Source organism: Acinonyx jubatus, chromosome D1 (assembly GCF_027475565.1).
Source record: "Acinonyx jubatus isolate Ajub_Pintada_27869175 chromosome D1, VMU_Ajub_asm_v1.0, whole genome shotgun sequence".
NCBI classification, from domain to species: domain Eukaryota; kingdom Metazoa; phylum Chordata; class Mammalia; order Carnivora; family Felidae; genus Acinonyx; species Acinonyx jubatus.
This window is the reverse complement of record NC_069390.1, coordinates 29979795-30268152: the sequence shown is the minus strand read 5'-3', so window position 1 is coordinate 30268152 and position 288358 is coordinate 29979795. Positions and strand designations below refer to the sequence as shown.

Here is a 288358-nt window from a genome sequence, read left to right as displayed (position 1 = left end):
CTAGAAAACTTAGAACTTCAACTAAGGAGAGGATTCACCTCCTCTAGGTGGTGGGAGCAACAGAATTTGAATGGTGGGAGCACCCATCAGCCAGGTTCCCAATACATGGAAGAAGACAGTCTACGTACTAGAGAAGGGACCTCTCCCAGATTGAATTTGAGTCCTTTTCCAGTTTTCCATGAGGAACAATTCCACCCTTGTTCTTCTCTAGGTTAAGTGTAATGCTCTTTTAGAAAGTTTCTTCTTTTTCCCAAACTATTTTGAGTTGGACTTCTTTCACTTTTAAAGGTTATTTTGAGATGGAGGCACCGGACTTTGGCTCAGGTCATGATCTTGTGGTTCACGGGTTCGAGCCCTGCGTCAGGCTCTGTGCTGACAGCTCAGAGCCTGGAGCCCACTTTGGATTCTGTGTCTCCCTTTATCTCTGTCCCTCCCCCACTCTTGCTCTGTCTCTCTCTCTCTCTCTCTCTCTCTCAAAAATAATTAAACATTAAAAAAAAAAAACTTAAGTTTATTTTGAGAGAAAGAGAGTGTGGGAGGGCAGAGAGAGAGGGAGAGGGAGAGAGAGAGAATCCCAAGCAGCAAGGATCCTGATGCATGTCTCCAGCTCATGAGCCATGAAATCATGACCTGAGCAGAAGTCCGACACTTAAGCAACTGAGCCATCCAGGTGCCCTGGATTTCTTTCACTTTTGATCTAAGGGTCCTGATTCATGCACCCATGCCCTCACCCTGTGCTCATCAATTAAAACTTACTCAGCCTTGTCACCTTCTTTTCAGTGTCTTAAGGATTGCACAGACGACCTCATCACTGCTAACATAAAGAACAATGTGTTAGCCCTTAAGGACCACAGCACTCACACAGGACTTTTTAAATTCCAAAATAATTCTTCAATCATTATTTCACCTAATCCATAAAACATGCAGAAAGACAGGGCAGATATTCTCTTCCTCATTTTGTAGAGGAGAAAAGTCAGGCCCAGATTAATTAATTAACTTCTGACTCACAATTTTTGCCTAAATTTCCCCAGTTATATTCTGCCAGAACCTGAATTTCAACCCATATCTTTTGCTTCCAAATTTAGTATACTTTCCCAAATACCTTCTAACTTGAGGAAGTGACCTAAAGCTTAGACTTAAGGATATTGATGAAAGCCATTGAGAAAGATGGTGTGGTTAAGGGGACCTTCATAGGATCTTCAGAACTCTCCGGTTAAGCAAATTTCTACTCTGCTTATAAGAAAAAGGGTAGTGCTATTGCTTGTGTTTGGGGGGACAAAAGGAAATAATACTTGGGCCAAGACTAGGATGTAGCAAGTGAGCAGGTGAGGCAGTAGGAGACACCTATATTCATGGTTATGCAAGGGCTTGTCCTGGCCCTGTGATATCATGAAGGTCATAGCTGCAAAATTCAGACTTCAGGGGTATGTGAATAAGAACACCACTTCCACACCTAAGGAAGTGTTTGGAGGTATGTTGAGTGGAAGAATCAGATGATCAGAAACAGTCACCGGTAGTCAACTCTGTCATACCTGGCATTTCGACATCATTGCTCTAATACCTTTGCTCAGGATTTGCATGTATAATTGATTCACTTAGCTAACCATGCTCTCAAGAAATGTATTTTTTTCACTCGTTCTGACACACATATGTCCTAGGTGAAGGAAAATTACAATCACATTCCTTTGGGAACCTAGTAAACCCAAACAAATACTAAAAATCAATATTTTAAAATCTAGAGTAGATCCTAGAGATAATCTATTTCAGGTTGGATTTCTGTGACTTTTGACCAGAGTGACCAATTACTTTTGACCAATTACTATACCCATGCTGTTAGGCTGCTATTATTGATCAAAACTTACTTGTCCTATTTCCCTTTTTCTCAGTGTCAGGAAATTGAAAGTGATAGAGCCTAAGTCCTTTTTTAAGGTCATGCAGCCATGCAGTGGAAAAGCCTAGATTCAAATCCAGGTCTACTGAGACATAGTGCTCATTCTACCATACCGTGGTCCTACATTGGAGGGATATTGTCCAAAGTACAAGCAATTTGTGTGTGTGTGTGTGTGTGTGTGTGTGTGTGTGTGTGTGTGTGTGTATTTATTTATTTTTGAGAGAAAGAGCAAGAGTTGGGAGCAGAGAGAAAGAGAGAATCCCAAACAGGCTTTGTGCTGCCAGGGCAGAGCCTGACGCAAGGCTTGAACTCACAAACCATGAGATCATGACCTGAGCCAAATCCAAGAGTCGGACACTTAACTGACTGAGCCACCCAAGTGCCGAAAAAGTACTAGAAATTTTTAATACCAATCATTTCATGTATGTACGGTACTTAGAAATTTTCTAAGTGCTTTTGCATTTGGTATTTCATTTTCAACTCAAAAATTTTGTGAGTAAATTATTCCTATGATAAAGATAAGAAAATTGAGGCACAGTAAGTTTATGTGACTTATTTGAGGAAACCTACTGAAACAGCATAGCTGTTGTTTTCCTCCACCACCGTTCATTTTTTTCCCTATCAAATCCCATGGCAAACCAAACATCTACAATTACTTGTTTAGTAACCATTTTCTCCTGCCCTATATATTAGTTATCTATTGCCATATAACAAATTACCTTGAAACTTAGCAGCTTAAAATAATGAACACATACTACCTCACAGTTCCTACAAGAATCCAGGTGCCACTCAACTGGGTTCCTGTGACTTAACAGTCTCTCCGGAGGTTGCAGTCAGGTGTCGGCCGGGGCTGCAGGCTCATCTGAAAGTTCAACTGAGCAATGATTCACTTCCATCCCGTTGGCAGGACTGGGTTCCTCATGAGCTCTTGGATGAGGGCCTCCATTCCCTTCTGGCTGTCAGCCAGAGACCTCTCTCAGTTACTACATGGCCTCTCCATAGGGCAGGTCACAACATGGCAGTTGGCTTCCCTCAGAGTGAGCACATGGGAGGGCAAAACAGAGAAGCCCAAGGCAGAAGCCACAGCACTTTGTGTAACCTAATCTTGGAAGTGACATCCCATTACTTTTGCCATGTTCTATTCATTAGAAGCAAGTCAAAAGGTCCAGCTCACTCTCAAAGGGAAGAGATTACAAAAGGGTGTGACTCAGGAGGCTGAAATCGCTGGAGCCTATCACATATCACATGCTCCAAATTAAAATTACACCCTCAAGAAGCTTAAGGTGAAATAACTCTAGAGTTAAGTGTATTATCCTTCGGTTTTTAAAGCAAAAACATTTTTTTTATAGTAAGGCAGAAAGGCTTATTCATCCAAAAATTATAGCTGGCAGCTTGTCTGATATTTTGGAGCCATTGTGCAAAGTGGACACGTATGGATGGATGGATCTGTGATTCCGCCATCCATCTCTCCCTCTCCTCAGAGCATGCTAATTTCATAGCTTGATTTTTTTTTTCCATCTGAACCGAAAGTCTTGCCTTCCAGACAGCACGAGTGAATGACACTGCCTGCACGTCAGAAATTGCAACTGACATTTCAATTTTGCTTAATTTTTTTTCTTTCTTTGATAGTATTATGGAGAGAATTTACATTTGAATAAAAAGCAAATAGTGCATGTCAGAGTAAGCATCAGGGAATGTCAAATTGTTTTTTTCCAATTACAACTCTATTTCAAATAGGGTAATGCAATTAAAGGATAATTACCAGAAGCACAAAGCCAAGGTTACGATCAGAAATGGTTACCCTTTCACTTGAAGTCCTGTCTTGCTAAATAAAATATTCCTGAGGGGCAAGTTACTGTTTGAAAATAGAATACACTCATCCAGGAACAACCAAACACTTGGCAGTGTTGACCAAAACATGCATTTGTGCATAAATACCAGTGTTTGAGACAGATGAAAAGACAGTAAAGGTGAGCCGCATTTTCCCTGGTTTTATCACTCTGATTAATAATGTGATAAATTAGCTGTAGGATGCAATATTAATTAACAGTATATTAGTTGCATTTTATTGCCAATAACATAACAAGCTCTGAAATAGTAGTCAGAATAAACTGCTGACGTGGGCTTTTTTGCAAACTGAGCTGTAGTTTGATTTCTCATTTGTCCAAGTGAAGCATCAGCAACTGAGTAAAACCAATTACCTCAAAACCCACCAAGCCCTCGGCAGCAACTTAGTGCATCTGAGCTTTGCCCAAATGTTATTACTTTCAAATTAGAGCCTGGTCTGAGATGGGGCACCGAAGAATTTCTACTGCTGAAAATAATTCAATATGGCAGTCTAGTTTTGTTATACTTTGCAGGGCCAGATAGAAAGCAAAGACTCCTTCCAGGCCCAAGACATCTTGAATCCGTAGCTGTCCCCTTCCAGAGGCAAGCTGGAGGTACAGAAGTCAGATGTAAAAGGAGAGGCATTTTCCTGACTCCCTCGAGCAAATTATATTGTTGAAAAATTCCCAGATTGTAGTGTTCGTTTTTGAGGTGAAGTCCTGGGTTTGGGTGGGGGACACTTCAGGAAAAAGGATGCAAGGCATACGGAGGTTTGATAATGGGAGTTACGTCACCTCACTACATAGTGACAAACTCTGTAGCACGAAAATCCTTATGTAAAAAGAGAAGTTATTGAGTTAGCACATGGTCAGGGGAATTGAAACAAGCTGGGGGAGGTGCATGATGGGTACTTGAAGAATTTCTGTCCAGTTATTTATTCACTTGTCTCCCCGACAGCCCCTCGTTCTCTGCCTCCCCCACCCTGCTCTCTTCTCTCACAGACACAGTTACTTCCTATTCCTTTATCTTGTTTAATTTCTTTCACAGCACTTATCACTCTCCTAAATCACATTTCAGATAGTTTAGTCATTCATTCCTCATTTACTTATTGCCTATGTCCTCACCAAACTGTAAACTCCATGAGGTCAGGGGATGAGTCTGCCTGTACCCTGCAGAACCGTGGCTGGCACATAGCAGGCATAAAAATAGCTGAAGCAAAGAATGAACCCATTCACTGAACTCCATTTACCAAATGCCCAATGTCTAAGCTCAAAAGATTCCAAGATGATGAACTCCTAACTGTCCTTCTCTGGAGTTTACTATGTGCCCTCAATGAGCTAAAAAGCTTTGAGTGTAATGAGTAAAAGCTTTATAGTATCTTAACTTAATCCCCAAACAACTCTGCAAAGCATATGTTTCTTGTACCCTTTTTATTTTCTTTTAGGTAAAGACATAGCAGCCCAAGGCGCCTGGCTCACTCAATGCCACACAGCTAGAAAGAGGTTAAAGTCATGAATTAAATGCAGTTTGCCACTCTGACTCTGAGCATTATATTCAAAGATGAATAAGACACAAACATCCTTTTTTGAAAACCTCACAGTCTCATGGTTTGGATTTGAAACATTATGTCTGAGAAGGTCATCTTTGCCCTGCTGGGCCAGGGGAAGAATCTAGGGAACAGGAGATGGAACATTTGCCATCCTGGGAATTTCAGGAATGTCCTCCTTCCTGGCAGGATCTGGTATTCCATGGTGTTTTGCCTTTGGGTGAGATCAGATTCTATTAGGGGTTCGTGAGAGCAATATATATTCTCACATCGCTGGTTCCAGGTCTGTGTGTGAGCTCAGCGTCTGTCAGGGATCCTATTTACTTTTAATAAATCCAACAATGAGTGATGAATGAGTGATGAGTCTTCCGCCTCAGAGAATCCAGCACGGGTAGGACCCAGCCAGGTACATGGGGAGCCAAACTCTTTTCCAGCATTCATTACTGAATTCTAAACAGCCGACACCAAACTCCACAGTCAGTTCAGACCACAGACTTTCTGTACAAACTATCCCTCTCTCTGGTCCTGTGTAATAAAAGAAAGTTCCTCAGACTATTCATTCCATGAATTAAAAGAAAGAAAGAAAGATTAAAAAAGGTCTCCCTCAGTTACAATGCTATTCATGTCCTTTGACCAGAAAGAGTTAGAGAAAAACTTCAGGATTGATCTGAGGGACGCAGAGCCCAGGTTCCATTAAAGTGTATTAATGCCAAGGTCTGTGCAATTAGTGAAAAGTCAATCCCCATTACTAGTTAACACTATTGAATATCTGCTTTCTTTAATAAAAAGCCATGTCCAGTACAAAGAGAATAAATCAATAGGTTCGCTGCATTTAGATCCATTTTGCTTTCTTCTAAAATGCACAGAGAAACTCCCTGTCAGAGCTCCACTGTCTGTCTGCCAAGCTCAGTCTGTGAGCTGGCAGCTGGCCCTGACGTTTTTGCCTGGAATCTTTCATTAGCACTCTCTTGCCTCAGCTCTCATTTCTCTAATCAAAAAATTCGAGTTTACCCCGTGCCTAAAAATCCTCTATTTGAGCTTGGTCTTGATCTGTCTCTGATTTGGACGTGTTTAGAAAACAAGCCATGAAGCAGCTATGGACCTACTTCTAAGCCCCAGGTTGGCTAGCTTCAGCCCTCCCTCAGGCGAGGAGAGACTGAGGTGGACAGAATCTCTTACGAGAGGCCAAAGCATCCCTAGGGCATGAAAGAGTTTGCCCCTTTAGATGTACCTTTTCCATTCTTTTACAGCTGGTTAACCTTTTTTTGCTGCCAATTTTGGAGGCAGCCTGGAATGTTCCAGATCCTCAACTGTGAAGACCAAAAAAAAGGATACACCTGTCCCTTGATGTTTACAAGCCCTCTTGGTTCCCAGCATTTTCCCAGAGGAAGGACACATTCACCCCCCTGCTTAGGATGCTGCTTCTCTGTAGCTAAGCCAGGCTAATCATCTTCTTTGGTGTAGACCACAAGAAGGGGAAAGCCATTTAGATACTACTCTCATTACAATGCTTGGCTTATTACAGATTAAAAGGACATTTTGAACCCCATTGTCTCTCATGTACTTGATTATATGTAAGTTACTCTTAAATTGGAATATTGTATTTCTGCTAAAGTAAATTACTTTTCCCCAAATCATTTCATTTTATTTACCAGAATGCTTAGTCTTTGATTGAAAAAGGAGGATTGATATCATTTTGCTTCAGTTGGGTTTACTGCACAGAATGATTTGATATTCCTTTTATATCCTTTGGTCCTTATTTTTACTAGCAGGTCCTCATTCATTCACTGATTCAACCCTCCTGCACCCTCTCTCCCTTCCCAGAGTGTGTGTTCGCCACTGTGGGTAGGTTTAGTGATGATAATGATTTGGGTCATGATTAGTAGGACATATTGGGTCATTATTAGTAGAAAACAGTAGAAAACAGTAGAAAATATTTCAATTCCATTTCTCCCCAGGATTCAGCAAATAAGAATAGATTATTTTTTTGCTCTATACTAATAGCAGAGATTGTCTAATTGCATAATATTATACAGATAGTATAGGTAGTTTTTAGTTGGTTCAAGTCTGTCTGCAACCAAGAAGGTGGATCTATCTAATGAAGCGAGAGCTAGCTAAACCCATGTCTGCATATTCCTGTCACAGAGATCCTTTTACACCACTTGCCACAGCGCTCTCCCTGGTCCTGAGGTCTGCGTCTGCCATTGCAGATGATCACAAACTAGACCCTACCCTATGAAACCAAAGAATGATCCACTACTGTTGTGGATGCTTCCTGAAGCCACTGACATCACCTGTTTTCCTGTCCCACTTCACAGAACAGCACTGAAACAAAGAGTACCAGTTTATACCTTCCTAATACAAGGGTGGGAAATGTTCTGTTGTGAGGAGGCATTTATGGCCACACAAACAGCCAGGTTTTCTTCACATTCAAGGTTAAAGATTTTGATAAGGCAGGTTGATTAGTGACAAGAAAAGACTTAAAAGTCATAAGACAGGCTGGTAGCACCCAATAGCTCAGGTGCCTCAGCTAAAGGGACACTGACTAAGGAACAGATGACTGGATCAAGGGACCGTAGATCTTTGTCATCCCAAGTAGATGAAGGCTGCCCTCTGGGCCAGAGGAAGTGATTCAATTCCCATTTTGGGATGGTGCTCACAAAGTGATCAGTCAGCATTGTCAAGAAATTAATCTAAGATGAAGTATGGTAATGAATGTTGGGAAATGAATAAATGCAGTCCCAAGCAATCTGCCTATGTAACATTTATAGAGGAAAACTGCCTTTTAAGGGGTTCACAGTTGTCTTTGGTCCTTTAGCAAACCCTGCTGTGACAATCTTGAAATGAATAGCAAAAGGGAGAATTGAACTAAACTATTTCACTTTTCAAAATATAAAGAGATGTTTTAAAAGTTCAAAATTCACAGAATTGCCTCCAATGCTGCAAACCTTAGGCAACACCAAGGAATCAATCCCTCTTGCCTTCAAAGTGGTGGGGGGTGGTCAGAGATGTTCCCTACTCTGTAGGCACTCCTGAGAACTGTCTTTTGCAAGAGAGTCAAGGTGCCAACCTGGAGCTGGCAAGAAAGTTACTCCATAAAATGAGAATGGAATGGAATGCACTCTCACCTTTGAATTCAAGTGCTTGTTAAGATTTTTATCTGAAATGAATTCTGATTAATATCAACTTGGACTATGGAAAAAAAGACATTCAAACATGTGTTTATACTTGTTGACACGGGTAAAGGATACACCTTAAATCTGAGTCATAATAGAGAAAAGCATATCACTGATACAGTCTTACCAAGAAAGTCGACATTCCAAATCTGCCAAGAGATGGAAATTTGTTTCAATGATTGCCCCCTCTACAGCCATAAGAACAAGCTACAATGGAGTGCCCTCAACCCTCCCCACATGACTTTGTTCTTTTTAGTTATTGTCTCAGTTTCTCACTCCAATACTTTATTTTCTAATCATTTCAAGAAGAAAGAGAAATAAACATACCCTCCATGGATGCTTTAGAAGACTTGTTGCTGGTACAGAGAGAAGAGAGAGGGTTGAGTTTCATATTCTTAGGAGAGAATTGTGTCCATGGCAATGGAAGTCACACACACAAACACACACACACACACAAGAATAAAACAAGCTCATCTCCTTGGATGATGATGATGCCAGATGCCTGCAATCAGCTATCTTCATTAAACTTGAACCATTACCTTCAGTCAAATAAGGTCTTTCAGTGGAGATAAGATGGAATTTCCAAACTGGGAAGATCTGGAGGGTGGCTGGATAAGCCCTGTCAACAAGCAGCAGCAGATTTTTCCACTTTTCCACTGTTAGCGGATGGTCTACATCCCTTGGACACTCTTCCATTGCCTATTTCTTCTTCCATGATTTTGTATCAGAAAGTATTTTAAAGGATATGAAACAATCGTATCTAATGGCTTCCCATCTCACTCAAAGTCCCTCATCAACAAGCCACCAACCAAACACTCATGCACCATCTTCATTCCTTCTACAGCCTCCTCCAGGACACTAGCCTGTGTGCTAGTCCTTACACACTCAGCATGTTCCTGATTCAGGGCCTTTGCACTTGCTGTTCCCTCTGACTGGGTTGCTGTTACTACAGTGCATGCATGGTGAAAATGGGTCTTAACTCGAATGTTGCTTTCTCGAGAGTGCTTTCCTGAGGTATCGCGCCTAAAGCTTTAACCTCCTCCATCTCCCAAACATACTATACAATTCACTTTTTCTATCTTATTTAGTCTGTCTCCCGACTTGCATGTGGAAAAGACAGTTTTTTTATTCACTGTGGTGTCCTTAGTGCCTAGAACAATACCTGGTATGTAGTAAGGGCTCAATAAACTGAGTGAATAAATGAATATCAATGATTTACCAAGGGAGATACTTACATCTCTCCTTTATTGACATAAAAAGGCCAGATCTTTTTATGGGATACTAGAAGCATTAACATGGTAATCTTCATTATAAATGGCTATGAGCTCTTACCCTGTGCCAAGCATTATGCGAAATGCCTTACATGTGTTGTCAACCCTTGGGCTGAGTGTGATCGTTTCTAGTTTACAATGAATAAATGAGGAGCTAAGGAGATCAAGTAACCTGCTCACATTGGCATATTAGTATGAGGTTGAGCTCAAATAGAAGATGAAGTTTGTCTAACACATAGGTTTCAATCAAGGGTGATTTTTGCACACCCCCTCCCCAGGACATTTAGCAATGTCTGGAGATCTTTGTCATTGTCACAACTGGAGGCTGTTATTGGCATCTAGTGGGTGGATATGAGAGATGCTGCTAAACACCCCACACCACACAAACCAGCTCTCTACAGTAAAGAATTATCCAGCCCAAAAGGTCAATTGTGCTGAGGTTGAGAAACCCTGGTCTAACCCCATAGACTGTTTTTAGTCACTTTGCAGTTTTGCTCGATTAGTTGCTAGTGGCAGTGAAAACAGCATCAACTCTTTCATAAAGTAATATGATGATAGTGTTTCTCAAGAGTGTCACATGTTTCCATACCTTTTGACCCTAAAATCATACTTCTGTAAATCTGGCCCCAGGAAGTAATCTGAAATGTAGCAAATGTCCCCAAATATTTATCATGACATTATTTGTAATAGCAAAAAATTGAAACATCACCTAATGTCTCGTAAAGGAATCATTAAGTAAACTCTGGAATATCCACTTGTGGGAACATTAAGCAGCCATTAAAATATTTATTGGCAGTTTATAAGGAAATAGGAAAATGCTTACATAGAAATGGTAAATTTTAAAAATTAGTTTTCAAAATTATGTATTCAGTAGGACTATTTGAAATCTGAAAAATATTATATAAAATTATATAAAAGAGGTGAAGCAGAAATACACTAAAATATTAATTGTGTGGTAGGACAATGGCTGGTTAATTTACTTCTTTTCTCTTTCAGTACTTCCAAAATGTTCTATAATAATAACGTATTCATTTTATAATATGGAAAAATATTTTTTAAAAAGTAAGCCTTTTTTTCTTTTGTAAGAAGAAACAGTGGTAAATAGAACAACTGTCCCTTATGTGAACTTCAGACCTGTTGTGGTAGATTTGTCTTGTATGTGGATTTATTGTGTTTATTAGCTTTTATTATGATTCTTTCTAGGTAGCTGTCTTTGTTCTAGGAAGAAAGGCATGGTTAGTTATTTCATGGTAGCTAGAATTAGGTCCACCTTTGCCAATTGATAGCTCCCCAAAACACGTTACTTACTCATCTTAAATTGTTTAATGTTTTAAAAACAGTTGAGCCCGTTAGATCAAAGAATTCCCACCCTTAGAATCATGGCTGCTGTCAAGACAGTTGCTGTTCAGGACCCTGAGGGATGCGAGAAGGAGGGCATGTGCATGGTTAACCTCCTTTGTATGGACATCCAAAACTAGGAGCCGTGAGTCTGCTAACAGTGGACTCTGCACTCCAACAGGCCTTGCTTCAAATTCAGGTTCACACTCACCAATGTGTCTTTGAATCAGCTCTTAACCCCTCTATGCCCTCTCTGGATTCCAAACCTATGTTTAAATCCTTCACTAAATGCTGTTAATGTCTGATACACTCCATGCTCCTTGGATACTGTGACTTGGGACCATCCGCTGAAGAAAACCTGTCCCACAACCAGCCTCGTCCTTTTCCTACACCCCACTTTACAGATGTCTTTAATTGGAAGGAAACTTTAGGCTTATCCCACAAAAGTCATGACACCACCTATGAAAGCCTAATTAAAGAGGCGCTACCTTCGTACTTTGCTTTAATTCAAACCTACCTTCACCCCATAGATGGCCAAGGGTAAGGCTTGGCTTTCTGGCCCACCCGAGGTGGCAGCCTAGGATGAATAAGGAATACAGACAAAGCAGCTGCAGAGGTAGAAAGAACAGACAACTCAGTTATTTAATTAACCCACAGAGTCTCTGGAAGGTAAAACATTTTCTTTGTAAAGCCCTGAGACCTCCTCTTGTTTCCAACCAGTAGGTCTTTATTTCCACCTCTCCTGTTCTTTCCGCTCTTGACCCTTCTGCAATGCATTGTTAGATGACTTGTTTGCACAGGATTTTTTTTCCCCCAAATTCTTGAGGCATTAGAAATTTTCTCCCTTATCAATTTTCCATGGACTTGCCCTCTGTTCCCTAATGGCACTGGATTGGTACACACCACAGACATGGCCTCAGAAACAAAAGGAAAAGCAAGAAGATAGAGATACACACAGCCAGCCTCCCTGGCTATTCCCAGTGTGTCCCATTGACAATGCTGTGCGGAAGGGAAATTGTTCTATCAGCGACTGTGTTAGATTCATGACCCCACCACAACCTTGAATTGGCCTTTAGTTGTCGCTGATGGGAACTGAAGAACAGAGCCTGTCGACATGATTGCTACTCTCCAATGAATCAGAACATACAGGGCGAGGAGCAGCACATTAAACCAGCAACAGAAATATATCACTGTACTTTTATATAGATGTATTGCTTTTGCCCAGGCATATAAATGATTGGGCCAGGCACTTATTTTTTTTTTCAAGGACTATAAATTAAAAATAAGCTAAGGGTTTTTAAATTATGTTCTTTTAAAAAAAATCAGGATAGCTATTTTAAGGCAACAGTCAAATATTTAAAGATCATTTTATATGGATATTTCAACCACTGTCATTTGAGAAGAAAATCAGCCCTCGCCACCTGCACTCAGGTTACTTAATACATGAGCACTGATTTCTCATGTGCTGTCATTTGCTAATTGATCTTTGTAAAAAGTAAATGTTTCCCATATTTACTTCTCGGCTTGCTTATTGATAAAAGTATAGTTCACAAATTTAAGTTGTGATTTTTTTTTTAAATAGACAGCAAGCATACTCAACCAGCCTAGAACAAGGTGCTCTAAGAGTCAAGGTGTTCAGAGAAAGCTAAGAGAGGGGATCAATAATTCTTAAATTTAGAGGTTTAGAAAGCCCCAGTGAGAATATGCTGAGGCCACTGGACACTCTACCCAGAAGCACACAGGCATGCTTGCACTTATAAGCAAAATTCTTCATTCCACTTCTAGGATGCACAAACTCCCTAGAGCCAGGGCTGAAAGATCCCTTGCCTTTGAGCTCATCATGTAAAGCTATAAGGTCATGACCCCAGGATGATGATGATCAGCTCTGAAGCATGTCTCAAGTAGTTGGTCACTAACAATAGGTAAAGTGTGGATATTTGCAAATGATTTATTTTTTGGAAGTATGTATGGTTGAGGAGCTTCAAAGGCTCTCCTGTGACAGGATCATTCTTACCTCTCACTATGCCAATAAGACCTATGTGATCTAAGCCCTGCCTACCTCTCTGAATCACCTCTTACGGCTTTTCTCCTCACCCTAAAAGCTCCAGCTACACAGCCTCCTTTCTAATTTTCAGCCCACTAAGTTCTTTCCTGCCTTGAGGCATTTTTGATGCTGGGTGATGTTCTAGGCACAGTTTGAACAAGGACTCAATAACTCTTTTTTGTGGATCTTACAATCTGTGGAGGGAAACAGATGATGGGTATCTGAATAAATCTACAAGTCTGATCATTTCAAATGTTATGAAGCAATTGAAATAGAATGATAATGGGATACAGAGTAATTGATAAGTGGCCAGATAATGCCTCTTTGGGGAGATGTTATCTGAGATTATATCTGAGATGAGAGAAATGTGAACTAGCTGTGGGTCAAAGGAAACATTTTACAGTAGCAAGTGCAAATGCCCTGAGGCTGTAAAGAACTTGGTGGTTTGGAAAGTCAGAAACAAAGCTATGTGGCATCTGATATGTTCTCTCCTGGAAAAGCTTAAATGATCTCTACTGCTGCCCAACTCATGGATATTCCATAAAGCATTTGTGGTAATTTCAAATTAAGTTCTATATTTCCCTGCAATAATTTTGAGTTTTGGTCAAAATCTGGATATGCCAATTGAAGTAATCCAAGACCTGGTTTGAGATGGAATAATATGAAGCCCAGAGAGGTTAAGTAATTTGCCTGAGATCACACAGCCAATTAACAAGTCAACTTAGTGAAAGAGACCAAAGAAAACCCTGGCTTCTGCATTTGCAGGGTGGTTATTCTTGCATCATAGCACTGCCTCATTGACTGGGGGGAAAAAAGCAGGTTATGTAACAATGAACATTTGATTAGTCTAATTTTGGGAAAAAAATGAATATATGTACAATTATACCAAAATAATAACATATTTGATCTCCTGGTGATGGAATTACTGATGGTTTTAGTTTTTTCTTTGTGCTTTTCTAAATTTTTCTGATTTTCTATAATCAATAGGCATATATTTTAAACTTTTATTTTAAAATAATTTTAGAGTTACTGCTATAGGCTGAATGTATCCTCCTCAAATTTATATGTTGAAACCTACTCCCCACTGTGATGATATTTGGAAGGTCATTGGGTCATGAGAATAGAGCCCTTATAAATTAAATTAGTGCCCTTATAGAAGAGACCCCTAAGAAAATCATTAGCCCTTCTTCCATGTGAGAACATAGCAAAAAGATAGCTGTCTATGAATCAAGGAAGTGGGCTCTCACCAGCTACCAAATCTACTAATTGTCTTTGGCTTTCTCAGCCTCCAGAACCTATGAGAAATAAGGCTGAAATCAGATCAGCACTGATGGAATACTCATTTGAACTCACCAGTGTCCCCACTAATATCTTCTTGCAGGTTCAAAATCCAATCCAGTTTCCCACATTGTATTTAGATGTCATGTCTCCTTAGTCTCCTACATTCTGTGACAGTTTCTCAATTTTTTTTCTTATCTTTAATGACCTCAATACTTTTAAAGAGTCCTAACTAGTTATTTGTCGAATATTCTTCAACTTGAATTTGTCTGAGGTGTTCTCAGGCTAGTTTCATGCATTTTTGACATTTCTGCAAAAAGGTCACAGAATTTGTGATGTACCCTTCTCAGTGCATCATATGAGGAATTACATGATGTCAGTATATTTTATTACTGGTTTTGTTAATTTTGATCACTTAATAAGTATCTTTTGGAAAGCTATGTTGTACTATGCAAATCATCATACTTTCACCTACTAATTTTAGTATCATAATGATTCTTATCTATAAAAGTTATTACTGTTGGGGTGCCTAGGTGGGTCAGTCAGCTAAGCATCCAACTCTTGATTTTGGCTAAGGTCATGATCTCATAGTCATGAGATTGAGCCCCGCGACAGAGCTCAATCCACACTCAGAGTGGAGCCGGCTTGGGATTCTTTCTCTCTGCCCCTCCCCCCTTCATATTTGCTCTCCTTCAAAATACATAAAAACAAAATTATTACTGTTTTGTTTCCTAATATTATTCCACATTTATTTATTAGAAATCCACTATAAGAAAGACTTGTCCCTTTGCTTCCATTTATTTATTTATTCAACTATTTTTATGTACGTGTGAACTAATATTTATTTTATTCGTGAGTTATCATTAATGATTTTGGTTTCTTAAACTGCCCCAGATTTGGCCAATCAGAGCCCCTTTAAGTTCATTCCTGTGTGCTTTAAACATGTCCCCATCCTTTTTTTCAGCACTTGTTTACTTTCTGGCATACAAGATATTCTAGAATCACCTTGTACTTTCCTCTCTTCACCTCTGGCATCAAACATTTCTCAAAGAGAAACCAAGATATGGGCACAAGATATTCCCATTGGTACCAGGGAATCATTGTTTCTAAGCCCTCCCAAGTGGATAGAGCTTGGAAATAAACAAAGTGTACTCACACATACATGCAAAAAATATCTTAATTTTTATATCTACCCCTGTCTATCTATCACTGATTTCATGTTGATACCTATGATTCTAGTCAAACTCTATAGCATTAATTTTAGTATCCCCCCTTTCCTTATTTATAACCCCTTTCTCCAACAGTGAGCGACCTTTCACTATGTACATTTATTTGTTCAAGCCTAGAATGTACATAGTTTCAGAATTTCTAGTACATGCCCTCTGAAAAAAAATAAACTTACCAACTGGAGTATAGTCTTTGTACATAATTACTTTTGTCTTTAGCTGAATCATATCCAAGTACTGCTCTTCAATGTTACTCATATTAGTTCTTTTCTTCTTTTCTCCTTTTGGAGTAGTTATATAATTAATTTGTCATACAGTTAGGTTCATTTTTATTGTTTGTATTCCATTGGGGATCTCCTCATATCCTGTTTTTTTTATAAACTTCATAAATTTATTTTGGGAGTGTGCAAAATGTACCTAAGAGAACTATATATTTTTTAAAAATACACTCAAAGAAGTGTCACTCTCTCTGATCCCTACTACCCTGTCCTGTTCTCCCATTCTTTTCATCCTGTTCACCCACCACCTACCTCTCAGTAAATAATTCAATTAGTTTCTAGTGTTTCCTGTCTGTATATCTTTTGCACAAAAGACTGATACCTATATATTTTCTTATATCTCCTTCTTTCTTACACAAGAGGTAACATGCTACAAATACCCTTTACACTTTGCTTTCTTTTTTTCTCATTTAACAGCATATCCCAAAAATCACTCCAATTCTTTTTTTTTATAGTTACATACCACTTCATTGAGTGACTATGCCACTTCCCTATGTATGCGGATTTTAATTCTTTCTAATATTTTGCAATTACAACTAATGCTGAAATGAATAAACTTGTGCAAATGTATTTACATATTGCTGGACATATATCTTCAATATCCATTCCTAGAAGTGAAACTGCTGCATCAAAAAGTAATTGAATCTGTAGTTTTGTTAGACATTGCCAAATTATCCTCAAGAACGGACATGCCAGGGGCACCTGGGTGCCTCAGTTGATTAAGCGTCTGACTTTGGCTCAGGTCATGATCTCGCAGTTTGCAAGTTCAAGCCCCACATCAGGCTCTCTGCTTTCATCATGGAGCATGAGAGCCTCTGTCCCCCTCTCTTTCTGCCCCTCCTCCACCTTCTTTCTCTCTCTCTGTCTCAAAAGTAAACATTTAAAAAATGGTCACGCAAATTTGCATTTTTGTCAGCAATATATAAGAATGCTTGTTTCAGGGAGCCTACCTGGTTCAGTTTGTAGAGCATGTGACTCTTGATTTTGGGGTCGTGAGTTAGAGCCCCACATTGGAAAAAAAGGAATACTTGTTCCTCCATCATCTTGACAACAGAATGTGCTATCTACTGGTTAATTTTCACCAATATAATGGGTGAGAAAAAGCATATACTTTGTTGGTTCAATTTGCATTTTGCTGATAATGGCTGGTGGGTTTGAATATTTTTTTTTATATGTTTAAGAGCCATTTTATATTTTTTGTGTTCATTTTTTCTCATTTTTATATCATACTTCTGGTCATTTATCTCTCAATTTTTAAGACCATAAAGAACTTAATATTTTTTCCCAGTTCATTCATTACTTTTGACCTTTTAAAAAGGTATTTCTGCCCTGCAAAATTTTTACTTAATTTTATGTAGTAAAATGTATCAACTTTTTTGCCTCTAAATTTTATTACGTATTTTTAAACATGTGCCTATTCTATACCTGAAAGACTTAGACACTACTTCAGTGCCAAGAAAAGTAAGAGCTTATTCTGGGATATCTTAAACCTGAGAGAGAGGAAGGAAGTAGAAAACTCAAGGTCTCTGCAATCAGGTGGACTTTCTTCCCACCTCGTTCACATTTGTCTTTTAGCTGTGAGCACTCTGGCAAAGTATTTAACCTTGCAGAGCTCAGTTTTTCTATAAAATGGGATGGTAAAACCAACACGGTGCTGCTCTAAGGATATGAAATGCTTATTTCAGTGCTTTGTGCTAAGGAAGTATTTATTGTTGTTGTTGTTGTTGTTGTTGTTCATATTACAACTAATTCTAAGTGATAGTTTTATGACAATCTCAAAAGATATATCTGATGTTTTGTTCCCAACATTATCTGACCAGGACTCTATCACTTCTATAAGAGCAAAGACTCTAAGAGATTTTCACCCAGTTACCTGCATGCTCATCAAAATTGTTCTCTTTACTTTCTGAAATATTTTATTTTTTGAAATGCTACATGTCTCTGTTCTATAATGCATTCAGAAAAAAACAGCGAGGATGAAAGAGTTAATATCCATAGGACACACTGAACTGGCAGATAAGAGCATCAAAATGAGTTCCAGAAAGGATCCTAATTAACCCAATTTATTATCACCTTATCTCTGCAAAACTCTTTCCTGCCCCCCAATCCAAGTTCAAAGTTTTGTGGGCTTTCCCAAAGGACACGTGTTCCGCAGAACCAGGAATCTTCAGCTGACACTGTTTATTGTCAGCACCACAAAGGTACTCATTGGAAATCCTGTTGCCAAATGTGCTCTGGCCTTAACAGGCAATTCCTTTTCAGTTTCCCTATGAAATGAAACAGATGCCCATAGGGAAGTCTGATGTCACCTTTGTTTTCAGTACCATTCAAAGCAAACACAACCAAGACTATTCCCCTAATCCTTTGGCAACTGCCTCTAAATTACTTGAACATGATGAAGTTCCCATCTACCAATAAGTTAATTAGGTGGACGTGTGTCCTTATAGAGTACAGATGTCTTGCAGGGCAAAAAGAGAGAAAGAGAGAGCGAGAGACAGAGAAAGAAGGAAAAAGAAAAAAATGTCAAAGGGCCCCATGGATGAGAATGGATTTTCTTCTACTTCAGTCGTGTTTGTTTTTCCCATTGTCTTATTCCCAAACGGGTGATTTGGACATAGTCCTCCACCACCCTTTTATAATTCCTCAATGCCTCAGGACTCATGCAACTGATAGAGGAAAAAGAGAATAGAAGAGACAAATAAAAGGCAACTAACTTTGATCGTACATCTACTACAATATGGGCACTACATTAGCTACTTAGAGATATATTTCAATGGTCCTTAGTCAAGGGGGTACCACCTTCAAGTGGCATTTGGAAAGTTTGTGTAGCCATTTTTTGTTGCCATAATAATTTAAGAATACTACTGACATTTATGGAGTATTGTGGTAGAATGAAAAAAATGAACACTTGCCCAAGTTTTCTGGCAGAGAGCCCCTAAAATGCTTGGAATCTCCTGAGTGATAAGAGTGTCTTATCTTCTAATGAGATAGCTGTTAGGCAAGGAGTAGGGAATGAGATGGGGAATGGGGGAGGCTATGGGGGCCCTAGATACCTTCAGAATGAGCGGTGGTCACCAGGAAGACCAGCCACGATGATATGGTTAGAACTTTCTGTGCCCCTCCCCTCCCCTCCCCACCTCTGGGGAGGAGAGAGGGGCTGGATATTAAACTAATTATGTCTACATAATAAAACCTCCACAAAGAAAAGAAAGAAAAAAAAAACAAAACACCTAAACAAATGGGGTTTAGAGAGCTTCCGAGTTGGCGAACATATTTCCATCCCAAAAGTGTGGCATGACCATAAAGGGCAGGGAAGCTCTGTGCCTCCCTCTACCCTAGACCTTGCCATGTGCATATCTTCCATTTGGCTGTTCGTAAATTGTATCTTTTATAACAAATTTTTAATGGTAAGTATAGTACTTTCCTGAGTTCTGTGAGTCATTCCACCAAATTATTGAGCCTGGGGTGGGGAGATGGTGGTGACTCCCCATCTGTAGTCGGTAGGGCAAAAGTGTGGGTGACTTGGGCATTCCATTTGAAGCTAGTGTCTGAAGTGGGGGAAGCCTTATGGGAATGAGCCCTTAAATGTGGGATCTGCCCTGACCCTAGATAGTTAACATCACAACTGAACAGAACTGGATATCCAGTTGGTGTTGGGAGAATTGGTTGTTGGTGCTGGAAAACAACAACAAAAGTGGGGACCAAAGATGAATCATGGTTGACATCCTTCAGTGCATGGAACAGTTCTGCAAAAGGAAGAATTGTGCCAGAGTCCACATGGCCTTCAAGGGGCTCACTAGTGCACACCTGTTTATAATTATCTGAGCCTAGAACCTGACTTCATTTGATTTACAGAGTATGTTGGCATATTTTTATATACATATAACTTTCCAGAATTGCAACTATTACGTAAACTGAGGGAAGACTGCATTTTATTTTGTGCTCCATGATACTTGAGTTGCTAATATAACACACTTGTATTGGTCTGCATTTGTACCTGACAGATATATGGTGAAAAATGTAGGTGCAAACACTGGGCCGCTTCATATTGTCTAGTGGAATTGTGCCTGAGTATTTATAAGTTATTTTATTATAAATTACTTTCCTTTTATATCTTCTTTATATCACATATGGGCATTTGGGATTTTTTATGTGTGCATATAGATTATGTTATTTATGAATTTTATTTCAGGATAGTAAAGGAGGCATTGCAAAATATTTGTAATAAAACTACCGCATTTGTTCTAGGAGGGTTGAGACTCACTGTATTATTTTATCAACTCCTTACAATGATTTTGAGAAGATCTCTTATTAGCTCCATTTTAGAGATGTAGGAATTGGAGATCAGAGTAGCTAAGTCTCTTGCCCAATGTCAGTCATGCTAGGATTCAGTTTCTTTCTAGGTCCAAAGGCCCAAATATAGCAGAAATAAAAGGACAACGGACAGAAGGATGAATTAAGGAAGGAAGATAGGGAAAGCAAAAAAGAGAGAGGCAAAAATATGGAGGAGAAAAAAATGAAAACTAATTTTCATTTCAATTGTTAAACTCAGATGACTAATCTAAATATATGTAAGAGGTTTTCACTGATATTGTTTGGAATCTGCTATACATAATATATACTAAAGATACTGAGGATACAAAAAATAATTTTTAAGTTCATGAAAAACTTGTTGTTAAGAAGAAGGAATACATTCACTTAAATAAACAAACAACATGGTCCAGGATGCGTTAAGTGGAAAAGGAGAGGGGCAGCATGATTTATTCATCTAAATGCACAGCCTAGTTTCAAGACAACCTTGCCCTTTCATGCCATAGACAAGGAATGAGAAGCTAAATGGTTATATGTTCAATGAAAACTTCATGTGGCGGGATGATAATTTTTTCCCTCCTAAGTAAAGTTTTTTCCTGTATCTGAGGTTGATCCTGGCTTTGTAAGACACAACTTACTGCCAGTTTTACTTTTCTATAGCTGATACTTGGGGGTATCCAGACTTTTACTGGAAAAAAAAATACCACATCCCAAAAAAGCAAGGATCAGTCAAGTTGCCAGTAAATGTATCATGCTTGGTGCCATATCCAAAAGCCACAGTAACCACAGGGTAGATGAGTGGCCCACTTCCTGATCCTGTCTGCTGCCATTGGTTTTCTGGGACCAGTGTTAAGGGAACTGCTTTCTCTTTGGCCCCATGGGAGTTATTTACCTTTGAAGACTCACAGGCAGAGTCAGATTTCTGTGAAGCTAAGGAAACTTAAGATTCAGGGACCTTCATTTGGGAGGGGGCACCAATATGTTTCACATGGTCACAAGCTTTAATAACATTCACTAAAGTAAGATATTGTAACTACAATTGGTTAAAGCCACTGTCTCTTTCCATTAGGGCATCCCCTCCCACCCACACCCTTTTGTGTCAAGACAGTGTTAGAGTGACAGTGTGTATTTTCAGTCCCAGCTAAGAACTTGGGATGGGATTATATTTAGTTTGGGTGTAGTGGGATATATGTTGGTGGTTCACCTTTACTTTTCTTTTCTAGATCATTGTGTTTCTTTTCCTCTATTATCTGTCTATCTATCTATCTATTATTGACATATATTGACATATTATATTAGTTTCGGGTTTACAACATAGTGATTCAATATATATTGTTACATGACTCATTTCTATACACGGTTAAGTATGGCTAACCGTACTGAGACAAAAATGGCTTCCAAGAATATTCTTTTCACTGATTATGCTGGCTAACCTTCATCACTGAGCATGTCATAAAGATACAAGGCTGGGGTTTCATGGCACTTCCAAAGTCTCAGTACCTGGCATCAGATGTTTATAGGTAATGTGGAGAAGCAAGGCATGAAATGTTTAGAGCCAGAAGTTGGTCTGTGGAAAATTCTTCCAAATCCTAGAGGTCATATATAAAAGAAAATTATGTAGGCTTTCTCAAATTTGACAATACTAAAAATTTATTGATGTTACCCATCACAACTGGCAACCAGCATGTTTGAAAAAAATACTTCTAATCTATCAAAAATAAAAGACACATTTTGAGATTAGAAGAAAGATTGAGTTATCTTTCTCTTCTTTTCCTTAGATAACATTACAAAATAATTGTCAAATAGAGTTATTCAGAATACTGATACAAAGGTGTGCCTGGGTGGCTCAGTTGGTTGAGGGTCTGACTCTTAATTTCGACTCAGATTGTGGTCCTAGAGTTGTGGGATTGAGCCCCACATCAGGGTCTGCACTGAGCATGGAGCCTGCTTGGGATTCTCTCTATCCCTCTGCCCCTCTCCTCCACTCATGTGTGCGCTGTCTCTCAAATAAGCAAACAAAATACGGATTTTGTAAGAACATTTATTTATTTGTTTATTTTGAGAGAGAGAGAGAGAGCATAAGAGTGTACAAGTTCAAGGAAGAGGCAGAGAGAGAGAGAGAGAGAGAGAGAGAGAGAGAGAGAATCCCAAACAGACTCCGTGCTGTCAGCACAGAGCCTGATGCAGGGCTCAATCTCATGAACCATGAGATTATGACCTGAGCTACTAGATTATTCATTTATTATGAAAGGATGTAACTCAGGAACAGCCAGATGGAAGAGATGCCTAAGGCAAGGTATGAGGATGGGATATGGGGCTTCCATGCCTTTTCCAGGCTCTACTTTCTCCAAATTTCCACCAACCTGGAAGCTCTTTGAAACTCATCCTTTTGGGGTTTTATGGAGGCTTCTTTCTATACACACAATTGATAAAATCATTGGCCATTGGTTCAATTCAACTTCCAGCCCTTCTCCCCTCCCTGGAAGTCAAGAGAGGCAAGACTGATATTCTAACCCTGTAATCACGAGATAGGTTCTCCTGGCAACCAGCCCCCTTTCTTAGATGCATTCCAAAAATTACCTCATAATATACAACAAGACACCTTTATTGTTCTCTTAACTTAGGAATTCCAAGAGTTTTAGGCCCTCTGTGCAGGAAATGGGGATGAGACCAAATATGCCTTTCTTATTATAAATCACAATATCACAGTGGTGTTTTGGACAATTTAGTAATAAAATTTTTATGTTCTTTTTCTGGAATTTGTGAAGCATGGATTATCGTCAGTTTTTTTTTAATGTACAGTTGGTCGAAATTCATTTTCTTATTCAAAATAAATATTTATTTTTGTACCTAACTTTTCATGAGTAATTTTATATCATTTACCTTAAAGAGGGCCTTTCAAATTGCATAAGCTTCAGGTCTCACAAGACTTGGATTCATCCCCGCTCCTGAGGCCTGTGTTAGCTATTTTCAAAGTGTTAATATGCAAAGATGGCTCATTTCATAGGGTACCAGAAAGCTAGAGCTTTAATTAATGGTGGGAGTTACAGAAGGAAAGATTTCAGGTCAATTTAAGAAAAGCATTTTATTATTCAGAGCCTTATAAAGCTGAAGACGGAAGCTATGAGGAGTAATGAGTTTCACGACAGCAGATGTATTTAAGTAAAAGCTGCACAATCATCTGGCAGTGGCCATCGTCCTGTGGGCCCACACTTGGAAGGCTGTTTGGGCATAATGAACTTTTAGGTATACTTTGATGCTGAGAGCTTCTGCTTCTTGTTTTATATACCCTTGGACCCCTCCTTGCATCCCCAGCAATGCTCTCACAGTAGAATCTTCGGGAAGGGTGGGTGGTGAAACAGGCGAGAGTAATGAGGGCAGAAAACAAGGAACACAACAATCTTTTTATGAAGAGGATCGGAAGGCTCGGAAGTGAGATTAATGCTGTGGCATGTTCAGCGGTTGAGAGGGAATCCACAGCAGACAGTTTCAAGAAACACCTTCTACAAGCTCCCTGAAGACCTAATCATGTCCTAAGGGAAAGGCCCAGCTTCTCACTAATGGTGGAGGCAGTTGCTTTGCCATTAACCTTTTCAAAGGGTCACTTCCACACTATGAGCCCAACATGCCACCCAGAAAATGTAACTGAACATCAGTTTTGCTTTTCCTCTTGCTTAACTATTTTAAATGTCCTTGAACTGCATTTCTCCACCAGGCTTAATTTTATGGATTGTGGATTACATTTACTGCTCAGCACTTCTTGCTCAACCCTGGACAATCGCAGACCTACTGAGTTGTTAACTCACATGGTCAGCATTAATGTCTGAGACTAGTTATACCAAATGACCGTAGCATAGTGTGATTAACACCTGGCCTTAGAGCATCCCAATGAAATCAGCACTTTGCTTCTTCTTTTTCACCCAGCACAAACCCAGGAGGAATGTACAAGTAATGGCTTGGGTTAACTGTGCTTATCTCCCAAAGAGTTCAAATTTTTACCCCAATCTTACTAGATGCCTTATCTTGGAAAACCGTATTTGAAAGCTGCAGGATGGCCACTTCTCCATTCCTGCATGCAGGTTGCAAGATTCCAGAGAAAGATGTGACTTCTTCATTATCACACAGAGTCAGTAGGTTTTCCTGTTCTTTCTTTTCCCCCACTAGCCCAAGTTACTTGGTTAGGAGAATTCCAAAAGGTTGTTGTGGAAGCTACCAAAAGCTTTAGAATCACAGAATCTTGAACTTGAAAAAGACCTAAAAAGTCATTTATTATTTGCATCTTTCCATCTCAAATAGAGGTGACAGAACCTGCTGCATGTATGACCTGTGGCCAAAGCCACCTTATCTACTGATCAGGTTAGAAGTCCACTACTGTCAGATGAATGCAGCCCAGAGGGCGGAGCATAGTGAGGGTACCTGCTCTCCGAGGGCACACGAGATCATTACCAAAGGGTTCCCGGTTCAGTGTTAATAACTTCGTCAACTTTTCTGGGTCTTTTTCTCATTTTGCCAGCCCCATTCAGTGTCGATTGTCGTTCTGTGAAAGTCTGACATATGTCAGGATGCTCAGGTTAAGAATGTCAGCAATTCTATTTAGGAGGAGGACAATCTGCAGCTGCTGAGAGTAGGAAGAAAATTCTGAAATGTCCTCTCTTGGTTCACTTAACCATCCCTCCCACTGCTCCTGTGAAAGGGAGGTTGACAAATTCCTGATATCAAAACCAGCTGTCAGAACAACATAGGGTAATAGCTGTCCTTGTCAAATGCACCAATTAATTCACCTGACTGACAATGCTAGGATAATTGATAGACTCCACAATCTGGCTGAGTAATGAAAGTCAAAGGCATTACTAAGTCCATTTCACCCCCTAACAGGTCCTGTAGTGGAACTGGGGCTGTCAGGGCTGGAAAATATTAATAAACCTCTGCAAAAACTAGAGCTTGATTTTTAAAAGTATGTGTGTAGGCATGGGGAGGGAGTTTCCTTAATCAACTGTATCTGTTACTTTGTGACCAATTCCTAAAAATATTACCAGAAAATGCTCAATTCCTAAAAATATTACCATGGTAGATAAGTAAACATTCTACTGATTTATTCTAAGGTCTGTTTGCCATCACTGCTTGGGCCTGCCATTTAAGACTGCAGTAGCTGAGGGGTGTCTGGGTGGCTCAGTCACTTAGGCTTCAGACTCTTGATTTCAGCTCAGGTCATGATCTCACAGTTCATGAGTTCAAGCCCCACATTGGGCTCTGGGATGATACTGTGGAGCCTACTTGGAATTCTGTCTCCTTCCCTCTTTGCCCTTCCTCCATTTGCTCTTTGTATCTCAAAATAAATAAAAATAAACTTAAAAAAAAAAGACTGTGGTAGCCTGGACCTTTCTGCACTATTTACTCACTTTGCTTAAAATAGAAAATACAAGTCTGGATCAACAGAAGTATCCCCAAAAGACTGGGTAGAAAATATTCCTTATTCTTGTGGCTGGATAATCCAAAGACTACCATGCCATGAGAAAACTCTCATGGTGAGAGATCTCTGCTGAACATATGGTGATATAAAATGTGGAATTCCAGGGTGACAGTCACAATTAAATCATTCTGGCAGGGAGGACCAGGGAAATTAAATGCCTGGTAGATTCCCTAGGAAGGTCAGAGGGTCATTTCCAAGGAAGTCAGCTAAAGAGAGGCAAGTAGGTACACTAGTTCTGAACAGGCAAGGTGTCAAATAGAAGAGTCATAAGATCTATGCCTGTGAACAAGGTTGAACTCTGGTCTGTGCGTTCTAATTTTGCGATGTTTCTTATACTAAGGTATACTATTTGCTGAGCAAGGACCATCATCAGCCCACAAGTAATAGTGATAACAAATATTGAACACTTGCTATGTTCAGGCACTTTGCTTATATTTTATGTATATTAGGTCATTTACTTCTCACAACAACCTTATGAGACAGATGTAAGCGAAGGCACATTTTCAATGTTCATAGACTTCTAGCCTAACAGAAAGACACCTGTGATCTCCATCTCAATTTTCCCCCAATTCCTCCCTCCCAAAGAGGAAGGATTCTTTCTTGCTGGTAAAGGGACGAAATACTGATATAATTATTAAAATACTGATAGAAGGGTAGAAGAATGCCTTGCTGCTGATGGGGGGTGTGGGGTTAGATTTTCAGGAGTACATGAGGAGACAGGCTTAGAGCAACTGTGGGAGTAAACTAAGTGGGTGGGAGAGTATAAGAAATGAATAAATACTGCTGTGAACCAAGTATTTAAATTGTCTATAACATCTTCTGAGGAAAGCCAGCGAACACTGGAATAACCTTTCAACTACTTTTGGGCTGTTGAAATCAATATGTGACATTACTCTGAGATAGAACTACATGATCTGTGAGTTCATTTGCATTAGGATATAAATATTACCCATTGAAAGACAAGGATATTGGAACTCAGAGAAATTACATAATTCACCCCAAGCTTTCAGTACACATTTGTGGAACTGTGATTTAGCAGCACAGACGAAACTACCCATTTTTGCATTCCTTCCCATGATATTCTGGAAGAGTTCCATATTCAAGGATTGTCCTTGGCCAATTACACCAAATCCCTTAAGCCTCAACTCACAATTTAACTGCTTTTCTCTCCGTAATAATACTTTCAAACACAGAGTGCTTACTATGTGATAGGCTACGCCAAACACTCGACTTGTGTTTTCTCATTTCATCCTCGTGTGACCCCCTGAGGCAGGTATCATTGTCTCCAGTGCACAGAAGAGAACACTGAAGGTGCAAGAGATCAAGTGAGTTGCCCATGGTTGCACAGCTAGCAGATAGCCAAGTCCAAAGTTGAACCCAGCTCTGTCTAAATGCAAGCCTCTCCTCCCTCTGTTTCCCTGAGATTACTGTGTTGCTTCAGGTAAATGCAAATTGTCTGTTGAGAGTGGGAGGATCTCGAATCTTGCTCAGAAACACTTGAGGCATCCTTCTCACCTCTGCCTGTTTTCTTTCTGACTGTTTGGGTTGTCTGTTCGTCTACAATGTCTACACCATTTGAACAAGCTATGTATGTGCAGGAAAGAAATGTCAGGCAAAAGAGCGAGCAGTGAATCCCAGGCAGGCTGGGGCACAGGGGATCTGGCATTGGGAATTAGCTTCCCTGGAACAGCCTGATCCATAAGCTGGGATTTGTCTACGCAGTCAGCCTTCAACTTGGATTTGTCTGAATCAGGAAGATTTGTTTTCTTCTGTAGTAACGTGAGGTTCAGAGTGAGTTCAGGTAATCTTGGTTCACCTTGATTATGATCCTTATGACCATGTTTCTCAAACTACCTACCTAAGAAAACACCAGCATAGATTTGTGTGGTGTCTTCCAATGGGAATAGTTTCTCTTGAAAAGTAAAACATTTTTCTTCATTTCTATATTTCCTCTTGAGTGAAGTTGTTTAATGGAAAAAATAAAAGATACAATGAAAGAAAGGAAAACGAAAGGAAGAAAAAAGGAAGAAAGGTCCTGTCCTGATTTTTTGACCCAAGGATAATGAGGATGAGCTCTCCTAATTGGACCTTGTGTCAGTGAAAAGTAGATACTTGGTGCCCACTAAAGTCATCCTTCTTCTCCCCTATCATCCCAAAGTCAAGAGGCTTTCATTTCATTTCATTTCATTTCATTTCATTTCATTTTTACATTGGCCAACTGAAGCTGTCGTGTTCAGGAGCTAAATGTGTTGTCCTGTGTGGGCATCACATCCATCAATTAATGTTTCTGCCTTCTGTGCTAAAGGAATTATCTCCAAGTTCATCTTGATGAATTTTTCTCTCTACCTCATTACCCAAGCTAGATACAGCAGAGACTTTTCATGTTTAATGGCAACCATCTTACATACATTCTGATTCTTTTGAATGCACACATGCCTATTTATAGAGGCCCATGAGCATCCATTGACTATTTATGCATTAAAGACCCTTAAATTACAACAACCATACAAGTCCCTTGTAAAATAAAATCGAACATTATAGAAGTGTTTTCGAAAAGTGAAAATCCCAGAATAGAATTCCTTTTCAATGAATAATCAAGAGTAGAATCACACTATATATATACTGCAATTTAATTTTTTTTTCACTTACTTTATTTCAAATCTGAATACATAGTAATAAGATGGACATTAATAACTGTTAAACTCTCCCATTTTTAGAGTTTATTTAACTTTTACAGCACATTCACATTTAATTTCTTAGTTGTTCCTCATACGGACCTATGAGATTTTATTAGAGAAGACCCTCAGCCACTAAGATTCCTGAGGTAAATTCCTTATGTATTTCTCTGTGTTTATTATATTCTTGCTCTTTCAGTAGAATGCAAGCTCCGTGAGGGCAAGAGACCCGGTTTGTCTATGTCAGGACTATTTCCCCCTGGTATATAGTAAGTGGTCAATAAATATTTGTGTACAAATAAACAACAAATAATTTATTTGAAATAGCTCTATCTTCTGGATAATTGAGTTTGGGTTTTTAAAAATGTAAATGAACTCATTGCCGAAATATATAAAAGGCTTTCTCACCTTCTTAACTGAAGCATATTGTCCATAATTTAGCTATTTTGGAGAGGTACAGATCATTGTTATATCATTGTTAATTACTTTGTTATGTATCATACTACCATGATTTTAAGGCCCTTTGCCTCTACCCTAAGAGACTTAGACATTCGTTTAATTCTGCTTGGCTTTATGAATTTTCTGACTTTAAAAAAATCAGTAACAATTGATAATATCAATTTTATTTCAGCGAGCATCTACTTCAAGTACCTAAAATATGCTAGATTTCATCATAAGTACAAAAAAACAAAGATACAGTTCTAAGGCACAATATCATGTAATCATAGTTCCTGGATGTCAGTACACAGGAATCCTTCTCATTTTGTATTTGCTTCTGCTATGTAATGCTATGTATGTGGTAAATTTAGGAACGGAAAACCAAGTGCGTTAGCAATGTGTGTAAAGTATGAGAAAACAAGTGTAGAAATAAGGTATCTCCAATTTGTATTGTTAGGAGATTTTGTATGTGGATTGTAGAAGATCTAGCCTGATGCTTATGGAAGGGTTTTTGTTTTTTAATTGCATTTGATTTTCAATCATGTATAGGGGACCTAGGTTCTTTGTAGAGAGGTATTACTCTATGCTCGTACAACAGAAATGAAACTGAAATCTGAAAGAATAAATTTCTCGTCTAAGCTTTTATTGCTTGTTAGAAGCAGAGCCAGAACCAAACTTCACCTTTCTTAATCACTCATTCTATAGATTTCCTACCGGACCACAGACTCACAAGAATTTGTTACATGGGGCACCTGGGTGGCTCAGTAGGTTGAGTGTCTGACTCTTAATTTCAGCTCAGGTCATGATCTCATAGTTCATGGGATCGAGCTTTTAGCACCGAGCCTGCTTTGGGATTCTCTTTTTCCTCTCTCTTTGCCCACCCCCGCCCCCCAACTCATGTCCTCTCTCTCTCAAAATAAATAAATAATCACTGAAAAAATTTAAAAAAAACAGCAATAGGACATAGTAGCCAATTCAAAAGATAATCAGGTATAATCTCTTGCTATTCTCAAATCTTAAGCTTTTATAGTTGCTCTAGATACTTGCTTGGTGGAGCAAAGCACCAAGCCCATAGAGAACACAATGTCGACACAGCTTTACAGCTAATCTTCAGCACAGGCTTTTCTTGGGCTTCTTGCTTATATTAGTTTCCAGAGCCAGGTCACTTGTGGATCAGGCCTTCTACTGTCTTGGGTGTTTGAATTTTCATGATAGTTGGTGACATTTGTGTTGACGATGCTGTGAAGGGTCTTCATGCAAGTGCACTATTACTAGCCAGAAGGACCTTCCCGACATATAAATGAAATCATGTCCTTTGACTACTTAAACCTTTCACTGTCTTCCTATAGCAATTAGAATGAAATCCTAAATTGAAATTTGCTAAGAGAGTAGAACTGAAATGTTCTCACCTATATGTGTGTATGTGTGTGTGTGTGTGTGTGCGCCTGCATGCACGTGTGTGTGTGCGTGTGTGCACGTGTGTGATGATGGATGTTTTAATTAACTAGTTGGGAGGAATCCTTTCACAATGCAAATGTGTATTAAATCACCGCAGTATAAGCTTTAAATATCTTACAGTTTGATTTGTCAGTTACACCTCAATAAGGCTGAAAAAAAAAACAAAAAACCAAAAAACAAACAATTCGAACTCTTACCAGAGCCTGCAAGGACTTGAGTGATTTGGCTCTTGCCCCAGTCCCTCACCCTCTGCTCACCAATTACGGCCACACTGGCCTCTTTTTCTGCCTCTCTCTTACTGGAAGCTCAAAGCTCTGCATTTGCTGTTTCTTCTGCCTGAGCATTTCCAGATCTTCACGTGCCTGCCTCATTCTCATTGCTTAGGTTTTCACCCAAATGTTTTCCCATCAGAGACTCTTTAATGTCACCCACCCACCCTACCCTGTCAGTCATCTTCTATCCTATCACTTGGTTATTGTCTTCATAGCATGTATCACAATTTGAAATTATTTTTTAAATTTACATTTTATTTTCTTTCCTCACCCAAAGAATAGGAGTTCCATAGGGGCAAGGACTTTTAGATTTTCATTTACTGTTGTTTTCCCCAAAAGCCTAGGATAGTGCCTAGCACATATAGAAGTTCAGGATTCGGTTGTTGAATAAATGAATAAAGAGCTCACAGATTAGATGAACATGGACCTCTCATCACTGCTCAAGTGTGTGTTATGCTCTCAAACTCATTCACAACAGCCAAGCCCTTCTGACTGTGGTAGATTTATAGTCAATAATTCTTGCCCACACTCATACCAGTAGGATCATTATAGAGTCCATATTAATAAATGTGTTTACACGTCGTATATAATGACTGCAGAAGCAACAATAATAATCATAACTATTATTATTATTATCAACATGCATTGAGTTCGTGCCAAATGTTGGAAACAACACTTGCCTCACATTATTTCTAATCCTCACCACAGCCCTACAAAGTAAGTGTAGAATCCATGTTTTCCAGCATAGAAAGCAAGGGTATGCATTCATTATGTCTCAAACCTATCTGCAGACTCCCACATTCCTCTCAACATGGACAGGAATGCTTATTAATAAACTCCTACTCCGAACAGATATTCTGTTAGGGACTGGGGTCTTGGGGAGGGATAGGAAATGAGGGTGGCCTCAGTGCTGCTGGCACACATGGAGCTGGAGAGGCACTGTCCTCATGCTCTGTACCAGCCAGAAAAGAAACTGAGCAGTGGGATGGAGCAGGGTGTGGGAGTGACCCCCATAACAACTAAGGGTTAATTAATTTCCTGCTTGGGGGGAAATAATCAAGAGTATGATAAGCATGCCAGGTTGTTTGAGATTCTGCCTGCACAATCCTATCCCCTTTTTTCTTATAGTGAACACTTCTAGCAGATACCCATCTGCAAACGAAATTTCCACGGTGCCCCCTCCTGTCCAGCTCTCCACTGCACTTCACTCTGTGACAGTGATGGCCCTCACTCCAAACAAATGCCCAGATCTGGCCCCTTCAGAATTCAGAGTTGGGGACCAATGGGGGAGGGGCAGCCATGTCGTGTCCTTGGCAGATGCCCGACATTGACATGGTGGGGAGGGCTTTGTGGGAGGAAGGTGGGAGCTGGGGTGTGCCCAGCTGGAAGCCGCCCGTAATTTAACACTCACAGATGGAGACTGAGGGTGATATGATACCCCCAGCTGTCTGCCACTGCCGCCTTCAAGGCCCCCTTCGGCTGCCTGGGACTCGGGATGCTTTAGGAAGGGCCTTGTGCGGGCGGGGGCAGCCTAATAAAGCAGCTGGTCTATTAGAAGATAAGCTTTGTGGAGAATCACACAATCATTCCGAATCCCCCTAATCCCAAACTTTATTGCCCTAGATAATAAGCTTTGGTGGCGACGCTCCATTGAAATATGGAATTGTCTGCAGGCTGGAGGCACCTGCTGTGTCACTCAGCTCCGGGGGGGCGGCAACTGCCTTGAACACAATTCAGGGGCAGGTGCACGGCTCCCGCCTGGGCTCCAGGAGGGAGGGAGGGGGACAGTGGAGGGAGCCAGTCGCGCTCCCACGAAGGGCTGCAAATACTCTGTTCCCAGGAAGCCTGGCTTAGGCCTGAGAATGTTGTCCCTGAGGCTTGTGTATTAAGCGGTTTGGGCGCTTGAGAAAGAAGGTGCAGGAAGGAGCATTTGTTTGTTGGGGATGCTGAGGCTTAGAGAAGGAACCAGCTCTGTCTGCAAACCTCTGTGGTCAGTGGATGATCAGTCTCTCTCTTCCTCCTGCAATTCCTTCTTGAAGTTGCCCCTTAGGCCCACCTTGCCACAGGCTGTTTCCTCTTCTGGCAGTTATCTTCTTCCTCCTTCCCTACATGTCCACCCGGTGAGCTTCCCTGTCTCTTCCTCCATGATGCCATCTGTGTCCCCACCGAAGAGAATTGTGTGTCTTCTCCTATGTGTCTCTCTAATTCTTGATTCACTTCAGCATTGTATCCCACACAACAATTAATCAAATAATCAATTAATTTCTTCTATTCCTGTTTCTTCCACTACACTAGGGCATCTTTAAGGAGGCAAGGATCATATCTGATTCATCTTGTCCTCAGAATCTTTGGAGATGTTCAGAAAGCATCCAAAAAAAAAAAAAAAGGGAAAAAGAAGGAGGAGGAGGAGGAGGAGGACGAGGAGGACAAGGAGAAGAGAGGGGGAGGAAAGAGATGAAGAAACAGAAAAAAGAAAAGGAAAAAAAAGACTAGAAGCAACCTAAATGCACATAAAGTGAATCCTATATGGCCACTGAAAATAATGAGGCAGATCTAAGCATACTCACAAGGAATGAGGTTCAAAGCACATTGTCAAGTGAAAATAATGCAAAATGTAAACAGTGCCAAGAATGTTATCTTATGTTAAAAAATAATAATGATGATAATAATGGTTGTCTCTGGAAAGTATACATGGAAAGGGGTCAAGATGAGTAGAAGGGAGACGTAGTTTACCCTTTAGCCCCTCTTGTAAACCTGAAATTTTTAGCATATGTGGATATTGCCTTTTGAAAGAGTAAAAATAAATAGACTCACGTGTAGAAAGATAGTTGCTGAATGCACAAACAACCTGTTCATGCTCAGGTCTGTGTTACTCCTCTTATTCATTTTCCAAACATGATCTAAACGGTGGGATGTGTCTACCCAAAGGCATGTGTAGCCTGTTCAGTTCCCTGAATGCAGATGAACATTTTGGGCTGAACAGGAATTGTCAGTTGCCATCAATGAGCTAGAAAGCTATGGATGAGAAGCTTGGAAGGCCTGATGCAGGAACTCAATGCCTGCTCCAGAATGTTCAACTATGGATGGGAAACAACCAAACTGGCCTTTGAGGAACCTCTTAGGAATAATAGATCTGACAGGAAACATGTTTAAAGAAACCTGTCAACTTTTCCTAATTGTTCTGATTAGGACAAAAATGTTCAAATTCCCCTGATGAACATATTCTTTCTTGCTTCTCCTTTCCTTCCCACCTCCCTTCCTCTCTGTCCCTCAACTACAGTTACAGATGCCCTTTCTAGAAGGTCTGCCCTCCCTCAGATGAACATGACCTAAGTTATTTGAATCCATCTCTGATGGTGTATTGATTACTTCCCCATCCCCATAAACAGCCCTTTGGCAACTCTCCAGGGGACTGCCTGCACTAGATTAAATTAAGAGCAATCTTGGCTTTTAACAGGGCCTCTCCACCAAGCAGTTGCTTTGTAGGAGTGATTCATGAGTTTAGTTAATGATCCTAATGGCCTCTAATAAGACTGATCCCTCCTTGCAACATAGTCTCTGGGCTATATAGACTGGATTTAAGGAAACTTCATTAAGGATGGGTATATTCCCAAATACTACAGATAGAATATCAGAACAAAAATAGCGTGTGTGGTCACTTGCAGAACCAGACTGAGAACTCGACTCAGGCGGAAATGGCAAATTCTCATCTTTGAAAATGGCATCCTGGAGATTACCTATTCTTTGTGGATTAATGTGGCAGTAGAGTTCTTTTGGTCCCCCTGCTAAACTGCTATGCCAGCTTTTGCTTCTGTGTTCTCATCAAATGTGTGGCTGTGGTTATGACGTACAGAAATTCAGGTATTCCTTGCTTCCTTTCCTCTGGTGGGATTTAGATTTTAAATAATTCTCAATTAGCTAATGAACAATTTAGGAATCTTTAATGGCTTCATTTAAGTATCCCGTGATGCATTTTGCCCCACAATCCTCTGTTTCTCTAGAAAGAAAAAAACATACTGCTTTTCTGTGACCTTTCTGCTGATGTTAGTCACGTTGATCTGCCTCACATAGCATCTGAGAGGCTAAGGCAGGTGTGGCTGGCTTTTTGGTAACTGACATGGGTAGATAGGGTGCCCTTAGTTTTAGGAATTCCATAAATTATCTTCTTCCCAAAGGTAGGAGAGTATAGCACAGTGAACGTTTGGGGCATTGGGTAAACCTTAATGGCCAAATATACAGAGCTCCCAGATCCATCAGCACACAAAATGCCCAAGCCACTAAAAAATCTTCCTATGCCCCAGATCATCTACCTTTTAGGGAAACATCCTATGTCATTTATTCAAGTACAATGGTTCACATTAAATATATTTTGTGTATCATTGTGAGTGTTGAAATGCAAGTAGCCAGTTGACATGTTATTACATTTTCAGATATTCAACTATTTATTGGTTTTAATTTTCCACTTTAAAAAATTTATTATTATTATTATTTTTAAGTTTATTTATTTATTTTGAGAGAGAGAGAGAAAACATGAGTAGGCTCTGTGCTGTCTGTGCAGAGCCCAACTTGGGGCTCGATCCCATGAACTGTGAGATCATGATCTGAGCAGATATCAAAAGTTGGACACTCAGCCAACTGAGCCATCCAGACACCCTGAATTTCCACTTAAAAAAAACCAAAACCATATATATATATATATATATGAACAATGTTTTTCAGATCTCAAACACTGTCAATCTAATAGTCTGGGTGCCTATGTGGCCCAAAGGATAAGAGAGCCCTGAAACCATCCTTTGTTCCCTGGAGGAGCTTATGGTAATGAAGGCAGGATTCTGGAGGGCTTCATTTCATTGAGTGAACAGTGGCAACCTTTGGAGCGTTCCAGAGAAGTGTGTTAACCAAGGGTGCACCCTTCCATTGCTCTGAACTTCAAAGGAACACTGTTTCAGTTAATCTTTGCTGTGTGACAAACCACTTCAAAATGTGGCTAAAACAATGATTTATTATTTTTCATGACTCCGTGAATTAGCTCCAAGGTTTCTGCCTGGGTTCACTCAAGCAGCTGCACTTGGCCAAAGGGTCAGCTGGGCTCAAAGAAAAGACGGTAGTGCACCTGGCATGTGTGGCAGTGGGTGCTGGCTGTTGGCTGGGATGCCTCACTTCTCTCCCATTTGACACCTCATCTTCAGTAAGTTAGATCAGCTTCTCTGTATGGTGGCCTCTGGGCAGCATTCAAAGACGGTGGAAGTGGATTGGTCCCAGTAAGTCACAACCCCAGTCCAGAATCAAGGGGTGGAGAGATAGACTCTCCTCCTGGACAGTGGAGGGTGCAAAATTATAGGACAAAGGGGCCCGGACGCTGGAATGGAAGGAATTCGCAGCCATTAAGCAACATACCACAGCCATGTCACACAAGGACTGCAGGTCCCAGAAGCTAGGGAGAGAATGTCTACACCCTGCTCAAATAAGCATTCCATTCTTTTTCTTGAGCTGCTGCCGCACCCTGCAGAAAGACTGCAGATCAGTCCTTAGGTTCCTCACCGAGGAAGTGTGGAATAGGTGCTTCACTTTATCTGTCAGGGGAGGTACCATGGCACCTAACAAAACAGCAGAGAAGAGTAGGTTCTCCAATCAAAATGCTGGGTTTGAATTCTGGCTCTACCATGCACTGGCTGTCATATATAAACAAGAGACATAAACTCTCTAGGCTTCAGCTTCTTTCTCTGTAAAATGGGATGATAACGGAATCTTTTTTTTTAAGTTTATTTATTTATTTTGAGGGAGACAGGGACAGCACGGGGGCGGGGGGCAGAGAGAGAAGGATAGAGAGAATCCCAAGCAGGCTCCCTGCTTCCAGCGCAGAGCTTGATGTGGGGCTCAAACTCATGAATCCAAGAGCTCACAACCCGAGCCGAATCCAAGAGTAGGGCACTTAACTGGCTGAGCCACATAGGCGCCCCAATAATTGAATATTTTTTTATTTTTAATTATGTGTATATGTGTGTTCTGTGTAGATTCAATGAGGAATGTCATTTTGCTTCGATATCTGATACTTGTTTAGTCATAAGTATTATTTCTCATTATTTCTCAAAGAGACAGAATTCCAATTACAGAGAGTTGTCTGAAATAAATATCTTAATATATATTTCCAGAATCTAAAAGAACAAAGAAAAATTCAACGTCCCCAGTTACCCTGACATTTAAAACCCTACTGTTGTGCTGGAAGGTGGGCCGGGGAGTAGTGTGAAAAGGGTCCACGTATTATAGTCGGACCAAACTGCGTTCTAATGCTGACTCTGCCAGTCACTCACTGTGTAATCCTGAGCAAAATACTTACCTCTCTGAGTCTCAATTTCCTCACCTGCAAAGTACTCTTAATAATAGAATATACAATTACAGCAAAGGAGTAGATGTGAGAATTCAGATAATTTAGGCAAAGCAACTGGAACACAGTAGGTGTTCAAAATATACTCGTTCTCTTCCCTCCAGTTTTTGAATTTCTAATTTGCCACTTGAGTTCAAATAACAAGTTCAACAATATTTTTTGAGTGCTGGCATGTAGAAGATCAGACTTGACTTCAAAAGTTTTTTTGTTTGATTTTGGGGTCTTTGCCAGAGGCCAAAAAAGAAGCAGCTTCTCCTCTCTTGAAATGTTAAATATGTTTTGTCCTATTGACAGTTCTCTCTGCTCTGCCCCTTTAAGGAAAAGACCCTGAATGTGCTACTCACCCCATTAGTGCTAAAGGCTGTGAGTTTTTCAGTTCTACTGAACTCTGCATGACCCTCGCAGACAATAATTGCTTTAACATAGGGTTAGACAACAGCAACAAACTTGTCTAAAAATAAGCCAGAGCTTAAAATACAACTTAACCTGGGAGATTTAAGTAGGTAAAGAAGATGGCTTCTCTCTGGAATTGCTTCTTGATTAATCACCCCATCTGAGGCTGTTGGAAAAATGACAGTTTTCAAACAGGGCTTTAAATGTCTACCGTTCTACTTTTCCACACTGGCAGGGAGCCAGTCCCTGCAAGCTCTTGGTTCTTAAAGGGGACGGGTTCTTTTGGATTTTCCTGAGCTATAGTTCAGAAGAGAGTAGGATAGTAATGGACAAACTGATGGGAGTTTTCATGCTTTTCATTGAAGGTCTGTCCATCTTCAAGACAAATTCAAGAAACAGCCATTGAGGCTAGAGGAGGGCAGAAGCAGTATCTGGGGATATTTTCAGCTGTGCTCAGTCAGGGCTCAAGTCAAATCAGCTTTGATGTGTCCACTAGCTTCTTTCCTGTCACATTATCCAATATTTTGCATTCTACAATTGTCCCAGTCTTTCATTGACTTGTTTCTCATCAGCCATTGTCCCTCCTGCTGGCCTCTGTCAATCTTAGGGTTTTTCCCAGCCACTACTTCTCTAACAATCTATGCCTTGAATTTGGGAATCTACAATTTGCAGCCAATCTGGGATCACCTTCCATCCACGGTTGATCCCTTGTCCCAAATCAATTATGAATCATTTGGGTTAGTCTTGCTTCTCCACCACACCTAGTGGGTAACCATAGCATCACTGAAAGATACCAGTGGCCCCCTCCATGTCCTTGATATTGGATAAGCTGGTTTCTGCCCCCACCTCACCCTGGACATAGTCTCTGTGGTCTTTAGGTAACTTTGGCCTTATCACCTAGACCTAAAGCCTGCCTCCAACTGGTAGGATTTTCAAAGAGTTCATCTTGTCCTTGGGTCAGGGATTTTTCTTACCTAGGAGAGCATTCTTCTTTGCTTGATACCAAATAAGCTCTTTATAGGGTTGGGTTGGTTTAGTGGTTTTGCATTGCATTCTTCATCCTAACCCTAGAATTTTGCAAAGGATTCTCTAGGGATCTCTCACTTCGTTTCAACTAGAGTGGTTTAACTCTGACCAGTGTTGTGTACCATAGTGGAGGAGTTGCCCCTAAGATTTCCCCTTGTGCCTGCACATTCATCCCAAGATATTTGTATAACTTGTTCTTTCTCTTCCTTTGTGTCTATGGTTCAATTGTTCTGTACAACCACGCTACATAAAATGTCAACCCTACCTTCCCCAATATCCTATTACTTTTACCATAGTATTTATATTGATGTACTATATGGTTATTATTTATAGTGATTCATGGTCCCATGGGTTTTCATTTAGTACTTCACCCCCTGCACCTAAAATAATGTGGACATATAGAAAGTGCTCAGTAAACGTTTGTCCAATAAATGAATAAACTATACTTACAGAAGAAGAGTTCCAGAATTCTAGGGTGTTACGTCTTATTTATCAGAAGTCAAAATGACTTCTTGCTGGAATAATTTTCTTTCTTTTTACTTTATTAAAAAGTTAATATATAGTCAATTTGACTTTTTTGAGGGTGGGAAGAATGTGGCTCTTTGAGTTTTAACAGATGTACAGATTTATGTTAACAACCTCTACCATCACAGTCAGGGTACAAAATGGTTCCATCACCCTTCCGCCCCACCCCACCCCAAAACTTCCCCACGCTGCCCAACTAAAGTCACATATCACCCCCACTCTAATCCTTGGCAATCATTGATCGCTATAATTTTGCCATTTTGCCATTATCATATAAATGGAATCATACAGAATATAAACTTTTAGTCAGCATAATCTCCTTGAGATTCATTCAAGTTGTTGTGTGTATTAATGGCCTATTCTTTTTCATTGCCAAGTTGTGTTCCATTGTATGGATGTCACACAGTTTGTCTAAACATTCACTCACTGAGACATTTGAGTTGTTTCCAGTTTCCGGTCATTGAAAAAAGAGCTGGTATAAACATTTGTGTACAGGTATTTTGTGTAAACCAAAGTTATCAGTTCTCTAAGGTGAATACCCAGGAGTGGGTTCGCTAGGTCGTATGATCGATGTATATTTAATTTCATAAGAAACAAGTCATTTTTCAGGTTTCTGTACCATTTTACATTCCTATCATTAGTGCATGAGAATTCTAGTCGTTCTGTATTCTCATCAACACTTGGTGTTGTCAAATTTTCTTTTGTTTCTCCCATTCTTTTACTTTTTTTTTTTTAGCCATTTGACAGGCACGCAGTGGTATCACACGGTTTTAATTTGCAAGTAGTGGCATCTCATTTTCTTAATGGCTAATGATGTTTAACATCTTTTCTTGGGCTTATCAGCCATCCATATCTCTTCCTTGGTAAAGTGTCTATTTAAATCTTTTATCATTTTTAATGTGATTTTTTTAGACTTTTAAAAATACATTTTAGCTTATAAGATGTAATGTGATTTGCAAATACTTTTTCCTAGCCTGTAGCTTGTCTTTTCAATATCTAGTGTGTCTGACAGAGCAAAAGTTCTTGATTTTAATGAAGTACAACTTACCTTTTTTTCTTTTATAGAATATGCTTTTGGGGTTATTTCTAAGAACTCTGCCTAATTCCAAGTTATGAATATTTCCTTTTATGTTTTCTTCTGAAAGTTTCATGGATTTATGCTTTACAATTCAATCAAAGATTCATTTTGAGTTAATTTTTGTATAAGATATGAGGTTTAGGTCTAAGTTTACTTATTTTTGCACAATCACATTTATTTATTTTTCAAGTTGAATTGTTCTACCATCATTTGTTGAAAAGACCTGCCTCTCTTCATTGAATTGCCTTTGCATCTTTATAAAAAAAAAAAAAGAATTGGTCATACTATACGGGTCTATTTTGGACTTTCGATTCTATTCCATTCAAGTATATATCTATCCCTTCACCAAAACCACACTGTCTTGAGTAATGTATCATTATAGCAATTGTTAAATTGAAATAGAATGAGTTCTCCAACTTTGTTATGGAATAATTTTCTAACTGCTGTCATTTGGTGCTACAAAAGAAGGAGAAAGTAAAGAGAAAAATCTTTTATTGAGAACTATCTATGTGATATAGACACTGGACCATGGAAATTTATTCTACTTAATTTTTCAAACAATGTATTTCAGGTAGGTATTATTTTCCCATTTCTGAAGATAAGAGAAGTGAACCGCAGAGAATTTTAATAATATGCCCAAGGTTATGTAATTAATATGAGGCTGAGCCAGGACTTACCCCCAGGTCAGACTGACCCTCAAGCTCACAACCTTTCTACTACACAATAGTTCATGTCAATTCTTCTGATTCTAGATGCCTGGGAATACCTTGAATCCTCAGCTAGATTTAATTTTCAAGAAAGTATTTATATTTAAAAAAAAAAGCCCTCTGTGATTTCCCAAAAGTTATTTTGTTCCCATGGTTGAGATGCAAACGTACTCTTATTTATACAGTCTGTACAGAAGGTTCAGTTTGACCTCTTGAAAAACAGTGCTGAGTTAATAATCTAAGAGTAGATTGTCACACTGGCTACAGGAAGATAAATAATCAAGGATTTTAAATCTTTAATTTAATATAACTTATTCTCATTAATTAAATGCCAATTACCTGCTTGTCTTTCCTGGGAACTGGCCTTTGCAATTAATCTTTTCAGAAACGTTGTACACACATGCTCACAGAGGTATTAATATCACTCTCAAGATTTACAGGCACTGGACTCTTTGGCTTAAACCATCCTCAAACACTCTACACTGTAACCGCAGATAATCGTCATAAATTTCCTGATCTTTGACCTAACCGGTTCTTAAATTTCCATTCCCTAACGGGCTTGAGGAGTTCGTATTCATCATACTGAGACGCTTACTTCTAAGGATCAACGCATTCCAGCAAGGCCTGGATTTCAGATCGCTGACCCATCTTCCTACTTGGGGTTTTTGCTAGTCACAACAGATAAGACTCCTTGGGGACTAAGAGAGTACTCTGTCCTCTGACTCCCCTGAGTAAAATCATTCATTCATGGACAATATAACCTTGCAAAATACTTGGAGCAACTTGACCCCTCAACAGCCTTTTGAATGCCCCTTCTGTATGGATTTAAGCATTTGATGGCGGCACATATCCACTGCTGAAACTATTCCCATTCCAGCCTTTAGCAGCTGGTGTATCTGCAATTAAATTTCTTATCCTTGAGACTGCTTATTCCTTATGCTTGTACATAATAACTATATATTTTATGGGTGCTATAAATTTAAGTTTTGCAAGTGGCCGGTGGTTTGGTTCTCAGAGCTGGTCTTGAACAAGTGCCTTCTCTTTCTGTATTTCAGCTTAACAAAACAAGGAGACCGAGGAGGAAACCAAATTTATTGAAGGGAATCTCAGGTTTACTTGCAAACTCAGAGTCACAACTTCCTACATCTGACCAGCTTCCATTCTTTCTTTGTTCACATTTCTATTTCAGTGCCCAGTACACACAATCATCTTCATCTCAATCACTAATCAAATGTTCTTTTTTTTTGTTTGCTTATTTAGAAAAGTTATGCATGCACATGCAGAGTGAATTTAAAGAGTGTAGAAAAGAACAAGGGAGATAAGTCATAAATCAACCATTGGAATATATAAAAAGGTCTAATAAATGATTTGATAATGGTAGCACATATGTGCCAGGCACCATGCTAAGCTCTTTGCATCCATTTTCGCATTGACTCCTTTCAATAATCTTATGAGATCAGTACTGTTATCACTCATTTTAATGAGGAGGGAACTGAGGCTCAAAGAGATTAAAACTTGATCAAAATCTCATAGCTAGTGAGTGATGGAATCCTGTCCTGAACCAAATCTGCTTGGCCCCAAATCCCGTGTTCCAAACATGATACTAAAAATGTGAACTATTCGCCACCATTATCATCTCAGATTCATCTTTTCAACCATATACCGTATGACTTAGCTTAACCATGTGACTAAAAATCTGTCTATTATGTATCTTTAATATGGGCAGGCAAAACATCTTGCAAGAGATGCTTCATAGATTAGCTGGTATGATTTATTCCTTGAGTTTCACTAATCTATTTCTCTAATTTGTAGGAAACAAGGAAAATTGGCCTGGGGATTTTTTAATAACTCATTATCCTTATAAATAAACATGGAGTACTATGATTCCTATGACCACATCAAGGGCTATGAATTATTGTAGCCTTTTTCCCTTTCCGTAGCAGAGACAGACTTACCTCTATCACTTATATTCTTTCAGCTAATCTTCATGGCCACACCAATGAGTTATTGGGAAGGTGCTAGGGATGAAATTGTGTGGGGCTTTGGACAAGAATATGTAATGTTTGTCCTCAATTAGTATACTGTTGACCTAAACCCAACCTATTCCACTCGTTCCCCAAAGGGGTGGCTCTAGGTTTTACGTGACTCTACTGCTGATTATATCAGGGCTGGACACATGACCTGGGGTACCAATTCCTTGATTATGAAGAAGATGATCAGATAATATTTTTTATTAAGCATCAGCTAAAAGATCCATGAACAACTACTACTGAAGTGCCTCAAGATTCTTGGTTTGTTCTCTTGCTAGGCTTGCTTGTTTCTTGCATTTATTATGTCTGTATCCTTTAAATGACCCTCCCCACCTTTTTTCAAAGTGAATTAGAGTGAATTTTGGTTCCTATCCAGTATCACTTAGACAAGAGAGATGTATTAAACTTCCTTTACTATAAGAAATAGCCCTTTGCTAGTACAAATGGGTAAAGATCTACCAACTAAAGAGCATAAAATGGTATGTATCAGACTTGAAAGAGTTAACTCCCCACAAGGAACTAGGGGTTGACTTCCTTCTCTTCAACTGGACCCAGATTAATTTTGGTTGGTTGCAAATGGTGTTTTTATTCAGGAGGCATGGGACATATATGATAAATGTGAGGACTATCATATGTCTTATAAAGAGCTAATTGTTTGTGAAAGATGCTCTCCCAGTGACACACACAAGTCTGATGCACACTGGCTGCTGGCTCTTCTATAACAATTTCATTAAACTATCAACCCTTATACCAGAACATAATGTGACAAAGCAGAGATTGTCTTCTTTGACCTTGGTAGGATCTGGAAACATTAAAAAGAGATCGAATACTTTTTTTTTAAATAATAATAAACAACTTTATGAAGACCTAATCACTCTGCATACTAAATTCAAGCATAGGACTTATAAGCCAACCATTTTCTCATTAACACTGCTGTTAATTTTTCATGCTGTATCCAATTTTCTCTATGTCTCAGACTAACCACTTACTCTAATTTATTAGCTTAGGAATTGCTGAATTACAAAGGTAAGAAAAAATTGTATGTTTCGCCTTCCCTCTAGAATTAGACTTCCAAACCAAGGAACTGGAATTCTTCACTCACAGAATCATTTCTCCCCATCCTTTAAATTGGTGTTTTATCAAATCCCCGGCCTCTGGAATGTTGGCAGACATTACTCAGAGTAGAATGTAATGTACTGTTTCGGGTCTTCGTAAAAGTCATTTTGCATTTATCTTCAGAATTATTCTATCATTTTACGAATAGTTTAACATATTTACTCATGTGTAAATGGACAATGGTGAAGATTAGAGAGACTTCATTTGCAATGAAGACCTCAGTAGAATCTCAAAAAAAAAAAGGCTGAACTACCAGTTAAAGATTATAAATTGTGGAAATCAAATTATGGCCATAATCTCTAACCCTTAAGATACTTTTAAAAAAGACAGAAAATTTCTGGAAAAAAAAAGAATATATATATCTCGGCCTCACAAATAAAGTCTTGAAATTTAGCACTGTTGTGAAGAAATATGTAAAGTCTTGAGTTTGTAATTAATTCTTTAATTGTAATTAGAGAGACATATTTGTGGAGAGGAGTTTTGTGACTGACTTATTTGGGGGAAAAAGGAGGGATCCTAAAACATTAGGAAAATTCAGCAACTGTCTCAAAGCTTTAAAGTAGTTAAGGTCCAGAACCATGGGAATTATATTCCATTCTTCATTATGTGGGTGTCACTTTCAACATACTTTGCTGATATCAATGTTAGTATTAGCCAGTGAAGTTCTAAATCCTTGAAGAATAGAGAGTGCATATCTGTTTTAAGACATATCATCCAAACTTTGAAAGCGTCAAAAGGCCTAAAACTTTAACTTTTGAGATGTAACATTAGCCAGACTTCTCTGGCTTATAAACATGCACTCCTAACTACATGATCCAAAGGCCAATTGCTTTGTATTCATTTCTTTTTCCAATAAAACATATTTGTCATCAAACCTTCTTAAATGAATTTACTGACACAGTTTCTGTTTACACACATCATGGCCCAAAAATGAAAGTTATGAAATGTAAGCTGTGGTCAGCAAAAGCCGCTACAGGAGATTGAGCCTGTGTGTTACAGGACAGCAGGTGGAGAAAATGGAGTAGCATCACTGATTTTCAAACACGTCACTTGGAGGAACACAGGTACATTTGCTCTGATTCAGGTTAGACCAGGTAGTTAAAGCTTTGGTTGCAGACTCTCTTTGGCCCAACTCTGGGCTGAGGACTTATGCTAAACAGAGTGCCTACACGATAAATATTAGTTATCTGGTGCATGGATGTAGAGATATAGATTTGCTTCCCTGGCCTCAATCTAATATCCCCCAGCTATATGTTCCTGGCCACTAAAAACACCTGAAAGACATCTATTGGGTGTGCCACCCCACTTCCAAACCTCCTTTCTAAAATAAGGACTAGGGGCGCCTGGGTGGCTCAGTCGGTTAAGCATCCGACTTCGGCTCAGGTCATGATCTCGCAGTCCGTGAGTTCGAGCCCCGCGTCGGGCTCTGTGCTGACAGCTCAGAGCCTGGAACCTGTTTCAGATTCTGTGTCTCCCTCTCTCTCTGCCCTTCCCCTATTCACGCTCTGTCTCTCTCTGTCTCAAAAATAAATAAACGTTAAAAAAAATTAAAATAAGGACTAAAACAGAATCTCTTCAGGGAAGTAGTAGAAACATTTTTGTAGCAAACTAAAAGAACTGTATACAGATTCAACTGGGGAAAGACAATTACAATTTTACAAAATTTTCAGATGAAAGGGAACTGCATAAAAAAACAAAAATGACCAACATACATCTACCTCCAGAAGGCCTCTAGGTCAGCAGTAATTATTTGGGGGAGGGTGGGGTGGTAATGAAAGGAGAATGCCTCTATTGAATTACTTTTAACACTGGGCCAGAGTGGTAGGGATGAAGGGGTTCTTTAAATAGCTTTGAGAATGCTGAGCTTTACAAACAGTAGGTGATGTCCTCAGCATCCCAGCCAAGCCATTCACTGCAAATACTACCAACAACCGCAGCACTACTGGTGTGGATATAAATATTCATATCAATAAATGGGATACTGCTGAATCCACAAGTATAGCTGGAATAGCCTGCATATTGTCACTTCGCCAGAGATACATAATTTATTTCTTAGGAAAAGTCTTCTGTAAGAGGAACATCCTCACCAAATAGGTTCCCATGTGCCATTGTGTTGACTGTGTTGGAAAAAGCCAACACATAGAGACTGTGATGAGGGGTCTGGCTCTCCTTTCCCCCACAAAAGCCAGCAGACCTCCTATTAATAAAACCACCAGGCAACTCACTTGACCCCTTTGTCCGAGGGTGTCCTAACATCAGAGAGGAAAAATCTATCCATTCATAGTTTAGAGAAAGAAAGTGATCAAACGACATGCACAGGTCACACCTCTTAACCTGGGAAGTCAAAAGGTTCATTCAGGTTTGGATCCAGATCTCTTGCTTTCTCTCCTTCCTTCTCCCACTCCTCCATCCGCACTTTATTTTTTTATTGAGTAAATTTCTCTGAGCAATCTCTAAACTCAAATAATTTTACTGCCATTCCTGGATGCGAAACCCATAGACCTCACCTTTCCTCGGGAAGGTGACCTGTTAAATGCAAATGCAGGAGAAATACTCGCCCATCTACCTTAGTTTCTGAGTCTTTGCAGAACACATAGCTTCCATTCATATGATGTGAAACCAACATATCACTCCCATGGCAACTAGTGGTCTTATGATTATCTCCAGATTTTTAATTTTCATTATTTAGTCCTTTAGAAAACAATATAAGGAAAGTTCTTACCCTCTGTACATCTTATTTCAATTGCATTGGTAACCAGAAATATAACCAGTCAAGGAAAAAGGTTAATTGGTTATATATTGGGCATAATATTGTTGAAGTAGACACACACACGCGCACACGCGCGCGCACACACACACACTTTCACGAGAGAAACTTTAATACGAAGTGAAAAGTATCATTTTTCTTATTTCTTATTTCTATGAAATATATGTAAACAAATTTCTCAGGTGAAACTCTCCAAGCTGTATTTTTCAACTTTTTACGTTAAGAATTAAGATAAACCTAGTATTTCAAATCTCGCCACAATTTATTAATGCTACAGATAGGAGTACTGTGTTTAACATTTCAGGGTCTCTGTATTATTTGATGCTTCTAACTGTTAATTTCATTATCACCATCATCTAATAAGACAAAAACTTTGTGGAGGTGCCCCTTCTCATGTTCGAGTTAGTACTTAAAGACCTTATTTGGAGAATGTCATACTATGCCTCCGCTCAAGGAACCTGCAGCAGATAAGAATTATCTTGATGTTCCTGTTTATCTTCTGTTTCTGATCTCCCAATCTATGCAAAACTGAGTGAGGGGTTAGGGGCCAGAAGTCTCCAGCATGGAGAGTTCAAGGAAGTGGGGCAAATTGAAAGAAGGAAGGGGAACTGCACTCATGCATGAAATACCTTTTCTCTTCCTGGTGAGTGTGACTTCAAGAGAGCTCATGGGGGGGGAGGGGGAGGAATCACTGCTTGTTCAAATGCCCATACACAGCTTCAAAGGCCAAAGCCTTGGCTGCCATATCCCGTAATCCAAACTTAGTGGTCACACCCACAGGAACACAAGCTCTTACATCTGAGAGTCACAGACCACAGGGGACACCTGGACTAGCTACCCGGGAAACACTAGTCAGAAGGACAGCAGTATAGCCCAGGCCAAAGTCACCCTCTAACACAAGTTGAGAACAGCATAAAGAAACATGTGCTTAGTGCAGTATTTCTCCAGAGAGCTATTTCAGATTCCACATAAGAGTAACTGGTGGCCTTGGATAAATCATTCCTCTCATTTATGTGCTGAACGGGAGAAAACAAGTCAACAACTGATGCATGCAAAAGCATTTGGAGGTGATGGATGGAGACATTATGGTGCATTTCGTCAATGGCATGCCATTAGAGAAAACCATTTCATAGAGTAAATTAAGAAAACAAACCAGCTACGTGACACACTTGGAATTGCCACTGGCCAGACCGGTTTTTCTCCTGCAGGAATGAAGCTGCATGGGACTGACATTATCATTATCACTCAGACTCCCTCTCCTGGTTAGCTGCCAGTGCCTTGTCTGAGACTTAAATCCCCAGCTGGCACTTCTCATAACAATGGCTACTCACAGAACTGGACAAACCTGACTATCACAGGCCCTGATTTCCTTTCATTGCTGTTTTGTACTATTATTTAAATCTTAACTGCTATTTAGCTTCATGTGGCAATATCTTGTTTTCTTCACCAAATTACAAGGACCTTTAGTGACAAGAATGGAGTTTTGCAGCTGAAGCTTACGAGTAGACCACTGGCCCTACAGTGTTCAGATGTCTGTCGATTTCATCTGTGATTAGTTTCTCCTACCTTTCTCACATACCTGGCTATTGTCTGCCAAACATTGATTAATTCATTGAGAAAGCATTCTTCAGACCTAGATGCTGGGAATGCAGTAACAGAAGACCTGGCCGCTGACCTCATGTAGCTTGCAGGCAGACAAGCAACAATCAGAACATGGTATAGGTAGAAATGCTTGTGGGGGCTATGGCAGTACCAAAAAGAAGTGTTCTGGGTATGAGTAGGGGGATTCAGGGAAGGCTTCCAGGAAATATGAGTCCTTTTTAAGAATTAAGTAGCTGGTACCTAAGCATTATAGCCAGTGTATGCAAGGGCATGTTGGTGAGCCCAAGCATGGAGCATTTGGGTTCCAAGTCATTTGCTATTTCAGAAGCTTCTACTGAAAAACTCAACCTATTCTCAAGGTCAGCCACTAAGGTCAGGACAGAAATGGGCTATGAAATTACAGGCCCCTTCCCCTGGTAAGCGGGCTCTGAGAGCACTCGGATGCACCGCATGGTAACCGTGGCTTCATAAAAATCAAAGCTGATTGATGGGTGCAGGCTCTCTGCCTTCACGTGTTTTGTCTGTTCGTGCTTTTAGTACCACTGTGGCCATGCTTCCTAATGGAAATGCATTTCTCTCTCTCACCATTACCCAGATATAGATGCTTTCAGATATGAAAGGCCTTTTACCTCAAGATTTTTGTCTTGTAAGACATCCTTAATTCAGGAAGGAAATGAGGAGGAGTCAAGAAGAACCTACCACAAATGTTTTGTCTTATAGTTTAGAGAGAGAGAGGGAGGAATTTAAAAAGTTCGATTTATGTATGGCTTGAGTTTGTAGCTCTACAACCTTGACTCGGTCCAGTTGAAGGAATTCACTTTCTCTTGTGAGGGGCTCTGAATAACCTGGAAAAAGAAGCTAAATGTTTCCTTCTGCCCGCCCCCCCCTCTTTTTTCTTTTGCTTTAAGAAACTATGAATGACAGCACAATAAAATCTTCTGTGTATTATAATAGCTCCCTGGGCCCAGGAACTTAGTGATATTATCATATCAACTCTGACAAATCCATCATGAAGTAGGAATTATCCCCATTATACAGGTGTGGAGTCTGAGCCTGAGGGAAGTAGAGTAGCATGTCCAAGGTTACCCAGATGGTAGATAGCCATCAGTGAGATCTGAAGGCAAGCACATCCAATTTCAAAGTCAGGGGTTCTTACTGATACCCAATGTCTTCCAGACTGGACATAAACATGTGTGTCAAAACATGTGACAAAGAGCAACATCTCTCTTATGGGAGGAGGAATTGGGTGCCCATCAGAACTGTTATATGTGGACTAGTTGAGGGGAAAGAAAGTGAATCTTCTTGGGAACACCTGGAGGTCAGATTCTTAAGTTTTGTTTTGTTTTTTAAATAATCTGGTTTAATAATAATAAGTCACAGATGGCATGTTTTTCTCTGCTACAAAATCACATTATGTCTGGCCAAATCGATCTCTCCATCTTTGATTATTCCTGAATATCAAACTGAAAAAGCAGTTCATGCTCAAAGTTAAGAGCCCAAATGCCAATGTGGGGCTATCTCTTGATTTTCTGTGACCATGGTGGTGCTACTGACCCTCTCTGAACTTCTTGTGAGTTGTAGAGGCCGACTTTACAATGGGCACCAGGGAAGAGGAAGATTTATCAGAGAGGTTTTTGAATCAGTATGGTTATCTCTTCCATGGAAAGGCAGGATAGGAACAAAATGGTAGAGGTGACATCTTGAAAAGGAAGAGAAAACAGCTCTAAACTTCTGCAAGAGCCTTGTCAGAGTGGACACAGGCAGCAATCTTGCTACTTTATCACAAAGTAAAAGAAAAAACATTTTGCATTAGGAAGCTGACATCCAGAAGTGGGTTGGATACCTTCTCTAAAACCACCCATTAAGAATGTCCAGTCCTGGAACCCTCCCCACATCCCATTGCCTCCTGTTCCATGCCCAGCAGTGTTTCCAAATGCCTCAGCTTACAGCCAAATTCTCAAAACAAAGTAGACCTTAATTCACTTTGGTTTAATAATTAAACAAAATGTACTTAAAACTTTTAGGAAAATGGGAACAGGGCACAAAAAGATACTGGGAAACCAAAATAAAAGATGGATGTTCACTCCACTGGAGCAGCACATCCTTGCTGGCAGAAGGTTGGGGGAGGGGGCATTATTCTGGGCACAGCAAGTGTTTTATCTGCAAGTGACAAATCCCAAATCCTCCCAGCTTCTGTTTCTCCCTACTTAAGACCTGAGTCACAGTATTTATTTACTTAAGTGATGGAGATGAAGGCAGGCTTAACGCTGGCCACCTGTCAGAATAACAGTGACCTGCCTCTTAAGGGGATTTCAGCAACCCCCCATCATCTATATAAGACAAAAGGGGATTGGGAGAAAATGTAGAGAAAAAATTCAGTAATTGAGCTTGAAGGAGATGGTGATATGGAATGTAAAGACTCCACAGGGAGAAAGATGCTAAGATCAACGGGTGGCATTTAAAGCAACTCCGAAGAGTACAGACCCCCTTCCTCTCCTGAGATTAGAAGGGATTTGCAAAATATGATCCCCAAACTGAAAAGTCAGGCCCCCTTATCTGCCTCTCACAAATGCCCTTGGGGTTCTTCATAGTTTACAAAGAGAGGTTGATTATAGTTTCCAAGGAATGCAAACAAATACACTCTCTTGGAAATAATGCTACTGGGGCTCTCAAGGGTGAGGAGGCAATAGACAGGTCCTACCTGGAGAATCTCAAGGCAGCATGGGGGACCTTATTTAACAAACTGGATGCCAGGCGGTGATCTCCGTATCACAACTTACAACAACTTCATCATGAGCCTTACTTTACAGTGATGCTAAGTACCCAAGCAAAGGCATCAGAGACAGCTGGAGGAGGGGTTGGGGCTTGGGCAGGCACACGAACTCCAGGCTCTCTGCTCCTATCCACTGCACCGTGCTGTGTGCCTCAAGCAGAAAGGAAGTGGTCCAATTTGATGATATAAGGCCACACTGAAGGATGCTCCAATAGCTCATACATACATGATAAGAAACGTCCCCAGGCCCGTATCAGTTTTCCATCAGCTGCTGAAGGGCATCAACTTTTCTAGTCCAGAGGCAGGGTGATAAAAAGGGCAGAGGCTATGAATTCAGACAGACCTGGTCTTGAACCTTCCATTTTCCTAGGGAAATTTATTTAACTTTTGGAGCCTTGGTTTCCTATCTATAAAGTGGGGCTTACGTGACCTCTCCCAGGGTTTTGTGAGTATTAGAAACAACATAGGAGACCCGCTCAGCAGAGTGCCTGGTGATGAAAGAGTGGAAAGTGCCAATTTGTAAGAGTTATTTCAAATGTTCCTTTGTTAGAAGGCCCAGTGGAGAAAGCTTCAGGCCTTTGGACGGTCATTCGGGCCCTCCTGGAGGTAGTTCATACATACGGAGTGGTGAACCTGGACCATGAGCCAGTCTAGCCTGTAGATTTAGCAGGCTGGACTGCTTCCTGCCCACTCACAATGGAAAGCAATTTTGGTAAGTGCTTAGCTTAATTAGTTTGGGTCCAGACATGCTGTCAAGGGCTGTGCATGCACACTTGTCATCGTGATCATCCACCTGTCTCTGGAAAGCCTGCTTTTCCAGAAGTCTGAGCTTAGCTCCTTGTTCAGTAACCAGATGAAATTTCCATTCAGTCACCTCTCACTCCAGCTCCCTAGGGAGTGCCATGAAGTCAACACCTTCTTCTACTGATGTAGCAGATCAGAGGAGGGCTGTTTACCTCTCACAGTTAACCTCCTTTGACCTCTTTTGGCCCATCATGGCTACTCTGGTCATGGACCACCTCTGCTCAGGAAGGGAGCTCAGACCAAAGCATCCACCACAGGCTCTGGGTGGCATCTAAGACACTTAATAAATATTAACAACTATGATAGCCCCAGATGATTACATGGGCATCTGAGCTGGAATTCTGGCCTAAAACACTCTCTCTACCCTGCTGGTACTGAAATCAAAAATTCTTCTCAGCAATGACACCAAAGAGTCCACAATGGGAGGAGGGAAGGAAGATGTGTAAGAATACAATCCGATGGGCACTGGAACATAGACTTTTGGGATACACTGCAGATTCAAGATCATGTCGCTTTTCTTCAATGGCTGTTCCAGAGAAAATAAAAAAGACATAACTTTATTTTTCACACCCCACCACTGCCTCGGGCCTCCTGGCTACCATATCATTTTAGCGATGGACGTCAATAAAAATAAATAAATAAATAAATAAAACAGTGAGGAGGCGATGGTAACTGCTCCTGGGGAGACTGTGTAGTGGCCACTCTATTACCCATTGGTTCACCTTCTCACTACCGCACATCCACAATAGCATCTCCAGCCTCCACTGCACCGGGACCCTTCCTATAGAAATTACAATGGCCGAGATGAGATATTCACTCTCTGAAACCTACGGCAAGGTATATGACAGTGCGATGGAAGGAAAGAGTAGACAGAGTGCCTTATCGATCTACCTGCCAGCCTGGGAAAGGTGGGCAATAAAAGACTTATTGAAAATCAGAAAAAAAAAAGCACTTATTCTAATTCTCCTGAGAGGGAGTGCTAATGTTGCATATGAATAAATCCACCCCCTTTCCCCAGCTGGGGATTAAACCACCATCCTCCTAGCCAACCCTCCAAACAGGACAGATTTAAAAATCTTGCAATTTTATTTGCATATAAAGGCCGCTAGATATAGAATATCACAATAAATTTAAAAGAAACAACTGCTTTCCTAAATTTCATTAACAAGGTAACATAAAATAGGATAAAGCTTAACAGCATTTACAATGGGAAAACAGAAATGACTATTAGCGACAATATTTTGTGCTAGCGAAGATTGCATCGACACACAGTGCAAAATGGGGGGAAGGAGAGGAAGTAAGAAGACAATTCAGGGTATTTAAATATAAAGGACAACTAAGCCTTATTTTAGTTACCTTCCATTGCATCCATGTATAAGTCTGTACACGCCTGTAACTGTAACCTAGATTTAACTCAAGTTCTTTGAGATCTTGAGTTCTAAGAAAATGTGTCAGCCCCTTCGGACTTGCGATGCCCTGCTATAAAGCATCGCTTTGCAGTTGTACTGTCCTTGGCAATATTAAACTCCTAACTTAGTCATAATACACAAAAAATATTTATATATATAAACCCATACTGAAAAGGAGTCTGCGCGCTCACTTTTTTTAACTGCGTGAAATACCTGCTCTTGACAGATTCCATTTCCATATTTTTAAAGCTAAAATAATTTAAAAGAAAACAAACAAACAATGAGACCTTGTATAACCACAACATGGATCTCACTAGCTAAGCCATCCTTTAAACGAGGGTCGTTTTCTTCTCCGGATGCAGCTTTCTTTATAGTGAGAGTGTGAAGAGAAGTCTTTTCCACGCCTACTTTTGCCGAAAAGATTGTTATAAATCCAGGCCACGTCTGCAAAAAAGAAGCATTACCAAGAAAACAACAGCAATAACAAAACACCAAAAAATAAAACACTTCAAACAATACTCTTAAACAGTTGTGCAAATCTGGGTGGTTTTTAAAACACTACCTACCTGTTTCTTTTTTCTTTTCTTTTTTTTTTCTTTTTCTTCCAGCTTAAAGCATATTAAAATAAGACTTTCATCACCTTTTAAAAAGAAAGCTTGGCTGTCCTTTGGCGAATACTAACAATTTACAATGGCGTGGCCTTTGAGAAAAGGGAAGTCATTTTACAAATTCACAATGCTCCTTTCATTTCGAATGGACGCCCCATTTAAAAAAAAATAAAGAAGCACAACCTCTAGAGTCATTTGTGTTCCAGTAATTTACAAAAAGAACTCACAAGATTTGGAAATAAACAAGTAAGAGAATGTAAGTTTATAATTAGAAAAATGACAGTTTATAGACCTTCCCTCACATTCCAATTGGGCTTTTTAGAGCTTCAGGAACCCTGTGGGTTTGGAAGGTCAAATATAATTGGAGGGTTGGTCGGTTGAAAGCTGACTGTACACGTTGAGGCATTGATGTACGTTGTATAACCGTCGGTCATAATGCCGTAACCTGTGGAGACAGAGTGTCATGCTTACTGTAATATATACAAATGACAGTGACTCAGTGGTGAGCTGTCAGGCAAGGAAAACTGAAAAAATCTTTGCCAGTGGGCAGTGAGATGAGATTCAATGAAGCCTCCCCAGATGATAACAGCTTTCAGAAGCTGCCTTCCAATTACATTCTGTTTTCTTTAAAGGGAGAATCCTCTACTTCAAAGAAAAGTGATTCTTTTTTTCTTATTTAAACACTAGATTTGTCAGGGAAAGACTGTGATTTCTTTACTAGTGAGAATAAAGAAAACACATTTCTTCCCCTCTTTTTAAAATATGATTTTCATTTCAAAGCCCTGCATTAATTATTGAGTTCTAGGGAACAGAATGAGTAACATAAGCGACTCCTCAGGGCACAGGCATCCAAATCCCAAATGGGCTTTGGGACAAGTCGGGGGGGGGGGGGGGGGCGTGGGGGAGAGCACTGCACTGGGATCCAGGAGGGTGGATGCTCAGCTTCCTTACTTAGGAGATAACTGATCTTAACTTACTCGAATTGTGTGGCTTTGATTCCATTTCACTCAAAAAAGTCAAATAACCGAACACCCAAGTGATTTGCAGAGACATCACCATAAGACCCTGCTTCCTAAGCTCACCTGGGCACTGGATCAAGCCAAAACACTTCCCACATGCAGAATATAAATCTCTTGCAACCTACTGGAAGAAAGTTAAGAAAGTTTTTCTGGGTCTTTGGTATGTATGCCCCTTTTATAATTTTCTTAAATGTTTATTTATTTATTTATTTATTTATTTATTTGCTTATTTAGAGAGCAGAAGAGGGGCAGAGAGAGAGGGGGGAAAGAGAGAATCCTAAGCAGGCTCACACTGTCAGCGCAGAGCCCAATGTGGGGCTTGAACTCATGAGCCATGAGACAATGACCTGACCTGAAATCAAGAGTCAGACACTTAACTGACTGAGCCACCCAGGGCTCCCTTCCAGTTTGATAAATTTTAATTCGTTGAAATTTTTAGCATGTTTGCAATAGCACATATCCCTGGATACCCTATATCTACCTGAGAACCTCTGCAATTAAGTTTGTAATTCTATGTTGGTATCAGGCTCTTATGGCATAAAAAAAATATGTCCGTGAAAAATTATCAGGACTTACAGAAACAACAGGTTTTTCTTTCTTTCTTTTTTTTTTTTTTCCTTTCCATTTGCTAAAATTTCTCCAAGTAAGCCTGTGGAGAGCTTAATGAGGGTCAATGGAAAAATCTCTTAAGAAAAGAGGCATTTAAAATGTGCACTGTTTAGTTCTGGGGTCATAAAGTCTTGTTATCTCTCTCCATCAAGAGGTTGGTATTTGCCCTCTCTCTGCCCTCTTCAGCTGTCTTAAGTGAATAAAAGTGAGACAAGTTTATTTGAATATGATCTCCTCCCTTTTAAGCAAGTTTATTATTTTGGGGCTTCAGTGGAATTCCCCAATAGTCTGGCTAGTTTAAAGTTAATTAATGATTTTAAAAAAACCGGATGAAATGCAAACTCAGAGGTATGCTGTAGGTATTCAAGCCTGATAACTGTCCCCCAGAACTGCTGTTTAGACATGAACTCCCACCCATTCTCCCCCACCAATCCGGTATCATGCCTTAAAGAAATGCCCTCCTTTTCAGGGACTACGACTCCAAGTCAGGGTAGGATGATGTCCACTCTTGTGGAGCTGCACCCCGCATTCCATGCACTCAGCTGGTGCCTGCACTTGGGGCAAGCTGAATTTTCTCTGGCATTAGGAGGATGATTTTCAATACGTATGCCTCTAATGCCTAACCTGGAAGCCAATGGATTTGTGGGCTTTGAAAAGCAAACTTGGTTTTCTTGCTTCATCAGACACGTAGGCCTCAACAACTCACCTGCAGACTCATAAAGAACTCCAGAGTACAAGCTGTAAGCAGGAGCTGTAGAAAATATGGAGGCTGCCTATGTAAACGCACCACTGCACACAAACCCGTGAAACCGGGAGATACTGGTGCGGCCAAGAAAAATCTAATGCCTGCTGAAAGACAGCTTTGTGTCTGTCTAAAGACCCTAGTTTAAAAAAGGAAGGACAGACGAAACCTAGAGCCCTACAGTTTCCTGGGAGGCTTTTGGATTCTGTGAACTTGACTCCACCCTACCTTGAAAGGCAAAAAGAGGCAACTGGACCAGTTTCCAGTTGGGGGAGATTTAATTATTCCCTTTAGCTTCAGCCCGACCTAATAGCGCTGATGATTTCTGAGAAGTCTGAAATGGTTTTCGGAGGTTCATAAGGAAATGACTACCTGCAAATCTGCAGGTTCCTGCCATTTCTGTTCTATAACTTTCACTGTGTGTCCAAAGTTATTTTTCAAAGAAAGTCTTGTCTTCCTGGGTTCTGTGTGTATTCCATATGAAACACAATATTTACAGGTAGAAAGAGGCATTGGAAGTTGTTTAGTCTAATATCCAGGCCATTTCTTCTAAATGTCTTAAAGAAAGAATTTGTCCTTTTTTACCTCAGGGCTGTTCTACAGTGGCGGTTAGCAAACATTCCTCATCAGAGCCCTGAGATTCCAGAAGTTGCCTTGGGGTGTGGGGGTGGGGTTGGGGTTGCTGGGTTTTCAGTAAGGTGAACCAGACCTACTTCTTTCTCTCCACTCTGCTTAAAAGAGAGAATCTCCATATAAAATATTTATCAGCTTTACATGCAGGTATTTCCCCTAACAATTGATATTACAAAAGGTTCTGCCACTGTAAAAAGAGTTTGACAACACTGTTCCAGTCATTCCAACTGTACCCAAGGTCCCCATTCTGGAATGAGATCATGAATAATGATACAAGACCTTGTGAATGCCTTTCTGCTGGTCTTACCTTCATGGATTCCACCAAATACATGGAGCTTGGGCCGGACTCGCCTCTGGACTGTGTTTAAAAGCTCCACACAGCCGACTCTTTGAAGCTCCTTTGGAACCCAGTCTCGAAAACCTAAGGGCAAAATGCAATCAATACTCTCAATTTTCCTTCTTCAGGTAAGGTTTCATTTAGACTTTCAGGAAGCCATAACTCACAGAAGGTTTATTACATTATCTGTAATCCTAGCCTCTCCATTAAAGCTCACAATGGCTTTTAAGGAACTTTTCACTTGTCACTTTGTCTTCTTTAGGTTCTTGAAATTTTTTTTTTGGTTTCCATTTTTTTCTTCCTGTTAATTAACATTTTTTTTTCTTTCTGTAAGGGATTTGATTTATGCAGCCCTGGTTTCAAATCTTCATGGGCCTAATGACATTTATTCCCGGCAGTCCTGCAATATCTCTTTCTTTCCCAATTCAGTTACTTTCCTCTCTTTTTTTTATTACGTCTTTCTTATAGCAGTTTACCTCTAAGATGGCTCAAAAAAGACAGGCTAGTAGGGACTGTCTGTAAACTGGCCACAAGATACCTTGCTCTCCTCAGGTACATCAACTTTAACCCTTGGTAGTTCTTGATGACCAAAGCTTGGAAATGGCAAGTTCCTCCTCCAGTCTCCTCTCTGGCAATAGGCAGCAATGTGACCACATGGTGGCATCCAGTCAGCTGGGGCTAACTGACTACCTTTAAAGTAAAAGCCACTTACTTCCACGTTTAATGTAGAGAATCCATAAAAACTGACATCAATTATAACAAAAGTCAGGTATCTGGATGATTATGGCCAGAAATAGACCCCATTTGCCTGAGCAGGATGGGTGTAAAGAAGGCAGGTTGGACTAATGGCTAAATCGTCATCAGTGGGAATCCATAACACAGCTCTGTTGGTGATTTCTACTATTCAGAAATAATCAGGCAGAAACGGACTGATAAGCTTATTCCACTTTGTTTGACGGAACTGCAGCAATGAAGACAGAGCATTTCTGTAAAGACATGTTAACTGGGGTGTGGGGAGTGGCTAGAGAGTCTGGAAAGAACATCAGATGAAAACGGGGCCCTATAAAAATTCAACCAGAGGTTTCAAAATTCTGTTTGTTAGGGGAAAAAAATCCTTAATCCACAGTGGTTGGCATATTCTATCATGGATGGGTTTTCCTTGAAGGAAGAAATTATCTCATTTCATATACAATCAACCTGAGAAGGCATCCTGCTTATACCATGATAGTAAAGTCTCACGGTGAGATTGCTACTCAACAGGAAAGAATTAAAGGCCCCTCTCCATCCCCACCCCAAACCAGCATTTTCACAAGAATCCCAATAACATACTTTGATTAAGGTTCAACTTTACCTTATGAAAACCTCACCTGACCTTTTATTGTGGAACTCCTTGAGGTAGAACTTACTTCGCTACATGCACAACCACTCTCTGGATTACTCCATATTTACTACAAGTAAAGTAGTATTCAAAGTTTCTGGGATGTCTCAATTCTTTGGAGGCTAGAATGCAGACTTAGGACTACCACCACTTGCTTCTGTACCGACATTAATGGCCTGATGAGTCTGTGAATCAAGTGTTCTGCTCAAAGTTATATTCCAAATAATACTTCAGTCATGTAAAGCTGTCTGTGCTGAGGATATCCAAGTCCTGTTTACAATAAACAGCCCAAGGAGAATCATGTCTGCATGGAATAGCCTGCTCAGGGAAAGGACCGAGTTGGCTGAGATGCTCTCTCTGTAGGGTCTCACTGGGTAACTCAGGGCTGATCAGAATATTTAGCTAGCAATTCAGGATTTAGTCTCTAATGGCTGCAAAATAGGGAGCTTAATTCATTATGATGATAAATGTTGTTGGAAGTGTGATCTTTTAAAACATGGGGTGGGATGGGATGGAATAGGGGGAAAAAGACATGGGGATGGTGATTCTGAAATACTGAAAAAGTCAGGAACGGCTAGATCCTGTGCAAATCTGGACAATTCCCCTGTCTACAACACAACCTGCTTCTCTTCTCTTGCTTCTCCACATCATTAAAATGTGCCACCATGACTCACGCCTTGGCCCTCCCTTCTGCTATTTCTATGTGAAACACAGAGCACTCACTTTCCTTGGAAGAGATGGAAAGCAGCCCTAAGTGGGCTGGAGGAAACAATATCTACAAAGATTAAATTCACAGTAGGGGATGTGTGTTAGATTTTTTATTTTTCACGTTGACAGAGGAGGGAAGTCATATGGACCACAACCTCAAACCATAGGGAAAGACTGAAAATAATTTATTTTGTAACAAGGGTTTTCTTCCTTTCTCTAAACCAACCTTTGCTAGCATTATGCATTTGAACATTTATTAAGAGTGTAGATTTCATCTTATATGTTTTTTACTGCAATCTAAAAGAAAGAAAGAAAGAAAGAAAGAAAGAAAGAAAGAAAGAAAGAAAGAAAAGCTCTCCTACTATAAGTGAAGCATCTGAATTTCCAGAGTTACACCTTTGTTGAACGGGGATCCAGGTGATAGTCCTGTTTGACAATGTTCTGTGGCTAAGCCAAGGAGATAACAAGTTCATGAATAATTAAAAGAGAATTATAAAAGTCAAAAAATCATATTCTGGCCCATAACCTGCGTAACTAAAGGTAGCTTTGAAGCATGCTGGCAATCTAAACCTGGATGTAGGTTCAAGGATTCTGTAGGTTCAAGGATTCTGTAGGATGAGTATCTTTAAGTAACTTTCAATGTAAGTCCTTACTTAACACCTTAGTTTTTTTTTTTTTAAGGATTCTTTGCTTATATAATCAGCTCAAATGTTTAACTTTAAAGATTTCCCAGGTCCCACTATTACATGGGAAAGGATAATGAACTACTTTAAACAAAAGTTTCCATTATTTCGTTGCCATTCAAAAGCCCTGCAATTGAGAGGTCTGTGCCTTCTTCCCTCCAGTCTCCACTTCCCTTACTCCAAAGTGAATACAGTTCTTAAAATAAATGATTGAGCTCCAAAGACTGTGGTGCTCCATACTGATTTGATTTTCCCTGACTCAACTAAATTAAAAAAAAATTTAATTTCAAAAACACCTGTAAGCCTAGCAGAACTGCTGAGTTTAATTATCATACCGGTTTCTTTAAAGACATTGGCTTTTCTTTTTGTATTCACTTTTCATTTTTTGAAGGAAATGATTATATCCCTGAAGCATTGTTTATTATGCTTGGGGAAAAGACATCTATTATGACAAAAGGACAACATTTGCTTCACTTACCTAGAGGAGGTCCGTGTGTCATGAGTATGTCGATGCCCTCAGGGATGAGGTTCCACTTGTCCAGCAGAGACTGACCTCTGGGCAGGTTAAAGCCCCATCCATTAAACCACGGGGTCCTTTGGGGGAGATAATGCACACGGTATCAGGCCAGTGGAGCCACGTTTCTGCTCTACAATATTTCTCTCGCGCACATTCCCCCACGGTTTGCATCGCTCTCTTGTCTCTTTTTGATGATTGGCCCTGGCAGCAGGATGCTTTTTTGTTGACTGCTTCAAAACCAACGCATTTGAAAGCAAGTGTGGAGCCTGCGAATTGTTCAACCAGAAAGGGGCACAAGAGTCTTTACAGTGGAGACTCTACCCAGCCGACCTCTATCAAAATCTTAACAATGTTTTGTCTTCTCCCCCAAATCTCCATGCTTCCTAAGATGCCTAGCTTGGATCCAAAGCATTTCTACCCTTCCTGTAAGAAATTCCATCAGCACCCCTTCCTCCCCATCACTGTGAAACTGCTTTGCTGGAAGGATTCTTACAAAAGTCCTTGGAGAAAAGGACAAGGGCTCTGAAGGCAGAGCATGTACCTCCGTACATGGAGATGTTTTGAAATCCTGGACTGAGAAAGCTGAAAACGTTCGGGATTCTGACAGGTGACAGGGGATCCAGGGAACAAAGAGCAAGCGTGGCCTTTTCCTCCTGTTCTCAAAAGGAAGGTTTGAGGGTCATTCTGGAATCCACTCTCCTGACAGGGAAGGTAAGCAGTCCACCCTCCCAGGAATGAGTTTCTGAGGTTGATGCTTCAGGCAGGCAAAAGTGAATGCATGGGGGTTTTGTCCTCAATGAGAGCACGTCTAATTGGAGCTGAACATGCCTCTACCATTTATAATAATAGAATAACCAATTTTTCTCTGCACATACTACTGGCTAAATCACACCAGAACAAAGCAGTTCCCAGTGCTGTCCTATTCCCAAACATCTAGATATAACCTTTATTTGTTGAAACTGATTCTTTCCCATTCTGTAGGAAAACTCCTACTTGCTAGCACATACATGTAAAAAACAAGTTGGTCAATTTTCTGGCTAAGCTCAATTTTCTTCTTCAACTTAAGCTGCCCCTGTCGTACCTATTGAAAAAGAGGCGACCTTGTGTCCAAGGTAACTTGGTCAGTCACAGCAAATCAAATGAGGTTCAATCTTATTTAAAGCCAATCATGGGCCAGACTATCAGATTCTCTCAAGATTTGGAACTCAGAAACACTGACCCAACATTCATTTGGTGGTGGGCACGTACAGGCAAGGACAGAGTGGAGAGGGCAACCGAAAACCATGTGAAAATCTGCCTTACAAGTGAGAAACCTGAGTTCTCACTGAGATGCTTGAAAGAAAGTTCCAGAGGTAAGAGACTGTGTGGCCCCAGTTAGAAAAAGAGAAACCAAGAAAGCACCTGACTTGGGTCCTACAACTATCTTCCAAGTTCCTAAGCCATCCTAAGGGGCTTATTTATAGTAACAATAATAACTTTTAAAGCTATTAATTGTTGAGGGCTTACTCTCTGTCAAGGTACTATTATTCTAAACACTTTATTTGTATTAACACATTTAAATTTCACAATAAGCTCAGGAGGTAGGTACTATAACTAACTCCATTTTACAGATGAGGAAACTGAGGCACAGAGAGGACAGGTAAACACAACCAATAAATTGGATATGAATCCAAACAATCTGGTTCCAAAACCCATACTCTTAACCATTGCACAATTCCTCTTCTTCCGTAGACTTGAACTAACTTCCTACTTGCCCTGGGTGAGCCTCTTCTGTATTCTTTCAGGTTTAGTGTCTTGTTGCCTGAAGCCAAATGAGCTCTGACCATGGAATCAAGTACTTGGTTCTAAAATCCAGCAATAAGATGGTGGAGTGGACATCAGTGGTTTTTGCCTGCCCAGCTCTTTCACCTTTCTTTTCGTAACAGTGCCTGAAGTTTTTTGGAGAACCTCTCCCTCCACCTCTTAGTTCATGTGCTCTGCAAAGGCTGACCCAACCCTGTTCTAGGATCTCCCTGACCAGTGACTAGTCTAGGGATGCACATGTGACCCAAGCTGGGAGTCATCCTCAGGCTTTTTCTGGTACTACCTAAAAAGAGGTCATGGGTTCCTCTCTGGGATCCTGGGTCTTGAGAACTGTGTAGGCCTGGAATTGCCTGGAAGCTTTGTCTTAGCCACCATGCAGACAGCCCAGGCTTGAGAATCAAATCATCATCATCACACACACACACACACACACACACACACACACGCCAAGCAAAGAAACAAGAGTACCCTGATGACCTTTTGGACATACAGACCCAGTTGTGCCTGAAGCCAATCACATTCTTCCTTTCAAGTATATAAGCTAATAAAATATTTTCCTTTTTATTAACTTGAGTTAGGTTCTGTTTCTGCAATCGAAAGAGTCCCAGTTCAAACAATTATTGTGTTAGTGTAAAAACGACCTATGTACTTATTGCAGGTAACACTGTCCACCCCCACCCTTGAACCGACCCCAGAGATGTCCATGTCCTGACCCCCCTGGAACCTGTGAATATATTACCTTGCATGGTAAAGGGGAATCAAGGATATTGATGGAGTTCAGGAGCTAATCAGCTGACCTTAAAATAAGAAGATTACCCTGGATTATCGGGGGGGGGGGGGCGATGTAATCACCTGCATCGCCAAAAGCAGAGGAGGGAGGCAGAAGAGGAGAATGGAGTGATGTAACCTAAGAAAAACCCAAAGTGCTGTTGCTGGCTTTGGACATGAAGGAGGAACAACACAAGCTAGGAGATGTGGGCAGCCTCCAGAAGCTGGAAAAGGTAAAGAAAGAAAAGGAATTCTTCCACAGAGCCTCCAGGAAAGACACTTTCCGGCTGACATCTGGATTTTAGCCTAGTGAAATCCATGTCAGACTTCTGACCAACAGATTGCAACATGGTAAACAGGTGTTATAAGTCACTAAACTTGTGGTAATTTGTTACAGCAGCCAATAGGAAACTAATACAGTACCTAAAATGTCTGAGCTGTAAACTTCAGGACCTGTGACTGGCCCTGGGCCTCACCTAGAGCACAGCACGTGTTCAATCAACACAGCCCTGGGGTACCTGGGTGGCCCAGTCACTTAAGCATCCGCATCTTAATTTTGGCTCGGGCCATGATCTCATGGTTTGTGGGTTCGAGTCTTACATCAGGCTCTGAGCTGACCGTGCAGAGCCTGCTTGGGATTCTCTTTCTCTTCCTCTCTCTCTGCTCTTCCCCTGCTCTGTTTCTCTCTTTCAAAATAAATAAAAAAAACTTAAAAAAAAAATCAACACAGCCCTCAGCAGCCACACTGCCTTGTAGCTCAGCTAGATGCTATGCTTTTGGTTTCTTTGGAGGATTAGGAAGTGCTGGCTTTCTTATCCCAGGCTGCTGGGGAGGCACCAGGTACCACAGGCCTGAGGGAAGCAGCAGGTAGAACCTTTTAGGGCTCAATTAGTCAATCTCGTTTACATTTGTCTTCTAGGACTTCCTGTCTTCAGGTTCTTAAGCATTTTCATTAGAATCTGAAATAGAGCTGAAATGCCCATTCTTTCCCTTCATTTCACAATGACCTCTTTCCAAGATTTGTCTTAGAAGTAAAAGAAAAAAAAAAAAGTTCAGAACCCAGTGAAAACTCAGTGAGCATTTTGGCATGAGAGAGAGAAAAATAAGCAAAAACATCTGTTTTCCTAAGTTTTGAAAACAAGCTTCTGGGCCTATGGTTCCTGTCTGAATGGCAAATAAAGAAGGCTTGAAAGAGTCCCAAGCACACCCAAGTAGTTGGTACAGTGAGGGGTTCTGATTTCGCTGCCAGAGTCTGTCTGAAGGCAGTCAGCCTCTGGACCCCCAGGTCATCCCAGGGGCTTCCAGAGTCAAAGGAACAAGACTTTATTTTCCAGTCTTTCTGAGTTTCTCTCACAGAGTCTTCTTGGGAAACCTATAGTCCTATTGCCCCAGGAAGTGCTCCGTTTTTTAAGTGCTTTGCGAAAGAGTAAGACAAGCCCATTGTGTACAGACACCCCAAATTTCATGTTAATGTAAACTTTAATGTTAAGCTTGTGACAAAATCCAGAAGCTTCCAAGTTAAGGGCAAACTTTAAAAATATCTGGCATTTATTTTGACTCAAACCTGTATGTATGTGTATGAGAGTGTGAGACAGAACTTAAATTATAAGAAAAGGAACATTTATCAAGTCTCTGATATGCTTTATATAGAGGTTTTACACAGACTATTAAATTTAAATCCTCATAACAATCCTTGAATTATTATTAACAGTCCTTGAGTACTGCCAGCTCTATTTTTAGACAAAAAGGCTGAAGATCAGTGATATCAAGTAATTTGTCAATATTCCCAGGATTGGTAAGTAGTGGAGTGCAAATTCAAATCCGGATCTTCTGGCTCCAAAGCCTCTTCTGCTTTTGCCTGCACAGTGCTGAACTAAAACCTTCTAGCCCAGTTTTGGTTTTGGCTCACACACTTGTGAAGTAAAAACAGGGCTGCTCCGTTCAGTCTCTTAGGCTGAGCACTGTACAACTTCAGCCGGTGCCAGGGCATTGTGTGATTGAAGTGGCTCATAGTGAAAATGCAGTGTGACTTCCAAGATGTTATTATGGCTTTTCTGGGATGTTTTCTGTTCCTTTAGATCCTCCAGATAAGGCCTTTTCCACAAGACAGTGGCCAGGCAATGGTAAAAAGCAGCCCAGTGATGGGTTCCAGAATTATTCCAGCATGGCGTCATAAATGGGCATACAGAAGAGACCTGTGTGCTAATACTCATTCTGGCATGAATTTACAAACTCACATAAACCTTCAGTAAGAGAAGGCCCCTCAGTGGGCTCCTTTCCTCATCTGAAAAATGAATGAGTACATGGATTTGATGACTGGGTTTCAGGATTGCTTGTAGGTTGCAGAAATCATATGCAGAAGCCCCACACCCAAAGCAGGGACATGAAGGGGTGCTCTTGCTGAAGGGCTGGTAAGAAGGGGCTCCGAACCTACTCACTCACTTAGTCTGCTCCTCCTTTCTGGCCTGAGCTTCTGAGCAAAGCCGGCAAAACACAGCACTTGATGGTCCTTCTATGATCAGGAAATCCTAACATTCTATAAGTCTGTGCAGACTATCAATGTTCTAAATAAATGCCGTGAATTGCTCTCAATGAATTACCTAAATTGCCTGTAAGGGACCGAGTCCAGTGTGGAAGAAGTAACTGCACAGAGCAGAGACCAAATGTGTCAGCATCAATGAATAATGCTTTATCCAGTTGAGTTTCAACCTGAAACATGAAACCCCAGCAGTGAGCCCATCAGGGGTTCACTGGAAAATATGTGCACAGTCGACCTCCCGAGCCCCACAATGGGTTTTGTTCTGTAGCAATGGGGGGTGCGGGGGGGAAAGGAGGAGGGAGGAATCCAGGGGAACAATGTCTATTGCCTCAGCCAAGGACTTAATAATTAGCTGTGACTAACAAATACCACATGGGAACCAACTTGTAAGAAAATGTCCCACAAAGCGCCCTATTGCCAGTGGGCCAATCAGGACCTGTAACCCATCTCCTTCTAGAGAGGGATTAGAACACTCAGGCAGCTAGAGCTGCCTGAAGCCACTGGACCAAAGACACGGATGGAAGCTGTGGGTGCTCTCAGGGCTCCCTCCCCCTTGCTCTCGCAATTAGGGGCACTTGGCCTCTCCAGGCTGAAAGTTCAGGAGCAGGAGCTAAGGGAGTTAACATAGGCAGAATTTGTTCCAAACAATGTCAACACAAAACAGGTTTTCTATATGGAAGCAGGTTGAGATGAAATCGCTACAAAGGTCATCTGTGTTTGCAGTACACCGTGCTGTGGTGAGGGCAGAAGGGAGCTTGCTGGACCATAAATCTGAGGTTGGGACAGGTGAATGGCTGTTTACTCCCCTACCAACGTCAGTGGGGGCCAGGAGCGCCCCAGGAAAGCAGGATTTGTTAAAGAAAAGTTGGCACTTGGTCTGCTCAGATGGGCTATTCAGGTTCACGGAGCTGGTACCTGCTGGTCAATGTCTACAAATTCCCCCAGGTGCAGACGGTCCTGGGAAGGCTGCATCACAAAGACTCAAGATTGGGATTGTGATTAACCATCTCCTAGGTGCCTCCTGCAAAGATGAAGGCTTGGAAGCCTGGTGGGCTCCCCTGGGATTCTGCCTGGAAAGTATGAAGGGGAAAGTGCAAGGGTTCACAGCTCGGGTAGCGGCCATGCCACTGCTTAGGACTGTGAAAACCTGGGGATTCTGTAAAAAGTTAGCCATTCTTGTTTTGGAGGCAGGAGGTACAAACATGGGTTATGGAATCACAGACCAGTAAAGCCCCAGGTCTGCTACTTACTGGCTTCTCAGTCTCCTCATCTTCCAAATCGAAATGGAGTATCTGCCTATGTGGGTAAAGTGAGATCATTTATGCAAAACGTTTGGGAGAGTATTGGCACAAAGTGTTAATGTGCAGCTTTTAATTTATATATAAGATATATGAGCAATATATGTGTATGTGTATATACACATGTACACACACACACACACATGCACGCACACAAACACAAACAGTCTCTCATGTTACGTTTTCTTCCTACAACCTCCCAGGCTGCGGCCCATCAAGTAAACAAACCCTCCTGCTCCAGACTTTTGAAGAGTCCCCAGTGAATAGGCAAACATTACTAGATGGCTAGATAGAGTCTGATTTCCTCGGGCTGATTACTTATTAAAAGGCACTTCCTCAGCTCACTTTTGAGTGGAAGTTTTCAAACAGGCACTTGCTCACTCGCTCGCTTGCTCAGTCTTGCATAGACAATCCTGTGGAATGTGAGAGCACAGGGCAAAACGTTAGTCAAGGCTGCTTAGCTGGCTAGTACAGGTGGTTAGATTTTGACAGGATCTTAAATTGGGGGAAGTTCAAGGGAGGGTCCTTGGGTCCTTGGAATATTAATAACAGGGCCCTTGGACAGGTTCATTGGTAGCATTGACAAGCTACTAATTAACACCATCACCACAGCCTGGCATCTCCAGTAATCAAAATTCAGAAACCAGGGGCCAGTTTCCACATACACTTTCTTTCCTAAATGGCGGCACTTTAGAATTGCAACCTTCCTCATGCCTGGCACTCCCAACCTCCGTCGGCCCCTCTCCTACTGCACATCGCACCAGGTCTAACAGAAGCTAATTTAACCACCGCTGGTTAAAATCACACCGCACTTCACAGCCCCTTTCACATGCCATGAAGCTGTCATGATAATTCTTGATCTCTAGCTCACCTGACAGCTCAGCCCTCCCTTGACTGCAAAGCTTCCCGTCAGTTAGAAATAGCAGTTTCCCTGGCACCACATGTGTCATCCCGAATATCCAGATGAAAGGCAGATGCCTGCCCCACTCCCTTTCTTGCCTCCTTTTCTCTTCTTAGCTCTGGAGTTTGTTAAGAAGCCAGCCTTCTCCCCCAAGTCCCTCCACTTGGCAGCCTGGAAGTTACTCTTCCGTGCAATTAAAAAGATGCTTTGCATTAGCTCACGGAGGAACGTCACACCTTGTGCAGCAAAGAGACACATGCACCAGTTGACATGGCTAGGAGAGAGGGACAGCTTAACTTCAGGGCAAGATTTACAGCCCTGTGCAGCTGCCTGGGAAGCCTGCCTGGCCCAAACCACAGGCTCAGCTGCCTGCAAAGGGCAGTGGCGGCTCCTCTCTCACGCCAGCTGTCTAGTCCCATCTCTTCCCTGTGACTCTGTAACGCACTCTTTCGTTATGAGGTCCTGGGGATGAGAACAGATACTGTTTTGATAAAGGGGCAGGCCTGAGTGAATAAATGTGGTCTATGTGCTCTGGACGGGACAGGAACAAATCATACCTAAGGCGGTCACCTGAGGCCCATGAGCTATGGGCAGGGGCTTCGTAAACCAGGTAGGGCACACCGCGGTCTTTGCAAACATGCCAACTGTGTCCCTTTTCTGTAACTAATAAGGAACAAGTGTCCGAATGAAGCCTCTGTTACCCATTTTCCTCTCCCCTGCTGGAAAGGAAATAGTGTAAGCGGAGTTTCCTTCAGGAACCAAGAAAACAAAACCCACTATGACCTGTTTTCGAATGTGGTGTGCCTTGAATTATTAAAAATAACATTACAGTGTCTGTTGCCTTCCATTGGGCTATGCAGGAGACTATGCTCATCAATTGTGCAAAGAGCCTGACAGGGCAGCAGGAAGGGCACGCAGAACATCTGTCTTGGTGGGCAGGTCAAGCAGATTTGGGACATGCCCAGGTGCATCCAGAAATAGCATTTTGTTTTGTGGCTGAGGAAATCTGGTGCCCGGACCAGAGAATGGGCCTTGCCTTGATCTTTAACCCCCGGCAGGGGAATTTCTCAAAGAGGGATACCAGCACCACTGTCTAGGTTTAAAAGAAAAAGGGGTCAGTGGATGGAGAGGAGTAGAAAAAGAAAAGCAGCATTCCTCCGTTTTTCTTTTTTTTGCCATTTTTAAAATTGTAGTAAACTATATATAACATAAAACTGACCATTTAACCATTTAAAAAAAATAAAAATAAATTTTAATGTTTATTTATTTTTGAGAGAGAGAGAGAGAGAGACAGAGAGCGAGCAGAAGGGCAGAGAGAAGGAGAGACACAGAATCTGAAGCAGGCTCCAGGCTCTGAGCTGTCAGCACGGAGCCTAATGCGGGGCTCCAACCCACAAACCGCGAGATCATGACCTGAGCCAAAGTCAGACGCTTAACTGACTGAGCCACCCAAGCACCCCCATTTTAACCATTTTTTAAAGTGTATAATGCAGTGGCATTATATACATTCGCAGTGTTGTGCAACCATCACCACCTTCCGTCTCCAGAACTTTTTCATCATCCCAAGTAGAAGCTCTGTGCCCATGAAAGGACAGCTCCCTCTCCCCACCCTCCTTCCAGACGCTGGCCAGCACTGGTCCAATTTTTGTCTCTATGAATATGACAACTGCAGGTGTCTCATGTAAGCAGAATCGTACCACATTTGTCCTTTTGGGTCTGGCTTATTCTCTTTAGCACAGTTGTGTTCAGGGTTCATCCATGTCATTGCATTTGTCCGAATTCCACTCCTCTTTATGGCTCAATACTACCCCCTCTTATGGCTTTACTGCATCCTTTTTTTTCATCTAAGGTTTCTGAAAGTCTAGGATGTGCCAGGCACTAAGCTTGGCCATAGGGAGACATGGAGTCTCTTTCTTTGTGAAGTGTGCAGTTACTGAGTTGAAAGCCCAGTGAGGACGGGCTCAGTATGGTACTTCTGGGGCATTTATTCATTCAACAAACATAACCTGGATGCCTGCTGTGAGCTAGGGTCTGGCAAGGTAGGCGCTGGGAATACAAAATTGAATACAGTTCCCAGGATAAAGCCATAGCTCACCATTTTCACAGGTAAAGTTGCCTTGGACAGAAGTCTTTAATCTCTGGCCTTTATTTCTTTTTTATTAAATCTATTCTTTTTTTCTAATGTTTATTTATTTTTGAGAGAGAGAGAGAGAGTGGGAGAGGGGCAGAGAGACAGGGAGACACAGACTCTGAAGCAGCCTCCAGGCTCTGAGCTGTCAGCACAGAGCCCAATGGTTCAATGTGGGGCTCGAACTTGCAAACCATGAGATCATGACCTGAGCCAAAGTCAGAGGCTTAATCGACTGACCCACCAAGGCTCCCTTGGCCTTCATTTCTAAGTAACCTAATTTCAGAGGAAGTTGGGGAACATCAGAATGATCTGAGAATTAACCCAGTGACTTCAAGTGAAGACCCACCCCTAGGCCACGAGGTGACCAGGAGCATACTTGGCAGGAAGACTTTTGGGGAGAGATTTCCTTCCATTTCGTCTTGCATACTCCTTCATAAGGCTGGGCAGCTAAAGCCAGGACCACAAAACACAAAACCACATCCTACTAAAGGCAGCCTGTGAGAGCAATGTGTGTCACATGTCTGGCTGGTTCTACAGCACAGGACGAACAGGATGGGAGGGGCCAGGAAGATTGCCAAGTACTCCGGCAACTTGGCAGAGAGCATCTGTACCTTCCTCTCCCCCTCTTCTACCCTGCAGACATGTTACAGAAACCTAGCAGGTGGAGGGGTTTCTTAACTTAGATTTCCCAAAAGAGTAAGAGGAAAAGTGGGTCCAGGATTAGCTAGATTTTTTGTTGCATAGCAAACTCTTAAGAACTGATGTTAACAGATGGGATGGCCTGATGAAATGTCTGCCCCCAACAAGAGACTTTATTACGTTTACTTTATTTGAGAATGTGTCTGTGTGGGTGGAGGATGTCACACATTTATGTCGACAATAATGCTGGTTTCTTTTTATACTATTTCATATTTTGGGGGCACCACGGGGATATAGCTAGGGAGGACCACACTGGCAAGAAAGCCTGCCGCCTGGAAAATAGACGGTAAAAGAATAAGTAATAAGTGGACAATAAAATAATTTCTCCATGAATATGATGTAACCAGGAAGACCGTAAGCTAGGTGACTTCAGTCTGGTTCACTCTGCTCCCTAGCACCTGGCACAAAGCAGATGTTCTAGTATTTGTCAACTGAATTAAGAGCGACTGTCCACGAAGTTTGTAACTTCATGAAAAAAATGCATACACCATGATGGTCAATGGAAAAGCAAAGTATTAATTCACATATCAGTATGAATTCAAGTATGCAAAACATACTTAGAAAAAAGACACAGACCAACATACTGAATGGTTATTTTGGGGGTGGGAGGAGGATTAGTGATGATTTTTTTCCTTTGATTTGTCTACTATTTTCTCCTTTTTCTATGAGGATTAGTATCATTTGGAAAGAAATCATAATTTGGTGTAAAGTCTTCATATAGCCAAATGCAAGCTGAATATGAGCAGACAGATCCATGGTCTACCTAAGGCTCTACTCTGACTGCAAGGTGGTTCCCCCAGGGAGTGGAGCATTTGGGACACTTTTGCTCAGGAAGCTGACAGGGCTTGCCTTAGGGGGCTTCCCTCCCCCGCAAAAGAAAGGCATCTTTGGCAACAGAAGTCTTTCCTTCATTCAAGTAGTTCAATACATGTTTGCTGAGCACCTGCTATATGTCAAGCATCACTCTGCTGGTGGTGGGTATGCTTTTCATTTTAATGAGGAATTTCAGCTTTAAATGTAGACAATATCATGTTATCTGCACATACTTACTACAAATCATCTCACATTTCTTCGTTCACAATAACTCCAAGTGGTGAGTAAGGTATGAGTTTTACAGAAAACAGTATACAGAATTTTAAGGACTTGCCCATGGTCACCTGCAGCTGAGGTGGCATGAACATAACTTTGTTGTGCAAAGGATTAAACATTAGACAGGTCTGGGTTCAAATTCTGACTGCTTTCTGCTTAGCAATGTAACCTTGGGCAAATTTCTTCCATCTGATCTCAGTTTTCTCGTGTATAAAGTGGAAAGAGTAACGCCAACCACATAGATTTATTGTGAGGATTAGATGTGACAATATACATAATGCATTTGGCAGAATGTTTGTCCTATATTGAGCATTAAATATTAGCTCCTGTCGTCATCAGCATGTTAATATCACTACAAATATTAGTATCATCAATCCCTTGCTCTTTGTTCCCTAATCTTCTTCTTATCAACACAAAGTGTACCTTCTCTCCATTGCTCAGACTTAGAATGTAAATACCAAAGAACTGAATGATTCGTTTGAAAGCACTGAGTGTTAACATTTAGGTACAGGGGACCCAGCTTTGGTTAATGCCAAGGCAGTGAGTTAAGAGGCAGAGGACATGAGTTCCAGCTCTAGGTCTTCCAATTGGCTTGCCATATAACCTTGGGCAAGTAACCTCTCTGATCTCTTGTTTCCTTAACAGTGCCACAGGGATAACAATCCTTATGAACCTTGCAAGGCTGTCAAACAAAAGCCCATAAAACCTAGCTGCACCTAAAGGGAAAGTGCCTTCTAATTCCCATGTCACTGGCTGTCTGTGTTGCCTGTTTGTGCTGTTTGAAAAGCTCAGAGGAGCCGGAATAAGTGACAAGGAGGTCAGATGTAAGTTAAAGTGTTGGCCCCCACTGATCTACCATCTTGGCTCTAAACAACTAGCTTCGGTCCAGACCGATTTAGTACAGTGAGAAAACGGTGAGTGCAAACTGGCAGGACACACAATCAGAGGGCTGAGTGAGACGCTGAAGCTGCCCCTTCAATTCAGAGGTTAAAGCAAGCAGAAAGACCCTGGTGTCTCCCTCACCATGCCAGCCAACCATATATTATTAATTGGGCTCAGCAAACATTATTGAGCACCTTCTGCTGCAAGGCCTTGGCAAGGAGCTCCAGGGAGATCTAAATGCAACACGAGACCATCCCTACCTGCCACCTGGCTGGGATAACGAGATAGTCACCGGCAAAACTGTTCTCCCCTGTCTCTGCCCATTAAAATTCTACTGAGCCCTAAGGGCTCAACTCCTATATTCCTCCAAGAAGCTTTCCCAGATCCCCTCAACGCTGTAATTGTCATTTGTAGGATATATCGTCCTCTGCATTATTACTGGGTTGTGCGTATGCATGTGTGTATTTGAACTGATGTCCCACCTCATTCCAACAAGCATTTGAGGCAAGGTCATGTTATGGGTTTGTCTATCTTCCCCAATGGATTGTGAGTCATGCCCAAGATCTAGCATGATGCCTGAAACATAATAGATGTCAAGAAAATATTCATAATAACGAAAAAAGCAGGAGAGTTTAGAATAAGCGCCCAAGGAAGTGATCCAAATAATGTGTGACTGATGGTTAGAATGGGACAAGACAGATTAATGTCTGAGCTTATTTAAGAAAAACAACAAAGGTCATTTAAAAACACTGGATGATATGTTTCATAGGCCTGTGCTGCCACATACAATAGTCATTGTGTGGCTACTGAGCCCTCAAAATGTCGCTAGTCCCACTTGAAATGTACTGTAAGTATGAAACACATGCTGTATTTTGGAAAGTTCAATGAAACAAAACCCAAGGTGACAATATCATCATTTTTATACTGATTACATGTTTAAATATTTTGGATATATTGGGTTGCATTAAATATATTGTTAAGTGATTTTTATCTTTTTTCACTTTTTAACGAGGCACATTTAAAATTACATATTCGGTTCATGTTCAATTTATATTGCACGACACAGTCACAATGCACAGAAATATTCATAGGATGATTCAAAATCCCTGTTTAGGGATTGTAACTTAATGAAAGAATCCAAAAGTAAGTAAAAATGCCATGCACAAAGTTATTCACTGCAGTGTTACTCATAAGCGCAAAATATTGGAAACAAGTATATCCTCAACTCTGCATAAAAAATAGGAATGGTAAGACAATTACCGGTATTGGAATATCTAGTAAAATGTATATTATGCAAATGCTAATTACCAAGAGTAAGTAGCAACACAGAAAATTCTTAAAACATGATACTGCTTAGATAAACATAGGGGAAGGGAAGGAAAAATAAGATAAAAAGAGAAAGGCAGGCAAACCATGGAGACTCTAAATACAGAGAACAAACTGAGGGTTGCTGGCAGGATGTTGGGTGGGGGTATGGGCTAAATGGGTGATAGGCATTAAGGAGGGCACTTGTGATGAGCACTGGGTGTTACGTCTAAGTGATGAATCACTAAATTCTACTCATGACATCATTATTACACTATATATTAACTAACTTGGATTTAAATAAAATTTAAAAAATGTTTTAAAAAGGACTGGCAAAAGAAAAAAAGATAATGAATATGAAAACAGAAGAAAAAATATTGAAGTTTCATTCGTGACAAAACAAGACATAATATTGCTTGAAAAAGCACTCAATGTCTGAATCTATGTATAATCTGCATGCAGGCATGTTCTTTCATCCAACTCATCATACATTTGCTGAACTATTACTACACCCCAGGTTCTGTGTTCAGGGAAGACTGGAATTAGAGATAATAGGGGATGGGGGACAGCCAGGTAAACAGACAATGGTGTCTGCAAATGGAAGTACCAGGTAAAATGGCCATCTGAAGGAGGCCACACCTAAGCTTTCCTAGGGTGAGCAAGGACTGGGGGAAATGTGAAGAAAAACAAGAAAGCTATTCTTCTGGTGAAGGGTGGCATGGGGTTTTTCTTGGAGTCCCAAGCTTTCTGGGGTTTTTACCATGAAAAAACAGAATGGAAATCAGCATTCGACTCCACAGTGCCTCTGGCACTGAGCCGGGGTGCGCTGCTGACTCACAGAAAAACTGGGCAGCCCTTGCCAGAATGGCTCTGTGGTCCGACCTGTGTCCTAATAGGTGCTAACACCTCCCACTCCATCGCCCTCAGTCTCAGTTTGCTTATCTATAACATGGAGATAATTAAAGTATCTGCCTTATCGATACATTGCTGAAAAAATTAAACGCAATGATATGTGTGAACTTCTTAGCTGGGTGCTTTTGCTCATAATAAGCATTACATAATTGTTGACTTTTATTATTATCGTAAAGATTACAGGAATAGCATGAAATAATTGATCAGGAAGATAAAGTAGAGGATGGAAGCCATCTACTCCCAACACTTCATCTGAGTTGAACTGGTTCACTTACTTTCAGTTTCTAGAATCGTTTACAGCCATTGAATTTACTCAACCAAGTTTTCTTCTTCTTCTTCTTTTTAATGCCTTGAAGGATGATGAAATTATAAATGTTCTATATAATGTGACAGCGAAATAAGTTAACCAGAGAATTATTTAGGTCTGCTGTCTTTCACTCAGCAACATAAGAAAGCCAGACTGTCCTTTCTCATTTAAAATTTCACACTCCCTCCCCACACCCCCCCACCCCAGCAAGCTACTCATTCGTCCAAACTCTTCAAGTCAGAATAGTAACCTAATTGTAATTTATCAATCTCCAGGTGACCTCCCTTAGACAAAAACAAAACCGGGTCAATTGTTTCATTGTTTCTTAAAGAGTTGCTAATGAATTCAAGAAATCTTGAAAAAGAAACATATCATTTTTCTGATACTCAGTCCTGCTCTTTTTCTAATAAAGAGTCTAAGCAAGTTTGTGTGAAAACAGACTCTTTGTTTTATAAATAGAACACAATTTAAGTTTTTTTTAGAGGTGTCTGCTAAAAATAAAGAGGGTTATGGTTTACTTCTTTATAGCTCTCAAAACAAAACTCAACACAACAAAAAAGCCTGAGCTTAACTAAATGTTATATTTCTATTTTGAAAGGTAGCTTTATATGAGTCAGGCATGATTTCTTGAAATGAAATTCCCCAGAAATTAAATTTCCTGTGTTTATCCAAGGTGTGCCTATGTTAAGTAATGACACCATAGTGTTTGCCTTTTTTTTTTTTTTTGACACCATGGTGTTTTGTTTTTTTATTTTTTAAACATATGCCCCAGAATGAATACAACCGAATGCTCTGCTTCCATTCTATAAAGTCCTCACACAATTCCTCTTTGGAAATTGCTTCCTTTGTGGAGTACAATAACCATTTTTAGGTAGAAGTTCTAGGTGATCTGCTCCCAAATTATCAGCATTACTCTGAAACTGTACCCATTGGTGCCCAAACTGTGAACTGTGATCCAAACTGTTTGTAGGTTGCGTGGATGCACCTGTCAAGTGTCATGGTGTGGAAACAATGCCAGGTTCCCAGGGAAGTCCCCAGGAGCCAAGAAGGCCTGTTTTTCAACTCTGGATGCTTGGCACATGGTTCTGCTTGCCCTGGCTGGCCAGAGGCTCCAGGACCAGGGGCCGCAGACTAAGAGTCGGACACAGGTGAAATGAGGTTTCCTTCCAGGGCGGTATTTTCCACAGTGTTTCCAACAGATGTGATCTGTTGAGACTGTTCTGAGTCACAAAGGGTTCTAGGGTTAGACAAGTTCGAGAAATGCTACTTACTGCATTTCCCTTCCACTTTGGCGGTGTAAGGTGAACATAACCATAGTAAGACCTTGAGAAGCCCTGCAGAAAAGAAATCTGTTTAACTTGATATAAGTGTACATGTTCCAAACAGATGAGGCTCCTTTCAATCCCAATGCACTTTTGTCTATCATGCCTATTAACGGTAGCTAACATTTATATAAAGCATATGATGTGGCAGGTACTGTTCTGAGCACTTTACAAACAGGAAATCATTTAATGCCCACAGCATCCTTTTGAGGGAGAGGTTAAGATTAACCTTATTCTATAGATGTGGAAACTGAGATAAAGAGAGGTTAAGGATTTCCAAAGGTACAGAGACCCGCGTTTAATCACCATGCCAAGCAAACCTTGGAAACCAATCTCCTTGAAAGTCACTTAGGACACACTGTCCCATGGGCAGGCCCAGGCCTGTCCCACATGGCCTCTGTCACCCTTTTCTTTTTTTACCCTGGCCCCTCCCTCTCATGAGTCTTTTGAAGCTAAATTTGGAAATTTCCTTCTTTTGCAACAGAAAATAACAAAGTCAACATGGGTCTTTTTTCAAAAAGACTAAAAGATTCACCCACACTTTGAAGGAAATCAGGTTTACTTCATCCTGGTATATCAGTTTCTTACTGATATACTTACTATAACAAATTACTACAAATTTAGTGGCTTAAAACATCTCAAATTCATTATCTTACAGTTCTGGAAATCAGAAGTCCAAAATCAGTCTTGCTGGACTAAAATCAAAGGATAGGCAAGGCAGGGCTGGTGGCTTCTGAAGGCTCTAAGGGGGAGAACCCATTCTCTTGTCTTTTGCAGCTTCTAGAAGCTGCCAGCATTCTTTGGCTCTGGATCCTGCATCAGTCTGACCTTTGCTCTGTGGTCACATCTCCTTCTCTCCACTTTGACCCTCCCGCTTCTCTCTCATTAGGACCCTTGTGATTATATTGGGCCCACCCAGATAATCCAGGATAATTTCCCCATCTCAATCCCATCTGCATATCACATCAGTTATAATCACATCTGCAGAATCAATTTTGCTATGTAAGGTAACATCCACAGGTTTCAGGGATTAGCATGTGGCCCTCTATAGGGGGCCATTATTCTGCCTACCACATTGGCATTGCCCCAATGGTGAGCTGACAAGGAGACAGACAGGGGCCTGGAATTGATGGGGGTGGAGTGGGGGGAAGAAGGAGCTGGAGATTCCTCAGGGGCCCCCAACCGTGGTTGCAAGGGAAAGGGGAAGAGACAAGGCCATGGGGCTTCTCCCTTGCTCACCCGCCCGGTTTACCATCACCAGCTCAGCTACCATGGCCCCTGAACAGCAGAGGTGAGATGAAAAAGAAAGGCAGGGCTGTAGTTCTCAAACAGATGCATTTAGTCCCCAGGGTTGGTTCTATGCTGGGAACGCCTGAGTCCACAGATCATCCTGATTTATCATCCTGGATTCATAACTTTCCTTAAAGATGTTAAAAATTTAAAAACTGAAACCACTTCTTTCATATTAACCTAAACCTAGGTACGTTTCTGGTTCCGCTTAAAAACAACACTTTTGAAATCTCCCTGGTTGTGTGAGTGGGAGATAACACAATCTCTCTCCAATGTTAACAGTGGTATTTAAGTAAATTAATACCTATGAGATGCTTAGATCAGTGCCTGGCACATAGGAAGCTCTCAGTAAGTGTTACAATTTGATTTGATTGTTTTATTCCACCACTACCCAAACCATTATATAGTCACCTGCCAGGTGCTTTCAATACATTAGCTGCTTTTAGCCTCACAACAGCCCTAGGAAGACAGGACTGTTATTTTCTCCATTTTACAGATTTTCAAATGAGGCGAGGTGTACTGTGTGTAAATCATTTGATTAGCGTCATCATACAGCTGACTGACAAAGTTGGGATCCAAACTCTGCTTGCAGAGCACACAGTTTCAGTGTTTCTTTCTGTTTCTCCTGCACATGTGCTGCCCAGGTTCTGAGCAGGTTCTGGGGCTCTACTGGCCCCAGTCACAATCGCATGTTACATCAGCATTAGCAGAACTTCTAGTGAGCTCCTACGGGGCTCCTGGTTGTAGGTTTTCAGAGTTACTAATTCTGCAAAGAACACATTTCTGCTTACTTCGTGGTTGGTGCCAGTGTTTCAGAAAGTGAGGGAAACAGTGTTTATCCCTCACACTTCCCTGGTCACCTTTACTCTCTGATGACATACCATCTCCTATGTGTCATGGCCACAGCCTTTAACTAGTCAAATATCTTCCTCCCAAAATCTTTTGTCATAAACAGTATCAAAAGTGGCACTATCTGCCTTCAACAAATGGAAATTTCTAGGAGTCAGTTTTTTCCTGGATCTCCTTCAAACAGAAAACTTTGAACCTGTGGCAGTAGCATTCAATCACGGTGGCTCTACATTTGGAAGAATACTTTATGTACACAAACTTTGTGGTCTTCTGAGGCTTCTGACTAAGTATACCACAGGGAGAAACATATTTCCTGAAGTCCTCACAAACGTGAAGAACACGAAGCTTTCCAAGTCCATGAGCAATGACACTTGGCTGGCCAACAAAGGCTGACCACCCACTATCCCTATCTCTTCCCTAGACTGGAGTCTCTCTTGGTTTTATGAGCTAGAAGTAACTGGGGGTTCCAATTTCCAGCCCTGCCTCTACCAGCAATGCCAAAGTCCCCAAGTTAATCTATGTGGGGTAAATCTGTAAGTAGCCAAGTAGGGATCTGGTCAGCTCATCAATCAACTTCATGTTCTCCCTCCTGACAAGAGTCAGGGCAAAGTGGTTCAGGAAAGCATGGTCAGCAGAAGGAAAGCATGGTCAGTAGAAAGACACCAGAGTCAGGAACCAAGACCCAGAGTTTTAAGCCAGCTTTTGAATTATAAATAGATGGGTCACCTGAGTAAGTTATTGAACTCCTTATGAATCTATTCTTCATTAGCCCATCAGTGGGTAGAATGCTGAGTTTCAGCATATTTAAAAAAATTTTTTTAGTGTTTATTTTTGAAAGAAACAGAGAGCATGAGCGGGGGAGGGCCAGAGAGAGAAGGAGACACAGAATCTGAAGGAGGCTCCAGGCTCTGAGTTGTCAGCACAGACCCCGACACAGGGCTCCAACCCATGAACCACGAGATCATGACCTGAGCCGAAGTTGGACGCTTAACTGACTGAGCCACGCAGGCGTCCCTCAGGATATTTTTTATTTCAGTCACTGGCAACATAATCTGCCCACCTGAGATAACAGGGCTTGGTCCATTAAATACCTAATTTTCTTTAGTGTTTCTAAACTGTAAGCTCTATGAGGGAAGGCATTTTGTCTTTGCTGTATCTCCAACAGTGCTTGCCCCTTATTGGTACTTGATGGATATTTTATGGGAAACAAATTCTAGAGAGTTAGCAAGGTGTAGGGCAGTGGTTCTCAAATACTAGAGTATGTCAGAATCACCTGAAAGGCCTACTCCAAAGTTTAGTAGGTGCAAGGTAGGGCTTGAGAATGTGCATTTCTAAGGAGGTCCCAGGTGCTGCTGTTGCTGGGACCAGAGTTTGAGAAGCACGGTAAAGAGCAGGCTTCTGTGTCAGACTTCCTTCGTTTAAATCGTGGCTGCTAGATTAACTTATTTCTCTGGGCATCAGCTTCCTAATCTGTAAAAATGAAGACAGCAATGAAACCTACCTCACAAGGTTCCTGTCTGTAAACCATTTCGGATAGAGTCTGATAGTTCATAAACCTTGTGTGTGCTATTATTGGGAGATTTTTCTCTTCTGCTTTGATGTTTTAGTCTGTGTTTATATTAGTTCTTCCAACAACAAAATGAGTATGTATAATTTGGAAATCTTGGATCTCACCCCAGTAGTTACCCTGGACACCGCTGGGGTGCACATTTTCCCCACTGAGATCTATGTGGACTTGGGCCTTTGCTGAGTAACAGAAAGATTTCTCACTTAATAAGTCAACTTTATCTTTAGACTTTTAAGGTGACCATCTATATTTTCCGAATCAGGTAACATCGAGGTTCTAGTCATAAGTAAGGATGTCACCTCCTGCCTAGAGAGTGTGGCCATGCCGGTCATTTCTAGATGATCAAGGCCACGATGGATATCACCTCTTTGAGACCACCTGTGCTGGGAGGTGCAGAGAGCTTCCTCTATTTAAGCTGAAGGAAATTAACAGTGGAACAAATTAAAACAACAATCAGATTTAAGTGGCCTCTATCAGGAAATTAACTTTAATGGATATTGTCATCACCAGGCCTACCTCAGAGCTGCTGGTCTCCCAGTGTTGAGACGCAATAAAAACTAGGGCCTAAACACTCAGTTACCCACCCACAACTTGGAATGAATTTTCTTTTTACTACCTTATGTTTGCTTTAATATGTCCCTTTCCCTGTTCATTGAAGCTTTTCTGTGATTCTATTAAACTGATTACACACCTCTGCAAATGATTGCACACCTTACCTGAGACAGAAGCTCAAATGGGGACTGGGAGATGAATTCCCTTGTTTTGCCACTTTCTTTCAAGTGGGATCTAAACTTCTCTTTTCCCCCAACAAATTCCAACTCTAGAATGGCACGGGGGCTTGGAAGGGACTGTTCTAAGTCCTTTCTCTTCAGGAGAATAAGAACCAGCCTTGTTATCCAGGCCTGGGGTTCAGCTGTCATCTTTACTTCTTCTTGTAGCAAGTACTACAAGTACTACAAGTACTTCTTGTAGTAAGTACTACAAGATCCAGAGATCAAGACCAAGATCACTAGATCAAGAGTAGTGCAAGGGAGGCAGCAGAGGGTATCTGACCTGATGGGATAATCTTCTGACTTATTAGCAAAATGAGCCTCCAGGACCAACGACCAGGAATCCTGAAGCAAACAGAGCTGATGGGCCTGGCCACCCAGTCCACCTGATGGCAGCACAAAGCATGGACTCCAGAGTCCAGAACCGGGTCTGAACCCTTCTTCTACCACTCCACTGGGTGAACTCTGGCAAACTTCCTTATGCTTCAGTTTTCTCATCTGTATAATTGCAACAGTCGTTCCTCTACCTCAAGGGTTTATCGTGGAGTTTAGTTAAAATAAATAAAACGCTTAGAATGTTGCTTGACATACCTTAAGCGCCAGTTGTTTGTTAAATGACTAAAATATGTTGAGCCCTCCTATGCATCAGAGATCACCAAGACTTGGTTCTTATTCTCAAGGAGTTGGTCCAGTAAAGGAGACAGACTTGAGAAGGAGTAAGTAGCGTGAGCATATGTAAAATGATGAACTCTAGTCAGAGGATAATTATAACAGCTTCCTCTTATTAAACACCTGCTAGGTGCTTTCCACATGCGTCCTCTATTTAATCTCCGTAAGAGTTCCACAAGGTAGCTATTATAGTCTTCAGTTATCAGTGAAGAATAAGACTAAGTTTAAGTTACTAAATGAAGAGTCACGGCCAAGCGGTTGACCTTGGATTTGGACGCAGAGCTGCCGGACTTCACGCTCTTTACCGGGACAAGATAAAGGGGTGAGAGACACTTAGGAAACCACCTGGAGTGCAGGAGATTAGTTTTTATTGTAATTCATAAAAAACTGTGTGACGCCAGAGAAATTACCAGACTCCCCTGTGTTTCCACTTCTTCATGCGTAAGACAGTACTATCTGGGTCCTACATGTACAGCCTTGCACGGTTATTGTGAGATCAACGGAGATAACCAGGACAGCCCTGAGAAGCATCTAGAGAGCCAGAGAGAAGTAGGATGCTCCAGCTCTAAACCTCAGGGGCAAAAGCCCTCACTGAGTGACCTGCCACCTTCTCTATTCCCATACAGTCCTGGTTCTTCGACAGCAGGACAGGCCTCCCCCCCGCCCCACACCCTTGTATTCCCGTGGCATTTTGCCCAGTGTTAGCCACAGAGAGAGAACACACTGAACAGTTGTTCGGAAACAGGACTCTAGCAGGGGAGAAAGATTTAAGTCAGAAATGGCAAAAGTGTCCAAGGACCTCATAGAGGGATGGGGATTCTGGTGAAACAACCCAAATGACACTAAACAAATTAACTGGGAATGGAATGTTGTCTGGTTTTGAAATGTCCTGGGTTCAGAGAAACTCAGGTTAGGCCCTTGTACTTCTAGATTCGGAAAAGAACAAACCCTCCAAACCTTGAGAGATTTGCCAATCACTAATTATATGCCAATTATTCTATTTTGGGCTTTTGCTAATGAGATCTGGGAAGTGTCTTAATTACCCAAAATTATGAAAATAATTTCAAACTTGACTCTAGGGCTAGTTTTACTCCACTTAGGAAGAAAAATATAAGTGAATGTACATGGGGTTATTTTTTATTAAGAACTAGTTTGAATTTGCTCGAACTCTAGCTCTTGTAAAACCCACATCTCTAGCTCTCAACGCTTTAATGCTCAAAGTTTCAGGCACTTTGGCAGTGTAACTATTATCTTCTGCTTGGGGGAGGGTGGTGTGGTAATTTCCAGAAAAAGGCTATCTCTTTAAACTGTGGTGCCCCAGAAATCCCAGTCCTTGCCAAACAAGGAGAAGGTGAATAATACTCCATGATCAAGGGGGTTGGGGAGAGCTGGGACATAGGACAGAAGCAGGAGTAGACCCAACGAGAGGAAATAATAAGCTTATTATTTAATATGTGCTTTCCCTCATGAATTGCCTCCTATAGCACAATAAAAGGGGATTGCCTCAGATAACACTATGTCCTATTTGTATATATGTTTGTAATTTATAACCTGTCTTTGTGATGTCACAGGGAAGGGAATCTAGTATGGAAAGTAGGAGCCCAGTTCTTGGTCCTACATACTACTCTATTACCTTAAGCAAGGTACTGAACATCTCTGTGCTTCCGTTTGCTTGAGTATAAATCAAGGTTATTCATTTCTTACCCCACAGTGTTAATTAAAGGTAATATATGTAAAGCTTTCAATGTGCCCTACACTAGGGGTCAGCAAACTATGGCCTGTGGACCAAATCTAGCTTGTTGCTTGTTTTTGTAAATAAAGTTTTATTGGGACACTGCCATGCCTGTTCATTTACATAGTGTCGTGGCTACTTCCACACTGTAATAGCAGAGTTCAGGAGTCACGGCAGAGACCTTATCGCCTGCAAAGTCTAAGATATTTACAATATGGCTCTTCACAGAAGAAGTTATCCTACCCATTATAGACTCCAGGCGCTGAATGAATGATGCTATTAGGGCAGTTGTGGAATGTTACAAGGGCACTGCGATGACATTCTACATATAAAAGAAGAAAAGCTCAGTAGAGTTACTTTCCTTAGTTAAGGTATTAAAGCTAGTTAGTGCCAGGCTAAGACTGGGAACTGACTGTCTGACTCTAAGTCCAATATTTTATCCATTATCCTCTGCTGACATATGCTTGTTCTACTCAATAAACAATCAGGATGGAGTTAGCACTGCTGATGAAATCAATGGCTGAGGCCTTGCCTTTGGCTTCTGTGTGAGGCATGCCTGCTTATATGTCCTGTCAGCTTGGAATCACCACGAGGATGCATCCAGAAGATGCTAAGAAATCCCACTACAAACACATTTTCCAAAGAGTGTACTGTGAAGCGGTAATAGGTGTTGGGTGAAAAAGAAGGTTTCATAGTCAAACATATCTGTGAAAGGCCAAGTTAAAAACTTTCCTTCCTGCAGGACTTCTCAGAGCCTTTAGTGGATTAGCACACATTGGGAATCTCCAAGGGGACAGAGTGCACAGTACTTCCCAAATCAATCCCTCCCCCTCCCTCCTCATTCCAAGGTTATCCAATAGGTCTGAGAGCCTTTAGACACTCTGAAAAATACTGCATTTTGGTCTCAGAAATACTATTTCTCCATTTCTAAGAGGGACTATACATCCCCATACCCAGATGACATATTTTTTAATTAATTAAAATAAATTAAAACCAAGGAAATGCCCTTTTAATTACAGCTGAAGCATTTACTGACCAAATAGTTCCCAGGAGTTATTACTAGAAACACATGCTTTCCAATGCTGCTGAGAAAAGACTTAAGTAGCAGTCTGTGCTCCTTCTAATTTTCCCGGACTTTCATAACTCTGGGTTGACCATGAGACAATCAAGATCATCTGTTCCATGTGGAAAATCAGAAATGGAACACGTGAGGGATCATATTTTTATACATTTGCCACAATTCCCGTCTATGAAACCAATCACTCTCAGAAACATCTGCAATGTATGAAATACTTACAATTGACTACAATCTTGCGGTAATAGCTTAATTATGCCTCCAAAAGATGCCCCCTCATTCCAGGAGCCTGGCAACAGATCTGTGAGTCTGTGGTTCAGTCTCATATTTCTCTCCTACTTTGTCCTTTAATTCAATCCCAACTATGAAAGCAAGAAACATTTCTAAAGCTTTGGTCCCAGGGCCATCGCCTGCATTTGCTTGGCTCCCTTTCTTTTTCGCATTATATTTCCCCATTTCTCAGGCCCAGTGGGAACAAGTTGTGGCCCCACCATAGTCTTCAGAACCCCACTCCAGGATGGCTTAGACGGCCCTCTTCTCCCCTGCTTATCACTCTGAAACATGCATCATCCTTGAATTGCTCCTTCACTGGAGTGTCCTGCGAGACAGGTCTTGTCTACCACTGTATCCTTAGAGCCTCACCTGATGCCTGGCACCCAGATATAAAAGAAGTATTTGTGCGTGTTGATCTCTGGCTCATTGGCACAACTGGCTCAAAGAGGGCAAGAAGGGAGCACTTCGTATATATTCAAGATACCTGGTTTAAGTAGAAATGCAGAGGTTGCTGGAAAGTTGTGGCAGGAGATGGGAAGAACTGGAAGAACACAGATGTTCCCTCAAACATGGCGGGTGAAAAAGGAAATCCCAAGAGTTTAGATGGGGAGAAAGAAGAGTAGTCACCGGACAGAAATACTCTGGGGATGTTTTAGAGGAAAAAATGGATCCCACTAATTAAGATCCATGATGTAGGTACCTGGTCAAATGAACTCCGGGAGTGTCTGGAGAACTGTCTCTGGTAGGAAAAGAGCCTCTAGGAGCAACAGAAAAAAACATTCTCTGATTTCCTACTAAGTGTGAAGAACTATCTCAGGGGAGCAGGGATGTAGACGTTGTAGTGTACACCTAATTTCATGGTCTGATGTGGGAACCAGATATGAAAATATTTTAAAACAATGTGGTAAGTGTTGGCATTCCTTCATGACTTCATTCATTCGGCCACACAAGCAAAAGTCACTGAGCACTCACTGTGTAGAGGCTGGAGTGACCACCTCCACCAGGAAGGGTTCTGCGATATCACACATAAGGTGACAGACATGTCCTCTGATTATGCACGGGGGCTCCATTTTTAAAAGCAGTTATCACTATTAAGCTCTGATTGTAATCTGCTTTAGATCAATCACATGAGAAATTCCTCAGCTATTAATATGTCTCTTTGCGCACAGAAATGCAGACTCCTGAAATCAGTCCTCCAGACCTGCTTCCCCAACCACACTCTGCTGGGGACCTACAAGGAAATGATAGATATTAAGAAGTCATGAAATAGGAGTGCCTGGGTGGCTCAGTTGGTTAAGTGTCCGACTTCAGCTCTGGTCATGATCTCATGGTTCTTGAGTTCGAGCCCCGTGTTGGGCTCTGTGCTGACACGTGCAGAGCGTGGAGTCTGCTTTAGATTCTGTGTCTCCCTCTCTCTCTGCCGCTCCTCTGTGCTCTCTCTCTCTCTCTCAAAAATAAATAAACATTAAAAAAATTTAAAAAGTCATGAAACAGAAACAGCATTTATGATGAGGAGATGGTAAAAGTAATAGTAGTTCACATTAATGAGCATTACCTCTGTGTCAGACACTAGGCAGAGTGCCTTACATGCTGGAGCTTATGATTACTAGTTTTAAGTATCAGTTTCCTTTGGTTTAGGCAGAGGAATCCACACCTTAGTGAAGTTAAATAACTTGGTCCAACGGCACTCAGCACAGGTGGGAGTCAGGCTCTGGTCTGTCTGGTTTCAGGGTCGGTGTCCTGTCTCACTGAGCTCACTTCACATTGTAGGAGGAGAGGGAGGGAAAAGAAGGGACAGAGGGTGGAAAGGGGGGGAGAGAAGGCAGAGGAGAGACAGAGTAAAGGGAGACAGAAGCTAACCATTTTGGAAAGGTATCATGGTGATGTGGAAAGTGCCCAGTCTCTGCAGCCAGAAGATCTGGGCTCATATCTTAGCTCTGCAGAATGAACTCAGGGAATGGGCCATGCCTTATACAGAGTTGGGGGTCATAAACAGTGGACCCCTCCTCTGGCACCTTCTGTCTCAAGAGAATGACCAGTAAAGTAGTTTGAAGGAGTTCTGCTTACCTGAAAACAGTATGAATCAGCAACATTTCTCACTAGGAGAGAGACTGCCTAACTAAATAAAAAGCTCCTCTTAAGCAGGGATGAGCCCACCTTATGCTTCTCTTAGCACCCAGGTGCTTGGAAGGGCACACTGTTCCCAATCCACATTTGATATTTGGATGAATGCAGATTGCTAAGGGACATAAGATTTTCTGGAAAAAGCACTACGTTCTTTCTTTTTTTTTTTTCGAAAAGGCACTAAACAAACATCTTTTTGTGTTCTTGTCAAGTTCTGAAAGTTAAAGCAAAAGCAAGGAAACTGATTAAAGCTTTCTGTAATGAGTTCGAAAATAAGTAACACACATACACAACAGCTATTCACTGGGAAAGTCGAAAAGAAACCAAACAGGATGGACTCCTAGTGTTAGGTGAGAAGTTTACCCTGAAAGCACAGAAAGATGGAATATATGAAATTGAGGGCGGCATGATTTGCATTCCACCTACATTGTGAAGTAATGAAAATAAAGCCATGCGCTCAGGGCACAGCTGTCACTTTCAATGCCTCTGAATTGTTTTGCTTGTCTCACAAAATGCTTCAAACGTATCAAACGCACTTGCCTTCCTGAAGTAGTCCATAACAAGACTGGAAATTAATAGTGGTTTCTGAATTACTCTCAAACACATGAACATCATCCCTGGTTTTTTGTTTGTTTGTTTTGTTTTTTTAAACAGGACACATTTTTCCAAGATGACCTAACTCCACGATGGCTAATCCATTTAAAATAAACATTCCAAATAAACTCACCTCAGGGCTGACACAACAAATAAAATGCACATTTACAACGGTCTCAAATAAGCTAATAAGTTAAGACTTAAAAAGAATAAATAAATTAACTCACTTAAGAAAAGGACATTTATTGTCATCTTGCTCCATTCCACTTTTCCTTTTGGCTTCCTATCTGTATTTTTGGGTTGTGCTGGTTTGTGAAAATTTTCCCCACTTGCTTAACTTATTCGAGTTTAAAAATGTTTAAATTATTCAGTAACCCACAAAACATTAACAAAAATCTTAGCTGCCTTTATGACAGAATTAATTTCTTAAAACCCCATAACTGTGTAGGACATGGAACCAGCCACTGTACTACCTTAATTAAATAAATTTCAGCATGTCCTCCGACTTCACTTGTCAGGATTTCTAAGAGTCAGTGATCACCCACATTGGGATGAAAGAACAGGACACACGGCAATTTCTTAACAGCAACCATATTAATTTTTTTTCCTCTTTGGGAATTGAGAAATTAAGTTTGGGGTAAGCAGTCCCTCTAAGGCTTCTGTTTTCTCATTCACTTTTTTCCCCTGACAACACCTAGTTTAGGTATCCAGTCACTGACTGAATGACCTGTGACAAAAAGAAAGTACTGAGAGCAAAAACCAGGCTGGCTGCCCTCATTAAAATGTCTAGTGGGAGAACTCAGTAGGTGAGGAAGGGCTCTGGGTGTGTAGGGCTGGCACAAGGGAAACACTGTTCAATCTTCTCATAAGTAGGAAATAAGGCTCAAAGGGCCGACATGACTTGTGGGTAGACCTTCAACTAATACGTAAAACTAGACTCTGTATTTTCTGATTCATAAACCAAATTCTTTCTATCCTATTTTTGGACTGGGGCTCATGGGACCTGAATTCTGATCTAACCTGTTACTGATTAATGTGACCTTTTCTTATTGTGGTAAAATATACATAACACACAATTTACCGTTTTAACCATTTTCAAAGGTACAGCTTGGGGACATTAGGTACATTCACAGTGTGCTGTAACCATCACCACCTTCCACCTCCAGAACTTTTTCACCTTCCCCAACTGGAAGTCTATACCCATTAAACAATAACTCTCCATTCCTCCCTCCCACTAGCCCTTTCTACTTTCTGTCTTTATGATTTTGACTACTATAAGTACCTCATATAAGTGGAATAATATGATCTCTGTCCTTTTGTGTCTGGCTTCCTTCACTTAGAATCATATTTCCTTTTTTTTTTTTTGTTTTTTTTTTTTGTTAACGTTAATTCATCTTTGAGAGACAGGGAGAGACAGAGCATGAGCAGGGAAGGGGCACAGAGAGGGAGACAAAGAATCCGAAGCAGGCTCCAGGCTCTGAGCTGTCAGCACAGAGCCCGACGTGGGGCTCGAACGCACAAACCTCGAGATTGTGACCTGAGCTAAAGTCAGACGCTCAACCGAGTGAGCCACCCAGGCGCCCCAGAATCATATTTTCGAAGTTGGTCTGTGTTGTAGTATGTATCAGAACGTCCGTTCTTTTTAAGACTGAACAATATCCTATTGTACGTACATAAATTTTGTTTTTCCATTCATCTGGTGATGGACATTTGGGGTGCTTCCACCATTTAGTGACTGTCAATAATGCTGCTATGAACATGGATGCAGAAATACCTGCTCGAGTTAACATAACCTTTGATCAAGTAATTTCCCCTTCCCTAGCATCGCTATTACCATCTCTAAAATGATGGTAGAGGGATATGTATCTTCTTAAGTACCCTATTTTCTACTAGTATGATCATTTCTCCTTGTACCATCTAGTATGTCACTAGGCTGGTTGCAGATAGCTATTAATCCAGCCCAAATTTAGGTTGATACAAAATGAATAGCTTTGTAGTCAAGGTCAATGATTTCAAGTTCCTTTCTGGTCCTGGAAATTCCAACTGTATATAGAAAATGGGATATGCTACAGGGCACTGGCAAGTTTCCTCTCCTACTCTCCCTTCCCAGTGTTTCACCCATTGGGAATTCATCCTGAGCAAAGACTCTTAATTCAGCTCAACCTGACAACTACTTATTGAGCACCCAGCAAGCAAGCACGGGAGCTCTGTGCTAGGTATTCACTGACTTGATCGCGGCTTCGCTAAAACTACTTTTTTGGGGAAGACACTGTGATGGAATGACGCATTTTAAAAATTGCTAGCTATTACATAGCATGACTTAAAAAGGATAAATTAACTCACTGCAGAGGAATAACAAAACAAAACAAAACAGTGCTAAGTCAGCAGCAGAAACAAACATCTCTCCATCTCCTGGAATCTTTGTCCATGTTTGCTTGCCTGCTGCAGCCTTCACACTCTGCCGGGCTGCTCCATTCTTCCTTGCAGGCAGGATTTAAAATATCTACGGAGCCTGCTCGGCAAAGCAATTAGAGAGCCCCTTGTATATTTCAATCTGGCTAATGGCTTCCCAAGCCATTCCCTCGCTAAAGAAGTGCCTACCAGCAAAGGCAGCAGAGGAGCACCCCTTGGACTCCACACTCCTGTAATGGAAAATGAGCAGCTCAATCTGTTCCCTAAGACTGTCAGAGTGTGCCCCTCCCCACCCCCCAACGCCGAGTTCCAGCCTGAAACGACGTTTTATGTCCAAGTTACTGATTTCCCTGAAAACAGTGACTTAATAATGAAAATGTGGACATTTAACTCAAGTGCTCTTTTGTAATGATTTTGCATTAGTGTTCCGAGGGGCAAAGCAGCCACAAAGTTAACATATCGTGTTGTTTTAGCAGGCAGGGAGGGAAAGAGGGAAAGAAATGCTGTTGAAAACAAAAGGTCATTTTATCTGATAACGTTAAAAGAACATTAGATTTGGACTGTATGAACAGGACTGCATAAGCAAGGGGTCATTCTAGGCAGACAGGCCACTGTTTGTCAGGTGGGCTTTCCCCGAGAGCCCTGTCTGGGTGTGACAGAGCCCACTGGATCAGAATCTGTTCTCCTGGGCTGCTGCACGCCATGGAATTTCACACAAGTTCAGAACTTCTGACAGTCTGATTTGATAAAAATCCCAAACCCACAGTAGCCCATTATGTGGGCAAACTATTCATTTTATATTCACCTCCTTGTCGTGTTGGTGCAGAGGTCATCTAAAGAGGAGGCCTAATTAATCAAACTGTCAGAGGCAATGAGGAGGAGCATGTTAATAGGACTTTTATTTCACCCAGGAAAGCGGCGGCCTGACAGGGACCAGAAAATATAGCCTTGGTGTTGCTGTTTATTAGCAATTCTGAGATCAGTGGTAATAGGAGCCAAGCAGTGTGTGGTTGATAAAGTGCAGGGTGTCAAGAAGCAGCAGCAACTTGAAATTAGACTGACAAGAGCCAGCACTCGTTGGATATTGATAGCTGATAAAGAGGAAGCCCAGTGCGAAGGGGCACATCAAAGACGGTGGCAGAGCTGAGAAGGGTTTGTGCAGTCGGGTGGGCGCAAAGGAGAAGAGGCAGAGTGGGGATTCTGTCCTTTGCTGATGGCTCCAAGGGCCTGCTTCCAAATGAATCTTTACTTCATTTAACCAGTATTCTTCAGAAGCTGCTCTATACCAGTCCCAGTGCTAGATGCTGGGAAGGCCAAGATGCCACCTCCACTGGCTAATGCTGTGCTTATTATTTTGGGGGAGCAGACCCCCTTAAGAATATAAGGATGGCTACCCACCTTCCAAAGAGAAAATTCATTCACACCAGAGACACAAAATTAACATACAATTTGGGGGGGGTGTTTTTAGAACTGGGGTTCCCTGAGCAACTCTGGTTAAGAGTTCCCTGTCTGCTATCACTGTCTACTATGGAGGCGGCATTTTTTCACAGGTGAATGAGCATGATTTGGGGGGAGGATGGGACAAATCACAAGGGCACTGTTCTCACAACCGCGACTTCCACCGGAGGTCTAGAGAATGCCTTTAAGTCATTCACACTGAGCCCCGTCTTGTGCTTCCTGCAGCAACAATCTCATTGCTAAGGAGGGAGTCATGATGATGTACATAGGAATCTGCCAGCAAAGGAATCAACAGCTCCTGGAAGGAGAAGGGCTCTGAGACTCAAGGGCACAGTAGCACCCAAGGAGTTCCATACAGTCGGGACTGAAGCCAGGCACCCACCAGGAAGCCTCATTCTCTACCTCTGGGCAGAGACCCACGCTTATGATTCTTTCATGGGTTCCACACGTGACCATGTTGGGCACTCAAGTTTTACAGCTTTATCACACTGATTTTCACCACAGCCTTTACAAAGGCTCCTGCTGTGTGTCTGTTTTGACCTATAAGGAAAACGGCCTAAACTATTTTAGACAACTTTCTTCAACAAGGACGAAATGAAAGGAGTTAATTTTTTTTGTTTAGAAGACATTCCCTCACAGCCTGGAAGAGCATCCCCCATCATTTTTTTAACCTCCTCTTTCGGTTTCCTTCACAGCACTTATTCTAATTCATAACTGGATTTCTTTGTTTTACTTGTCCATTTAGTTGCTTGTGGTTCAGTCTCCCCCCCCCCCCCCCCCATTAGACCTGAAGGTTACCATAGCAGGCTCTGGGTCTTTTTTATACTAATAGGGATCCATTGCCAAGCACAGAGCCTGGCACACGGTAGGTGCTCAGTAAACATCTGTGGAATGAACGAATGAGTGAATGTTCCTAAGCATAGCTTAAAATAAAATTCATCAGAGTACCATGAATCTTAGAGTTCTGCTGTGTTTGAATATGAAATCATTATTTCATTACAAGATATTTATGGACTCTCTATTACTGCAAGGCCTTGTCAGATCTGGGAATTCAGTTAATGAGAGAGCCTTGACCCTGCCTTCATGTGGCTCTACAGTCTTACTCCTTGTCTGGATCAGAGTAAGTAAATACAATGAGTGAAGCAATGTTGGTGATAGCAGGTGTAGGTGGTATAGCACAAAGTGATATGTGCGTATTTTCTTACTGATCCTCACAACTATTTTTTAAATTAAATGCTGCTTTTGGTCCCATTTTACAGATGAAGATCTGAGCTCTGGGAGGTGAAGTGAGCTGCTGATAACCAGCAGTGGGCAAATGGGGGAGCTGAGATTTGTCAACAGCCAAGTCTGACTCCAAAGCCTGGTGTATAGAATCAGCAATAGAGCCCCTTTCTAAAACACCCAGAAAACAGACACAGAAAGATAACAGCTACACTTGTTAGGGTTTTGCACCAAGTTTTGTAGTCAAGAGTTTAATGACATGTGTCATAATGGGCATTTTCAGTTTGCAAAGAATTCCCATGTAAAAGGACACATTTCATGCTCAGAGAAACTCTTTAAGAAGGAAGAGAGAGAATATTGGCCCCTTTTTCCAGAATAGGCAACAGGCTCAGAGATGGGCTGGCTCAGGGCCACCCGGCTGTTAAGTAGTAGAGACGAGTCCTGAACATGGTCTCGAAGGCTCTTTTAATTTTGCATTTAAAGGATTCATAAACTATCCCAGTGGATCCCTGGAAAACAATCTGTGGGCAGCACAGAACCATGAGACAGCAGAGCGGCAGCGTGGTGTGGCACCAGGGGTCACCTGGGTCACTGTCCCAGCCTCACCACTAAGTAAAAGTGGGGGTCTGAGCAAATCACTTTCGCCCTCCGGGCCCCCGTTTCTCCCCCATAAAGTGGGGATGGGGACCTTGAAGACTTGCTCTGACAGTAATTTTCTGGCTGTGAAACTCACTGTGAAGCCCCGTCTCCTCCCTTGTTTCCTTATCCTTTTTGGCTTCATCTTTTAGCTGCTTTGATGGCATTTGAGAATTAGATGTGACACACCTTGACCCCGCATGACTAGGTACCTTGGCCGTCAGGTCTCAGAAACACACTTCCACTGCGGACCTGACCCACATGCAGTGTAAAGTAGGGGTTCAGAGTGAGAGAGGGGGTCTTTGCCAGCAGGCAGCACTGTCATGATGGATAACGGAGATGCTGAACGGCCAGTGTCCTCCTATTTGTCATTCAAACTGGGCTGATTCAGGGACTCGGCTACTGAGAAATCTTCACCTTCGGGCCAGAGATCTCATCTATTTAGAATCTATCAGGAACCCTCCCACCCCCATCCCTGCGTGGGAGATGCTATTTTAATGTTAAAAGAAGCCTGTTATCACAAAGTCGATTTAACTTTTACCATTTTGCCTGTGTGTTCCAATAAATGTTAGAGGAACTTTCAAAAGAATACAATTGCTCTGTGCAGTGGGCCTCATTATCACAGAATTTAAAGGGGTGGGGGGGGGATACTTTTTTATCTCCCCGACTGGCAGGCTGCAGCGGGAGATCCAGCTGGAGGTTTGGAGGCAGGAGACCTGTGCCCTAGTTCCTGCTCCCCATGTAACTTGATGTAATTGTGGGCAAGTCATTTAACCTTGATTTCTTAAATTGGGAATAGAATCATACCAATTAAGCCTGACTCAAAGGGACGTGGGGAGTGCAGGGAAGCCAGCGCAGGATTCCTATGTCCTGCCTCCTCTCAGTTCGCCCTTTCTGCTCATGGAACACTGCTTGCAACCACCTCAACTGGTCACTACAGAAGGAAAGCAAGAATCAGACTGTTTCACTGCTCTGCTTAAAATTCTTCAAGGGCTTTTCACTGCCTAAGAATAAACCCCAAATTCTTGAGTTCCTCACACACAGTCCAGCTGTGCTGGGCCCTCTGTGCCCTTTACCCTTTCACCTCGGTCTCCTTGATCTTGTTATTTCCTGTTCTGAAGGCCTTCTCTCTCTAGCACTGCCAAGTGGCCAAGGTTCGGTCACCCTTCAAGGTCTGGCTTCAACAAGACCCTGTCTGGGGAGGGGGGGGGATCTATGGACCTGTCCTGGCCCGTCCTGTGGCATGAATACTTTCTCTGTTCCTACAGCATTCCATGGGGGCCTTCATTCAGGCCGTTTTTGTAGTCCTGGAAATAGCGATATTTCTATTTCCTCCCCTCTCACTGTTATCAGTTTCTCTTGTGGTCCTCCCATCTGGATTATCTGTGGTACTTGTCAGAAACGAGGCCTTCTGGTCCCACTCAAACTCACCAAATTACAACTTCTGGAGGTCTGGTGTGACCCGTGCCCACTAGAGTCTGTGAATCCCTGTCTTAGCATGAAGCTCTCCAGTGGGAGGAATCATACCCGCTTCACTGAGTGTCTCTCCAGAGCTTAACACAGTACCTGGAACACAGTAGGTACTCAATAAACGAATGAATAAATAACTTAAGCCCTTAGGACACATGCAAGTGGAGTTTTTGCCCTGGAGGTCTGACTCAAACATGACTGGCCTTAAGATGTCTCTAGAAACACATTTTGTCTGGCAGTGTGGGCCCATAAAAATTGCTGTGAGGAAGAAAGAACCAGGAGAGCATTGCCATGCTTCTTTGCCAACATTCTTCCATATGGTTCTGCAAAAAAGATGGCAGGGACTTACAACAAAAGTGGGGTTTGAGAAAGAAAGGACTTGGGGGCCCCAGCAGATGGAGACATGACAGAGGAGACCCTCCTCGCTGAGGATGTCCAGCATGCACTGTACCTGGTTCAAACGTGGCTTCCTGGTGAAGTCAGCAGGCATTCCCTGCAAGGACGTACAATCCAGTCCTGTGCTATGAGCGCTGAAGGGAAACACAACCCTTTGAATTGTTCTTTTTTTTTTCCTATGCAGAACATTAAATAAATAGAAAAAGCTAAACTACCAGCAGTTAAAATTAAGCCTCTGGTGATGACCAAAATAGATGCAATAGAGTTCCTCAAACCTTTCCATTATAAAGAGAATTTGGGGACCAAACCTACAGAGGTACCACTGTCACATCAAGCTGCAGGCTCCATCCGGAAAGCCTCCACACCCCTAGGGGATCCTGGTCCAGAAAGACACGGGAAGCTGCAGAGGTGGGTGAGGGGCCTCTATGTTATCCATTTAGTCTTCTTCAAAACAATCCCTTTGAATTGAGGCTTTGCAGGGGCCATAGCAAAATGAAGATAGAGACCACTTTATTTTATTTCTGGGGCAATCAAGTTTTTTCTCCAATAGAGCAATTTCAAGACTGCCTATTTTTGTAAATAGTGTACTGCAGCCCCAACAGTAACACCGCAGCCCTCGTACTTGCTTCTGGCTGCGTATGGTGACATTCTCACTGAATTCGTTTCCTTTCACATTAGGAAAATAACTGATTTTCCCTTCCTATGGGGAAAATTGAGTGCACCAAAATTTCTGGTCATTTTCTACAGTTTGCTCTGTGATTTTAAAATGGCAGATTTCACTGGACACTGATAAGACCAAGAAAAAAGACTGTTTCTTCTACCTGGAGCTTCCCCATTTGGCTCAAAAGGGCAGCTGTACTTCTGCTCAGTCTAACTCTCCATCACTCCCTTCAAAGGCTGGCCAGGAATCTCAGTCTCGGTCTCTCTGGGGCTATCTTTGCCCTCAGTGAGGTGGGACCCGGACAGTATCTGGATAACATTTGCTTGTGGCCGGGATCAACAAGGCAACTTCCGGTGCTCAGTGTTTTTGTAGTATACAAAAGAGGTCAGGGGAGTGTCATTTTTTTTTCCCCCTGGTGAGGTCATCCGCATCTTGTCTCCGTGCCACACACCTTTGTTTCATGCATTTCTGTGAGCAAGCAACAACTTCTTCAAAAGATTCCTTTAAAAGGGAAGGGGCTTCTTTTTACCTTAGCAAGGAGACTATTGTTGCTTGAAAACAAAAGGCATCTGCACCTTAATCCTGATGACATTGCTACAGGAACCTTATTTACAGTATGACAAAAACCCGTTCCATTCTTACAGCCTCATTAAATCTAAGCCTCATTTAACTAGCGGGACATTTTTACAATGGGTTTACTGGCGTACTGTGATAAATGGCTGTCTAACATCTTTCAACAATAGTCGGGCTACAGCCATAACCATGATGTGTATACACACAGCATCAGTTTAACAATGCACAGTGCTGAATAGCAGGAAGCAGAGGTAAACATTTTCCCTGGGTGTTTCTGTATGTGTATGTGGGGGGGGGGGGGGTGGAGGGGTAGAGAATTCACCAGAGGGAAAATTTATAAAAAAATTTTTTACAAGTTTAATGTTTCTGCTGAGGAGATGACCTTTGAAACTCATGACCTATTAAAAAAAAAAAAACAATTTCCTGAAATTTGATAATTTGATCATTTGATCCCTCAAAGATAAAAGACTGGCAATAAAATGAAAATGACCCTGCTCTCTATTTTAAAACGATCTTGTGTCTAAAAAAATGAATACAATGGCTTGTGAACATACACAGTTCACAAGTCCAGCTTGCTTATTCAAGAATATAGGTTAGGATGCAGGGCAAATCAAAATAATCATGGCCAAGCCAGATTCTGAAGACCAAAGCACTTTAAAAAAATAAATACAAGCAAACAAACACACAAACTGCATTTTTTCTTTGTGATAGAGAACCTAACCATCACATGCATACTCAAGACTGTTGGGACCTATTCAAGGTACTTCCAGGTGCCAAAGGGTGGAGAAGCATAAGCTTTCCTAAATTAGGGGAGAAACATAAATGTACTCAGCACATTTAGATCCTACCTGGATTTTCACTGGCCTCTGATTTAATTTCACACCAAATGCTATTGCTAACTGGACAGAGCAAAGCCTCTAGTATTTACACTGGAGACTAAGGTCTGACATTCTGTCTAAATGAAATTTCCCAGTTGTCCCAAGCAGTTTTTACCTTGTTTCCATCCTAGCGGTTTGAAATGTCACTACATATTGTTGCAATGACAAGTGAGCAGGCCAGTGCTCAAAGCAAACAGGCCTGGGAACCAGCCTCGCGTCCTCTACCCCTCTCCCCTCCGGGGTGCTGGCCCATGCTCCGTCCCATCACATGGCACTGCCAAAGGGGGACCAAAAGTTCTGCCAGTGACCCTCTCCAAAGGCCAATTAGGAGGGAGTGTGGACAATTATCACTGACAAGAATGGACACTTGATTTCTCTCTGTCTGCTTCCCTCACTCTGTTTTTAAGAATCAAAGGCTGTCTTTCGGAGTGAGTTTTGGCAACAGCTCTATTTTTATTATTAGAATATACATGTAAAGCAAAAAACTAGTTTTCCATTAAGCTAATCTTCATGGTGCTAAAAAAATTAAAAAGCGAAGTATATGCCCTTAGGTTACTCCCATGTCTTGTTTTTTCTTCCTCCTCTTAATACCAAAAGGCAGCTTCTACAACCTACGCCTTCCTCTCCATATGGGATGGGAGGTAATCAGAAGGCACGGCTGCCTGCTTCATCAACAGTGTAAATCAATTAAGCATCGCTATTCCCCCCAGGAAGCCATCCCTGTGCAGATCAGCCTGGCTTAACATGATGAGATGTGGGAACTCCCCACTCACAAAGGTAAAGATTCCTCACCTGGACAGTCCTGCCAAGATGAGAACAGTCTTCGGGCATATCCAGAACTCATGAACCTGCCAGCCATTCTGCTCTTGGAGACTCACAAACTGATGCTCTGACCAAGAGGCTCTGTGATTGTTTCCCCCCTCTCACACTGACGGGACTCTGGCCTGGGTAATGTTTCATCACATCCTTAGTGCAAAGCCTCTATGTCTTACCTTGAAGTAGAGCATAACTTGTAAGAATTTAAAACTCTCGGGGTGCCTGGGTGGCTCAGTCGGTTAAGCATCTGACTTCAGCTCATGTCACGATCTCATAGTTCGTGAGTTCGAGCCCCACGTCAGGATCTGGGCTAACAGCTCAGAGAATGGAGTCTGCTTCGGATTCTGTGTCTCCCTCTCTCTCTGCCCCAACCCCTGCTCATGCTGTGTCTCAAAAATAAACATTGAAAACATTTTTTTAATTGAAAAAAAAGAATTTAAAACTCTCTCCAGAAATGCCTCCAATTGTTCTTTATAAATATGATTTCTGTATAGAAAACCTACACTCATATAAATAATGGAGGAAACAGTGTAGCAGGTCCTTCTGTTTTGTGTGTCTTCCCCTAAAGTGAGGAGCAAATGAAGAATCTGGGGAAAATTCAGCTGGGGAAGAGACAACTAAGGAAAACACCAAATTCCTTCTGAATATCTTGAGGAACTATCTGACCTGTGGAGTAAGGCATAGATGGATATGGGTTCAACCAAAGGATATTGGAATAGAACATCTAGCTTTGCCTGACGAATGGTCCTTAGCTGAGAGGAACAGAAGCAGACAAATGTAAGGGGCAGGAGGACCAACGAGCATGCAACCAGCAAAATCAATCCTGACCACATATGGGGGTAACAGGTGTCCTGGACACATTCCATTTACTACTTGGGTGATTCAGCTGAGAGTAGATGAATTCATCCATTCTCATTCTCTCACTCATATTCTCCCTCTCTCTCTGTCACTCTCGTTCCCGTGTGTGTGTGTTTGGTGTTTAGTGGAGGACAGTTGGTAGAGGTGCTGGCTGGCTAGATAAACTTTAAAGAATAGGCGATCGTGAGCTTCTATAATCCTAAAAATCAAATGGAAACAGGAATGAAAAGAAATGGCCTTGCCTCTGCTTCCCATTTTTTTTAGCATCCCCCCAACTTTTTTGTAAGCACAGTATATCTACTTGGGGTCTTTCCAATTTCTTAAATAGTGTCATAATAGTTTTATATATAAGACCCTTTTCACCAGCAGTTTTAAAGCACTTATGTGAGCACTAATTATTCATTAACCACACAATATGAATGAAAAGTATCTAGACTGTCAACTACATAGCAATAGGAGCTAATTCACACCCGGAAAAAGTGACCTATACCCCTGTGAAAATTAATACCTCATCGAGAGGAGTAAGTTATAGAAAGAAAATTCAGTTCCTGGTAGCAGTAATTTTTCTTCCTAGTCTTTGATAAATTTTATTCTCTGTCCTGTAAAGGGAGGGAGCTCACTCATATGGTCTCAGTCTGTCTGTGAAAAAGACTCATCAGCATTTATGGAGTAAACCAACATGCTTTGAGAATGTACCCCCAGCACTGCTCCCTGGACATGTTCTAAAGGAACTCTGACAGCAAGAAGGAGTGGGCACTAAATGAGGGAGAGATTTTCTGCCGTGGTCTGTGACAAAGTTCTCTCAGGGACTAGGGTCCTTAATGATGACATAAATGCATAATAAGAAAGCTCAAAGGAATTTCTCATTCATGTATTAGTCTGGCATTTTGACCTTCTGGTTTTTCAAAACAATCCCTTCTTTTTAAATTGCTGAAAGCTGATATCCTCCAAAAGTCACATGAGAAGCTTAAAATGATCCTTTGGCATTTTCAAATTGTTGACATGTGCCCCAAGTTTGTAAAGTTTCAGACCCTAATAGTCCCAAAAAGTAAACAAAGGGCCATGGAAGAAAGCTAGCATTTACTTGGTGCCCACTAAATTCCAGGAATCTTTACATATGCATTTAATCTGCAAACCAGCTATTTCACAGCCTTTATGCAAGAGGTAAAGTAACTTGCTCAGAATCCCTGTTAGTAAATAACTGAACCAGGGTTCAAACACAGTTCTAAGTCCAAAGCCATGCTCTTTCCTACACTCGAGGATGGCAATAAAATGTGTAGTTTACACCATCTTGGCATTCGGAGCTGGTAACAAGAGTCATCTGGCATTTACGTGTGGACCACCATTATTCATATTTCCATCTTAACTCATGTTTGAGTCTTCCCAGAATCTACGTTCTCAGAGTAAGGATACAGCTTGATGATTGGTGAGCCAATATGCATTAAATTCCTAATTTCCTAATGCCCAGGGCAACCTCTGGTATTGCAGCACTGAATGGAGTCCTTCCCGTGACACGCAAGCAATTCACGTCACCGTGATTCACGTCATCATGGAAGGAGCCCTCACTTGAGCTACTCCCTGGGCTCCTGTCCCAGCTCTTCCAAAGCAGCACTTCCCATCTCCCTCTTAGTCTGCTTTCTCTTGTGCCAAATGAGAGGTGAAAATCAAAGGATCTCCAAGGTCCTTTTCAGTTCCATGACTGAGAAAATGTTTTGAGGTTGGGAGAGAAAAAGTTAAAAAATAAAATAAGGAAACATACAATGTTAGAGATGGAAAGAAACTCACAGATAAATTAGTACAGTATTTTCATTTTATACATGAAGAAAGTGAAAGCCAAAGGGACAAGGGAACATCTAAAATTACATAATGAGGAGGGTGCCTGAGTGGCTCAGTTGGTTAAGCGTCCAACTCTTTTTTTTTTTGTTTTGTTTATTCATCTTTGAGAGACAGAGAGAGATAGAGCATGAGCAGGAAAGGGGCAGAGAGAGGGAGACACAGAATTGGAGCAGGCTCCAGGCTCTGAGCTATCAGCACAGAGCCCGACACGGGGCTTGAACTCATGGGAGATCATGACCTGAGCTGAAGTCGGACGCTCGGCCAACTGAACCACCCAGGCACCCCAAGCATCCGACTCTTGATTTTGGCTCAGGTCATGATCTCAAGGTCTGTGAGTTTGGGCCCTGCTTCGGGCTCTACATTGACAGTGCAGAGTCTGCGTGGGATTCTCTCTCTCTCCCTCTCTCTCTGCCCCTCCCAAGCTTTTTCTCTCTCAAAATAAATAAATAAAAACTTAAAAAAATAAATAAGATTACATGACTAGGAAGTAAACATGTACACAACTGGGCTGCCCTTGGGTTTCATGTCAACCTTCGTCCTACAACATAGAGCAGAATGAGCTTGAAATAAAACACTGAAGGGAAAACTATTTAAAGATCAGTAAAAAACCCCACAATTATCCATATCCCAAACAACACAGATCCTGAATTAAGAGAATATTAAGTTACTTTGTCCTCTACTTTTATAGGAAAGAGGCAGAAAGATGCCCCCCATCAGGAGTCGATTTACAAGGAGTGATCCTGGGAATAAATACACAGCCAATTCAAACACCTATAGCTTCAAAGCCAGTTGTTCTCACATTTTAGTGGGCATAAAAATCACCCTGCTAAATCATCCTGCTAAAGTGCAGATTTCCTGCTCCCCACCCTCCTCCCTCCAAAGATTCTGATTCATGTCTAGGTAGGGCCCAGGCAGCGGAATAGCAAAAACTGAGGTCAATACAGGTTCCTATATTCAGGAACCACATGTTCTAATGCTAGATGAGTGGGGCCAATAAAATGGTCTTACTTATGATCACCTGGAGACACTAGAAAACCCTGACTTAAAGTTCCCAGGGCAATTCTGCCCAGTTATTAAAATAAAACATTTTTTATTTAATCTTTGAAAATGTAAACTTACCCAAACATCCCGTACACCAAAGATGCCTGTTTATCAGTGTTGTACTACTGTCTGCACAATGTTAGTACATTCATAAATAAATCCAATTTCCTTAAGTGGGACTTTTATGGAGCCATGGAATATTTGGTTTGAAATAGACAAAGTCACTATGACAACTCTCATTTTATAATAAGAAAACCCACAAACATCCCAGCAGACAAAATAAAAGCTAAACTATGGCTTCTGAAATGCTGCATCTCTTGAAGTTTTTCTGCAATTGGAAATGTTCGAGTCTTCCTAAGAAAGAAGGCATGGCAGTGCCTTTGGGTCATGTTATAAGGAGAGGCCTTGACAAGAAGATCATGAAATATTCAGTATAACGTTTTCAAATCCACAAAGTTTCACACAGAAGCTCCTTCTCTGGGTCTTATTATTGCAAGATATATCGTGAGTTACCAGAGTTATGGGAAATTGCAGAGGACGTTGTCCTGCCCCCTCCTCTTCACCCCAAACCTGCCACATGTGTGGCTAGGTTGGACTAAGTATAGCAGTATCAAACACTTCCTTCCCTTTGGAAGTCCTGAGCAGAACATGTATATTGTGACAATTAGTTTTGCCCCAGGGTGGCAATTGTTTTCAGAAAGCCAAACTGACACTCTCTTTTTCCAGAAATGAAAGGACATGGTTTGAACTATCCAGAGGCAAACAGCAGCAAGGAGTCTTTAACTGAGAATCAGCCCAGCATCTGCTCCACTTTGCAGCCCACATGGACACTTGTGCAGGAAAGAGAAAACACCGGGGGCTTGGCCATTACAGAGGCACACGGGGCATTTTGTACTTGGCATAACCAAGACCAGGTGCACCCTAAAATGAAACAATGGCAGGCAAGTGAGAGTTTCACACCCTGCTTATGGCAGTTTCTGTTTAAATGCAGAGTATCCCGTGTTCTTTGTGAAAGTGGGCTCTTCTTCTGTGTTCGTTATGCCATAGTTTTTGCTTTGTCTTTTTATCCCCCTTTTATCCATTTCTGCTTCTCCTGGTCACCATATAAATGTAGACTCCAATTCCCCATCCTACTCACACGAAGTGGAGAAAAACCTTTCTGGACAAGAATCAGTAGTCCAACAGTCCCACATTTTGGGGGTAAGGTGGGGTGAGAATTATGTCTGCTGAATACATATGATGTTGTATGTGTGGTTGGTGAGCATGTAAAATGGTGTAGCTGCTGTGGAAAATGGTATGGCAATGTCTCAAGACATTAAATCTAGAGTTACCATATCATTTAGCAATTCCACTTCTGGCTACACACCCCCCCAAAAAGAAATTCAAACAGATATTGTATACCCATGTTCATAGCAGCATTATTCACAATATTCAAGAGGTAGAAGCAGCCTAAGTGTCCATCCACAGATGGATGGGTAAACAAAATGGGGTATGTACATACATGGAATGTTGTTTCGCCTAAAAAAAGGAAATTCTAACACATGCTACAACATAGATGAACCTTGATGATATTAAGCGAAATAATAAGCCAGATGCAAGAAGACATATTGTATGATGCCACTTAAATGAGGTACCTGGAGTAGTCGGACTCACAGAGGTAGCAAATACAATGGTGGTCGCCAAGGGCTATGGGAAGGGAGAAATGGCAGTTCTTGTTTAACGACTACAGAGTTTCAGTTTGGGATGACAAAAAAGTGCTGGAGACGGATGGTGGTCATGGCTGCACAATATGAGTGTACTTAATGCCACTCAACTGTATGCCTGACAATGGTTAACATGGTAAATTTTATTACGGGTATTTTGCCACAATAAAAAAAGACCTGATGCGAAAAGTATGATGTTGCACCCAAGATACTGTTGAATGAGACTCAGCACATCATTTGTGCCACAGCAAAGTTGAGAGCCAGCAAATCCATTCCTGCTGGAGTGGAAAGGATGCTTTCACTTCCGCAGAAGTACAAAATCCAGCACCCCACAGTAGGCATATGATGAAAAGGACCCTAAAGAAGAGAAAATGTTCCCTGGAAGTTCACCACAATGGCTAACTCTTCTTCTTTACGAAGAGTAAATGTTCTCTCAGCCTTTACATATTTAAGCAAAAATCATTTTGACAATTTAATCTCTAGAATTTATTTTCCAAAGTCTCATTTCAGATTCTGAAGGTAAGCACCATATATTTCCTATCAAAAATGGAAACTGAGCTATGTTTCAGGAGATTATCCTGTGTAAACATTCAGGCAGAGATGCGGGCCCTCACGGTCCTTCATAAATTCATCTCATCAACTTATCAATTGTAATTCAACAAGTCTGTGTGCCTCCTTCAAGTGTTGCCAGATTCAGAGGCGTGGGAAGTGGAATGTCGGGGGACACGCAGGGAAATATTGCAGTTGCCAATTAAGGTGATCTTCACTAAAGGGCTCGAAAAGCTCTGCCCTGGTCTGAGCACATTTTTGAGAACATAAAACAGAAAGTTCACATGTTATACCTTATTCTTCATTACCCCTGTTTTCCAGGGTAAAGACATCCCCGTTACCAGGGAGTAATCAAAGATAAAAACATTCCTTTGACAATAAATGGGAAACAGCAAAAAGCAGAATGCAAACAAAACAAATTATACAAGCACTATCCCCCAGCACAAACTCATTTATGTTATTCTACGACCCATAAGGAAAGAGAAAAAAAAAGTCACCCAGGGCCTAGAGGTTCAACTTGGGCATGAAGGAATAACAAGACTTCAATATATGCTTTGCATAAAAGTCACTGCCTAAATAATGCATGTAATTTAAGATAATGTAAAAATACCAAAGGTCTTTTAAAAGTATGTTAAGAAATATTCTTTAAAAAGAGAAGGAAAATTAATCTCTTTTAAGTATTATTTTAAACAATGACTTCCTTCATTTAGGGTAAAAAAAAATCCTGTTTCTATTTCTGGCCCTCAATCTATTTTCCTGGACTGGATCTCTGAGAGACGTTTACTAACGTCCAAGTCCTTGCAAACAAGGAGTCCAATAATACCCCATTCCCATCCACTCTAACTCCCATTTAACAGATAAATAAAAAGCCACTATAGTATATTTAATTGATGGAAACTGAAATATATAGATATATTTATTACCCACATGGCAAAAAATATGGAAAGGGGCATAGTTCCTATCATCTGGTATTTATTTGATGGATGGAAAGTTTAATGAGAAATTTAAAAAGGCACATATGAAGAGATTTTAAATCTGGAAAGAAAAAGGTCATACAGAAGGGAGTCAGTTGGGGAAAAAAGTACTAACTGTTGGAAAGAAGAAAGATGGATTTTCCTAAAGAACCTGTGGTTTAGGAAAAAATGAAATAAAATTGTTAAGAATAGTTGAGTGACTATGGGATGGAATCTCAATTTTTATGCAAATGGTAAACTTATAAAAGAAGAAGAGGTTAAAAATCCATAATGCCTTTTCTTTGTACAGATTTCTGTCAATACAAAGGTCTCTCTGCCACTTATTCAGACCAATTCTGAAATATCAGTTACAATATACTACTGAGAACCACTGAAGAAAAGACACACCAAATAATTGCCAATTATATAAAGGAAACAAGCTTCAAAGGAAAGCTGCCCACTTCCTGTCTCCAGTCAATAGCTCAGAGTGGACATTTGTTGTTGCTTTCCCATGCCCATTCCTCCATTTCCTCTTCCCCACAGTCCTGGCTTCCACTTGGAGATCCACGGTGAGCTGACTGGACTCCAGGCCAGCATCGTAGATCTTGCAACCCAATCTAAGGCCATTGGTGCATTCCATCCTGTTGGCTCTGGCAACTAATACAAGGGTAGAGATATGCAGAGTCAGCTTCAGGATTTTACTGAGTCTGCCTTCTCCCTAGCTGTGGTCTCCTTTCTCCCCCTTAGTCCCTCAAAGCAGTCATTTTGAAAACATGAGGAGATAGTATGCCCAAGAACGGCACCAACAACGGAAGGAATGGAAAGGGAGAAACAGTTTCCCAGTCACATGTTAAGGCCACACTAAAACCTCTTGTAAAGCCACATCTACTTTAAAGTTTTTCAAATACATAAGCCAATACTTTCCATTTGTTCAAGTCAACTTGGGTTGAGTTCTCCATCACTTGTGGCATAAATATCTTCACTGATATGATATTATGCCCAAACTATTATTATACACATACGCATACACATTTCACAAACAGTATTATATTAGTTTCAGGGGTACAGCATAGTGATTTGACATTTGTATATTGTGAAATGGTCACCACAATAAGTCTAGCTACCATCTGTCACCTTACAAAGTTTATATAATATTCTTGACTATAATATATTTTAATTTTTTATTATTATTTTAAAGCTTTATTTTTAGAGACAGTGAGAGAGAGCAGGAGTGGGGGAGAGGGGCAGAGGGAGGGAGAGTGAGAAAGAAAGAAAGAGAGAAAAAGAAAGAGAAATAAAGAGAGAGAGAAAGAAGGAAAGAAAGAAAGAAAGAAAGAAAGAAAGAAAGAAAGAAAGAAAAGAAGGAAGGAAGAATGAATCTCAAGCAGGCCCCATGTTCAGCATGGACCCTGGGATCATGACCTGAGCTGAAACCAAGAGTCAAATGCTCAACCAACTGAGCCACCCTGGTGCCCCTACAATATATATATTTTTTAATTTTTTAAATGTTTATTTTTGAGAGAGAGAGAGAGCACAAGCAGGGGAGGGGCAGAGAAAGAGGGAGAGACAGAATCCAAAGCCGGCTCCAGGCTCCAAGCTGTCAGCACAGAGCCTGATGCGGGGCTCGAACCCACAAACTGTGAGATTATGACTTGAGTCGAAGTCGGATGCTTAACCAACTGAGCCACCCAGGAGCCCCTACAATACAGTTTTAATAGAGTAAAATATCTTTAATCGGACCCTATACTAATGAATTTTAGCAACTGTACGTCAGGGAAGGGCTAAGTTGACACTTATTTACACAGTGTTTAAAGAAACAAGACTCAAAAAGAGCATTTATTATTTTTTTAAGTATTTATTTCAAGAGAGAGAGAGTGCACATGAAAGTTGGGAGGAGCATAGAGAGAGGGAGGGAGAGAGAGAATCCCAAGCAGGCTCTGTGCTGTCAGTGCAGAGCCGGATGCAGGGCTCAATCTCACAAACAGTGAGATCATGACCTGAGAGGAAATCAAGAGTTGGCCACTTAACCAAATGAGCCACCCAGGCACCCCCCAAAAAAACATAAGCTACTAGATTATAAGTGATATACAGCAAGCTTTCAATAAAAATTTGATTAAATAATTATATTGATATATATTTAAGATGCCTTCACTATGCAAATACTCATTACAGACCTGCAAAATGAAAAATACATATCAACCTCTTTGATTTGACCTTTTATTAGGACCAGAGGTTCCAGACTTTTGGATCTCATGACCAGTAAAATGTCCAGGAATGTTTTGGGTATTCATACATTGTTATTTTTTATTCTACCATGAAAGGATAATAAATCACAAACATGTACATTCACACAAACACACTCACCACACTCGATTATCATCCACTACATTTCATTAAACATTAAAGACCAAAATGTAGGATGAACATAACTTCAGAATAAAGGATAGTCCTTCCCAAGAAAAAGAAGTTGATAACACACAATGAAAACACATCACACATACACACATGGTCTTTTTTTCTCACCTTGTCACAATAATACTGTGAAAGTTTATACCTTCTGTTTCTTAATGAACGTGACCAAACTAAGCCATTTTGAAACTTAGGCTTTTCCCTAATTCAGACTGTCTCTTTCTCAATCATCTAGATAAATGTTTGTGGTTTGTGCCACCAGGCAAAAACCTGTTAATTTGAGGTTATCCCACCTATGAGAAGAAATTCTAATTAAGTTCAGGGAAAAATGTAGGAATACCCAAAGTTGTTTCTTCTTGCTCATTTTCAATTAACTTTTATGATTTATAAAATAATCACTTTATCATTTATTTTGTTTTAGTTTCTATTAGGAGTGTGCAAGACTTTAAATGAGGATGTTCTCAAGGACCTTATTGGGTTAGGAAGCCAGTATTAACACCCATGAGACACCTGGGTAACTCTCAGAGGGTTCAATCCTACTCAGCTTTGAGCTTAGCTTCTGTATGAAGCGAATGGGAGTCTAATTCTCTGCCTTCTATTTCTACTACTCACTTAGCCATATGATGCTAGGCAAGTCGCCTCTGGGTCTTAGCCCCACGGTCTGTACAATGACAGTACACCTTCCCCACTATGCTGTGAAGGTGACATAAAATGTTTAGCACAGAGTGTGGCATGTGGTTAAGTTCTCAAACAGGAAGAGTGATACTATGCAAATTAGGAAGATCTCAAGTGGTTCAGGCTGGAATCGCATTTAGGGTTTCTGTAGGTATGTTAGCAAGTGAAGCGGGAGTATTAAAGCAACTGGAAATAGTGATGAGGTCTGTGACATATTGAAGCATACATGTACCACATGAAGACCTTTAAACTTACTTATGTATTTGCTTAAACAAACTACTGTTCATGGAAAACAATACATCCGAGAGCCAAATGTAGCCCTAATTCCTAGTTTGTGACCCTCAGCAGGTAGAATCCAAAGACAGTGAAGAGGGGATTTCAACGAACGGAGTTTCTCTGAAAGTTACACCCAAGCTTGTAGTAATAATAATGCCTTTCCTGAAGTGACCACTTGCTAACACGTCATTCTCTTTCATTCCTGTGCCCAGCATTTACCAGTATCTGATATTCTTCTCTTACATAAATTTCTTTTCAGTCTATTTTCTTTTGCTAGAATGGAAGTTCCATGAGAGCACAGACTTTGCTCCTAAGCCTGGCAAAAGAAGGTGGTCTATAAATATTTGTTGAATGACTAAAGGCACATTATTATTATTAGGTCCCATGGATTTCTTTTTTTTTAAATGTTTATTTATTTTTCAGAGAGATACAGGGTGTGAGCAGGGGAGGAGCAGAGAGAGAGGGAGACACAGAATCCAAAACAGGCTCCAGGCTCTGAGCTGTCAGCACAGAGTCTGACATGGGGCTCGCACTTAAGAACCGCGAGATCATGACCTGAGCCAAAGTTGGACGCTCAACCGACTGAGCCACCCAGGTGCCCCTGTCCCATGTGTTTCTTTTTTTTTTTTTTTTTAATAAAGAATCTTTTTTTAAATTTTTTTTAACGTTTATTTATTTTTGAGACAGAGAGAGACAGAGCATGAACAGGGGAGGGGCAGAGAGAGAGAGAGGGAGAAACAGAATCTGAAACAGGCTCCAGGCTCTGAGCGGTCAGCACAGAGCCCGACGCGGGGCTCGAACTCACAGACCGTGAGATCATGACCTGAGCCGAAGTCGGACGCTTAACCGACCAAGCCACCCAGGCGCCCCGTGTCCCATGGGTTTCTAAACAGAAGCACTACTTTCTGAAATTTTATAGACTAGGAATTTTAGTTTCTGAAATTTAGTAGATTTATTTTCTTCTCTGAATGAGGACCCAGTTAAGAGAGTAATGTGTGATAGCCAGGTAATTCAATAGAACTATCAATATTTTTATGGAAAATTAGCTTCAAAAGTATTAGAAGAGGAACTTGAATTTAGCAATTGTAGGCTACCGCTGCCTCCTATGGGGCTGGACTGACAAGGGCAGCGGGTGCTATTGTTGGAAGCCGTGGCCACCCTGACAGTTGAGATCATAATGGTCCCCCCAGCAGAAACTGGGCCCACTGAGGAAATATACTGAGGTTTTGGACTAAAATGCATTTGAAAGAGATCGTTATTAAGGCCTGCAGAACCATGGCATTCTGATACTTTGCTTCTGAGTCAACTCAGTAAGAATGGGATACATGTTTAATACTATATCTATCTGAACACACTTCTAAGCCTCTGAACTGAGAGAGAGAGCGAGCGAGAGAGAGCACAATATTATAACAACTACCTTAGGCCTATATATTTCAAATTTTTACCTTCACATATGATGGAATAGTTAACAGAAATATTAATCTCTGTTTGGTTTTCCTCTGCTTTTCTCTACCTTATTCAAAGAAGGCCTTTGTGTTCCTTTACCTCAGGGGTGTTTGTATATCATGGTTTAAGTAGAAGTTGCCAGAAACACCACTACTCCCACTCTTCCTGGCTTTTGTTTTCACTGACCTAGCATGGAGCTAGGTCAATGCATTGGCGGGGGAGAAGCTGGGTGAGTGCCCTTGGGGACAGGGGCGGGGGTGAAGGATTACCAGAAGCAGTCAAGATAAGCAGAGGGGGACTCCTCTATGGTGAAAACAGAAGGACTGTCTCGAGTAGTGAGGACTCAGCTGGAATTTCTGACAAGGAGGTTCATGAGGTGGAGTAGTAAGAAACCCTCAGCAGGAACTACTCTGCTATGTCCCTCAGGGCAGTGAGTCCCCAGCCCAAGTCAGGGAAAACAGAGCCATCTCCCGCTTTCCAGAGACCATGCAATGCCAGCAAAGGGTCTATCAGCAGTGGACCCCATCCACAGGGCCCCCTCCAAATGGCCCAAATCTTTTCAAGGCCCTGGGTTGGGAGCCACGGCAGAGAGAGCCTCAATCATGGGTGAGATCTAATTTCATCCTATGCTAAGGGGAAAGGGCTCAGATTTAGATTTATTTCAACTCTAAAACCAAACAAACAAATACGAATGAAGTGAAATTTTCTTGCATCTGTGTATCACAGAATAACATTCACACCTGCTCCACATGTTTAAATGTTTAAAACCTCAAGTTGCTGGTGCAGAGTTATTGCTCACGCCTTGGGCTTTCATCATAGCTGCAGCTGTGGGATTGCTGAGAGTGGGAGGGGTTGGTTTTAGTCCAAATCCTTGCCTCAGTGATGGACTTGCTGATGCCACGCCACGGTAAGATGGCATGGATGCCTCTTAGAGATCACTTGGGGTGGACAGAGAAGGGGACAGAGCTCCCCAGAGGCGCCAAATTCAAGTCAAAGGTGCCATATATTAAACGGTGTTTCTCAAGCTTTGGTCCTCGTGTGCTAGATTCATGATTCATTTGTCACATCTGTGTACCACCTGTACTAATATTTACTAAATATTTCTCTACATATGGATTCACTTTTATTACTTAAATTTATCCTCACCCTAAACAGTAATATCCATGAAATCACAAGTGTGGTGTGCTACATACACACACACACACACACACACACACACACACACACTTTACAATATGCATGCAATAAATACAAAATTACTCAAGAACAAATGTTCATCTGTGCACTGCCTAAGATTATGTCATGCTTCATTATGTGGCATAACTCAGTGCAGTTTGGGAAACTGCATCATATGCATTTATGTAAGAACTACAGTTGTTCTGGATATTCTGATGGCATCTTCTCTTGCCTTTGATCCCAGTTTCCAGACTTTGATAACTTTCTGACGATGACTGGTCTGAATACAAAATGGGACTGAGAGGCAGAGAGTGAGGTGGGGGAGAAAGGAGGGCCAGAAGGAGGAAGAGATGAAATAATGAGAGAAGTAGAAAGAAGAGAAGAAAGAGAAAGAAAAGATGTTAGGCAAGCGATCCAAACAAAACCACTAACGGCATGGGAGCCCCTGTGTTTGTGTTTGGGTGTCTGAGTAATGCAATCACGTCAGGAAGTGTGTTTATCAAAAACATGGTTATTACCTCATGAAGGGGCAGGATTATCCTAAACAATTACATAGCACTGCTCTCCAGCATAAATCTGAAAATAGGAAGCATTTATGCTTGAATCCTCCAGATCCTTCTAGGCCCCTTAGAGTTCACCTGCCACATGATCTTTGCCTTTTGGCTCTACAGAGACTCACAGCTAGCTGCAAAGCCAGCCCCCCTTGCCTCCCCTCTACACCTTCCCCACTTACCTTCCTTATCAGCTCGGGAAGAAATTTCTGCAAAACTCTTCCTCTGGTCACTGATATCTCTGGGAACCAAATCCATTAAGATATTTTTGATCCTTACTCATGCTATTTTGAATGTCTGGTGCACAGGAAGGAACCGATAAAAATAGAATTACAATGCCCTTACCGCCAAAGTAGCAAAGGGGCTGATTAAGATTGATGTCTGAATAAATATACAATAGCAGGCCCTACATTTTAATAGCTTTTGATGGAAGTAGAAAAGGAAAATACAGTTTTCACTGACTGTATGTGTATACATTTCTGTTCCCTTATCATGTACTTTTTTGTCTTAAAATACGACTCCTCTCTTTTAAAAATATTAAAAGTCATGTAGAATAATAACAGCAATATGTAAAGTAATGGCTGATATTCACTGAGCACTTACTGGATGAATACACGTAGTAGCCCACCCAAACCCCGCAACAACCAACCAGACAGGCATGCATGGATACTATGATTCCCTTTTCCTGATGAGGAAACTCACAGAGATGCACCAATGGCACAGCAGAGACCCAAGTCTAGGCTTGCTTCTCCAAATAAGTATATTAGCATGGGAGTTACTAATATCTCTAAATTCATCCCAACCTCCTCTGCAGTCAGAGGCCTCTGAGATGCAGGTTGCTATGAGGACTAAATGAGAGGCAAGTAAAGTCCTTTCAGAGGAGTGCAGGCCACATAGTAAGCCCTGGAATGCAATGCTGCTGCCAGCCCCTCCCCTTCCCTCTCCTCCTCCTCCCCCTTCTTTCTTCCACATCTTCCACTGATTAGGAGGAAACTTCGTTCTCTTTCTCTCCCTCTCTGCACCTATGAATCTTATGATATAAAACAAGTAAATTTCAATGAAAGGCATAGCCTAGTTCCCCCAGTTTCTCCAAGTAAAGGATCTAGAGTTCATTGTCCTGTCCTGGAGGGTACTCAGAGAATTCCAAGGAGACTGCCTCTAGCCCAACTGGAACCATGTCCTTCAACAGGCAACACTCAATTTATAGTTTGCTGTCACTTTAACTCAAAGAGCCTTGCTTACCTGTGAGTGATTATACTGTGCTTGATGACTGAATTCTTTCAGCTGTCTGTTTTAATCATTCTATCCACTTCTATCTTAGCATGTCCTTTAATGATTTAATCTCATTTAACCTTTTACTTTTCAAGTATAAACAGGATGGTCCATCATGAAATGGACACCTGGGTAAGCCACTCATGATTCGAATACAAGTGGTTTTAGAAAACTTTCTCCCTTCACTTACTCCCTACCCTCTTGGTCCAGCATGAACTTCAGCAAACAAGCCTCTCCCTCCCCTTAAAAGTAGATTGCCCACATCTTCATATCATTCCCATATCATTTAAATCATCTGGGCCCTGAGCTACTGTACCTATACTCCAAAAATCTCCCAGTCCTCCCAGCAGAGGGTGTGGTGGTTTATTTCTACTTTCAGACTTGCCTTGTTATGACTCTAGCTTAATGTGCGTGGTACCCGATAGCTGCTTCTCTCTTTGCTCCTCCCCTCATCTGTCCCAAGTCATCCCGTCTAGGTCTCCAACCTTCATATCCCATGAAATAATCCAACATTTCTCACAGTAAGACTCTTTAGAACAAGATTATAAATTAATCCATTGTCAGGTTACTGGAATCATTTAATACTAGTCAGTCAGCAAACCAGAAATCTAACTTGATTTCACCCTTACCCTCAGGCCATCAGTCCTAAATCTTCGGATTCTACCTTCTCAACATGTTTTGAGGCTTTCTCTCCTCTTTATCTCCCCTGACAGTGTTTTAAGGAAGACACTCAACGTCTCATTCCTGGACAATTCCAACAATATTCTTGATTCTTGCTCCATGCTCATTTCCTTCTTCACTCCCTTCATTTTAGTCTATGCTGCTGCTAGAGCTCTTTCCAGAAGATAAAATAGTCAACCAGTTCTCCTACTTCCTTCTATGGCTCACCAGAGCCAGAAGACAAAGTCCAAACTCTTACACCTGGCCTATCAGGCCCACTATGGCCCCCTTATACTTGCATTCTAGGGCAATGGAATTATTTTCAGATCCTAAAATTTTCTTTGCCTCCATTCGTTGTATGTGCAGCTCTTTCTGCCTGAAATATCTTCTTCTATATTCTTCTCAGTCTTCCCGAAGGCTTTCCATAACCACCCAAGTTGAATCGAGTGCTTACCATGCCTCTGCCTCCAGAGCAATCTTACTAAACTAGCTGCAACACTGTGAAATTTGTGAAATGATCTACTTGTCCCCTCTCTAGTAAGTGACTTATGAGGTCCTCTAGGGTCAGTATTCTGTTTTGTTCAATCTCCTGTTCCCAGCATTGCACTACTTAGAGAAAGCCTTTTCATATTTTGCATATAGCTTTTTGGCCCCACCACTATGTTGAGTCTATTAACTTGACTTTTTTCATTAAACAATCTTATAAAATAATATATTTTTCCAACTGAGGATTGTGTCTCATTAGTTGGTCATGAAAAGAATTTAGTGACCAGCATTTCAAAAATAAAATATATAATGAGATATTACTTCATACTCACTTGGATGACTATTACCCACCCACCCCCCAGAAGTATTGGCAATAATATGGAGAAATTGGAGCCATTGTGCTTTCCTGGTGGAAATGAAAAATAGTGCAGTAGCTATAGGCAACAGGACAGCAATTCTTGAAAAAACTTAACACAGCATAATCCAGCAATTCCAGTTCTGGCTACATACGCCAAAGAAGCGAAAGCAGAAACTTAAACAGGTATTTATATACCATGTTTGCAGCAGCATTTTTCACAATCGGCAAAAGGAGGAAGCGGTCCAAATGCCCTTTGACAGATGGGTAGTAAATTACACATGGTCTAGACATAGAATGAGATATTATTCAGCCTTAAAAAAGAAGGAATTCTGGGGCGCCTGGGTGGCTTAGTCAGTTAAACATCTGACTTCAGCTCAGGTCATGATCTCACGATTTGTGAGTTTGAGCCCTGCATCCATCGGGCTCTGTGATGACAGCTCAGAGCCTGGAACCTGCTTTGAATTCTGTGTCTCCCTCTCTCTCTGACCTTGCCCTGCTCGCACTCTGTGTGTGTGTGTCTCTCTCTCAAAAATATGTAAACAGTAAAAACAATGAAAAAAAAAGGAAGGGATTCTGGCACATGCTACAACATGGATGAACTGTGGAGACATTATGCTTAGTGAAATAAGCTTATCACAAAAGGACAAATATTGTATGTAATGTATGATTCTGCTTATACGAGGCACCTAGAATAGTCAAGTTCACAGAGAGACTATAGAATAGTGATGGCCAGTATTAGGAGAAAGGAAAACAGGAGTTGATTGTTTAACGTGTATGGAGTTTCCATGGGGGAAGGTGAAGATGTTCTGGAGACGTGACAGTTGTGCACATTATAAATGTATTTAATGCCACTGGACAGTACATTTTCAAATGGTTAAAATGGGGGGCTCACTTGGTTAAGCATCTGACTCTTGATCTTGGTTCAGGTCACAATTCCACAGTTTGTAAGATCAAGCCCCATTTGGGATTCTCTTTCTCTCTCTTTGCCCCTCCCTTGCTCATGTGTGCACTCTCGGTCTCTCTCTCTCTCTCTCAAAATAAGTAAACTGAAAAAAAACACCAATTATTTTTATTTTTGGTTAAGGTTTATTTATTTATTTTGAGAGAGAGAGAGAGAGAGCAAGCTAGCATGAGCAGGGAGGGGCAGAGAGAATCCCAAGCAGGCCCTGCACTGTCAGTGTGGAGCCCAATGCAGGACTCAAACTCATGAACCATGAGATCATGACCTGAGCTGAAATCAAGAGTTGGTCGCTTAATGGACTGAGCCACATAGGTGCCCCCAAAAACTGTTAGTTGCAGGTAACAGACACCCATTCAAAATGACTCAAAAAAAAAAAGGCGGGGGGGGGGGGAATCATTGGCTGATGTAACTCAGAAGTCCATGAGGAAACTGACATCGAGCATGGTTTAATCCAGATACCTATTTATTATTATTGGAATCCATCTGTATTTCTTGGATGGATCTTTGGCTGTTGGCTTAATCTGTAGACTCTCCCCATGTGGTGGCTTCTGGCAGTTTCAGCTTCACATTCAATCAAGAGAATCTAATCATCCCACCTTGACTTCCATGTCCTTTCCAGAACCAATCAGTATGAGAAGGAGGATGGAATGCTCTGACTGGCTAGTCCTAGTCAAGTGTTTCTTCCTGAGGCTGGCATGGCATGGGAAGGCTCTCACCTGTACCATCTGAATTAACAGCAGAATAGACGTGAGTTTTCAAAGGAAACTGGTGTGCTATCACCAGAAGAAGGTGAATTGAATGTACCACAGACAACAATCATAGTTGTCCTCTCCTCCAAACACAAACACAAGACACATGATTGTGGCCAAGAACAGAGTTTCTGATCATGTTTTTCTTGCAGCGTCTTTTTTCAAGAACCATGGTTATTCGTTGATCCCAGATCCTTTGCTTCTGGCCCTGGAAGGTAGACATGCTCTCAATAGTGGGTAGTAGTGAAGACAAACTGAAAATTCTGAAAATGTATTTATATTAAGGCCCAATAACCAGAAATTCTGACATCGCAGCCGTATTGGTTATCTAAAGCTGTGTAAAAAAACTACCACAAAATTTAGGTGCTTAAACAACAAACATTTATTATCTTGTAGTTTTCATAGGTAAGGAATTGAGGCACAGCTTAGCTGGGTCCTCCATTAAAGGTTCTAGCAAGACTATGTAATCAAGGTGTTGCCCAGAGTTATAGTCTTATTTACAGGCTGGATTTAGGTAGAATCCACTTCCAAGATGACTTCAGTGGTCCTTGGTATGATTCAGTCCTTTGCAAGTGGTTGGACTGACAGCCCCAGTTTCTCATTGACTGTTAGCCAGTGGCCTTCCTCAATTCTTTGCCACATGGGTCTCTCCATAGGTCGGCTAACAACATGGCAACTGGTGACAATCAGAGTGAGCAAGTGAGAGAGAAAAGAGGGCCAGCAAGATGGAAGCCAACATCTTTGTAACCTAACTTCAGAAGTAACATTCTATCATTTATGCCAGACGTGGGGCTCAATTCTACGAATTGTGATGGCCAATTTCTCCTAGGCAGAAATCAGGAGTCAGACACTCAACTGACTGAGCCACCCAGACACCCCCCTAAAAGTGTTTTAACTAATACCCTCATCCTGCTTTCCTGCTCTAATGTTAAAAAAAAAAAAAGCTGTTTACCTTGACAAAAAATGTTGCTGATACAAATTGAATTTTTTTCCTGATTACAATATCAACAATAGCCTTGAAATGTAAGTTACTGTATGCTTGTTTCTATAAATTGATTCTCTTATACCTGAGATGGTTAGATATGGAATCTAGAATTTGGGTTGTTTTAAGAAAACTTGAACTTCTGGGGCACCTGGCTGGCTCAGTCCGTTGAACGTCCAGCTCTTGGTTTTGGCTCAGGTCATGATCTTATACAGTTTATGAGACTGACCCCCACACTGGGCTCTGCACTGATGGTGTGGAGCCTGCTTGGGACTCTTTTTCTCTGCTCCGCCCCTTCTCCCATTCTCTCTCACAAAATAAATAAAACTGAAAAAAGGAAAAAGAAAACTTGAACTTCTTTCCATCTTTTTATTCTCTCTTATTAAAGAAATGACAGACATAAATATGCCTCATTAATTCCTTCCTTCCTTCCTACCTCAAATATTTGATTAAACATACCAATAAATGTTGAATGAAATAAGAAAGCCCCAGAAGACTACATTCTGCCTAGTTTCCTTTTAAAGATCAACTTTACTGGGATAAAATTTATGTACAATAACTTGTATCCACTTAAAGTGCACAATTTGTTGGACTTTTTCAGATGTATACACATGTGTAATGATGAAACAGGGCCACAGTAAATATTTCCATCACCCCCCAAATATTCTGCATGCCCTTTGCAGTACATCCTTCCCTCTGCCCCAGTCTAAGCAGCAACCACTGATCTTCTTTGTGTTAATTTAGATTAGTATGTATTTTCTAGGATTTCATACAAATGGAATCATATTTTATGTACTACTTTTGGCTGGCTTCTTTCCCTCAGTATATGATTTTGAGATTCATCCATGTTATGTTGCATGGATCAGTAGTTCGTTCCTTTTTTATTGCTGAATAGTATTCCGATGTGTGGATATATAATACTTGTTTATCCATTCATCTGTTGGTGGATATATGGGTTGTCTGTTTTCTTGTGAATAAAGCTGCTATGAACTGTTGTATACGAATCTCTGTGTAGACCTATATTTTTACTTGTTTGCTGTAAATATCTAGGAGGAGAATGTCCAGCTTATATGGTAGGTATGGATTAATTTTCTAAGAAACTGGTAAAAAGTTTTCCCAAAAGGTTTAGCATTTTATATTCACACCTCCAGGATGTAAGAGCTCCACTTCTTGATCCACGCTTCTCGTTTTCTGGTATTGCTGTTTGAAAAATGTTTAGTCCTTTTAAAGGGTGTTTAATGGTATCTCACTGTGTCTCATTTAGTTTGAATGTCAAACATGAATAATGATGTTGAATATCTTTTTTTGTATGGTTAATGGCCATCTGTTTATTTCCCTTATGAACAGTCAATTAAAACTTTTGACCATTTTTTATGAGGATATTTGTCTTCTTATTATTAAGTTGTAAGAGAGTTTAGATATCCTGGATACAGATTTACATAATTGTCAGATTCATATATTGAGAGTTTGTTCTTCCAGACTGTGGACAGCATTTTGACTTTTGTAATGGTGTCTTCTAGAGAGGAAAAGTTAAGTCCAATTTGGCTTTTTTTTTTCCTTTTATGGCTCATGCCTTTGTGTATCCTCTCTTTTCCTACCTCAAGGTTGCAAAGATTTTCTTTTCTTCTGGACATCTTATAGAATTAGTTTTGTATCTCAGTGTAAGATCTGTTTTGTATTTATTTTTGTATATGGTGTGAGGTATGGGTCAAAGTTTTCTATACTGATATGTGTCTAAGTACAATTTATTGAAAACTAATGTCTCTCTTTAAATTGCCTTGACCCTGTGTCAAAATTCATTTGACCATATATATATGGGTCTGTTTCTGGACTCATTTTTCTTTTCCACTGACCTATATGTCTACCTTTCACCATTACCTCACTATTTCGCTTATTAAAAGCTTTATGGTAAGCCTGAAAATCAGATAATGTAAGTCTACCAACTTTTATTTTTTAAGTTGTTTTTGGCTATTCTAGATCTTTTTCGTTTTCAAATAAATATTAGATGGGGCGCCTGGGTGGCTCAGTCGGTTAAGCATCTGATTTCGGCTTAGGTCATGATCTCACGGTCCGTGGGTTCGAGCCCTGCGTCAGGCTCCGTGCTGACAGCTCAGAGCCTGGAGCCTGCTTTGGATTCTATGTCTCCCTCTCTCTCTGCCCCTCCCCTGCTCATACTCTGTCTCTCTCTGTCTCAAAAATAAATAAAAACATTAAAAAAAATTCAAATAAATATTAGAATCAGCTATGTATTTACAAAAATCAAAAGCCTACTGAGATTCTGACTCAGTTGGTAGACTGAGTTGAATCTGCACATCAGTTTTGGGAAAACTGAACAGTCTACAAACACAGTATATCTTCATTTGTTCAAGTCTTTAATTTCTTTCAGCAATATTGTTTCATTTTCAGTAATGAGATACTCCACATATTTTGTTACAGTTACCCTTAACATTTTATGCTTTTGGTGCTTTTACAATTAACATTTAAAAAAATTCATTTTCAGTTTTACGCTGCTAGCATACAAATATACAGTTGATTTTTGTATATTAATGCTGTACCCTCTAAACTTGTTAAATTCACTTACTGCTTTTAGATTCTTAGAAGATCTCTTAGAATCTTGCTGTTTTGTAAATTCCTTAGATTCTTCTGAATTAGCAACCATGTCGCATGCAGAAAAAGACAATTTTACTTTTTCCTTTACAATCTTCATTTAATTTCTTTTTTGTGCTGTTTAGGGCCTCAAAAGAATTAGTGTGTAGAAATATAAGCCCAGGAACCCTTACCTTGCTCTCGGTCTTTGTGTGAAAGCACTCAATATTTATCATTAACCATGATGCTAGCTGCAGACTGTGGCCCTGTATTAGATTGATAAAGTTCTCTTCTACTCCCAGTTATGGAGAGTTTTTATTATGAATGAGTATTGACTTTATTCAAATGCTTTTTCTGTTACCTACTGAAGTAATCACATGGTTTTTCTCCTTTATTCTGTTAATAGGGTAAATTGCATTGATTGATTTTTTAAATGTTAAAGCTATCTTGAATTCTTGAGATAAACCCAAATTGGTTGTAACACTTTAACTTTTCTGTATGTTGTTGGACTTGATTTTCTAAATTTTGTCAAATATTTTTTGTCTGGTCATGAGGCATATTATTATGTAATTTTGGGGGAAATGTCTTAGTAAAGGCATTTGGTTTTGAGGTTATGCTGGCCATAAAATGAGCTGGGATGTATATCTTCTTCTTCTACTTTCTGAAATAGTTTGTGCAAGATTTTGGCATTTCTTCTTTGAATGTTTGATAAAATTCACAAGTAAAACCATCCGAACTTGGAGTTTTCATGTTGAAAAAAGGTTCTGAAAATGAATTCAATTTCATTGTTTTATATAGGGCTATTCAAATTTTACATTTTATCTTGTGTCTTTTTTTTAGTAAGTTGCTTAATTTTTAAATTTATCTGTCCATTTCATCTAAGTTTATTGGCATAAAGTTGTTCATAATATTAAAATATATTTTTAGCATTTCTAAGATCTATAGCGATAACTCCTCTTTCATTCTTGATACTGGTAATTTAGATTCTCTTTTTTCTTAATCATTAATTAGAGGCTTATAATTTTGCTAATATTTTCAAAACAAGTTTTAGCTTTGTTATTTTACATTTTCTCTTTCATTGATTTCTGCTCTTAACTTTAAAAATTCTGTCATTCTGCTTACTTTGGAGTTGTTTTTGCTTTTTCTAGGCTACTGAGATGGAGTCTGATGTAACAACTTGCTTTAGGTTTTTATTCTTTCCTAATATAAACATTAGGGCTGGATGTGGTTCATCTGTACTCCACAAATTGTAATGTACTTTACTTTCACTACTATTTAATCTGAAATTATTTCTAAATTTGGGGATTTCTTCTTTGACTCATTTAGAAGCATGTTGCTTACTTTCAAAATATATGGAGTTTTCAAATACATCTTGTTATTAATTTCTAAAAAAATTCCTTTGTGTTGAGGGCATATACTCTGTATGATTTCAACCCTTTTAGATTTACTGAAATTCGTTTTATGGTACCGCCTACGATCCACCTTGGTGAAACTACTATGTGCACTTCAAAAGATTGTACAGCCCACAGCTGCTGTGTGAAATGCTCTACAAATATCAGTTACGTCCAGGTGGTTAGTAATGTTGCTCTGATCTTCTATGTTTCACTTATTATTTTTAATCTCGTTTTACAATCAATTAGTGAGAGATGTGTTAAAATATATTATGATTATGGAATTGTCTATTTTTTCTTTTTAACAGTCAATATTTGCTTCATGTGTTTCGAAGGTCCAATGTTAAGCACATACACATTTATGACTATTATGTCTGTTTGATGAATTGATCCTTTTATCATTATGGATGTCCCTCTTTATCTATGGTAATACTCTTCTTCCTAAATTCTATTTTACTTGATAGTAATATAGCCACGTTAGCCTTTTTATGCTTACCATTTGCCTGGTATATCTTTTCCCATCCATTTATATCTACGTATTTGTATCTTATATTTAAAGTGCATCTTTCTATTTAAAGTATGTCTTTCTATTTAAATGTGTCTTTTGTAGACAGTATCTAATTGTTTTCTAATCCTTTCAGATAGACTCTGCTTTTTAGTTAATATAATTATTCATGTGAATATATGTAGATCAACTCTTACTTGTTTTCTGTTTGTCCACTTTGTTTTTTGTGCCTCTGTTCACCCTTCCTGGCTTCTTCTATACTATTTAAAGTTATTTTAGAATTCCATCTTATCAATTGGTTTTTAAGTGATACGTTTTTATAGTGTATTTTTATAGATTGTTCTAGTTACATTATACATCCTTCACATTTTACTTAAAGTTAATATTGTACCATGTCATGCAGAATGTAAAGGTTGAAATCCTGTCTCTTTACCTTACTTTGTGACATGGTTCTCAGATGCATCATATCTATAAATGTTACAAGCACAAGATATTAAAATGTTTGTTTTAAACAGTCATGTGTGTTTTTGAAATTAATCAGTAAAAAATAGGTTTCTATATTCAACCAGATATCAACCATTTCTGACGCGCTTCATTCATTCCTGAAGATCCAACTTCCCTTCAGTATCATTTCCCTCCAGTGTAAGAACTAGACTCTCATGGTGTGGGTTTGGTAGCAAGAAATTTTCTTTGATTTCCTAAATTTATCTGAAAATGTGGTTATTTTGCTTTTATTCTTCAAGGATATTTTCACTGGCTATCGACTTCTAGGCTCACATTTTCTTTTTCTTTTAGATCTATAAGAAATTGTTCTACTGGGGCAGCCAGGTGACTCAGTTGGTTAAGCGTCCGACTTCAGCTCAGGTCATGATCTCATGGTTTGTGGGTTTGAGGCTCTCTGCTGACAGCTCAGAGCCTGGAGTCTGCTTTGGATTCTGTCTCTCTCTCTCTCGCTGCGCCTCCCCTGCTTGCTCTCTCTCTCTCTCTCAAAAATAAATAAAAACATTAAAAAAAATTGTTCTATCTTCCGACCTCCATGGCTTGATGAGAAGTCTGATGCCATTTTAATCATTGTTCACTATATATAATATGCTGTTTCAGTACCTGGCTGCCTTAACTATTTTCTCATTTTCTTTGGTCTTTAGTAATTTGACCATGCTATCTTTTTTTTTTTTTTAAGATTTTTTTTTTAACGTTTATTTATTTTTGAGACAGAGAGAGACAGAGTATGAACGGGGGAGGGGCAGAGAGAGAGGGAGACACAGAATTGGAAACAGGCTCCAGGCTCTGAGCCATCAGCCCAGAGCCCGACGCGGGGCTCGAACTCATGGACCGCGAGATCGTGACCTGAAGTCGGATGCTTAACCGACTGTGCCACCCAGGCGCCCCTTTAAGATTTTTTTAATGTTTATTTTTGAGAGAGAGATGCAGAGAGAATGCACAAGCGGGAGAGGGGCAGATAGAAAGGGAGAGAGAGAATCTCAAGCAGACTCCATGCTGTCAGTGCAGAGCCCAATGTGGGGTTGGAACCTAGGAGTTGTGAGATCATGACCTGAGCCAAAAAAGAAGAGTCAGACACTCAACCGACTGAGCCTGTTGTCTCGGGCTCCCTGGATTACGCTATTCTTAAGCACAGTTTGCTTGATATTTTCCCTCTCTAGGGTCCACTGAGCTTCTTAATTTGTAGACGTATGTATTTCAAAAACTTGAGGATTTGGGGGCCCTTATTGCCTCAAATAACTTTTTAGTTCTATTCTGTCTCCTCTCCAATGGGTCTCAGATTACCTGTAGGTCATACTTTTGCTATTGTCCTTTAGATCCTTGAGGCTGTTAATTTCCAATAATTTTTCATTCTGTTCTTTAGATTGCTTAACTTCTATTAATCTACCATCACGTTTACTCATTCTTTTCTCTGTTGGTTCATCTGCTATTCAGCTCATGCAGTGAATGATATACTCAAGTACTACATGTTTTCAATTCCAAAATTTCCACTTGGTGCATTATTTTTTACTTCACTTTTCAGATTTCCTATTTTTTATTCATTATAAACATATTTTCTTTATCATCACTTAGCATAATTATAGTAGGTACTTTAAAATTGTTTTCTGATAATTCTAATATCTGATTCACCTCAAGGTTGGCCTCTGTTCATTGTCTTTTCCTTTGACAATGGGTCATGTTACTCCTGGCTCTTCACATATCAAGTAATACCAAATACTGAATACTTTGAATGTCATGTCGCGGAGACTCTGAATTCTGTTATATTTCTGAGAAGAGTCACTGTTCATAGTTTGTCTCAGCAGGCAATTATCTTGGTTGGAATTAAACTTGAAACCATCATGTCTGTGGTGGGCAACAGCCCAGAGCTCACGTCAGACTGCTTTCAACCTTCCCATCATGCATGGCTCAGTAATCAACCAGAGACTGGGACAGAGATTACATGCAGAATTTGGTGTTTCTCTTACGTGGCTTTTTTCCTACAATTCCCCCTCATTCCGTTGTGGTTCTAGTAACTCTGAACTTCTTGAAATGGTTTTTCCTGCCAAAAAGAGTGCAAGTTCTTTGTTGGAATTTTAGCTACCCAAGGTTATAACTGCCCAACTGTGGTTTCCCTCAGGGAAAAACCACAGGAATGGAAAACTCACTTTATGCTTAATACTTCCTCCAAGTTTCACCTCTCCTCCAAAAATCTACCTGCTTGTGTCTGCTCCCTAAAGCCCTTTGGTAGTCATTTGTTTTCTTCAGAATTCAGTTATTTGTAGGAGGTTCAATCTTTCAGGAGCTTATGCCACCTTAAGTAAAGCAGAAACCCATACTATTTTTTTTAATAAAGTTTAAAACCAAAAACCGTGGTGTGTGTGTGTGTGTGTGTGTGTGTGTGTGTTAAGACAAATCTAGATAAACAAAACAATGATAAAGACAAAATTCAAATGAATGTTTACCTGCATAAGAAAGAGGGATAAAAGAAGGGAAATACATAGATTAATACAAATTATTGTCAGTGTGCTAGTTCTCTGGCTATGTGTGGGTTAACAGATGTTTACTACTCTATTCATAAATGGATTAATAGCATAACAATAACAAGGGCTATGCATAGGCCAGTGATGACCCTGTGTCATGGACCAGGACTTTAATAAATTCAATTACGCCCATCTAAAAACAAGTGTTCACAGAGTCTTCACTTTGTTTCTAGACTCTTGAAAAGTCGTAATATTAATAAGGCTCTGACAAGATCTAGTTGCAGGATTTATGAAATGGCTAAGGATTTATGAGATTCATTTATACGTAAAATATATGGACCATTCAAATTTAGGCACATCTGAGGCACATGGTTCATAATGGGAAAACCCCCTAAATAATGTTGCCATTTTGAATGAGAAGGATAAAAAGACAAAACCGTGTGTGTGTGTATGTGTGTGTGTGTGTGTATTGTTTCTTTTTTCACAATGCATACAGGCTCTTTGACCAACACAGGAAAAGTTCCCAAGGGTGTAGAAGCAAGAAATAAGAAAATAGAGTGAACTTAAGAATGTTGAAGCATTCTCAAAGCAGCAGAAAACTTTAGCTTGCATGCCTAAAAGCATATCCACATGTCAAGGACCGTGGGACATTTTCCCAGAGGGGACTGGACACGAAGCTTCCCTGGTCTTAGTATCTTAAACTAGGCTGAATGGAACACCAGGGAATATGCTGGAGGGAGGGAAAGCACACTGGCCAAAGGGGTGGAAAAAGTGATGCAATCAGAGAGCTCTTTCCCATCTCTAATTTTATGACTCTCTGTAAAAACGAAGGAGAATCCAAATCACTTCAAAATAAGATCACTGGAGACCTGGCTTGGAAGACTGGATCCAATGAGAAAAAAGTCTACAAAAATTTATTTTCGTGATTGATAATCACATACCCTCCAAAAGATACCTCCATATGACTTCTGCTTTATAGCATATAGAGGGTAAAATTTTAAATTAATGCAGAATAATTTCTCTGGGAATTGGGAATGGTAGGGGAAAAATCTACAAACAATATCACTGTAAAATAAAGGCTTTCGTTCCCGACAATCAAAAGCTTGACAAATCATGCCAACGTTTTATTTCTCAGGATATTTAAAAGAACACAACAGAGAGCTCTTCTTCACCTGCTTGCTATCTAGTTTGATTTTAAGGATAGTGCGGTCCCAAAGACAAACCTCAAAAGGAAAACAAAATACCATTAGATTTTCCTTTATTTTTTCTTATTTGATGCTATTTATAATAAATGGTCAGTATTTTCCCAAGTCAAGGGGGAAAAAAAAAACAGAAACACCTTTCTGTCACTTTCTTTGAAACAGCTCTGAAAATATATTTTAAAGACTATGCTTTAGAAAACTTTTTTTTTTAAGGACAGAAATTCACTAAATCCTCTAAAATTCAAATCTCTAATCAACTGAACACCCTTCCCCCCGCCCCCCCCCCCCCCCCCCCCCGCCCACGGGTGTGAGGAAATAGGGCCTCTTTGGGGGAAGGTAATCCTAATTATGTGGCATGCTGGAGAGGCACCCAAGTTTATGTCAGTAGCAGATTCTGATAAGATAGGCACCATAAGAATGGGGTCTGGACTGTTTCAACGCGGGGGGAGGGGGTGTTGGTGTAATGTTGGTATTTAACTGTGATCTAGAGGCCAACAAAGGGCAGGGTGGACAAAGCACAGCCTAATGAAGCTGCTAGTGTCTGGGGTGAAAGAGCCACAAAGCCTTTCAAATTAGCAGCTGAATCCTGACACTCATTAGTGATTATACATGCGGGGGCTGCAACTTAACGCTCCAACCAGTAAAACAGCCAAGACACCGCATACACACAAAGGAAATAAAGTATGTACAAAAATAAAGAACCGGGACCTTTCAAATGTCTTCCCTTTCACATTCTGACATTTTTCTTTTTCTTTTCTTTCTTTCTTTCTCTTTTTTTAAAATATTAATGACAAGACTGCAGTGTGCTTACCTTCCAATTTAGTACGAAAATAATTACCACTGCGACTAAAATGAGACTTTCATTTTTTTTTAATCAAGGAAGGTCTAGTCAGAAATTGCTTCTGCTAAGTTCTGTACAAGACATAATATACTCTTGTTAACTAACAAAACCAATAAATCAAGCTGAAGCACTTATTAAAGTATCTTACAGCACTAAATTTATCACTGATGACAAATTTAATTTGGGACTCTGACAGTTTGCTCCTTGCTTGTACTTCAACAGCTTTCTTTCTTCTTTCTTTCTTTCTTTCTTTCTTTCTTTCTTTCTTTCTTTCTTCTTTCTTTCTTCCCTCTTTCTTTCTTCAGGAGGAGGGGGGGCGTGAGGGCGGGAAATTATTTCACAAGTAATGAATGCTGAAATTTAGCAGAAATTTTTGGAGATGTAAAAGACAACTTCAGATAAAAAAAAAAAACTGGTTTTCCCACAGCGTCGCTGTCACTGGGGAAAGCTATGCATTAAAATTCTTTTCCAGCGATTCTGTCCTTCGCACATTAGAGTTAGCAGAATTTTTAAAATGGTGATAATGAGCACTTTACGAAGCAATTTATAATCATCACTCAGTTAACCCCCACTCTATCTCCACGGTTAGGTCAGTGCACATCCCTTGATAATGAAGATAAGAAAATTGAGATACTGCGTTTTCCTTACCTAACAGGTAGAATAATTTTAATCTATGGCAAGGTCATTCAGCACAAGGGAGGGTGAAAAGTAAAGAAATTCACAAGACTGTGTTGAATCTTCTTATAATTGCCCAATACTGTAGCTAAAAGGATGATATTCCGGCTTTAAGTATCAAAAGAGAATTACATTACAAATACACATAAAATTATTATTAATAGGCAACCTTTGCTCAACACCATACTTGTAGACTACATAATGTGAATAATGCCTTATTTTCCCGTTCCGGTCAACTGCACTAGTTTATCATACAACACAACCGGGTTATAGAAGTTATATTTTCTATAAACTTTTCCTCTTCCTAAAACATAGCTCTACATTTCTACATTGGCATTTTCTTGTTTTCTTTTTTCAAATAGTGTTTTCTTTCTTGACAATACAGTCAGCATATAAAAACCAAATTTCACCGCCTGGTCCCAGTTAAGGCAAACCAAGCAGGCTGAACCACAGCCTGACAAGGAGAAGGCATTAAGCTCTGGAACAAAAGCATCCAAGTCAACCTGTTTTGCAGTCTGATTAATAGAAACAAGCTCCAAGGACTAATCACAAGCCGAGCCCTGTTTTGCAGATTAATAGAACAAAGACACAGAAGAGGAGAGGAGGGGAGCTTACAGCACTGGAATACAAATAAGCAAAGGTAGACACCAGACTTTCCTCCACTCCAGTCATCTCCCCTAAAGCCAGATTTACTGACCCAAACCCCAGGGTGTCACATTCAGGGAGGAATCAAAATGCAGCACCAAAGAGATGTGAGTTCTCTTGGTCACCCCAGCACCAAGTGAGCCAGGTAGGTTCCACCTTCACTTTCTTTGGGGATCTGATTTAAAGGAGGAAACAAAATTTCTTTGCAAATGATGCAAGAATCATGGTGCTTTCAGGGAATCTTCCCACCAATCCACAGCACTAGTTGATCAGGACAGACGCTTTTCCACTTGTCCATCTTTTGCAATGGCCTGACACACAGGTAGTCTGTGAAGTGTGTGCATAAATGCAGGCCCACAAGTATACAAGAACTATATTCACAACAGCATAAAGTCAGAATAATAGAGTCAATTTCCAAATTACCCCTAGACACACATTTTACAACTAGACAATGGGGCCTTTTTTCCTGACTGTAAAAATAAAACTTCCCCACTCTAAGAATATACAAAATCCCAGGAAAGTAGAGTGAAAGGAAAAAGGGAAAAAAAAAAAAAGGAACACTCATAAAAGAAAAATTGCTGTGATATTTGTGGTATATTACCTCTCAGTTTTCATTTTCTCTATATATTTATATGCATTCTCTATAATGTTATGATCCTTCTGTATATTTTTGGTGGGGATATGGGCTTTTGAAACGCTTAGTGCTAAGCATAAGAAGAAAAACATACCATTGCTCTCTGACGACTGGTGCTAATTCCTGAATGACTAAAACCAGGTGAATGTATGAATTTTTAGTGGAATTGTAAAATCTTCATCGACTTGAGATCTGATAAGCTGAAGGCAGTTTACACACCTTGAGAAACAATCTTTAGGAATTGGGATGTCCACTTTTAGCATGATTTCTCTCCTTAATGGTTTTCTGCAGCAACTATTTTCCCTTCATCTTATTTTTTTTATTTTTTGTTTTTTTGGAGACCAAGCTTTTTTGGTCTCATTTAGAAGAGTATGTGAGTCAATGGACAAAGAGAATGGATTTTCTGTGGCATATTTGTATCCTCTTTTATCAATAATCCAATTGTTCTGCTCACGGCAACAATCAGCAAAGTTAAAATGCATTTATAATGAAAATGATAAATATCAACAATTACAACATCTCAGAACTGACTTTAGAGCACAGTTAAGCCTGTGGTTTATGGGCAAGCCAAACTTCAAAATTTCCAAAGAAGTGATTGTGTTTCTCTCTGGCTTTTCAGGAGACTTGGAACTCTCCAGAAGGTAATTCTTATAGCAAATAAATTAAAAAAACAAAACCTTCCTTAGTACCAGACTTTCCCTTTAATTGTAATCCTGAACAGCACATACAATGTATTTGAACGTGGGAAGGCACTCAATACCCTGAAAATTCCCTTGCCTTTCACCGGCCAGTCTCCGAAGACACCATACAGGCCACACAGAATTCGCCTCTGGTAAGAGCTGTCTAAAAGCACAAACGTCAGGGCCAGTATTATATACACAAACTTATGTTTTCCATTCTCCTACTCATTCTGCTGGACCTACAGGTAAATACTTGTCCTTACAAAATCGTATCTTTTTCAGGGAGAGGCTGAATCTGGGTTAAGAAAAGGAAGTTCTTTGCGGTTGCATCTGAAAAAACTGTAAGGATTAAGGAATGTTTAGTAACAGAGGCATCATAAGAATACCCTAAAATCCTCATTCTCAAATGCTTCCTACGAGTTCATTTATTTAAATAATATGAAAGCAGACCCCACAAACTGAGTCTCTTGAACAAATTTACTTTCTACAATTTTTTGTTTTGACGTGACACCGAAGGAAAAGAAGAAAGAGAGCAGGAAAGTGGCTAATAACAAGCCAACAGCGTGTTTCCAACTAGTTTTGCCACCAACAATTTCTTTTTTTAATTAAAAAAAAATTTTAATGTTTATTTCTGAGAGAGCGAGCGCGAGTGCATATGCTCAGGGATGGGGCAGAGAGGGGACACAGAATCTGAAGCAGGTTCCAGGCTCTGAGCTGTCAGCCCAGAGCCCAACACGGGGCTTGGACTCAGGAACTGTGAGATCATGACCAGAGCCAAAGTCAGACGCTTAACCAAACTGAGCCACCCAGGCGCCCCATCAACAATTTCTGATTAGGTTTTAGTCTAGCAACTCTTATTCTGTAAAGATCAAAGCAAGAAAGTTTTTTTCTATTGATACCTGATTTACAGTAAAAATAGAGACCCCCAACTATGGCTAGTGACATGGGGTTGGACTTTTAAATCATTAAGACAATAAAGAGTTTTTTCCTAGTTTCTGTCTTTAGTAGTCCTCTTTCTAGAACCATGGTACTCCAAGCTACTTTCCATTGATCGTGAAGCCTCCTATGGCCTGGAAAGTCAGTACATCTTCGTGGATCCTGTATTATGATTGAGATGTCCCACAATTTCAATACATCTGTAGCTTGCAATGTAGGGAGAAAAATCCGTGATCTATAGTTATTAAGCCAGGCAGGCATCGGAGGCACTTAGTTTTATAAACAATCATTCTGTACATAATATGTAAAAGAAGTGCCTAACCAGTTTTAGGAAAGAAGGGAAAGTCAGGCTGTCAACTCTGACTTTTTTCTTCCTTTATAAACGGCATTGGTTTTATTTAGCCTTCAATGTTTATTTACTATAGACTCACATGAAATGTTAGCATTACTTTTTTAGGGGGAGCAGGGGGGATGGGATCTATTCTAAACCCACCATACCAGACATCAGAACTGAACGTATGTAAATTACCCAATAATATCACCAGCACCTTCATATGCTGTCTTAGAAAATTTTATCTTGGGAAGAATCTTACTCCGGCTGGTTCTTAACTACTTCCTCTAATTTGTCTTTATGTGCAAGGTGCTTCTCTTTGTTGCCTTTTCATTTTTGGCAGCAAATTTCATACTTGGATGTTATTAGTTGTAGTAACTGCATTTATACTTTACCCAAGCTAATCTTTCCTTATGTTTGAGCAAAACCGTCTTTCTACATCCTTTCCTGGATTAATGCAGATTTGTAACTCATCTTTTCTACTTTCTACAGAATGCACACACATTCTGAGAACCCAGAGGCTTTCAAATTTGCCATTAGCTTCCTGTTTAAGCAGCCCTCATGGAACATTCCACATTCAATTTATAGTCCCCATCCAAGATTACCTTTATTTTTCCTGGGTGAAAATGCACTACCAAGCATTACTCATACATTTCAAATGATACTTCATGTAAGTGACCTTAAAAATGCCACATATGTCTTCATTTATCAGACATCTATTCAGTCTTCCATGTCTTTTGACCAAATGCAGCCAATATATGGGGTTCCTTTCCTAAATGGTTTCCACTACTCCAGATCACAAGCAACTTGCTGTGCACAACTGCACAATATTTGCTTTTAAAATTCTCTTTCTCTCTTTCCCACACACACAAACAAGGGGAATCATTTTCCTAGACTAAGTTTCCTCTTCATTTCTGCCCCTTTTCCTCTGATATACCAGCATAAAAAAGAAAACAAAACAGAACAAACACAAAGCAAACAAACCAAAAACCAAATAAACAAACATAGCAGCCACTGCAAAACTACACAATTGTTACCTTTCAGGGAAGAAGATAATAGTTACTGAGTGCCAAGAACTTAACCTACATGATCACATTTGAATCCCATAAAAATATATAGAGTAGTGAAAAGAATAAAGGCTTTGGGGTTGATGTCCAGTTCTGCTACTTAGGAAATGAGTGTCCCTGGGTGAGTTAACTTCTCTAACCTTCAATTTTATAATCTCCCAAAAGGGGGTAATTTTACTTTCTTTATACGGTTGGTGTGACACTTAAAAACAATGTTATAGAAGGTGCCTGTACGTGAGTGATGCTTCTTAAGTAGTAGTTATTACTATTTGCATACCCAATGGAAACTATATAGTTTCATAGGTGAAACTATGGCTCAGGGAGATGAAATAACTTGCTTAACAAAGTAAATGATTCCTAAATGATGAAACTGAGACTCGAGTTCACTGGGGATAGCTGTTTCTAAAGGCCAAACCCATGGCCTCTATTCGTCACTGCTTCTCCCTTCAGAAGGGATAACAGGCGTGCAGGTGTTTATGCTATGTCCTGCCTAGGGCTCAGACATTTCAGGGTACATTTTCCTGCTGGGGACGCCCTGCAAGAAGTTTGTTAACCTGAGGAATGGATGGTTTAAGGGAAAAGAGAATCAGCAAGAAGTGCTCAGCCCAGTTTCAAACAAAGCCTTCACTGTCAGAGGGCTGTCCCTGGGCACAACATGGTTTGGCCTGTCCCCCGTAAGCTCCCACGAGCTTATAGGTGAATCATTAGGAGGTGCGTGACATTGTGCCTTGACTGCTTCTTACTGAGCAGCGTAGAAGGTCAGAGGGCTTCTCCCCTGTGGAGCACAGAACACAGCATGGCTTTGATTATCATGCCTCTATTGGGAAACAACTTTGGCAGCATGCAGACTCCTTGGAAGGGCAAAAAGGAAGGAAGTCTGGGCGGATGTGGAACCTGGCCAAAGGGGAGCACTTAGTGGAAGTGGCAACTTCTGAACTGTGCACTCCAAAGCACATTTCACCTTCTTCACTGATCGTCTGGAGGATTAAATGAACCTGGGTAGTTACCTGGACTTATTAGTGAACACATCGGCTCTATAGGGTAGAAGGGCACTGTGGACGGCAGGGCAGCAGCAGTGACTGGAACCAGGCAAATTTGGGTCAAGACTGTCTACGGGACCCCAGTGCACTCACTCTCTGGTACTACCAGGAGAAATTCACATTACACTTAACAGTTCAGAGTATAAAATCAGAAATCCGTGTTGGTAAAAGAGCTTAAAAATAAATGATACAGAATCCGCATGACTAATTCGACTCTAAAAATTCAACCATTGGGAATTTGACCATTAAGAAAAGAGAATACCACATATCTGATAACTGGTTTCTGATGTCCAAAGACCTCTCTAAGTACACAGCTGGTCTAGCTTCTTACCAAATTCATGCTTTACACTGACTACTTTTACTACAGCTTGAAGACACAGTGTCCAAATCTAACAGAAACTTCTGTAGTTGCTCTTAGCACAGAGATAAGGTATCTGAACGTAAAGAAACTGACAGGAATCTCAAAATATTGTCGGAGACTTCCTTTGAAAATTCTCATTGACTTCATGTTAAGTTTGTCCGACTACTCCCATCCCCCAACTTTTTATTGAACCATGCTCACCCGGAGAGATGTTATACTCTCTGTATTTACGGATGTTCAGGATGGACCTAGAATGCTCACAAAGCTCACAAACATAGTTTAGTGCTTCGTTTGGTTCTATTTTGTTCACCATCTCTAAGTCCTCCTTGTAAATCCATGGCCAGGCTTGATCTCATATTGGAAATATCCTTTCCCGTGCAACTCATGACTCATCTGTGTAGAGCTTCAGTCCATCCGCCACAGACACAGCTCTATCACCACCACTACCACCCTCATTCATTCATTCATTCATTCAGCTGATACGGGCACACCACCCACCATGTGCCAGGCACTGGCTTAGCCTGGGGTATGCAGAGAACAAGGCTGACAGGGTCCCTGCCCTCACAGAGCTGAGAGCCACTGTATAATCTCCTTCCATCCACCAGCAGCAACTATGGGTTAAAAAGGAGCCTGTTAGTGTAACATGAGAAAATGAAAGAACGTCCAGCGGCCAGCCGGCTGGGTCTCAGTGTTAAGGGCCAGGTCTTCCCTGGAGCATGGTGTGTGGACCCATGCCAGGCCTGACGTCAGCAGGGGCACCTGCCAGCACTTCCTTCTTGGTGCATATGTCCAGGACCTGCTGTCTTTCTCAGCTGTGACCTGGTGCCTTGGATGGAAAACACCAGAGACATCCAATACATGCCCCTGCTGATGTGTGTGCAAAGGAATCATAAGTTGTCTCTATGGAGCAAGAGGACAAGAAGGAGGTGATCCATGTCTTCTGGCACACTGAGACACAGACTATTCACAGAAAACTCTAGGCTCTGGAGCATATCGTGAAAAAAACAAACAAACAAAAAAAAAACAACAACCTGATCGTTTCTTTGTTCTCTCAATATCCCTATTTTCCCCCTATGAGCACCTTACCTGGAATCCTAAGAGCTCCTGACGAGTACAGGCCTGGATTTCTGTGTGCCTCTTTTGCAACTAGACAGAAACAGCTAGGGACGCCTGGATGGCTCAGTCGGTTGAACGTCCGACTTCAGCTCAGGTCACGATCTCATGGTTCATGGGTTAGAGCCCTGCATTGGGCTCTGTGCTGACAGCTCAGGGCCCAGAGCCTGTTTCGGATGCTGTGTCTCTCTCTCTCTCTCTCTCTCTGTCCTCCCCTGCTCGCACTTCTGTCTCTGTCTCTCTCAAAAATAAAATAAACATTAAAAAAAAAAAAAAAGAGCTAAGTCTTCCAAGTGGCCCTTTCCTGAATTGCCTCAGGTCAAGGAGCAGGACACGTGGTTACTAGGGTATCTTGCTTTAGTATACACAGCTCAGCACAGGAGTGCTGGACTCTAGTCCTTGTGCCCCCAGAAGTCACCTTGTCTGTCAAAAACGCTATCTTGGCCGCCTCAGTCAAAGGAGGCAATACTGAGCAGCACCAGACATACGGGCGCTTGGAAATGCTGGCTATTATTAATTACTATTATTAACATGACTCTGCCTATTTCAACTACTTAAAATTATTTTTTTAACTTAAATTTTAATTATTTTGGATCGTTGGGAAGCCCAAATGAGACAATGCAGGTGACAGTGCTCGGAGTGAAATAACCATTTCAGTGTAAGTTTATTTATTACTCTTGTTTGCTAATTGAAGTTGTCTCTCAGGATGTACAAGCAAAAATTCAGTTTATGCCAATAGCTGATACTAAGAGTAACTGAATGCACATGAACACTTCCATACATCCCTCCACATTCTTCTACACAATCACCACCAATACATCAGATGAAGGCACCAGGGCGGGCTTCAAGGGTTTGGATGGAGTGGGGAGGGGGATAGGGGTGGGGAGGAGGTATGAGTGGATCTAACATCAGAAGCTTTACACAACCCGGCTTTGGAAATGGTATTTACTGCTATGGCTATGAATGGGAGGTAGAAAGCAAAGTGATCAGTTTTGCTTTCTCCTTTTTCAAATAAACAGGGCAGTTGTTAAACCAGAAGTGAATCTGATCCCGCGCGGCTTTAAGAGCAGTCAGCTGCATTCTGGAACAAGCAAAAATGTAAACAGAGCCTGTAACTCTAGATCAGGGCAGAACACCCATTGGTTTCATATGGGAGAGTCTGCGGGCTCTGTGCCAAGAAAAATGAAATGTTAGCCTGGGCCTTTAAACAGAGTCATGTAAAAGCAGAGTGCATATTTGTTTAACACACACACAGGCCTTTTTCCATGCCAATACCTTTCTGAACCGTCCTGAATCAAAGCTGGAGTCCCTGAGATGATGGTAGGAACCAAGATTGTTGGTATAGTCCTGTTCTTTAGCGTGAAAAGACTTTCCTGCTGAACGTGGAGTGTTTCTTTCTTTTCTTCCTTTTTTTTTTTTTTTTTGGCCCAAGTTAATTACAAAGTATGACTGTGAAAATAAAATAAATGAGCCCATTCCACCCATCCCCATATCTGAATTCTATCATATGAGTTGCCAATTGGTTTCCTAATCCTCTCACTCAGTATCTGCTGTTAATTTGTTCGCTATTTCAAGAACTTGAAGACTGTCAGCAAAATACATGATGCATTACAAAAGTCATAATTGGAAATAAAAACATCTGAAGCTTTTCTGACAGGGTAAACATAAAGTACTATTGCACTGATCAGAACAAGGAAACGTGAGCAACCTTGTAGCTATTTCTGTGCAAACACAATTATAAATGCTGCAGAGAGTGGAATCAACACTTAACTCCCACTTTTAAAAATGCTGAGAAAATTACATCTAAATGAATGAATGAATGAACTCAACATGTTTGTGATCCTAAATGAGGGGAAGGGAGGAGGGAAAAAAAAAACAACAAAAAAAATCCCACTCAGGCTTCCTTTGCAGATGCAACTCAATGGGCTTTCTCTTGGTACTGTAGCCATTTTAGAATTACACTGTCTAGGCCCCATCTAATTTTCCTGCTGGAGAAGTTAAGGCACTTCCTCCACAGTTACTAAATCTGACAAATTACACCTGGGTGTACTCTAACATGAAAAAGTGCGTTCTTTGTTCCTGACCCCTTGGTCAGCATAGAGATCAAATTCCTGGACATTGGGAAGCCCTGCTCATATTCATTAAAAGCCACGGGAGACCAGCCCTGCATTTCTGTTCAAGGGAGGAACAAGGTGAAGCCACTGCTGAACAATACAACTGCTCTGCTCGGGTCGGAGCAATATGGACTTTTTACTTTTGGCAGCTTGGCTCTGGATCAATTAGTACCTCGATTTTTTTCTACACGGCATCTTAGTATCAAAAGAGAAATTGAAACCCCTCCCATGCCTCCCCCCCACCTCATCCCCCGACAAAAAAAAAAAAAAAAAAGAAGGGGTTGGTCCCACAAATGAGTTTACTGAAACCTACTTGTGCTAAGATGCTGGCTCTAGATCCAATAACCAAAAATACAAAGATGATTTCAAAATTCTACCTCCCCTCTACCCTGGACAGACCACAGATTAAAATATCATCTCCTCTTTCAAACCATACTCAGCCTTTGGAAAAGACAGAACTGAGAGTGATCACAAAGAGGAAATCAGGAACCCTTGTGGTGGCAGAGAAGCAATGCGATGGATATGAGAAATCCACAAGCTTTCCCATCATGGGACTAAAATCCTGTCTGGCAACACAAGACCCTCTTCTCCTCCCCCAAAGAATGAGAGAAAAGCAATACAGGAGACGTTAAGAAAAGCTGTGACTGAACTGTTACTCCCAAGGAAGGTAATACATCATGGCTGATTCCTTTCTTCAAGATTCGTAGAAGAACAAGATGGTGAAGGAATACACACAGAAACCACAAAATCTGCCATGAAGTCTCATGAGGCAGGGGTGCTGCCTGGCACCAGTCAGCTCTTGACCTCCTTCCAAGGGATCACCTCTCTTCCAGGACAAGGTAGCCCACTTACACCTTCTTCAGTATAGGAAGGCCACTGAATTTTCCCAGACCCATCTAACCACATCAGATCCTCTCCCTTGGGGATCTGAGAAGTACCACGGTGCACTCCTATTGCAAACACATATGAATCCTTTAAAGTGTTGTAAATTAGTCTCCACGTACAAATTCCTGCTAAATTGTAAATTTAAAGACATTGCTTTAATTATCCCTCTTTAGGAAGCTTTCAACTGTGCTACAAGTTAAAACACTGTAATTAATGTGGACTGATATTTCTTTTCTGTACTGAACACGAGTCACAATCCACATTTTTTAAATACGTGAGTTGTAGCTATCTTCCTGGTTGGATGGCAATCACCTTTGAGAAACCGGTGACAGAATGGAAATCCTTGGGATCACGGATGTTATTCTGATTGTTTTGAAATTGAGACCACTAATCATATCAAAATTCATTGGAAATCAAGCATGGAAATCAAACTTAAACCACTTTACGTTATTTTGGGGTTGGAATAACTAATGGGTACTAAGCAGACATTCACCTACTAGTGAATCTCAGGGATGGGAAATCCTAACTTCTGAAGGAAGAAAAGTGGTAGCTCTGGTATAAATCCCCCTAAACTTTGCTTCTACTGAAATTCTTTATTTTTAATGTTTATTTATTATTTGGGGGGGGGGGGAAGAACATAGAGAGGGAGACAGAGTGATCCAAAGCAGGCTCTGTGCTGACAGCAGACAGCCCAATGTAGGGCTTGAACTCATGAACCATGAGATCACGACCTGGGCCAAAGTCAGACACTTAACTGACCGAGCCACCCAGGCGCCTCTGTAAGTCAAATTCTTAATAGTGAAAGAGGTTAAAAAGTGTACAAGATATTAAAATAATCAAGCATTCCTGAAAATATGGATACTCTTTGAAAATTCTAACTTTGGTGACCATTTAAGGGAGTGGTGCCTGAGAGAAAATAGGGCGACCTTGTTGGCCCTGTTTTACAAAACCAGACGTTCAGTGATTTGCCTAGTGCCAATCAGCAGAGGCTGACCTAATGCTAGAACCCACCCCATCTGACTCCTGGTGTAACAATCTTCATATGACGATGGACAAAAGTATGAAGTAAACTTGAAAGACCAGCCCCCCTATGAGTACTAGCTCACATTTATTAAGTGCTTACTCTATGCCAGGAAATCTTTGGGTGCTGTGGGTGCACTATTAACTCACTGATCCTCATAGCAACTGTATGAAAGAAGTAATGCTGACATCTCCCACTTTAAAGATGAGAAAACGGGGGCCGAGAGATGTTCAGAAATTCACCTAGGGTGCCAGGGCTGAATAAGTGATAGAACTAGGAATATCTGTGTTTTCGGCACAGAAAGGCCAATGCAGGGATTCCTAAATCAGTGTCCAGATTATCAGCAGTCCTGGGAATATTAATTTTAACAAAATACCTTCACAGTGGGATCCAAATGACTGACAGCTCCAAAATACATATTGAAAATAAAATTTGCTTTTCATCAACCTCTGTATTCTTAGTTACAAGTCAAAGTACCAGCAATTCCTATGGGTGACACATATCTCCCTCATTGCAAGGAAATGCTAGGCAGGTGATAGATTAAACTTTCTGGAAATCCCAACAAATTATGTATAAAGACAACTCCAGGATAACATTTCAGAGGGCTCATCCTGCCTATTTTCTTGATTAACTACCCTCTCCAATATTAAAATAAACAATTTTTGAATGACACCAATTCAGCTCAGATATAAACGTCTGAAGTTTGTGCCATCAGAAAAGGATTATGCCTCCATCATATCACAGATTTGAGTTACTATGTGGGTTTTTTTGTTGTTGTTGTTTGTTTGTTTGTTTTATTTTGTTTTGTTTTGCTTTTCCTTGAGATGCTGCAAGATCTGCCTATGGATCCAAAGTCACTCCCTCGTTCATCACAGCCGTCAACTGGGTTAGCTAAACCCTATCCTCAACAGAACTGCATCTGTTCAGATAATGGAGTTAGTTTATTTGTTATCATCATTCCAAGGAACTATCAATCTGGAGATCTCTGAAAGTCCGGCTTGTTCGGGAACGGCCTTCCACGTTCTATGCCTTCGAAAATTTTTCAAAAATTATCTTCAGGTGCGAAAAAACTGACCTTAACTCCATGTAGTGCTTCTCTGTCAATCAAAGGTCATTCCTCAACTACTGCATAGTCATTAGGACGTGAGCTATGAGGCTGGAAAAACTCCCTCTCCTGCCCTTTGCTCAGAAATGCTAATATGGACACCCTATGTTACCTGAGACCAGTTTTCAGATTACCATAGTTTGATAGGACCAATTTCTACAGTTTGTTCTCCTGCCCTTTACCACCTTCTCACGTATAACAAACATTAACTGATATACACTAATACAGCTGGATATAACCACTGCAGTGGCCACACCACCACCACCACCTCAGGCATACCATGCACCCCACAGTCAGACTCAAAATTAGGAAGCTACCACTAACTATCTGTGTGATCCCTGCGCGGTTACTCAACCTTTCTGTGCCTGAGTTTTTTTCCCCTGCCAAATGAGAATCACAACAGCGTCCATGTCTTAAAGGCATTTAGAAGAAAAGGATATAAAAGACAAAAAAGGACTTAGAACAATGCCTGGCATGTAGCAAGGACTCAAGTAAGAGTTCACAAGCATTGCCAGGTGGATTTTAAAATAAAATATAGTTCCTGTGTTCACTCAACAGCCCTTCTGGATACCACCTAGTAAAGCTAGGGAAAAAAAAATTGTCCACTATTGAGAATATATCTCAACTTTCTATTCTACAGAGAACGAACCAAACTGGCAAGTGAGATGGCCAAAGGGAAGTCACGCTGTTTGTCCTCTTGCAGTCTTAGCCGCAAATCCTAGGGCAGGGCTGGGATACTTCTCCAAGTTGGATGGGTAAAGGTTAGTTTTTCTGCTCTATATACATACGGAGCTCTCAAAAACTAGATATATAAATAAATAAAAATCCAAGACTCCCCTGATGTTGATCTTCTAGTCTAACACTCCCATTTTCAAGATAAAGAAACTGGTTTGGAGGCTAAGTGACTTGTTCAAGTTCACATAAATACTCAGTGGGAGAACCAAGGCCAGAAAATGATAATCATTATCCTTGGCAAATGACCAGGCATTTTTCCATATCCATTACAAACGCCACCTAATTTAATCCTCATAACCCTCTAAAGTAGGTACTATGTCCACTGTCTTGAGATGCAGAAATGGAGGCTCACCTCCATGAATTAACTTCTTCAAAACCACACAACTGACAAATGACGGAGACAAGATCAAAATGCCTCCTGTCTGGCCCCAAAGAATATGCACCTGTTTCAACCTGTCTAGCGCTCAGTGCTGAGCATTCTAGCGCTGAGCTCTCAACCTACAACTTTCAAACTGTCTGCACGTCAGTCTCGTCTGGGAAGCTTTAAAAATACAAATTGCTGGGCTCTACCTCAGGAAAGAGAATCAGAGTCTCTGGGGGTATGGCTTCAAAATCCGTATTTCTTCCGAGTTGGTCAGGTGGTTCTGATGTGTAGCAAGATTTTAGAAACCCTAATCTAAGCAAGATATTTTATGAATGCGTCCAGTATGAAGTGAGAGGGAAATGAGTTACCTAAGGCTGATGGAATGTTCAGAGTAGATGCATCTGCATGAAGAGTAACACAGTGACCTTCCCCCAAATCTTCCTGTGTCCCACAGACACACACGCAGCCTCAGTCCCATAAACATATACACACCTACCAAAGCCCCACTTCTACTGATCTTGCCTAAAGAAATCTGCATCACAAAAACAAGAGATACTCTTTCCAGCAGTGCTGGAATACGTGTCATGTTCGAACTGCAGCAATAAGGTTTCTTTCCGCTCTTATCCTTTGCATTGAAAGCACCTAAGTCTGCACCAGGATTTCTTAGCTAAAAAAACGAAGGGGAAGATTGTTCGAATGAGCACTTACCAAGGTGCCCCGTATATCCTGAATCCCTTCACTGTTACCTCCGAGTCTTGTAAGTAAATACTGTTTGTCAGGAGGGACTGAACGTTGTCAAAGTCCTCTGGTTTCAATTTGGACACAGAGGGGAAACGGTAGTAGTCCTGTTTAACAAGGTCTGCCATGAATTCTTTATCAAATGTCAGTTCATGATTCCCAGCAATCACTATTTTATATTCATATGGCAGGTTTCCTGAAATAAGAAAAAAGAGTACCAATTAGCACGTTCATTTCCCATCACGAAGTACAACAGCCGAGACTGGGTGATTAGCAGACAGTACACCCAAGTGAAATAGCTCACGCATTCCTTTATATTTCCATGGGAACCAAAATTTATGACTACGCCTTTATGCTGGCAAAAAATGACAATAAACAGGAGACAGGAAGCTGCTAAGAAGCTTAAAAGCTACTAAGAAGACATTCAGCTTTCTTGTTCCATTTCCCTCTTCTCTGTGCTACAGATTCACTGTGATGAATGTACACTGTGACAAATCCGTACTTAATAATTATCCAGAGAAAAACACTTTAATCACAATCCTTAACAAAGGTCTGGACTTGGTTGGTCCTCAAAAAATAAGCCAACCAACTGTTCTTAACAGCTCAGATAACCGCTTGATTTGCAGGACATCCTTCAAAAGTATATTTATAGTATATCATACAAAAGACATGACATAGGCAAGCATTCCACAATTTACATAAATGAAAGGAACTATGTAGTACAATTTCATATTGTCAGTTAAAGTTTACCTTTCGGCGTGTGAATAAAAAGAACATTAATAATGGCCCCCTGATTAGAAGGCTAACTTTCCTCCCATTGGGATGGGAGAAGAAACTGTAAAGCTTAACCCCCTTTTAATATTTATGGTATGGAAATGTGAGTTCTCGGTGTGTGCTTTTTATGCAAAAGTTTCCCGATCAAAATGAGATAATTCTGGGAAGAAGAATGAAAGCTATAAAGGAAAACCCAAACACCAGACTTCTGCATAGATTTATAATGTTTGAATAAAGTATAGATCATACATATTAATAACTCACCGTGATGCTGTAAGAACCAAAATCCAAAGGGAGATAGTGCCGGGCAGCTGTCCCCATCCTGAAATTAATGCCCTTTCTCTTCTTTGTCATTACCCATCCCTCAAGCCTCACTGCAGAGCTGCTGCTCATTTTATTTCATTTCATTTTATTTTAGGGGAGAAAAGGGTGGGGCAATGGTGCCTATAATTCCAGCTTCCTGAGACTCCTGGGTCCAATGCAAAATTAATGTTTCCTGCTATTCCAGGAAGAATGAAAGTTACCACTAGCAGGAAATTGGATACACTTGTAAGAATTGGTCCTTACCAGCAAGCCAGAGTCAATGATTTAATTAATGAAGCTTAGTGGGGAAGAAAATTATATTTTGGGGGCGGAGGCAAGTTTTGCCATAGTTACATGGACTTCAGCAACGCAAACTGCAGAGACCACGCCATGAAGTCCGCAATCTCAGCAGCGCGCTGCAAACATATTTGCCAACATTGAAACGATTTTTAAGATCACCAGAATATGCTTTGTAATGCTGTTTTCTTTAGCTTTCGATGTTTAGGTTTCTATCAGTAATGAAACTGCATACATAGCACATGGTCTAATGGGGAAGCTTAACAGAGAGATGAAAGCAGTCAGAAAATAACACCGCAGAAAGCTGAAACCGCAAACATCGCGGCCAAGCGTCAATGGATATGCTTGACTACTAGCGCACGGTGCTACGTGACATGCCTTTGGCCTCAGTTATGCACAAGGCTGTGCTGAAGAGCTCACAGAAAATAGGAAGCCTCTCTCAGGTGTATGTTTTTGCACGTTTATAATGTGCACTAGCATAAGGCAATAAGGAGCTGTGACGTATGTTGCAAGCTACTTGGACAGAATGACGATATCCTGCGCAATTCCCTGCACTTAAAATACAGTTGAAAGATGTATCAACAGGCCGTAAATCTCCAACACTGCTCACACTGGAAATCTGTGAGATGCCCCATGACTCCCATGGCTCTGTGACCCCCTTTGGCCTGATACTGCACCCCCAGAATCACCTGTGCTCCCAAAGCCAGAATGGGCTAAAACATTCTCCTGGACAGTAATGGGTATCAAGGCAGGTCATACCTGCACGAATCTTTGAGCAACTCTATTTGTACAAGTCACGCTACAGCTGCCCAGTTCCCCTTTAATCTTTCATGATGATGGACTCACTGTAAACCTTTCTTTATGCACCACTGCCCTTGCACGAGGGCTTCGCTTCTTGCTTTTTCCAGTTTAAAGTTTTGGTTTGGGAATGGCATGGATGAGACTGAGAAGGCAAAAGAAGTTCATTTCCCCCTTCCAACCATTTATTTTAAGAACGTAAAACCGCTGCAAAGTAAATCTTCCTCAGGAAGACAGTCCTCTTCGGTGTCTTTTACATCAAATTTTGGAGACTCAGCATAAAGAAGTAGCTATCAGAATGAACAGCCACAGAAACAGTGATGATATTTACACACTGCCAACAAACTCATCTCTTTCTGAGAATTCAATAGTAGTTTCCAACTTCCATCCTCTGTTACCTATGTTATGAGATATACACCTGATATATGCCTGATATTTGTCTGACATATACCTGATATATGCCTGATATCTATCTATCTCTATCTCTATCTCTATAGGTATATCTCTATAGATAGGTATAGATATAGATATAGAGATAGAGATAGAGATAGAGATAGAGATAGATAGCTGAACTGACCTTTCATCTATAATCTTCCGACCTTTATGTTTTATATGAAAAGTGTAACCAGGACAGCTGACAAATCTCCTGTTACTTGATGGTATTTGGGTTTTTTTTTTCCCAAGGCTATATTAATATGGAAGGCTCTGCAGTCAAGCTCCAAACTTCTTGGTATTCAAATAGCATCATTGAAAAATTGTCAGACAAAGAGGTGCCTGCCTTTATCCATTTTATTCAGATCAAGCCATTGAAGTTGACCTGCCTGAATAAAAAAAAACCAAGGCCATATACAGTTATTCTAACATGGAGAAATTCTTGCTTTGAATGACCTAACGAACCCTAAGCATTCATCTTTCCCAAGACATAGTATATGTTCTACTAGCGATATACGCGATTATTTTAAGTGGAATGGGGATGAACTTTTGACAAAATGTCAAGTAGGTTTTAAAAATGCATTCTGGAAAAATATAATGTAACAGTACAAGTAATGATACATGGCTTCATTTTTCGTTTCTACTTTTCATCTTTATTTTTATTTTTCTATTTTTACATATAGAATAAGAGGTGACCTAAAGAAAACTAAGCTAATCATAATACAGATAATTCACAAATATGGCAGAATGACGTCTATAGCAAGTAAATGAATACAAGAAAGCAAGAAAACAAAAATAAGCAGCCCTTGACACACAAATACAGACACACACACACACACACACACACATACAATCCTAAACCATGCTTCTTCTTTGAGATGCTTCTTCATCTCCCATCTAAACTTTTGGAAAGACGATTCCAGCTTGCAGCTGGTAGACCAAATACAGCCCAAAGATGTATTACACTGGGCCCTCAATGCTTTTGTGTGTGTGTGTTTTTCTAACTGAACGTTTATTTCTTTTTTTAAATGTTTATTTATCTAGAGAGAAAGAGAGACAGAAAGCATGCGAGTGTGCATGAACAGGGGAGGGGCAGACAGAGAGGGAGAGAGAGAATCTCAAGCAGGCTCTGCACTATCAGCACAGAGCCTGATGTGGGGCTCGATCCCACAAACCATGAGATCGTGACCTGAGCCAAAGTTGGGAGTTGGATACTCAACAAACTGAGCCACCCAGGCACCCCTGAACTAACGTTTAGAAGTCAAGATGTATCATGCAAAAAATTCTGATTTTCTAGCTACTTTTGGAAAATCAAAAGACCAGGAAATACGGACCTCCAGTTGGCCACGGACCTTCCCACTCCCTATGAATTCTCACACCTGGCCCACTTACCATGTTTGTGTTGCCTGATGGTCTCCTCTGTTATTAGAACCAGCAATTTAGAGATGTATGGTTACTCAGAATTTACCAAATGCAATCTGGCTTCTGTTTCTATTCTCTTCCCAAAGCTTCCCCAGAATGTCAATAAAAACTTACTAATAGCCAAAGCCAAGATATTTTCTCACTTCTCATCTCCACGGATCACACCACACTGCAGTGACATCCCTGTCCCTCAAAGTCTCTATTCTCTTGATAACAGCTGCTGCAGTCCCTGGTTCTCCTTCTCTTTCTTTGGTATCTCCTCTCTCCCTTCTCTTCTTCCTCAGCTCCCTTTGTCTCCCATCTTGTTTTTATGGGACTCATTAGACTCTCCCTCTTCACCGTTACTTCTATGTATATTATTTAGTATTTCCTTACTGTATGTCTCACATTTCTATTCTCTGTAGACCAGTTTCTCAACTATTAAAGTTTAAACGGTGGAGGCAGCATGAGGTTAAGAGCAGGGACTCTGCTGAAGGCTTCACCACACATTGGCTGCATGGCCTTGGACAGAGTCCTTATGTTCTCTCAAGTGTGTTAGCAAAATGAGGATAATAACTGTGCCCACTTCAAACCCTGTGTTTAAGATAAAGTGAGATAAACTTTCTAAAACATATGCATGGTATGAAATAAGCAATCAGTGCATGTTAATTATTTTTCTTAGTCCATTTTTATTTTTTAGTTTTGCTTTTTGCATGTGATTTGTCTGCCCCTCGACTGTGGTGAAGTCCTTGATGGCATGGAACATGGCTTGGGGCTCCTTATTTGACCCAAAGTATCTAGTTCAATACCTTCCAAATGGAAACACATAGTATTTGCTGAATAAGTGGAAGAATGAATGAACTTCTGTATGATTTGCCAGGAGCTTCCTTAGGAGAATTACAGGAACTGAGCTTATCATCTTGGGATATGACAAAGTTTAAACCACTGTCACACTGTCCTCCAGAGACACATGGTTACACAGAATTTACTCAGTTTAAGCCTCCTGAAGTGTCCTATTCTCTGCCCCCAAATTCAGTCTAGCCAAAAAATCTCCAACAAACCATTTTTAAACTAGACTTTCCTCACATCTAAATGGGGGAAATGATAATATCACCCCCAAGGTTTGGTGCACATTAAACAAGATGCTGCATGTAAAGAACTGGCACAGTTTCTAACACGTCATGACTCAATAGATACAAGCTGTGATACAGTAATTATTACAATGATTACCCTTCCCAGTTGCCATCCAAGAAAATATTAGTTTATCCACAAATCGGATCACTCCCCGGTCACAAGGGCACAATGTCACTATTGCCAAGGAAAAGCATCTGAGATGGAAAGAGAACTTTGCTTTTCCAAAGGCAGAAGTTGGCATGGTCTAAGGTGTCCTTCAAGTTAACAAAAGTTATTATTAGAGTCATGAAGGCATCTGGATCTAGAGGGGATGGCAAGTGGACCTATGAGGCCTTCAACCTGCATGCAGGGCAAACCCAGCTGCTTCTGTCAAGATGATGCTCACCCGGCAAAGTGTGTCCCTTGAACACACTGCTTCTCTCCTTCTGTATGATTTCTAATATTTACTGGTTCCCAAAAACTCTGCCACGATCAGTCTTGCATTCCCAAGCGAATAGTATAACCAGTGATTGGGAACATCTCTCAAGAGTGACGTTCATCTGGAATATCCCTAGTATCTTCATAGAATCAGCTGGGGGTACTCTTCTAGGAGTACAAAGAGGGGAACAGAATGACTAGAAAACTTTAGGATCTTCAGCTATGCGCATGTCTGATAATCCACAACAACTTTAAAGCAGACACACAGCGAACCGTGCCAAAGTCAGCCTCCCTTCCTTACCAAACCTTGGACATTTAATGTGTGACTTAAAGTGGCTCCCATGAATCCCAACACAGGGACCCAGCAGGATCTTCAGAGCCAGCCTGACCTGGTGATTTGAGAGCTGCGTTTCCGTGAGCCTCCCTGCAGCTGGAGCAGGGTGATAAGGAGAGAGATCAGGGCACAAGGGAGAGACCTGCTCCCGCGCTCACCACAGCAGCCATGCTTGCCCTCACTTTACAGTCTGGGGAAAGATTTCCTGTGAAGGGCTATCCCTGCTTTAAAAATAGTAAAGAGAAAGCCACTGGTTTATCCAATTCCATGTTACCGATGAAGAAATGGAGTGCCAGAGAGGTGCTGCCGCCTGCTAAGCAAAACCACAGGCGAAGATGGAGGCACCAGTGGGACAAGAATAGCGCTTCTGCTTCCTGTGCTACTTTTCTTCCAGGTGATCCCACATTTTTAAGTCTTAGGAAGTTTGGCTCAAGACCTACCCCTTATGTGAGTCCTCCTCATATCATTCCTCCACATAGGGCGATCCTTTTCTCTAGCTCTACACAGGTATGGCCCTGTCTGTTTGTATCACGAAATAAAACTGGCTGGGTCATGGATTTCTCCTCCAGGGGTCATGAAGCAGTTTCAGCTTCACACTGCAACAACACACATCCTGGCTCAATTAAGGCATTCCCCACATGCTACTGCAGCTGTGGGTATAATTTCTTACCCACCAGCTCCCAGAAGAATTTGGGAGCCTACCCAAGGAAGGGAAGGTCATGGCCTTGGGAAGGAGAAGGGAACCAACTGTATGCAGGGTCATAGAATTTAAAAACGTGTTGGCTCTCTTCTGAGAACTGAGATAAGACTTTGACAGAATACAAGTCCAAGGTAATAAATCCAAACACCTACCGAGGCTGGAGAGGTAAAACAGAAATGTGACTTAGACTAAGTAGAAGTAAGGAGAGTGGTGAGGACCAGCACACGTGTGTATCACCATTTAAAAATAAACATATAGCAGCACTGCTCTGGCTAAACAAGACTCCTTGCTAGCTTGTCCCTCCCGCCGCCACCAATAAAAGTTAATGTCCCTCAAAATTAAGTATCATACAACTGTGACCTAGTTTTCTGCCACAAATCACTATAAAATGTATTCCACTAAAAAACTTAAGTTCCAGTCAAATCAAAATCCAAAGTCAATTCCAGAATAGTCACTTCTCTTGGGAATCTAACTGCCACCTGCTAGAAGATGGCCTCCCACCCCACGTTCTTCACTCCTTATGAAAGGCAAGTATGGAAAATAGGGGTAAGCAAAATGGTTTTGGCTAATGCCAAAAAGCGCCTTCCCTATGTCCCATTTTTTATCAGGGATCTGATGAGCAAGGCTGATGGACTGCTATCTCCTATTTATTTCTGCTAAAACCGATGAAAACAAAAACCCAGAGTATGGCAGTAGTTCTTTGTGAAGGAGAGCAACCCAAAGCAAACGTGGCTTGCAAGGTTTTGTGGGTAAAAGAAACCTAGTTATGTAACAAATATGTATTTGACAAATTTCAATACCTCCAATCTCTATGCCCACTCCCCTCCAAACCCCTAAAAGATAGACTTTGAAAATATATAAAGAAACCAAAAATGTGTGTGGCATAAGGCTCATATGAAATAAAGTTTACTACGCAGCAAGAAGAAAACACACAGATGACAAGACAGGAAGAGAATGTGCTATAGCTTCTAGATACCCAGGAAAATCAAACTCACAAGGCACAGCCTTCGGGCCAACTTTCCCTCACCGGTGTGCTAGGAAAAAAAACTAATTTACTGAAATTAAAAAGGAATAAAACAGATATACAGTCAGACCTATTATCGTGGGACTGTTTCTAAACAAAAGAGATATATTACGACTCAATCACATTTCTGAAACCCTCAGCCTGCATGGGGCAGTGTCAGGGGCCTATTTTAAGACACTGTTCCCTAATGCCAGTGTTATAAAAGGACCTTGTTATACCAAGCAGGCTATACCAAGGTAGATAAAAGGCAGCATTTTTTTCTGTTTAAAATTATTATTGTATTTTTAATATCATGACTCCAGCAGAGAGGGAAAATGTTCAAACTCCTGAAGTCTCTCCATTCCACTGAGGACTAAGAGTAACTTGGGCTTGAAAACTGTTCAAGCAGAAAATTCTGCAGGAAGATGAAAGAAAAAAAATACCAGTGGCCACAGGATGGAAGAACTGAGGCTCTGGGATGGACTAAGGAGATATGTCAGCTACATTCCTTCCTTGGATTACTAGGGGCTGATAGCTGGGCAGGGCTGAGTTGAGCCTGGAGGCAGGGAGAGGCCTCTGTCAGTTATAAGTGGGCAGAGCCCACCTTTCCCCACTGTTCCCTGAGCATCTAGAAAAATGGTTGGCATGAGTTGGTGCCCACTGCCTACTTGATAAATGAATGAATGGACCTCCGGCAATCCCTCTCGGCTCACGGTTTGCACTCACTTGCCTCGGCTGCGAAGCCACCAGAAACATTCAATCAGGGCAAAGCTCCGTCTCTGACCTCAGTCTGTCCCCCGTCAGGCTCCATTAATTTTCACAAGTCCTGACAGCTCTAACGTTAATACTCACACTTGCTGATGGAGCCACACAGCAGGTTCAGACTGCTACCTTCTCCTCTGAAACTCATGCATTAGGGTTTCTTCCATGCTTGCAATGGGAAACCAAGTCTAAGAAATATTAAACACAGAAAACTATATTACAATAATGTCAGGGCTGAGCCGGAAACCCAGGAGAATGTGAGGATTGCCGAGTGAAAGCCCAGTAGTTCACGGCAGGAATCAGGGATAGCCTAAGAGGCCACAACTGAAATGCTCCCTCCTCTTCTTCAGCCTCCTCCATGGAAAGAATCCCAAGGCACCGGAAGATGCTGTAAGCCTTAATCCACACAAAGGAGACAAAAACCCGTCCCCCACCCAGGAAAGCAGACCCCTTCTGGACCTCAGTAGTCACCAGTATGTGGCACTGATGGCAGGTAGCATCACTGGGAAGTATAAACCACGAGGGAGCAGGCAGTTAGCACCCATAAATACTAAAGACACCAGCTTAGAGATTTCACCGTTGCTCAGCAGTCCCTCGGTGTTGCATGCATTTCCAGTCTCAACCACAACCTTAATCTAACATAACTTTCCATGATTTAAACACACACACAGGCACATACACACATTCACATTCACATTCACACTCACACATTTTAAAAGGCAGTCACAAAGGAGTAAAAACAAATGGCAATATCCACATTGTTTCCCAACTGAGTATCACTAAATTTTCACCCAGACCAATATGGCACATTCTACATATGAAGACATGACGGTAACTGGTCTGCTGAACTGCAGTTCCAGTTATACTCCAGTGTTACCATCTGGCTGGGGCCACAGGTAGTTTCTTCACAGTATTTCATCCAATCTCTCCCTTACAAATGGAGGCTTGGCTTATTGAGAAAGATTTATACCCCATACAACAAATTCCATCTGAACAGCGAAGACTATCTCCTTAATTACCCTTCAATCTACTTCTTCAAGCTTCAGAAAACTAGATTCAGATCCGGGTTCCAGTGAACAGTCACAAAAAGAACTGGTGAAGACACTGTCAAGGCTCATCTGAACCAGCTGTGTGCATGTTTCTATCATTCAAACATACTGGAAAGTAGGGATATACGGCATGATGGGAAGGTCATGGGCTGTGGAGTCAGACAGATATGGGACCAAGTTTTTGGTTCTGTCACTTATCATCTGTGAAACTCAAACTCAAAACATGCTCTTTAACCTTCATATTACTCATCAGAAAAAATGAGGATAATGGTACAACCTGCATTACAGAATGGAAAATGCAGACTGAGTGTGATCACTAAAGGACCTAATCCTAACTGGACACACAAAGGTAATTATTATTTATTATCATCATTTTTACCCTGTCTTTCATTGTGCATTGTAACCTCATTCAGGATAAGGGGCCCATCTCCTACTTCTTACCACCTTAAAACAATAGTCCATAAATATTTTTAATAAACTAGGAGCATTGACTGACAAAAACCTATGGTGAGCTGATGAATATATTGTTTTGTTCCCCATAAAATCTTTAAAAAGCAAATTATAAAGCAAGTGGCAATTATTCTACTGAATAATTAGAAAAGCAAATGCAAATCCTGTGTTTATATTTTTGGCCATTAAATATGGTGAAAATCAAATTAAAGAAAAATAACACAGGCAAAAAGACCATATTCTTTAAAAGAAAGAACACTTTTAGAGAATTTTAGATCCCTTCTCCACATTAACCCTTCAAATAGTAATAAAAAATCATTTTGTAATAAATACTGTTTTTTTTGCCTGCTGAAATAACATTTGGGCAGATGAATGCAGGATTTCAGTGTGTAGTGATTCCAAGGGGCCGGTCCACAGAAGCCAGAGCAGAGGGTTGACAGTGGAAATAAAATCTCTGCCTTAACAGCGCCACTGGGGCTGGATGAAAATGGTCTTCTAGAACTTGATTAAAACTAAATTGAAAAAGAACATATTTGGCTAATATTACATTAGACTAAAATATAGAAATGAACCCTAATACTCTCAAAATCTAATAAGAAAAAGCCATCTCAATTTCCAAACTTTCAAAGGCATCTTCTTTAAATGCATCACAGATCAATTTACATGGTACTTTTGCCAATAAGCAAAACCAAATCACAGGTTCCAATTGGCTTATATTGGAAAGTATGAGAGCAAATGCTAGAAAATGCAATTACTGCAAACAAACTCCATTTTCTCCCCTCTGAAGGGAATTTCAGAGAATATTTTATTGCCATCAAATAATATTTCTGAAGGCATCAATACACAATTCTATTTTCTTTTCAGAGTCCCTACTCACTGTATAATCTAATCCACTCTACAGAATATCTTGAAATTTAGAGAAGAGCCCACGAAAGGGGATATTACTTTGCACACACATCCTATGTCAATTTTAATAATTTACATTCTGGACAGGACGCTGCACAAAGCAAAATTTAGGATCCAATAAAATTGACTTTTCCCATTTTATAATTCAAAATTTTAATGAAGCATTTTAAGGATACAATTTTAAAAGAAATCTCTTAGGGAGGGTTATTTTGATCAATAGCGACAGCAATGAGGTGGAGAGAGTGGAGACTACATTCATTTCCTCTTCCGTTTTTGCTTCTCCCTCCACCCTTTAACTGGCAAAATTTTCTATTAATAAGAATACCAGACAATCAGGAGCTACAAAGACTTCCTGTGAGCTATGAAATTACGAAGTCTCCTAGTGGTAAAGTTCAGTTTCAATGAAACACCAGTTCCAAAAATCTTTGATCTCTTTCCTTGGGAATAGCATCGTGGCCTAATACCACAAGCCTCCCCTCTGGAATAAAGTAGTACAGAGTAGTATAATTCCTTAGGAAGAAAGCATTTTTGGAAAGTCTATTATGGCCTTAGGGTTCAAGGTTCCAGGAAGTGGAGTTGGAGGTCTATTTCACTTTCACATGTATGCTCCTTTCTCATATGTTATGGTCTGAATGTTTGTGTCCCCCCAAATTCATATGTTGAAATCCTAATCCACAGTGGGATGGTATTTGGAGATGGGGCCTTTGGGAGGTGATTAGGTCATGAGGGAGGGGCCCCCGCATGCCCTTATAAATGATACCCTCCAGAAATCTCCAGCCCTTTCCACCATGTGAAGACACAGAGGGCAGACACCATCTTTTAACCAGGTAGAGGGCTCTCATCAGAACTCTACTGTGCTGGTGCCTTGACCTTGGGCTTTTCAGCCTTCCCAGCTGTGAGACATATATTTCTGTTGTGTATAAGCCACCCAGTCTGTGGTATTTTGTTACAGCACCCCAAATGAAGTAAGACATTGTAGTTTTCCAGTTTCCAGAGATCTAGTCCCCAACCTCTTAAATCTACAGTTAAAGACAAATTTTCACTGGTCTTCCTAAATCCATGTTTTCTCATAAACAGTGTGCTTAAAGCATACAGTGTTCTTTGCAGCTTTCCCTAAACAATACAATTAAATATGTTAAGGAATCCAGGTAATCTTGGCACAACTGGAGAGCATACTCATTTGTTGAACACTGTTCCCAGCAAGACAATAAAATGAAAAGAAAAAAAAAAAAAAGAGCAGAGGTGGTCAAATGTTCTGAACATTTGAAGTCAAGTGAGCACATACTGTTTCAGCCTTAAATTGTTCGTTAAAATACACGTCCATTTTTCTCCCCATATCATATATGCCCATGCCCTCTGACAAGGTGTGGATTTCCCCTACCTTTAGGTTTGCTTCTTTTATGAGCTGAGTTGTATCCCCTCAAAATCCGTATGTCGAATCCCTCATTCTCAGTACCTCAAGTATGTGAATGTATTTGAAGGTAGGGCCTTTAAGGAGGTGAATAAGTTAAAATGAGGTCATAAGGATGGGTCCTAATCTGATTCAACTGGCATGATTGTAAGAAGAAAACAGTGGTGCCTGGGTGGCTCAGTTGGTTAAGCGACCGGCTCAGGTCACGATCTCGAAGTTTGTGAGTTCAAGCCCTGCGTTAGGCTCTGTGCTGAAGCTCTGGAGCCTACTTCAGACTCTGTGTCTCCCCCTCTCCCTCTACCCCTCCCCTGCTCACGTTCTGTGTCTCTCTGTCTCTCAATAATAAATAAATGTTACAGAAAAAAATTAAAAAAAAAAAAAAGAAAACAATATGGACCCAGAATGTGCATGCGCATGAAAAGCCACAGCAAGAAGGTAGCCATCTGCAAGCCAAGGAGGGTCCAAACTTACTGACAGCTTGATCTTGGACTTCTAGCCCCCAGAACTGAAAGAAAATAAAATCTGCTGTTTAAGGCACCCTGTCTGTGGTGTTTTGTTATGGCACCTCTAGGAAACTAAGATATCTTCCTGTAAGGCAGACTTTGCTTAATCCATTCTACATACTCAAGCTGAGGTGGTCTTATCAGAATACGAATCTGATCGGATCTATTCCTTCCATACACTTACACACTCACCCACTTTAAAATCCTCCCAGAATCCCTATAATTGTCTACAGACCAAGGGCCAAACGCCCTGTGTGCTATGTGCAGTTCTTCATGATTTGGCCGTTCCAGCCACTTCTCCACTCATACCCTGGGCTCGGAGTTTGCCAAGCACTTGTAGTTCACAGAATGAGACTATGTCTACAGGGCTCTCTCTCTCTCCCACTTGCCTGCGGACCTCAGGAGGGTCACATTACATTTTATTCATCTTTACACTCTCAGTAGACTTCAACAATTATTTGTCAAATAAATGAATGAAGAAATAATTTTATCCTGGCTAAGGATCATGTGGATACGAGTAGCTAGTACCTCAATTTTGGATTCCAGATGGCCTTAAACTGTAACAAATCCTGTCTCCTTTATCCTAGGCTAATACCAGTTGTACACATCACAAAGTATACTATTCATTTACAATTGAGAAAGTAAATCCAATTTTAGAAATGTGCTTTAAGGAAACTTTTGTTGTTGTTGTTGGGTATGGCAAAGAGACTGGCCCACACATAGGACTCAATTTTGTTCAACGAGTGAAGAAATAAATGGATGAATAAATGAAAGAATGAATTACACACATCATACAAATGATGTGTTTCAATTTCAAAACAAAAGGGAATTACTATTGTTGCATGCTTACCATTACTCATTTAAAGATTTTTCCAACCTTTGTTCTCAGGATTGGGTAGCTCAGGGGAGATAATCAATAGTGGAGTTAATGGAATAGCCATTCGTTATTTGAGGAAGGTGCCTGTATTTCTTCTTCACTGTATCCCTTCATCTGAAAGTTCTTACCCATAGGCCTCTCAGGCAAATCACTGCTGTTTTGACAGCTGGCTTTCCCGAGGCCACTCTTTACAAATGAGCCTACTGCCTAGGCCAAACAGGACATGTGTGTGCATCTTCTCAGGACCCCAAGTCACTGGGTCAGATGAAAGAATCCATGCTAACATACTTCAGGGCCAGCTTTTTCCCTTTGCTTCCTACATAAAAATCAAGAGGCAGCAGGGTGCTCCCGACCTCTTCTCTAATTCCAGGCTCACTGAAATTCTAACCTAGGAAAGTCCTCAGAGATCAGAACCAGTCCTTCTATGGAAGAGGAAACTAAGACCCAGCAAGGCTAAATGACTCCTCCAAGGTCACCCAATGAGTTAACTGCAAGATGGACCCCCCAATCTTGCAGATCTACCTTCTCCTTTTCTACCGTATCGTATAATTACAGAGTTGGGGAGAATTTAAATGATTTGCTTTACGGATCAGGAAATTTAGGTTCAGAGAAACTGAGAGGCTCCTAAAAATCAACCTGCCGCTACCTGTAAGTACCATCCAATAGCCCTCTGGGCATATGGCCACTAATTCCTTCATATCTCATAGACACGCAGGACTACTCAAAGTTCACTGTCAGAATAATCTTTATTTTAAGGCCATTTTCTTCCTTAGGACCCATGGAAAACATCTGTTCAGCAACCTTAACTGTGGGTTTAAATCAGAGAATAACTTAAGACAATAAAAATGATCTCTCTGGACTCAGCCACTGTCCTTCCAAACTTTTCTTCTGTTTCTAACACTATCAGTGAGGCACCTTTGATGAAACCCAAGTGGTAAAGATCTTCCATGAGGCTAACATCCAATTTCTACTTATTTTTTTTTCCATCAGAAGCTAAGGGCTTGTGTTTGCTCACTCTCAGCCAATATTGCACCCCTTTTTATATCAAATACCAAGGTGGCTTCTCAAAGTTCTGAGTAAAAAAATTTTCCAGACTGTTATCTTCATATAATACACAGGCTCATCTCAACCATGGTATTCATTTCTGTATGTCTCTGAAATACTAACATTTTCCACTAGGATTATTCTCCTCAGAGTGGGAAATAAGGCCAGTATCACTGATAGTTAAGTGCTGAAAAGTAGAGGTGAAACTTTTTTGAAAAAAAAGACTATTTTCATTAATTAAAAAAAAAATGAATTTCTTTGAAGTGTTTTAGCCAGGAACTGGAGATTAGACACACTAGCAGGAAAAGGAGACCTCTTTGCAAGTTCTAACATAATTCACCACAACCGAGAATATGAACCATTTCTATTCAAACCCATCCAAAGCTTGTACAGTTGATTCCTTAGTAGGAAGGTCTGGCCAGATTTCAGTTCTTTAGGTTAAACTGTTCTTACTTTTTAACTCTGTCATGTGGCATTTCACTTTCAACTCCACAGTCTCAGATTCACCCACTTTGTAGTTTCCTTTCCCTTTTAGCTCATTTAAAAGCTCATTTCAGAGTTCTTGCAAAGTCAGGTCATAACCTAATTTCCTAATCCAGCAGCCTTGAGGAAAAGAAATCCTATTAGATCCCATTAAATCTCATTAAATCCCTGACCCTCTCAAAAGTCAGGATGAGATTTGAGAATGCCCATGGAATGATCACAGTCTTTCCACAACAGTCACTATTCCCTGGGACTGCTGGGTGTGACAGTCAAGTATGCTTGATATGGGCTGGGAATATAATGATGCACAAAACAGAAAAGGGTCTCTGCCCCTGTGGAGCTTATGCTCAGCTGGGAGCAACAGTTAATACAGTTAATAAATTAACAATAGTTAATAAATCTATTGACTTAGATTACGATAAATGATAGGAAAAGAATTAGCAAGTGCCATGAAAAAGAGTAACACAGGACATCTACCAAAATATGGCAATCAAGGAAGGGGTCTTTGAGAGGGATCAGTCAACATTTTCGGTCTGCCCATCAATTACCAGTTACGATACATAAGAAACAGACTTCCCTAATCATGTGTAACATTATGTAAGGAGCCATGAAGCACGTATGTGTGTACACACACACACATACACACAAACACACACACACACACACACACACACACACGAGATATTTAGAACACTCTATCAAACACGCAGTTCCTTTAAAATTTCAATTTTCATGAGAACACTCAAATACCGCCATCTTCTATTATTGATTAGCTGAAAATTAACTAAAGTATATTTTTTTCAAAACCTACTCTTGTGATTGAAAAGCTTTCTAAAATGTGTTCAATCAACTTCTTCGAGATCATGATCTGAGCTGAAGTCAGATGCGTAACCGACTGAGTCACCCAGGTGCCCCATTCAACTTCTTGCCTCAGTAAGACAAGCATAGTAAGGGTCGAATGTTGAAGCAACTGTGTGGGAAGTAAAAACCGTACAAGATTGGAATGAATGTGTGTATACTCACTGCTCACGTATTCATCCCCCTCCTACTCACCCCAGCCCCCGGGGAAGCCATGTGCTCATGAGAAGTGGGCCTGTTCTTAGGCCCAGGTGAACGGATCCTGATGAATTGGTGATTTTTTTCCCTTGCCAGCGACTGGTTTAAAGAGGTGCATGTCACCCAATCCTTGTCTGTGAGCCATGAGGGGCAGTCTGCTGAAGGCTTCTGGGAAATGGTCACTACCTACACCAAGAAGGAATGGCCCCTTTTCCCACTAAACTTCACGTTATGCCTTCATGCTGTGCTTGGCACTTCACTAGTCACTCTCCAACCTTAGTGGCAAGGCTGATAACATATGAGGACAGGAGAAAGGGATGTTGAAAGAACCCATGCCCCTGAATGACCAGATCCAATGCTTTACTCCCAGCCTGCTTGTTATCTGAGATAATAAGTCCTTTGCTGTTCAAGCTATTCTGTTTCTTGCAGCCAAAAGTCTCCTGATTTAACTCACTATGTTTATACTTCCACATGCCTAATTAATAGTGTTTCTCCCAAACACTGCTATTTGTATACCTTCTACTCCTCCTTACAAGAGCCTGGTAAGAGATCCTGATTTGTGATTTGCTGCCTTTGGCACAGATACTCAGGGTTCCTGTAAACAAATCCTACGATGATGATAATTATGAGGCTTAGAAACAGCACATATAACACCCATTCTTTGTTGGGCACCGTCCTAAATAACTATATATATATTTACCTACTTAATTCTGCAAGAACTGTATGAAGTAGGAACTATTATCCCCTTTTACAGATGAAGTAACTGAAATACACAGGTCATAGTGGAAAAGAATAGCCTATTGTTACGGGTGATGAGAGCTTTCAGAAAAGCATCCCTGAACTTGACAACGGATACTGTCATAAGTAAGAACGGTGGCTGTGAACTGGCAGTAAAGCCTCAGAAGAGCTCATTAAAACCCCAATTATTTAGATCAACCAGGAGAAAATCTGATTTCAGAAGACTAAGCTAGATTTCAAGAATCTCAATTTTTTTTAATTTTTTTTTCTTTTTTTACTGAGAGGCGACAGAGAGAGTGCACAAACAGGGGAGGGGCAGAGAAAAGGTGAAAGGGAGAATCCCAAGCAGGTTCTGTGCTCTCTGTGCAGAGCCCAATGTGGGGCTCAATCTGACAAACCATGACATCATGACCTGATCATGACCTGATCAAGAATTAGATGCTTAACCGAGTGAGTCACGTGAGCACCCCTCAAGAAACTCAATTTTTAACTATCTGCCTGGAACATTGTGATAAGCAGTCATTTTGAGAAGACATGAACCTGAACTTGGGAAACTGCATGGCTCAAGATCTGGAGGACATACCAGAGGATAAACTGAGTTGATCTATTAACTCCTTTTCAAATAGATATGCAAAAAGCTTCATAAGTTAACTCCCGTAGGAGTGGTGAGATAACCTTAATTCTGTATGGATTAGAATCATAAGCCAAGGTTAATTTGCTTCCTAAATCTTACAGGACACAACAGTTGCATGTGTTTTCCTGTCTTCCTGACTGCCTGCTTCCTATACTGACTCCAACTTTCCCCACAGATATGCCAAGAACCTCCACAACAGACGTAGAACAGTCTACAATGTGAAGGAAACTTAAAAATCCCACCAAGCCAAGGTGAGAGTCATTTCAGGAACTTTCTAATGGAGATACTTGAAAGTGTGGATTGGTTATCAAGAGTTAAAATGAAGCAGGCATACGTTGCACTATGGCAATTTTCTGTCTACCATGGAGATCATGAACATGACCAAAGAGCAATGGCACTAAACCATGAATCTCCTCACCCTACAACATGGCAGACATTACTAATCAATCATAACATCTTTCCCACTGAGTCTTGAAGGGGCATGAAGACCCTTCCTAACAAAGTGCTTCAGGGCTGGAAGTCCCTAAGAACATGAATAAAAATTAAGATATCTCACTGATAGATCAAAAAAAAAGTGAAAATATGCATTCATTTCTCAGACATTCATCTGGCGCATCCAAATCTCACTATTATTATTTCTGTAGCTCCTCGTTTCTTGTTCCTAAAGAGCACTTGGATAAATGTTTGCTGAATTCATTTAATTTTTTTCTACTACTTTGGCCAAAGGATTTAACATTTCCCTAACAGGAATATTAAACTCAGCAGAGCCCATGAAACACTGGAACCAAAACAGTTAATTAGCAAGTCACCACGACTGGAGCAAGAAGCAGGAGGCAGAGCTTAGAAAGCTGCCCATTTTTCTTGTAATAAAGAAAATAAAGACAGTAATTCTAAGAACATTTATTAACCCCCCAGTATGGGTAATTGCCATCAGATGTGGGTCTGTCAGTCTTGCATTAACATAAGCTACTGCATCTTGGTTTTCAATGGCACAGTAATGCCCATGATACTGCAGATAAGTGCTAACGCTGGAGTTTTGAGAACCAAGCCCTGTGTCCAGCAAATGCTTTTAAAAGAATTTCACTCTCAATGGTTGCTTGCCCAGAGAAATTCATTTTATGTTTAAAAAAAAAAGTAAGAAAGAAAACAAGGAGGCATTCAATTGAGCAAGCATTTTCTTAACTCATTTTAAGATAATCTCTTGCGTTCACCAGCAATTTCTCCAATGGGTGGAACCACAGGAAGAGACTTTGTATGGTTTGGCTGCATGTTTCATTCTATATTGGTGTATGACCTAAAATAATGGAATGGTGATAAAACAAAAAAAGAAAGGCTTTATAATAGTCAGGACACGCCGACCAATTTTAAATTGAATTACACAGCCTGCTAATCTTTATGATGGGATAAAATTTCTTTCAACATTATGCATTATACTAAAATTTGCAGCACTTCCCCCTCCCCACTTCTCGAGCTGAGGGCCCCCCACGCACACCTCCCCAGTGATAAAGCTTCTTTTCAACCCCAAAAGCATTGTTCCTGCTGACTGGGAAGGCAGGGCCCAGCTTGTGCAAGATTTCATTTTTATAGCTATTGTTAGTTGGTGTGCATCTATATTTCACACCAGGGTATATACAAATGGTATTATGAACACTGGGCATCTTTTCCTAATGCCCACAAGCACACATTTTTTAAAAAGGATAGATTCGAACATATACATATATGGTGAAAGAGATTTTTAAAACCAGTAATATCAAGGAGCTTTGTTAAATTTTAGAAAAGGATGTGCAGAACACCATACACGCTGCATATGTGATAAAGAAGGCAGCCTGCAGAAACTCTGAACTATCCAAGTCCAGAAGTGGGAGTCACCCCACTGAAGTATGAGCCTGTCTGTCTGGGCTGTGTTCTTGCTCATTTGGCATGTTTCTCTCTCTTTAGGTGATGGAGCAGGGTACTAATGTGAGGGGAAAGAGCTTGTTCCAAAAGTTCAACCCTGCTCACCCTGATGAAGAGAATTAAGACAGGGCAGCAAGAACTGTCTGGATTAAGCTTCCTGATCCTTCTCCTCCTGTACAGGGAAAGGGAGTTTCCAAATTTACCTTAGTAAAACCATGTATATTCCCAATACCTTAGACTATGGAATCTTAGTCTTGGAAGCGTTTGACTTACTAAAATAAAAATGAAAGACACACCCATGAACACGGAGTTGTGAAAGATTCCTGTTCCCTATCAGTGGGCTACATCTGCAACTTTTTGTTTTTCAGTATCTGCAAGGCACACAGAAACCATAGGTAAGAAAAAGAACTTTGATCTAGGAAGTACTAAAAGAGTATATGACGAATTATAAGGTACAGAGCAACTACCAGAAACTACTAATAGTGTCTGTTTTAGATATTTCTAGGAATAATAGACATTCTTTTAACTGACACTTGGCAGTCCTGAGACACATGGTGACTGCTGCCCACGGTGCACTGACTAATGGCAGCCACGGTTATCCCTGGTGACACCTATGCACCTCTGTTCACATGTGTGGCATCCCAGAGTCAGCTGCATTTCCCCCAAACTAGTTTCTGTCAGCTGTACATTTTACTATAATTATGTAATATAATTATGTGTTACTTAAAATGATGAAATAGGAACATTAAAAAATGGCATAAATTTGCCGCTGTTCAAGGAGTAAATGACAGCACTTTAAAAAGTGAGGGGAGGGGCGCCTGGATGGTTCAGTCAGTTGTCCGACTTTGGCTCAGGTCATGATCTCACAGTTCGTGGGTTCGAGCCCCACCCCCATCTCGGGCTCTGTGCTGACAGCTCGGAGCCTGGAGCCTGCTTCAGATTCTGTGTCTCCCTCTCTCTCTCTGTCTCTTTCTCTCTCTCAAAAATAAATATTAAAAAAAAGTGAGGGGAAAAGAACCATAAAAATCTAGAAGTATTCGGTACTCAGATTGTTTTGCAAGGATCTTTACGTCTTTCCTTGCCAATAAGTAAACTAAAACGGAAAATGCAATAAATATGATGAATGTTAGATAAAGATAATAAGTTATACTTGTGATTTGCCCAAGAGAGACAGTGTTGACCTCTAATCACTATGTTCACATCCAAAGGAAAGGCTTCAGTGTGACTGCAGAAGACTGGCCCCAACATGTGCATCCGTGTGCTTTAAGTTAAAATAAAAATATTTGGCTACATGTTTATCACTGTCACAGGTTCCTACTTTAGCTGACTTTTTGACTAACTGTACTTTCCAGTCCCTTGCACGCTGGGTTAGGAGGCTTTCACTGGAGTCAGGGCTGCACAAGGACACAGACGTGAAGGTAGCCATCCCTGGCCCTCACGAGGCCTTCTCAAAGAACAAAACATCCAGAAGCAAAAGCTGTATCAGCATTACAAACATGTAGACAGACATGTATTTTTGGTTTCTACCTATTTTTATAGGAAAATCACAACTTTCCTCCCCTCCAGAGTGCTAAATATGCAAGTTTAAAGATACATTTGTCACTTCATATACCAGTCATTTTCAGGCTCTGTGGTTACATTACTTTCTGAATCCAGGCTTTCTGTGAAGAAAGGATTCATAAAATGAAAAATATGAAAATATGCAATGAGAAAATGAAAATACCAGTTTTCTTTCCCTAAATTAAGAAACTCATAAATGACAGCTTCTTACACAGTACTAACTACGTGCAGTGCTCATCCTTCACCACTACCACCACCACCATCATCACCATCACCACCACAATTACCACCATCATCATGATCACCACCACCACCATCATCACAATCACTACCACCACCACCACCAGCATCATCACCATCACCATCACCACCACCACCATCACCACCATCATCACGACCACCACCACCATCATCATCATGATCACCACCACCACCACCATCACCACCAACATCACCACCATCATCACAATCACTACCACCACCACCACCACCAGCATCATCACCATCACCACCATCACCACCACCACCACCATTATCACCATCATCAGCACCACCACCACCACCACCAGCATCATCGCAATCACCACCACCACCACCATCATCACGATCACCACCACCACCATCATCACCATCACCACCACAATTACCACCATCATCATGATCACCACCACCACCATCATCACAATCACTACCACCACCACCACCAGCATCATCACCATCACCATCACCACCACCACCATCACCACCATCATCACGACCACCACCACCATCATCATCACCACCATCACCAACATCATCATGATCACCACCACCACCACCACCACCACCATCACCACCATCATCACAATCACTACCACCACCACCACCAGCATCATCACCATCACCACCATCACCACCACCACCATCATCACGATCACCACCACCACCATCATCACCAACACCACCACAATTACCACCATCATCATGATCACCACCACCACCATCATCACAATCACTACCACCACCACCACCAGCATCATCACCATCACCATCACCACCACCACCATCACCACCATCATCACGACCACCACCACCATCATCATGATCACCACCACCACCACCATCACCACCAACATCACCACCATCATCACAATCACTACCACCACCACCACCACCAGCATCATCACCATCACCACCATCACCACCACCACCACCATTATCACCACCATCAGCACCACCACCACCACCACCAGCATCATCGCAATCACCACCACCACCACCATCATCACGATCACCACCACCACCATCATCACCATCACCACCACAATTACCACCATCATCATGATCACCACCACCACCACCACCAGCATCATCACCATCACCACCACCACCACCACCAACACCATCACCACCATCATCATGATCACCACCACCACCACCATCATCACCACCACCACCACCACCATCATCACCATCACCACCACAATTACCACCATCATCATGATCACTACCACCACCACCATCACCACCACCACCACCATCATCACGATCACTACCACCACCACCACCACTATCACCACCACCACCACCATCACAATCACTACCACCACCACCACTACCACCAGCATCATCACCATCATCATGATCACCACCACCACCACCATCACCACCAACACCACCACCATCACAATCACTACCACCACCACCACCAGCATCATCACCATCATCAGCACCACCACTACCACCACCACCACCATCATCTCAATCACCACCATCATCATGATCACCACCACCACCATCATCACCATCACCATCACCATCACCATCACCACCACCACCACCACTACCATTACCACCACCACCACTACAACCACCTCCCCCCCCCACCACCACCATCACCACCATCATCACGACCACCACCAACCATCATCATCACCACCACCACCATCATCATCATCACTATCACCATCACCACCACCATCACCAAGACTACTGCCCTCTGCTCCTGTTCCAGGAGCAATTCCAGATTCAGGTGATAAACCCACAGGGCTTTGATACACTGTGGGCAATGAATCGTGATTGGCTGTGTAGTATGAAATTATTTAGTCAGTAGGTTAAGCATTAGACAACCTTGTCAACATTGTACAGAGAAATGAAAGCTCACAGGCTGTCTGGCTTACAGTCAGATATCTGTCCTCACAGGGGAGTTTAGTCTTCTCAAAAGAGAAAGAAAATTTACCTCCCAACCTTATATTCAAACCAAGGAGAAAAATTCAAAGTAGAGGGTAATTCATATAAGTGGCAGGGAGAAAGGAGAGAACACTGTTTAATTGTGCAACTTTACCCCATAAGAGGATAAAAAATGTGTTATTTCCTTCCTGCTCCTGAAATTTCAATAGAATATAAGGAACAAGTCAGGAAAAAAGTTTATTTCAGTTTCATAATGCACACAAACTTGTAATAACATCTAAATCTGGTAGATCAATAATGCATGTGATAGTTAGCTGCTTAATTATTCATTTTGGATATACCAAATAGGGCTTTAAAACAAACTCCAGATGTGGATAGAGCTAGGAAATACAGGCAGTGTAATAAAAAATAAAAGTCATTTTTTCCCCAATGTAATTCTTTTATGGAGCATTGTAAAAATCACCTCTAATTTTCAAAATTAGAAAGAGACACTTTGATTAAGAACTTTATATATAAGGGTGCCTGGGTGGCTCAGTCAGTTAAGCATCCAACTTCAGCTCAGGTCATGATCTCATGGTTGGTGGGTTCAAGCCCCGCATCAGGCTCTGTGCTGACAGCTCAGAGCCTGGAGCCTGCTTTGGATTCTGTGTCTCCCTCTCTCTCTCTCTGCCACTCCCCCACTCACACTCTATGTCTATCTCTCAAAAATAAACATTAACAAAAGGAACTTTATATATATATATTTTTTTGACAATTATGTGTTTTACAGACTATTACAAGTGCTAAAATCAAATGCTCTATATATCCCATTTCAAAATACATACATAAAAAGGGCATATATCACAATATAAAAACATCACAAAGTGACAAATAAAAATAAATGCTAGCATAAGAGCAGTAATCAAAGATACGTGATAAAAAAAGATTGTTGACAAATCAAAACAGAAGACTACTTGAAGGTTGCCGTATATGGTTGCAAAAGTTGTTGACTGAACAAGAGCAGCAGCCAAAGAGATGAGTAGGAGCTGTGTGCCATTCAACAAACATGAATTCATCAGGTCCAGGGGACACCTCTTTACACTTGGTACAAAAGCACCTCACATACAAGAAGCAGCCCTAATCAGGAATAACATATTGGAAAACCTAAAACATTTCTAAACGAGAGTGCAAACTACTCCTGTTTCCTTCCCTAAGTAATAAAATAGATAAACAACAACAAAAATAAACAAAATCAAAGCCAGGTGTAGAGATCTAACTGTGAGTTTCGAAATGAACCCCCGTTTTAGGCTAAACTATAAATGCCTACTAACCAACTGTCTTTGAAGGAATCCTTCAACCCACAGCTCTGGAATGTGCCTTCAAGTTTCCACAAGGACTAACTCAGTCAGGCCAGAAACACCCAGAGACTCTGAGTGTAGAAGTTTCCAGTACCAGATTATCAAGACGCTTGATCTCATACTTAACACATTCTGCCCAGCAGCAGTCTAGCAGCCTTCCATCAAACAACCTAGTTTTTTTTAGTTCATTGTACCTTGCAACTTCTCTGAAACTTGACATTAGATTCAAAGTAAAAAGTATAAAAATGTTAACTGAAAAATGATTAATAAACTGGGGCCACCCATGGGTGTGAGAAGTGCTGTCTATACATTAATGGGCCTTCTGGTACTTCACCTTGAACTCCACTCCACTTTCTGCTCCCGAGGCTAATGGCCTGCCCTGCATGCAGGACTGGCCATACTGAATTACGTGGGCCAGGCTGCCATTATGTCCTCTTCTCTTTCATCTTCCTTGCACAACTCCAAGTGAACGTGTGTAGGGTGAGCTAATGATTTGCTGCGTATCTCTGATGAGTACTATATTATTTGCATCATAATATTTTCATTTCTTCCCCCTGCACCTAATGCCACGTTGACAGCAAGGTCAGTTAAGTTACTATAAGGGATTTTTAATGAAAACAATTATAAATTTAAAATAACTGTGTTTAAAGCACTTAACAGTCACTAGGGTCAAGTGATTACAGCAGTTACAAGACCCATGGGACATGTTCACACCAAAACAAAGTGAATAAATTACCTCAGCTGGCGCATGTAATCACTAAGTGACCACAGGGGTCAGGCAGAGTGGAACCCTGAACACTTTCACGCAAAACCAATAATGAAAATTTATCAGTCAAAAGGAAGGGGGGGCATTGGGGGAACATCAAGAATTAGTGCATGCAGTGATAGACTGGAAGCAGACCTGACTCTCCATGCCACTTGAAGGGCCAGGAAAATGACATTTGAAAACCCAGGGGACAGCTGGAAAAAAAGATTCCAGGAAACAATACACAGGCAGGCTGGGAGGGGATAGGAGAGCTAAAGTGGAAGTGATCTATGCAGTATCAGCAGGTTCAAAGCCATACCAAGTTCAAAGCCATACCAAGGGTCACTTTAGTATAAGGATGAATGTCCTGATCCAGAAACCTGTGGTTGGATCTGGAAATGCATTCGGAGACCGCAATGTAAGACGATGAAGGATGTGATGTTAATAAAATGATCATCTCTAACATTTACATGGCACCTCATATCTTCTGAGGATGTACCTATTTCCCCTTGTTGTAGAGAAGAGGTGGCTGAAGGTCAGGGAAGCAACATGTTTTGTTCATGAAAGTACAACTAGTAAGTGAAGAAAACCAAACTTCTATCAAGGAGTCCCTATGAGCTCAAGATTCCACTGGAGTGTGCTCTCAGAAGACTCATAATCAAAAGAGGAGACGGGAAGCCCTAAAGTGATGTGTGCTCATGGTCTGAACACAGTATACAAGGGGGGGGAAGGGGTAACTACCAAGTGGGAAGGCAGGGCAGTTTCCCAACAGAGGTAACCTTTGAGTTGGGCCTTAAAGAATGAGCAAGAACTCACAAAAGAAAGGAAGAAGACTGGCAAGCAGTAGGATCAACAGGAACAAATATTCAGTTATTTAGCAAAGATTTATTGAGTGCTTACTATGCATCCAGCACTGTCTGGGACCCCATCAGTGACAAGGAGCAAAAGAGACAGGTCCGCTGTTCTCACAGAGCTTGCTGTCATTCATTTATCTGTTCTTTCAGTGCACATGTTCTGAGAAGCTCCCATGTGTCAGGAACTATTGTAGGTATAGAGAATACAGTGGTAAACAAGACAAGTCCAGACCCTCATGGAGCTTGCCTTCAGTGGAAGAAGAATAATAATACAACACAGAAGTAGGAAAAATAAGATCTTACCTAGGAGGTGGCATTTGAACAGAGACCACCCCCCAGACCAAAGAAACTAAGTACAAAGGTTCAAGGTGGGAACACCATGGACCAGAACATGGCTGTGGTCAGAGAAGGGGGAGCAAGGGAGAAAATGACAAGACAGAAGCCCAAAGAGCTAAGGAGAGAGCAGAGAGAAGTATGGAGGGGAGTGAGGCTGGAGATAGAGATTACACCGGTTCATGAAGAGCCTTAAATATCACAATGGACTGCATCCCATCAGTTAATAGTTAGTAAAATACATTCCACAAAATATCAGTCTGGTGGGAAACCTCATGGAAAAAGGCTCTGGGCCTCCATCTCTGCATCTGTAAAAATGGTCCTAACAGCATCAACCAACTTGAGTATTGTGGGTATTAAATGAGTTAATTCCTGTGAAGAGTCAGGCAATGGTGATTGCTCAGTGATACAACGGTGAGTGTTATTATTCATATACGATCCCAAGAAAGAAGAATGGCAGGCTGGACCTTGGCAGTTTCTTTAGGCAGAGTGGAGGTCCAAAAGACACTTTCGGTGCCCGGGTTAACACTAATGTCAAAGGGAAGGGGAATTCAGGAGAATGAGCAAGATTTGGAGAAGATATTAATTCACCGGAGATATACTCGTTTTGAGATATTTTGTGTACCTTCTGCAATCTATGGCAAAATACCTAGTCACTAGTTACATGCAATTATCTGCAGACAGAGAGAGAAAGAGAGAGAGAGAGAGAGAAAATCAGTACTCCGCTCCACAAATAAAACTCTCAAAGAATAAGAAGAAGCTCCCAGATTTTGGTACATAGAATTAACACAGGAAGACAAGCTGCCTCCCACCAGATAGAAAACAATGACCCTAAATCCTCGGCCCTCCACTAACAAATCTATGCAAAACTGGGTGAGATATTGAAGCGTCCTGAGTTCCAGTTGCCTAAAGAAAAGAGGGAAATCACACTGACAATCAGAGGCTGGATGTCAAGTGCAAGGATCCGCTCTTTCATTCCCTTCTGCATTTTCAGTGCCTATCACAAAGCAGGACCTGGCCCTTAGAAGGCAGTTAGAATATATGCAAATAATCTTTTGAGGATGAAGTCCCTTCATGTTCTGGGAGACAAGGATCCTCCTCTAGGATTTAGCAATACCAGCTAATCCTTGAACAACGCAGGGGTTGGAGGGCCAACCCTCCATGCAGTGGAAAATCTGCACATAACTTTGACTCTCTGAAAATTTTAATGACTAACAGCTTATTCTTGACTGGGAGCCTTACCGGTAATTTGAACAGTTGATTAACACATGTTTAGTATGTATTATATGTATTATAGACTGTATTCTTACAATGATGTAAGCTAGAAAAATGTTATTAAGAAAAGCATAAGGAAGAGAAAATAATTTATAGTTCTGTAAAAAATCTGCATAGAAGATTCAAAATTCAAAAATTCAAAATTCAAAACCACGCCGTTCTAGGGTCAAATATACATAATTTGGGGCTTCAGTTTTCCCTCTTCAATAAGATGGTTTGGAAAAGTTGGGAGACATTTTTGTTTCCAACAAACTCCTTTCCAAATTTTTATTTTAAATAGTGACACAGTTATCATATGGTAAAATTCAAAAGGATTCCCCCTTTTCAGGGAGTGTTTATCCAGCCTTTTCTATTTAGCTGATGAAGTAATGGTGATATGTGTCCTGCCCATGTCTGTTTCTTTTTAAGAGATGGGGATTACTTCAGAAAAGGAGAAACCAGGAAGCTTTAGAACTGAAAGCTGGAAGAAGAGTGGAGTCAATGTCCAGTTCTTACGTTGACTCACAATGACCCTAGTCTGTCCTTCCACATTTCTGGATCTCCATTCATCCATCAGCAAGACATCAGCAATACTGTCTGCCCATATCAACTTCCCTGAACCATTATAAGCATTAATGATCTAATATACTCAAAGGTACTTTGAGTCCTTTGGAGGAAGGATGTCATATAAATTAGAAGCATTATAATTAATGTAATTTAAGAAAATGGCTGGCCATAACAAAGAGAATTAGGTTCACACAGATCACAAATGACCTAGTCATCATGTCCTCAGGTCACTAACGATCCTTCCTAATGGAACAAAATCCAATCTTACTTATTTGAGCATATTCAGTTGTTCTGTATTTGGGTTCATTTTTCCCCCAAGAACCTTCTAAATTCTATATCAAAATTGAACTGTGCTTTAAAAGTAATTTTGTCCTTACTGAAAAAATGTTTTATATATAAGCTAGACATAAAGCAATTCACCTTAGGGAAAAAGATTCTTCAATGTAAAAAAGGACAAGTAGATAATAAACATGAATCAACTGTTGTTTGGGTGAAGCAAATACAGTAGTACAGACGAGAAAACAGGCACTTTTTGAAACCCTACAATCTTCTATTAAGGAGAACAAAAAGCAAAACCCTAAATAAATTCCTTAAAATAGAGGCTATTAAATAAATTATGACTTTAGAATGATAACTGGGAAAACCAAATTATGAATCAAAAGCTAAAAAGTACAGGATGTCAGGTATTGGTTTTTGTGAGCAAGTTAAAGATTAAGAAACTCCTTTGATATTAAACTCTAAACAAGAAGAATCAAGGAATTCTAGGCTCTAAGGAACTTTCTAGCACATTCTCCTCTGTAAATCATGGGAGAAGCATCTTGTTTGTTCTTAAAGCCTCCTAGAAAACTTTTTTTTTAATGTTTATTTATTTTTGAGACAGAGAGAGACAGAGCATGAATGCGGGAGGGTCAGAGAGAGAGACAAAGAATCCGAAGCAGGCTCCAGGCTCTGAGCTGTCAGCACAGAGTCAGACCTGGGACTCGAACTCACGGAGCATGAGATCATGACCTGAGCCGAAGTCAGACGCTTAACCAACTGAGCCACCCAGGCACCCCGAAAACTTCTTTATTAGATATGACTCTTAAGTGGTAATAAAACTGTATCTCTATAAACATTCCAATGAGGCTCCCCTGCTCAAATCATTTCTGAAACTTTTTCATTGGGAACTGCTAGGGACTTCTTTAGAGGGAATTATATCACACCATTGTTATGTTTTGTTTTGTTTTGTTTTTTAATTAAGGTATACTTGACATATAGCATTGTATTAGCTTCAGGTATACAACATAATGATTTGGTATTTGTATAAAATGCAAAATGATCACCTCGATGAGTCTAGCTAACATCTGTCCCCACACATAGTTGCAAATTCTTTTTCTTGTGATGAGAACTTCTAGGTAACGTTCAAATATGTAATACTTGTATATAACTATCCTATAGCATACAGTATTGCACAATACTGTATTCCACTGTACTATGTAGCTATACTAGAGCATACAGTATTGTTAACTACAGTCACCATGTTTCACATTATATCCCCATGACTTTATTCTGTTGCCATTATGTCACACCATTATTTTTTATTGCAAATGTGTATCTCAACTTACCCACTTCACAAGCTCCAGTTCCTAATAATTTTGTATTGTGTAAAAAAAAAATCAGAAACCTTAAATGTGACCACCGTGCCTAGAAATCATTATGTGTAAGAGTTTAAACAGTAAATTGAAATCTGCCATCAATAATCTGGCTGAAGCCTGGTGTGCTGGAGTTTGTGAAAGAGGAGCCAGTGCACAGGAATGGTTCCCAGAAGGAGGGGCAGTGACACTGGGGAGGAGACGGGGTGTGGCAGATTAAAGATCAGGACAGGAGGGAGAGGACAGGAGACTGAGACGGAAGGGCAGGAAAAGGGCAGGCCTGGCCCCTCAGGGGTGTAGTTCAGAAGTAATCAGAATCTAAGGAGATGTCTGTGTGTGCTGGACCTGCGGTGCGTGTAAAGGAGACAGGGCCAGGTTTCTGGTGGCCACACGAGGCCAGGGTGCTCACCCTTTCCTCTGCTTCACAGGCAGAATGGGCCAGAGGCCAGTAGATCACTATGGCATAAGAGACCATAAGGCCACTTTCCCTGAAGTTCTGCTCTCCCAGGGAGTAAGAGAAACCCACCAACAGGACAGAAAGAAGTCAGGGCACGCTGAGTAACATAACAGAGCAGGTAACACTTGCTGACCATTCACTAACTGTACGCATTGAGTATCCATTATGTAATTTAACCTCGCAGCAATGCTTGTAGATTAGACACACTAAATATAGATGCAAATACACAGATACAAACTTTTTTACAGACGAATAAATTGAAAATCACAGAATTAACAATGCTGAGAACAGGATTTAAACACAGACGGACAAAATCCAGTACTCATACTCTTAACTTTACACCATATCATCTTTTTATACTTCAGCACACACACATGCATTCATATACCACATAATAGGATACATGCCAGCTGTTAATAGAAGTCATCCGTGAACTATAAGATATACTGGTGATCTTATTTTCTTCACTGTACCATTATTTACATTTGTTCACAATGAGTGTGTAAGCTGTCACGATCAGAAGAAAAGAGTTTGCGGTCGTTTTTAAGAAGCCCTCAGAGGATGAAGATTTTCTGCCACTGAAGACATTCAAAACTATGTGACACAAACTTTCAAATACAGTGGAGTATTAGGGAGAAAGCATAGTCTTACTAGAGGGAAATTTGACAGTCTATAATAAAACCACTTTTTAAGGTATGCATCATTTGTAGCAACAATTCTACTGCTAGAATTATACAAATATAACTTAAGTTATATTTTGCAAACTTAAGGACGTTTGCAAAGAGAGAGCAGGTAGGATGTTTATCACATCAGTCCAGATAATAAAAGAATGAAGACCAGGGCACCTGGGTGGCTCAGTCCATTGAGCATCTAACTCCTGATTTTGGCTCAGGACATGATCCCAGCGTCGTGGGACAGAGACTTGTGTTGGGCTCCTTGCTGAGTGTGGAGCCTGCTTAAGATTCACCGCCCCCCCCCGCCTCCCGCCTGCCCCTCTCCCTAACTCATGCTCACACACTCTCTCTCTCTCTAAACTAAAAAGAAAAAAAAAAAAGAAAAATGAAGACATCTTAGGTGTCCAGTAACAGAGATCTGGCTAAATAAACCAGAGAGCACGCACACACACAGCAGAATGCTAATTTTTTTTAAGTTACAGGATAATATGCATAGTTCTATTAATTTTTAAAAATAGTCATTAAACAAAAAGCCCTTAAAGGGTGAATATTTGCTGCTATTGAGAATATTCAAAACAGAAATAGAAGGTGGAAAAATTTCTCTCAAATTCCATAACCAAATAGTAATTACTCTGAAGACTGGATTACAAAGGGATGTATATTTTCTACTTTGCATACATCAAACACTTGAATTTTTATACTATATGTGCATTGTATTTATATAGAAAATATTCTTTTTTGGGAAAAAGCATTTTAGTCATATTTATTGATGTGGAGAGTTATTTGTGATACTTTAAGATGAAAAGACACTATAAAACAGTACTAATATAAATTGCTATTTTGGTAAAAGGTGTGTGTGTGTAAATACTAACAGAAAACATTCTATAAAGATTCACACTAAAATGTTAACGGTGGTTATCTCTGGCCATGGGTAATTTTGTTTTCTTTTTTCACTTATCTCTATTTTCTAAGTTATCAGGCATGAACATGTATACAATGTATTATAAGAATAAAATAAATAACCCACCCAGACTATGAAAATTTCTCCTAAAGACCAGCTCCAAAACTCTGGGCCAATAGCAAGATCACTGGAAAAGGGACTTATTTAGTCTCCCAATGGGATTCTTCTGAAAGAAGCAAAATCAATTTACACATCTATTATCTGTGATGTTTGTTACAGCCACACTCTGTTACAACCATGTCTAATACAATGCTCCTGCAAATATGAATAACCTTCTTAAGATTTTCCTTGGGAACATTTTCATTCTTCTTCTCAGGCCTAGAGAAACTGAAGCTAAAAGCTATTACATAACCACCAAGACCAAGGAAAAGTCATAATGAAAAGTTCATGGCATCGGCATTGGCGCTGTGCTAAAAGGGATTCTGATAGACTAGACCATTCTATGTAAACTTCTGGCTGAAAGAATAGGCCACCCAAGAACTCTGTCTAATTTTAATAGGAAACGAAACAACAGCAAAACCTTTCTAAATATTTCTGCACAGTATAGAAGGATCATTAACAATAGCCAACCAGTTGTTATAAATACTTTGGGGAGGAAGAGAAAGAAAAGGAAGGGAGGGGAAAGACACTGCACATACAGAACTACAGAATTTTAAAGTTTAAGCCACAAGTCCAGGCAGAAAAAAAGTCTTGCATCTTTCTGTTCATGCACTCACTCCACGATTCAACAACCACTTCTGGGCACTATGTCTTAGGCCCTATACTCAGAACTGGGTATACAAAGAGCTCCCATTAGGCACATGCTGTTGTCTAGTAAGAAAGAGACGAGTAAACAATTATAGAACAACCATGAATGTGCAACACGCATACGCCATAATCAAGAAGTACCAAAAATATCCTGAAGAGGTAAGGACAACAGGGATGAAATCGAGTGGACGGTGAAGAACACTTAAGAATATCAAAGAGGCACAGGTTGGAAGAACACAGGGGCAAAGCGAAGGAAGACCACACATGGCCCAATGCCTCACAAAATGTACCTTTAGGCACATCAGTGGTTCAGAATTTACTACCAATAAAAATAATAGCATTGTAACTAGCAAGTATTTTATAGTTGGCAAGTTTATTTTTAAGCCACGTCTGTGATCAGCAGGCATTTGTGCCAAGAAGGAAAAGAAAATGCTATAAAGGTTGAGTGGCTAGGTTCCTAGTTCAGCTCACCAAAGGCTATTCATTGGTGACATTACCTGTAGCATATCTGACCTCACATAGTAATGGGACAATAGGATTTAACTATTACTTTAAAAAGAATTTCTTTGGGAAAGATGTATCCGTCTCTCTTTCCCACAACTCTGAAGTGCCTGGCAATAAGAAGCCACATGCCTCCCTGACCCTGGGCTGGTTCCCTTGAAGACAGCCCCACAGGTGGCAGCTGGGTAGGGAGAAGGGTGGGTGTTTTGGGAGATGGAGAACTGGGGTGTCTGAACCACCAGACTTGGGACAAGTGAAAAACAGGATTCTGGTGCCTCCCTCAGGGTGGCAGAGATGGAAATTTAAAGTTTCATTCTCCAACCCATGGCAGAGATTTCAGAGGAAAGGGGCCAACAGGGCAACAGCAGCAGCTGTCAGAATATACTGGTGTTTTTGAATTCAAGTGCTACTAAGTGGGAAAGATCTGCCCACAGAAGTAAAGATTTTCAGGCTCCAGTCAGTGGCTATTCATTTCAAGGACTGAATGAGTGTGATGAAATGCTAATGTCACAACATAATTTAGACATCCCTTGGAGTTTATGTGTCTGGCTGCATCTTCAGTAATCTTTATATTTACTTTCTTGTAAGTTACTGACATCGAAATTGTCTACACCAAATGGTAAGAATGCTTCTCCACCTCACAACACCCTCCCACCAGCCAGCTCACATACAGAGGCGGTTTTAACGTGACATACACCCACCTTAGACCCTCAGCCTCCACATGTGTGAATGTATGTGTTAAGGGAGGCAGTTAATCAAAGAACCACCATTTCACCCAGGATATGGTCCCTCCAGCAGGGATCCTAAGCCCCAGATTGGGAATAGAGAAAGACAGGAGGACACGCTTAGAAAATGGAATCTGATGGCCTCAAGTTCAAATCCTAAGGTTATCTCCTAGTTGCTGTGATCATAATCATAGATGAGTGAACTTCAAGTCTCAGTTTCCTCATAAGTACAAAAGAAGCTAATACTAGCTTGCTCATAAGTAATAGAAGCTACTTCATCACTTATTGTGAAGACTGCATAAATGATATATGTAATTTGGGGATGAAGAACAGGTATGTACACCAATAATACATGTTAGTTCAACCCCCCTCCCCATTCAAGTTCTACTCCCCATGTGGCCATTTATTATCTCAGTGACCCTGGGTAATTCATGTGCTCTCCAACCTCAGTTTCCCCTTCTCTCAAATTAGAAGCCAGGAGCTCTGAGGGCTCTAAAAGTCCTAGAGTTCAGTCCAGTAAGGGAGGCTTGTTTTTGGTTTCTACTCTGAACACTCTTTGGCGCTCCCTCTTACAATCTTGATCATTCTTTAGATCCATGGTGCCAGTCCCTTCTGATTTTTGGATATTTTGCCTCGGGCTCTGTTGTCTTCCTCTACCTTATTTGTTGAAAGTTGTCTACAGTCCAGGACTGTGTTAAGACTAGTCCACACTTGGGGCGCCTGGGTGGCTCAGTGGGTTGAGCGTCCCACTTGGGCTCGGGTCATGGTCTCACAGTTTGTGAGTTCGAGACCCCTGTTGGACTCTGTGCTGACAGCTCAGAGCCTCGAGCCTGCTTCAGATTCTGTCTCCTTCACTCTCTGCCCCTCCCTCACTTGCATTCTGTTTCTCTTTTTCTCTTTCTCTCTCTCTCTCAAAAATAAACATTAAAAAAAATTAAAAAAAAAAAAAGAATGGTCCAAGATTTATCACAGAGTGCATATGCACAACCACCATGGGGTATATTATTATTATACCCATTTTATAGAAGAGAAAAATCAAGGCTCAAGAGTTAAACAACTTATCAAAGGTAGGGAATTCAAAACTGGTTCTTCCCAGCTGCTTGTTATCTTTACATGGTATATTACATTTCCAAGCTTGACTGTACCTAGTTTGAGCTCTATCTTCTTATGACCATGTGCTGTGCTAGCTTACCTCATAAATCACTTTGTATTAATAACTGGGCGTTACACCTGCCAGGTGGCCTATGTCCAAATTAACCAGGACCCATCATCTCTGAACCAATAGGAAATTCTCAGGTCCTGCAGCTGGTAGGTCAGGGTGAGATTCAAGACTAGTAGGACTTAAATACATCTTTCAAATAACAGCATATGGTCAAACAGCTACTCAACTTCCAAATGAAACTGCTAGAAACTACTGTGTTTTTTAGTTCAAGCCTAAAGTGCAAGCTTACCAGTTGCTTCAAAAGCCTACTCTTAATAGCACAGAGTGGTAACAGAAAAGGGCTCACACTTTGGGATCAGACAACCCCAGGTTGACTAGCCAAGTGAACCGGAATGGATTTCTTAACCTCTCTGGGCTTATCTATTAAATGATGTTGGGTAAGATAACCCACCTTAGCCTCAGGTTCCCCATCTGCAAAATGGGATAACATTTACAGCCTTATAGGGATGGCATGAGGACAGAAGGAATGCTTGGCCTTGTAGTAGAAACAGATTAGCCTGCTGGAGAATAAGGGAAGCTGGTGGGATGATCAGATCGTTTCCAATCATTGAGGTAGTCTCGAGCAGAAAGTTTGGAAATGAATTAGAGGTTCACTGAACTTGAAGGGCCTGCCAAGATCTGTAAGGACTCATGCCAGTGAGAGCTGGATGCCTTATTATGACAAAAGCCCTAGACTGATGTAACCCTTGCCTCCACTCTGCTAGGTCATCTGGCAGCAGTTGCTAGCAGCACTTTTTTCAGGTGAAAGGCTTCCACTGAGCCAAGTGGTAGAGTGTAATCTCACATCATCTCTCATTCTTCAGCACCATAAGGCAGCAAGGGTAACTGAGATATTCTGGGCCTTCCCTGTGAGATCCCAACTTTGTCCATAGCCCATGGGCTCCCTTTGGCCTCATGTTCTGAAGCCTTTTCTGAGACATCTTCCTTCTGCCTCACAAGATCAGAGGCGACATGGGAAGACAAGGAACTGATCGTGCAAATGGACCTCAGCATTTTATTTCCTTATCATTTTATTTCCTTAGTTACGGCACATTTTCATTTACAGAGTACTTTCCCTTATAAAATCTCCCAGTGTTTACTTCTAATCTACTAAATAACTCCTCTGACCTCTTCTTGTTTTTACCCTTTAAATATCTGTTGATGGTCCATTCACCACATTCCCCATTCAGTTATTAATGGCCCACAAAAACTTACTAGCAGCAATCATTTACTGATTAATCTGCACAACAATCCAGAAAGACAGGTAGTATTAATCCTTAGTTCTGCAGAGGGAAACCAAGGGGAAAAGAGAGGTTAACTCAGTTGCCCAAGGTCAGTGGCTAAACAAGATTATAACCAGGATCTATCCCGTCTTGTATCTCTGTAAACACTTCCCACAGAGCTATTCCCTTTCTTTCCAATCAACATGGTCAAGGCAGCTAGATCATTCCTGTGTTTCAGTTTCACAGAACAGTTTTGAACTGTCAAGATTCAACCTCAAGTAATTTTGCCTGCTAACAGTTCATAAATAAAAGTTGTTAAAATTAAGAGATAACAGTACTTGAAAGCCAATTTTACAAAAGCAAAAGATGAGTGAAAAGATCTGGATTATAAACCCAGCTCTGCCACAAGGAGACTCTGAGAGTCCCATAACTTCTCTGTATCTCTGAGTTATCTATAAAAATGAGAGTATGCTGAATGTTATTTAAGGTACCCTGCTGTTTGAGATGATGCAATAACTACTAAAAGAGCACGAAATATAAGGCTCCAATATCCAGCGCTGCCGAGATCATGGTGAAATCGGTATATCCATTCATTGCTAATGAAGTACAGAGCTACAATCCCCTTGGAAAGCAAGACGTCAACATACAGCAAAAACCATGAAGAATTTCATGTCCTTTTACTTGGTAATTTAACTCCTACAGTGTTTTACCCTAAGAAATAAATCAATAGAAACCAAAAGACATATACAAATGAAAATGCAAATTTCAGTGCCAGCAATCAGAGGAAAAATTACCAATTTCAATATTCATTTTTAGAGGGATGTCTCATTAAATAAAAGCACAGAACCATATTAATGTCATGTTGCTATTTAAAAGGATGAACATGAAAATTATGCAAACTCATTGAAAATCATGTCAATACTATTAAATGAAAATAGCCAGAAGTAAAAAAGCAGGTATGTACTCTGATGTCAACTACATAAAATGTGGATAGATGTGCAAGGTCACGGGAAAACTCAAAATAGTTATGTCAGCAGTTAGACTTATTTTTTTGAAATATTTTAAGTGTTTTTAATGAATGTTGTTTTTCCATTAACAAATACATTTTATCATTTCATCAATTATTTAAAATTTTCTCAACCCCTGCCTTAATTTAGCTTGATGGAAAATGAATTTTAAACTTTCTGCCTAAATCTCCTGAGTAATTTTTATTGGCTGACGTATTATTCATGACATTATTCTTCCAGAGTGATTTCTGCTCTTTACTATATAATTCTTTAGTGTCTTCAGAGATTCTAAAATTTCAGAACCCCTGCCTTCTTTCCCTCACCTAAGAGGATTCTTTAAAAGATGTGTCATCTAATCTAGCTATGAATAACTCCATGATTGCCTTGCAATGCTAATATTTGGCAAAAGCCTGACCCAGGAGCCAATATTTTTCCATAACCTCGACCTGCGGGTGCCCATACAGGAGCCACAAAGTTGCCATTATCCTTTTCTCGGCGTATATAGGATTTCAAGTTTGGGGAGCTTTACAGCAGGACAGCTTATCTTTTCAGGAGTTTTAGGACACCCTCTAGTTCCCTTGGGAAAGTTGCTCCCAAGTAGTACTGGACCCTCCCTTCATATAAGGACTTTCACATCCTCCTTCATTTCTTAGAAATGCTCTCTTACTAGTAGGTCACCTGTACATCTTTGCTCATAATATCTGGGAAAGATTGCAGAGCCAATGAATTAAAAATATGATTCTAGGTCTCATGTGTGCCAATGAATGCCCTCATTAAAGCAGCATGAGTGAGATGAGATGGGTTTCAAAGCTTTCCGTCCCTTTGCCCCAGAGCCGCTGAGGCCAGGCACTGAAAGGATGCACAGTAAAATTAAATATCTAAAAATTCATCTTTAATTAACAGAATTGGATTAAAGCTAGACACCACCGCATATCATACGAGAAATGGCTGAGCTGGCTTCCAAGTGCTCTAATTCAATTAGGACGCAGTGAGTGACACTCGGACGGGAAAGGTTAATTGGGGGCGCCAGAACGCAATCATTCCTTACCTAACCAGTCATTAAACTTCTTAACCTCTGAGGGCAGTCCCAGCTCGGTGAAATCGCCTGTGTGGAGAAGGATGTCCCCATAAGGCATCTGGATACCATCTGTTCTGGAGTGTGTGTCTGAGATGCAGACAAACCGCGTGTGGCCCGCTGGTTTTGGAGTGTCATATGGGATGGGGTCGACCCTAAAGTAGACATAACAGATCCCATAACAGTTAAATATATTAGAACCCTTGTAATTGTCATTGCACATACATATCGATTGTTATCCGTGAACACGCCCAGACAAACTGATGCAAAGGCAGGAGGGCCGGTTGTAACAAGGGAGACTTTGAGGTGCAAAGGAGAAAGCATCACCCGTCTACAACTCCACTGAGCAAATTCAAAAAGGCTTACTTACCTGGTAGGAGAATTAAAAGGAAAGGATATCTTACATGTAGGATCAGAAATAACCCAGGAAACTGGCAGAGTGATGAATGGTGAAGTTTAGGGATATTGAACCCCAACTGGGGAAGCAAAATTATGCTATTTTCTCTCATCATGCTCCAATTGATCCCACTCCTCATTAAGAAATGGATAACTACATTTATTCCTTCTTAAACATGCATAACTTAAGCAATGAACTAATTTAGGGAGAACACTCAGCACATGCTTTGCCAACTGAGATGTAGAAAGATCTAGATAGTGCTTATATTTAATTTCCTTTCCACAACCATTCAACACCTGTATCTTCTTGTTTTTGCTAAGTGATTCACAAATCAAACCGTGGGGAGAGAAGGTGATGTCAAAAATGGCAGGACTGAAAAGAAAAACATCGACTGTTGAAAGAACTTTGTCAAGCTCTTTCTTTACCACCATGAATTATCTGCAGTCCCAGTGATACCTTAGATCACTTGCAAGACTCCCAATGCCTTGGGCAAAGATTCTATTCAGTACAAATAGTAAGCCTTTTAATGGGTGTGTATAGATCTACATATACATTAATATATGTATAGTTTTAGAGACCTAAGCACTGTGAAATTACACTAGGGCATAAGAATCAAAAGGCAAAATGATCAACCCGAAGCAAAGAAAATGAAACAGAACAGTCTCATTTAATTGAGTGTAACAAAGTGTGCTAAATAAACTTGGTAAAAGAAATGCAAATCTGGCTCTTCAAGCATACAGTTTTAATTATTTAAGGGGTTTGTAGCAGAGTTAAGGATGCTTTAACTATATTAACTCTACACTGACAGCTTCCTTTAATTTCTCTGTAGGAATGTACACTTATTTTGGATTATGGGTGAAAAGAAACAGTTATAAAGGCAAAGAGAAGGTCACAAGAGAGGCAAATATGCAATGTGGAGATTAGAGTGTGAAACATTAAATAAGGAACAATATTTCATGTCACAGCCCTGCCCATGATCGTTAACATGCAGCAGGGAACACGCTGAAAGCTCAACACAAGATTCCCTATATGTGTTGCCCCTACAGGCTTTGTTTCATTTTTCTTTCTTTTTTCCCCTTTTTTAAAAGAAATGATCTGGTTTAACAATGGCAATTTTAGTGAGGAGAATAAAGACATCAATACACAACCTGGCCAGTCTTGGTGGCGTTTCTTTAATAGTTAATCTTTTAACGTAATTTTCTCTTTGTCACAGAAGAAGGAAAAGAAGGAAGAAAAAAAGAGCAAGAAGAGAGAAGGGGGTGGGGGATTGTGAACTGGTTAATGCAGCGGGTCTAATTGGAAACCCAAAAAGAAAGTTTAACTTCTGCAAAAAATTAATGAATTTTTCCTGTAAAGGTTAGAAATTAATAATGCTATTACCATAGAGAATATTCACTAATCCACTGAGATCTCATGAGTAACCTGGAAACCCTTCTGATGATATGCAGTGTTGACTTTTTTTATATATATAAAAACGTTTGGTGTCTTCCCTTCCATTACACAGACTCTATTACACTCAGTCTGAGTGGTTCCAGTCTCATCAATATCTCCTGTCTTCTACAAGTAGTTTCCCTGGAGAATGTATGCCTGTTCTCTGAAGCAGAATGCAAGTGAAAAGTTAAAGTGATAGGTAATACTCTCTTCCCACGTCAAGCGTTAAGATCCTCACTGGAACGGGACCACGCACATTTCAACATTTGGATGAAAATTAAATAAATATCAGCCACTGGGCTTGTAAATATATGAATAAATTCAAATATATATATATATATATATATATATATACACCCCCACACACACACACACGTATCTACATAAATACATCTTTATTTTCCAGTTCTCATCCTAAGGCTAACCTATAGACACAGTCCCTATTTCTTCTTTTCCATAACTCAGCTAAGCTACAGGTACAACTACTACATCAAAATCCTTTACTAATCCATCAGAATTTATCAGACAGACATACCTTATAGTTATCATTTTCAATTTACTAAACAGAAAGTAGTACAGATATAACCCCCTCACTGTGAGCAGGCCCCTATTCTATGACTTCTTCTCAGTGTTAAGAAGCAAATCAACACATGGTACATAATCTGTTTCCCATCTTAGTTCTATACTAGGCAATAACTTTCTTCTGAGCCTACTGATTGGGCCACCTGTCAATTTCTAAGTGGCTTCTACTTCCTTCCCCACCTTCCCACCTCCTCCAGAGAAACATTCAAATGTCCAACAGAATTGACAAGAAAGGGAAAAGGGGGAAAATGTGTCTTCCTAGCTTTGAGCTGAAATAAAATGAATCAGAAGTACATAGGAAGGCGCAGAGAAGGCTCACCCGTCAATATCACCAATTTGATATCTCCAAAGAGAATTAGGTAGACGTTGAAGACAGTTATGGAGGATTGATTCAAGGGAGAGGCTCGGGGAAGGGGTAGGTATAAAGAGGCAAATGCAAAATTTATATACATCCTCTGACCCAGAGACACTGATATCCTTTGTTACCCACAGGATTCCGAACAAGGCAAGAGATGGTTTCAGGAGACAAGACAGCACAGCATGTCAGAGCCATGCTGAAAGATAACATGACAACTATCACCTGGGGGGGGGGGGGTCATAGGAAGGAAGACGTTTCCACTCAAAGACATTCTGAGTTGAAAATAAGATGTCTAGTAGAGTAGGCAAGTTGCAGCAGATATAATTAAAGTTGAGACAACCCTCGGGACACTACTATTTCCAAATTGGGCATTTGGTAAATGCGTTGAAAATAAAAGTCAAGGCCATCAAATATTTTCACTAAAGAAGTATATCTAAGGGAGACCATGACTACCATTAGAAGACCTACCTGTTCACATGGTGTGAAGACCCTCAGACTACATTTTCCCTCTTAGTTAACTTTTACTGCTTACTGTTTATGCTGCTGACTTCTCAAATGATTGAACATTTCCCCTAAGGCATCATGTCAAGTAGCCTAGCACATGAGTATCTTACCAAGGCAATCTAACCCCCAGAGCCAGATTCAAATATCACAGTGAGACTTGCACGTACATTTGAGTGCACCCCGGGGAAAACAAGAGGACATGGGAAGATGAGAAGAAAACACAGCATCGCAAAATCCCAGAGCCAGACAAAACCTTAGCGGGCATTGGGTTCAATGCTGTATACGAAGCTTGAATTCCTTCTACACCATCTGCCCTGCCTAACTGACACAAGTTTTCTTCCCAAGGTTTTCAGAGAAGGAGAGCTCCTGGGTTGCCTCCTCTCCCCCCAGGACCCCTATTCTTGTTTTTCGATATTTCTACTTGGCGAAAAAGTTTCTCATCCAGGGTCTGCACCTCTGCAAGCGCCAAAAAGCTGAGCCCGGTCCTAAGAGACTTGGCCCAGAGCCTGAAAACTAACAATGTTGGCTGAGTTATTCGCTTCTGGCGAGTCATTTCATTCTTTGGGGCTTCATTTTTTTTTCTTCCCTCATCTGTAAAATGGGAATAATAACAGCCTAATCTGCTGTGTTGCTGTGAGGATATAAATTGTCAAGTACCGGGTCTGGCACATAGCACATGTTCAGGAAGTAAAGAAGGAGAATGACACGAGTGAAACATGCTTGACTGTCTGGCTTTGAATCTCACTCCAGATTTATGAATGGCGTGACACCAAACAAGGGGCTAAACTCCTGTCTCGGTTTCCTCCCCAACAAAAGTTATAAAAATAGCACCTGTCCCAGAGGATTGCTGTGAGGGTAAAGAGGCATCATGTACTCAAAGCATTCAGAATAGTCTGACACACAGCAGACACTCAGTAAGTGGGTACGGTTTTGTGTTTTTGTTTTTTATGAAGTACTAATATTTTTGCTACTATTCGTAGCAGCAGCATCTTTAAGCTTCTCTGGCCTCCATGTCTTCTGTTACAAGGAGGGAACAGCTACTACACAGGAACTTCCTGAGCTAAAGGAGGTCACATACACAACACCTGGCACATACCCCACAGTCAATAAACACATTTATTTCCTTCCTGTTACTTTCTTCTTTAATCTCAATCTTCTGCATTTGAAATACCAGGGAATAAGGGCGCCTGGGTGGCTCAGTCGGTTGAGCATCCAACTCTGGATTTTGGCTAAGTTCATGATCCAGGGTTGTAGGATCAGGCTGTGCATCAGGCTCCATGCTGAACGCTGATCTTGGAGGTTGCCTGAGATTCTCTTGCTCTCTTCTTCTGCCCTTCCCCCTCCCCTCTCTATAAAATGAAATAATAAATAAAATAAAATAAAATAAAATAAAATACCAGAGAATAAGAATCCAGTCCCCTTTTCCCTTTGACAGTTCCTCAAATATTTGAGGACAAGTATCATAACTCCCTAATATCTTCTCTACTCTAACTGAGGAGCCCTGGTTTCTCCAATGTTCCCTTGTGTGATAAGATTTCTGGTACCTTCAGAGTCCTACTGGTCTCCTCCTCAATAGGATCTGATTGGTCTGAACTCCTCCCTGTGCAGTGGCCGAATTCGTGGGCCTGTGAATTCATGGGCCAGTGAGCTGTGTATCAAAGATCTGTGTCGTTAGTGGTGATGGAGAGACAACACTGCTGGGCACACTGGTGGTCTTTCTGAGACGAGGTATCGTCAAAACGTTTTCTAATTCAGTCTCCAACTTTTGTGCCAGGCCTCACTTGTTCTTGAAGCTTGACTGTCAAATGCTTATATATCTCATTGCATATTCAAACAAATAAACCATTCTCATTTAGTTAGTCTTGACACATTGCAGTTTTTTGCCCATAAAAATATGGTAATATTACTGCTTCCACTATGGGATACTTTTCCGACAATATCTATTATTTTTCCCAATAACAAATTCGTACAGTGTTGTAAGCTCCATTGATAGATCTTCATAAAAGCTGTTATCATGCCATTTGTTATGACATGAATTTCTTCTTTAGACCATGTGTGCAGTAAAAGCCTTGTGTACACAATTAGCCTATAATTCAGTGTGAGAATAGAATATTACCCTTACAAAGCATTTTAACGGGAATCAAATGTATTTACCATCCCCATATTCCACTTGAAGATGTTGTTTATGCATTCCACTGACTCGATCTTTAAAGTTTTCCAATGGGATACTAAAGCTTTCATTTTTTGCCCAGAAAATTCAGGTGGCAGGAAAGCTAAAGTTATATGTGAGACGTTACACCATCCACCCTGATATACTTTAGCCAACACTAAAGATAGGCAAAACCTGCCAGCAAAACAATGAAATCTAAATACCAGGTGTAGGGGCACCGAGGTGGCTCAGTTGGTTAAGTGTCCGACTTCGGCTCAGGTCTTGATCTCCCGTTCATGAGTTCGAACCCCACAGCGGGCTCTGGGCTGACCGCTCAGAGCCTGGAGCCTGCCTCCGATTCTGTATCTCCCTCTCTCTCTCTGCCCCTCCCTGCTCACATTCTGTCTCTCTCTCTAAAATAAAATAAACATTCAAAATAAGTCAATAAATACCAAGTGTAAGTTATTAGAATCACAAAATTTTATATTGGAAAAGACTTTGGAGATTGTCCAATCCACTGTGACACTTCTTTGAATATCTTCTTCATGGTCTGCCTTACTCATGTATGCCCCCACTTAGTTTCTATGATGCATTTTACCCTTCATATACATTTTTTTAAAGTACTGCCCTAAACAATATCATTTATGAACTCATAACTTAGATATTCTGGTTTTATTTTCCAACTACACATTAAAACAAATAGAGAACGACTACAATTTAAAGGTTTGTCCACTCTAAACAACTAGAACTGAGATTTCTTAAGTTCCAGTTTCTCTTTCCATCCACTTAATTGTGGAAGCTTAGAAAGATGCTGGCATTTGGAGAATAAAAAAAGATAAAAATTACAAAATCCTAGCAAATCACCTAAACTCTGGTACCATTAAGATCCAGAGAGTCTGGGGGCACCTGGGTGGCTCACTCAATTAAGCGCACACTTCAGGTCATGATCTCATGGTAGGTGAGTTTGAGCCCCACTTTGTGTGAACTCGAGCCCCACTCCAGGCTCCTCACTCTCTCTCTTTCTCTCTCTGCACCTCCTAGGATTCTTTCTCTCTCTCTCTACCCCTTGCTCACTCAGGCTCACTCTCTCTCTCTCAAAAGTAAATACATAAATAAATAATATACATATATACATATCTAGAGAGTCTGCTCAAAATTATTAGAATTCACTATTGAAACTATCCAAGTTTTAGTGCCGTGTATATTGACCCTTTAATTCTCATGTTAACTTATCCAGTCAAACTGAATCTCTTAAAAGCTCAAAAAAAAAAAAAAATCTGCCTATTGCACTACATTGGGGAAGTGAGTAATGTAAAAGCTTGATTTTTTTTAAATACCGATAGAAATTAAAAGTATTCCTCATTCTCAGGTACATCAAGTGACACGAGCAAACTGATTGTCAGTGTTTCCTAACACAGGTCTCTTTAAACAGACTACATTAGCTGACAGATAAGTCTCATTTTTTGTGGGGCTTTTTTTGTTTGTTTGTTTTGAAAAAGCCCTGTTTGTGGAGTCCGGGAGCTCCTGCACTTCTACCCATTGGTCATCACTTAGTCATGTGACCCTGGGCAAGTCACTTCTCTTGTAGCCTCTTCCTCAAGTGTGAAAAGAGGGGCAAAACCCAACGACCACCACCACTACCACAACTCCCCCCCCCACCCACATGATTAGCTGCAAGGTTTGTACGCCACTATTTAAGGCTTCAGAAGTAATTCAATCTCTTAAGTAGCTTAAGCATGTCCTTTCTCTTTGCAATTTTCTTCTCTGCTTTCCCAGACAATGCAAAGATAAACACAGTCCAGACCCATCCAAATATAATCCGAATTAGCGAGGCTTTATATGGAAAGAGAAGCGAAACCACAATGTAGGACTGCAGACGGGGCTTCCCGGGATATCTAGTGTAAAAGAGAACAAAGCCAGAATCTGTTACCACAACAAAACAAAAATTAAGGGGTATGTGATTTAACTGAGTTGCATCAGAAATGGGGCTGTTCTCATTTCTCTGAAACTAGGAGCTGGTGAAATTCTCCTAGTTTAGCCATCATGCCCCAGAACAGTAACGGTGCTGAAACACAGTAAGTAAGCATAACAGAACCAGATGTATAAATATATTCACATTTGTAGCAAGGGCACTGCTTTCCTTTAACTGCTGAACTGCTGTATCAACACTGTTCTATCACCGACTAATTATAGCTAACAAAGCCCACTGCACAAAGTATGTCTCGTCTATTTTTTCCTGGTACAGAAGTACAGTGCCGACATTCAATGAATATTAAGTGGAAACGATTTAATTCTTTGAGCACTGCATCTGATATGAATTCATGGTCTTTCTACCAGTGCCATTCTAGGTGTTTTCATGCCCATCAGGGTAGCAATGGTCTGAGCCACTGACGCCTCTTGGCTGGCATATTGTTGGGTCGTAAATATCTCACTGGAGATGTACTATCTAGAGTTAAATGTTTCCCTCTCCCCTAACCTACCAACGAAGTTAATCGGCTTACAGTTCTGGGTAGTGGCCTTGCATCTGAGAAAAGAAGGCACGTGACACTGAACTGAGCGTCCGTTATTTCACACATTCAGTCAGGCATTTGGTGAACAACCATTTCTCAGGCATCTACCTGTGTGCCAGGTAGCATGATAGGTTCGGGAAAAACAAAGAAGCAAGAAGGATGGCTTCTTCAAGGATTCTGCAGTTGGTCCCTCCATTCATCTATTCACCAAACGCTTACTGGCATGCCTGGTTTCTGCTCATTGAGTCATTTCACAACATTTAAACAGGTGACTTTCACAACCGTGTGCAAGGTGTTATAATCAAGGCTGCGTGAGGTGCTGTGGAGTAAAGGAGAAAATGATTGGCACTGCTTGTGGGCTAGGATGAAGGACAGGGCATTACAGTGGGCAAAGGACACACGGTAGTATGTCAATCTCAAATGCCTGGGACAATCCATCTTCGGCTCAGAAAGAAGCAGAAGAGTGGCCTGAAGCTGGAACTTGAATTGAGATTACAACAAGCATAGACTTAGAAAGTCAGGCAGAAAGGAAGGGCTGTCCAGGCAACAGGAGGAACAGTGTGGAAGTACTCAGCATGAGTAGGGATCTCAGAGTAAAGAGCGGTGGCTGGAATAGTCACCGGGACAGTGAGCAGTGGAAGGTTCGAAAGGCTTTGGGCTTGGAAGCCAGATCACAGACAGAAAGACAGGTGGTGGGGCCTGAACCAGCCCTGAAGGCCATGGAAAACATCCTCCTCCCTCACCCACTGAGAGGTGCAGGGGGCCACAAAGAAAGCAGGCTTTTAGGAAAACCGAGGCTCTGTGCAGGACGTGAGGGGAGGTGGGGGCAGGGGAATGGAAAGATGGAAAGATAGAAAGGAGAGGGTATGAAACAATAGCAGTAGAAATCTGACGATGATATTAAAATGGAAGCCATCATGAGCATACTGCAAATGAGGGTCAGAGAAGTCGCCACAAATGAACCACAATATGCTACACTATTAAGTCTCCTGTGGTTCCATCCTGTCCACACTTTTATCATTGATCTGGTGCTATGGACTGAATTTTGTGTCCTCCCCTAAAATTCATATGTTGAATCCCTAATCCCTGATGTGGTAGTACTAGGTATATGGAGCATCTGGGAGACAATTAGGTCATGAATCGGACTAGTGGCCTCATAAAAAGAGATAGAAGAAAGATGATGTCTCTCTCAGCCATGTGAGGACAGCGCAAGAGTGTAGCCATCTACAAGCCATCTACAATGCCTTTCACATGACTGTTTTCATTTAATCCTTGTGGCAGTAGGCCCCATCTTTCTCCCATTTTACAAAGAGGAAACTGAGACTCAGAAAGATGAAGCAATTTGGCAAAGGCACAGGGCCAGTAGGTGGCTCTGCCCCAAGCAGACTGCTCAGTGTCTCTGTCCTTCTGCCATCCTCCCAGCTATACAACCTTCTCTTACAGAACACAACACACCCAGATGTAAGAGCAGATTGTCCTAAAATGGAGCACACAAATTATTTTTTAATCAATAATTACAATCACAACTTCCAGAACAAAATGTGGGTCATTTTCAAATACTGGTCTGAAAACACTTCATCTGACTCAGTCCAGGAGAAAGAACCTTAAGGGACATCGAAAACACATGCATTTAATTTTTTAAATGTTGGAGGAGATATTCCTGAGGAGGTGTTGTGTTTAATTGACTAAACAAGATCTTTTTAATTAAAACTCTGCGAAAGAAAAACAAATTCTACTGTCTTTCTCTACCTTTCCAACTCCGGAAAGCCAAGCTGTAAAGATGTAAAGCAAGGCTTAACATCTCACAAGTGGTTGTTAATGGATTCATTGTTTAGTTAATTGTGCTGAACAGAAGTGCAGGTAGCTTCATATTTGCACAGATAATAGGTCTTCTTTAAAGTGTGTGGCCAGTTCAGTTGGGTTTTAATGATCTGTAATTTTTTTCTTTTCCAACTTTGGGTTGGGTTGATTGATTGATTTTCAAAAAATCAGTCATGCCTAAGGCAAAAAGACCATTTTTGCTACATTTGGGACATCTTGTTAGTACTTTTCAAAACAGATGCTTGTTTGTAAGGCTACTTAACATGATGCCAACATTTAACAACCTTTCAAAGTTAATCCAATACAATAATTTTCATACTCAATACATACTACTCTAGGGCCTGTTTTGTAATAAAAAGAACTATTTTACCTTACATCTTTATCCCTTTCTGAAATAGCTAGTCCATAATTCAACCATAAAAATTACATAGTTCCCACACAGCAGAAGAACCCAAGGAGAACCTTTTCCCCTTCTGGGCATGAGTACTTATTACCTTGGTAGAGTACATTATAGTTTACATTTCCCCATGATTATCACAAGGTTGGTGTATACAAGGTACAGATCAGGTGGGTGACTTGACTATGATCACCCAGCTAGTATCTGGTTGAAAAGACAATCAAATCTAGGTCTGACTGTAATTCCAGTGGTCACTTTACTTTGAATAATAACAAAGGGAAATACCCTCCATCGTGTTGTAACTTCTAATTACCACTGGCCAAACTCTGCCCAGATTTCTCTGTTGAATGATGCTGGCAAGGTCTACCAACAGGTAGGACTAGAGATTATTCCTCCACCCCAAGCTTTTGAATGAGCCATTTTATTCATTTAGTCCACAGGTTGGCAAGCTACAGTCCATTTGCAAAATAAAGTCCAATGCATGTTTCTATAAAGAAAGTTTTACTGTAACTCAGCTACATTCATTTGCTTAAATATTATCTATGGCCACTTTCATGCTACAACAGCAGAGTTTCATAATTGTGACACATGCCATATGGCCTGCGGAGTCTCAAATATTTATGATCTGGAACTTTACAGATAAAAGTTTGCCCACTCCTGATTCTGTCACTGAACAAACGTTAGTAAGCAACAACTATATGTTAGACACTACATTACTAATATCTAATATTTAGCAGTATCTTTTATATGCCAGAGGCTTTCCCCTATATTTCTATATTATTTCCTATATTATTACATTCAATTCTCTCAAGACCTCTGCATAATGTATATGTGTGCATGTGTACACACACATGCATGTGCTTTTCTTGCATACTCCAAATTTTACTAAAGATCCCACATTAAGCTTGGGACTCTCAATTTGGAACCTGTCTAAATCCTGAGCCCTTTGCTATGCAATACTGCTTCTCAGAGGTGACTTTAGAAAGAGCGTCCTTCCAGTGAAATGCCGAAGCCCCTAGGCATTATCTGATCCCACAGGGAGAAATGCCTTAGCCTTTGGGCTATTTTATAACTTCCTAACTTGTAGATAAATGAAAGCAATGCAAATAACTCTTATCTACAGATGCAAATAAGTTCTGCCCAGTGGAAGTTCAATCGACTCCCCCTCTAGTTTTGAATCCATTTGTAAATTCATGTCAACGTTCTTTTATTCCATACAAATTTGTGGTTCTCCTGTGAACCTGTTACAACAAATTTCTTGGTACCCTCCTTTATTACTGAGTTGAATCAAAATTTTAATGTGTTCATTTTATATCTGTATGAATCAGGGTTTTGAGAAATTATCCTTTAACAGGGGTTACGAAGATGCCATTTTTACCATCTTGAATCTCACAGTTTTGTTTGGATTACATACCAAACCGTAATCAATATGACCATAAATTTTATATACCTAAAAAGGGATGGGAGGAGGGAGAATAAGAGAGAACACAGAGATTAAGAGGTCACTTCGAGGGTCGTTTATGTTACGGAAAGCATCAGCAAGACTTAGATTTGGACCATGGTTCTGCCTGTGCTTACCTTTACTAAGCATATTACTGACCTCCTATAAGCCTCAGTAATCTCATCTGTAAACTGGGGATGATGCTGATTAAATAGCTATTGCTTATAAAGGGACTGGCACATATTAAGTGCTCAATAAGTGTTAACCACCATTATTGAGATTCTTCTCTGAGAAATATTGAAGAAATTAGTTCCATTTAGAGATGGGAAGGTCTTCACAAAGCGGGTATATTTGATCCGGGTCTTGAAGGGATAGTAGGAGTTCACCAAGCAGAAAGCTAGACTAATGTCATTTGACATAAAAGGGACAGTGTTTTTGTTTTTTTGTTTTTTTTTTAAACCTGAAAGGTATGAGGGTGGGGAAAGTAAGTGAGACTGCCAAATTTACAAGAAGGCAATTACCAGGTAGACACTAAATTTATAAGGTGACCTGAAGTCTCCTAAAGTTGTTAAAGCTGCTACCTCTCTACTTCACAGTTGTGTACAGACAGCTAAAGCCAGGTAGGAATGCAATAAGAAGACACCAATTTTCACAAAATCCAGAGACCAAATCATCATGACTACAGGTATGATTACTCACAGGTTCAAGGACCCATCAGGAACAAGGGTATAAGATCGCATTTTATAGAGGACAACTTTGTAACAGCTTTCATTCAGCCCAAACTCTCCCCCTCTCTTTTTTCTCTCTCTGTCTCCCTTTCTCTCTCTCATTCTGTCTTTTATATACCCGTAAAAAATAACACACAAATCCAATTACACTCTGTTCTTACCTTGGCCAGACCCTGTTTCTTTCTATGCCTTACTCTATGTCATTTCTACATGAAATCACCCTGTTTTATCAAATCGGGGACTTTCCTGGATATTTTGGATGAGAATAAATTTCAGATTAATTCCCAGTTCTGAGTCAATATTTGCTAAAAGTTTACTAGAAAGTCTTCATCCACCATGTTTGCATAATTCTGTTTGCTCCTTTTCAGTCCTGCATACACCCATTTGAATGAGGAACTGTAAAGGGCCTGTTGTTATCTGACCTGCACACTCTGCAAAGGGCCCACAGGTCTGCTAAGACTCAGGCATGTCAGCTATCTCTTTCTGCTAGAGCAATGATGGGTAAGATGAAAAGGAGGTTAGAAATACTTTAGGTTTGGGCAGGAAAATAACTTCCTCAAAAAGCCTTTTCCTTTAAAAAAAAAATACCACAAAAATGTTACAGGTACTCCCTGCGTCCTACTATCAGATATCATCCCACCCCCAGTCTCCAGAGGTTCTGCTGTGTGATTGTTTCAAGCTTTCTTCTTCGTGAAGAGGTGAACACGTGACCACTGCCATCCATAAAGGCTGAAGTGAGTGTACTTAGCTAAAGGGCATTGCAATAATTTTTCTTTTCCACGTGAGAAAGTTAGCCTTGAAAATTCTCTGGCTCAGTGCCTGTTTTTAAATCATCTTTTAGGGAGGGGTGGCCAAGGGGACACGTTAAGTTTGAACCAGTCTCCTTCTCACTCCCAAATCAACAGCTCTTCAAAATAACAACAATAATAACAATAATGATAATAGTAAGACGGTAGCCCCTATCAAGCCTTCAGATTTGCTTTCAAGGCAGAAGACAATGCTGAAGACCGAATATTTTAATAGGGAATGCCTCCAAATACTCGTTGCAGGAAAGCAGTCCCGGCAGATGGATTAAACTTGATGAGCATAGGGGCTGGCGCTGTTCTGCACAGACAACATGATTTCTATTGGAATCTAGGGTGAATGGGAGCCTGAGAAAGTCACTGAAAAGATATGTAACCCCCAACTACAAATCAACTTCTGATTCCAAAGAAATTACGGTGTCTTTCCCCAACCCAGGCTGTAGCATGTCACTGTGTGAGGAAACATGGTGAGAATCATGAACCCATTTCAACAAATGCAGCAGCAGGGCTAGACTATCATTTCTTTTTGTCCTGACTCTTAAATGTTTGTTTGCTACAGGACGCATGTGGGCAGTATTCCCACTATGACCTTGCAGAGGGATGGGAGAATAGCCAGGAATTCTTAAAAAAATTTTTTTTAACGTTTTATTTATATTTTGAGAGAGACACCACGTGTGAGCAAGCTGGGGAGGGGCAGAGAAAGAGGGCAACACAGGATTAGAAGCAGGCTCCAGGCTCTGACCTGGAGCCTGTCCAGGCACAGAGCCTGACGTGGGGCATGAACCCACGAACCGTGAGATCATGACATGAGCTGAAGCTGGACACTCAACCAACTGAGCCACCTGGGCGCCCCAGAGAATGAATAGCCAGGAATTCTGATGCGAGTTTGCCAAAGCAAAACCTTGCTGAGCAATGGTGGCACTTTAGCATACAGATAATTTTTATAAGCACTTGTCCTGAAGGGAAAGAGAAGTTCACACACACCTACACTTGATGCTTCCATAGCTTGCCAGGCTGAAGAAATGGGTTTCTGAGTGAAAAGGGAAACCTCAGCCAGGCCTTCCAGGAAGTTCCCTAAAAACCAAAGATACAGCCTTCACTTCAGAAAACATGCAATAAAGACCTCCCACAAGGTCCAGTTTAGAGCTGGTCCCTTCTTGGTGAGAGGGCACAAATCAGGGTAATCTAGCTGCTGGGGGTCTGGGTTCAAGCTTTTTTTCATCGACTGAATACAACTCAATTTATTCTCTCTAAATCGAACTCCTCTGGGAAAGTTCCAGTTACAACTTAAACTTAAGTTCATTACTTCGCCCCTTCTGCCCACGGTTCCCTTCATCTTTAACTTGCACATTGGTACATCCCTTCATACTTTTCCAAAAGACTGGTTCCTACATAATCTGGCTTCCTCCTCATTTTGTAGGTAAAAATTTCAGTGTCATTACTCCCATTAAGTCTGAGATCCAGAAAGGTTAAGTGACTTGCTCATGACCTGCGACAGCATGACAGCAGCAGGAATGGATCTAGGCTCCACGCTTCCCAACTCTCAATAATGTAAAGAATGGCAACTCTCTTTGACCCAGTGAGTGCTATTTTACCATGCCTCAGTCACTGTGCCAGGCAAACAGTTTATGGAAATTACCTCCTCTATTCCTTCCTATAAGGTGGTACTATTAATCCCATTTTACAGATGCGAAGTACTGGGTTTCTGAGGTTAAATAATTTCCCCAAGGTCAGAGATACCATAAATGGGGAAGTCTCAATTACAAGGGGAGTCTATCCGATTCTTGGTTTATTCACTTACACTGCCTGTCTCCCAAGCCAATACCTCCTTCTATGCAAATCTAATGTTAAGTTGAAAAAATACAAGTGTTCTCCATATCTGAAAATTTTAAACATTAGGCATGACTTTGAAACACCTAATAAGCTTTTGAAATTCTAGTTTTATCCACTTTGATACTGTCCAACAGGAAACCCTAAAAACTACTAATTGCTATTTTTTATCAGGTATTTTTACTGGTCCAAATAGCCTTTGTTTCTCTACCTTAGTTCAGTTAAAGGAAAACCAGATGGTTCAATATACATTCCTCGATGAAATTTACTAGAATCCCCAAAATACTTTATGAGCCGAATACGTTGTTGAGACAGACCACGTGGATTCAAATCCCAAATATGTAATATACACGCTGAGAACTTGTCAGAATATGGTGTTACTGAGCCTCATGCTTTAGTTTTCTCACGTTTACACGAGGGGTACAGATACCTCAGAAAGATGTTCTGAGGAAGTAATGGGAATGCACTGAACATGGTTTTTAAGGATCAATGATTACCATAATTATCATTGTTTTGTCGTTACGTCTGTCTCTGCAAAATTTCTCAGGACTGCCCTAATTTCAGTAGGTTGACAAAACCTGAATACTCTCCTTAATGAAGTGCTCCAAATACAGCTGTCTTCTAGAGAGATGATAAATCGCCCTGTACCCTAACTGGGAAAGAACACATACCCTTTTGTAATTCATAATTCAACTCCTCTCTTAAAATTAGCATTTGCCTCATACTGTTAAAACTGTCAAGTCTTCTAGATCACCTCAGTACTTGCGTCAAATAGGTGTGATTTTACACAAAGCAACGTGTTAATTCAGTCAAGTAAGGGTCACCTGAGAAACCAAAATCACAAAGGAAAAGTGAATTTCCCTGAACACGAAAGTGAGTTTCCCCCAAATATAAGAAATGATTACCATGAAAAAAAAACTTTTATTCTCCTAATTATAAAATATATACTTGCTATAAAGTTACAGATAACTAACATTAGTAAAATTAAGAATATGTGTATAAAGAGCAAAGAAAGATGAACCCATATTCATCCAGCCAGAGTTAGCTACTAGTAACATTTTGGGATCTTTCCGTTTTGTCTTTTCACTATGCGTTTCTAAAATATAATTGGGATCATTCTGCATTCAAAATGTTATATTATGGGAATTTTTTTGCTCCACTTAAACCATTATAATGTCAGCATTTTCGGTGCTACTGCAGACTCTTTATAAACGTTTCCACTGGCTGCAGGATATTTCCCGGTTTAGTTTTGTTACAATGTTCTTAACTGCTTCCCCTTGCTGAACTCCTCCAGAAGGCTTTTAAGCTGTCAAGCCCAGACAAGATCTCGAGACACACAGCACTAACAAAGGGGCCTGCCTGTGGTCCTGAACAGGGCCAGTTTGGGAACCAGCTACGTAACTTCTCACCGTAAGTGAGAAGCACCATAGGTCCTACTCTTCAAATACCAATAGGAATTCAGTGATGTGTAAACCCCAAATGCCAGTAGTTCTGGGCAACATTTACAGCAACTCCTCTAAGATAAATAAAATAGGGTTCTCCACAGTCCTGGCCACCCACAGTGAGCGCAAACATCTCCCACCTTTGCAGCGTGTCCTCCAATGCAAACAGAGGGCACAGGTGACAGTATCTGCTTTTCTCCTCTTCCCTTAAATGGTTTATTTCCAAAAATCATGTTCCATCACCACTTAACACCATTTGCTACCAACTGCACCATGAAACCTACTTTTTAAAGTAATGTACCATGTTCATTATATTTTCTTTCAGGGAAAAAAAAAAGAGGCAGAAGGACTGGGGTTATGCAGGAAAAAAAGCCGACATAAATCTTGTAGATCTTGGTTATAGTCACGGAATGTAACAAGTCATAAAACACAGTTATCAATGCTCATACTACCTTCATGCCCATGCACGGCCGTCATATTAAGATTCAAAATTCAGTGCTATCCCTTTCGATTCAGGAACCTGTGAGTTACATTTACATTTCCCACAGTTAAAACAAATAAACAAACAAGGCTTTTTAAGTATTTAAAGGTATGCATAGAGAAGGCAGCAGTTATGAACCTCTAAGCACAGTAGCTGGAATTTTGAAAATCTTCATTGTTTGTTAAAAGTAGATTGAGAAACAGGGAAGAAATTACTTCAAGCTGAAAGTCGGGATGGCCTCATGGAAAGGAACGGACTTTGTCACAAGGAAATCTGGGCTAGTATTCAGATTCAAGCCTCATGAAGGAGAGCTAATTAGCCACTTGAAAGATTAAATATGGCATCTACAACTCCAAGGACCATCTCTGGCACAAGGCAGGTATGCCTTACATTGTAAGGACTTAGGTATTATTGACAAGTCCCTACTGTAAGAAGGAGGAAGCTATCAGGTGGTCAGATTGCACTGACAATTTGAGTGTAAATAATCATAAACATAAGGTCAAGGACCTTATAAAATTGAAGACTGCTGCTACTTTTTCCTTAACTTTATGAAGCAAACTAAGAACAAGGAAGAAAGAGCACATCCTAGACTTCTGGTCTAGGCTGTCTTGTGGCAGTTTGACCTTAGGACAATTTGTGAATTTCCCAACAACCACAGTGCGGGGTTCCCAGTTCCCATGTCTGTTCTCTGCCCAGAGCAATGGCAGCTTCATGGCTACCACTCGGCTAAATGCAAGACCAGGCCTCTGAACTGACCCTGACCAACCCTGACCATCGACAGCATTCAGAAAATCCTAATGCATGCCTCAAGCAGCTCACAGATGAGCCATTCTGACGCCTCGCTCTCTTATGCCCCTCACTTTAGTTTCTAGTAAATGGGCTTCTGTCTCCTTCCTGTTACTAAGCTTTTATAACCTCCCACATTTCCAGGGACTACAATCAATTTGCCCTTTCACTGTTCCTTTAAAACTAGGCTCCTATTTTTAAAGTTCTGCCCCCAAACTTTAGAATATCCACTAGAGGTCTACCACATGCTGCCATATGGTCTTTGGGTTAGCATATCCCCCCACATTTGCCGGCACTTAGGCCTGACACCATGTGCTGGCCTCCCTGACACACGTTCACAGGTATATAGACCCAAACAGCCACATGAGCTCTAGTCCTTTTAAGAACCTATAGCTTACACCAACCCTAAATGCAGACAGTCTCTCGGACTCCACAGCGGTGTGCTGGGCTGGACAGTCAGGACTCCTCCACCATATCCTACATGCCATTGTGTACAACAGCAGAACCATCATCACCTATTTAACTCAGCCCAGAGGACAAACTGTTCTCACTCAACTGCAAATTATTTTTTCAATGTTGGATTTTTCTTCTTCCTCTCTATAGAAACCACCTCAGCCCAGGCCCTCTGAATTGGTCATTCAGCCATAACTCACATCGCTTGGGACGCTGGTCACTCCAACCACCACCATAATGTTGTCACTCTCTTGCTTTAGGGGTATCAAAAGATACACTGATAACACAGATTTTTAGCACCAGAAATAGTTTGGGGGAACCTATTTTACATCTTGCAGAAAAGAAAATGGGCTCAGATATTGAAAAAGTTATCCAATACCAAAGCATGAGTCAACAGCAATTCTGAAATTAGAAGCTCCCAGACCTAGAGCCTCTCAGGCCATGGACATATTCTTCAATGAATATGTCTAGAACTAGTAAAGAGAAGAGATTCTTGACATGCTTCTATGGAACCTGAAATTCTTGATTCCAGCAAATAAAGGGCCCAGTCTCCACATATTTATTTCATACTACCATATTAATGTGTTCTTTGGGAAAGTCTCATTCTGCCATAAGCCCCCCCTGCCTCAAGGTACCTCAAAGTAGAGAAAAAATTTTCCTTCTTAACCTTTTACGTTCAGTTTTGGGTATTTAGCTGAATGGGTTAACAGTCTTGAGTGTTCCCTCTGGAATTTCATGACCTGTGAGTGTGATGTTTCTATCTGTCACTCTCTCTTGCATTCTCATCTAATCCCAGTGGCCTTGGAAAGTCCAGGAACCAATATATGGAATTCTGAGTAACTCCAGCCTAAACACATAGAATGCTTGAAATCCAAGAATCACTGGAAATCATCCGCTCTAACTAGTATTTGTTCCATTTTACAGATGAGGGAACCGAGGCCTACACCATTTTATTCTCAACTGAATAAGCTTTTCTCCATTGATCCCTCAGCCTCCAAATAATGAATTCCTCCATATTTGTGTTTCTAAGTAAAAAAGTCATCCTAGGTCATGCTTCTCTCTACAGAGCCTCAACTAGGGGAACTATTCCAAAAATATGTTTGTGGATCTGGATTGTATTTACTTCACGCTCTTCATGACTTCGGCCAGTTCCACATGGTTTTATCACGAGCATTGTTTTGGGAAAGAAAATAAAGCAGTCAAAATCCAAATTCTTAATTCATAGGTCTGACACTATCTCTTTGACACATGACCCATAAACTCAGGCAAATATACATTTCACTGACCAACTGCAAAACCTAGGTCACCCTAGGAGGCCTCTTTCAACCTTAGTTTTCTTACCTGCAAAATGGGGATAACATCACTTACTCTTGAGGGAGACGGCAAGAATTATATAAGATAATAATACTTAGGCAGTCAGCACTTAGCTGGGTATAGAGTAAGCACTCAATAGTTGGCAGCCATTATTTTATGATTATTATTACCTGCGTGGATGTTGCCTTGTTCTATCTGGCTTGCCTTTTTTTAACTGGTTTCCTTGGTCTAACTTAGGCTGTACATGCTACAGTCCAGAAGATCTAAGATGCCTTAAATGAGAGAGAAAAGGGGAACCTCAAAAGCAGTGTTTAACCAAAGTGAGACAATAAAGTGAGGAAAAAGCCAATAGAATGGGAAAAAAGTAATCAAAACAATAGGGTTAGTTTTATACTCTAGGCTATGACAAATTTTGTATCGAGGCTGATTCACATCATCAGTGGGCATTACACTGAACCATTTTCTCCATAATAAATTGATAAGATTATCACTTTAATTTAATAAATAGTCCCAGACTCAGGCAAGTTTGCTTGCCTAGAACATAGCAGGAGTTCAATAAATATTTGAATTAGTGAATGAATGAGAGAATGACCATGCCAAATAAGCAAATACCTATCAAAACTCTGATACAGTTTTATATTTGCTCTTTTGTTTATTTGGCTAAGTAAGGTTTAGAATATTTCTATCTTAACTAGAGGTATCAATCCAAATTTTTTATTAGAGAAAATGTACGATTTTGTATAATCAAAATAAAAGAATTCAAATATATTTTTGGAAATTGATGTGTATTTTCACTTATTCTTGACTCCTGATAGCTTAAAAGCAGCTGTTATATTTAGTCGAAGTATTAGCTTTTACAATGGTATAATAAACAGAGCTATAATTCATGTTTATTTGGAAACATTCTTCCCTAGTTATTGGGAGATTTAAAACACATAGATAACTAGATAATCTATTACTGTTAGTCTCCTTTAAAAAATTTTAAATGAATGGCAACTTATTAAGTAACCAATCGGTAAACGTCCCTAATCAGCCATCTTGGTCACTTAAAGAACAAAATGTGCAATTATTTCAGTTTCTAAGCTGAGAGACCATATTTCCCATGCACATAGGATCATCTGGATCAACTATTGGATCACCTTTCCAGTAGTCAGTCCAATACCTTCATGGACAAGTAGAAAGTTGCTATAGCAACTACGTGTAAGAGAACTCTTTGTGACAATGACCATAATGGGTCCAACCAAAGAAGACATGTAGCCTCATGAGTCTAAAGAGTTCTGTGGCCAGCATGGGAAAAGCAAAGGTAAGAACTCACTAGTGAATTTTATTCATTGGGCGTGTTGAACTGGCACTAGAAGGTGCCAGGAAGGTATGAATACAAGTCTGATGAAGACGATTTCTGTAGCTGGAATATATAGAGAACTCTTTCCATATATGCTCATGAACTGGCTCCGAAACAAACCCTGGAGAGTTTCACAACCGTTCTCTGCAATGCAGTTTTACAGGTAATAGGTGATAAGCGCCCCAAAAAGAATATACACATGCACGTATATACATATGTATGTATTTTATTATTATTCCATTCATTCCGGTGAAATGTATTAAAAAGAAATGAAAAGTCCGGGTCAGTAGTTTATAGTCACACTACTGGCACGACAGTCTTTCTCAGGTTGAACTTCTGAGGTCATCCTTTATCTTTCTCTTTCCCCCAAATCTACAGTTAAGCTATTCCCAGAGCTGCCTTGCTTATAGGTACTCTGTAAACTGCTTTCCTCGCCCTTCTTTCTCTTTCTCCCTCCTTCCTTGTCCCCTTTCTTTCTTTCTTTTTTCCCCCTAGCTTAGGAACATCAAAATTTGAAGAGAAAAAAAACGAAAGCATAAAAATGCTTTACAGTCACAACCAATTCTTTTCAAATAGTTAGCAAACCTGGTCCTCCTCATTTGGACAATTACAACCAAAAGAAGGATCTAGTTTCAAAGTGCAGCTGTTCATTTGAAGTGGGATAGGCATGGTTAATTTTTTCAATGAGAAAATGGTGATGAATGGAATAGAAAATAAAGATATCTTCTAAGCTAGACTAAAGAAAAATATTTTAACTAAGAAGGTCATCAATTTGGAAATATTATCCAGAGAATTTTCCAATCACAGACAAGAGCTTTCAGGAAATCTTAAATGACTACAAATGCAAAGTACGCCTTGGAGACCAGTTTAAATAAAACTCACAGTTGCAAGTTTAAACCATGCAACATCCAAGTCAGAAGAATCTTGGGGAAGCCACTGGATCCCAATGCCTATAATTACCTTCTTTATAAACCACACAGCAATAGTAACAAAGGTCCACTACAATTTTTATGAATACAAGTTTACTGAAGATTGCAATGACATTTCAATTCTTATAACTTCTGAAGATTATTTTGCAGACTAAAACAAACAAATGATCTTTAAAACTACATCTGATACTGGTCACACAAGTATGTCCCCTTTGAAAATTCATGGAGCCAAATACAGTTAACTTGTACACTCCTCCGTGCATATGTTATGTTTCAATTTAAAGTTTACTAATCAAAAAGAAGCTATACTGTGTCCTCTCCTTTCTCAGGACATTTTTTTAGATACATAATTTTTTAGGTAATAGAAGAACACAAAATTGCATTATCTCCTTCAAAATCTTACCCAAAAAATGTGTAAGCTCTTTTAGAATGTTAGTTTTTCTTTTGGGCTTAGTATGCTCAAGTCTTCTGATAGAAAAAAATGCACGCTGTCCTATTTTAACTACCCACTCACATTTAATTCTTCCCATTTCTCTCTACTAATACCTTTCCAAATAAGCGAAGATCACCATTCATTACTAAACACCTTCACTGTTGCTCTATCACTGTAACTGGTGTGCTTCTTTTTGAAAGCAGTCTTCCCATTTAGCAAAGGGCATATTCAGCACTTGCTGCCTGCTGATTTGTGGGGTGTATCAATAATGTAGTTAATAAAGAGAGGTTTTGTGGATAACCACCCTGTGTTATAGATTATCTAAGAACTCCTACCTTTTCTCCAACTTGTCTTAAAAATTCATTAAAAATTCATGAATTAAGAAAACGTCAGGCATTCTCATTTGTCACTGAAATTACTGACTTTTGAAGTCAGCAATCATTACTGTTGTGTTAAATTATTTATTTTCAAGGAAATAAGAGGGGGAATCTCAAAATGACTTTTAAATCACTGGCCTAGAGAATATCTTTTGAAGAGCCCCTTAAGAGACGCATTTTATACGGGTCACTAGAAAAAATAAATAAATAAAATGGTGACGAACTGAGGTTTTTATTTGTGTGTTTGTTTTTATGTAAACCGTTTTCTTTAGCCAACTGCCTGAAAAGCTTCAGATTGCTTTATACTTTCAACCAACAGTGACTGGCATTTACTCTTAGTAAGCAGAAGTTGTCACAAACGACAGAAAGTGATTAGCAATCACTTGCTACACGATGTGAGATGGTCTTAAAACCCCATTTACCCCCTACTGAACCAATATCTTAGCTCATTCTAGAGAACACGAACGAGTATTTCTCCAGCAACTAACATACGTGAAAATATGAGCCGTAGCTCTGTAGAATGCAACAAATTTGGTCACAAAGGAAAATGAAAGCAAGCACCCTAATACCAACTCAATACACTTTAGTTGGAGAAAAACAGCCTGCATCCCATAACATTTTATGATACCAAATGAGATGCAGGCAATGTAATTTCACTTATGTGATTCACTTACAAGCAATGCAAATGCAATCTTGCTGATTACATTGAAAACAAAAGACTGAATCTGCTTATTTATAGAGCAGACCAAGAGTCATGCGAAAATCATGCTACCCACCCCCCCACCCACGAATATGGAACAAAAAGAAAATGATCGGCCTGAAGACCTTTTCATCTCCACAGAAAGAAAAATGATGTTAACAGTGAACCCCGAGTTGACCCAATATGCTTAATAATGTGGCTTCTTGGTGCCCTCAATAGAAAACAAGGTCAACTACGTGAGTAATCGTTAGCTGAGGTATTCAACCCACATGCAAACAATGTCCAGCGTTTTATTTGTTTTATAGAAGTGTTCAGTAAGTACTTGGCATCTATGTTTAATGTTAAACCTTCATTGGTCTGTGGGTGTGTGTGCCTGTTTACACACACACATATCTGTATACAGACAATAGGGATGTATAATTTCTACAGTGAAATGAAGCCTGCTACAACAATATAGTCACTAGCTGGACTCCACACAATGCATATTTTATGAACTTCTCTGCCTAGTGAGTTGATCATTCCAGAACTACTAATTTTAATCATCACCAAAAACCAGAGCTTTTATTAGAAAATTTTCCTATTATGAAGTTCAACAGTTAGAGCTCAGTGTGAAAGTTGCTGCCAAATACCATCGCTGCACCTCCCAGGAAAGCAACAGAGCTGGAAGAATTCTACTTTCTGTGACGCTCAGTTTTTAAAGATCTAACAGGTACTTCTGGCTCACCACCAGCAACTGAACCAATGCCCAGCTGTCAGCCATCGTACCAACATCCTGGGCATTTGGCTAGAGTCTTATTGAGAGTAAAATCTGTGGCACCCTGAGCAAGGAGGATCATCGCCAGAGCCAACTTGGGCGCAGCTGCGGTTTCAACATAAAGAAGTTTAGTGTGATACCTCACACCTGCCACAGACAGCATTTCCAAGAGGCAAACTGCATGTGGCTGGAAATGCTCCTTGTGGAGTGACTCGTGGCCATAGGGTTTCTCAATCTTAATGACGAAGACACACTTCAATGGTCTCCCAAGTGATGCCAACACCGATTATGGATAACAGGAGCAATTTTCTGTGCAGTAACACCACTGTTCTTTGGTCAGAAACATCATTTCCAAATAGTAGCCTCTGAGAACTTGTCAAAAATGGAGTTACCCTTGATCTTTGATACTCAGCCACAGTCAGGTCTCAAAACAGTACTCAAACTGAACTTTGTAAAATTCATTGCTTTGAAGCATCCAAATTTCCATCTTTGTGTCTCCAAATGGAAAAAACCTAAAAGCATATAGCTTTGCTCATTTCCACACAGCACAAGCAGTAGGCCTTGAAACCATTTAACTTGTTTGGAATGTGACCCATTATCCAAGTCCACCGCACATGGTTACACACTTCTCAGCTCCTGCATCCTAGCAAAAATGCAATTGCTTCCCAAGTGTGTATAGTCCCTGAGTAGGAAATGGCAGTGGTTTCTGGAGCCCTGGGATCCAGAAGTTGTTGCCAAATTTGAGAGGAGCCAAGGGACATGAGAGTGATAAAAACAGGAGGAAACATTATAAAATGAAAGTGAAGTGTGATCCCCCAGGGCAGAAAATAGCTGCTCCCGTTTAATTTATACTGCTTCCCATCATAGGGTGCCTCCTACAGGGAGCCTACCTTGTTTCATGTTTGGGACAAGAGTCAGACCTAAAGATACTCTGACTATCTTGGGGTACCCAAGATATTCCTTTTTATTAAGAAATAAAATTGGGGGATGCCTGGGTGGCTCAGTCAGTTGGGCATCCAACTTCAGCTCAGGTCATGATCTCACGGTCTGTGAGTTCAAGCCCTGCATCGGGCTCTGTGCTGACAGCTCAGAGCCTGGAGCCTGTTTCGGATTCTGTGTCTCCCTCTCTGTCTGCTCCCCCACCCCATTCATGCTCTGTCCCTCTCTGTCTCAAAAATAAATAAACATTAAAAAAAAATTTTAAATAAAAAAAATTAAAAAAAGAAATAAAATTGGAAAGCAATTTAAATGACTTAATTGTCAGATGAAAAAGACTTCATTTCAGATATGTTCTTGAGGAAATTCTCCCTCGCTTCTCCTACTCAGTTAAAATTTATTATCTGCCTTGTAAGTTCTTAAGCACTTTCTGCTCAGTAGGGCCATAAAGACTGTACCTGCAAACCACCAGTTGTGTGTGACCTTGATCAGGTAGCTCAACCTCTCTGAGTCACCAACTGGCCATATGTAAAATTCTCCACACGTTATTCCCTCACAGTGAGCACAGCATATACAACAAGTATACAAAAATACAACTAGATACACTATTAATAATAATGCACCCGTGATTACTTCATTAAGTATTATTTAATTCGGGTGCATCTGATTGACTCCCGAAATAGGCAAAACACCCCTAGCAAACAACAATGGATAGCTTACAGTTCTACACTGCTCTAACTGCTAGACCCAACAAGACCTTTATCTAACAGTAACTATTTATTTATTATAGCAGACCTATGCCATGTACTGGGAATAAAACAATTAGGTGAAACAGCCACTATCCCAACCCACCTTGCTACTTCCAGTAAATACTCATTGATTGACTCATTAAATGAAACATTTTCAGTGACACCCAACTTCCCCCAGACTCCCCACTCTCTTCTTGCTCATTTCCTCCCTACCTGTAGTGGTTTCCAAGGCTTCCATCATGGCAAAAAGCTCTTTGCCTTATGCCAGTATTTTAAAGGTTCTCATTTCCAAAAAAAAAAGGTGTTCGAGGACTATAGAATCGCAAAAGAGACGTCAGCCACTTAGTGTCAAAATATGAGAGCTACTAGGGCACCCGGGTGGCTCAGTTAGATAACCATTGGATTGTGGGTTTCAGCTCAGGTTGTGTTCTCACAGTTCATGAGATTGAGCCCAGAGTCAGACTACATGCTGACAACATGGAGCCTGCTTGGAATTCTCCTCTCTCTCTGCATCCTCCCCCTCTTGCATGTGTATTCTCCCTCTCTCTCTCTCTCTGTCTCCCAAAATAAATAAATAAACTTTAAAAAAAATATGAGAGCTACCAACAAACCATCCCTCAGATATTGATGAGTGAATGACAGCAGGTGCCAGGGGCATCTTCAGGGAACTTTAAGGAGGAATGCTGAAGCAATTAAGTTTGGCAATAACTAGCCCGTGGGCCAGTATTGCAATTGCAGGAATGACTCTCTAAAGATGATGGGAAGATTTTAAGTTCAGAGAGAATCTACCAGGAAGACAAAATTACGTAAATACATATTGAGGACTGTTCATTAATCTGTCAAAGATGTAGTTCATTACTGAGCCCTTGGGCACTGCAGAGGATTCAAGATCAGCCAGTATCAGCCCTGCCCTGACAAAGCTTCTAGTCTGGGAAGAGAAATAATGATATCTTGACCATCTCTTTATACCTGCAAATGTAAATTTCAAAATGGAGGTAATGGGAGTTGTAATGTTTGCAGACTTAAGCCATGTGATACAGTGTAAGGCTGTTCTTTTGATTTTTCTCCCACATGCTTGTCCTGGGACAAGGCTATAAGAAACAAGTGGAAACAAGAGATGTTATGACACTCTCTGACCCTGACAACAGGAAAGTTGCCTCTTTTTTTCTATTTCTTACTCTTTCCCCCAAATCTCATGGTTATTTCCCTGGGTTATATGGACAACAAAGATATACATCATTAAGTTATTTCATATTTTTAATGGCTTCCCCCAATTCACTGCAAGTAGTTGTTCCCTGACTTTGCCTGCCCTCAGCCTCACGTGTACATGTCTACTCAAGCTTATAAACCGCGTCTCTGGGTGCACCACACCTCATCCTCCCCAGCTTCCCTGGAAGGTGTTCTCCCTCTGATAACGATGCTGCTAACACCAATACGAGCCAACACGTTGACAGAACCTACTGTGTCCCAGGAAATGTTCTAGGTACTATACATAATCAACTGAGTTAGCATCCATGACAGCTTATATAGTACCTGTGAGATGGGTACTTATTTTTCCCCTCATTTACAGATGAGATTAGGTAGGGATTAGGTAGCTTCTCCAGAACCACACAGCCAGTAAAAAGCAGACCAAGACTCAACCCTTGACAGAATTGGTTCTAGAGTCCACACTCTTTCTAAACACTACACTCTATTGCTTCTCTATCTCCTCAGATGGTGAAGCTTAGGAATATATTCCAGACCCTTAGGCATTTATTCTCAAACTAATCATTAAAGCCTTGTGTGTTAAACCTGACTACATGTTCTTAATTTATGGAGTATTCACACTATTTTACAAATATACCCAGGAGACCAAAACAGGGGAGAATGGTAGAAGCAAATCCACCCTATTCTATGTGCAGCGAACACATTCATGGCCCCCTAATCTGACTCTGCACGTGAGCACACGAGATACATAAATCTGAGCAGATTGGTTGTTCATATAAACAATTCAAAGCCTTATCATGCCTCTCTGAACTGACTCCAATTCATCAAAAATGTAGGAGCAGGTTATATATGGTACCCTCCATTAACTAAAAGACACCAATAAATTTCCAAAATGTAGGACTCAGCACCAAAAAAATATCTCCATGTGTGCGTCTGGGTGGAGAAATCCCCACATATATTGCAGAATTCCATGCAGCCGCGTCTCCTCTGTGCAGTCTGGATCATGCATAATGCAACAGCACAACTGCTAACAGCAGGCGCGCACCAGATAATTTACACTTGTTTTTATGGACACGAGGAACTGATCTTTGAAGCTGTCCCTAATGAGATTCCGCTTGGCCCTAACAGCATCCTGAGAGAGTGTTCCGGTTTTCTACTTGGCATCCGGTGCATATTTATAATGCAGAATACAAGCTCATTTAAATTGCACATGTGGATTTTGGTGTCTTCCCTATTTTCAAGAAAGATTTTCATATACTAAGGAGCACTGACTCCTCAATTACTAAACCATACTTTACCTAAACAATGTCACTGCCAGTCACTACAGGTACTTATCAAAGAGGCAGGCCCATCAAAGGGCTTCTATCTACAAGGCGAAAAGCTCCCCCCAATTCTAGTTGAGCTCTCAAAGTCCAGAAACTCCAGTAGGTCTTCAGCCAAATGGCATCTCCAAAAAGCCTAATTGCACAACACCTTCCTCAGGAGACACAGTCATGGAAACAGTCAGGGAAAAAAACCTGAAGTTGGTTACCTAAGTTAAAAACTTCCTGCCCCAAAGTGCTTGCCACCCAAGCCTCCTTTTCTTCTTATCTCCTCTCTTTTAAGCTCTGCTCCACATAAAATTTTTCCTTAAGCTTGGTACTTTATGCAGGGCTTTTTGAATCACTTGGTTTCCAAGAGGTTTATAGTTTAGTCACCCATGATCAGAGCTCCACTATATTCCTAGAGTTTTGCTTGTTTTCCCTTCCACCAAATTTTCAAAAAGGTTTTCAACTGCTATGTAACACCAATGGTGAGAGGATGGTGTTATCTGTACTTAACCCAAAACACAGATTTCTGTCAAAATAGTCTAGAAGAGCTTATTAATAATTAAGTTTATCACATCAAAAAAAAAAGTTACTACAAAACATCCGTGTACAGAATAAAACTAGTTGGTCTTATGCAAAATGCATGGTTCCCATGATAACAGATGACCCGTTTTCATGGTCCTCATTTCATGTCAACTCCACATATTAGGGGCAGTTGTCAGTCAGACTCCTGATGATCAGACTGAAGTATATCCTAATTAATTTTACGGTTCTATCCAATAACTGTTGACTCCAAATAGGATCAATGAACTAGCACTTGATAAAGGAGTTAAAACAATATACTTTCTGATGCCTCAGGGTTTAGAGAACAATATATGAAACCCAGATCTTTCAGGTCAAGTTGAAAGTGAAACTGATGTTTTTCCTATGTTAGAAATGAGAATTTACTACTGTCAGTGTAAATGTCAATGGAAAGCAGGACAGATTATATAGCATTAGTGTGGGAGTAACAGAAATACTCACTCTGAGCTTCATCCAGCTCCACCTTGAAAAAAACATGGGAGACTTATAGAAGTTACCCTTTTTAAAGCCAAATATATAGTCAAGTCTAAATAGATGCTCTCAAAATGAATGGATGATGACAAAGGAGCACCAACTTCCCAGAGAAGCACATACTAAAGGAGTACTGAATCCTTGCAAGCTCAACTTTCGCTCATTCATTCAACAGGTATTTGGAGAGTATAGAGAATGTGTCTAGTACTGTGATAGGGGCTCTCAAGAGAAGCAGACAAAAATAAAATAAAACTAAAAAGACAGAGTAGCTGCTTTCATAGCCCACTGGAAGACAGTCATTTCACAAATAATTTAAAAATACATTTATGACAAGTGAGGCCAAGGAAAAGCATTACTTGTAGGTACTCTAAATACAGATCTTTCTCAACTTATAATGGGGCTACCTCCCAGTAAACCTATCATAAGTTGGAAAAAGTTAAATACATCTAACCTGTGGAGTATCATAGCTTAGCCTAGCCCACCTTAACTATACTCACAACACTTAAATTAATTAGCCTACAGTTGGGCAAAGTCATCTAACAGAAAGCCTATTTCATAATAAAGTGTTGACTATCTCATGCAATTTACTGAATACTATTACTGAAAGTGAAAAACAGTATGGTTGTGTGGGTAAAGGATGTTGTGAGTGTATTATTGGTTGTTGATTTTCATGACTGCATCTTGACTGGGAGCTGTGGCTGCCACGGCCCAGCATCGCCAGAGAGGATCGAATCATGTATTGCTATCCCAGGAAAAGATCCAAATTCAAATACAGTTTCTAATGAGTATCGCTTTTGCACCATGGTAAAGTCGAAAAATCCCACGCTGACCCGCTGGAAGTCAGGGACTATATAAAGGCTCACGTAATCCAGAGAGAGGGCAAGGGCTCCCCTACAGGAGTGAGGAAGGAGGAGGAAAGAAAGAGCATTTAGGGAGGAGGTTCTGTTGACATCATTCTGAACCTCCAAGTGCAAGGCAGTGGACCAGCTGCTGTTCTCCCCACACCTCTCAGTACCTCTCACTTGGAAAACATAAAAAATAAAAAATCCAAGAGGTGTGCCTAGAAAGCTGGCTTTACAACGTGTCTTCCCTTCAACGCCAACACCGAAAACAGACAGGATCGAAGACCTTGGGAAAAATCGGTGGACAGATCACCAAAGTTGGCACTAACTGCTGCCAAATGTCTGGCTGGCACCAGTATACAGACTAAATTGGCCATAAAAACCTCACTGTAGTCCTTGCTCCTCTCAAAGGAAATCATTTCGTGATTCACAATGAGGCTTACCCAGAGGCCAGTCTTAGGGGGAGGCCTTGAATTTTGAGCTTAACTCAATTGCACGGTTTAGGGCAAGAGTTTCATGTTTCAGATGTGCAGTCAGGTAATCTGATCCCATCAGACTTTTAATGGCTTCTAAAAAATCCAAAGTGTTAAATCCTTTTCCCAGCCTCCCTCAGCGCAGTCTGAGGGTGTTTTTCCCCCAACCTCCATTCTCTGCACCCTCCCCCGTCTCTTAGTTTTCATACTCAAACTGTTACTAAGTCTGAGACACTAATTTAATACACATTTCTTAATCCTAAAGTCTGATTGTAATCTGCGTGCTAAAAGAGTGCACACATACCTAATGTACTCCCTTTAAAAAGCACTGAGAGGAAATAAAAGGATAATGGAAGTGGAATACGTAGAAACGGTGCTTTATTTCAGAAACAACACTATTACCATGATTCCTTATAAGCCTGGGGAGAACATTCTCTGGTTCTGGGAAAACTCAAGGCAGCAGACCCAAGTAAATTCCACAGCTCCAGTAAAGGCACATCTCTTAGACTCACACTGTCTCAGGCAGCATGCAGGGAGCTGAGATAAGAGTTTAGTAAGTCTGTGCCCCTGGCTATCAGTAGGTTCACACAGACTCAATCCCTCCCTCCCAGTGTGGGAATCCCTAGGGAGACAGCATAGGCCCTAAAAACTTGAGAAGCAGGAGGAAACGGAAACAAAAACAAAAAATACAAACTTCTGAACAAGAATAAAACAGACACACCACATTTAACGGCATCAACAAGAGTTATGGTAATAATGGCTCACGTGCCACCATTAAGACTCTGCCGAAGCTCAAGGGTTAATGCTGGGGATGCAGTCATGACGTCATGATGAACAATATTATTGATACTAATAGCTACCATGCATTGAGCATTGAGATGCTGTGCTAAGTGTTTCACGAAGCACTAAGCATCATCTAATATAAACTTCACTATTACCTAGTGAAGCATATATTACTATGATCCCCATGGTAAAGCTAAGGCACTAGTGGCAGAGAATACACCCAAGCACATGCAAGGGGCATGGGGGTGGAGAGACAGACCGGAATCTGGACACACTGGGGTTTTTTTTTGGGGGGGGGGGGGAGGGCGGCTTTTCAAATGATTTTATTTTTTAAATATTTTTAAATGTGCCTAGATTTCTGCTAACACTCTCCTCCTGAGTTCTCCCCTCCAAAATACATGTGTTCCTTCTTCCCTCTCTCATGTTCCTCTGTTTACAGCTTTATTAAGATATTAAGTCCAGCAGTGGCTCCTGCAGCCCGTGGTACAGCACCTCGCAAAACAGCACTGTTTGTTTATAAGGTGACACAACTTCCCGCAGAGTGTGGGGGCATGACTAAAATCCACTAATGGCCAGAAAGCTCATTTTAATTCTACACTTAACAAAATAAACACCTCATAAAGGCAGGTAAGCAGAAGCTACTTTTCACTCTGGACTGCTTTGTCTTAATAACCTTTGAAAGGAAGGAACCGACTGTGGGGAACGGGCTCTCGCACACGCAAAATACAATTATGGCGCAAAGAGACTGTGATAAAAGCAAAGCCCCTCATGTAAAGTTAAATTATTTTTTTCCTTAAAAGGGGGCTACCTCTCACAACCAGAGATCATTGCTAAATTGCAAAGGTTCTTTCTCTGCAAATTCTGGCTCCGTTAGTGGGATCTACAAGCCTGTCTCAAAAAAACAGGGCATTTGATTTCCCTGAAACCAATTCCCCAAAGGGCTGATTTTCCCCCCTCTTTTGTCCACAGAAAATGAAGTTCCATTCACATGTTGGAGGAAATATTTCAAAACATTCCCTTTTTCCTCAAAGTGCAGAATTTATGGTAACAGATAATTAACAACAAATGACAAACAATCTGAGCAGTAAAGGTCCCAGTTTGGTTGCCAAGATGATGGTATCAAATTCCAAGATAAACAGTGGAGCGTGCCGGCTGCCATTAACGCGGAGGGGTCGAGATGGAGAGATGCAAAACAGACGAGGCATCCACCACCAAGGGGCACAATGTGGAGCAAACAACCTCCCACAGGGTTATTATTCCCCTTCCGAATTCTCAGGAGTGTCACGGGCGTGGGGGTAGGACGGGGCTCACTCCACTGCACCGAACAGATACCCAGGCCTTTATATTTCACATGGGGAAAACATTAGATGCTTCTTTCAACGGCATGATGGAAAAATGAGGGCTTAAAATCCTATAGGAGTTAACACCTCCTTCCTCGCTTGTTCTTCCCAAACATCTGCCCTCCCCATCTTCTTTTCTCTAAATCTGTGGAGTCAAAATAGATTTCAATATTACCAGTTGTGCCCACAATGTGAGGGTTAAGAACAAAGTGAAAACAAGTTAACCTGTAAAAGTCAGAATCTGAGCACAACATATGGTAAGTCTCCTAAGATACTAACAGACGGCCAACCTTGGGAAATCGCAATTTCAGATATTCTTAGATTTCTCAAAAGCCAGTTTATAGTTCGTTATTTGTCAAATGGCTTTTTTCTAAAACTATTGAAATACAAACCTAAAGTCTGATTTACCTAAAAGGACCTAACAAATCGTTCCCTCTCAGAGATCAAAACAGGTCAATGTGTCAAAAATTGCCATTCGGATCCTTTCGAGGGCTGGATTCATTCATATGTGGGGTGGGCAGACACACTCCAGAAAGCAAAGGTGCAATTTGTCTCATCTCCCTATTGACTGATGTTTAGGGATGCTGACACTCTCCTGGTATCACAGTCAAGCCCAAGGCCAGGAACATCATAATTGCAAGAAAGAGTTATGATCTAATGAATATATCTGCTAGTCTGTCTGTCTGTCTGTCTCTCCCTTCCTCCCTCTCTCTGTCTCCTTCACACCTACTCCCATTTCTCCTCTTCTCCATAAAACACACATCTCCTCATTATATTCCTTGCCCACCCAAGCAGGACCAGTATGCAAAAGTTGGTAACATTTTTAAAAATGGAATATGTTAAATATAAGGAAAGACCAAGGGCAATGGGTATATTTGTGATTTCAAAAAGGAAGTATCTAATACAGTCTGATAGGCTTCTGTAGTTATCTTTGAAGTCCTAAGGCAGAGCAAAATGAAACAAAAAGAGGAGTATGTTCCAAAACTCAGAACTAAAATAGAGCTAGTATACTGTCTATGTCATAGCAAAAGGCTAAATCAGGAAATTAAGGAAACATGCTTAGCTGGTGGAAGACTTAATTTTTTTCTTGATTTCGGTTTCAAGTCTTTGTGCAAAACACATTTTAAACTAAGTGTGCAATATGTAAACGGTTTGAAACTTGGTCTGTGGCCCAAATACCTAAAACCAAATACCACAAGTAAGCCACTTTTCTTAGCCAATCAGTATAAATGCCAAAATAGCCCACCGCAAGATGGGAAAAGATATTTTTCCAATCCAAGAATTATCAAATCTTTGAGCTGGAAGGTTTCAGAGGCTTTCTGCACAAAGACATAAATGGGCTTGAGTAGAGTCTGTGTCACGGCAATCTTTCAAGGAAGCCACTACCAAAAGAGGAACCAAGAATGGTTTAATTCTCACTTGGAATTTTAAGGTTCAATAATATCAAGTACTGAACATTTACCTGTTTGCTTTATTAATGGCACTAGCTTTTCTTTCTCTTTTCTTTTTTCAACTGCTGTCAAGAGCTTTACTACTTAATATAAAACTGCACAAAAATTTAAACCCACTAGAGGGGCTTATATTCTTGATTTGTGGTAAAAGAAGAAAATACGAAAAGCCTGCAAAAATGCATTTTCTTATGTACATTTTACCCTTCTACAGGGACAGAAATTGAAGGAAAAAAAAAACCTTCAAAGCAAAATAGAATAAAAATATGCAGACCCAAATACTGCAAGGGCCAATAAATCCAACAGAGTTTCCTCTTTGCAGAGTTAGTGTTTCTACACAGACAAAGCCTCCAAGTGTACTTCTGCATTAAAGAAAAAAAAAAAAGGCAGACTAACATGGTGGTCTGCAAAAGGGTGGTGGTTTTGTCCATACTGATAGTGAAATAACAGTCCAATCATGCCAGGATGGCTACTGAAACATCTAGTTTGCAGCAGGCAGTGGAAATCTAAAAGGAAATAAAATATGGAAGAACAGAGCTGAAGAAAAACTGAAAAGGAAGAAAAACAAGCTGATGAACAGATCTTTGGAGACGCAGCAAGCTTATTTTCCTTTTTAGAAATAATTCAGAATGACCTAGAATTCGCTATACAACACATGGTAGATTCAGTGACATTGGTTTTGCTTCGATATCTTGAAATCTACAGTCATAAGCTCTAAAATCTCAGAATTAAAATTAAATATGTCTCAAATACAGACTCCCTATTGCATAACTTCCTGGTTAGCCATTTTGTATGCTTGTCTCAAAACATCTCCATGAAGGAAGTTTAAAAAAAAATAAATAACAAAACCTGTACTTAGAGCAGGAGACAGATTCAATCCGTAAAGAGAGGTGATCTGGAGGTTTCCCAGTTTCAGGATGTGTCTATCCTTTGTGGCCACACTTTCCCTTTGAATCTTTCTTTATCTCTATAAATGGAAATATTTCAGAATTTAAAAACCAAGTAGATGGGATCGACTTTATTTGTCAAAATTCTTTACCCTCCCCGAAAGTCAAGAAACCAAAAAACAAACAAAAAATACTACCTAGTTATACAACATACAACCAGGTTCTAAGAACAAATCCATATGGACAAAAAAAAAAAAAAAAAAAAACTATCTAATTTTAGGTTGCCTTTTTAATGCTTGAATGCAAACAAAGAAATCTACAGAACAAGAAAAAAGTCAGCTCTAAAATGAAGTTAAACTGTCACGGACCACAAGACCAGTACCCTCAGGGAGTATATAAGAAAAAGAACTTATTTTTGAAAAGAAATGAGAGAGGAAAAGAAAAATACTCTGTGTTTACATAGGAGTGCAAACGAAAAGGGCCATTCAGCATCTCCACGATGAATTTCAGATTGAAAACATTAACAAAAATTATGGCCATGCTAATGTGCAGTCCAGTGATAAATCTCTAATGAGAACGAGTGGCTTACCATGAGAAAAAAATGTTTAGAATTTTTTTTTTTCAAACAGCTAATGCAGCCCAGCTCCAGAGCAAAGGATGAATTTCTACCTTGTTAGTCAAGTACAGTTTCACAGAGCCCCCAGACATTCATTCATTCACTGATAATACTCTTCCTCTGGGGTGAATGTTAGGGGGTCATGTCTCTTCTCCCTCTCCACCATATCCCCGTGATGCCTCACTATTATATCCTTTTCCTACAGAATACTACTAATGATGAGGGATTTATGTTCTTAATTCCAAACAGACCTAAAGAAAAGAAACAGAAGAAATCTGAAGCTGCCAGACCAGAGTAGGAGACAATGACGCCAAAGGGCATCAAGTCCTGAAATTAAGAGAAGCCCAATGTACTATATAACCATAGATTTAATTAGTGACCAAGGCAGGACTACCATATAAATTCCCTGAAGTACTATCAAGTAGTCCACTACTGCAAGCTATTTCTTTACAAAAGTGAACCTGAAAATACTAGACAAACTTCCCTTCAGGTATAGGATGAAAAAGGAGGCGGCATCTTTGACACCTGCCCCCACCTTCCCACACATGTGCAAGTTGAATCATACTGAACAAATAAACCCGAAGGTGGACCCGAAGAAAGTAGAAGATTTACATTTGTGTCAGCCTTTAGTGCAAATCTTGCAGACAAAGCAGAAGGACCTGTAGACACATTACATTTTTATCATTCTTAAAAAAATGTTTTTCTCAAAAAAGCATTACATCATTGTTATAAAAATGAGTCAAACCACATACAAGCATATAAAATAAAAAGCGAAAGGTCTTTACCCACTACTCCCTCCCCCAATTCATTCCCTAAATAATCACCAGTAACACTGGTGTTCCTTTCTACATACTTGTATATTTTTTTAACCAAAAGGCACCGTTTCATAATTCCCTCCTATAACTTTGTTTTTGCATCTAAGGATGCCTAACATGGACCTGAAATAAACAGTTACTTCCCACCACAAAACATGGAACTTCAGATCACACAAACAAACAAAACCCTATAAGAATTGAGAATGGAATCACCAAGATACCCTAAAAGCTTCAGGTCATTTTTGACTCACAACATCCAAACAAATACTGACAAGTACTATACAATGCAATATAGTAAAAAGAACACAAGTTGGGCTTGTCAGATTTTATACAACCAAGTATCTTCGGAAAGGAAGATGTTAAAGCGTATCTCATGTTCACCAGTTTGACACAAGACCATACAGACAAGATCATAAATATTATCACAGCATCTAGTTATCCATTGTTATCTTTCAGGCACTATATGTCATATGCTTTATCTCACTTAATATTCACAACTGTCTTAAAGGGTCGTTCGACCCATTTTACAGACGACAAGACTCAGTCATTTGTCCATCATCACTCACCAAAGTAGTAACTGGCAGGATCAACACTTGTATATAGATTTCTGATCTCAGATCACATTCTCAGCTATTATGTGAACATTGTCTTCATTCCCTAGCCAAAGCTCTGGCCCTTTGCACTCAATCCTGATTATAGTTAATTCTTGATGCTCCTGTGTTAACCACAACCATAGGTGAGGAGCCTAAGACATTGATGAGGGTACAATAACCTGAGAACAGGCAAAGAGGAAGAAGGCCACAGTGATTTCACAGAGAATAACTAGGCAACACTCAGTTCACTGGATTCCTTCTCCCTTTAGGACTGTCACTCCCAAGGAGTAACTGCAAGTTAAGTGAGGTAATCCTAGGTTGTGTATAACCTTGACAGGCACCAAGAAGTCAGAACACCTGCCAACCCTGATAGCCAAATATCCCATTCAGAAAAGTTTGCTGGGAATGATTCCTTGAGGAAGGTAGGACAAAACTTACCAGTGACTTTCTTATTTATTCACTTATTTTTACTCCACTGATTTTCAAAATGAATTGAGACAGCTTAGAACAAAAAAATGCAGACTCAGTAAAACAATCAGTAAAAACAGCTAAACAAATAATGAGTATTAACTATGTACTAAGAACTCCTCTAGGAATTTCACAAGTAATAACTGCTTTAACCTTCACAGCAACCTTTTGAGATAGGCACTATTTTTATCATCCACATTTCACAAATGGAAAAAGAAAACACAAAGAACTTAATACATTTGCCCACAGTTGGTTACACAGCTAGTAAGTGGTGCAAACTAGGTTTTAAATCTAACAATCATATTCCACTAGAGATGTCAAACACCATACTACACTGCCTCCCAAAAACAAGTGTAAAAGAACACGAGCAGAGTGATATTCCAGGGGTGTTGACCACCGAAGACAAAGACACGCAAAGTGACTAAAACTGAAAATAAAATATGATGTGAGCTTCCTAGCAACCAAGCCTTAAAGACAAAGGTGAAGAATTAACCTCAGTAGGGTGACCAACCCTCCTGGTTAGCACAGCACTAACGGGTCTCCCAGAATACAGGACTTTCAGTGCAAAAGCTGAGATGGCTGAATACCCTCCTAAAAAAGTTTTATAATATCTTATTGGACCTCAGATAATTAAAAATATACAAAATTCTTATGATGCTTTCAAACCTACATTGGTTCCTTCAGCGCCTCCTCCCACCAACATTAAAAATAGTAAATACTGAATGATTTTCTCAACATTCTGCCTGGGATGTTGAGGAATTGTAGGGATATGTGGGATTGAAGAAAATAATGGAGGGATTGTAGAAAAATGAAATTCTGTTAATTGTTGGTTTTCAATCATCACATCTAATACTACATTCAAGAATGTGAGTAAAAGGGGCACACAAATTCTTGGCTAAATTCTGCCCTGTCAACTCTAGCTGTACTTTAATATTCTTTCCCAAGGTCACATAGGATTGCTTTCTTTAAAAAAACCTTCCTTGAGATATTACCATTTGCAAAAAGCACAGACGGACCTAGAGGTATTACGCTAAGTATACTAAGTCAGACAGAGAAAGACAAATACCATACGATTTCATATATACATATATATATAATATATATAGAGAGAGAGGGGTGGGGAGGGAGGGACTCTAAAAAGCAAAACAAAATCATAAACAGACCCAGAAATATAAAGAATAAACTGATGGTTGCCAGAAGGGAGAGGGGTGGGGGATGGGCAAAACGGGTGCAGGTGAGTGGGAGATCCAGGCTTCCAGTTATGGAATGAATAAGTCATGGGGATGAAAGTAGAGCACAGGAAATATAGTCAATGGTGTTGTAATAGTATTGTACAGTAGCCGATGGTAGCTACACTTGTGGTGAGCATAGCATAAGGTATAGAGTTGTCAAATCAGTATGTTGTACACCTGAAACGAATGTAACATTGTGTGTCAACTATACTTCAATTAAAAAAAAAAATCTTCCCTATGTCACAGGCAGAGATGCAGGCCAGTGGTTCTTAGAAAGCTTGGTGACAGCCTCGTCAGAACTCACAGGAGAAACCAAATCAAGACCAAGTAGTAAATCTCCTCAAGTCACTTGAAACAATAGCTTTGAAATCAGTGATGATCTTGATGGAGATGGGAAACAAGTCTTATGTATCCCCCCTATAGCAACCCCTTGCAAATAAGTGTTGTGTTAACAGCAATCTTAATCTCAGTATGTCAGAGCTAAAAAGATCCATAGCTATCATTTAGTGCAGATGAGTACACTGAGGCATGGAGAAGAAAACTAAATTGCCAAGGGTGGGTCACAAAATTGACGTCAGACTACCTGAATTAAATGGGAAGTGAGAGATTCCTTAATTAAGGCCAAAAAAAAAAAAAAAAAAACCCATAGTTTGTGTGAAAGAAAACAACAGATCATTTAAGGGACCAGAATTGGAATTCCAGTTCAGGTGATCCATTACAGGTCTTCATGGACCTCAGTTGCAAATAAAAAAGGAAAGGAAACATTTTAAGGATCCTATGCAAAATAATCAACAACTATTCAAGTGGAAAAGACAAAGTATCTTCGGGGAAAAGGAACAAGCCTCTGCCATGACATGTTGAAAATTTCAGAAAAAATGAAGGAATTTTAGACTAAGTATTTTATGGATATTTTCCAGACAATATAAGTATCTATTTAGAATAAGCCCACTTTTTTAATATAAAAGAAATGTAACACGATCACATGTACCCGAGAGACCTGCATGCCTAGACTGTGCTAGGGCACCAAGCAAGGAAAAGTCAAGCCAAGGAAAAAGTGAGCCAGCAGCTTCACGGTACTCTCACACCTTCGTACAAACACTCAAAATGTTAAGAAAGAACAGAAAAATTCCAATGAAAAGCTCCAAATCTAAGTCACAATATCTCATCTCAATGCACAGTCAAATCAATGGATCACTCAATCAACCCATCAATCAGTGTTTCTGAACAACTGTTACACGCTCTCAATCATTGCTTTTAGGAAACGAATAAGGGAGACAGAGATAATGATGCAGGTGATATGGGCTGAAATAACGACCAGGGGTGTTGTGTTGGGAAGGGGGGGCACAGTCAGTATGGACTAGGAGACATAAAAGAGGTTTTACAGATGCAGAGAGGCCTGAACTGGCTTGAGGTATTTGATGAGCAGAACATAAATGTGAGTGTCTCAGCCATGAGAAGGGATGAAAGCAATGGCACCAAGAAGGAGAGGCCCAAGGTGTGCTCAGGTGACCGTGAAGCAACTTATATGGCTGGAACAAAGGGTTCAGGTGGGATGCCCTCAACAGGTGATAAAGGTGAAAAGGCAAGTGTCCTCTATTCCTAAAACCCATTTCGCAAGCGAAAAAACAGTTTCAAAAAAGGTATAATTTGATCCTTGGAATTTCTCATGGCTAGATCTAAGCACATTAGTTCTAAGGTTACATGCTTTTTTAATATCTCTGTTCATTCACAGTTCACCAGCAGAATCTTATGGTCATGGATGAGTAAAGACTTAAGGTGATATTCCCTATCAGGCATCTTCCAAGGAATTGGAGGCAAAACAAACTTTCTTTTGCCTGAAAGGAACAGAATCCACAAAGTTCTTTGTGATTCTTTAATACAAAATGTCACACGAGCAGAACAGAGCTAAAGGTATCCTAAGTCCAGCTTGCACAAATTCTATAACATATTTGAAGAAAAAGAAATCATTAGGAGCAGAAGAATAAAAGGAAAATTTTGAAATGAACCGAGTTATTGTTCAGAAAAGCCATTTTAACAAAGGAAAATCTTATTCACCTTAAAAACTTTTCCTTAATATCATGTTAACAAATCCTTCATCATCATGAATATATTCTGATTTAAAGAAAGTATAAAATTCTTCAAAGATAGTTTAGCACTAACCATTTCCAAGGATTTCTTTCTCTTTTTCTTTTTTCCAGAAATCCCATTATAGGTAATTGAGTGGCTCTACAGAATATACTTGCAAAGTAACATCCTAGTATTTGCACTAATACCCAGGCAGTCAAGAAAGATCTTTTTGTTTGGCTAGTGTTTCTAAACTAAGGGGGGGGGCAGAGGTATGTGAATGTGTTCTGTATGTGTGGGGGGGGAGGGGGGCCCTACTATTTTTCAAATGCTCCAATAAAACAAATGCTAAAAAAAGAGCTTGTGACTTAGGCCCCAAGTTCAGTTCTGCCAGGAATGGAAAAAACAGTCAACAGAGCTCTAACCTCCTTTCTCTCTTGACTATACAATGGTTTTCAAAGAGGTTTAGTCCTACTATGAAAGACTCACGTTAAGACACTGGAAGGGTCTAATAGAGAATGAACACCAGGCATTGAATAAACCAGGGAGATGATGACCTTTTGCCCCTTCTGATGAGAGCCCAGCACATCCTGTAGCAAAGGAAGAGAAACAAGCTGGTATGCACCAGGTGCTGCAAAACCCTTGCCTCTGGGTTTCTCCCACAGTCTGTTCCTTAAACAGTTTAAAACTGAAACATGACTTAAATAGTATTAGGGAGCGAGAGAAAAGTACAATTCCTGGAACCGACTGTTCCACTGTCCCTTAATCCTTTGTTCTCCATATTGTTGGAGTCCTGCAGCATGCAGCACACGTTCCACCAGCAACAGGCAAGACAATGGATTTAGCAGTGGCTGGACAATTAGTCCCAATTAGGTCTATTTCTCAGCTGAATGTAAAGGGGTAGTGGGGTGAGGTGTGGGGGGAAAAACTACAGAAATTTTAAAGAAATATTTCATCATGGAGGCAAACAATGCAACGTGAAGCAAATTGAACCAGGGGTCAGAAGACTCTGCCAAAAGTCACTGTGTGGCAGTAGGCAAATACCTTAACCTCTCTGTTGTCCACAAAATGTGGGCAACCAACCACCACCCCTTAGATCTGACGATCTCAAGTCAAATTATGGTTGAAAGTACTCTGAAAACTGAAAAGGTTACACAGATGTAGAGTATTCCTCTGAGCTGTACTTGGAACCACAGATACCAATCTGTTTTACGAATCACATAACTTTTATTCTCCCTGACAGAAGTCATTAGTGACTTTCTTATTTTACTTCTATTTTCTTGACTGATAATTTTTTTTTGGTTCACGAGTGATACTTACATATGTACATGTGGCGGCTGGAATCTGCTCTGGTTGATGTTGTAGTGTGTGAATGCCTGGGTGGGGTTTGAGCTGTACTCATCCACCGTTATGGTAACTTTGCCTTGAGAAGGAATCCCATGAGCCATCCTTCCTTCCTATAGGCATGAGCAATTCACAACTTTCCGGAGCAAAGGATGGAAGCAGGCATGGTGTGTTTCAGCCAACCGCTGAACCCAAGGATCTACACATCAATACCACTGTGCGTTTCTGGAAAAAAAAAATTATAAAATGAGAACAAAGAAAAAGGTGTTTAAGAAACGTCAGCTAGGACACCGGGATGTGCAACTGGCTCAAGAAAAATCTTAATATGTGTTGTTGCCTCATGGATACAACCTTTTCCAACCCTCACCCTGCAGGTACTTCAGAGTGGACACTGCAGTCCATCTAACACTGCTGGCTGCTAGCAAATCACTTCAGCGGTGTTCAAACTAAGATTTCCTCTTTAATTATAATTATGGCACTTAACATGAATTACGGAAGGGGCATATCCACAGTTGCCATGGTGTCTAACTATAAATGGTTTGTGCTCGAAGTGGAGAATCTTCCAAACCTTCCCTGCTAATTGGAATGTTTGGTCTGTACAGAGTTGATGTCATAGAATAATTTGAAATCTCAATGCTTAACACAGTCATATAACACAATGACCAGTGCAAATTTAAAATGCTGCACTTATAGGGGCGCCTGGGTGGCTTAGTCGGTTAGGCATCTGACTCTTGGTTTCAGCTCAGGTCAGGATCTTACAGTTTGTGGGTTTGAGCCCTTTGTCGGGCTCTGTGCTGACAGTGTGGAGCCTGAGCACTCCTGCTCTCTCTCTCTTTCACAAAAAATAAAATAAAATAAATAAAATAAAATAAAATAAAATGCTACACTTACAATAGATACCAATGTGTAATTATAATACATAATATATGCATGTTACACATAATTTTTTCTTTCACAAGCAGTTCCCCACAAATGTAGGTGCTCAACGCCTGGTATACATATGTACTCCACTCTGGCCAAGAATCTTATGGTAAGGCAAATCGTTCTTGCTAAATGTAATATAATTTCTTTAAACACTCCAGTCACGTGGGGGAAAGTTAAACACATTTAGGCTTGGACCACGACTCTGGATGCATTCATTACGGCCCCTCTTAAGAGCCCAAAGAGAACACTGAAGGGGGGCAGCCATTACATCTACCATCTCATTCTGGCTTGGTGCTGTATAATTCTCAGTAGTTGGTTTCATTCTTTCAAAATTTCCATTAGTTTTTATTATTTTTATAAGTGTCAGTATATTATTTGCTGTGCCGGCTTCACAAATGAGGATGTTTATTTCTACAGTAGGTATGCAAAGGCTGAGAGAGCAGATCCCTGCACTGAGGCTGTTGCAATTGATCAATGCAATAGAGAAGAAGCGGGGAGCATGCTCCTTGAGTAACACTTGGGCGTAACCCACGTTCTTACTTTAAGTGCTCCACATCAGAATATGTTTGCCATGTGCCCCATTAAGCTCCGGGAATCTTAGCTGCTATCTCAAATAAAAAATATTTAGAATAATAAGATTAGATTTAAATTTGGCATGAAACACCTTAAATATCAAGCAAAAGGCAGATGGCCTGCCATAGGCCATTTATTTTATTATTTTACAACCCGGGGGTTGTGTAGTCCTCCATATGCTAGCTGGGCTAAGAAATTCCACAGTGTTCCACTCAAATCATTGCCTTCTTCATATTAGCAAAGCAAGCTAAATAACACCCACCTTGCCTTCGTTCCTAATGCACAAGGCCAGTGCCAAAAGATGAATCCCTGGTGTTCTGGCATTTTAAACAAAGTGTCACTTTGGGTTCTCTTTCTTCTTCCTGACTTCATGGGAGGTAGAAGTCCTTTAAGCACCAGATGATAGACAACCAGGCCAGTAGGATTAACTAAATTAAAATCTTTCCCTGCTCCTTTGATGCAAGATATCTATGAAGAACTGCTTACAAATCATAATGTAGCAGTTTTCATACCAAGTTTGCAGCTGTTTCCTTAATTTCCCCCACAATTATATTTTACTGTTATTTTGCATAACAGTAAAACACAACACCTGCTTCAAATTGCAGTCCTGTTCTAAGTACTGTAATTCTCTTTTGAGACACAAAGTACCGAGACACTACTGAAGCGCAAAACTGCATAATTGTGCCACGCTGAAAAGTAAATACAAATGAAAACATCTTCCTGTTATAGAAATGACTGTCATTAAAAAAGAATGTTAGCCATCAAAGCACAGAGGGAAAAAAAAATACGCATTTTCAGACTGCGAGAACTTAGTGTTTGCATAAATTAAAGAGTGGTGTAAAAATTACATGGCAATTCTTATGTTCCTGCCATCAATGTCTATTGTGTGAAATACAAGAGCATTAAGAAGCAAAGGAAACAAAATTCATGTCTACACCACTGTGACCTCTCAGTCACAATCTCTGCACTCTGTGCCACAACCAGTTTAAATATTTCTGGAGCAAACTCACTAATTAAGCTAAGCAAAACGGCCTAGAAATAAAATTTACACACCTATTATGTAAATATCTAGGCAATGACTTAGAGTAGTTAGCATTAGACCCTCCCATTTGAAGCAGAGAAGAGAACTTAGAAGGTGATCAACTCACAGTCCTAAACAGTCCACTCGACCCTAAAGTCCAACTAGGATTGCCTTTTCTATCAAGTGAACATCTGTACCTCTTCGCACCTTTGCCCCAGCAAGACAAATAGAATATCTTTTCATCAGCAAGCACAGGCCCCTGTAACTCTGACGGGCTAAATGGGTGGTTGGCATCTCATTTGAATTCATCTTTACCATGTTCCCTTTCAAATGTTTTATCGAAAGAGTGCACCTGCAGTGTCTACCTTCTTTAATCTGGAGTCCTTTGAAGAAACTGTCAGACTGAGGCAGAGAGCTTCAAAACTTTCACAGGAACCTTTACAGACAAGTCAAGAAAAGGCGTACTCTTTAAAATATTGTGTTCACCCCTACTCGCATCACAAAATGAACATATCCTAAGATATTAAACAGCAACACACAGAAGACTTTTTTTTCCCCTAGCAAACTCTCAGAAAGAGGGGACAATGGCCTCTCCTTGGACCTGAGAAATTTGGGAAAAGCTTGAAACAAAGCAGAATGATACATTGTCTAAAACTATCCAGAAGCTGATTCACCTTGCTTCACATATGTAAGCAATAAAACCTTCCAAATGATCAGATTTTGGAGCATCTCATCCTCCTTACACATACATCACTTTTTACATATAATATCTAAAGAGAGCAGTATTCTTTTTTTTTTCTTAATTTTCATTTTATACTTCAGCACATTTACTCCACAAAACAAAAGAACCTGGTACTAAATGCCAGGAATCCTAAAGAAAAATCTAAAAGGGACTGACATTGCCAAACATTCATGTTGGTTGGTGCTAGTTTGATTTTTTCCTTAAAAAAAAAAAAAAAATCATGTGGGCTCATTTTGCATTTTCCTAGACAGCAATCACGTCTGGGTCCCTTAAGCTGTGCAACTTGAAATGTTCTTTTTCAGGAATCTAGTTGGAAAACCTTTTAAAGTCGGCTGGCAATGAAAGGATTAAAAGCTGGGGAATTAAATAACTGTCTCCACCTCCTAGACACCAGAAGTCCAATTTACCAAAAGTTTCAAAGCAACAACTCATGACCTCTCTACCGGAGCCCGCACCGCACAGCCTATGAGAAAGGAGCCCGTGATTTCCTCCTTTAAACAAGGATGCTCCTTTTATTCACTAGCCCTAAGAAGATCGCCCGACCGCCTGGCCGGACTTTGGAACTCGCCTGCTCCAACTCCGCCAAATTTCGCTCTCTCCTCCCACTGCCGAACGGATCGAGCGCTTTCTCAACTCACGCCCCTACTCTTTTATGCCCACCTCCAGTTACTCATCCCTGTATCCCGGAGCGATGCCCACAAGCCTTCTCAGAGGCGTCTCCGCCAGGGTTTTGGGAGGGATGCACAAAGTTCCACGTGCCTCTGTCCACAGAGCGCCCTCCCTCCCGCCACACTTACACCTGAACTTGTCTCCAGCACTGCGGACACCAGCCTGGCACATTCTTTCGGAGAGAAAGGGCAGGACTTTTCTCCTGCGCCTCTGGCAACGCGTGGAGCCTATATATAGTGGGGCGGGGGGCGCGGAATTCTCTACTTTGGATTGGTTTGTTTGTTTTAAATCTAGGGTGGGCAGTTGCGGGGGGAGGGTGTCCTTCAGCAACTACACACACACACACACACACACACACACACACACACACACACACTCGCCCTGCCCTCCCGGCTCACGGCCGGCTCCTCCGGGCGACAGCTCCCCCTTCCTTCCTGGAGCACCAGCTCGCCTTACTCGCTCAGTCCCCCGTTGCCACCACCGTCGCCTCCGCTGCTGCCGCCGCTGCTGGCACTGTTGGAGCTGGCGCTCGCGGCCCTGGGCTCCGCTGGGCGCCTGTCTTTCTTTCTCTCTCTCTCCCCCAGCCCCAGATTGATTGATGACCACCGGCGGCCAATGGCTCTGACACCGCGCCATCCTCGCTCGAGCATCACAGCCCCACGCCCCCGACGTCAGCCTAGCGGGCGCATTGGCATCCCCGAACCCTCAGAGCGGAGCCGGCGCCCGGAGCCGTCACCGCCGCCTCCTTGCTCTCTGCCCCGGCGCTGCCGGGCTGCTTTCCTGGAGCGGCAGAGAAAGGAAGGGAGGGAGCCAGCAAGCGTTGTAAGGGGGTGTGGAGGCTACGGATTTCCCCCCCTCTTTAGAAATCTTTTCTTTGCCTTAAAGTTTTGTTTGTTTTTTTCCACCCCGACCTGTTTGTGTTTGTTCGCAGCATCTCAAATCAATTACACATTTTTCATGACCCGCATTTACACTTAATTTGGGGGTATGTTGGGGGGTGGGTGGGTGGATAGTAAATGTTCTATAAATCTGCCCCACCGGGGCATCCTTAAATTCTGTTCTTGTTGGTGGATTCTAACTCCCTTCCCAATCTCCAGAAAAAAATGCCCCTTCACCTCCTAGGCCGCAAAACCCCGGAATTCAAAGGCTTTACAAAGATAACCCTGTTCCGTGCAAATAGGCAAAGAAACTCCTGCCTCTCTGGAGAAGAAACCGGGCGGCAACGGTTACTTTTTCTCGTCGCTCGTCCCCCGCCGCCCGGCCCGGGTCGCCGACTCGCTCCGCAGGCGGCGATCTCGGAGACCGGAGGCGGCAGGGGACAGCGAGGTTGGGGCGCGGGGACAGGGTGAGAAAAAGCCCCGCGCGAGAGCGGCGCGCGCGCGGGCGGCCCCGGGGGCGGCCGCGGAGCGCAGACCCAGCACAAAGCTGCGCGGCGCCTTCCCGGCCACCGCACCTCGCTCGGGCCGCGGCGGGCGCCCGGGGCTCGGGCCAACACAATGCACCCGGGCCTAGGCCGGGGCGGTTCGAACACATCACCCCGGGACTTTCTAGTAAACAGCTCGCCTAGTCCTCGTCCCCACCCCCATCCCAGCCGCCTGGCTTTCGCTGATGCCCCTCGCGGACACCCCCTTCACCCCTGCAGAGAAATCCCGGCGAAGAAGGGAGCGGGAGGTGGGGACCCTGGGAGGTCGGGGGCTGAGGACTGGGGGCGGCGAGGGGGGAGGGGAGATGAGCAGAGGGGCGAGATGGGGAGTGGGAGGTCGACAGCTCCTGAAAAAGAATTCGCTTTCGCTCTGGGGTAGAAAATACGCCCTCCTCGGGTTCCGAATTGCCCGGGAAGCGCCAGCTTGTGCGAATGTCAGGAGCACCGGGACAGCCGCGGTCCGCAGCCTCCGAGCCCCTCGCACGCGCCTCTGACAAGGCACCTCTCACCCGGGCTCCGCTTTGTGTGTGCATTTTTTTTTCCCTTCCTCTCGCGCGCGGCACCGGGCGCCCGGCCGCCTCCTCCCCCTCCCCCGCCCTCCGCCTCCCTTCCCGGGGCGGATTACCTTTCCCGGGCTGCGCTCCGGGTCCCGGGGATGCCTTCAGCGCCCAACGAGCTGGCGATCCATCGCGGAGCGGCCGGAGCCGGCGGGAGGCGCGCGGGGGGCGAGCGGGGCGAAGAGGGGCGCGGGCGGGCCAGAACCTTCGACCCCGGAGGTCCCGCCGCGGGCAGGGGCGGGGGACCTGGGGGCGCGGCACGAGAGGGGGGGGTGGAGAAAGGACCGGAGCAGCCTCGATCTGGGGAGAGAGCGAGCGAGGGGGCGAGGAGAGGGAGCGAGGGCGCGGCGAGCCAGAGGGAGCGCGAGCGGTGCAGTGACAGGGACTGCCACTGGGGTCAAAGGAGCACAGCTCCAGGAAGCAGGGCGGCTGAGGCGCCGCTCCGTGCGCGCTCCCCGGCGGGACCCCGCGCCCTCGCGCGCCCCTCCTGCAGCCCCGGCCCGCTCGAACCCGCACTGGCGCCCCGAGGCCCCGGGGTTGCAAGAGGAGGAGGGAGCTGAGGGCGAGGCCGGCAGCCTGCTGGTGCTCTCGGGTCAAGCAGGCAGCAGGAAGCAGAGCTGCAAGTTCATCACCAGGAGTGTGATCAGCGTAAAAATCATAGGGGACTGGGGAGGGGGGTGGCTACGGAGCCCCAGAAAAATAAAGGGAGTTTTCCCTCCAAATGGGCGTCTTCTGCAAAGAGAACACCCAGGCCCCCCCTTCATCCACCGACCTGCCTGGCGCTGTCTGGAGTCCTGGCACAGCTCCAGGGCGCCGAGCTCCCTGCGGGGGCAAGGGGAGCGGCTTGGGCACTGGGCTCAGACCAAGGAAGGCGACCCTGGGTCCCCTCCCATCTGCTGAGCTTAGGCTTCCCGGGGGTAGAGCCGTGCTCCCTTTCCTCAAGCCTTTCAACTCGCCAGATTCACACACACACACACACACACACACACACACACACACACACACCTTTCTCTCTGCAATGTTGTTCCTGAGAAAGAAAAGGCCAACCCAGTTGATAATTTTTTTTCACCCCCACGAATTAACGCAGGTTCAAAATAGGGAGGTGAGGAGGGGCAAAGACTAATTGTTTCCATTTTTGTCTTAGGGGCACATATTCCCCAAACAAGAAGCACTTCAAAAACATTTTAAAAATCAAAGTTCGTCCTCTGTTTTCTGCTACTTTGGATAACGGGGGGGGGGGGGGGGGGGAGGGAGACTTGCAGAATTGTATGCAAACAACCTAATAAAAGGAAAAGTCGCTGAAATGCTAAAAGACCGCAAGGAAGAGAAGGCTTTTAGAAAACTTGGTTGGGGCTGTCTGCAAAAGATGAGGTGGCCCTGTGATGTTCCGCTCTTGTCAGAGCTGAAGGATTTGGACTGCAACCAGATCAAATTCCTTTCCAGGAGTCAGACCCAAAGATATAGGCATTATCCAAAGGGAAATCCAATGGATGTGTGCGTGAGAGAGAGAAGTGTGCTAAGTCTACTATTTGACAACTGACTAGACATCCTGGCTGAAATTATATCCCCTAAAAATAAAAAAGGAGCCATTTCAACCTGGTCTGTGGCCTCTGTGCTGAGACTAATTGGTTTCCAGGGTCTGGGAAGGAAGGGAGAGAGGCTGGTAGGAGCCCCTATAAAAAAAGATCAAACGGAATTCACTTGAAAATATGTCCCTTTTACAATGGGCTTTCCTGGCACTTGAATTTTAAGTAACCCATCTCTTAGGCCTGAGCTGAAATGAAGGGAGAGATGGTCTTGGCAATAAATTTATTTTGTTGTACAGTATGCCCAGAGTGTCAGGACTTGTCAAATGTTCTGAGATCAAGAGGACAGTGATTCTCCTTGCCTAGCACAAATCACAGCAAGTGGCATTGACATTAAAGATGGCAAAGACAGGGGGAAGGTGGGGCACCTTTAAATTTAGTTTTTGTTTTCCAGCCCAGCAGCAAACACTGACTAGAATCATGTTGTTGAAGAAATGCTTGGTTTTGTTTTCCTTTTTCTACGACTTATCAGTGCACTCCTCTTATCTAAATGGTTTGAATTTTTTCACTGATTTGGACCGATTTAATCAGCCAAAAAAAAGCAGCATAAGCCTTTTTTCTTTTTTTTTAAATAACTGGTAGTCAATCAAAACAGCCAAACTTAAATTTGTACGTGAACCTGAAGCTATACATACACACACAGATAATAAATAGTAACGTGTTCTATTTCAGTAGCACATTTTACAGGATATTTAATGCTATTGAGCACAAGTGAGTGATCCTTTACAAAACTGATGAAAATTTGTATATCATTTTACTGTGTGGGGAAAAATTGAGGCAAGAAAAGATGCTTGAAATTGTAGCTTATAGTGCAGGAAGAAGTCAACCTCCACTCTGTCCCTGAAGATCAATTACCCAATGAGAGAAGTAGTGACCAGGCTCTATGAGAGCTATGATTTTTATTTCTGTTAGGCTACCAAAATAAAGAAGCTGGAGAAATAGAAGTAAATTTAAATAATAAGTCACGAACAAAAGGAACTCGCTTTTCAAATAATTTTCATTACATGGATTTCAACATATTGTGTTTTGTTAAATCATATTCTCCATCAATATAGCCACCTACACTAAAAGCTTGTTTTAAAATGATTGGATGTGAACCATGTCTGTCCCCTGACATCAGCTTTGAGACGTCGAGCTTCATTACAGCAAATTTGAAATGCTATAGGCTGATCCTTTTTTCTTCTTTAACATAAGTGAGCCTATAAGCTTCATTTTTTTTGTCGGCGTTAAATTCAATTTTTATTGTTTATAATGGAAAACAAAAGAAGGATAAAAGTAAAATGCCAAGTTTATGATTGCCTTTATGCAAATATTACAAACTTTTCCTTTTAATGGAATGTAAATTTGGACCCTTTCTCCAGTGATTTCATCGAAGGAACTGGCAAATATGCTTCCTGATAGCCTGCTGCAATATCTTTTAAAATATCTTTTCAGATTGCATTTAGGGAAGAAAATGAGAGAGTGGAGCGTGGGAGAACTTTAGGTGGAAGCTTGGAAAGTGGTTGCTACTTCCCTTGAAAGCTAAATACTTTATTTGGCATTGGCTCTCATTCTCCCTCTCCCTATGAGGACAGGTTTTCCAGTACTTGAGGGACACGTGTGTAACTTAAACCTTGGTTCAATCCTGTGGTTCTTCTTCAGAAAAAAAAATTATGGAAACTATTGCATTTCTTTGAATAGTTTTATTAAAGTTAGATACACCAATCTCACTCTGGGAACAAACAGCAACTATTGTGCTTCTTTTTCTTTAAATTTTCTGCATTTTTATCATTTTCCAGCAAGGTTCAGACTATAGGTTATCAGAAATCAGAGCCTGTTAATAGAACTACCAGTATGATGCAATTTGAAAAAATCTGACCCAACAAACTTCCTTATTTCATTCTTAATTCCTATAGTTTTTACAGTTTTTACTTGTTTCAAATGTTTTTGCTGTAAACCCCTCAAGTTTGAGAACTATGCCCTTTATTCCTGTTCTTATGTGCTGTGTACCTAGCAGAAACTTGGAAATAGTTATTAAATGAATGTATGGGTCAATGAGTGAGCAAGTGAGTAAGAGAAGGCTGGAGGGAAGGACAATCAAACAATGGAGGAAAATCCATACCAGATATGCAGGAACGGAAGTGATGTCATGAGACTAGTGTCAGAAGATAAGAGCTAAGGACTTATCATGGAGTTCAAATAGTACATTTAAAGGGGTTTGCTAATGTCTTTGGAAACATGAAATAATACATAAAGCTATTTAAGAAATTTATTTTCTCATAGAGAAACTAAAGATTATCATGTATCACATCTGTTTAAAGATAGCCTTTTTTAAGTACGGTAAGATGCCAAAAAAAACCCAAAAATCCCCGAGTAAAATTTGTATCTTAAAATTTATAGAGATAATTTACCAAGATGTAGTCTCCAAAGAAACTTACTGTGATTAACCTGATTTTTTGATAGATCCTTTCTGAAGTTCTCAAAATAAATATATAACGCGTTTCATCCTTTGTACTTAAAATTTCCTTTTGGTTAACCAATAAAAATGTTTATGACTGAGAAACATTCAGGAAACACTAGAACTGAGGAAATTTTGTTTCATAAAATAAAATTTTAAGGCATTATCTTAGAAAGGCTAAACTTTGCCAGCAGCTTAAATAATAAACATGGAGGGAGCAGGAATGTTAAAATTTTGCAAAACTCATTAATCCTTACCATACTTACTAGCCAATGTCTAGCATGTATCAACAAATCAGACAAGTATTATTTATGCAATAAAAATTTTTAAAATTAATTTTAAAAGTCTGACAAGATCCTGAGCATGTGTTAGTGTGTTTTCCATCGTAACAGACTTGCATGATCTCTGTTATCAATTAATCTTTGCCAGGTTTTTTTCCCACATTATGATCTCAATTCTGAAAAAGTAGTGGCAGAAATTAGTGGTACTTGGGATAGGCTGGTCATGGTGGAAGAACATTCTAATTGAAGTAAAAGCCAAAGTAATCTCTTTTGAAAGATGGGCATGTGGAAAACCCATAATAACCTGATTAAAGAAAATGTATGTGGGGGATTTCAATTTTAATAATTCAATTTGACAAGCTAGTATAAGACATATCAATATTTTGAGTAAGCAACATATAACATAATTTTCCTTCTTAGCAAAAATACATGAATGAATACATTTTTAAAAAACTGAGTTTGAGAGACAAGCAGAATCTAAAACCCATTTCCCTCTGTATTATTAATGTAATGGTTTGATTATTCAACAAATATGTTTTAATCTTTGCTCTAGGCAGAATATTTATACCATGATGATGGTCTAAAGATGCAAAAAGCAGAGTTTCCTCACACAGTATAAAGTACATAATTTCATGGATCTGGGCAGTCTGGCATTAAATAATCACACAGATAAATACAAATTATATCTATGAAAAGAAGAAGCAGCTGGTATAAAAAAAAAAAAGCATAAAATAAGGAGACTTTTTCTCCTCCATGTTTGAGTGAAGACTTCCCAGATGGTGGAAGGGAATACAAGGAGACCATAGGAAAAAGAAGAAGCAGTGTGGCGGGTGCTAAATGAGGAATTGCGCGGTGCCCATGAGAGAGGTCTGGATCCGGATCTGCAGACAGAGGCCAGAACTGAAGGGCCAAGCTAAAATCATTTGAAGGTCACAGCTAAGGCCCTGTTCAAGGTGTTTGACTTTATCCTGAGGGCAACTGGAAGCTGTTTAAGGATCTTAAGTAGAAAGGCTAACATGATTAGATTTGTGTTTTGAAAAGGTCGTTCTTCCTCCCAGCGTGGAGAATGGATTTTAGGGGGCTAGAGTGAACATTGGGAGGCCATTTAGGGGTTATTGCAGTCACTGGGTTGAAGGTGAAGGTAGCCTTCAGCATGACAGTTTGGAGGAGGCAAGACAAGGAGAGAAATGAATGGATTCAAGAGATTTGAATAAATTTTACATAATAAAAACAAATTACTAGCATATTGAAATCATAGTGTGGTATTATTACCCAGTCTGAAAAGCTGAGAGCCACATTTACCTAAAGACTTGTTTTTCATTCTAACATTTTTCTAACATACAGATCCTAAAACTTTATCTCCCATTCAGTGTCCCACACCTATTTTTGGCTCACAGATCTGGACTTGTTCTTTTTTCATATGAAACATAAATGCTGGAGGTAACTGTATTTCTATTTCTCTTTAAAGATTTTAGATGCTCCATCACTTCCATGTCTGTCTTCATTGGAACTAGTTCCCTTATATTTAATGTTCCAAACAATATTCTAAGGGATTCTTAACAACTAGCTATTTTCTAAGTGAAATCTTCAAAGAAACAGGTATGCTTTCACAGGAAATACATAGACACTGACTGGAAGTAAGAAAATTGTTCTTTCAACGTAGAATTATTCCGTGTGGACCCAATCAATCTTCACAAACCAATTGTAAGAAAGATATTGTGTGTGTTGGGTTTCTTATTCATACTAGCTAAGTCACTATGGCCCTGCTTAGCAACTCAGAGTTCTGAGAAAAGATGGCAATGGAAATAAAGTAAATACAGACATTTCAGGACTTCTATAGTGGCAACTATGTTTTCTAACTTCATCCCTTTCTTAGCATTTCTACATTTTGAAAGTTCCATCAATTTCTTCTGTTCTCATGATTCCCCATAATGCCTGCTTATAAACAAGGTAAAATCTGCACCCAAGAGAACAGCCAAGATCTAGCACACAAGGTTTTACTAGAAGCTAAAATAAAAGGAAGGTTTACTGGAGGGTAGTTAAAAAAAATCACAGCACTGTATCAAAATCCCTATTTCATGCTCAACACAGAAGGAACTTTAAAAGAGTTATTTTTTTTTTCATTTTCAATTTTTGTTCCTTTTCCTATTCATTGTTTTGTGAAAATTAAAAAATACAAGCAAAAGGAAAAAGTTAAAAATTAGCTGTAATTTTGCCATTCAGAAATATCCATCATAAACATTTTTGTTATATAGTTTTTCAGTCTAAAGAATTTTACAAAAAAAAAAAAAAGCAACAAAACTAGAACAATTAAGTGTATAGAGTGGCAGTTGAGAGGAAACCAAGGTTGGAATCCCATCTTGGGCTGTTACTACCTGTGTGACCGTGAGTGAGTTGCTTAAACTCTCTGTGCCTTGATTTCCTCATTTGAAAAAAGGAGTCATTAAATATACCTACCTCATAGAGTTGTTACAAGGCTTAAATGTGTTAATATTTTTTAAGGAATTTAGATTAATGCCTGATACATATCAAGTAATCATTGTAAGTTTTGTAACCCATTTCTAAATCTTTTTAATACAACACTAATACATAATCATAAATAAATTGAATCCAGAAGTACATTAAGAAGTAAAAATTCTTCTCTTTCTCCCTCATATCCCATTACCTATATAACTTACTCTTTCAAAGGAATAGAATACTATGAACACCTCTTCATGTCATTAAACATCCTTCTATGGCTCTATAGACTAGAACTTTCATTAAAAGTGCAATGCATGTTATAAGTTCAGAATACCCAAAAGTCCATATTCCATCTCAGAAGACTACACATATATTATAATCATATAGATGAGTTTAAAAAATATTCCCTTAAAAATTCCATAGTCCTAAGACATATGAAGTAAATCCTTCTCCTATTTTTATCTATGGGGATGATTGAATGGGTCTTTGAAAGACCAGTGTACTTGTATCTAGTTTTATTTTCAGTTTATTAATCCCCCCCCTTTTTTTTGAAGCATGGGCAATATTCTGAAAAGTAAAATTAAGAGTTTTATGTTTGGCAAGCTGCAGTTTTGGGTTATTCATGCTGTTGAAATTCATAAGCACAACAAATGAACTGATAGTTCATAGAGACGTGATAGCCAGTTTAAATTCACTTTACCACCAGTTGTTGATACACCACTTACTTGTGTACTTTAGAGTTGTCTGGAATATATAATGGATCATAATCTGTAGCATTCATTTGCCAACAGGAGGTTCAAGATGTAGTGGCAGTCACATGGAAAAGTTGTTATGGGAATTTAAGGGAGGGGGGATTGAAGAATTCTTTGGCACTTGGCAGCTCTTTGGCAAATTGTATGGTTGCTGCTTTTCCACCAGCTGGGATATGAAGTAGGTGGAAGTGTACACGGCCAGTGTTTATTTTATCATAAGATCTTCACATCAAAATTAAATAGTCTGTGGTAATCCTCAACCTTCACCATACACACAGGCTAATCTGGTTAAACAAATATGAGTGTGTTTGGGTATCAAGGAGTTGGCCTGGTGGAGTCTAAGATTTTCATTTTAGAAAAGGCTGTAGTAAGAGAAAAATGCGTTCCACAGCAGCTATTATCTGGTATCTGAATTTGCTGTTGGCAAACTGGTCCTTGCATGTCTTGGAGGCATATGGAAATTGATGATGAAAGTGTCTAGTGTAACTAGAAATATAATTTGATGAAAACTGAAGCAGTGAACTGTGAGAAACTGTTAAACCAGTGTCATCAAACAGTGCTTCGAAAATAATGAAACAGAACTACTAGCTCTTTATGAGTAATATTGGGTAAAAATGGGAAAAGCACATGGTATACACAAAAAGTTTAAATATATGAGGTAATGCTCTTTTTAATTACTATTATTACAAAGACCACTCCAAATGTCTACACCCAGACTCCTTTCCATTTATCTCTGAGTAGACAATGACATCACGTCTCCTCTAAATTATTCAGACTCAGGGGATGGAATTGGCTCATTCAATAGAGAATGCCATGTTTGGTGTTGGCACGGTACTTAAAGGCTCTCTCCACATTATCCCCAAACTGAAAAGCATATTTGATGGTGGCCAAATGGTTTAAAAAAAATTTTCCCCTCTAGACTTTAAGCATTCAGAAAGCCATGAAGAACAAAAATAGAACTGCACCATAAGGTATAATCATAAAACGTCATAGAAGAGGAAAACTTAAAAAGTGAAAAAACGCTCCAGTCATCTGAAGGCTAGCAGTTCGTGAAGTCATTAGAAGTCATTCCATACGGGCTGAGTTTGAGAAAAAGTCAGAGGTTGCTTTGTTCTTGGCTCTGAGTGAAATCAAAACCTACCCAGATCCTATACAAAGGCAACTGCGGACCGCCTTTTTCGTGCTCGGTATATGCCACTAAACACACGTAAATGACTTATGTTCAGAAAAGTCTGTGATTCTGTTCATATTAATCCATGTCTCAGGCTGGCAAAATGCCTAAGCATAATCAAAGGGGGTGGGGGGGGCTGGTAAAAGCCTGCCTTTTCAAACAGGCTAGAAAATTTGTACCAAAAGATCACAGGGCGACAGAGACAGCTGGAAAAATTGGAGCTGGGGCTCTGATTTTCGTGCCAGTGTTACACCTAATGCAAAGGGAATGCAGATGATGGATTGGGAGTTATGTATGTTGTTTAGTTGGAAGCACTGTACTTGCACAGAGGTCGAAGTGTAACATTTTAAATATCATACCGTAAGGTAACTCAAAAAACCCTGCAGTTGCAAAGAATGAATACCTCGGAATGCAGAGACAAGTTGCTAAAAAAATAAGGTAAACTCATACAAAGAATAAACAGTGAGGCCAAAGCTCCAAAATTAGTTAATGGAAAGGTGTTTCACTAATGTCTCTTAATAATCGTATCTTTGGAAAATGGTGCTAGCAAGTATTTTTACATACATAGAATTTTCTGCCAGATGATTTAAAATGCTTGGGCCACAAGGGGTTTTCAAATCAAAGGTTCTAGGACATTTGCGCTTCTAAAAGAAATGCTTATGATTTTTCTTGGGTTTTGTAGTGGTTTTATCTGTAAGGGAGAATAAAAATCCAAGGTATTCGATGTAATTCTCTGTACCATCTCTATTTGAACAGACCTTTTCATTCAAGGTGCTATTCAATATAATTTTGTTCAGATGAAGTGTGTCCTCCACAACTGAAACGTTGTATATAAAATGGAGATCATTGAAAGTTTTATTGAGATGTGTTGAGGGTCTCTGGGGTCCATACTGATTCAGGTTGTGTTTTCAGACTCCGAACTCTGTGGCCTTTGACAGGCATGAAGAAAAGCAAGACCAAAACAGTTCTCACAACACAGCCGGTGGTCACAAAGGACAGCCCATGGAGATGTCTGTCACTGGAAAAAGCAGCCTCTGGAAGAGAACCAAAAGAGGAAAAGAGGTGGGAATGGAGAGAGAAAGAATGTGTGTGCATGTGTGGTGTGTGTGCGGGGAAGAGAGAGAGAGAGAGAGAGAGATTGAGAGATGGAGAGACAGATAAAATATAAAATTTGAACATCAAATGATAAAAATTAAATCCTGAAAAAAAATCAGTGTCTGGAATCACAGGCATATATTTTCCTCTTCTATTTTATCTCTAAGAATGTCGTTAATAGAAGAGTTTGAAAGTGTATGCAGTCAACACCACAATTACATTAAAAAAGCTAATCTGCTAGAACCTTCTGGCATCGTAGGGAAACTCTAATAAGTTCCAGGGGGAGGGATGGAGTAGTCCTAGAAACAACAAACTTATTCTCTTGCCTTGTTATTTTTTTTAATGTTTTCATCTTTAGTAAAGCAACATCATATTTGACAGATTAATGATATCATTTGCTACTTTTCTAACTTGCTTTTCTGACATCGAAGTGCTCTTACATTAAAATTCTTTTCTTTGTAGGGTGATATTTTGATGACTACCTCATAATATATAATGGAACATACATTATGTCTTAAAATGTGTGCACAGGCCCTGAAGTTCTTTTTTAAAAAGGATTAAAGTACTCTAAACACATATATACATAAACTCGTGTACCCCTAATATGTAAATTCTTCAAACAAGCCTGGTTAAGATAAAATCATAAGCTAATATGTAGCTAGGCTGCTATCCTGCCATTCTCTCACCACTTTTTTCTTTTTTTCTGGTTTTCCAAATAAACAGCAGGCCCTAAGGGCTCTTTGAACTCACTAGAGTGTTTAGCTCCAGCAATCACTGGTTCATGTAGCTTATCTTTTCCTGGTATTTCTATGTGATTTAATAGTTCCAGCCTGGCCAAGGGAATGAAAACTTCTGGGTCTGTTTCTGGAAGCACTGCACTCCCCATTGCCATCTGTGATAAACCAAATAACCTTTCTCTGCCTCGGCTATTTTCTTATAATCATGTCTGTTTTGCAGCAATGCAGTGAAGCTTGATAAATAGTTGAAGTTGTTCACCAGAGAAGCAAAGCCATTGTCTGAGTCATGCAGGTGTGCCTAGTAATTAATTAATGAATAAGTACCAACCTCTGGATGGTAATATTAATTAAATATCCAACATTAAAGTGGCATTTAATTGCCAAGGGATTAATAAAACAGATCCTTACTCCACTAGATTGGGATTCTCTAGTTATAAGTGATAGAATCTGACCCTGGCTAAGAGAGAGTTTATTGAAAAGTAACAGGGTTACATCAATCAGAAGGCTTGGGGTGGTGGATTACATTTTCCAAAAATGACAGTTCCAAAGTATATTATATCCCACGTGTTCTTCTCACAATGTGAGGTTGACTGTACTCTGTTCTTTCCTCTCGAATGTGGGGGTGCTTTTACAGTGCTTCTACCAAGTGCAGATGTGATACTACATGACTTTGAGGCTAAGTCATACAAAGAGATAGGGCTTCCGTGTGGCTCTTTCTTGAGGTGTGTGTCTTTGGATTGCTGAGCTGTAAGAAGTCTGGCCACCCTAACTACACCATGCTGGATAAACCATACAAAGACTTGGAGAGATGACCAAGGAGCCCCATCTGTTCTGGTCCCCAGCTGTTCCAGTTTCTCTGACCAGGTGCCAGACGTGTGAGCAAGGCTTCAAGCTCTGCCATTAAGCCACCCCAGGCAAAAATGGGTAGAGGAGAAGCAAGCTGTCCTTGCTGAGGCCTGCCTAGGCTGCAGAGTCATGAGCAAACTAGATGTTGTTATTGTTATTTTAAACCACAAAGTTGGGGGTGGATAGTAACACAGCCATAGTAACTGGAGCACTCGGGTAGGAAGCGGGAATCAAGGAGAGAAGATTGAGAGAGCTGGGAACCAGGAGCTAGAGAAATGACTCACTCCAAATGTCTCTTCAGTCTTGTGTCACTTGATGAGTCAAAATCCTGGAGAGTGTATCCACGGACCAAGTTGAGATGGTAGTTCACCTCCTGCCCGTATCTGAGCAATGCAGGAAAGATTTGGTAAATAGAGCCCCAGGCAGCTGCCATGGCTCCCCAGTTGTAAGGCAGACACCTAGATTTATCACACCCATCAAGGTTACAATGGGGAGAAAGAAATTTTCCAAAAAGAAATTGGAGTGTTTTTCAGAAGGACAAATGGATGACAGAAAGTAAAAAAACAATAGGTCAGGGGCACCTGGGTGGCTCAGTCGGTTAAGCATCAGACTTCAGCTCAGGTCATGATCTCAAGGTCCGTGAGTTTGAGCCCCGTGTCAGGCTCTGTGCTGACAGCTTGGAGCCGGGAGCCTGCTTCGGATTCTGTGTCTCCCTCTCTCTCTGCCCCTCCCCTATTTGTGCTCTGTCTCTCCTAGTCTCTCAAAAATAAATAAATGTAAAAAAAATTTTTTTTAAAAACAGTAAGTCAACTCAGACCACATTTCATTCTACTTAAATAAACAAATTTTTCTATAGTTATCATATCCTTGAATATAAATTAATTGCAATTAGCATGTATGTCTGCTGATGGTATTACTGAATGAAGTTATTGAAACAGTCTTCGAGATGAAGTAATTCCTTGGGTGTTAAAAGATATTAGGCTGCTTCTTTCCTTCTTTCTCACCACCCTCCTCCCTCCCTCCTTCCCTCTCTGCCTCCCTTCTTCCCTCCTTCATCCCTCTGTCCCTCCCTTTCTCCCTGCTTCTCTTTCTTCCTCCCTTCCTTCCTTCCTTCTCTTTCTTTCTTCCATAATCTGTAATTATTCAGTGTTTATCTCCCAGTCTACAAAAATTTCACAAACATAAGACAAGAGACAATAGATTATAAAAATACTTAGAGCTGCCTTAAACCTTTTTTTTTGGAACAAGATGGAGGAATAAACAAATAATAAATTAATAAAATACTAAAATTCTCCAGGGCCATTGTTTCTCAAACTATAGTCCTTTTTTACTTTACTCTGTATCAAATGCAGTGGCTCGATGCACACACACACACACACACACACACACACACACACTTAATTCAATCATTTTCAATCAAATAAGCTGCTCAATTTCTTGAAAATGATAAGACTCACTGATTGTTCGACTGGATCGGAGGTTTATTTGACTGAATTGAAAGGCCATTGATCCAGTGGCCCCATGGATAGAAAACATAAAAGACAATTTTCCCTAACTGTCATTGTTCATTCAAGTTTTAATTTGTTTTAGTTATTTAACATGAAACATTGTTCTCTTTTAAACAATAGCACATGCAGTGGAAAAAATTATTCTTCATCATTGAGATTTCTTTCTGGTTTTAAACAGGAGAAATATATAAAGACATTCTTTAAACCAAGATACCTTCTTTTCTGTAGAAAATACATCTATGGAAGACAGAATTTTCACCAGAATTTAAACAGATTACATATATTTTAGACACGATATACACTGAAACAATACACAGTATATTGTTGCTAAGGTAGTTTATGATCAGTTCCTTGAACATGCATGGAATAGATTTGGGAATACAACAAAATATGAAGAATTCAAGCCAAGCTTGGGAATCTTACATAGGTAGTTTCAGACTTTATTGATGAAATTATTTTATAGACAGACAGATCTCAGAAATTGAGAGTTTCTAAATTCTATTTTGAGGTTTAAGTGATTGCTTTTCTCCTTCTTTTTCTCCTTGTTCCCCCTAACCCTTCTGCTTCTCTTTAGCTTGATTTGGCCAGTAAAATCTGTTGAAATCAGGAAAGTAGCTTGAGTGTGGAAAAGCACTATAAAAATGAAAAAAAAAACTGTATCACTACACAGAATTTTGTGAAAGTAAGATTTCTGAACTTCAGCCTGATTGACATTCAGGCTGGAAAATTCTTTGCTGCAGGAGCTGGCTTATTCATTGTAGGATGCTTATCAGCATCCCTGGCTTCTGCCCACTCTATGCTAGTAGCACCTCAGACTTTTTTTTTTTTTTGGTTGTAGTAAAATATACATTACATAATTACCACTTTAGTCATTTTAAGCACATAGTGCAGTGACATTAAGTACATTTATATTGTTGTTCAACCATTGCCAGCATCCATCTCCAGAACTTTCCACCTTCCCAAATTGTAACTTCATATCTATTAAGTAGTAACTTGCCTTTCCCACCTCCCCCAGCCCCTGGTAATCATTATTCTACTTTCTTTTCCTGTGAATTTGACTACTCTAGGTGCCTTATATCAGTGGAATCCTACAATATTTGTTTTTTGGGCGGACTGGCTTATTTAATTTGGCATAACGTTTTCAAAGTTTATTTATGTTGTAGTATGTCAGAATTTCCTTCCTTTTTAAGGTTGAATGATACGCCATTTTACAGACATACTACATTTGTTTATTCATTCATCTGGCAATTGACCCTTAGGTTGGATCCACCTTTCTTCTATTGTGAATAATACTGCTGTGAACATGGGTATACAGATATCTGAGTTTCTGTTTTCAGTTCTTCTGAATATATAGACAGAAGTGGAATTACTGGGTCACATGTCTCCAGACATTGTCAAATGTCCCTTGAGGGGCGAAATCACCCCTAATTAAGAACTGCTTGACTAAGGAAACAAACTTCTTTGAACAAAGGTATTTCACCAGAGCTGAATTATGAACTTTTAGGTTTAGAAGGAGTATTATAAGCATCATGATGTTGCGTGAATCATCTCTGTCTCATCTGAGACATGTATTTGACCACCAGCAGTGCTTGGGAACTCAGTCGCCCATAAGGCTACCTCAGTCTTGCCCCAATCAGTTCTCATCTTACTCTTTTAGTCCACTGGCTCCTTCCTATCATGCTAAAAACATATTCGTGTCTACATCCTATATCTTCCACCTGCTATTCACCAGCAAACATCTTAATAGAGTAATCTATAAAACCTCAACTCCCATTTATTCTTTAATCAATTAATATCTGAAACTGCCTTGAATACGATCACCTAATTGCTAGATTCAATCATATTTTCTCTTTATTCTTGACAGAGTCATGGCAATATCCAGTTTAACCTGACCTAACACTCCAGTGAGTCATTTATTCAACAAGTATTTATTATACCTACTATGTGTCCCTGCATAACAAAGCATGTCCCTTGGCCTTTGTCTCTGGTTCCCGGAAGGTAACCTCCGAACCCTTGGAATTTCCCAAATAATTTGGTGTATCTTTGTTATCCATGGTTACTTCTCAGATCACACTTGAAAGTTTATGCTGAGGAGACTTCGTGGTAGGCCCCGGGAGCGTTTATGCTAATAGGGTGGGCCAGGATGGGCCTTTCTGGGTCTGTACCAGAAAGACCAACCATGTGATTAGACTTTGGGGCTTTGAGCCACAGGAGATAAGCCTGACCTGTAAGGAAGTGGGTGAGGATAGAGATTGAGTCATATGGGTAAGATTTAACCAATATTGCTTTTATAATGAAATTCTGATAAAAGCTCTGGACGCTGAGATTCCGGTGACCTTCCTAGGCAAATACTCTGCAGAGTGACCCATATCACTGTGCTGAGATGATCATATGCATCCTGAAGGTCAAGAACTTCACATTTGGGAGCTTCTCTGATATTATCCTACTTGTTCTGATTTGAATTCTTTTGCTATAAAAAAAACTACAATCATTAAGTACAGTGCCTTCCTGAGTTTTGTGAGTTGTTCAAACAAATTATCAAACCTGAAAGGGTAATGGGAAACTGAATTTATAACGAGCTGGTCAAAAGTGAATGTCCTATAGAGGTCCTGGGGACCTCTAAACATTGGCTGGTGTCTGAAGTGAGGGCAGTCTTGTGGAGGACGCTGCCCTTCACCTGAGAAGTTTGGCTTTACTCTTGGTAGTTAGTGTCAGAAGTCATTACAGTCACTCTGAAGGACTCTTCAATACCATGTTGAGCAAAACATTGATTCCTATCCTCATGAAACTTGGAATAAACAGAGCTATAGAGACATCAAAATGTAACCAGAAAACCAAACATAGAAACTCCTCTGGGCACAAATGTGTTAAATTTCCAAAGACCATTTATAAGTTTATTTTTTCCTGAGTCCAAAACAATGCCATACAAGTGATGAACATATGCACATCAATTAATGTTAGGTTTCACTTTGTTTCCATCAGAATCTTATGCCAGTAATTAGTACTTTTCATCATCTTCACTCTTTGTACATTCATTGGACATAATGAGATTAATAATGCTCATAAAACACCTTGAAATTAAGCACAGAGCAAGCACTCAAGAACCAAGAAAAATGAAAACAGGATAACTAAGATTAAAATGACTGTACATGACCACTTATGTCTTCAGTCATTGGTGAACAGAGCTGACTTGGCTTTGCTCCAGAGCAAAGCTTTGTTTATACAATGTCAATGAATTTCTTTAGTTGGACTTCACAAAGAGAGGATATACATATATCCATATACCTGGTTAAATAAGTGGCTTGTAGATGAAAGTTTAGGGAAAGCTTCTCAAAGACTTGAAGGTTAAGTAAAAACTAGTCAGGCAGAGTGGGGAAAACTACCATTGAAGGAAGACGTTTTAACAGGTGCAAAGATCCTGAGGTAGGAGAGAGCTTGGCACTTTGGAGGCAAAGGAGAGTCTATGGATATAGTATGTCTGGGAATGAGACAGTGTTTACATGAAGGGGTCTGCCTCATCAAGTTGGTATGAAAGCTCAAGTATCAGAGGGTGCTTATGGGTGATATGTTTGGGTAAATAACATGGCTAATACTGGGTCACATGCCAAACCAGTCACACCCTGGGGTGTGTGCTTACCGGGGAATACATATGTGTATGTGGTCATGTGCTTGCTTGCTTGTGTGAACAAATGACTTACAGCTGTAATAATTTGGGGTTGATAATAGGGAGACCTCTGACATGAATTAAATCAAGAGCTGTATGAATACTTTCCATGAATTATTTTAGTTAATATTAACAGCAACACTATGAGATAGGTATTATTATCATGAATCCATTTCAAATAAGAGAAAGGGGTAAGGTTGAATGGTTAGAGTACTCAGGCAGTGTGGCTTCAGAGTCCTCTCAGCTAACTTGATTCTAAAATCCATGACCCTGTCGGCATTTACCACAGGTGGGATGCATTCTCTTCCCCAGTGCACAGTGGATCAGTTGTGAAAATGACAAGGCTGTGGTTGGATTTCCACACATCGACCTCCAATCAGCAGGGACTGTGAATTGCTCCTAAAACCAGCCCTGAGCCAGGCATCCAGACTTGGGACTAGCAAGGTAGGAGATGAAATATAAGTCCTCGGAGAATTAGAAATATATTTGGGGAATGAGCTCCCTTAGAAGAATGGATATGGTTAAAGAGAAAGAGATTTGGCTTGTGAAGGGATATTGGGATATTGATGCAAAGGGTGCTGAATTTCAACTCATGGTTGATAAAGTCTAGAATATTCTGGTTCTATAAGTCATCCAGCTCATTATGGTTCTTTATTTCCATCATAGTAGTGTGGCAGCTCCCACCATGACCCTTCTGTGTGCAAGATGAAGCTACTCCTCTAAACTGATTTCACTTCTTTTCAGTTTGTATTGGTCTAGCATCAAAACTGTCCAAATTGAGCCTCATCAAAGCTACTTACGTTTCCCACAACTCTCCAGTGTTCCTGTGGTGCTAATCATGCTGAAAGTCTTAATGTCTCTCAAACTTCTTGTGCCTTCTCACTTGAGTGCATGTTTGGCATAAAATAGTCTTACCCATTTTACTCCATTTTAGAAGACCATTTCTACATCCTTCCATGAAGCTATTCCTTGAAAGTCACTTCCTTGGTAGATTACCCATTGTCTGTGTGAATAAGTTTTTGCACATAGTTATATCTGTCCTTTATTATATCCTGCTTTGGTGTTTCCCTAAATGTTGGGAACAGACATATTTGCATGTGACACAAACACCTGATGGGCACAGAGAAGATTTTAGGTGGTTCTACAGATGTAGCAATAAATAACATCATGTCACATTGTGAGAAATACATCTCCTTTTTTATTCTTTTTTAATAATTGGGATTAGGACCAGCAAAAGTATCTGGCTTTCACTAAATGTATATTTAACACCTGTATATCACACAAACCTCCCTACATAGAAATAAACATCTCTCAGTGTATAGAATATAGTAAAATATTTTATTGTATTTTTTTATAAATATAAGGCAAGTAATAGAAATAAACCATTCACTATAATCTACTTTTTAACAATTAATAGATTTAAATAAAAAGTAAATAAATCTTAAAAATTAAGTAAATTAAGTAGAGTCTGTATGTAAAATTGTCACCATGAAGCATATAATTCACCAAGGTAATGATATTCTTAAGAAGAAATAATGGACAATGGGAAGAACATTGATGTGGATATTGAGAAACTTTGGTTCTGGCAATGAGAGCTTAAGAGGACAAGTTCAGGAGTCGTGTCACCTGGTTCTAACCATGTATTAACTGTGTAAACTCAGAAGATTACTTAGACTTGTCTAATAGAACTTTCTATGATGTTGTCCTAATGTTCTATAATTTGAGCTGAACAATACAGTAGCCATTATTGAGCACGCGAAATTTGGTCTGTGCAACTAAAAGACTGAACTTTAGATTTAACTTAATTTTAATAGTAACATGTGGCTAGTGGATACCAATTACACAGTCCAGCTTTAAGACTCAGTTTGTTCATCTATCAAATAAAAATAATAAATATTAACACTTGCCTCAGAGGACAGTTTGAAAATTAAGTGAGATAATGCACGTGAAATACTTAGCTTAGTACTTGGCATAGAAAAATAACTTAATAATTTTAGCAATATATTTAACTAGCTTCACAGGTAATTTGGTTCACATCTCTGAAATTCAGTTGCTGCTTTTGTATTCTTAATCTAATGGTGTCTAAGATCATCTTAGAACTAATTACTTAGCTCAGGTCATCAAAATGCAGGATGGATAGTAAAGGCTCAATAAGTAGGAGCAAAGGAGGGCTTTTGTTGGGGTGGATTTTTTTAGCTGATTTGAACTCAGTTTCAAATTTGTTGGAGTTGTGAACGTTTAAATGTCTAAGACAATAAAAGAAAATGCAGGGTGACCAAAAGAAACTTTGAATAAATTAAAAATATTGCTTTATACCCAAAGTGTTCTAAGTTGGAGGTCAAATCAAGTGTGAAGTTTTGTTGAATTGATTATGCCATGTGTTAAAGTTTCTGATATTCTAGTCTGACTGTATCAAATAGCCTCCCTCCCTTAAGAATAATGAGATTTGCCATTTATTGAGAGCTTATGGTGTGCCTAGCACCTGCCTAGTTATTACTGCTTATTCTAAAACAATCTTACAATGCAGGTGCTGTTATCCCTATTGTAAAGGTCAGGAAACTGAGCCTTGGGGAGATCAAATGAGTCATCCGAGGTCATACACCTAAAAGTGGAATCCGGCCCCACCTGGTCCTAAAGCTTGCTGACTTTCCCCTACAACACTTTGTGTCTCTGCAGGCACATCTAACGAGGTTATAATAGCTATGCAATATACTAATAATGTGCAATCATCATAAGAGCCAATTAATCAGAATCAGGATCTAAGTACTTTACTTGGGAAATCATATTTAATCCTTTTACCCCAATCCTATACCTACCATTTTTTACCCGTTTTATCAACAAGTACACTGGGCACAGAGGGCAAACAACTTATCCAAGATCACCCACATGCAACAAAGGTTGGAACCCAGGTAGTCAGACACCAGTATCCAGGCTCTCAGCTACCACACCGCACTACCTACTGGTAGCACTCGTGTGAGGCCTGACCAGCAGTCCGTATGTGCCCATGTGTGCCGGACTCATCTTTCTAGCAGTTTCTTTATCATAACCTGAGTCTTTTTGTTGCCTCACTCATAATACTTTTCTTCTCCATGCCTCTCCTTCTCCAGTTGACCTTTTGTGTCACTACACTCCCATTCTTCTTCTCCTCTCTTTATTTTTACTATTGGGATTCTTACGTAACATTAAGAAGTGTGTGAATTTTCTGCCAAAAAGGAAAAAAAAAATCCTTATTGACTGGAATACTGAACTTTCGAAGCACCTGGAATAAAAAAAGTGCTGCGTGAATTCAAAAAGTAAAAAAGCTCAAATCTCAATTCCTTCTTCGTGTTGCCAGCATATTTTTGAAGTGGTAATAGAAAGAGCAGTTATGTTGTTCTGAAGCTGCAATGTTTTATTTTCTGTTAAGAGAGTTTGGTTAAAAAAACACTACATAGCTTTCTGCTTCTAGAAAAACTGTAGTTCTCAGGACTACAATATTTAAGGATATTAATATTAAGGATATTAATAAGAAATATCCAAGGATATTAATAAGAAATATCCAAGGGAAACACTAAACATTGAGGGGAAAAATACATTTTCTGTGTCAAGGAAAAGATATTTCTGTGTTGTAAGTGGGCCAAATTATAAGAATTATTCACAGACTTTTTTTTTTATAGCACTTACCAGAGCAGTTAGGATAATCTATGCTCTATTGCATCATGTGGTACTTTCAGGATTTGGCATTTAAGTATGATACATGCTAAATTGAAAATATCCTCTTGTTAAAAAGAAAAAAAAATGAGAGAATTCTGTGAGTTGTTTTTCACCTGTCAGAGGTTATCGGAAGTTGTAATTCAGGAAAAAAAAAAAAAAGGAAAAGACATAGGTTGCTCAATGGTTTAATGCTACTAGGGAACTTTCAGTCTCCTTACTGGGGTTTCCTTTTGACAGGCAAAGAAGTGACACACATTGAAAACGACCATCATGAAACTCCACTGTAAAGGCACTCTAATCATTTTTAGAGTTTGTACAGAACATGCAAAATTTGTAGAATTTGTACAGGATATGTACAGAATATGCAAAAAACCCAGCTAAGATTAATCAATAGTTTCTTTTCTTCCACAGCAGCCAGCCTAGAAATAATGGGACAAAGTCGGATGCTATATACTGAACTCTATCATTTATAAGTTTCTATGAGAATTTATATTTCTTCTAGCAACTGCTTTGGGCACATGCTCTGAGGTTCTATAAACTGTAAGTCTCCGTGTTTCTGTAAGCTATGAGCTTTCACCAGGGAGGAAATAATACATAATAGGCAATATGAATCATATTTTTATCTGATGTCAACATTCCAGGAAATGTGTTGATTTAAATAGGGTGAACCATATGAAATTGTCAATATTTGGCTGTTTTTGATCTACAAAATGTCCATTTTATATGGCTCAGCCTAATATTTTAAAAAGTGAATAAGCCACGAGGCAAAGATACTATTTTTGGATTCTAACAATAACTGGAGTTGCACTGGAATTTGTTTCACTTTACAGATTTGAACACTTTTACTTCAGAATTGTATTTGGAAGTGATGGACTGAGAAATAAATAGAATTTAAAGTGTTCTCTGACGTTCTTTTAAAAAATTTATTTATTTATTTATTTTAGAGAGAGATAGAGCATAAGCAAGGGAGGGGCAGAAAGAGAGGGGGGGACAAAGGATCTGAAGTGGACCCTGGACTGACAGCAGAGAGCTTGATGCGGGGCTCGAACCCACAAGCCATGAGATCATGACCTACGCCGAAGTTGGACGCTTAACCAATTGAGCCACCTACGCACCCCAAAGTGTTCTCTGACATTCTTAAATATTATAACAGACTTGTTTGCCATAGAAGACACTTTCAAAGTTGTCGTTGACCTAAACAAACAAATAATAAATAAATAATGCAAAGCATCTAATTGGGTTGAGTGCTTCTGTGTCAACCTGAAAAATTAAACGGCAAAAAGAAGCATAGGTGACTTTTCTTCCTAGGAAACTCTACAGCCATACAAAGGGTCTCTTGCTTATATACCAACAATCAGGTTAATTAAAACAAGAAGGAAAAAGTAAACTGTACATTAAGAATTACTTAACACCTTGGTCCCTTGTAGACATATGGGATTCACTTTGTCATTCAGACCATAGAGACAGCTCTCCAAGAGTGAACATGAAGTGACTCACCACAATTATTACTACTAAAAATCAAAGGTCAACTAGTTCCCAGAAAGAACAATTAACTAGCATACTAGCAGGTTACCCGCCCCCCATTTTTTATCTTGAAATACTTCAAACCTACAGAAAAGTTGCAAAGTGGTATAATGATTTTCCATATACTCATCTAGATTCTCCAGCTGTTTATTACTATTTTGTTTCCTCTTTCTTTCTCTCACTCTTTCTCTACCTCTCAATTGTACTATCTACTCGGACAACCATAAATTAAGCAAAGATATATTTTAAGCTTATTTTCAGGGATTTTTGAACGTTCTTCATGTCAGGTGTGAATCTCTCTCATTCTCCAGTTTAACCAACGTGTCAAAGATTCATAGATTCGTTTTTGTCTTTGGAAAGTACCAGGTTACCTCAGGAATTCACTCCTAATCCAGCCCGTTCCATACCACAGAGTTCTAAAGTTCATTCCCTCAAGAAAGAGAGAGCAGGAATGGTAATGTTATCATTTACCCACAGGGCATGTAGGTGACAGCGATATATTCACTTGGTGCCCTCAGCAACAAAACAAAGCTCCAACAAATCAGTTTAAAGGGGGAAGGGATTATATTACCTTCCTCCTATCAGGGCAAGGTCTACCTCTCAGAGCAGAATCCTGTGGGGGATTTATGTGTTCTTCTTACCTGAGCATGTGCCTCCCTGGGATAACCTAATTGAGCTCCATGCCTCAGTTTCTCCCTCTGCTCTAACTCATCCCGCACAAGCTGCCAGTTCAGCCTTCTGGAAACTTTACTTTGATCATGTCATTACCTTGGCCAGAAATTGTCACTGATGTCTTATGTCCAACAGGATAAATTTCAAATGTCTTAACCTAAGACTAGTATTCAGCTGGTAGGACCCGGTATGGTTGTATCGGTTGTTGAAATGTTACAACACTTCCATGCCAGTTGGTAAAGAGAAAGCCTCTTCTTGCTGACTATAAATTTCCTAATGATCCAGCCCAGTGGCCACCGTGACAGAGAGTAATGGGGTTTGGAAGTGGTGCTGGCATGAAGCTGGGTGGTCGGTAGTGATTGTTGAGGGATGGAGGTGATGCAGATGATGCCAGTGGTGGCAGCCTGTGCAGCTCCTGTCCACTTCAAATCAACACACCATCCTTGTTTTAGGTCTTGCATTCTGACCATGCATCCGGTCCATTAAAAATAAACAAATAAAAAGTCTTTCACGCATCAGAAAGGGGAGCCCTCTTGCACTATTGATGGGAACGTAAACTGGTGCAGTCACTCTGGAAAACAGTATGGAGGTTCCTCAAAAAGTTAAAAATTGAACCACCCTACGATCCAGCAATCACACTACTAGGTATTTACCCAAAGGATACAAAATACTAATTCAAAGGGATACATGCACCTCGGTGTTTTACAGTAGCATTATCTACAATAGCCAAACTATGGAAACAGCCCAAGAGTCCATTGACTGATGAATGGATAATGGATAAAGAAGATTTGGTATATATATATATATATATATATATATATATATATATATATATACCATGTATATATGGTGTGTGTGTATATATATATATATATATATATATATATATATATATATAGGAGTATACTTGTCCATGAAAAAGAATGAAATCTTGCCATTTGCAGTGACATGGATGGGGCTACAGAGTATTATGCTAAGCAAAATAAGTCAGAGAAAGACAAATACTATATGATTTCGCTCATATGTGGAATTTAAGGAACAAAACAAACCAGCAAAGGGAAAGAAAAGAGAGAGAAGAAAACCAAGAAACAGAGTCTTAACTATAGAGAACACCTTGATGGTTACCAGAGGGGAGATAGATGGGGGGGGGCATTAAATAGAAGATGAGGATTAAGAAGGGCACTTGTCATGATGTGCACTGGGTGATGTATGGGATTGCTGAATCACCATATTGTACACCTGAAACCAATATTACACGGTATGTTAACTAACGAGAATTTAAATAGAAACCTTAAAAAAAAAGTTTCCCATGTGTCACCATCAGCACTGCAACAATCTAGTCCAGCCCTTCATCAGTTCAGCCTTCACATCAACCTATTATCCTCCATTGACCAGCCAGAGTGATATAAGTCAAAACACACCAGAGCAGAGTTTAAAACTCCCAGCGGCTTCCTTGCACATAGTAAATGAATATCCAACTTCAGGATCATAGTCAATAATGCCATACACTCCTGCCTACTCTCTGAGCTCATCTTCCTACTCTTGCTCTAAACACACTGGCTGAATCTCCACCCTCAACTATGCCAAACTTACAGCCTTCCCAAGACCTTTAGCATGTGTTCATTTGCTCTTCTTTCCACTTGGCACAAATTTCATACATTTGACTTCATGTCTCTCTTCTCATAAGCCATACTTTGTTCAAAGTCAGTTTCTCAGAGGAGCTTTCCTAGGCTAGTTTTGAAAACCCTTATCTCCCTACTCCATTACCCCCATTTTCTTTATTGTATCACAGAACACTTGAAATCATCATATGTATCTCTTTGTTTTTCTGCTTATTTTCTATCTCCCTCTACTGGACTCTGAGTTTCTAGAAGCCAGCTTTCTATGTCTTGTCATTGCTTTCTCTCAGTGCATAGAATGGTGCCTGGCTTAACACGTTTGTTGACTGACTGTCTGATTGCCAAAAGCACTGAGCACAGGCACACGACAAGTACTCAATATTTGTTAGTTATTCTATCATCACAGGACTCTATTTAGATATATACCTGTCTGTCTCCCCTGCTCTTTTTGCCCCATCTCTCTCACTTTTATTATTATCTTTTTCTCTCTCTCACTTTTATATCCTTGAACCAGCAATCTGTTTGGCACTAAGCTGATTTTGTTGAACCTATTTTTTACTGCGATAAATAATAAACTGTTATAGAGCTCAGATAGAGACTTTTGGGAATAGCTTTATCCTTTTTTTCTCTTGATTTTGAATTTGGGAAAAGAAAGAATCAGGGTTCTTGCAAAGATTGGTTATACATTTCTCAAGTTATGCATATTTCCTATAAAACAAATGTAAACTGGCAGCCTGGAGGTTCAATATAGTACTTGGATGTGATTTGTTTTGCTCAGCAGCATATTAAAGTTTTTTCAGCATACATTTAAAATCAAAAGAATTCACAGTTTTACTTGGAAAAAAGAAATCACATTTTACCTTTAAAAAAGTTTATCTTAAAAAGAAAAAGAAAAGAAAAGAAGATGATCTGGATATAGTGAGCTCAATTTCATGCAACAGTTGGCTGGATCGTGAGCCCTTAAAGTTGTTGTGGTCCTTACCTATAGTTTCTCATTCTTTTTTTTTTTTTTTTTTGATTTTTTTTTAATGTTTATTTATTCTTGAGACAGACACAGAGCGTGAACAGGGGAGGGGCAGAGAGAAAGGGAGAGACAGAATCTGAAGCAGGCTCCAGGGTCTGAGCTGTCAGCACAGAGCCCAATGCGGGGCTCAAACCCACAAACTGTGAGATCATGACTTGAGCCGAAGTCGTACACCTAACCGACTGAGCCACCCAGGCACCCCAGTCCACTAGTTTGTTTCTCATTCTTTCATCACGTTCCTGGATCCCTGGAAAAATGTGAGCTTATAATTCTTACTGTAAAGAACATTTCCATTTGGGGATTACTTTTCTTTTTATACCTTGCTAGATGGAATTAGAATTTCACAGCTCATCTGATCCAGGGTCCTGCTTTTATGAGAGTAGGTGATTTCAGAAAGGCATCTCATTTAGAGCTAATGGGGCAGGGTGAGTAGCAGAAGGTAGGAAAGGGATAGATTTTTATGGGACAAGATGCTTGTACGACCTTATGGATCCTCTATTTTCAAAAAGAATATACAATTGAAAATTTAAAAAAATAGTATCTTTCTCAGGGCATTAGAAGAGGCTACAGCAAGAGCAGGGCCTTGAGATTTAAGAATGATTAGTTCCATGGTAAGTCCACTTCTGAGTGGAGTGAGGAAGAAGATAGAAAGCTCTATAAGCAATCATTTAGGCATTAAACATCTGTGCTTACTAAAATATCAGACATGAAACGAAAGACCAGTTCAGTTAATAGAGGCTGAAGCATGGGCTTTGTGCCAAAGCATACTGTTATTTTTTTTTTATTTCATTATCCTCTTTATTCTGGGGATAATCCTCTTCTTGGATCTAAAGATTCTTAGATCTCCTGCAGCCTGGGTTTCCCAGGCTCCCTGTCATCTGGCTTTGGCTAATGGGAGCCACGGACTAGAGATGGGAGGGTGGGAGGAGGCAAGAAACCAGGGAGTTTCTCCGCTCCTTCTCTGTCTGGGTGGCACCTCCAGAAGCAGCTGTATCTCCTCAGTGGCTCTGTCTCCCATTGGATGAACCCTTCATGGATCCAACTTTCAACAAGAGGCTTCTGCCCTGAGCTCTGTTCAGGAGCCTTTTTCTTTTGTCTCTCCACCATAGGGATGGTGGACCTTTCTGCTGGTCGCTAATCTCTGGATTACCTCATTGTTCCCCCTTTGGATTACTTGTGTAATCAATTCCCTGCATTAAAATCCCTCTTTTTTTTTTAATGTTTATTTATTTTTGAGGGGGGGATAGAGAAAGAGGGAGACACAGAATCTGAAGCAGGCTCCAGGCTCTGAGCTGTCTCACAGAGCCTGACGCAGGGCTCGAACTCACGACCTGAGATGAAGTCGGATGCTTAACTGACTGAGCCCCCAAACCCTCTTGTTTTAAATACTCAACATGGATTCTCTTTTTCTACTGTAATCTGGCTGATGTTGAGGCATTTTTGTGTAGTCTAATTACTGCATTGTACTCATGCTTAATTCTATGATTTTACTATTCTTATTATATAAACTGTGATGTTTTTAAATAGAAAATGTTTATAGTTTTGTCACCATATTCTTTAGATCATGAATTTGGTTTGTTTATTGGCCTGTTTGTTTGATAATTTGAAAATGTCTTTTAACTAGCCAGACCATGAGAAACTTTGGTTTGCATAAAAGACTGATGAAGATACTATTCATTGAGTAAATCTTATGAATGAGATGTCGAGATACCAAAGTAGTCCCAAGTACTATTTTTATAAAGCATGTGCTCTTGGTATGGATTTAACATAAAACTTGTATTATTTGTTGATATAAATAATCCTTGATTTAATAAATATTTTTTATTATGGAAAATGTCAAACATGCACAAAGAAAGTAGAATTGTGTAATGAACCCCAACATTACCCTCAGCCAGCTTCAACAATGATCAACATTCTGACATTTTTTTTTTATAAGTAGACTTCACACCCAGCACAGAGCCCAACATGGGGCTTGAACACAACCCTGAGATCAAGACTGAGCCACTGGGGGCACCTGGGTGACTTAGTGGTTAAGTGCCTGACTTCTGCTCAGGTCATGATCTCACGGTTGGTGAGTTTGCGTCCACATCGGAATCTCTGCTGTCAACACAGAGCCGGCTTCGGTTCCTGTCTCCCTTTCTCTAGCTGTCCCTCCCCAGCTCGTGCTTTCTCTCTATCCCAAAAATAAATAAAAACATCAAAAGATATTAAAAAACAAACAAACAAACAAAAGACTGAGCTACCCACCTGCCCCAATCAACATTCTGACATTTTTGTATCACCTATACCTCTAGCCCATCACCACTCCTCCACATACGTAGACTTTTCAGATTGGCTTCTTTCACTTAGTAATATGCATTTAAGTTTCCTCCTTGTCTTTCCATGGCTTAATAGCTCTTCCCTTCCCTTCCCTTCCCTTCCCTTCCCTTCCCTTCCCTTCCCTTCCCTTCCCTTCCCTTCCCTTCCCTTCCCTCCCCTTCCCTTTCCAGTGCTGAATAATATACCATTGTCTCAAATGTTATTTATCTATTCACCTACTGAAGAACATCTTGGTTGCTTCCAAGTTTTTGGCAATTAGGAATAAAGCTGTTATAAACATCTATATTCAAGTTTTTTTGTGTTGATGTAAATTTTCAACTTGGGGTAAATACCAACGAGCACAATGACTGGATTGGTTACTAATAATTGATCTAATTTCTTTCCTAGTTATAAGATTATTCAGATTATTAATTTTTTCTTGTGTGAGCTATTATAGATAGCGCCATTGGAGAGATCCAATTTTTTTACTAGACACAAGATTATTCAGATTGTTCATTTTTTCTTGTGTAAGTTTTTGTAGACAGTGCCATTATATCAAAGTTATTAAATTTGTGGGTGTAGAATTTTTCATAATTCCTTTTTATCCTTTTAATATCCATGGGTTCTGTATTAATGTTCCTTCTTTCATTCTTACTATGAGTAATTTGTAATCTTCTCTTCTTTTTTTCTTAGTTTGCCTGGCTAGAGACTTAACAAGTTATTGATCTTTTCAAAGAATCACCTTCTGATTTCATTGATTTTCTCTATTTGCAATTTAAAATTTTTTCATGCTTTAATTTTTATTACTTATTTTTTTCTGCTTACTTTGGACTTAATTTGATCTTCTTTTCCTTATTTCTTATGATGAAAACTTAGATTATTGATTTTTAGATCTTTCTGCCTTTCTAATATAGAAATTTATACTATAAATTTTTCTTTAAGCACTTTATCCTACATAACTTTAATAATTTTTAAGTTTTTATTGAGTTAATTTTTTTTAATTTCTCTTGAGATTTCTTCTTTGATCTATGTGTGATTAGAACTATGTTGTTTAATTTCTGAATATTCTGGAATTCTCCAACTATCTCTCTGCTATTGAGAGATAAACTAGATAAACTAGATACACTAGATAGTTTAATTCCTTTGCTGTCTAAGAAGAGATACTATATGATTTCTCTTCCTTTAAACTTGTTAAGACATGTTTTATTGCCCAGAACATTGTCTATTTTGAAAATTCCAAGGGAGTTTGAGAAGAATCCTTATTTTGCTGTTGTTAGATGAAGTAGTCTAGAGAGGTTGACTACATCCAATTAATTGATGGTGCTGTTGGGTTTAACTAAGTGTTTACTGATTTTCTTCCTGTTGGATTTTTCCATTTCTGGTAGAGAGATGTTGAAGTCTCTAACTATAATAATGGATTCGTTTATTTCTCTTTGCTATTCTATGAATATTAACCTCACATATTTTGATGCTCTTTTGTTAGGCACATACACATTAAGGACTGTTATATCTTCTTGGACTACTGACCTCTTTAACAATAAATATGTAATGCTCTTCTTTATCCTTGATACCTTTTCTTGCTCTGAAATTGGCTCTGTCTAAAATTAATGCAACTACTTCTGCTTTCTTTTGATTAATGTTAGTGGCATATCTTTCTCTATCCATTTGCTTTTTTTTAAGTTTTTTTTAAAGTTTATTTAGAGACAGAGTTGGTGGGGGAGGGGCAGAGAGAGAGGGAGAGAGAGAATCCCAAGCAGGTTCCACACTGTCAGCATGGAGCCCGATGTGGGGTTTAAACCCCAGAACCGCGAGATCATAACACCAGCCGAAATCAAGAGATGCTTAACCGACTGAGCCACCCACGTGTCCTTCCATCCACTTACTTTTAATCTAGATGTGACTTTATATTTAAAGTAAGCTTTTGTAAGCAACATATACTTGGGTATTGTTTTTTGATCTACTTTAACAGTATCTCTTTTAACTGGTGCATTTAGAGAATTGTCATTTAAAGTGATTATTGATATAATTGGATTAATATTTACCATATTGGCTACTCATTTCTATTTGTTGTCATTGTTCCTCGTTCCTATTTTTGTCTTCTGCTACTTATTCTGTCTTTCATGGTTTTAAATGAACATTTTATGTGATTCCATCTTCTTTCCTCTCTTGGTGTATCAATTATATTTCTTTTTTTTTACTTTTTTTTAGTGGCTGCACAAGTTTGCAATATACATTTACAACTAATCCAAGTCCATTAGACACTATATTTCTTCACATATACTAACAAATTATTTCTAATTAGTCCTTTATATCCCTGTATCATTGTCATTCATTTCACTTATATAAGCATACATAAAGCATATATACATACATAAGCATACATAATCAAATATATTGTTGCTATTATTATTTTGAAGTTATCTGATAGACCAATTAAGAATAAAAAAGTTATTTTACCTTTACTTATTCACTCTCTATTGTTCATTCTTTATTTATTGACCTATATTGTCTCTTGGGCTGTATTATTTCTTGACCTATATTATTTTCTTTTTCTCTGATGAACTGTTGTTAACATTTCTTTTAAGGCAATGTACTGCAACAAATTCCCTCAATTGTTGTTTGTTTGACAACATCTTTCTCCTTCACTTTTGAAGGATAATTTTACAGGGTACAGAATTTTAGATTGGTAGCTTTTTTCTTTCAACACTTTAAATATTTCATTCACTTTTTTCTTGCTTTCATTATTTCTGAAGACCCAGATGTAATTGTTTTCTTTGCTCCTCTGCAGGTAAGGTAATTTTTTTCCTGTTTTTATTTTTTCCTCCAAAATTGTTTCTTTATCTTTGATTCTTTGAAGTTTTAATGTGATATGTATGACTAGGTATAATTTTTTTTAGTATTTATCCTTCCTAGTGTTCTCCAAGCTTCATAGATCTTTGATTTGGTGTCGGACATTACTTTGGGGAAAATCTCAGTCACTATTTTTTAAAATATTGCTTGTGTTCCTTAGCTTTACTCTCTGTCTGGTATTCCAGTTATAGATAATATTATACCTTCTGTAGTTGTCACACAGTTCTTGGATATTGTGTTCTTTTTCTTTAAGTCTTTTTTTCTCATTATTTTTCACCTTTGGTAGTTTCTAATGTCATAGCCACACATTCAGAGATTCTTCAGCTTTGTCCACTCTACTAATGAGTCCATCAAAGGCATTCTTCATTCTTGTTGCAGTATTTTTTAAAAATGTTTTTTATTTATTTTTGAGAGAGAGAGAGAGAGAGAGAGAGAGAGAGAGAGACAGAGTGTGAGCAGGGGAGGGGCAGAGAGAGGGGGAGACACAGAATATGAAGCAGGCTCCAGACTCTGAGCTGTCAGCACAGAGCCCTACATGGGGCTCAAACAAACAAAACCCGAGATCATGACCTGAACCAAATTTGGATGCTTAATTAACTGAGTCACTCATGCACCCCATTGTTGTGATATTTTTGATATGTAGCATTTCTTTTTGATTCTGTCTTAGAATTTCCATCTCTCTGCTTCTATAATCCATCTTTTTTTGTATATTGTCTACTTTCTTCATTAAAGGTCTTATCATATTAATCATAGTTTTTTCAAAAAATTCCTCATCTGATAATGCCAATGTTCTTGGCATTTTTGACTCCAGTTTTGACACTTATCTAGGCTCCTTAAACTATACTGGGTTTTTGTTTGTTTATCTGTTTGTTTGTTTGTTTGTATGTGTGTTTTTTTGTCTTTTAGTATTTTTTGTAAATTTTTGTTGAAAGGCAGACATGATGTATTGGGTAAAAGGAAATGTAGTAAATAGGCCTTTAGTAATGCAGTAGTAAGGTGGGGTGGGAAGAGGAAGTCTTCCATAGTCCCATGATTAGGTCTCTCTCAGTGTTTTGCCTGTGGCCCTGGACTATGAACTTCACTAGTGCTTTTCAGTCTCCCCCTGCCCCACTTTAAGTGGAACAGAATGGCTGGTGGGGGCCAGAATTATGTATTTCCATTCCTTTATGTGGATAGCTAGAAGGGACTGGAGTTAGGTATTTCTCTCCTTCCTCCAGGTATCTGATATCACCCCCACAGTTTATGTTATGGTAAAACAATTTCTTTTGAGGGAAGGCCTTGTTTAGAAGAAAAGAGTGCTCTAGCATAGTTCAAAATTGTCTCTCTTCCCTTCCCCTTGTTGGAAGCTCAGAGAATTTTTCTCTGAAATTGACTGTGAGGACCCATTTAGAGCTCCTGAAAGTGAAACACAAAAGTGTAAGGGCCTCCCTATGACTGGGTCAGTCTGGAGTTTTTCTTTCTCAGGCTTGTCCACACTGAGCCTCCTGCAATTTGTCAATTATAGTTTAGGTTTTCTTACTCTGATATCAGTTCCTGTGTACGTTTCTGCTTGTAAGTTTCTACTCAGGTAAATTGTGATTCTCTGTACTGCCTGTCTGTCTCTCCAATTTGGGAGAAGTGATTTGCCCTGTCACCTCATTTCCCTGACAAATATAAGAGTTGTTGCTTTTTTCAGTTTGTTCAGCTTTTTTATTTACTGTTCAGATAAAGACTTTTAATTTCCTTACATAGAAACCAGATGTCAGAAGTCAATTCATTTACTTTTTAGAGGCTCAGTTTCATTGTATGTAAATACATTAGTCTGCATCCTCAATAGTAATTAACTTTTTTAAAAATTAAGGGGTCCTTCAGAAAAAAAAATCATGTTAGAAAGACACATTTGTTATTCATTTAAAATGAAAATTATTTGATCACATCTCAGGAAAATATATACATTTATAATTTAACCTGAGTATACTAAAGAGCAGCAAATATGGAGGCACTTTTCCAACTATTCATGCTGAAATTAGATCTTATATCCCATAGAGAAGCTGGACAAGACTCGTCTTCTGAGACCAACAGTTGCTCATCAAAGGACTACATTACATTTTAGGTGTAAATTTACATAGATGCTAAAATCTTATGTAATCCCACTATCCATTATAAGATATTTAAAGTCCCAGGAGACAAAACATTGATGCTATGGGAAAATATATAGATAGTTAATTAGTTATATAGTTAATTCTATAGTAAGTCACAATGACAGATTTTAAGAAAACACAGAAGGCTGAGATGATACTTTACTTTTTTTAACCTTTTAATCAGTTTCTGAAAAATGTGAATTTGCCTATGAGCAAAAAATCTAAAATGAGACATGAACATAGAAAAGTTCCAGAGATGCCATATAAACTCCAGAGCTCATCTGTTGCTGATCAGAAACCTGAAATATTTCAGACCTTCACATAAACTTTCTGTGAGTATGAGTGACAAGAATGGAGGAATGAATGGCTGCTGGGTTTTTAAAGGGGGGCTCATAGGATTGAGATTCATTCTAAGTGTTGAGTGGAGCAGAGGGAAAAGGAAGGAAATGATGATCTCATTGGAGTAGAAGAACTAAGAAGATTTTCTGAAGATCATGAGGCAAGAGGATTAAATAGATATGAAAATTTTTGGATTTATATAAACAACTGTTGTTGAAAGTTTGCATCTGACACATTGTTTAAATGGTCCCAGATCTGCAAAGGTGAAATGTGGACCTGCTAATCGAATACACCTCTTAGCTTTGAAAGATAAGGGAATATATGCCTAATTATTATGCAAGGCATAACAGATGGAGATGATGGAGACATTCAAGTGATGGAGTTGTGGATCTTCGAGCAAGTAGAAATCCTTTATTTTCCCTAACACATTGAGTGTCTGCTCCCTTCTGAAAGGAAGTGCCTGACTTTTTGCTCACTATTTTCCAAGTTATTGGGAAAATAAACGAATTGCCTCCATAGACTGCATTATGTTCTTTGCGATTACAATTCTTCAAAACTCGTTGTCAGCAAACCCAGACAGAATAAAGCTTCCTCTTTTATGTCCCTAAATGCTTGTACATATCTTTGCCAATGCCCTTATCACTCTGTAATGGCAGTGGGTCTCAATATTTTGGTTTTTGAGCACCAAACTTTTGGCAGAATATTCAAAGACATTAATTTGTATCTATCACTATAACTGTGTTCATTGGGTAGCACTTCAGCCTTGTGTTGCTATTTGAGAGGGTTGTTTAACTCAATGATTTATATACTCAGGAAGCAAACTTCTCAAGCTTTTCAGTAAATGCACAGTTTTCAACATCTATGGCTTAATAGTGTATCTTTTACTCTTCACAGTTTTTATCCTACAATATGTCACACTGCATGAGCTCTTAAGCACCTCAAAGGGTCAAATGATCAAACTTTGGCACATACTTATGGAAGATGCATAGTATACCAGTATCACTTCACAGTGATTGAATACCACTGTTATATCAAAATGGTTAAATTTGGGGGCGCCTGGGTGGCTCAGTGGGCTAAGTGTCTGACTTCACTTCAGGTCATGATCTCATAGTTTGTGAGTTCCAGTCCTGCGTTGGGCTCTGTGCTGACAGCTCAGAGCCTGGAGCTTGCTTTGGAATCTGGTCTCTCTCTCTCTCTTTTCTCCTCCCCCACTTGCTCTCTCTCTCTCTCTCTCTCTCTCTCAAAAATAAATAATAAACATTAAAAAAATTAAAATGGTTAGATTTTTTTTACCCTTATTATAATCAAAAGAATGAATGATTTGAATTGAGCATGAGATACTATATTAATTAGGTCTATAGATTACAAATGGAGAAATTTAAGGGACTTTTAAAAATATGCCATGCTGTAAAATTTGGGCGTTTAATTTTTAAGTCCCATAATTCTTTGACCGAAGCCACCACTAATTTTCATAACTTTCACATAAACATTTTCAGAAACATTCTTGCTCTTTCTTCCTTCATCTGGTCTCTTTGTCTTTTGCTTGACACAAACTTTCCTTAGTTTCTTCCCTAAAATTTCAGTACAACTCAGAAGTTACATAACCCTTAGCGTGAGAAACTTCAAAACATTAAACCTTTTCTTTTCTTTTTTTTTTTTTTAAAGCTGAGGAATGTATTTTATGGGGTTTGCCCAGGAGAGTTCATTATTGCAAAGCTGGTTGTGGCACCTAAATAATTAACCTATAACCAATATACGGGTGAAATTACTGCCTTGAGCTCGCCTTGGTGACTGTTTGCCATTAAATTAGTAGAATAAATAATTTACACCAAAATGTAGGCCTGAGATAACACCATTAAAACGGATAGGACTTGTTTATTAATTGTAAGAAATTAGATGAAACACAATTCCCCAAGTGTGAGCTCTCCTGTGGTGTAAATGGTATGTTGTTTCTATAGTTGCATGAAGGAATAGATGAAGATCCCGGAATTGCTCTATTGATGCAATACCTAATTGAGTAAGGTGTGCATAAAGCATTACGCTAAATATCCATGGAGGAAAGGGTGAGTGTCTGTGTGAAGCTTTGAAATAATTAGAAGCAAACAAATGAGAACAAAAAATTGGGGGATCGAAAGAATAAAATTACTTATTTTTGTTTTCAGTTTATGGCAATGGTTCTTGAACTTTCGTTGGTCTAAAATTATCAGGAGTACTACCCCCAAAGATAATCTGATTCAGTAGATATAGGGTGGGGGCCCAGAATATTCCTCTTAAACAAGTACTGCAAGGTGATCCTGATGCAAGTGGTTGGTGGACCAAATTTTAGGAAGCACAGTTCTGTGCAATTTGATGGGTCTGACTACCTTTTCAACCAGATCCCCGTCTTATTTACTTGTATAGCTCCAGTAGTTAGATTGGTGGCTTTATTTAATAAATACAATTTCTCCAGAGAGTACTTTGTGCCTAGCTCTGTGCATTAAGTGGTCAGTAAGGCAGGTAGAACACCGGTTGCTTGGGTAGAGGGGGAAATTTCCAACACTTCACGTCTTAGCACATTCTCTCAAAGTGGCTCCTTTGCAACAACTTCAAAGTAATATGTTGACATACTGGTAGAGGCTATAATAAAAAGATGATGTCAAAGAAAGCAGTGCAAACCAAGAGTTAGAATGTTTGACACATAATGGAATAGTGCTCACACAGTGAGTGTCTTAGTCTGTTCATGCTGCTATATCAAAATGCCACAGAATGAGTATCTCCAACAACCAAAATTTATTTCTCACAGTTCTGGAAGCTGGGAAGTCCAAGATCAAGGCACCAGTATGGTCTACCTCATTCTGGTGAAAACTCTCACCCTGGTTCATAATAGACGCCTTCTCTACGTGTCCTCACATGGTGGGAGGGGGCTATAAAGGAAAAACTCACTTCCTCTGTGTTTATCCTTTACTCACACACTACTACCACGATTACAACACTTCTGACACCAGATGTATGGATTTTTTTTCCTACTCCAAGCAATTCTCTGTGACATCAGCTGGGTGTCCTACAATTCAGTTTAGTTCTGACACTAATTGGAATTAGCACAGACTCCACAGGTTAAAGGCTTAGTCCTATACCAGTTGCAAGTAGGAGGTCCCCAGGTCACCTAAAACTTCTGTCTGACTTGGCTATGAATAGGAGATTCCCATGAACTGCAACTCCTTTGGACTGGATTGCTTGCTAGAACAGCTGACAGAACTCAGGGAAATGCTTATATATGTTTGCCAGTTTATTATATAATAAAGGATATGATAAAGGATACAGATGATCAGCCATAAGAAGATAAATTTGCCATATAAGGGTGAGGTCTGGAAGTGTCCAAAGCACAGGAACTTCTGTCCACATAAAGTTGGGATGTGCCACCCATCTAGTACCTGGATGTGTTCATGTACCTAAAAGCTCTCCAAAACCTTAACTTTTGAGATTTTTATGGAGAATTCATCACATAGGCATGATAAATCATAATTGCAATTTACCTTCTTCCCTTCCAGAAGCGTGGGGGTGGGCCTGAAAATTCCAAGCTTCTAATTGTGGTTTGATTTTTCTGGTGACTAGCCCCTATCCTGTAGCTATCTAGGAGTCTACCACAAACTGCCTCATTAGAACAAAAAACGCCCTTATCTCCCAGGAGATTCCAAGGCCTTTAGGAGCTCTGTGTCAGGAACCAGGTGCAAGATCAAGTATTAGAGGGGCGCCTGGGTGGCTCAGTAGGTTGGGCGTTGGACTTCAGCTCAGATGATGATCTCACGACTCCTGAGTTTGAGCCCCTCATGAGGCTCTGTGCTGACTGCTGAGAGCCTGGAGCCTGCTTGGGATTCTGTCTGTCTGTCTCTCTCTCTGCCCCTCCCCTGTTCACACTCCATCTCTCTCTCTCTTTCAAAAATAAATAATCATTAAAAAAAACTTCTAAAGAAAAGATCAAATATTAGAGCAAAAGTTGCTCCTAGTGCTGTTATCACTCAGGAATTTACAAAAGTTTTAGGAACTCTGTGTCAGGAACCAGGGGCAGAAACCAATATATGTATTTTCTATTATTTCACAGGACTAGCAAACTTTATGGGGCCTCTTTTGCAAAGACACTGCTCCCATTCATTAAGGCTCCACCCTCACAACCTAAGAACTCCTGTGGAGCCCCACCTCTAATACCATGACATTGGACATTAGAGTTTCAAACTATGAATTTTGTAGGGGACACAGACATTCAGATCATAGCAATGGGACAAGAAAAAGTTGTGTTACCTTCTTTATGTTTTGCTTCCCCAGGAGCCAACAAGACTGACCTTATTTTCTGGCTTAGATCCTCCCCAAGGGTGCTCTGCTATTGTTAGAACCAGGGGGTACCACAGCCTAGTGGAGGACACAATATCAAACAGGTAGTTTTTAGTCTGATGTATTCCATAAAAGAAGCTAAATGAGCATGTAACAAGGGTTGCTGACTTAGTCTGTGGTGGTCAGGGGGAACATTGTTGAAGAATTGCTTTTTAAGCTGACAATTGAAGTCAGTGGAATTTAGCTAAGCCGAGACTGTGGGGGTGGGGATTGAGGGGGGTAAAGTTTTCATGTAAAACAAACTGAATGAAGGGGTGACTTTGAGGAAGAAAGCTTAATTTGTGACAAAAGCTGAAAAACCAGTAAGGCTGGATCCCTAGAGAGTGATGGGAGATGGGCCGAAACGATAAGCAAGGGTCAGACCAAGGAGAACTTTGCAAGTCACTGAAGATTTAAGCTGCATGACTATGACTAGCCACTTAATAAATATTGTGATTGAATATCACAATAATCTCAAAGTTGAGAAATAATCTCAAGATTAATAAATTTCCTTGAACTTTAATATGGCAGACTCTCCTAATTTTCTACCCCCCACTCCGCCCCTTACATGCTGAAAGAGTTCCAGTTTGAGTCCAATAATATACCCAGCCCCAGAAGATGAATCAAGGTAGGTCTAATACAATTGTGTCTGTTTTCTTCCCATTTGCCAGCTACTTATCACCCAGCCTCCCTTGTGTTGAGGAGTGGCTTACATACGGCTTATATCCGGCCAGTCAGATATAAAGGAATGCATGCTCAGTGCTTGTATTAGTTTCCTATTGCTGCTGTAACAAAATGCTACAAATTTAATGCTTTAATGCACAAATGTATTCTCTTGAAGTTCTGGAGGCCCAGAGTCTGAACTCCATCTCATTGAGCTAACGTGGTGGTATCAGCAGGGCACTTCCCCCAAGTGTCTCCAGGAGAGAATTGGTTCCTTTGTCTCTTCTAGTTTCTGGAGGCCGCCTGTGTGGCCTCACATTGCTTCTACCTCCCACCCATCATTATATAACCTACTTCTCTTCTGTGTCAAATCTCCCTCTGCCTCCCTCCCATAAGGACACTGGTGATTACATTTAGGCCTCACCCAGGTCATCCAGAACAATCTCCTATCTCAAGCTACTTCTGCAAAGTCCTTTTGCCATATAAGGTAATATTTACAGGTTCTGAGGACTAAGACAGGGATACGGTAGCCATTATTCAGCCCGCCACAAAGCCTCTGAGTAAGTTTTTACTTCCTGAAATTGGACAGCCCTTTTTTCCATCTTCTCTTTCCTTGTCAGGAATTTTGGGGGGAGACTTTTTTTTTGTAGCCATGGTGTTTTATTAATTTTTTTTTAAAAAATATATTTTCCCAGCTTTAGTGAAGTATGGCTAACAAGTAAAAATCGCATATATTTAGGTAGTAAAATGTGGTTTTTTGAAAGTATGCAACATGAAGATTATATATATACGTATATATAGTGAAATGATTACCACAATCAAGTTAATTAATACATCCATCATCTCACATAGTTATTTTATGTGTTTCTGTATGTGTGTGTGTGCTGAGAACACTTAAGATCCACTCTTTTAGCAACTTTCAGGTATACAACACAGTATTATTGATTATAGTCACCAGGACTTAATCATCTTATAACAGAAAATGTGGACCCTTTGACAAACATCTCTCTATTTTCCATACCCACCAGCCACTGGTAACCACCAGTCTACTCCATGGTTCTTTGAATATGATTTTTTTTTTTATATTCCATATGTAAGTGAGATCATACAGTACTTTTCTTTCTTTTCCTGGCTTACTTCACTTAGCATATTGTCCTCCAGGTTCAGCCTTGTTGAGGCTTTGATGCCTAGAGCTGCTACAGCCATTTTATAACCAGTAAATTATACCAAAGGATGAAACCCCCACACACCAAAGGTCAGAAAAAGCCTGGGCTCTTGATAGCAATATTGAGGTGCTGAGCAGAACCTTGAACAATATGCCTCCAAATATCCTGTTAGGTAAGATCATTGTCTTTTTTGTTTAAGTCACAGTTAGTTGATACTGTTACTTGCAGCTGAATGCATCCTCACTGCTCCATTTGACAAATGAAGTACAGTGCTAATTGCAACCAGGAAAATGTTATGATTAAGACCTTAGCACTATTAAAATAAAAGAAATCTCATTTAAAATGGAGTTGGGAAGCCCTGAAAGGGTAGCTCTCACACACTACCACTTGCACATGATGCATTCTCCAACAGCAAGAAGCTTAGTTTACAAACAGTGGGAGGCAGGAAGAATTCCTCCTTGCTCAGCAACAGCCCAGCCAATGAGAACTTGGTGAAACAGCCCCTCCCAGTTTCCTCCTTTTCCTGATATAAGCAAGCCCCTCTCCATTGTTCTCCGGACTTGTCTATAGTCCGCCATCGTTTTTTTTTGTTTTGTTTTGTTTTGTTTTATTTTTTTTGTCCCAAATTGTAATTCCTTTTCTATTACCACATAAACTCATTTTGCTGGTAAAATTACTGGCTTTTTTGTTTTTTTAAGGTAAACAATATCAATATAGAAACAGAAACTTTCAGGGATAAAGGAGAATGAAGAGAACACCTGGTTCAGCCATTTTATTTTAAACATTACTAATTTGAAGATTACTAATTTGAGGTTCAGAGGGGCGATCGATTTATGCAAAATCGACAGCCAAAATTTAGTTCACAACCTGGATTACAATTTCACCACCTGGCTCCTGCTTCAATAATATTTCCTCAACCAATGAAACCTTGGAACCATTGAAATAGCTTTGAGGGCGGAGAAAAAGGCAAAGAAAAAACATGTTACACTTGCGATGCAGTCTTTAACCAGGTTTCAAGTTCTTCTAGCGTAATATAATTTAATGGGGAGAGCTCTTGACATTAAGAGGCAAAATTTATATTTAAATGGCTAGGATCGTGACACAGTAAGGCACTTTAAGGATGTTGGCAACGAGAACTGTGAGTAACTGATGGTTGTTATTACACAAGAACAAAGAAATTGATTCTCTAGGATTAAAGGTGTTTTAGTGCCATTGTTGCTCCTGGGGAGGCGTGGACATCTGGATTTCTTTTTTTCCTCCCCTCAGGAAAGCTTTATCCAAATAAAAAACCGTGTGTTTCATCACTCATAATGGAAAGTGCCCATCACTCCTTGAACATCATCATATGGTTGGTGGCCGGTGGATAATGGAGCACAGAGTGTCAAGGTGACTGGCTTTCAATGCACACAAAACTAAAAATTATAGACCTGTCATTCCAGAGGCAGGCCACAATTAGCTGTCTGTGCAACTTGAATTTTCCATTTTGCCAGCTGAGTAATCAGTTGACTGGAATTTCTCATTTTGGATGCATTTCTAAGCCTTTTGTGTGCTGCTCTTTTAAAATGTGGATGCTCAAGTAAATAAACAGTGCACCTAATCAGATGTATTCTCTTTAGAAACACCCTCTTCCCAAACATATAGGCAAACAACAATATTGTTATAATAGTAAGAACAGTATTATGACAAAACAATATAAGCCTTGGGTATTTCATTTAGAGATAGTTAAAAGTTCAAGCCAAAAAATAAGAATCATGCCTTAATATCTGGGATCCCAACAAAAACAGATTCTGGCAGCAGGTAGCTTGATAAGGTCACTAAGTAAGAAGTACAATCAGTCCTAGAAGTTAAAACTTGGGAATTTCAGTCTTAGAAACAGTCACTAACTCAAAACTGTTTGCCCGTTTACTTTTCTTTCTTTTTTTGTTTTTAAGTTTATGTATTTATTTTGAGAGAGCGAGAGAGAGAGAAGGAGGAGGGGCAGAGAGAGAGAGAGAGAGAATCCCAAGCAGCTCTGCACTGTCAGTACAGAGCTGATCCCTGATGCGGGGCTCAAACTCTCCAACTACAAGGTTATGACAGGAGCTGAAATCAAGAGTCGGATGCTTAACCAACTGAGCGACCCAGGCACCCCTCTGTTTGCCTGTTTTCTATCTAGATTTGGTTTCTAATTCTATACCTGGGTTCTATCTGTACTCTACCCCTTCAGGGCTAGAAAAATAATGCCAAAATGGGGTCTATTGAAAAATTGTATTGCAGTTTCCACTCAGTTGCTATAAGTGTAGTAAATTCCAGGGCTCCACAATCTGAGAGCAGATTCTAGAGCCTTTAGTGAACATGGATCTTTACCTTCCTTGTCCTTTGCCCCCGTCTGCATTACTGTCTCCCTTACTTGGATGCTCTCTCTCTCAATTTAAACTGCCAAGCCATGAGGACCCAAGTGAAGTTGACAATCAATGTGAATTAAGGAAAAGATCAGAAGTTTGAGATCAGAAGTCTTTGAGTAAAATTCCCTTTACAAGTCTTGGAAATCTCATGATTTTATTTAACTTTCCATCATGGCTTTGATGATTGGTAATGTTAGGAAAGTTACACGGAATAGAAGAGAGTTTCCCAATAGAGTAAAAGCACTGAATTTGTATTGTATTGAAATTGGTCCTAACTAGACCACTGATGGTGAAATATTGACTATTCTGGTGTTTCGAATGATTGAGTGTCATATGTTACTGGGAATTGATCCCTGAGCCTCCGTCAAGGAGCAATTGAATTTGTAATTAGAGTCACTTTTTGTGTAACTCAGATTATGCAAAGATCATTCTGAAACAGCACCTGAGATATAACCCAAGATTGGTGTACGTCTTCTCTTTAATTTCTGTCACTGGCTCTCTCAATTTTTGGTGTGCATTCAGTTTTTAAAGGACCAAAAGACCTTTTTTCATCTCTCCAGAAAAAAAGGGCATAATCTAAGATTGCAGAAGACTTGACTATCTATTTTATAAGAATCTAAATTGAGCAGTAAGAATCTAATATTCTGTCTTCCATTTAAAACAAAATAGTAAGCTTTGTCATTGATTCTTAATGATTAGCACAAAAAGGGAAAGGTTTTTCAAAACCAAGATAGAATGTCTTTAACTCCAAAAATGTCCACTTAAGAAATATAAACTGAAGATAAGCAAAGGCTATTTTCTCTAAAGGAAAGCATTTTCAAATGAACAGAACAAGGAAATGTGGACCTAATTAGGTGGAGTCAGATGGGTATTAATTATTCACCTTTCCAGGGCCAGAATGGTGTTGTTGTTAAAGCATTGAAATAAGGCATGCTATTGGCTTCTTTCCTTTCCTTTCTGTTGCTGCTGCTCTGATCTGAACTGGCTGATGATGTGATAGCAGGAAGACAGAATGAGAATTTGCCCTTCCCTTCACGATTGAGGATAGATTGTTTTTGGAAAGTGTAGTTTCCTCCATTGAAATCACATATTATTGACTATCTGCTTTGAGGCATAATGAACTTTCTTATGTTTGGGATATGCACATACCAATCTTAAAATAGCTAAATAAACTTTGTCCTCATTTTCAGAGTTCCATGTAGTCTAGACTTAGTATATCAGAAAGTAGCCAAAGTGGCCAAAAATTCATATTGATGATAATCACCTAGAGACTAGGTCTGTTTACTTTTGCACAGTCTCTTTTAAAAGCATTCTTACACATCTGCTCCCTTACCCAGGTGAGTTTACATGATGCACATGGAGTCTATCCATGAAATAGACTTAACACCAGCAGAGTAAAAGATCAACACTTATATGACTACCAAAAATGTGTTAGTTCCAAGTGGCAAGAAGTGGGGTCAGAAAGAATCTAGGGATAAGGGATTTGGTAAATTTGGGTTCTAGGCCTGACAATGATAGTGACTACTTGTTACCTAGTTCTCAATATTGATCAAACTGTGTGTGCGTGTGTGTGTGTGTGTGTGTGTGTGTGTGTGTGTGTGTATGTTGGGTGGAGGTAAGACTCTGTGACAAGATGGGGCTGGAGAGGGCGGAGGCAGAGAGAAATTCACCAACCCCGAAGAGTGTTTCCAAGAGTTGAGATGCCTTTGTTATCATGTCTACATGCTAATTACACTTGTACTCTACACACTTTTAATTCTTCAGGTAACCTCATGTCAACTGCCTTTTATAGCTGAGGAAACCAAAACCCATGAAGACAAAGTGACATGGCCCAAATTGGACAGATTGTCAATAGCAAAGCTGGAACCAGATTCTAAGCCTCTGATTTTCTGTGTAAGATACATTTTTTTTCCCTAAATGAGTTGTTTTAACCACGGGACTCTGAAAATAAGCAATCTTTCCAAAGTAGCGCTGCATCCCTGTAGGTTCTCCCAAATAGCTCTTTTAAAAGTTGAAATAATTATATCATCCTAACAAGTCCGTTATAAATTCTGATCCAGTATAGAAAAATGATTTATATATGTTGATTAAGCCACCTTTTAAATTCTATGACTATTAAGGAAAAGACTTATAGATATACAGCATAAGATTCCACCCTTCATTTAAAAGAATGTTTTGTTGGGGCGCCTGGATTGCTCAGTCAGTTAAGCATCTGGCTTCCGCTCAGGTCGCGAGCTCAGGGTTCCTGGGCTCAGGTCATGATCTCACGGTTCCTGAGCTCAAGCCCTGCCGTGGGTTCTCTGCAGTCAGCACAGTGTGTGTTTCTGTACCTCCTGTCTCCCTCTCTCTCTGTCCCTCCCCCACTCATGCTCTGTCTTTCTCAAAAATAAATAAACATTAAAAAACAAAACAAACCAAGTTTTGTTGAGGGAAAGGTATGTAAAGAATAGAACAGGATAAAAAAAAACACTGAATCAACTTGTGTGATGCTGTTTAGGTAAAATTCCCTGGTGAGGCTGGAAATGGCTCAAAGAAATGTGTATTTGTAGACACGTTGGCAGAAGTTTGCCTTAAACTTGAATCAGCTGCTATTATCTTTAAAAGCAATATTCTTTTTGGTAAAGTCCAGGAATCATGTAGCAAAGTATCCTTTTCTTTGTGAGAGAAGTTAAATTAGACCACAGTTCTCTTAAAAGATTGAAAGGTTTATGAAAAATACTGTGAATCACAATAGATATTCCATTTTTACTAAGTATAACAGACTTTCAGTCTCTAAATTAAGAAAAATTCCAAAACACCTCTGTAAGTAGTTTTTTTTCATATAAGTTGCTACATTTGTAAAAAGGCAGGTGAGTTAGAAACAATGCTATAGAGAAGGTTATTTATATACAAATGTAATGAATGAATTAAACTACAAATTAGTACAGCTCTAATAATGAGTTATACTTCTCTTCCAAATCTCTGTTTATTATTATTTGGTAAGGAACTTTCTGTATACTATAACTCACTGATACTGTGGTGTTGTTTTTCTGGGGGAAAAGTACCTTTTTTTTTTTTTCCAATGGAATAGAAGTTAACCAAATTTTATAGCTCCATTAAACTATTTTTTGCAGATCACCAGAATTATGCCATTACTATAAATTATCTTAAAATTATATGTACATAAAGATTGGCCATTTAATGAATGTATTATTCTTTGTTAAGATTATAGGTGGGCTTATATCCCACACTAAAGTGGTCATAAATAATGCAGTGACTGCTAAGTCAGGCTAATAGTAAAAGCAGAGTTTTGTGGTGCATCTTAAATACCAGCATTCTTGATCCTCTAGTTAAAAAAAAAAAAAAAGACAACAAAGTCATGTAGCAGTAGTTTATCCTTAACCTCCCCTTCCCCCCCCCCACCCCCAATTCATCTGGCTAACTTTTGTGGGGCTTTTTCTTTTCATGAAAATTATTCTGTCACATCATGTGCGTGTATCTGTCACTGGATCTGAATTGCATGTGAATTATACCTTGAATAGATTCCCCAAACTGGAGGAGCGAAAATGTGCCCCTTCTGAATATTTTAGACTTGTATGAGTTCTCTAATATTTTTGTTTTTGTGCAAGGCCGCTGGTAAGGCGGCCTGGAGCCTTGAATGCTGACAGCCTCCATTAGCATGAATGCTGTTCTCTTATCTCCCCTCGCTCTCCTCCACTCCCCCCTCGCTCTTTCTTGTCTGACGGTTTCCTGACATCGTTGACAAGGCTGACACCACCAATCAGCTTCGACTCAGCAAGGTCACTGTTCAGACTTGACTCGTGATTGGCTGCTGCGCTTCAGCGTGTTATTACTGTCTGATTTGATCGGAGGCAGGGGGTGGTCTCCAATCAAACAGAGAAAAGGTCCTAGAGAAGGTAATTAAATCCTGTCAGAGGCAATTATCGGTTCCAGGGCCATGACTCTGGCCCTGAATGCAGATGATCTGAAACTGTATTCTTGTAGAAATTCAAGAGGGCTCCTGGCATGGTTCAGCTAGGCATAAAGGAAGCAGCAGGCTTTCTGCAAACAATGCGGCTCTGTATTTTGAACCTTTCTGTCTTTTTCCCCCTTTACCCGAAGACTTCTGTTTTCACTGATCAAAAATATTCCCTTTTCAGGTCACATTCTAATTAATTTAATAGACAAGGTTTTCCTTTCTTGTACATAAATAATGACGAGTTTTACCAAGGAACTTCTGCCCCCAACACTGGCTGTAACAAACAGCCTTTATCAAGGCAAACCAAAGCATTTAATGGAAGGACACCAATCTGCAGTTTAGACCAAGAGAGAAAAAAATTTGAAAGCCACTCACTTGGATGTTCTGCCTGAGGTGGATCCTGCCCTGTCTGTTTATACCTCACCATGTACATGATGGAGTTTGCTGCTGTGACAAATCTTGAAGTTTCTCCAAGGTAGTTCAGTGATGGCAGTATTATGCATTTAACACCTACAGTGTTTAAAGGACAGAAATACGCTGCAGCAGATTTTAGTGGGTGAGGAAAATGCTTCTCTCTTTCCACCAAAAAATACTTAGGAAAGTTAAATTTTTAACTGGAAAATAAAAACAGGAAAATGTTATCTTTTTTTTTAAGTTTATTTTTTTATTTTGAGGAAAAAAGAGAGAGAGGGAGAGCAGGGGAGAGACAGAGAGAAAGGAGAGGAAGAGAATCCCAAACAGGTTCCACTGTCAGTGCAGAGCCCAAAGTGGGGCTGGAACCCACAAACCCTAAGATCATGACCTGAGCCAAAATCAAGAGTCAGACATTTAACCAACCTAGCCCCCCCGCAAGGCACCCCAGGAATATTGTCTTTTAAATTGGAAGGGAAAGCAAACACAAACCCTGTAGATACAATATTGCTCATATATACATAGAGGACTTCAATTTTGTTTCCCTGTGTGATTTCTCTTCAACTGCTATTTGCCATGAAGTAAGCTTTGCCATGTGGTTTTTGCCCAAGAACCTAGCACTACAAAGTGAACCTCTCTCCAGATCCTGAATATTATTAATTGTTCTCAATGGTATTAATCAGTTCAGCATGGAAAACATTTGATCCAGTATGAAGGCACATCATAAAGTTTCTATATCCTCACACCTTGGCTTTAACAGGCTTTATGAAATATTGCACTTAATAAATGCCAACCTTCCAAATGGATAGCCTTGATTTCGACCTTTGTGTTTCATGAGCATGAGTATTATTTTTTCAAGAATAAGATGTTCAAGACACCATTAAAACAATTTCTGTATTGTTGCTGATGAAACAGTTTACCCACTAGGGTTTCTCCCGAGGGAACAGTTAACTTTCCTCTAATCTTGGATGTTTTCTTTGTTCTAAAACACCATATTCTTTAATATGCCTGACTTTATTTGTTTTGTTGGAACATAAACAGATACTTTAATCAAAACATCATTTAAAAAAAGTAGTCCTTGCTAGTAGTCCATTAATCAAGAAGAGGTATTAGGCTAGGAGAGCAATTTGTGGGAGAAGATGTTAATAATAATGAAACTGTTTTGGACACTGGTCGGCTGGATTAAAAAAAAAATCTCAAGTCCAGATCTGCACACATGACTCTGAAAATGATGTTTAATTCATTCCATCTTGTGTTTTTGTAACATCAAAGGCTTCATCAACTTCCCTAACAAAGATAAAATCGATACGTAGATAGAAGCAAACTGCTCGCAAATTTGGCAGTTTTGTATATTTTAGGTCATTAGAACTAAGGTTCACTACTATTGCATAACAGTTTTGCTTTTCCTCCATCTGAGTGACAACTCTGTTTCACTTGTGAGCTCAGATGTTTATTTCTATTTGACCACTCATTGTATATTGCTGTGTGGTTAGATCACTCAGTTTGGTTTGGTTTTGCACTAACATGGTGGCTGTCTTCACCAACACACCTCTTTTGAAAGAAGGCTCCCTATTTGAAGAAGATAAACAAGTTTTATAAGTAAAATACAGAGAAAGGTTGAAATATTTTCCCCGAATAATTAAGATCAGTGCTCCCAAACAAACAAACAAAAAAATGAAAAGAGAAAGGGAAAGGAAAAAAAGACTGGACCGTGTGCCCAGTTCACTGAAGAGCCCTCCGTACTCAAGGACTCTTCTCAAAATCTTGTTGCCCTTAGCTGCATCTTTTAAGCTCCCACTAGACTGGGAACTACCTGAGGACAGAGATCATGTCCTATCCTGTCTGGTATACCCAGAAAACCAATAATTCGAAGACTGCATCATTGTACCCATATGGGCCTCTGGGAGATGGGACCACTCCCAAGCTGAGATTCTGGAAATCATCAGTGACTATCTAGTAATATTATTTAATCAGAGAAGATTAATTAAAATGTCCTGTTAGGGAGTGGACCCTGATCTGAGGGCTATTACCTCTGTCAGAGAGTTTAATTTATGCTCTAAATGAAGATGGGAACTTCTTTATGCTATTACTTTATTCTGTTAGCATTTAAGCACTAACCATCAGAATTGCCTTCATGCAAAATATGTGAGGGTTATTAGAATTATAAAGGTGGGCTGTCTGCATGTGTAAAGAGAACTCCCCAGGGGACATTGTATGGTGTTCAATATTAAAATGTATTGCAATATTCACAATGTTTATGCAACCTTAAGTTCAGTTGCTTTGGTCAGCGTTGTTGAAATGGGAAAAAAAAGGATTTGTCTTTAAATTGGGCTTTTCCAGATTTCTGGTGAGATTCCTACCACCACTGGGTGTAGGAGTATACAGCCCACACAAAGCCCATCGGGGTACGTTTTCAGGGTGGTGCATCTGGGAACAATACTTTATGAACAATGATAGGAGCTGGTGTACATTCCCTGCCCAACACCAGAATAAGTGCACCCCACTGATTACTGAGTGCACCGAAAATACTTGACTAAATAAGACAAAAACCAACTGCAGTTCTTATTTGTAAGTTGGAACTCAAAAGCAGTTGAAAAAAAAAAAGGATGACATGAAAATCACTATTAAGCAATGTGTACTAAGAGCTATATATTTTTTAAAAGGGGGTTGGCAGTGAAAAATTAGCTGGGCCTTGCCACAAAGGGAATGAAAAAAATTAACTTTCACTGTTTTGTGATTTTGCTGTGAATTTGCTGTATTGTAAGCTGCATATTCACCCCTCAAGGGATCTGAAAACTTATCAGATTTTATTAATTTATTGGCTCTGTGCTGAGGTGTATTGTAAACCAATTTTAAGTACTTCATTTTGGTATTTATTCACTGCTTAACAAACGTAGCGGCCTTTCCTACAAACCCCAGGGGTTTCCATAATCAGTTATATTATGCCTTTCCTCAACCTGAGGATATGAAATCTAAATACATTTAAATATTTTATTTGATGTTTCTTAATGGGTGTCACCTTCATTCTTGATTTGCAAAATTAAGGACACTTTCTTTCTGAAGCAGTCTCAAAGTTGCAGATTGACGGTGTGATTCAAGTGTCCCCTCTTCCTATTTTTAGTAGGTATCATTTTTTTATCCCCTTCTCCTAGAGACAAAAAATCCGGAAATGCAGGTGGTGGGGTAGAAATGCTAATTTTTTTTTTTTTTAGTTGGCCATAGATATATTTCGCATTTCTCTCTTTCTAGAATTTGTGTATGGTTGACATGCAATATTATATTAGTTTCAGATGTACAATATAGTGATTTGACAATTATATACATTATGAAATGCCCATGACAATAAGTGGAGACACCATCTGTCGCCAAAGTTATTACGATATTATTGACTATATTCCTTATGCTGTACTTTTCATCCCCGTGACTTATTTATTTTATCTTTGGGAGACTCTGCCTCTTAACCGTAGAAATACTGATTGTAGAATGAGTGTGAAGTTGAGTAGCAGGGTCAGAGAATGGTGGGGAGGAGAGGAGAGCTGTGGTCTGGAACCAGGAGATCTGAAGGCCAAGCAATGGAAATAAAGGAAAGGTGGAAGTAATGAAGGAGGGGCTGCTGAGAGAGAGGTGAAGTAGGAGTGGAGGGGGGAGATAAAAAAAAGAACACCTCCTTGGTGAGTGGGAAGGGGGAGAGCACCTGACTGGAAGTTATAGGAGGGACTTGGTTCTAGATCAGGCTCTGTCCTAATTAGCCCCCAAGAGTGTTAGCTCTCATCAGTTCTGCTCAGCATTTGCCCCATTTCCTTCCCTTTTCCCAGGCTTACTAAACAAAATACAGGACCCTCAGTTAAACCCAAATGTCAGACAAATACTGAATACTATTTTAGTAAAAATCTGCCCCAAGTATTGCATGGGTCATACTCACACTAAAACATTATTCCATGTTTGTGTGAGATTCAAATTTTACTGGTATTTTCTTTGCTAAATCTAGCAACTCTACCCACCCATTGGAGACTGGTACAGGCAGATGTTGAGCTTCTCCAAACCTGAGGGCCAATGTCAGTGTCAGTATGAAAATTGCCCCTTGATCAAATTTGTACTGAGAACTTTGAGGTTAGTTTATTTCTTGCCTCTTACCTCTGTCATCTTTAGATATCACTACAAATATTTTCTTTTATGTTCTAATACCTACATTCCTCTGTCCATCTATTTCCCCCCACCTGGTATTCATTGCTTTCCTTTCCCCTTCTCCCAACTCCTTGCACAGTATCCCCAGGAATCCACAGTCCATGGTTGACAAAATCCTCTTTATGTAAAGGGGACTGGATCTCCTCCTCTCTTAAGAGAAACCCTGCTCTTCCTTAAAGATATTTCTTCCTCTATAGCTGGCTTGAGTGGAGGCCACTGTCTCTGAGATACTATGGAGCAAGGAAGCAGGGGGAACATTCTCATTGTTACTTCCAGATCCCATGCCAAAAACTTCTGGTTATTTGAGAGCTTATTCCTTCTTTCTGTACCATCCTCTTCTCTTTACTGGCAGATTGTCATCTCCTGTTCCCTTTCCACAGGTGCGAAAGACTTTGTTCCTTTTCTCACCTCCATGTATATGTGGAACTTTTACCATTATCCAGGAGAATTTCAATATCCACATAAAAAGTCTACTGGCATCCTTGCTCACATGCTGAGGTAGATTGCAAATAACCACAAAGTTGTTGCAGATTCTGCCACCAACAGGTGGACTCCATTTCCCTATCTTTTAAATCAGTCCTGACCCTGTGACTTTTTGTGCAATTGCATGAGGCAGAAAGAACACTAAGCTATTTCAGAGCCAGGATCATAAGACGTCTTGTAGCTTTCCTTCTGTCTCTGTTTCTCTCTCAGAACACTTCCACCATGTGAACAGGCTGAGTGTAGCTGAAGGGAGAGAGAAACTGCATGAAGCAGAGACAAGTAGGCCAGCTGAAATCCAACTCCAGGTACACGGGTGAGGCCATTCTAGACCATCCAGTGTCAACAGAGCTGCCAACCAACGGTAAAGATCAGAGGTTTCCACCTACACCAGAAGAGCTGTCGCATCCTATCTGGCTATTCCAGTCATCCCAGTCAACTTATAGAACATGAGCTAAATAATAATTATTTATGGTTTTCTGCCACTAAGTTATGGAGGGAATTAAATAGCAAAGTTTAGATGAATTCTTAAGCATCAGGCTCACCTTTTTGTTTTTCTATAGGAATTCTATCCTTATCCTTGAGAAATTCTTCCATTTATATAGAGATCTTACTGGCTTCCTTGTCTTACATGATTTGGCTTCTTCACCTCTGAAGAAGTTCACCTTCATCTTGAGAAAACAAATACAGCTAGCACTAATGGTTAGGATGTGGAGAAAAGGGCAGAAAGGATAAAGGGGAGCAGGACCATGCCTCCAGGTTGTGATCTAAAGAGGTGAAACCCTTTTTGGATTGACAGCATAACTGATGACAGGCAAGTGGGAAACCATCTGTTAAAGCAGAAACAAGTCTAGACAATTTAGTGAAACTTTTCTGTCTAACAAATATCTTCCCCTAAATCTTCCATGGGCCATAACTTTCCCAAATAAATGCCCAAGAGAGAGAATTGGACAATTGGGGTCAAAGTTTGCTTCAAGTAGGTTGCAATAAAAGAATGTCTCTAATTATGGGGTCTCAAATAATATAACAAACAGGTGATAACAATGATTTTTTTCATTGTTATATAATTGACACCTTGAGGTCTGAGAAGATGAGGTGCCAACAGATAAGTTTCAACGGCTTCCAGAGATTAGATGGGTGTGATAAGCCCCCAGTGGTGGTAGATATAAAAAGTAGGAAATAATATGAAGATGATGGGGAAGTGGAGGTAAATTTTTTGAGCTAAGGAGCTTGATGAAGAACAGGCATCTGCAGTGAAAGTAGATGCTGAAGGAGACTAGGCATTGTTGGGCACTTTGTGAGTCTCGGGAAACAGCAAATTCAACTCTCTGGCCTCCCTTTTCTCCCTGGTATAATCAGTTGGTTGGATGAGATAGCAAATTTTTGATGCACTTACAACCACTTCCCTTTCCATAACCACCCAGACTTTGATAACCAATTACATCCCACTGTCCTGTTCATTCTGGACGTGTCTTCCTAATCTCCTTCAGTTGAACAGACCAGGCAACTCAATTAATACATTAGATAAATGAAATACAAGATGAAAACCTATTCCTTTACCCTGTACTGTATTATCTCAAACAACTTGTGCAGTATTAAAATTCTTTCATGTTTGATGTGTAAAAATCTCATTGCTTCCTTCCAAATCTCCTTTAGGAGATGATACAAGCAGTGGCATATTATAACTTGACCTCTCACATCAAATGGCTTCAAGTTCCAGAAAAAAAAAGTCAATATGTGCTCTCTTCAATCTATTTTTCAAAATTCTAAACAGAGAAAACAAAAAAAGACATTTAAATTTAATTTTATCAAGATGAAGGGGAAAATTGATTTTTGACCACATTATCAGATATATAGATTTCAAGGAACCAACATTCAATTTTGTGAGTATTTTTTTTCCTTTCCCATATATGTAAGATTGTAAATCCATTTTGAAGATACAATGACTGGTTTTGTTGTTGTTGTTTTATTGGATTTTTCTTAAAGCAGAACCCAAATCTAGCCTTGAAAACAAAAGTCTCCTCAAAACACAAAACCAACCCTTCTTTCAAAGATCATCTGCATTTCTCCTTTGTTCTGACAGAAAGTGACTTCCCAAATTATGCATCGTGTTGGGAAATTGTGGCACAGGGTTGACACCCAGTTTTTAAAGAAAGCTTATTAGCATATCTTGAATAATCTTACCCTCTTCCTATGATACCAGAGGTTGCAGGAATGTAAGATAAGTCATGCTTTGAATTTTATTTCACTAAACAACTTTTGAATATATATTGAATGTAGTTGAATTATATGATGAAGCTGACCACCTTCCTAAAACTTACACATTCTTTGGGTCATTGTGTACTTTTAAAAAATATGCTGTGTTCTTTTCATAATATAAGTATAATCAATACTTAGTGTGGAAAACTTGGCAAACACAGAAAACACAAAGAGAAAAAAAATGATCCGTCCAGAAGTTGCTATGCTTATCATACTTTTATCTTCTTTAGCTATCTTCCCTACCTCTTCCCTCCTGCCCCCCCCTTACTCCCTTCCTTATTCCTTTCTGCCATCTCTCTGGCATAGTGAACCATCTATTGCTTTCTTTTTGTTTCTGATTTACCTTTAGCAACATACTATGCAAATGCTTCAGGTAAATGTACATCCTTCCTCAATATTATTTCTCTGGACATTATTTGAAAATATGTTCACATTTTGCATACTGGTCAATAATTAACTATTATCCATCAATAACTTGAAACCTTTAATCATTTAACTATTATTCATCCGTGTTTTATAGATTGTGCCTGCCTTGTTTTTTCTGTTCTCTGTGATAAACACTAATAACAATAACTCTACCTTGTATTGGTATAGAACTATTTTAACTCTTTCACACATTATCTTCCTAGAGTGTCATAGCAACCCTTCTAGATAAGAAGGTGGGAAATGTCCTCTTATCCTCATTGCTACAGGAGAAGAAACAGATGTAGAAAGCTTATGGTAAACCAGCTAACTAGTGGCATAAGCAGGTTAGAGACCGACTTTCCTAATTCCTATTCAAAACTCTTTCTTGAGCAATTCCCAACCTTCCAAAAATACATAAAAAGAGTCTTTAAAAAAACACCATATGTATAACATTTAATGTAAAAAAGGGAACTCAAATAGAATTTGCCACTTTGTCAGCCTCAACACATAATTTTGAATGGATGCCAGGATCTAAGGAGGATAGGCAGATAATTTCATCATTACACTGAAAATAGACATTTCAAAGTAAGCAGAGTGGACAAATTAACTCATCATGAACAGATGATAGTTGTTATGTTCAATTACTTTGTGAGATCTTTTCTTCAGAATATTATACAGTCGCAACTATCTAATGTTATTTGGTGTCCGGTAAGAAATTTGACCTTTATGGAAGAAAAAAAAAATCTCTTGATGCTTTCTTAGTCATGAAGAGCTTAATAATATAAAAATTGTTTTGCCTTTAAACATTAAAGTAGGAGGTTAAAAAAACAGAATCCAAATTTTAAAATTTACACTCACAGTATGAGCAAAAGATGAGAGTTTTCCAAACTCTGAGTCTCCCTGCTTTCTGTAGGAATGACATTCCTTCACAGGTGTCTGCTGACTCAGTTTTGGCTTTATACTTAGAAACCCTGCAGAGGTAAAGAAATTTCTAGCTCATGGTTGTCAAAATATTAAACCATTCTTTAAAAAGAAGTCTCTATGGAATTCTAGTGTATGAAATAGAGAAACGTGGAGCAACCATGGTTAAAGCAAGAGTGACAGGAGGATAAATCCCAATACACTTCAAGATTTATTCATGCATATTCATTCATTTATTCATTTTTAAAACATTTTTTAATGTTTATTTTATTTTTGAGAGAGAGGAGGGAAGGGTAGTGAGAGAGGGAGACAGAGGATCCAAAGCAGGCTCTGTGCTGACAGCAGAGAGCCCAATGTAGGGTTCGAACTCATGAATGGCAAAATCATGACCTGAGCTGAAGTTGAACACTTACCTGACTGAGCCACCTACGCGCCCCTCATTCATTCATTTTTAAGCATCTGCTGTCCTTGGTGATGGGGACCCACTGGAGGGCACAAAGAAACAAGGTCCCTGTCCTCATGAAGCCTACAGTCTAGTAGAAAAGACAGATATTAATCAGATAATCCTCTTATCAAATATAAAGCTATGACTCTCCCTGTAATGTACAGATGTGCATAATGTTATAAGAAATTTTAATAGGGGACATGGTCTACTTGAAGAAGTCAGAGAAGTCTTATCCAATGGAATGATGCTTAGGCTTGGATTTGAAACATGAATAGAAGTTTACTAAGGAAATGGGACAATTAAGGTACGCTAGGAAGAGGGAAAAGTATGTGCAAAGGTCTATGCTCAGAGGTGAGTAAGAGGAAATGAAACATAAAAAAAGCAGTCCTGATTAGGGACAAGAGAGGGATGTATCAAATGAGATGGGGCTAGACGGGCAGGTAAAGGCCAAGCTATGTAGGGGGACAGCTGGCTGTGTTAAGGGCTTTTGTAATTGTCATATGAACAATGGGTGTATGTGGCCTGACTCAGTTTGCAGTTTTGAGAAGATCACTCTGTTGTGGTGTGTACTGCACTCTGGGGAGGAGACCGTCAATGGCTGTGAGTAGATAAGTCATTTGACGAGTGCTGCAATCCAGGCAAAAGAGAACAAAAGAAGCAGTGGAGGAAATATAGAGCAGGGGGTGGATGAGAGCCGTTTAGAAAGTAAAATTGGCAGGACTGAGAGGATATTAGGGGAGAGTTGTGAGGGGAGGAGAGGCTAAGAGGGGGTTTCTGGCTGGTGTAATAGGTAACAAAACTGATGGCAGGGTTCATCCCTTTAGAGCAGAGGACAGCAAACTGGGGTGCCAAATTTTGCCCGCTGCTTGTTTTTGAAAGTAAAGTTTTACTGGAACACAGCCATGCTCATTTTTTAATATATCATGTGTGGCTGCTTTTTTGCTATAAATGCAGAGCCAAGTAACTGTAACAGAGACTGGCTCACAAAGCCTCAAATATTTATTTACTGAGTCTTTACAGAAAAAGTTTGCCGACCCTGGCATTAGAGAGGGACTACTGGAAACAAACATGAGTTTGGGAAGAAGATATGAGTTTGGTTTTGTACACGTGTGTTTGAAGTGCTTTGAGAAAACCAAGAGAGGAGTCAAGTGGGAAGTTGCATATAGGACTCTCCAGGTGGGATAAATGTATGAATCAAGTGTATGAGGCTTGTAAGGAAGACACAAATATGGATGAAGTCAGCTAAGGGGAGGTTAGAGTGACAAAAAGAAGATACCTAGGACAGAGCCTGCAGAAACTCCATCATTCAAGGGCCAGGTAGTGTCGTGGGTAGACAGTGTGTGATGTCAAAGCATGTGGCATCACTGAAGCTAGGTGTCTTAGTTTCCTAGGGCTGCTGCCACAAAATACCACAAGCAGGAGGCTTAAAACCACACACATTTATTCTCTCAGAATTCAGGAGGCCAGAATTCTGAAATCAAAATGTTGGCAGTGTTGGCTTTCTTAGGGGCCTAGAGAGAGAATGTGTTCAAACCTGTTTCTTCATTTGTGGTGTTGCTGGCAATCCTTGGCTTATGGATGTGTCATTCCTATCTCCATCTCTGTTGTCACAAGGAGTTCTCCTTTTCTTTTTTATTTATTTGTTTCGAGGGGAGATCGGTTAAAGACAGAAGGAGAGAGAGAATCCCAAGCAGGCTCTTGGGATGAGTTCTGCTCTGCTGTCAGTGCAGAACTGGATGTGGGGCCCATCTCACAAATCATAAGATCATGACTTGAGCTGAAATCAAGAGTCAGACGCTTAACCAACTGAGCCACCCAGGCACCCCTGGAGTTCTCCTTGTACATCTCTGTATCTGTCTCTTCTCTTCTTATAAGGACACCAGTCATATCAGATTAAGGGCTTATCCTATTCTAGTATGACCTCATCTTAATTTACCTATTTACATCTGTAGTGATCCCATTTCCAAATAAGGTCAGATTTCGAGGTTTGGGGTGTACCTGAATTTTAGCGGGACACTATCCAACCCAACATACAAGGAAAAAAGATAAGCGTCGAAAGGAGGCAGTGTCACCAGGATCTGATGCTGCAGAGAGGTCCAGGGAGTGGTTTCAAACTTGTTCCGTTTATTGGAAAGTAGAGACCTGTAGTTAGAGGTGAAGTAGATGATGCTTAAGTCTGGATGTGCAGATTCCCTTCTTGTTTCCAGTCACCCTAGAGTTTTATTGATAACTTGTACTGGAGAGTCCATCTTTATCTTTGAGAAATGGCCTAGTCGGCGTCCCTGGCGTGGCCCAGGGGTCCTGGCTCGGGAGCAATGTGACAGTACAGATGCCACCTTTGGAATTTCTCTTTTTGATCTCTGCAACCACTTGATTTCCCTTGGAGATTTTTCCTTAAGTAATATCCAAGCCCTCTCCTATTTAGAGTGCGCAAGGGCTAATGGGATCACTAGCTGAGGTGAAATGGTTGCAGATGGTAATGTGAAAAGACTAATTTATTTTCAGAGGCTTTTAGGAATTCATGTGCTTTTAATGATAGCTTACTATAACCACAAATCCCTCATTTTCATTCTTTAAAGGGAGAGGATATTGCCCATTATTAACAACAGAGGAAGATAGGGTAGGCAGCTAATTGACCCAGCAAAGCTGACACGATTGTGGTGGGGTTATGAAAGCTGAAGAGTTTTACTATGCTCCTAGGACTTTTGTCTCATTTTTTATATCGACTTTTTTGACCTCTTGGCGAGCCATTTTCACCTGCTCGTCTCTCTTCCTCAGTCAGGCTTCCAGCTGGCAGGCCCACAGTGAGGTCAGTTTTCTACGATCTTTTTTTTCATCAAAGAGCTGATGCTGCTGTGTCCTCCCACCGGTGGGTTGACAGCTTTTTCTTGAAGAGGGCAAATATGGGTGGGACTAATTCCTGTCTGTCACTCTGCTCTGGGGTCCTGTTTTCTGCTTCTTTTAAGCCAAGGGATGGGGATGACATCTTGCCTGTCACCAAGGATGAGGGAAAATAGGGGTGGGTAGGAATAGAACGATGTGTTTTCTTTTAATCTTGACATGAAGAAAGGGGGAAAAAAGCCTTCCAGAGCCATAGATTGTAAACTTCAGGAGGGAAAATGTTGGTTCCTTCCCTGGCCCCTTAAGCCAGCTAGACTTGGTGGTAACACCTACCTGTAATTCTAATAGGCCAGGGGCCCTAAGACAGCACACAGTAAGGCCAGAGTTCCCATTTGCTGAAAGCATTCACTCCATCCACCACCATCTCCAGTCATATTAGATTCTTGGTTCTGCTACCCAGACTTATTTCTGCCTCTGAGTTGCAGGTTTATTCTTAGAATTTCCAGGTCTTGGATTTTTTTGAGGGGTTTTCAGAGGGCTACTCTGGCCATATGAACTCTGTCAACTCATGAACTATCTCTTAACCTATTACTTCCTCTTCATATGTGTACTTATAAGTGGGGTATGATATCTTCCTTCTAGGAGTGGATATGAGAGTTCAATGGAAATATACATGAAAGACACCTCATACACAGTAAGCACTTAATAATGGTTAGGATGGGGGTGCCTGGGTGGCTCAGTCAGTTAAGCATCTGACTTCAGCTCAAGTCATGATCTCATGGTTCATTGGTTTGAGCCCCACGTTGGGCTCTGTGCTGACAGCTCAGAACCTGGAGTCTGCTTCGGATTCTGTCTCTCCCTCTTTTTCTGCCCCTCCCCTGCTCACCCTCTGTCTCTCTCAGTCTTTCAAAAATAAATAAAAATGTTTAAAAAAATTTTTTTTAAATGGTTGGTACAATCGTCATCATTACAAGGAGAATCCATGGTGAAAATGTTTTACATACATATAATGAAATTTAATACGGTTGATTTCCAGGTAATATTAGTTATATTAGTTATACATGGACACGTTTTCTATATTTTCTTCATAATTCTACTTTATACTGTCATAGAATCCCTTAAATGGCAATCAGAACTAATGATGGATTATTTGGAGAGGTACAGAAATAGGCAGGTAGAAAAAAATAGTTAAGGAAATTGTATTTGCTTTGGTCTTATATGTTATCTTGGGCATTCTCTACTTGTCTTTCCATACCCATGTCCCACCCCTCTGGGCTTTTATACCTGTTCTGTTTCCTGGGAAGCTATCTTCTATGGACTGAGGTTGCCTTACCCTTTCCTGAGGGGGAGGCATCAGTAGAAGATTGGAGGGTGAGAATAAGGTAAGTTCAGTTTTTCTGTTTCCCTGGCTTCTTTGCTGAGGGCCATCATTCCTGTCAGGCAGCTCTCCCTACAGTTATAGGTATAGGTGTCTCAACCTGTACCTATTCTTCCTCATATCTTCCCCCATTGTTCCTTCAAGCTTAAGGATGGTAACAGCTCCTAGATGTTGTTGACATTGGGATATTTCACCCTTCCTTGCAGGTTTCCTTTAACCTTTCTCATACCCTTATACATAGACACTTTGTAAAACTCTTCTCAATTAACTTGTTTAAGTATGCCACCAATTTTTTCACTAATACATGAGTGTTTTACCAATTACAATGTAATTTGCACCATAGCTGAATTCTTTTTTAATTTTTTAAAATTTAATTTTGTTTTTAATTTTAATTCGAGGATAGTTAACTTACAGTATTATAGTTTCAGGTGTACAATTCAACAATTCCATATATCACCTAGTGCTCATCCTGACAAGCGCACTCCTTATTCCTTATCACCTATTTCACCCATCCCTCCACCCACCTCTCCTATGGTAACCATCAGTTTGTTCTCTATAGTTGAGTCTGTTTCTTGGTTTGTCTCTCTCTCTCTAGTTTTTCCCTTTACTCATTTGTTTTGTTTCTTACATTCTACATATGAGTGAAATCATACCATAGCTGAATTTTGAATAATGATTTTAAAAGTGGCACCCAAGATTCAAAGGAAATTAGTCCAATGTATTTGTCTTCAATTCCAAATGTTGATGAATGGAAATACTGAAATGATGATCACCTACACTAATCTTTAGATATATTGTTTGTTTGTTTTAAAATTTTTTAATGTTTATTTATTTTTGAGAGACACAGAGAGACAGAGTGTGAGTGGGGGAGGGGCAGAGAGAGAGAGGGAGACACAGAATCCGAAGGAGGCTCCAGGCTCCAAGCTGTCAGCACAGAGCCCGACATGGCTCTGGAACTCACAAACTGTGAGATAATGACCTGAGCGCAGTCGGATATTAACTGACTGAGCCACCCAGGCGCCCCTAGAGATATTGTTATTTTTACTACTATTTCCGTGACTACTACCCAGGATAATACAGGATGTGTGAAGACATAATAAAGGTAGTCCACATTTGTAAGGATTTACTGTGTGCCAGGCAATCTTTAAGCCATTTCAATGCTCAAAATAGCACTATGAGGTGGTTACTATTGGTATCCATTCTGCTTTATAGATGAGGACACTGAAATGTGGAAAAGCCAAGTAATATGGTCCAGATGCTATGGTATGTAAATGGTTGAGTCATGCTTTCAACTGAAGCATTTGATTTCCACACCGGCAACTGGAACCATTGTACTGCAAATGACCCAACATTATAGTCATCAAATGGCTTTGTAGTCAGTTTCGAAAGGTGAATGAACGTATGGATCAGAGTTCCATTAGGAAATGGATGACATACTTGAAATTGCTAACTGAGAAATGTTTAATAAAGGACTTATTACAGAGTTTAGGGAAACGAACCGGCAAATGGATAGCACATTTGCTAGTAGTAGTGGGGAGCTTTACCACCCTACACCTCAAAGAACAGGATAGGGAGTGGGTATTGGAATCTAGAGAGACTAGATATAGCTATAAGTGAGGACTTCCAGGTAAAATCTGTGGCATTTAGTTGAAGAATGCAGTCAGCTGCCCTGACCACACAATGAAGGAGGAAGAAATACTTGTCTCTTCTTTCCCTCCCGTCCACACATCTCCTGCTATTCTCTCCTGTTGGAGACAAATAGAACACAGAAAGCCAAGAACCCAGTTGACACAGTCTATAAAGCTTTACCTCCCAGATAAGAAGCAAGACAGGGAATATCTTGGAAAGGTAACAGGAAATATTCAACAGAGTGAATATCTCTATTAAGGAAATGTTTTTTTTGCTCCTGGAACAGTTTTATACGAAACTGAAATCTAAACTAAAATTAGGTGTTAAAAAAGATATCTCTTTCCTTATTTTCATTGCTTTTGGAAAGGAGCTGAGCTTTTGTAAATGCCCCCACATATTGTTTGCTCTGTTAAATCTCTGGACAAAAATGTTTGTATGTCTTTGAGTGTATAAGTATAACTTAGTGGATAGAAGCCACATTTTGTTCCCAAAAGTTATCAACTCAAGAAGAGTGATTCACGTTTAGGCTATTGTGTACAGTTATCACAATACATAAAGGGATACTTTAGGCTAGAGTAATTTAAAGCTTTAAAGTAATTTAAAGTCCAAAAAAAATTGGACTGATCTAATCATAAACTTTTTAATAAACCTTTAGAAATTGTATGAGCCTTTTAGATGATCTGGTTTAACTTCCTACTCATTGAAGGAATGCTCTGTATAAGAAATCCTAAAAGATCATTTTCCAAGCTATGAATCCATAAATCAAGGAAACCGAACTTCCTGGAATCCTATGACATTACTGATCTGTAATTCTCACCTTTTCCAGAATGAGCTTTACCCTCTGTTATATTATTATTTCTATAGTATTCTACTTTATACCAATATATTATTGGCATATTGAATATATATTGAATATAGGTATATTCAATTTTTAAAAATATTCCTTCAAGTTATTTAATTTCTTAAACAAACAGGGCCTAGAACATGGCAATGCAGAATGGAACAGTGAATTAAAACTTGGTTTGCCTATCTAAGCATTTCTTGGGGCAGGAAGAAAAAAAATTGAGATGCTATGATTGATTCAAGCTGGCATATTCACCTGGATGGGATTATGTACTTATGTAT

The 288358-nt window shown here is 40.3% G+C and overlaps 1 protein-coding gene across 5 annotated transcripts; it reads right to left on the bottom strand.

Annotated features, from left to right (window-relative positions):
• Positions 1 to 52772: 52772 nt before the first annotated feature.
• Positions 52773 to 227297, bottom strand: MPPED2 (metallophosphoesterase domain containing 2). Of its 5 annotated transcripts, XM_053203351.1 has the most exons (8): positions 225237 to 225541; positions 222939 to 223042; positions 221156 to 221404; positions 179035 to 179216; positions 140609 to 140834; positions 60310 to 60425; positions 57033 to 57146; positions 52773 to 53558 (listed from the first exon to the last, which is right to left on the bottom strand). In XM_053203351.1, the coding sequence occupies exons 3-8, from the start codon at positions 221281 to 221283 to the stop codon at positions 53428 to 53430; spliced, it is 897 nt and encodes a 298-aa protein (XP_053059326.1). In that variant the 5' UTR covers positions 221284 to 221404; positions 222939 to 223042; positions 225237 to 225541; the 3' UTR covers positions 52773 to 53427. The 5 variants fall into 5 exon arrangements, with proteins under 5 accessions (XP_053059326.1, XP_026928750.1, XP_053059324.1 ...); XM_027072949.2 differs by lacking the exons at positions 222939 to 223042; positions 225237 to 225541 and adding an exon at positions 227157 to 227297 and having other exon boundaries at positions 52773 to 54167; XM_053203349.1 differs by lacking the exons at positions 222939 to 223042; positions 225237 to 225541 and adding an exon at positions 227157 to 227297.
• Positions 227298 to 288358: the final 61061 nt, after the last annotated feature.

What these genes read in the sequence shown, in the direction of transcription:
- MPPED2 (XM_053203349.1), bottom strand. Translation starts at nt 221,283, where the DNA reads ATGGCTCATGGGATTCCTTCTCAAGGCAAAGTTACCATAACGGTGGAT. An exon ending in GACACACGGACCTCCTCTAG is followed by an intron (nt 57,147 to 60,309) that starts GTAAGTGAAGCA and finishes TTTTGCCCTTAG; the next exon opens with GTTTTCGAGACTGGGTTCCA. An exon ending in ATTTGGTGGAATCCATGAAG is followed by an intron (nt 53,559 to 57,032) that starts GTAAGACCAGCA and finishes TCTTTTTTGCAG; the next exon opens with ACGTGGCCTGGATTTATAAC.